We start from the raw sequence: 227,145 nt of genomic DNA, 5'->3' as shown, positions 1-227,145 counted from the left end.
GGATAGAACATAGTACTTTATCTAGGATAATATCAATTTCAAAGGCAGAAAAAGCATAACATCAAATACAAAGGCCGAAAAAAGGGTTGGGGGGGGGGAGCATGGGGGCAGCCGCCTGAAGGTGACTTTTCATACCGATTTTGAATTACACCATTGATTGAAGTATTTATTAGAAGTTTGCATAGGGAAAGGTACAGTTTCATGACAGTAGAGTTCACTGGTACAAGGTCAACTAAAAGGAAACTGGGGACTGCCCATTGGTTCGACCCCCCGGCCGTTGGTCAAGAAATTGGCTGCAGCCTGGAATAAGAGTTAGGTTTCGATGATATGAAATGCTGAAAGATGCTGAAAGAATTCTTTTTAGAATAATTGTTTTTAAATATGGTCCTTGATGCGCTTAATTAGTGTTTGACCCCATGTTGTAGGCTACATGCCTAAACTGTGATTGTTTTTAACATTGTGATTGTTTTTAAATAACATTAAATTAGGGTCATAAAACTTCTATACATTATTAAATTATAAAAAAGAGTCGGCTATAGTTTTTAGATGATGCAATTTGGATCTTTCTAGAACTTCACAATTCAAAATATGGGTCTATCTTTACTCCAGTTGTTCACAAAGAATATTACCAGTGTAAATCTGTTGTTTGTTCTATCAAGAAGAGCGGAGTCAATCACATAAAGAAAATAAATCATGTCCCAGTTCATATTTCTTTTCTCTTTTTCTCCACATTTGTTTTTGTTTGGGACACTGATTAACACGTCCAGCATGATTCTAAAGCATTATTTTGTTCGCCATTGTTTTTTTCTCCCCCTGCATTTCCGTGCTTTATATCAAAGAATAAGTATAGAGAGACAGGACAACAAAGGCAGAGAGATGTGGTTGAACGTAAATACGAATACATTGATACCAGGGCAGGAATATCAGGGAGGCCATGAAGGCCATGGCCGTCATTGCCCAACTTGCCCCTCAGTTTGGCCTTGTGCCCCTCAAAATAATGGCATGCCCTGAGGCCACAGTGGCCTCTACCACTTATACTCCTCTGTCTCTGTCTTGCCAACATGTAGACACCAGTGTCTCTTTCTTGTCATGTAGACACCAATGCCTTTGTTGAGTCCACATTTTAAACCAATCAGTATCTTTGATTGGCGCAGGGCTGACCATGGATCAGATTGTAAATGCCAATTTATTTATTTCACAGCAGATAGTCTACAATACATATTACATTTAAAATCATCCTTAACCCTTAAATTAAATTAATTCTTTCAATGGACCAATATCTTGTTTTATTTGATGGCCTTCCTGCCCTGGCATTTGGCCTTTGTGCCCTCAAACAATGGACAACATCAAAGGCCAATAAGTGGCCTTGCCCCTAAAATGACGAAATTCCAGGCCTGGTTGATACTGTTTGCACTTATCTCATGTACAATGCACGGATTCTCTTTTGCACTGTCTATTCTCATGTACGTACCTGCTGCTATGTGGACCTATCAACACTCTGCCTCCCCTCCCTCAATTCCTTTCTCTTCTTGAAAACAACTAAAACGAGGGAGCTCGCACAGAAATGAATTCCACCCACTGTTTTAAACCTGTGATGTGACAATAATGTAGATTGAAGTGGCTGAGCTGCCCGGCACCCCATAGCCTTCTTAAATTGTTTGAAAACAAAAACTATTAAATAGTGCTTCTTTCATGATGTCCTACCTTATTAGCACAGAGACATCACATTCACTACGTCAACATGGAATAAAAGTTGAAAATCATTTGAAGGCCACATTTGTGAACACCCGTTGATCAAGAACGATGGCACTCTGATCCATTTCAACAACCCCAAAGTGCAGGCTTCTCTCTCTGCCAACACCTTCGTAAACTCTACCTCCTGAGCCACACTATTTAAAAAAAAAAAGCCGATCTATGTGGGAGTTTAAGTGGTTCAACTGCTTTTGATGCTATATAAAATTACTGGGCCCCCTTGGTCCTCCCCCCCCTCTCTCTCTCCCTTTTCTGAAATGACACATCTGCAGGGGTCATCGCCATGCTGGCTTGTGGTGGGCATTTTTTTTTTAAATAATTTTTATCCCACAATTTTGTAACCCATTTTTTCACCCAGTGCCAATTGCCTATGTAATCCTGGGCTCTGCTCTCCCTCTGCCAACCTGGGGAGGCAACGGACTGACCTCATGCTTCCTTCTATGCATGAGGAGTCCAAGTTGCTTCTTTTCACCTGACAGTGGAGATTTCCCTGGTTTGGACGTAGCGCGTGGAAGGAACACGTTATTCCAACCAGTTTCTTTCCCCTCCATCAGGCGCCCCGGCTGGCCAGGGGGAGGCATTATTGAGACCAGGATTACGTGCATGTTTTTGTGAGGGTATCAACCCTAGGAGACACAGGGAGAACATGCAATCTCCACACAGAAAGGCCCTATCGCCAACCCCACCTAGGGTGTGGGCGCTGATGACGCGCAGGAGGAACACGCCGCCAGTGCCCACAGCGTCCCCCGGCGGGAATCGAACCCAGGACCTTCTAGCTGTGAGGCGAAGCGCTAACCACTGTGCCACCGTGCCCCCCTTGTGGTGGGCATTTTTGTCAAAATTATTTTTTTTACATACAAAATGAGTGGACAATAATATTACTACCAGAAACACACAAAGAGTTATCCCTGAACAGGTCTGTAACTCAAAGAGTGTACAAAAGCGTCCATTTAGTTCCATTTGTGTAAAACATTTGAGAACCACTTATACTAATTGGACTCCTGATATAACGGTGACTAAACCACTTTCCTTTGAGATTTTCTGCGGAAGTTCTTTGATTGAAGACGTCCGACTTCTCAGTGACTGTCTGACAGCATTGATAAGTCATCATCATACATCACCAGTTGAATTAGTGCACTTAAAGGGGCACTCCACCACTTTTCAACCTATGTTCATATAATTGGTCCTCATTCAAAAATAGCTTTTCTTTTCTTTTCTTTTTTTTTTTTTTTTCTCAGAGGAGGGCTGTGGGCTGGTCAGAAACCCATAGTCTTGTGACATCATCGATTACCAATCCAGCTTATAGAAACTGCAGGCTTTCTATTCCTGAAAAGTTGCAATTTTAAAGTGGAAGCCATTGTTCTCGCGATATTAAAAATCTAAATATTTTTTTCAAAAATATTGATTACATTTTTTTGGGGGAAAATGATGATGTCACAAGACGATGGATTCTGAACTTCCCACAGCTCTCCTAGGAGACTTGGACTGAGTAGAAAAAAATTGTGATATTTTATCATGAACATTAGTGAGGACCTATTATATGAAGACAGGTTGAAAAGTGGTGAACTACTCCTTTAAGTGATCGTTCTCAAACATTAATTTCAAGGGACCTCATAACCATAACTCAGTCTGAGAGTGAGAGTGTCCATGTCATTTTGGGGGGGACAAAAAGTTTGAGCACCACTCTGACCATTGATATAACAACATGGGTTTTTCACAAAACTGTTAAGATTTAGAAGACATTTGATTTTCAGTTTCCTGACCCTCAGGTCTTGCGGGTCCATTTGGTTCCATTACGGGTCAACTTGGTTCCATTTGCACACTCTCAGAGTTACAGACCTGGCTGTAAGGGTCCATTTGGAACCGCCTCAAGGAACCCAGAGGGTCCTTGAACTCCACTTTGAGAACAACTGCAAGAGGAGCAGTGATTAGGCTTACTTCATATACAGTGTCATCATTCTCTGGTTATACAAACTATAACACCCATACACTAACGTTTTTATTTCTTTATTAGTCAGCAGAAATGGATGAATTCAACATTTTCTTTTTTGTGTGCGAGCCTTTGCTTTTAAAGTTTCTACAGCGCAAGATTGGTCAAGAGTCAATACCAAGTTTATTATGATGATGATCGTCTCAAGACCTTACCATGATACAAACGCATCAAAACAATATTTAAAAAATGCACTAGTGAGCGTAACAGCTGAACGAGACAGCTGAACAGCTTATATGTCCCGCAGACTCCAGCTGGCATTGGCTGTTCTCGACCCAAGAATGACTGTTTATGGATTTTAAAGGATAATTGAGAGAATAAGCAACTAGGCCAATGTGATTAAGTTAGCTGTTTACAACAATACATTATCAGCTGAAAATATATAAAACATCAGAAGTACGACACAAGCTTCAGGAAAGATACGGTGCCAGAGCTACAATATTAACATTGTCTTAGAAACAGCAAACATACAGTGAATACCTCCAGCAGAACACAAATAGAAACTATGAAACAAGTGAAATTATCCATGTTTTCTGAACACTATGAGCAGTAAATAGATACATATTTTGTTCATAGCTTCTGATTCATGAACAAGAGACAACAAATTCAGCTATAAAATAGTTCAAATTGTGCAGACATGTCTTCCAGTTTCATTAGACGTCACTCAATATGAGTCACTAGATAATAAGCACTGGACTCTCTATTTTGGTCATGTAATAAGCAAGCCTTGACAAGCCATGACGCCCAAAGAGCAGGAACCTATCTCCTGTTTCTGTAGCAACATATTTCATGTTTCTGTAGCAACATACAGTATTTCAAATACCGGTATATGTTCACAAATCTTTAAAAAATAGCTAAAATAACTATTATATCTACAATCTCACGATGCATCGTGATGCAATGTGTTTTGAGGTTGTAGATTGGCTATTTTTGAAGATTAGAACACTGTCATATGATGAAGTAGAATATAGGGCTTAAGACTTAAGTGGTTAAAAAAAATAACTTTGATTACACCAACTAAATGGTAAATGGTGCATTTATATAGCGCTTTTTATCCAAATCGCTTTACAGAGATTGTGCATTACATTCACCCATTCACGCACACATTCATACACCGGTGGCGGAGGAAACCATGCAAGGCACCAAACAGCTCACCGGGAGCAATGTGGGGTTCAGAGTCTTGCTCAAGGACCCTTCGACATTAACTCAGGGGGAGCCCGGATTCGAACTGGGAACCCTTCGGGAACCCTTCGTGCTCTAATAACGGTTTCTCTACCCCTGAGCTATGCCGCCCCAACTGCCTTATTTATTTTTATTTTTTTCTCCTTCTCTGAGAACAAGGTAAAAGTGACAATTGACATATGACAAACTGTAATGAGAGTCCATTTCTCTCGACCTTTCCCCAGTAAGGTCCTTCAGATTACACCGTGCTGATTGATTTGATCTGAGAGTCGAGCCGTTGTATCACACCCTGGCAGTTGTTTGACCTGACATGCACACTGCTGACCTGCACCACTGAGCCGAGGGGTGTGATGTGGCACCTCCAGCGATGTGGAAGCAACAGGAGAGCTTTCCTCAGCACCGTCTTCCTCAGCAGGATGTAGGCCCAGGGGTCCAGGATCTGGTTCCAGGTAGCCATGCGCACCACCAGTAGCAGACTGAAAGGTGCAGGCTTGTCCTTGGTTTGTACGCTCAATATGAAGGTACAGATCTAGACAGGACACAGACAGAATAACAAAGAGAAGTGGTAGATCAGGGCTGTCAAGATTATGAAAGTTTACACGACGATTAATTGTCACTCGAATAATTACGATTAACGATTTAATTGTGTTCTTTGTCGTTGACAATTACATTTCTGTTTGGCTTGTAGTTGCACATGGCAAATATTACACATAACCTAAATATACAAATAAATGACTGACATATTTGACAACTTAATACTTAAAAATATCATTGATAGTGGATATAGCCAATCTACAAGCTCAGAACATTGTGAGCTTGTAGATCTGCTATTTTCACTATTTTTGAAAATAAATTATTATTTTTTCAACATGAAAATGATTATGACGATTATGACAAAATAATTGCGATTATGTCAAATAATTGCGATTATGTCAAATAATTGCGATTAGACGATTATGTAATCATTGTGACAGGCCTATGGTAGATATGAATGCAAATATGAAATGTGATATTATTAGAATACGGTTATCAAAGAAATACATTTAAATATAATGCAGAGTTCTAAAACCTGGGCCTTTAACGCTTTTGATTGATTGATAACTTTATTGATCATGAAATAAAGCATGTAATATACACCTGAAACGCCATAATCAAAAGGATAACACACTAGGAACGCATTGCGGCCCTCAGTATGTGTCGTGTAGTGTGGTGCTGTTGAGTGCATCAAATGTATAAAGTTCAGTAAACAAACACATCTCAGGAACCACAATGCCTACTATCCAATCAGTTCCCTGAACAAACTGAAACCAATTACTGCTTATCAGGTAACATACAGTGACGCGCTGGAGCAGAATAAAGTCTTAGTGAGTTGAAGAAAGCAGCAACTGCTCACCCAAAACACTGTTCAAGTATCCAATGTATTGCAAGCTTTCAGGCCTGCCTGAAGAATGTCTGTCTTCTTCAGACTCTTTTTCAGGAAATGCAAATGGAAAGCACGACCATGAAACTCTTCAAGCTAGCAGAAGAGCTGCAGGGTTTAAAGTGTGTCATACAGCTCATTGTGTTGGTCGCCAGCATGGAGTTTTAGTTACTTTGCAATCTGCTCTGGTCTTTGTCAGGTCTTCACCTGACTGGTCTTCTTCAGGATCTGATGATGACCAGAGCAGGTTACAAGTTGAAACACGTACTGTATATAATTTTCTGTAGCTCTATAGGCCCACTCTCTCATGAGAAGAAGTTGTTTATTCCAGTGACGTTTCATTTTTTTTTTACTATCTTTAGATGCTCTATTTCAAATGTTCTTTTATTAAATCATTAGATAAGCATCCTGACAAGTCCGGTGCAATTAGTTTTGTACCAAGAAGTATTAGAAATAAATAGTGTTTTACGGAAAAGATGATGGATGCATGAAATTATATTGTACTTACTAAAACTAAAGGATCATGGATTACTTATGTCTTTGGTTGTCCTTTGCCTGTTGACCTCCATTAATCAGTTCTTATACATACAGGTATAGTTAACTTCATCATCAACATCAAAGGATTTACCTTCAAACTATAAAGGCAGAAGGCATGTCATAGAAGTCTTATATCGTCGTTGTCGGGTGTAAACCTTGTATGTCCAAAACCGTTCGTTTTGCATTTATCCTTTTAAAAATGATTCAAACTAGTGAAAACAGCCGATCTACAAGCACACAACGCCTCGCACCGCGAGGCGTTGTGTGCTTGTAGATCTGCTGTTTTCACTACTTTTGTGCGACGGCGTTGTATGGTGAAGCAGGGCTTTACTTTGCGATAACATGTACACATTTGAAACTTGGAGATACGAGGTTTCTGCCCGACAGTGACGATATAATCCTACAGAAACTCTGTGAGGACAGAGGACTTCTTGAGCCACACAGCAGAGACAAGGCTCTACCTGAGTACCAGTAGGTATTTCTTACCAACAAGGGTCCCCAGCACACACAGGATAACAGCAGTATAGCCAGGAGCTGGCAAATCATCTCCAAGTCATAGCAGGTGCCTCCTGTGCTGTGTCTCTTGCGGCGCAGCCTCGACTGCAGCAAGGTGCAGCTGGTCAGAGTGTTGCTCACAATGGAGAGCAGCAGGGCTAGTAGACCCAACATGGAGAAGAGCAGAGGCAGGAGCACATCCAGCCTGTCCCTCATGCCCTCCATACGGAAGAAACACCAGCTCCTCGACCACTGTACCTGGTAGGGCTTCCTCAGGACAACAGGCAATATGGCCACCAGAGCCGCCAGCAGCCAGGAGAGAGCCAGCAGTTTCTTTGTGTGGTGGGCATCCAACGAAGTATGGAAGAGGGGCCTGGTGATTGCGAGGCAGCGCTCCACAGCCATGGCGCTTCCTAAGAACAAGGGGCTCAGGCCAAAGAACACCAAGCTGACCCCAAAGAGATCACATAATCTGTTGTGGGGGTCAAAAGTCTCCCAGTCCTTGTCAGAGCTGTAGACGTAAACTACCAGAGATCCGGTGATGAGGTGACCCAGGAGGTTTGTGATGACTAGGCTACTGGCAAACACAAAGAATGTGGCTTTGGACTTCAGATGGAGGCGGCGCCGGCGGTAAGCCTTGAGCAGGATGAAGCAGGCCAGGCTGTTGGCCAGGATCCCCATGGTCATGGAGATAACAGTGGTTGTGACCTGCAGTTCCTTCTGGATGGTGGCGTTGGCAGCTCTGACCTCTGAGCTGCAGATTGTGTCTGAGGTCCCATTAGCCATGGTCAACGTGTGAAGTCTGATCAGGAGCATAAATGGAAAATTGAAAGGGCGAGTCACAGTTTATTTCACACAGAATTTAAAATAGGTTCATTTGTTTACTTGCTGGCATCCTATAGTTTCTATAGTTTTAACGCACAAAAACCTATGATATTGTTTAGACCAGTGGTTCTCAACCATTTCACACCAAGTACCACCTCAGAAAATATCTGTCTCTCCATGTACCACTAATACAGGTGCATAGCCCTATGCCTATTCCGCTATGCACAAGCCAATAATTTGATGATCGGGTCATCGGTCAATAGGACGCCCCCGCCCGTCATCAAATTATTGGCTTAAGATGTAACAAAAACAAAAACAACCGATAGAAATAAGTATTTTTTTGTGTGTGTGAATTACTCCTTTAACTCCTGCAGTTGTCACACAATGCCACTAGCCTCGGAAACCCAGACTTTTATTTTGGCGATACAATACCACAGACACTGAGACAGACACTGAGACAGACATTGAGACAGACATTGAGAGCCTTTTTCAACCAAGTGCTTGGTCAGAACTACCTGTGGTATAATATAATTATTTCACTCCACTTTTTGTCTTTTTTCTTCCTTTTTGTGAGAGTCCTCTGTGTACCACCAGAGGGTGGCTCAAGTACCACCAGTGGTACAGTACATGTACCACAGGTTGAGAACCACTGGTTTAGACTGAAGCTATACAGTAGGTTCTTGGTTTAGTAGTCTACCTGATCCTACCGGTAGGTTACTGAGGCTCTACACTGTCTCTTTGCATTTCATGTATGTGTTTACCTTGCTTACTGTAAGTCGCTCTGGATAAAGCGCATCAGCTAAATGCCTTTATTGTAATTAGTCTGGTTGTAGACTATAGTAGGCTACTTGTATTTATTGTAATTGTAAAATTGTAACATTAGAGTGGCATAATTTGGCACTAAAGTGAATTGGGATAATAAATACATTAAATGCTACATGTAAGTATAAATTAATTACATTTTTAATGTGGTGCAAGCACTGTTCTATAGAAATGTCTAGTAGGATTATAAAACTAAAATAAAATATAGTGACAGATTCACTTTTACAACCATGAAAATCAAATAATTTCCAAGTTTGAAAGACACCCTTTTGGTTAAACAAAACAGACTTACAATAAAGTTGTTCTAAATACCGTAGCAACAAGTGTGGTTTCAGTTTTGACCACCTCACCCTTTTGGCTTGCATCAAACTAGATCACACTGAGACATGTTCCTAATGGCCATGGATAATGAATAGTGAATAGTTCCTTACCTCAGGGTAGATCATCGTTCAAATTCGCCATAAATTATAATAGTCCCTCTCAATCTCCCTGGATTTCGATTCTACATGAATAAATCAAAGCTCTCCTGTCGCGATTCTGGCAAGCCTGTCCAATGTGTTTTTTTGTTTTTTTGTTTTTTTCCTTCTCGAAGAGCCGTATGGTTCAATATAATTTCTTCACTCTTGTTCCATTGTGCTGCGGTCTGCTCCGATAATGCGCGTTCTTGTAGCGGGGCGCACTGGCCAGTGTGGCAGGCAGTCACTTTAAGAACTGTTGAAGAGTCCGTGTAGAGATGTATGTAGCCTATTGTATACTTCTGAAGACCAATGATGCGTTACGTTAGTAATGAGAATTAATTGTTTCGGTGGCTGCAAGTGTAGCCTAAAGCATCTTAAAATAGAAAGAAAGAAAGAAAGAAAGAAAGAAAGAAAGAAAGAAAGAACTGTTGAGTGAGAAAATAGCAGCAGACATGAATAATGTTAGGCTATATGAGATACATAAAGGGTGCATGTGCCGAAAAGCTTACTAGGATCTCCTTTTAGTGATTGTACTGTCATGAAACTGTACTTTTCCCTATGCAAACTTCTAATACAGTCTTCAATCATCTATCTATCTATCTATCTATCAATCAATCAACCAAACAAATACGTGGTTAACATGCCAGGTGCGGGGAGTGAGGGAGTCTCATCAGTCAGCACAGAGGGGCGGAACACACTCGATCGGAAATAACTGATATTCTATCATGAACACACATTGTTAGCCATTGAGCCAAGCAAGCCGCAAGACAAGCTAGTTCTGAAGGACAGAAAATAGAAAACAGCCAGGTTGGGTTGCCATGCAGTCGTGACATGCATCGGCATTGTCTGAAGAATGGTTCCAGAATCAGCACCACCGGCCATGGACAGCAACAGGCCATGTGCGCTGCAGTGACCCAGCAGCACCGTGCCACAGAGCGGCCACCTGTCAGTCTCACGACTAGGCAGGCTTACTACAGGTTCAACTGTAAGAACCAAGTGTTTGGTAAGCACACAGCCACACACAATTGCAAGAAATTTGTTCTGACTGAGGCATTTTATGCAAACATGGGGGTCAACCTCCCACTGATTGCAACAAAACCAAACTCAGTTAAAGGGATATTCCACTTAAAAAAAAAAAAAAAAAAAAAAAGGTTTTGTCATTGTATGGTCTAATCAGGCGTGTATGAACATCCTGAACAGTTTTTAATTTGCTTAATTCAATATTTATATATATGATGTAAATGTTACCAGGTCCTCCAGGTCCAGGGTCTCTCCCCATACACAACCATTGTAACTTCTTCAAACTCCATTTTTTTTTCTGGTGACTCATAATGCCGTGTTTCTTCGATAACGTTTTTCATGTATTGTTAATAATTAAAATACAATAAAAAATATAAAAAATAAATGAAAAAGGTTATTGAAAAAACACGGTCTGCTCACATATTAGGAGGGGATTATAAGTCACCAGAAAATGAATTTTAATGAATCTATCAAGGTTAAAATGGAGTTACAATGGTTGTGTATGGGGAGGGCCCTGGACATGGAGGGCCTGATAACATTTACATCAAACATCTAAAAACTGAATGAAGAAAATGTAAAACTGTTCAGGGTGTTCATACAAGCCTGATTAGACCATACAATGACAAAACGTGTTTTTGAAGCGTCTAGTCGGCAACCTGGCCAACTCGGGAACGATGTAAATAGGGAATGAATGCCCCGCCCTTTAATGCAAACCCCATTATATACCTGTTTTTGACCATCTGTTTGCCTGTGTCCATTTATGCCCATATATGGAGATATCTGTATCTGTCTGTCTGTCGGCGTCCATTTTATGTCCATACATGGAGATCACTGCAGATATATAGTTCTGGGTCCATTTTATGCCCATATATGCCCATATATGGAGATATCTGTCTATTTGCGTCCATTTTATGCCCATATATGGAGATCTCTGCACACACAGTACCGGTTGCGGAAAACTCTGATGTCAGACATCAGCTCCGCATACGGGCATTCATTTTATGCCCATATCTGGAGAATGCGCGTGCCGGTGGGAAGAACGGTTCTCGAGATATGTGGATTACATACATACACATTCACAGAGATTTTTTGTTGTACGTGATGTCTTTTATGAAGTGATGTCACAATGAGTCAGCGCTTGCGCCGATAACCCTTTTTTTTCAGTCTTGTGCTGTTGATTTAGCCTGTCTTATGTTTGTCTCCTCCGTCTGCACCTCAGCCAACCCAGATCTCCACTACTGATCCTTGTTCTCTTCAGCAAAAGCTGTAAAGTAATTTAAATCTGCATCATCGATGTCCTCCCAGTCACACTCTTTGTTGCTTGTCTTATGTTTGTCTCCTCCTCCATCTGTTTGTCTGTGTCCCTTTATGCCCATTATGGAGATCTCTGTATCTGTCTGTGCCTCCGACTGTGTTGCAGACACAGTGCTGGTTCCCCCTTTAATGCAAACCCCACCTGTTGTCATAGGACCCGTTTTGACCATCTGTTTGCCTGTGTCCATTTATGCCCATATATGGAGTATCTGTCTGTGCCTCCGACTGTGTTGCAGACACAGTGCCGGTTCCCCCTTTAATGCAAACCCCATTATACCTGTTGTCATAGGACCCGTTTTGACCATCTGATTGCCTGTGTCCATTTATGCCCATATATGGAGATATCTGTATCTGTCTGTCTGTGTCCATTTTATGCCCATATATGGAGATCTTTGACCATCTGTTTGCCTGTGTCCATTTATGTCCATATATGGAGATATCTGTATCTGTCTGTCTGCATCCATTTTATGCTCATATATGGGGGCATTCATTTTATGCCCATATATGGAGAACGCGCGTGCCGGTGGGACGAACGGTTCTCGAGATATGCGGATTACATACATACATACACACTCACAGAGATCTTTTGCTGACTCATGTGGCGTACGTGATGTCAGAGCCTTTTATGAAGTGATGTCACAATGAGTCAGCGCTTGCGCCGATTTCCTCCGGAACAGCCTGATGTCAACAATCAGCCCGCATAAGGAGATTCCGAACGTTTCGCGCCGGTTAGGGAAAACCGCGTGTCGGGTCGAGGCCCGGCACTGGACTCCGTGCCGCGGCGGGGAACGCGCGTGCCGAATCTGAAGCCGGTGGGACGGTTCTCGAGATACGCGGATTACAGACACGCAGACAGACACACACGCAGAGACTTCTCGCATTTATAGATAGATAAGCAGGTGGAAGTTCTTTGTTGTCTCCGCCAGGCAGAAAGGCATATGGTCAAGAAGACTACCAGTATGTTTTGCCCCCTGTCCGTCCCAGGGAGCCAGTTGTCCGGATTTAAATTGAAGCAAACACAGAAATAAAAGTTCCTATGATTGGCCGCTAGTTTCGCTGTTCTGGTACCAAAAAGCAACGTGTTCTCAAAGGATTCCATTCATTTCCCGCGAACTTTTACATTTAATTTTCTTATTTAATAAACATTGTCAATGGCACTGAATACTAGGAATGACCCATCAGGGCTTTAGTCATTTCCAATGAAGATGTCAGCTCTTACACTGCTTGCTACTAGACAGAGGGAATAAGCAAGGTTAAGGAGATGACTCATAGGCAATGTTCCCTCAAAATTTTCACCGGTCTGAGCAAACACTCCAACCTTCTGACTGCAACTTGAGCAACTAGACTAGCCTTTTAGAGAAGTGGACTGTCTCTTAGTAACCACATTAGTTGTCAATGTCAAACTAGAATGAATAGAAATCCAGTTTATTTTGGTGTAATTTATTACTCTTAATATGCTAAACAAAACAGCAAGTGCGACCTGATAATAATGAATTTTGTCATTTCTGCAGTAGCTCAAGTGGTGGAAAGCATGTTGTGATCTTGTGATTCTTTCATCTTGCAGCGCACTAGAGCTACACTAGGAGCAGTGCACAACAGTGTGTCGTGTGTGTGTGTGTGTGTGTGTGTGTGTGTGTGTGTGTGTGTGTGTGTGTGTGTGTGTGTGTGTGTGTGTGTGTGTGTGTGTGTGTGTGTGTGTGTGTTCATGCGTCCGTGCGTGCGTAATGATGTAGAAGACCAGTGGTCTTTCTATGGAAAGCAGGGGGTAGGTCCAGATCAAGGTGCAGGCAGGCAGCTGAATCAAACCAGGTGGCAATTTAGAAATACAATACACAAATCTTTCTGTTGGTGTCAAGGGGTGTGCGTGCACTACTTAGATTTTCTCTGCGTGCCACATTCCAGGGCTGTGCGTGTGGCTTACATTAGGGGGAACATTGCTCATATGCAGTAAATTGGGCATCACATTCTGTAATGTTCAAGGTTCAAGGTTCGAGGAACAGCCATGTTTCACCTGATGTAGGCTGTAGGCCAGGGGTAGGCAACCTTAGCCACGGGTGCCAAACAGTGGTGTGTTCTAGACTTTTTTTAAGGCCATACTACAATCTATGATCCGTGGCTATTCGTGTGGCCAGGGCATACGCCAGTGCATAATGCTTATCATATACGTTACTTTGAAACGTTCACGAGGGCAGATGCTATTCATATTTGTATTTCCGACAGCTGACGCTGTATACGTGCGTTACAGGCAGAAGTTAGAGCACAGCACTGGTGCCAAAATTGGCACAGGGGAGGGTGATCACTGGCACACTGGCAGAAATAGGAGAGAGAGGATTTATACTTTAAAATCAAATATTCTTTTAAATGCGGTCAATTACATTAAGTCACCCAATTTGCAGCAAATTACATCCTGCACACAATTCTACATTCATTAAAATTCAGAACTTCGACTGGGGAGGGAGTCGGGGAGATTATGCTGAGTTATTGTCTAATGATCGTTATAGCAAGGTCCTGATGGGGTGTCATTAAAATGAATGTTGACATGGCACACCGACTATCTAGATTCTAGAAAATAAAAACATGGCACTTCATTTCAAAAAGGTATAGGCTCTTCTATGGTTTCTGCTGGAGCAGGAAGAGAGGCCAAACTCGCAGTCAATCAAAAACTGTGTTCTACCATAGACTGTAAAATGAATGGACACAGTTACCCCATTGGTTTCTACAGACTGCAAATCAAGCCTATTTTTCAGTCATTTCAAATCTGCCATCTTCCTAATATCCGGTCTAGAAATGCTGACGGAAATGAATCAAATGAATGCTAATGGCTGCAACCGCAGCGTGGGTGGGTGGGTCTTCACTCGGTAGACCCAGTAGAAAGCCTACCTAGAAAGATATAGCCTACTTTATCATTCATTTTAAAATGAATGTGACCATAAAGCTTTAAAGGGATAGTACATCTATCGATTACTCACCACATGGAGAATTGAATTCATGGATCTTTTTATTTATTTATGAGTGTGTGTGTGTGTGCGCGCGCGCACACGTGCGTCGTGCGTGTGTGTGCGTGTGCGTGTGCGTAGCCAGGAATTAATTGGTGGCTAGGCCTGTCATGAAATGGGTGGGCACAGTGTCACTGTAATAATTCATACTTATTTTTGCCTTCAATTAACTAAAAATGTCCAAAGAATGCTCAGTAACTACAGTAACTCAGTAAGAATTGACAGCCTACACATTATCTCTATTGTCAAGTGATCACGACGAAGCCGTCCATCTCTACCAGCATTCACCTATTCTCTCTCTTCTCATGGAATGGAGCACACACACATACACACAATTGGCCCAATATAGTGTAAATAAAGTGACAAAATCTGGCTTATATTTCTGTCTTACCTTCAAAATCCCTGACAAAAAACATTGCTGAATCTGACCTCTGACTTGGGAATTTTCCTAAATGCCGGTAAGATCAAAATATGGGTATAATTTGGCCATAAAGAGCTTGATGAATTGGGCCTTGTTCTTTACACCTATGAAGTGACAAATAAACCTGATGTTGTCTGTCTCTGACAAAGCATTGATAACACAACATTGTGCAGTGGTGTAATCTATTAGTTAATTCGTTTATTTTCATTTATACTCACATTGTTGCATGCCAGATGCTTGTAAGTAAGGCTTAAATGGCCAGAATGATGAGCCATGCGGCATGGCTTGTCTCATACAATATACTGTAAGTTAGGCTTAAGGAGTGCATACCTGTGACAAAGACATTGTGCCATTGCAATGTCATTATGACCTGGAGCTGGAAACTCTGTGTAAAACAGAAGTGCTACAGGAAAGTAATCAGAGCAGTGTGAGGTAAGTAGAAAAGATATAGGGGAGCCAGCAGAGGGACATACTCCATTTGTAACTGTCCATCAACATTGTATTCACTGAACATTATGTAATGATGTATAAAACAGGAGATACTGTCATAGTACTATTCACACTTGGAAGCATGAGTTCTGTTAAAAACCTAAAACTGTGTGAATGATGGGCTGATGAGATCGCGCCTGTGGAAAACTGTCAAAAATTGGTGACATTACACATCAGAATTGGGCCCTCTTCTCTGTCCAAAGGAAGTAATAATGAAGAGAAGAATGCCTGTCATTCTCTGTCTGTTTCTGTCTGTCTCTGTGTCTGTCTCTCTCTCTCTCTGTGTGTGTGTGTGTGTGTGTGTGTGTGTGTGTGTGTGTGTGTGTGTGTGTGTGTGTGTGTGTGTGTGTGTGTGTGTGTGTGTGTGTGGAGAGGGGGTGGGGGTAAAGACAGCATCTGTGTAAGTGTAATCACACTGTTTTAGTGTGGGCCCGGCTGTGATAACCGGACTGTATCACATCTGATGGGACCCTGCAGGACATTGAGAAAGACGGGGGAAAGACGGGGGAATAGCCCTTAATGCAGGCCACTCTGACATTTGTGGATAGCCATGTCTTTCACATCTCTGTCTAGTATAAATCACTTTCAACATGGCATTTGGTCTTGCAAAACCTTTCAAAAACAAACAAAAAGAGATCAGATATTTTTGAAAAACCTTTGGTAAACTTAAGTAAGTGGTTAACCAATAGCAGTGAGGTAACTTAGAGTTGGCTTGTGATATGCTACAAAGGTTGCTCTCTCTCTTTCTTTCTTTCTTTCTTTCTTTCTGTAGATGGGACGATGCACATTAATGAACATTCCATACATGAAAGTGAAATTAATCAGCTAATCATAATCTCATGCAAAGTAAACGTGCCATATTGATCATGATAGATTGACTGGGAGGCTGTCTCATCGCTCACGCTTCCTGTGATGGACAGAACATCTGAGTAAATGGTGAGCTATGACTCAATGTTTTCTTGAAAACATTAGGTCAGTGTGTCACTCAAATATACAGCCAAGTCATCTATGGTAGATCAACAACTGTATATGTGAGACAAAGTATTAGTGAAACCTTTACCGGTTGAGATACATTTTTGGTCAAAGTAGTATTGACCACTTAAGGCCTTTACACTTTAAGTACAGTCCAGGTGTGGCCATAAAATATGGCAGACAATAAATATACAAGAGATGATCTCTTATATATTTCGTGTCTGCCATATTTTTTGAGCGCCAGCAGGTGAGACTGAGGCTGAGTGAGACTGCAGATATTCAGTGCCATACGTAGTTACTATAAGAGCTGGTCATTAGAAGTAGCAGAATTGAACACTCTAGTGGTATAAAAGCTGGCATGGCAACTATTATAGTTGTAACCATCTGCTGTAATTGTTTTATAGAACATAAATAACCTGGAGACTGCAGTTGAGTCGTCATCAGCATATTTTCTGACACAATGATGTTTCTGAGCTGCTTAGAAGTGGTCACTATGAAGTGTTCATTTTGAAACAGCTAGAACTTGCTGAACCAACATTACTGTACAACAAGGCATATTACACGGCTATATTTATTGTTCTTGCAGTCCCATTGGCTTAAATGTGTCTACTTCTAATGCTATTGTACAGTGTACAATACCTTCAGACTTGGCTTCTCTGCTCTTTTATTCTCTGAGACTCTAGCTAACTGGGAGGGGACGCATCTGAACAACATGGCTAAAAACATCATAATATGATGAAAGATGAATGGACAATTGGATCTCCATAAGGGATGCCAACAGGTACTCAACTCTTTTTCTTTTTAGTGTTCTTGCACTGACCAATGGACACTTTTTTGTTTGGCTCTGCACTATTAGGTTGTGTTAGTACAGTATTGAGTATTTTGCTTGTGTTTGACATGGTGGTGAGATACTTGTAGTAGCACTGACTAGTATTGACTATTAAGGACACTTTTGTTTAGCACTGTATTGATAATTGTGCTTAAGTATTGCTATTTTCTTTTTTTGTAAGTATGGCTGTTTCACTTCGTTCCCTTTCTTTGATGTACCTTGCTCTTTACTGTACGTACACTGTTAATTTTTATTCTTTTCATGCTTCTTTGTAACTTTGTAAATATGCTTATACTGGTGTGCTGCCTCCGGGCGACTGATTTTCCCCTTTGGGATAATAAAGGTATCTATCTATCTATCTATCTATCTATCTATCTATCTATCTAACCCCCTTGGGTTGGCGGCGACGCCGCAGACATACAGTAAGAGATCATGTGCATTTATTGTAAGATTGTTACATACATATTATTGTTACATATTGATGCTCCTAATGGTGCATGGCACAAGGCACATGAGAGTTGTCTTGTCATCTTCAACTGAACAAACAACCATGCTTCAACCTGCAAAGATGGCAACCGAGGCTGGGCACGGAGACACCCTCTCGCTTTAGGCTTTAGACTGTAATGAGGGCCATTCGAGAGAGTAATGAGGACATTTCACGGCAAATCAATACCAAAATGGCTGACATTCAAGCTTCACTGACAATCAAATCAGCTCTTTCAACTCTCAGTGAAGTTATGGAGATGGAAGGTTGATTATCTGCTAAAGGGGATAATCTTAGAGAAGCTACAGCTGATTGAAAAAGTGGACAAAGAATTGCAGGCATTGAAATAGAAAAAGGATGAGTTGGAAAACAGGAGCAGACCAAATAACATTAGGACATTTAATTTACCTGAGAAGGCTGAGGGCCCCAACGCAGCCAGCTTCTTGGAACGAGTCCTGACAGAAATCCTTGCCCATCACCTGCAAGTGAGACCAACGCCTGGGGAGATTGCCTGCTGATGGTACCAATGCTAACGCAGGGAGGCCAAGAGATGTAGATAGATAGATAGATTATCGCAATACTTCAGAACTTCAAGGACAAGCAAAGATCAGGTGTCTTAAGTTACCAGGCAAAAGAAGGCGATTTATTTTGAAAACAGGAGGATTCATATCTTCACCGACCACACCCCAGGCCTTCCAACATCACAGAGATGGCTTCAAAGACATCAAAAATAATCTACACAGTACAAATGTAGAATATTATGCTCCGTCCATCTGAATCTTTCACAGAACCATCAAACAAGTGGTTTACTAACCCATCTGCAGCGGTGGATTTCTTGAAAGAAATTGATCATGACGGAAATGCATTAACACCTGCAAGCGTTCTGGACACACATACTGTAGGAGCCATAATGTGATTTCCATGGGTTTTATTATTGATGTGGAGGTATGCACATTTCATTGACAGATTGGGCACTTCACTGTTAGCACTTAGCAGGTGGTGGGCGTGGGCACCGGTAGCCTGGGCTGGCTTCCAATTTCGGGCTTTTGATCCGGTCGGGAGCGGAAGGGCTCCTACGTTTTTCTGTAGTCCAAAACGGACTACACTTTGGCCGGAAACAACGACCGGAAACAGTTTTAACCCGTACTTGCGCATGCGCTAACTACTTGAGCATGCGCTAACTGGGTTGAAACTGTTTCCGGTCGTTGTTTCCGGCCAAAGTGTAGTCCTTATAGTCAAGAGTTTGCTGGGAACTGCTGTAACTTTACGTCTGTGAAAGAATAAATGGTCAAACGCACGGATTGGAGTGGACCTGAAGTCTTTGCTTGCGTGCACGTCATACAGTGTTTTTACCTTCCATGCTTAGCTCCTCGCTGCCTTTTTTGGGAGGCTCTCTCCATTCCGACATGTCGCCACTCCGAAATTAACTTCTTATTGTCGGAGTGGCGACACTCCCATGGGCCTAAGGTTTAGGGTTAGGGTTAGAGATAGGGTTAGTGTCGGAATGGAGACATGTCGGAAAGGAGACATGTCGGAGTGGAGAGATGCACTCGCCTTTTTTAGAACTGCCTATTTACTGCCGCAATACATACTGTACAAAATACACCCTTTCATAATTGTAGAATAAGATTGATCTGATTTGCTTCAGGTCAGTGCTCTTTTCTTTTGTCTCCAACAACAGCCATGTTTTTGGATTATGATTGGGCTGTGATTGGAGTCATTGGACTGATGTTTATGGTTAGTGTGGGCTAATTTCTTTGGTCTCCACTGCAGCCATGTTTGTTTTGGTTTCAGTACCTTTTACCATTACACAGTCCCTAATGCACTGCAAATATATTTTTCACCTTTCTCTTAGTTACGCCAACATTGGTCTTAGAAGCATTTTTGTTCATTGAACAGATTTGCCACGGTTGAAGGCAGCCTCTCTGTCAGACTGTCACATACTGCTATGACACAGTAAACACAGACACGGCACGCTTGCTGACCCAGTATGCTCTCAACCCGACCTCAACTCGCACACACACGTTTTCTCTCTCCACCCCACCAGGGCACGTACAATAGACCTTATTCACATATATGAATAAGGTCTATGTACAGTGTTTTCCAACGAATCTTCATCCACATTGTTTATACAAAGCAGTTGAAGTAAGCACCATCACGACACACTGTCATAATGCTACCCTTATAGCAACGCTTTGCGTTCACACTCAGGTGCCGGGATAACAATGCAGACATTTTGGCTTGGTAGGTAGATGACGTCACATTAACTGGCAGCACACATTCCCACAGGACACCAAAAATTAAACATGCAGTTAAATTGCAGGCATTTCAAAATTAACTGGAATAGGGTGTAGGGGACAAACAGAGTGTTTTTCTTTTACTTGTATAATAACCCGTTGAACATTTTGCATTCCCTGCAGAGTCCATGCCAACGCCTGATGAGATGGAAGCTGTTCTTGCAGCTATAACTTGGAAGTTTGGCACATTCTGGGCGTGAATAATGTAATCGCTGATGCATTAGTCTGGGTGAGGTGAGGCTATGCTGTGGGCCTGAGATTCTCTCTCTCGCTCTCTCTCTCTATACCTTTCACCATTACACAGTCCACAATACACTGTACTATACTTTAGGATCACACTTACACTTGAATGCTTATACGGAAACCTATTGTTTTCTAAATATGTCTCTTTATTGTTTGCCCCATGGGGTCTGGGACTGCCCATAAGTCCTCATTACACAGACTACGAGTGGTCTCCCTTGTGTTGCATAGCCAGAGCCAGGCAAGTGTAACTGCAGAGAATGGCAAACAGTGAAAAGCAAACATGCTGATCTGGACAGTGGTGTAGAGTAACTACTGTAAGTACATTTACTTAAGAACTGTATACCTTGGCTATTTGAAAATAGCCGATCTACAAGCTCAATGCGTCGCGCTTGTAGATCGTGTAGATCTTGTAGATCTTGTAGATCTGCTTGTAGATCTGCTATTTTCAAACATTTTGCACTTTTACTTTTCTTATACTTTTACTCAAGTAAAGAATTTTTCCACGCTTGGATCTGGATGCACCCTACTCTACTGTATAATTGGTGAATGGTGCATGACGGTCGGTTACACATGCTGGTCTGTCTCTGACTGGAAGAAAGTTAGCAATCATTAAAGTGTGCAGGATTACCTAGAGTTGGGGAGAATGATTGCTAGTAAAATAGGACATCGATGGCCAAAATGCAAAACCTCCTATAAGCAAATTTCAAGATGTTTGGATTTCACTTGAAATCACTTGAAAAACAGCTATGCTGCACATTGTCACAATTTGTCAGTCTCTCTGCAAGATTGTTCTGTTCTGCCCCTCATTTTGTAAAAAAAATCATGTTATTAGAACATGACATTTGACAGGTTTGCAAAAGTGGCAAAATGATAAAGCTCAAAACCTTCTATCTGCATTGCCTTTTTGATTGCTAATGATGTCAGGTGGTGAAACCTTTACCACATGGGTGAGTTGAGAAATGTTAATGGTAATACTTGTAACACACCTGAATGTCTTGATCTCAAAAGGAGCATAATTAAGTGCTGTAAAAAGTGTTATTTAACAAAAACAATTCTAGGTAAAAACCTCCTATCTGCAAGTTGTCGACTGTAGATAGATAGGTTTTTACCTAGAAATAGTAGAAATAGTTGATAGGAGGTTTTGGTGTTGAACACATATTTCTCTTTTTCATTTTCCCAACAAAGTGAATTTTTCAGATAGGAGGTTTTGCATTTTGGCCATCGATATGGATTTAGAAATGGAATAAGGTTTGAAGTAACAGTACTCTATATAATCCAGAGAGTTAATTTGTTTACACTTGTAGAACTGAAGTGGGGCTGCTTTCACAGTTTGAGATTGTCTCCATCTACTGGTAAAAGGTTTTAACTGTAAATCTGAAAGGCTCAAGTCAATTACAGTATGTCTGTGAGAGTACCAATTTAGAAACTCAGTTAAACATCCATTTACAATGTGCAGTAGGATATTTGCATCTAAAAATCTTACCAAGATTAATTTCTCCACCCCACCCCTTTGAGATAAGATTGTAGAGAGACTGGAAGTATGGAGAGATAAGGGGAACATGGAACACAGCATCCAGGAATGGAACTACCGTAGGCCTACCTCTTAGTTACAGTATGTGGTCGAGCAGGTCGACAGACTATCCAATCCATGCCACATATTGACGATTTCCAATTTGGTTGGCAGGTCAAGAGTCATCTCTGAAAAAATACTCATTCCTGAATGTCATAGATTCACATCTATGATTCACATACAATTGTACTGTAGCCAGGGACGTGCTGGGCCCCTGATTCAGCCCGGGAAAAAGAGTTGGAGAGGCCCTCGTTGCGCGCTATGGAGAGAGATCTCTCTCTATATCGCTGCTGCTACTCAAAGATTTGCCATTTCAGATCACGACAAGTGACAAGCCAGTGGGCCAATTACTGTACATGAGTTATATTTCGTCGTTGTCGGGTGGAAACCTTGTATGTCCAAAATCGTTTGTTTTGTATTTACTTTTGTGCGACAGTACGACCTTGTATGATGAAGCAGGGCTTTGCTTTGCGCAAGAAATCTACGAATTTGAAACTTATTACGAGGTTTCTGCCCAGCCCCCAAAATGGAATGAAGGCCGACATTTTATTTTTATTTTTTTCCTAATGGCCGGCCTGGACAGGCCGGGAATGAACCGGCTGTTCGGGAGTTGTCCCGCTTTTCCCAATGGCCAGCACGTCCCTGACTGTAGCCATTTGTGGTTTTGGCTTTTGACAATAAGTATAGTTGAGTAGGTACCTAGGCTACAATCTACGAATTCTGCTGCTTCATGAAAATGGTGTCTTTCACAATCAGCCTTTCGCTATAGAAGCTATACAGCATGTATGACCATTATTATGTAATTGATATCATTGTGTGAATTAATTTCTTACATAACATAATATGGCTTTTGATTGAACATAATGCATATGCTTATTATTCAAATGTGCTCTTCCATAGACAATAAATAAAAAAGTAATATGACATTTTATTGTTGATGGAATAGCAGCTTAAAGATAGCAAACTCATTTCACACACCAACACTAAATCCAAACAATTTCCAACCTGAAAAGAACATGTTCAGTTTATACCGCTCTGAAAAGGCATAATTTGTCCGTTTTCTTTCAATCTAAAATTTAGCTAACCATGACTTTACAATAAGGCTTGTAAATAACAACACTGATTTAAAAAAAAAAAAAAGAAAAAAAGAAAAGATTTGACACTGCAGCAAGGTTTGATTTTGCAATTAACCAAAACTTGAAAACCATGTGTGACTACACAAGATTTCCACAAGGTGTCAGGCTAACAGCACAATTTTGCAGCGTCCTTATCTTGATTTAAAAAAGTAAAACTTCTATAACATTCAAGGACTTAACAAATGTAAGCCAGTATCTGCTTTTTTCACAAATGGGCTTATGTCTGTGTAATCACCCGGCTTTATAGAACAGAGATTGTGGTGGTTGCCAGCACCTTGCATCAGATAGTGGTGGTCCATTAATTCTTATCTGAGAAACATTTTGGTCTTGCGGGAAGATGGCTTTTGATTTATTAATTCATTTTTAAACCACTGGCTTGGCGGAGCTGTCATTTCACAGCACTTGCTGTGGCAAGCGCATGCTTATCAATGGCAGGGGGACCATGGGGGATAACAATGGGAATGAAAATGTACAATGATGCTGAGGAAATGAAGGTCAGTGTGTATATTGCAGTTCCATATACATTGTAGAATAGTTAGCCTATATTGGCAATAAATACAATAATGTTCACACTAAAATATGTGCTTTTGTATTCTTTTAGAAAGATGTGAGTAGGCCTATTTATAAACTCTCTTATTGTTGACAAGGGAGGGAGTTGAAGACTAAACACCCTACATCTACAAACTGCATGATTTTCTGCATGATTGCTGTGCAATTTCATCACCATTTATAACTACTAGAAGCTGGGCCGCCCTTCGGGCAGCCCAGCGTCTAGTCGGCGACCTGGCCAACTCGGAACAATGTAAATAGTGAATGAATGCCCCGCCCTTTAGGACCCGTTTTGACCATCTGTCTGCCTGTGTCCATTTATGCCCATATATGGAGATATCTGTATCTGTCTGTCTGTCTGTCGGCGTCCATTTTATGTCCATATATGGAGATCACTGCAGTTATAGTTCTGGGTCCATTTTATGCCCAGATATGGAGATATCTGTCTATCTGCGTCCATTTTATGCCCATATATGGAGTATCTGTCTGTGCCTCCAACTGTGTTGCAGACACAGTGCCGGTTCCCCCTTTAATGCAAACCTCACACCTGTTGTCATAGGACCCGTTTTGAACATCTGTTTGCCTGTGTCCATTTATGCCCATATATGGAGATATCTGTATCTGTCTGTCTGCGTCCATTTTATGCCCATATATGGAGATCTTTGACCATCTGTTTGCCTCTGTCCATTTATGTCCATATATGGAGATATCTGTATCTGTCTGTCTGCAATCCATTTTATGCCCATATATGGGGGCATTCATTTTATGCCCATATATGGAGAACGCGCGTGCCCGTGGGACGAACGGTTCTCGAGATACGCGGCTTACATACATACATACACACTCACAGAGATTTTTTGTTGACTCATGTGGCGTACGTGATGTCAGAGCCTTTTATGAAGTGATGTCACAATGAGTCAGAGCTTTCGCCGATTTCCTCCGGAACAGCCTGATGTCAACAATCAACCCCGCATAAGGAGATTCCGAACGTTTCGCGCCGTTTCGGGAAAACCGCGCGTCGGGTCGGGTCGAGACCCGGCACTGCACTCCGTGCCGCGGCGGGGAACGCGCGTGCCGAATCTGAAGCCGGTGGGACGAACGGTTCTCGAGATACGCGGATTACAGACACACAGACAGACAGACAGACACGCAGAGACTTCTCGCATTTATAGATAGATTATCAGGGACGTGCAGAGAGTCACGGGCTGAAATGTCTAAAAGGGCCTTTTGGTGAGAATATCGAGAATAGCCGACCTCCAAGCTCACAACGCGTCGCGCTACGACGTGTTGTGAGCTTGGAGGTCGGCTATTTTCGGTGCTTGATACCACAACACATAAGATGCTGCGTTCAAGTTCAGGAGACTTTGGACAAGGCAATTCTCTTGAATGCTGCCTTCAGGTACGGCATGGAAAGAGGGCATTTGCGTTTCTTTCACCATAGTAAAAACTGCATTCATGGTCTGGAGAGGGCACTTTTTACAGACGGATAAAAGGGCTGGGGCTCAAGCCCCCTTTGATGTCTATGTGTGCACGTGCCTGACTATTATAATTCAAAATGTAATACGTTCCACATAGCTTTTTAAGCCATTCATTCTCTTTTTCCAACTTGAAAAGGTGATGCACAAACATCGTCACATTGCCAACAGCGTGTGTGATTAAGGTACATGGCAGCAGGCTCATTTGCAGCCAGATCATCCTTTGAAGCCTTTTAGAGTCCAACCCTTCCAGCTGGGGAAGGGCAGCCATTTGTGTGCAAAACACACACTCCAGAACTCCAGGGGGAGTCAGTGCACCCGGCGTGACATCCCACACAGCAAAGCCCTGAGAGCAAAGAGTACAAAAATGGACCGCTGGATCCCCCGCCTTTTCTTTTATACTATATCGTCGTTGTCGGGTGGAAACCTTATGTCTGTCCAAAACCTTCCTTTTTTATTATTTTAAAAACAATTTAAAATAGTGAAAATAGACGATCTACAAGCACACAACGCCTCGCATTGCGAGGCGTTGTGTGCTTGTAGATCTGGCATTTTCACTTGTTTTATGCGACAGTCTTGTATGATGAAGCAGGGCTTTAACCTTGCGGAAAAACATACAAATTACATCAAATGGAACGTCGAACAAAATGTTATGTCGAAATATCGACACTCTCCCGTTCAGTATACAGTGCTCTGACTTGATTATTAAGAGTCAGTAATGCTTGTAGTGATGTAGCTATGTACTCAAGTACTGTATTAAGTACTATTTTGAGGTATTGCTTTACCGGAGTATTTACAATTTTCAACACTTCTACTCGCAGAGCGACGGCGTTCTCAGCTTCTTTTCAAAATATTTGTATACATTTTATTAAAACTGAAAGGGACCTTCTGCATAATGAGTACTTTTACTTCTGGTACTTTTGTACTATTACTTGTCAATTTTGAATTCCGAACGTGTACTTGTAACACTATTTCTACTATAGGGTACTGATACTTTTACTTAAGTATAAAAGTGAATACTCCTCCTATCACTGGCATCACTAGTACATCATCTGATTTACTTTGTAGTTACTTACTATGCATGATGTTGGCTTACAAATGGCTTTTTAAAAAACAGGACAGATCAGGGACGTGCTGACCATTGGGAAAAGCGGGACAACTCCCGAACGGCCGGTTCATTCCCAGCCGGTCCAGGCCGGCCATTAGGAAAAAAAGTAAAAATAAAATGTCTGCCTTCGTTCCATTTTGTGGGCTGGGCGGCCTACAAAGTAAATTGTCACTGTCGGGCAGAAACCTTGTATCTCCAAGTTTCAAATTTATAATTTTTTTCGCAAAGCAAAGCCTTGCTTCATCATACAAGGCCGTTGCACAAAAGTAGTGAAAACAGCAGATCTACAAGCACACAACGCCTCGCAGTGCGAGGCGTTGTGTGCTTGTAGATAGGCTGTTTTGACTAGTTTAAATCATTTTTAAAATGATAAATACAAAACAAACGGTTTTGGACATACAAGGTTTCCACCAAACAACAACGAAATATAACTCTACAGTAATTGGCCCACTGGCTTGTCACTCTTGTCATGTTCTGAAATGGCAAATCTTTGAGCAGCAGCGCTATAGAGAGAGATCTCTCTCTATAGCGCGCAATGAGGGCCTCTACAACTGTTTTTCCCGGGCTGAATCAGGGGCCCAGCACGTCCCTGGGACAGATTACAGCCTATAATATCAACCACTTGGGTTCTGTTGGCCTCATTTAACTCCCATCTGTTCTGGGACAGTGGAATTCAATTGTATTTATAAAAAGACAAGTCAGTCACACTGAAGAAACGTTACACGCATAAAATGGTGGTGCATTTTAAATGGTGCATTTTATATAGCGCATTTATCCAAAGGCACTTTACAGAGATTGTGCTTTTACATTCGCCCTTTCACACATCCACATTTACACCGATGGCAGAGGAAACCATGCAAGGCACCAACCTACTCACCGGGAGCAACTACGGGTTCAGAGTCTTGCTGTTGAAGCCCAGATGGGTCCACTCACCTTGGTGAAAAACAAAAGGCGGGGGATCCAAGGGGATAGTGGTCCATTTTTGTACTCTTTGCTCTCAGGGTTTTGCTGTGTGGGATGTCATGCAAGGTGCACTGACTCCCACCCTGGAGTTCTGGAGTGTGTGTTTTGCAAACAAATGGCATAGCCTCGTAAACCAGCCTCCTCCGGAAAGCAACATTTCATTTGCTTTCCCCTGAAAGCAAATGGAATTTGATTTCCAGGAGAGGCTTGTTCACGAGGCTACAAATGGCTGCCCTTCGACACTAACTCTGGGGGAGCCCGGGATCGAACTGGACACCTTTCAGGAACCCTCTGTATTCTAAGACGGCCACTCTACCCCTGAGCCACTCCCACCCCATGGGGGGGGGGGGGGGGGGGGGGGGGGGGGGGTGCTTTTACTGCTTCACCAGCAGATGGATGATCACACAGGGGGGAGCTCAGGGGCTGAAATTTCTAAAAGGGCCTTTGGGTGAAAATATCGAAAATACCAGACCTCCAAGCTCACAACGCATCGCAGCGCGTCACGCAGGGGCGCTGGAAGTGGGGTGCTGAGGGAGCTGCAGCTCCCCTGGTGGTGGGGAGAAAAAAAAAAAGAAAAAAAAAGTTTTTTTTTTTTTTTTTTTTTTTAAATAAGCCTATATATACACACACACAGAGCTATATTAAAACAATAATGTATTTGACTTTGGGGAATAAAATATGTTGAAAAAAGGTATTTGATTATCACATGGTGACCTAATCACATGGTCACCTTGCCACTTCCGGTCAGAAGGGAAGTCAAATTTAAATCCCGCTTTGATGGCACACCAAAGTCTATTTATTTGAGCACTAGAAACTGTCTATAGGCTCATTGTTGCAAACTAACACGGTTGTATATGGGGAATAAAAAACAGTAGAAAACTGTTACAAAAATAATACCCGATTTTGTAGTGTGTGCGTGAGTGACTGTGTGTGTGCATGCGTGCTGTGTGTTGCACTGTGCAGACATGCAAACAGACCCAAGGTGAAAAAGGTGACACATTTTTATGGGGATAAAATGTGCGCCGCGCACAGCGCGGCGCGAAATTTTGGACCTTTTTTTACTGAATTTGCACGTTTCTAACTCGGTTAAACAGTGACTTACTCATACATATCATACATACCGGTATGCAGCAAAATTGTTCTAGATATAATAAAGAAAATTAAATCTACAATAATATAGCCTACAGATATACCGGTAGTTATAGGAATATCTTAATATTTAGGGACTTGTCTTTAATAAACAGGCATAGACAGTGACAATGTGCACTGTGAGCTTGTAGATCGGCTATTTTAACTACTTCTTAAATAGGCCTATTTGTTTTCTAAGCTCATTTCTTATATCATTTTGTATTATTTATTCATGAAATTAAAAAAGTAATTTACTTTTTTTTTTTTTTTAAATCATGAAATGTTTAGCTTTTTTGGGGAGGGAATGTTTTTTGAAAATGTTTTGAAATAATTAAAAACGAAATGTAGGAAACCAAAAATGAAGGGACCCATAAAAATGTGTCCACGACCCACACATGGGTCCCGACCCAGTGTTTGGGAAACAGTTGTAAATCAGTCACAAATGATTCATTTAGTGGATTCTCCTGGCTGACTTTTTGCAATCTAGCTAGCCATCATCGTCAAATAAAAGGTCGATCCTTTTCACTTGTAACTCGAGCTCAGTTAGTCCGTTCTTAAGTTGAGAGACCAGACTTTTTGTGACTTGTCTCAGCCTCCTCCTTCTGTAGGAAGAAGTCACGGCAACTCTAGCGTTAGCATGTGGCTAAGCTAGCGAATCATCGTAAAATCAACAAGGCTATAACCGATAATATCACATCACGCATCGATGCAGAATAGCGCACGACCGCGATGCAAGCGAATCAAACAGCCAACAGTCCACAGTCACACCACAACTACGGCAACTGTCTTTGCAAGCTTTGAGCGCTCAGCTCTGCCTCTGTCAGGGCCGCAGTCAGTGCATTGAGTGCAGTCAGTGTTGTTGACTGAGCGCTGCCAGCTGACGACGACGTCACAAAGAGAAGGGACTCAGGGAGCGCTTGATTTGTTAAAAAACAAAACGACCCACTTCCCCTTCCACCTTCAACACCATTGTCCTGACAAAATGGACGGCGCCGAGAATAAGAAATAAACGCTCCTCTTCTCACTGCTGCTCTGATGACATGACACCCCCCCACCCCCCTAAACATTTTTTTAACGAATCTGCACGATTCACACAAATGACCAATTTGGATTCAAAACGGCGATTTTCGCCGAAAAGCTACACGTTTGCATGCCTGACTGTGTGCTAAAATAACTAGTAACTATATAGCTCCTTGTTACACCGTTGTGCGGGGAATAAGCACCCGAAACCGTAATAAAAATAACCCAAAACCAGATAAAAAACCCCTTGGGATTTGGGAGTTCCAGCGCCCCTGGCGTCACGTTGTGAGCTTGGAGGTTGTCTATTTTCTGTGCTTGATACCACACTGAACTGAGCATAATCAAATCAATACTGGAGATGTGGCGTAACGGCATGTATTTCTACACAGAGAGGGCATTTCTTTCAACATAAGATGCTGCATTCAAGTTCAGGGGAGTTTGGACAAGGCAATTCTCTTGAACGCTGCCTTCAGGTATAGAAATGAGGGCATTTGCATTTCTTTCACCATAGTAAAAACTGCATTCATGGTCTAGAGAGGGCATTTTTTACAGACAGATAAAAGGGCAGGGGCTCAAGCCCCCTTTGATGTCTATGTGTGCACGTGCCTGGGGGAGCTGGTTAAAGGACAACTCCACCCTAAATCACTTCTAGGATAATTTTCCTACTTATATTGATCCACACAAGCCATCACACTCTGCTAAACAGATGTTATGCTTTTATGTGTTTTGCCAAGTCCCGGAAAAGAGGCCCTGTGATTGGCCAGTAAAGTCACTTTGATTGGCAGTTGTGCCGAATGCTCACGCCAAAACATCTATGAGACTGTGGCTTGTGTGGGACAACGATGGCATGGCTGTGTTTGTAATGACAACTAGTAACACATTCATGAAAAATAAAAACACTTTTGACCACAACAAATAGTGTAAAAGCGATAGGCTTATAGGCTCCACTCTATGCTATGAGAGCTGCTGGGTTCTGCTGGGGAAACTGGACAACAGGGGGATTTCTGCCTAATAGACCCCATGGACAGTAATTTTGGATCATAAGTGGGAAAATGAGCCTAGAAGTGATTTAGAGCGGAGTTGTCCTTTAAGCAGCTTGCTCTGGGACACTTCGACTGAGTGAGCCGAGGGTGAAAACCGGGGAGCTCCACCTCCTCTACCCACTCAGCTATGGCAGTTTATTTATTGTCTGTCCCATCTCTTTGAGACCATGGAGGTATCAACACTGTAGCTCTTTGGCAGAGCCACAGATAACACTTTCTCAATGTATAACTCTGGATCTAATCTGTTATCTAATTTATTACATGTCCAAAAATACTGTTAACTCTGGATCTAATCTGTTATCTAATTTATTACATGTCCAAAAATACTGTTCAGGCTCCCACGCTCCAACCATAATGCACTGGTCCAGATCTGTCACTCTGCTAACGCTGCTAGCAGCCTTAGTATAGCAGATTGTACCACGTTGCCACTCTATTGTGCATTCACAATGGCTAGAATGGTTATCAGGACACTGATCTCGCTCGCTCTTCCACTGTCTGTCTGTATGTCTCTTTCTCTGCCTCTCTCCCTCACACACAAGCATGTATGCACGCATGCATGCCGACACACACACACGCACACACACACACACACACACACACACACACACACACACACACACACACACACACACACACACACACACACACACACACACACACACAGACACAGACAGAGAGATAGTATTTCCATATTCATGAAGATCTCTCGGGCTTCAGGTGCCAGCTGGGTCTGGAGTATAGGAGACGTTCAAGTGAATAGCGGAGGACGGTTTCCAGTCGGGTTGGTAGAAGTGGATGTCGAGGGTTCGAGCCCAGTTGGAGAACACCGCCTTCTCTGTGATGAAGCGATGGTGGCTTCCCCTCCGGCTGTGTTCGTGAGAGAGATACATGGAGCACTCGTCTGGCCCGGTGGGCTCGTAGTAATGATACGGCACAGAGGGATGGGAAGGCGATCTGCACGCAGGAGGAGAATAAGGAACAGAGAGAATATACATTACATAAGAGAATAAAGGGAAGACAAGAACATAGTTTAATCCATTTAGGCTTGAATTATTTGATACTTTAGCTATTGAAAAATAGCAGATCTACAAGCACTCGGTGCAGCACTCGGTGCCAGTGCCGCGCTACAAGCTTGTAGATCTGCTATTTTTGAAAAGTCGTGAAAATGTGTGCAAAATCAAATCTTTTAATATATGTATTTTTTAAAGCGAACATTGGTAACTCAAAATTGGCTTCTGGGGCTCCCAGGAACTAAATATTTTGAGATGGGGGTCCGTGGCCGAATATATATCCTTTTGGGGGTCCTTGACATGGAAAGGTTTGAGCACCACTGACATCGAAACCCTTTTTTTAACTTTAGAAGGATTTCAGTCAGTTCTTTCGAGAGTGAGGTCTAGCCAACACCAACTCGGGATTCCTGGATCGCTGCCGTCCACAGTCTCCTATCCAACATCAGGTTCTTGAGCTCTGCAGTGTTGTGAGCAGAGCTGTCGCGCCGCAGCACGTCTACATAGGTGGTTCGCCTTTTTCCCCTCCTGGCTTTGCCCTGGATTGGCTCCCATAGGGTCAGTTTATTAGCCTCCAGCTCTGGGTGCCTGACACAGTGTCCTGCCAGCCTCATCCTTCTTCCTCTGACCTTGTCCGTGACCCGTGGTAGGTCTCCAGATTTAGAAGGATTTAGAAGACACTTATAGAATCGGGTCAAAATATTCTAAGACTTGCAAAGGTCTTTGCGATTTTACAAAAATAGCAGATCTACAAGCTCGCTGTGAGCTTGTATATCTGCTATTTTTTTAATAGTTAAAGCATAAAATAATGCGTTCCTGATCTAAATAGGTTAAAAAAGGAGAAATAGCGGCAGAGAGAGTAGCACACTGAAAACATAACGTACTGTACGAGCCTACAACCCACATGCGTTCATCAAAGTCAGCACCATTGATCTCATACTGACAGCCAGCGATCCAGAGAGTTCACTCCAATCTAGCTTGCATTCCCTCATGAGCATTATGTCACTATCTGTCTTCTCTTTGAGGGTGAGAGGAGTGTAGGCCAGCATTACAATGTTGTTTCCTGTGTGAACATCAATGTTTTGTAGGAGGGGGTGGGTGGTGGAAGGGCCTGTGCCTTGAGAATTGTTGTATTTTGCCCTCGTTTTATTTCTAGTGTTTGGGTTTACTGTTGTGCTGTATTGTAAATGCCAAAGCAATTTTTCATCCGTGCTGAAATTACCACCCCCCTGCCTCTTTGTGTGGCAATAACAGAAACCTGAACTTATCACAGCAGAGAGTAAGCTGTTCATTATTTTCTCATTTTTGCACATGAATGCCACTCGGGATAAGAGTGTTGGTACATGCATAATAACATGAGAACACAAGATCCCACCTGCAGAAGTCAGGAGGCACCATTCCATATACATTGATCCTATCGCACAGCTCCAGAGCTATAGCCATGGTGAACCAGCCTGTGCTCAGCCAGGAGTTGGACCTCTTCCTAGAAGACAACGTGTACAATATATTAAACATATTTATTTAGGCGCACACACATCTACAATTAAATAGCACATACATAACAAAACAAAGCTGTGATGTACTACAGGATTCGAGTGGAAATATATTTGAATATCGTCGCTGAAAACCTTGTATGTCCAAAACCGTTCGTTTTGTATTTATCATTTTAAAAATGATTTAAAATAGTGAAAATAGCCGATCTACAAGGACACAACGTGAGGCGTTGTGTGCTTGTTGATCTGCTATTTTCACTAGTTTTGTGCGACAGTCTTGTATGATGAAGCAGGGCTTTAATTTACAAAAAATATACAAATTTGAAACTTGGAGATACAAGGTTTCTGCCCGACAGTGACGATATATAATATAGTATGAAATTGTGCTCTGTCCAAGCGGAATTAATACGTGGTAATGTTAATGAAGTCCAGCCCGGCCAATCTTCTCACTTGGGATGTTAGTTGGCAGCTGTGCCCGGGCCCTCTGCCTGTGATGATGCTGTTAGCTGGTGGCTTGTCTGCCAGGGGGATTTGGCGATGCCAAGGAGAGTACCAGCAGGGCCGGGGCAGACAGAGACCATCATGGACATGCAACCCTGTCTGTCTACCATCCAAATTCATCTGGGATGTGAAGTGCTGCTGCCATCCCCTGTTCACTAGTTAATGAAGTGAGTGCCATTACAGCACAGCAGCTGTCATGTAAGGGTACGCATTTACTGTAAGCACTTTCAACCTGGCGTGACTATTCTGGGCATGAAACTGACTCAGTTTCAGCCCTCAGCCTGGGTCTAACCACTCATGCCTACAGTAGTTTATATTTAATTGCACGACGGTCAGAATCAGAATACAAATCAGCTTTATTTTTCACATCACATGACTACAGGGTGTAAAAGATTGGGTGAAATCTGCAGGTGCAGGAAGATTTAGGAAAGGGAAAGGGAGAATAGAGAAGAAAGGAACACACAGAACAGAAATAACTGGAAGGCAATAAGGCACTGCCAAATAAAATAAAATAAATATATATATATATAAAGTCCATGATTTCAAATGAGATATGGCAGAAGTACTGTTCTTGTGCAGGTGTCAAAACCGCTGATCTTCGATCGAGTAAATGTGACGCAAACCGTTTCTTGATTGAAAAGGAGATATTTCCGGCCAGCAGCGCCCGTCATGGGACAAAGAATAAATTGGTCCTCAACATTTCATTGTGTCTTTGCTTGTAATGGGGAATAGTCATGCACCCGGGGAGAGATTTAATCTGACTTGAGTGACTTGAAAGTAGAACGAATGCTCTATTTATGATGACGACTCAAATCTGCAAACGCCTCACTGGGCATTGCTACGGTTACATGAGGAAAGACTCTGAATCCCCCTGTAGAAATGTCATTCTGCCTTCGGTGAGGGACAATCATGACCTCATAATGTTAACCAAATCCCCTCAAATTCTTCACCATATCGCCGTTGTCGGGTGGAAACCTTGTATGTCCAGAACCGTTCGCGTTTTGCATTTATCATTTTAAAAATTATTCAAACTAGTGAAAACAGCCGATCTGCAAGCACGCCTCGCACCGCGAGGCGTTGTGTGCTTGTAGATCTGCTGTTTTCACTACTTTTGTGCAACAGCCTTGTATGACGTAGCAGGGCTTGGCTTTGCGAAAAAATGTACAAATTTGAAACATGGAGATGCAAGGTTTCTGCCCGACAGTGACAATATACTAGCTCTAGCTTTGATGCAAATCCCATTAATGGTACTACTGTGAGTGGTTTCGCAGCTTGCGTCTCCCACTTGTTCTTTTTTGTTGAATGAGCATGTCAAAAAATACACCAGGGCTTTCATAAGAATGAATGTAATCTGTATAGTTCTTCCTTCACTGCACATTCTGTGTCTGTCAAGTAGGCTGCATCAAGCTCCAAAGCAGAAGTTATTTATTTCGTTATTTATTTATTTTCCTCGTATTTTCTTTATTCTTTCCTGTCTTTCATCCCATCCATGAAAAAAACAGAAATTGAAGACAGCATGTGTTTTGAAATGCTTCTCAACTGGGACTTGCTTCAACACCCCACCCCCCGCCGCCCACACACACACACACACACACACATACACACACACACACACACACACACACACACACACACACACACACACACACACACACATACTGTACACATTGACGCACACACACACACACACACACACACACACACACACACACACACAACACACACACACACACACACACACACACACACACACACACACACACACACATACTGTACACATTGACGCACACACACACATACTGTACACATTGACACACACACACACACACACACACCCACACAGACACGCACGTGAGAGCGCGCACACACACACACACACACACACACACACACACACACACACACACACACACACACACACACACACACACACACACACACACACACACACACAGACACAGACACGCACACACACACACACACACACACACACCGCAGGCTTTCTCGCTTGGATCAGCGAGGATCGGGCCGCGGTGGAGACACAAACACACTCGCTTCCACGAGTAAACGCAAAGATGACCACAATCCAGCTCTTGCCGCCCGTGAGCACATGCACGAACGAGCACGCGCGCTGGGAATTTCACGGGACAACGCCCGCTCGCCTCGCCGCCCCTAAACTAAACGTGCGTGCCCAAATAAACGCCCGCCTCTCATTGAAAATGAGAGGACCAGTAGCCCGCTGGCCTACTGGTCCAGGCGCATACCACATAGGCATGGATGCCTGTATGGCAGCGTCACCGGTTCGATTTATTCTTTGTCCCATGACGGGCGCTGCTGGCCGGAAATATCTCCTTTTCATTCAAGAAACGGTTTGCGTCACATTTACTCGATTGAAGATCAGGTGTTTTGACACCTGCACAAGAACAGTGTGTATTTTGATTTTCTTTTTTTTTTGAAAACTCACCTGTCTATTCCCGTCTCGTTTTTGAAGAGTTCGTCGAACCTCAGCATCTTGGCCCGGGAGATGGCGTACACCTTGAGCTGGGGCTTCTGCTGCTTCAGCAGCCGGAGGTGGTTGTAGACCAGCCCCCTCCCGTCCCGCCTCATGCTCGCGCTCGGACCCCAGAAGATCAGCGCCGCGGCGCCCTGGCTGGCATTGAGCAGCTCCTGCCGCGAGGCATGTCACAATTATTACATCATAGTCTAATCGCAATTATTTGACATAATCGCAATTATTTGACATAATCGTCATGATCGTTTCCATGTTGAAAATGTTCATATATTTTCAAACATTTTCAAAAATAATGGAAATAGCAGATCTATTTCCTCTATCAATGTTCTTTTTAACCCATTTAGTGCTCCAGAAATTAACGGGTTAAAATGTCCAGCGTGCCTCTCGCAGGCTCCATCCGCGACCGTTCTCTTATTTTGAAGGCCAGAAGGCCATTGCGTAAACACTTCCGGTTTGACGTCATGACGTCATTCACCGGAAGCGATCGTCATCCACATGCGGTTGTGTAATGGCCGACCGTTGCCTTTCAACATGTGTTTTTTTAGCGAGAATCTAATGCCATCCTTGGCTTCTAAAGTGTTTTTTGGAGATAATGGACATTAAAGATGAGATCGGCCGTCGGCCTCCATGTTAACACATCGGATGCCCACGTGGTGTCTACAAGTCAATTTCTTTGATGTCGCTGGAGAACCACGATGCGTTTGACGCGTTGTAAACTATACTGTACTGTAGCTACTGCACTTGGCTACCGCGGTGATGAAACAAACTCCATTTCCCAACATGCAGCGCGCAATTACGTCACCCGGACGTGCTGTGTGTCTCGTTGACTTCCTGTTTAGCGGCTGCACAAAAATGCTGTTTTCTCCGGATTCTCTTCCTTTTTTCATTTTTTTTCTCAAAACGGCAGCCTCTTCTACATGCCGTAACACAAACACTGTGGCTTAGAAATGATAAAAAACGGTCCTGACTGAAAGAAAAGATTTTCGCGAAATAAACAGGACATACTCGGATTACATTTACTCTGATTACTTTTCTCGCCAGTACTCTCGCCGGTAGGTAAAATGACGCGTTGCCATGGGCACCAGCAAATTAAGACGTCAAAACCACGTGGGCGTCCGATGTGTTAAGGGATTACTATTTTGTGCACGTGCATCCGTGATGATAATGAATCGGCGAGTCCAATCGTGCCAGCACTTTCCAACGGACCCTAGGGTAAGAACGCCAGCGTTACTCTATATACAGTATTTTATGCGAGTATACTCGGGATCGGCACTCTAAATACTCGAGTATTTTTCACGAGTATACTCGGGATCAGCGTTAAATGAGTTAACCCATAATAGACGGGACGCCGGGAAACCATTTTTCTGCTTTTACCCCTCAGGTTGGGAACCCATTTTTGTGTAGTACAGTACATGTACAGTATTTAGCAACTTTGTTTTGGTTTTTTTGGAAAAATGTAAGAAGTAAACAAATGTAATGAAAGCCAAAGGTGTAAGCTATCAAATAGTTTTGGAATTTTGTTTCTAGCTGCTACACAGGCTGAGTAATAGTTTTCCAAAAAAAATTGGGTAATTTTCAAATCCGACATAGGTTTTTAAGGCTTTATTCAAATTGGACTTAGGCTTAAATGGGTTAAAGTATAAAGTTGTCAAATATGTCAGTAATTTCTTTGTATATTTTGGTTATGTTTCATATCCGCCATGTGCAACTTCAAAGCCTACAAGCCCAAACAGAAATGTAATTGTCAACAACATAAACACAATTACATTGTTAATCGCAAATGATTTGAGTGACAATGAATCGTCATGTAAAATGTAATAATGGTGACCGCCCTACCTGCCGGTTCCGCAGCACCCTCTGCAGGCTGGAGTGGGCCACCACGCGGAGGCTGGTGCGGCGGCCCACGTCGCCGTAGTAGCCGGTGCTGGGGGCGTCGTTCATGCGGACGACGCACTCGGCGCGGTCGATCTCCTCTCCCCTCTGGCTTCCTGTCAGCTGACCGGAGCTGGTGACCAGCGAGCAGGAGGCGCAGTGCATCTTCAGGGGCTGTTATAGGAGGACAAAGGTCAAAGAGGTCATTCAGAGAGCATACTCTTGTCAAATGATCAGAGTTAATTTAACGCTGTGGGTGCGTTCAGACAGTCAGAGACAGATGCATCGACCCCCATCCACTCCCATGTTAAAGCTATACTCTGGAAGTTGCTCAACTACTGGTCAGTAGCGGTATTGCTTTTTCCGCCCGGGGTCGCCGCGGACCACCGCCGAGACGCATCCATAGAGGGGTCTCACGTCCCTCTGCGACCAGGCGTTGGGGAGTAACAGGCTAGACTCCTACACCAGAGTCAGTAAACACTGCTGTTGAGGCAAGCTACTTCCTGAAAAGACGTCAAGGCGCGCTGTGATTGGCCACGTATACGGAAGAATGCAGATGATGTAATTTTGCCGCGAAATCCGGTCCCCGGCCAGGATCATAGAAAACATATTTACAGAAGGCTTTAGGGGCTGAAATTCACGGAGTGGGTGTTCTAAAACGTTAGCGATTTAATAGTTAGGACAATTTTAAGATTTGTTTTATTGGAAAAGTTACAGATTATAGCTTTAAGAGAATAACCCGGAAGAGGCGTTAGGTCTCTGATCGAAGATGCATTATGCCGCTGTGGGGCGACGAGCTCAAGGGTTCAATACAGGTTCATGGTTCAGCACTGCTGTACTCTCACCCACAGATATAAAGAGCTAGATGCCTCTTTCGCCTCTGCAGTTAATTGGAGCGATGTTCAAAAGTTCTAGTCCGGACTTGGAAAAATGAAGGGAACGCTGTCAGTCAAAGTGACTACTGGTCAATCACAGCGTGTCTTTTCCAGGACTTATCCAAGGACCACAATCCAATTCAACAGAGCCAGTACCGATGTTGCGCTGCTCAGCTGTTCTTACAGGCTGCATACGTAAAGACCAGCCCCCACCTGCCTCTGATTGGCTTACCGACTTCCGTATGTGTGACGCACGCGGAAGCAATGAACACGGAAGCAATGAACACGGAAGCGATGAAGATTCCCTTAGTTGCTCAATGCATACGCCCCCTAGCCGAAGGAGGCGTCTACCTTTCTATGTCTATGCTCTCACCCAGTAGAGACACTCACTAACCAATGGGACTGACCTAAACGCAGAAAGTACGTCACTTTGTTGACACTCACATTAGCTGCTCAAATGTGAAGGTTCAAAGGTAATGCTGCTATAGGCAGGGGCGATACGCCTCCATCTGTCGCGAGATATCTGAACGTACCCTCAGTTAATTTAACGCTGAGAGTGTGTTGTAATGCATTGTTTTGCCAAACACTGGGTCGGGACCCATTTGTGGGTCGCAGACAGATTTCTATGGGTCCCTTAATTTGTTTCCTATATTTATATATTTTCCAAAAAAAACATTCCAAAAAGAAGCTTTCATGTTTTTCATGAATTAAAAACTAAATTCTATGTTTTTTTTCTCCAATAATTTCATGAAGAAATCAAAGAAAAATCATTGCATACATTAGAAAACAAATGTTTAAGAAGTAGTGAAAATAGCCGATCTACAAGCCCGCGAGCTTGGAGATCCGCTGTTTTCACTAGTGTGGGTCCCGGGCTAACGTCTAATTTCTCTTTTGGGTCATGGGCTAAAAAGTTTGGGAACCAATGTTGTAATGTAACCAAATGGACCCGTTACACTCTCTGATTTACCAACGGATACATTAACACAAAGGATTTTGCTGTGTACGCTGTACAGCATGTGGCTTTCAGTAAACTAATAAGTAGCGGGCATCTCAATTGTGTGAATATTATGTTGATTATTTAAATGGAATGAGACCCGTTTGACTGCCATTAGTTCCACCAAGGCACTCATGAGCGTCCTCAAAGATTAAGTGACAAGTCATTTACTCAATACTCATGCATGTTTAGTTGTTACTGTCATGCACTAGGGAGTTGCACAACAAAACAGGGAGTCCACACACAAGTAAGAGCGTTTCAAATTATATTTATTATTCTAAATTAATTAAATAAAAACAATTATCAAACAAAACTGGGTATGAGGTGTGAACAAGTCAGTAATCAGTCATGTCTGCAGTGTATGGATGTTTGGAGTGTGCTATGTGCGTGTTGTATAAAAGGGTGCAAGAGCAAAAGCAGAACCTGCTTCCAAGGAGTATAAGTCGGGGGCCCCAGGGATATTTTGGTTCAGATTCTCGCAAATTCGCCAAATTTGGCACAGATGTTGTCCATAACACACTTAATCATTTTAAGATGGGTGCCAAGATGGGCACCCCATGGTACTGCCATAATTGAGCAATGCAATTGGTGTCCCATTAACTTTACATTACAGGGAAAAAAAGCAAAAAAAGAATCTGCTTTAAGTAGCATATAACTGGTCAAACTAGGGGGTTTTCATGATTCTGAATCCATTGCAAGCATCCGTTTTGCACAAAAAACATTCCTTGGGCTAAAAAACTGCCCTACAAGACTATGGTTTAGTGATGAAAAGTGATGAGTCATCACTTTTAACACTTTCGTGGTGGCCGTTTTAGCCCAATGAATGTTTTTTTTTATGCAAAACGGATGTTTGCAATGGATTCAGAATCATGAAAACCCACTAGTTTGACCAGTTATATGCTACTTAAAGTAGATTCTTTTTTTTTTGATTTTTTTCCCTGTAATGTAAAGTTAATGGGACACCAATTGCATTGCTCAATTATGGCAGTACCATGGGGTGCCCATCTTGGCACCCATCTTAAAATGATTAATGCTGTTGGTACAACATAAGTTCGGGAGGAAAGACCACACCGGAGAACTTTCTCCCCACTATGTTATTGCCTTCAATCTGGCTGACTCCTACTCCTCCCAAGCTCACCTGCTCGTGATCCCATTGATAACAACTCCTCCCTTATCTCCTCCCTGAAACCAACCAAGGGTTGTATTTATACACGACCACCTCCACCTGCTATCCTCTGATCCGTTTCTCGCATCCCTCCACCACCCCAATCTCCACACTTTTCTCATGCGCTCCACTAACATTTCCTTATCCTTTCCTTCAGGTTCCAGATGGGGCCTTAAAGCGTAAATCGGCGCCACTCCAGATCCATGGACCTCGGCGCCACTCCAGATCCGAGGACCCCAAAGCCAAACACCCAGGGTTCATCGCCCCCTGGAACCACTAACTGCCACCTGCTAGCACCCAGATCAACAAGCACCCATGCCTCTTCAACCCATCTACACCACAACTCATCTACACCACACCATCCTCAGTACATCCCTCAATCAGTCTCCATTCATACACACTGTATCCATTCAATAAATACAACCCAACTGATATTGTTTGATGGTGTGGTCTTTACTAGTGAAAGTATGTTATGGACAACATCTGTGCCAAATTTGGCGAATTTGCGAGAATCTGAACCAAACGGTCCTTTTATTGCCCTGGGGCCACCGACTAGTAGAGAGCTCTTGAACCGAGCAGGAGAGCTCTCTTTATACTCTCCCAACCACACCCAAACTAAGGTGTGCCAAATTGGCCTGACAGACTGCTCCACTCTGCTCTGACACTGAAGCCCTTATCAGAGTCTGCGGTGAAGAGCCTATCACCGCAAATTTTAGGTGTAAAGCTATCCACCTAAAGTGAGAAAATAAGTGTGGAGGCCATCATAGTCAGTCACGGTGAAGTCCTATCACTGTGACTGACTGGTCTAGATCGACCAATCAGTGAACGGGGTGATGGGTCGATCTGTCTGAAAGTAAAAACAGAGAGATGTGTCGGGGTTCGCGGTGGATAGCTCTTCACTGCGAGTAATGACACAATGTTGTAGTTTTATGACTTGAAAAGACTACACCGCGGTGGATAGCTTATCACCGCGGTGCCTACTATGATAGGGGCTTGAGGCGGGCGTGAGGCAGAGAGGGGCAGGGCCGTCACATTACTAATGTACTGTATATGTATTGCAAATTACAATATTGGCACCCTGATCAGCTCAAGTTCAAAGTTAGCTCATCGACACAAGTTCAAAGTCTCCACCATGCACCCGGGTGGTGCAAATCCACTGTGGTGCATCCGGCTTTGTTGAAGGTCGATGGGAGGGAGGGAAGCCAGGCGGGGAGGAGGGTGATATTTGTCACTGCACGTATTCCTACAGGCTGGGGCGGCACCTGTCAGCAGGGAGTGTTGGTCGGACTGGGAAGGAGTAGGACAAGCTCTACGTCCTCCCGGTGGGGGAGTTAGTAGGATACAACAGCAGTGACAACACACACATATGTGTGGGGAGGAATGAATTGGCAGAGTGTTCATATAAGGGTTTGTGCCTTTAACAGTGCACATACACTATATTATACAAAGAAGCATGTAATCCATGATTCAAATTCAGATTCAGATTCCTTTATTTACCATTGTGCAACACACATAGGAATTTGCTTTGGAAATATACACGTGTGCATTCAATCATTTTTTCACAAATAACGATGATGAATTGGGACCAGCTCTTGGTTTGAGCCTGAAAATGTTGGACAGTCAAACCTACAATATACCGGTATTGTACTGCAGCTGTGTGGTCACAAAACCATCAGTCATTATGGATATGAGTCTATAGTACCTACAGTTAGGGATGGGACAATAATCGCTGTTATTAGGGTTTATCGTGATAAAAAACATGATAATCGTATCGTGGAGATTTAAATTATCGTGAAATTGTCCTCCGTCATGCACTGGCATCAATTCACCTTTTGCCGAGCTGCATATCCGGTACCATTTAAACCCTCTATAATTGGTAAAACGGACATGGAAATAACGTACTTGATACAGTCTTTATTTCCCTCTCTACCAAATCTCTTTGTCCAACAATAGCCGATCTACAAGCTCAAAACATGTCGCAACGTGACTCATTGTGAGCTTGTAGATCTATTTTTTTTTGGCAAATGTTCCGCCCCAGGATAATGGATGTTGGGGGTATTTAGATTATCGCGCTAATATCGTAATTCGCTATTTCTTTGCACAATAATCATGACATGAAATGTTCCTATCGTCCCATCCCTACTGTACCTACAGTACAATCAAAAGGGATGATATTCTCACCTCCAGACAGCAAGGTGAATTAGACATTTAGTGTATATTCAAATTAGACCCTAACCCTACCAAGAGGGAGAAATCCTATTGTCCTGAGGCCTGTTTTATAGTCACGCACCGAAAATACACCATCTACAAGCTCACAACGTATCTCACTGCAACGTGTTATGTGAGCTCGTAAATGTGATACTTTTGGTGTGAGATACGATGTGCTACCAAGTATAAAAATACTTTATATCATCGTTGTCGGGTGGAAACCATGTATGTCCAAAACCTTCCCTTTTTTGTTATTCTAAAAACGATTTAAAATTGTGAAAATAGCCGAGCCATTTTCACTAGTTTTGTGCGACAGTCTTGTGTGATGAAGCAGGGCTTTGCTTTACGTACAAGTTTGAAACTTGGAGATACAAGGTTTCTGCCCGACAGTGACGATGTGTTGCAGCAGTATGAGAGCCTATGTAGAAGGTCATGAAAAACTCATCTTGCATAAAAGGACTATTTTGCATCTCTGATAAAAATAAAAATCACAAATGTAATCTATTCTCTTTGAAAACACACTCATTATGAGGCAGACTGTCTGCATGAAACCAGAAAGTGGGTTGTTGTGCAAAAACCAAAGGGAGCTACAGTACACTGTGCTACAGACTAGAACACATAAAAATAACAAGAGCCCACCTGTCATGAATTATTCCAAGCCTTAATGGAGAATCCCTTTGGCATTCTGAACCGTGCCTTAAGCTCCATACTATGCGGACACACACACAAAACACGCACGCACGCACGCACGCACGCGCGCGCACACACACACACACACACACACACACACACACACACACACACACACACACACACACACACACACACACACACACACACACACACATATTGGTATACTTTTTGATATTTTTTTAACCATTAAACAACCATTTTATCCTCACATACAATGTTCATTTCTACACACACACACACACGCGCACGCACGCGCGCGCGCGCACGCACGCACGCACGCACATACACACACACACACACACACACACACACACACACACACACACACACACACACTCACACACACACACACACACACACACACACACACCAAAACCGTTGCCTCGTACTTCCTGTTTGTCTCCCATTATGTGTGAATCACCATGCAGAGTTATCAGGCAGAGCAGTCAGGGGTGTGTGGGCTGTGGATGGGTGTGGTTGAGATTTCAGTTACATCCTCAGTGTTCATTTAACTCTGAGAGTGTACACAAACATGTAACCAAAAGGACCTGGAAAATTTAAAACATTGCAATACAGCAATGCATTGATATTAAAAAGAATATGTGCTCATGAATTTTTCACCCAGTGCCAATTGCCTAAGCTGTAATCCTGGGCGCTGCTCTCCCTCTGTGAACTTGGGGAGGGCCCCGAACACGTTATTCCAACCAGTTCCATTCCCCTCCATCAGGCGCTGCGGCTGGCCTGGGGGAGGCAGTATAGAGACCAGGATTACTGCATGTTATTGTGAGGAGATATGGGGAGAACATGCAAACTCCTCACAGCTATCCCCTCCTTATGCTCTCTTTCAACATATTGCAGCACAACACATTGAATTACCTTGACAGGGTCAACATAAACTAGTTCCTGGGATAGTTTGCCTGCATTCTCTGAACCTGGACATCAAACAAACCTCAAGTTTGGAATAAATTACACACCTCGCTGCAAAGTCACAACAACCTCCCTTTGCCTGCTTGGCTGTGGAAATAACTAATAGTTTTTGGTATTTGCTTTTGATCTAGATAGAACACACAACAGCCTGCTGAGTGGGTAGAGAATCTGTGTTGGGGAATTGGAAGGTTGCCGGATGTACCCTTATCTCACAAAAGTCTACACGTCGACATGTCCCTGAGCAAGATAATGAACTCCTTACAGCAGCTCCAGCTCATCTGAGCCATGTGAGCAATCATCTGCCGGGTGAAACTGTAAAACCCATTTCCAAATAGAGATTTGTTTGTTTTTGTTGCATTCCTAAGCCAATAATTAGGAATAATTAGGAGACACTCTCCTACCGGGGACCCCGCCGGTCATCAAGTTATTGGCTTAGAAAAAATAATAATAAAAAAAAAAATATATCCATCAATTCAAGGCTTTGTGGGGTGAATAACTGAAAGAAAACAAGTACTTTTGGGGGGTTAACTACTCTTTAAGGGGGATATGCAAAATCCTTATAACGAGTTGTTTTGTTAAACTAAAAAGAGAAAAAGAAAATTAAAAAAGCATAGAATCTTTTCAATACTCAGTGCTGTTATGGAGCAAGTAAAAAGCATTTTCAAGCTGGATGCCCAGTTTTACAGCAATACAGCATATAGACTCGCCTGGGAGCGCCTGGGAAATCTTCCCTAACATTCTCACTGACAGATCCCAGAGCTTCTGACAGGCCAAAATGCTGCATATCGTCGTTGTCAGGTGAAAACCTTGTATGTCCAAAACCGTTTTCTATTTATCATATAAAAAATATACTAAACTAGTGAAAACAGCCGATGTACAAGCACACAACGCCTCGCACCGCGAGGCGTTGTGTGCTTGTAGATCTGCTGTTTTCACTACTTGTGTGCGACGGCCTTGTATAATGAAGCAGGGCTGTACTTTATGAAAAAAACGTACAAATTAGAAAACTTGGAGATACGAGGTTTCTGCCCGACAACGACGATATAAACCCTTACACATACAGTGCATTATCATGAATACACAAAGGAAGAAGGGAACACATAAATGAATTAAATGAGATACTGTAGGCAGGGAGGGAGTAAGGAATGATCCATCGGCTAATCATTTAAACCAGACAACATTAACAGAATATAGCTATAATACAGCAATCCCATCACCGCTGGCACACATGCACTTTAGTCAGTCTGTCAAGCACTCAGTCACTCAGCTTCTCTGTACTGGGTGTAATGGGAACAGATGATGGTCTGTCTATGATCAATGATTCATAAACCTTGGTGAAAACACTCTCCTTGATTAACGTGATCTAAAATGGTGACAGGCCCAGGCTCAGCATGAAGTGGCCTCACCATCATCAGCGTTGGTGTGAAGCAGATTTAATTATCTGAAGCCATTACAAACAAGCCCGTGGAGCAGGGGCGTCACAAGGGGGGGAAAAGAGACTGAGTCACTAGGGCCCAAGGTGGAGGGGCCCTAATTATTTTATAGTTTAGCTATTGAAAAATAGGAGATATACAAGCTCACAGCGCGGCACAGAGTGCAGCGCTGCGATCTTGTAGAGCTTGTAGGTCATGAAAATGTGTGCAAATCTTTGAATATATGTATTTTTTAAGCGAACATTTGTAACTCAAATTTTTGCTTCTGGGGGGTCCCTGGAAGTAAATATTTTGAGATGGATGTCCGTGGCCAAATACATATCATTTGGGGGTCCTTCACATGAAAGAGTTTGAGCACCACTGACATAGAAACATAGGTTTTTTTCAAAAAACCTTAGAAGGATTTGAAATATTCAAAGACTTCTTCACGATTTTTGAAAAATAGTAGATCTACAAGCTTGCAGCGCGGCACTCGGTGCCACACTTGTGAGCTTGTATATCTGCTATCTTTCAATAGTTAAAGCGCAAAATAATGCGTTCCCAGTCTAAATGGGTTAAACCCCCTCCCCCTATGATGAACACTCATGGGGGGCCCGCAGTGAATGCTTGTACACAGGGCCCAGAATTTGGTGCAACATCCCTGGATGGAGCCAGGCAAGACAGGAAGTGGCAGTTAGGGACAATGGCTCCGGTTCTAGTCCCAGTCAATTACCGCCCACACATTATCGACTCCAGACTCATCAGTATCATCCTGTTTATATACTTCCCAGGGGAAACTCCACAATCATAATTGCTTTCCCAGTGAACTCCATCAGTCAGCCTCTAATATCGCACCGGAGCCTCCCTCCTCTGCTCTCTCCAATCATCTAACCTCTCGCTTTTAGCTTTTTGCTCCCAGCAGCCACCAAATCCAATTTATGATCGAGAGATAGCATTCGGAGATAGCATACATTTAGGAGACAATTGTGTCCATGTGGCTTGTTTGAGGACAGAGGGGACTCATGAGCAGTGGTGTCAGTTCAGAAAGAGCTAAGGTATGGCAACATGACTGGTGTCAACAGTCATGTTGCCATACCTTAGCAACAGGCATGATACTGTGCAGCTGACCTGCGGAACCTGGGAATATACCATTTTGTCAAATGGGGAGAATACAAGTGTGGAGAATATAATTACTAGTAAGACACCTGAGGGTGACATGCGACCTCAGGGTGACAGGGCGAGGTCGTGCCAATTCTTGACCATCTGGCCAACCACAGCGTTTCTCTGACGATTCTAGTTGTTGTCATTCTGGGGGGAGTTTGTTCATGTTTTTGTGAGGGTATCAACCCTAGGAGACACGGGGAGAACATGCAAACTCCACACAGAAAGGCCCTATCGCTAGTTGGGGTTGGCGATAGGGCCTTTCTGTGTGGAGTTTGCCTAGATGTGGTACAAAATGACTCATATATGGGCATAAAAAGTATGTCATGTTACATCACTTCCTGTACAGACAGTCAGACAGGCAGCCATTGACTCGAGAAGCTAACCGCTGCAGCCTGCGGGAAGTCTGCACCGCACCCTGCAGACCCGCGTCTGCAGACCCGGGTCTGCAGACCTGCAGACCCCATACTACTTAGTGACTTGGACAGGGCGTCGTGGGGCGACGGTGAGATTCGATCTAGTGATCTCTGGCACTCAAGTCGGCGACGCTATCCATTCAGCCATCAATGCTGATGTTTATCGTGGGCTTGCCCAGGCCTTACGGCCTGGGCATAAATAGAACGATTGCATTCACCACGGCTTCGTAACTCGCGCGGCGCTCCGCCGGCCGCGCGGCCCTGGCCCGCTCTTCGCGGCCACTCGCGCCTGCGGCGCTCGGGGGCGAAGAGCAGGACCAAGGTCCGCTGGCCTTCGCGCCGCTTGCAATGTCGTGGACAATCGAGCGGCTCCGCCTGGCTGCCACTGGGAGCAGTAGAGAGGTTGACCTGGGTCTGCAGTGCTGGGTCTGCAAACAGGTCTGCAGACTCGCAGACGCCAGGTCTGCAGACTCGCAGACGCCTTCCCGCAGGCTGCAGCCGTTACTACTTGATTGACTCCGGCCTAACAATGGCTACTGTCTATGACGGTAGTCCCATATGACATGATGGACTGGACTATCTCCATAGTGTTCTCCACATCTCCATGTTTAGGCCAAACAGGTTTTCTCCATTTCTCCATGTATACCGGTAGGTCCAAATGCCCAACGTTGAGCTTGACAACGAAACGTTCTTAACACAGCCGCCCCCATATTTACTTTAGAAAATATGTTACATTCTAAGAACATTTCGAGTAACGGTTTGATACAAGAGCAAATAAGCGCTACACTTCTGGAATCCTGTGCGTCGACTTAAAGTCGGATCCAGGCCTAATAACTTTATCTGCCCGCCCGTTGCCACCTCCTTGTTACATTTTCTTTTCTGAGACTGCCGACTGCACATTGTACCTCATCCACCCTTTCTTCTCTCTCCTTTTGGTATCTTTATCCTCCTCCTCCTTTTTTTCTTTTTTATTCTTCTCTTTTTTTGTCTTTCTTAGTCTTGTGTATCCTTCTCTTTTTTTTGTCTTTCTGTCTTCTGTAGCCAACCCGTACAGGAAGTGATCACTTCCTGTACAGGAAGTGATCACTTCCTGTACGGAAAGATTACAGAAGGTCACTCAAGCGACAAGGTTTTCCAGGGTAAATGCAACCTTCGGTCACAATAATACCTTGTTAATATGACCATTTTGTTAAATTTAGCATTTGTAGTTATTTTACTGTAATTAACAACATAATAACCAGCACAGATAGACAAAGAGACATTCATGGATTTATATTTAAAAGTAACTTTTATTTTCCCCCCGGACCCCGGGTATGGCAGCTGCATACCCCTGCCATACCCAATTGACGCCCCTGCTCATGAGCCAAGTTGTGATGGATTTGGTTTCATAAATCCTAGTCAAGGAACAAAAAAAGGAACAAAAGAAGGAAAATTAGTAGCTTAAGCCTGATTTATAGTTGATTTACTGCTGCTTCATAAGGCCTCCTATTTTACAGAGTCCATTCATTAAAATAACGATCCCACACACTTTTATTAGATAAAACAATACACTGACAGAAATCACTGGAGAACCAGGGGAGGATCAGTTGCACCGCAGTGGAGTGAAGTCTTAATGATCAGAGCTGTGGCTCGGATCTTTTCACAGACACCAATTAATTACACTGGAATGCTCCTGACAGTTGAAATCTCATTAGTCTCCTCCCGGTGACACATATTCAGGAAAGGAAAGTCTCTCTGTTCTCAAATTGGTACTGTGTGTGTGTGTGTGTGTGTGTGTGTGTGTGTGTGTGTGTGTGTGTGTGTGTGTGTGTGTGTGTGTGTGTGTGTGTGTGTGTGTGTGTGTGTGTGTGTGTGTGTGTGTGTGTGTGTGTGAGGCTCCAATCAGCCTCAAATACACTGCAATATCCTGTGTGTGTGTCAATTTAACCTTGAAAATGGGGTGTGGGGGGCAGCGGGGCTATATGCCTCTGAGGATGCACCCTCATTAACAGCGAACTAGTGGAGAGAGTTCCAGTAAATGGTGTGCTACTGGGCTGCTCTGTGGTGTGAGATCCACACAGAGGGCACTTTGTGATGGCGGCGATATTTATAACACAATGGATTGCATTTTTTATAGCGCCTTTCCAAGTGCTCAAATCGGTTTACAATGGTCTATTCATTCATACATTGGGAAGAACATCCTGTCAATGCTCCCCACTTCTGCCTTGTTCATACACCGATGGCAGAGGAAACCATGCAAGGCACCAACCTGCTCACCAGGAACCCGCCGTGTTCTAGTGACGGTTTCTCTACCCCTGAGCTTTTTAGCTTATTTTGCTTCTCAAAACATTTTCATGTCAAGGACCTACAAATTAATATGTAATCGTCCGCTTATCCCATTTTGTGCCAGGGACCTCCAGGTTTGTGATTATATTTCAAATTTTTTTTTTGGGGGGGGGGGGGGGGAATAGCAGATCTACAAGCTCACAACGCATCACATTGCAAACGCATTGTGAGCTTGTGGATCGGCTATTTTCAAATAGCCGATGTTTATGTCCTGAAACACACGGCTGCATTATGTTTGTTGATTGCTATACAGTACCTGACCTACGTCCTCGACTCTTTCCCATAGCAGCCAAGACGTCGCCCTACCACAGTTATCCAATTCAGTCACTAATTTATAGTGTATAGCTTTACCTATGATGTTATAATGCACTGCTTTTATATACGCCTATAAACCCTGAGAATGTATTCAAGGAGAGATGTGTGAGAGTCAGCTTGTTCCTCTTGCGGCGCTTTAAGTTACAGTATGGAAATGAAACCCTCACACACGTCCACACGTCCACGCCCACACCTAGGCTTGCAAGCAAACACACAACACGCACATAGAGTACACACGTACGCCTACGCACACACGCACGCGTGCACACACACACACACACACACACACACACACACACACACACACACACACACAGACGATTATGCAGGTTTTGTAATGTGTTGATTTTACTGTCAATTTCTGAAAGGTCAACATATCTTTAACCAGAATCATCATATCATGCCGCAGAGAGAGAGAGAGAGAGAGAGAGAGAGAGAGAGAGAGAGAGAGAGAGAGAGAGAGAGAGAGAGAGAGAGAGAGAGAGAGAGAGAGGGGTGGGGGGCAGATGTAGACAAATGAGAGCTAGGCTGCCACAGACTGTAGCTGTTTTATAAAGCAACTGTGTGAAAGTACACACACACACACATCTCCTCAGTGTTAATTAGTGTTTTTGCTAAGAGTGACACAAGCACAATTGAGTGTTAAAGTCTGTATGTATACAGTACGTATGCATGTGTGTAGCATCGTATTTGAAAGAGAAAGACAGTCTACACCAGTGGTTCCCAAACCTTTTAGGCTGTGACCCAAAAGAGAGATTAGACGCTTGCCCGGGACCCAAACTAGTGAAAATAGCAGATCTACAAGCTCACAATGAGTTGCTTCGCGCAGCATTGTGAGCTTGTAGATTGGCTATTTTCACTACTTCTTAAACATTTGTTGTCTAATTTATGGAATATCTTAGATCACTATAAAAGCTCTACTCAGCAGTGGAGTTGGGTCGGTTTGTGTGTGGCAACCGGAGAGAGAGGGGTCTGGAGAGACAGCCCCCAGTTTAAGGACTTTACGCAGACCGGTAAGCCGAATTGTCTAAGTTTATTTAGACAGCAGCGCCACGGGAGCCGGTATTACAGTATTTGTGTTTTGAAGTTTTTTGTTTAAAGACTGTTTGGGGAACTATAATTCCGGCCTGATTGTCTCTGTGGGACCCACACCACTCCTTCCCCCTAACCTTTCCTGTTGTCAATTGTTACAAGATCCTATGAGGCAATACCAAGGGTGAGCGAGACAATTGCAGCCAGGAGAATGAGATTTGCAGGACACTGCCAAAGGCATCAGAAGCTGCCAGCCAGCAAATTGGTGCTGTTGGAGCCAACAAATGGGCACCGGTCACGAGGACGCCCCACACCAACATACGTGGATGTACTCATGAAATACGCAGGAGCGCAAAGCACCAACGAGCTGGCAGGATGTACTGTATGGAGAACCGGGATGACAGGAAGCGACGATGGAGGGCTCGTCTGAGGACGACCTAGAGAGAGACCCACAAATGGGTCCCGACCCAGGGTTTGGGGAAACAGTGGTCTAAACAGTATGTGACTCTGCAACCCAAATTGAGAGAGGGCGAGATCATTTAGCGACCTCCAACCGGGTTGCGACCTGGTCGGTAGTTGCTCCTACAGGCCAAATTAGCTTGTAGAAGAAAACCAAATCCATACTAGAAGAGAGCAAGGAACTTGCTGAAACTGGGAACTTGCTGAAACTGCAGATGGAGGACAGGGAGTCAGTTATGTAATGCATGCTATTACTTCTACAGTAGTTGCTTACTTAAAATATCTTCATACAGTCACAATGAGGTCTGAACCAAAGTCCACCTCACAGTAATATCTTCTGAGTTCATGTAACAGAACACTTTCAGATTCACTTCTGAAAGACTTTACACAGTAAATGACCACTGAGGATATTACACATGGAGCCACATATTATAGCATTGAAAGTGCCAAGCGTTATTTTCAAATCAGGCTTTAGTGGGAGCTAATGGCCTCCCAACAGTAGCCTTCTTTGAAACTTGATTAATGTGTGTACCTGTCTGCTCTCTCTTGTTCTGTGGGACGAGGCATAGACCACATACAGTACATGAAAATCCAACCCACCAGCAACACGAAATGCATTGCAAATACGTGTGGGGCATAAACAGACTCTAAGTATAGCTCTTCTCTTCTCACTTCTTCCAAGTGTCCTTGAGGGTGTGAAATTGTTTGTGTGTGTGTGTGTGTGTGTGTGTGTGTGTGTGTGTGTGTGTGTGTGTGTGTGTGTGTGTGTGTGTGTGTGTAGTATGCGGGTGTGAAGGTATACACTACAGTATGTGTATAGGTTTGTTTGCCTGTGCATTGATGTGTGTGTACATGTGTGTGCGCGTGTAGGTCTACCATTGTTTATCCACGTCTCAGTGATGCGTGTGTGGGCGTACATGACTGCGTGTGTGTACTGTATGTGAGAATGAGCGTGTGCTGTATGTGAGAATGTACAGTATGTGTGTGTGGCCGTGCGTCTTGGTGGCCGTGCACTATCATCATGCTGTTCCCTTTCAGCAACAGTAAAGACCTCAGATGACCCTGCAGGTATAAACGGTGGGCAGTCTTCTCCTGCTACAGCGGTACTGTAATACTCTGCTGCTGCAAGCATAGAGGAGCCAGCAGCCCCTGTGGGACGGAGCCGAGTGACACAGAGCAGTGTGAAAAATGATGCAGTTCTGCATCAAGAATCCCTGTCAGCCGTCAGCTGAAAGAGCCTGGACCGGTCCTGAGGGGGACCAGTCAGGGGGGGGGGGGGGGGGGGGGCGGGGGTGACTGTGAATGACAAAATGTCTCACAGCAAGAACGCATGGCACTCACCCAAGAGGCTTCCTCCCAATTTCTCTGGAAAGCTTTGTGAGATTGCCTGCAATACCTGGAAACTGATATTTCGTTTACTTGGCTATGTTTTCTTTGCGCCTACTTATCCTGTACAATATCTTCTGTGTCAGGCAATGCGCACATCTTGAAGGCACGCAACAGTACTGTTTAAATGCACAGATTATTATTTTTTGATAGAGATGTTCCCAAGTTCATGTGTATCTTGAAACATACTGTAACTCCTGCGAATTGCTTTGGCTGAAAGAAAAGCAAATGATATTCTTAAAATATCTTGTATGGGGATTAAAGGGATGTGACTAGGGTTTTTCATTAGTATTCCTTTTTCAGAGGAGCCTCAGCCTTCCTTTATCGTGTTGTAACACGATAAAGGAAAGGTGAACGAGTCCAGCTCACCTCTGCAGGAATTACACTTCTCTCCACTTCCACACGTTATTCTTCTGAAATCGTTTAAGTCCAAAGGAGTGAACTGCAGTGCAAACCACACTGTGTTTGGATTGAATTCTACTTATTCCCCCTCTTTGTCAGCTGTCTGGTCCAATTCTACCTGAACAATACAATCATGTCAGTTTCACTCCACAGTGCCTTTGTGCTTTTCCTTTATCTCTGCTAACAATTCCACTAACAACATCAATGAATCTGTTGAGAAACTGCCTTGTTCTATTGCCTTGTTATACAATAATACTAATACTAACGCTAGGCTAGCTACTAGTACTAAAACTACAGATAATAATATTTCATATTTATTTGACCTGTGGTTTTAATCTGGGACATAACAGAGGTATTTTAAGCAAACTTTGGCAATTTCTCATTGAGGATATTCTCTGGGGGTGGATATTGTTTGTATCTCTCCAATTTGTTTAACTTGGGAGAATCTCTCTTAACCCATTCAAACTGGGAAAGCACATTTGTCATTTTGTATTTTAGCAACATGCGTCTTCAGACAACTGTTAGGATTTAGAAGGCATTTTTTTAATCTGCCTCAGGTCTAAATGGGGTATAAAGCAGGCTTCATACTTCAACCGATGTCGGAAGTTTGTATGGACAGGGTAGGCAATAATTCCAAACTAATGTCATTCAGAACATAAGCCGTGCCTAATCTGCTTATAAAAACTTTATTTGGCTGCTCTTGCACCTCCGAGATGCTCTGTCTAGCTAAATATATTTAGACAGTGTGACTGGTCAGAAATTGGCAGACGCATGCTTTATTTGGTTTTGCTTCTGTATTCTACCCAAGGCTTCATTCTGCCAATGAAAAAGCAGCTATAGTTTTGAAGAGGTGTTGCCTGATGAGGTTAGGCACTCGTCTCACGAGCCAACCTCCAGCACACCTCTGTACAGGAGCGTCAAAAGGGAGGGGGAAAGTGGGACTGAGTTACTAGGGCCCAAGGTGGAGGGGGGCTTTAATTATGTTATACTTTAGCTATTGAAAAATAGCAGATCTACAAGCTCACAGCTATTTTTGAAAAGTCGTGAAATTGTGTGCAAATCTTTGAATATATATATTTTTAAGCGCAAAGTTTTGTTTCATGGGGGTTCCAAGAACAAAATATTTTGAGAAGGGGGTCCGTGGCCAAATACATATCATTTTGGGGGTCCTTCACATGAAAATGTTTTGAGAACCACTGACATAGAAACATATATATTTTTTTAAAACCTTTGAAGCATTTGAAATATTCAAAGACTTGCACAAGCTTGTGTATCTGCTATTTTTCAATAGTTAAAGCACAAAATAATGCGTAATAATGCGTTCCCAGTCTAAATGGGTTAAACCCCCTCCCCCTATGAAGAACATTCATGGGGTGAATCCTTGTACCCAGGGCCCAGAATTTGGTGCGACACCCCTGCCTCTGTAATCCCTCTCTGAGTGACCATGCATGCATAAACACAACCTGTCACAAGAAATGGCAAAAAACCGTTGTACTGTACTAGATTTCCCACAGCGCGTCAGAGGGAGGTCTAGCGCCAGTTCCAGGGCTCTCTGTACACTTCAGTGGCTCGAGTGACAGATGGAGCAAGCCACGGTATTGCTACTAGGCAGATCCATTGAGCCTTATGGGCAGAATACTGAGTGGGCGGCGCTGGCCCGGGTCTGGACAGAACTGAGGTCTGTTTCAGTCTCAGAACTGATTTCTGAGGCAGTATAAAAACACTGTTGTCCTCTCTGAAGTCTGAACTTTCTTCATTTCGTTTTTTCATGTATTGTGGAAAAAACAGTGGGCATTTATGCTTTTATAAATCATTTCTGAATATACTTCCAGGGCTCCTGTGTTCTACTTGTTTTTTTGTTTTTTTACTTGTATTATACTTACTTCCAAAATACATAGGTATTTAAGTTAATTAATTTTAAATAATATATGAAATGGATTCAGGTATTTTTTAGGTTTGTATTACTGTACCTTTCTTTTAGATGTATTATTTTATGGTGTAGGTTTGTGCAATTTATGTACCATGTATGTGTGTTTTTTTTCTAATAAGAAGAAATGGATTCGGCATCCACAATATGCCCCCAAACCACTTGGGGTTGATTATACTAATTGTCCAACATAACATATGCAACTTACTGCATCATCGGCAGTTTCTCTACATAAACCTTCAGTGTACTACTACTCAGCATTTCCAAGATTCACATTTTTGGCAAGTGGACTAATGAGATTAGAAGCATTAATGTTCATGGAGCTTTGTGATGTAGCCTAGTGGTAGTGATGTTTGGCAATGGCTACAACAAGTTTGGTATGGTTACGGTTATCTTAAGGAACTAACGAAAGGGAGGAAACTGGGTTGGATACTGCAACTGCATACACACAGAACAAGCATACAGTATTCAGTTACGGCAAGCACTTAAGCCTCATTTATTCTCCGTAGTATGTGTCATACAATAATTAACCACCACCACCACCACATGCGTTGTTGGCTTGTAGATCACTTCTTTGACACCCTCATACAAAGGGGAATATTGGCTGGGATTTACTTCCTCTTCAAGCAGGGACTATGTAGGTATAGGCCATATAAAGGACACAGCACTGATGTCTTAATTGCCATTCCAGTCGACACCAGACCTGTTTTAAGTAGTTTTCTCATTAAATATTTCATGGCAGTTACATTAACATTTAATTGATGACCTAAGTAAACTCCAGGAATAAGATCAAGGCGGCGTGTCCATGCATGAGAGCTCAATGCTTATAAGACATTATTTTAACCGTAATTTATTCTAGGCTGTACTGAACATACTACAGTATGTTGATTTCGTCTATATTATAATTAAACATTAATGTTGGATATTTATGATGGCCAATTATAACTTGCTGAGAACAGCAGTGAAATCACACCAGTGTAACGATCCCGAACAAAGGAATAAATATAACAACTGCACAGACTGAACCGATTGATACACGATAATGGTTGCACAGAAAAAAGAAAGAAAAGCTGTTACTGCAGAATCCCAGCCTGAATGTCAAGTTCAGATCATTTGATAGCCAGTTTGGGAACACGACTCATCCACACTTCACAGGAGAACCTCTTTGAAATGCCTATTCAATCTGGCACAGAGGAAAATGCCCAACGCCTCAGCAAGCTGTTCGAGTGAAAACCTGAGATTTACATTTACATGCCAGCCTGCCTGCTTTACACGGATGATGACAGCCGAATACAGATCAGGGGCTCTTCATATTACATATGCACAGCATCACCACAGTAATCAATGTGCTTGTGAAGTGCCTGATGCTTGACACACATAATACCCCAAAGGATCTAAATTACGCTCAAAGACACTCAGCAGTTGAATTGTTGCTCCACGTAGACAATTGAAATGCAGGGAAAGCCAAGGCATCGCCCTTGTATCAAGGAGCAGTTAGCCACACACACACTACAAGAGGTCTACATTATCCGAAGTGTCGGGCAACATTTATGTAATGCATGCACACTTGATTAAAAGTGAAGCAGTGAGTGAAACATGAGGCATGATTCTGGTTTGCACAGTGGACAGCTACTAGTGATTGAATATTACAAAGGCAAGCAAGCGCTCAAGTGAATGAAACATTTTAAGACAAAATGTTATAATGTCTGTGGTGCTCTCGAATAGGTATCCTCGAATAGGTATCCAAACAAGAAAGGTAGGTCATAAATGCATAGATGCATTATACTCATTTAGACATGTTTAACCTATACGTCTTTATACCTTTCAATCCGGGATAGCATCTGTGCCATTTTAGATGTTGCTATATATACATAAAAACATATTTTTTGTAAAAAAAAGATTGGAGGTTTAGAAAACTGTCAGAAGCCGTTTTTAGAATTTAGAGTGGCTGCATGATAATAAAAAAAGAAAAAGCTAAAAGGGATAAACAAAGGGCGTTTTAGTCACGTAACAATAAGGCTTTTATATCTGTTTCTTCTTATTATAATCTTTTGTGCATGGCACCTACTTTTCTATTCAAAATACATTGGTACAGAAAATCAATGTCACTGAAACAACACAATTCCTCTACAAACGTTACATTTTGAGGTCAAAGTAAAAATTAGCAGACATCTTTTCTTGCCATCTGGGGGGGCAGGCTTGGTGACAGGCTGTTGCTAATAGTATGAATTATTTAGCATACCGTCTGCCTCCACATGTATTTGTTTTGTGGCTGTCAAATGGGTCAGTTTTGCAATCAACATTTAAATGATGGCCTGGTGAATCGTTATGATGGCCTAGAAATGAATCGTGCAACTAAAGCAGATTCGTATATTTATTAGATAAGACAAGATAACAAACATGACACGACATAACATACCGGTACCATAGCATACTGTAACAACATACAGCAGTGGTTCTCAACCTGTGGGTCGGGACCCCCAGGGGTTCCCCAGATGGCAGTGAAGTGACAATTTAAGGACTTTTAAGACCTTTTTAATACCTCAACCGAAAAAATAAAAAAATAAAAAAGTCATCAACAAACTATACTATAAAAAACGGTAAAACATTGTCCATAACTCCATAAATATTTTCACAATTCTTATCTTTGGAACCGAGTCAAACTATATCTAATGCCTCAACTCTTACAATTCCAATGCTTATCAGGGTGGGGCAGTGGTGTGTTCTACCGTGATACGGGGTATACGTATATGCCGTTAAGAAAATAATTAAAAGGTTGAGGAACAATGACTAACATACTGTAACAACATAACATACAGTACTAATAACACAGTATTGTATGTAAGTAGTCTGGGCATATTTCGCCTACCTTATGATCAAGTACAGCTGTGTATCCTGCCAGAGTTGATGTCAGCGGACTCTTTGGCTGCTCCATTGGTGGGCCATGGTGGTCCGAGTGGTAGTGGTAGGCTGATGATGATGATGATGATGAGGAGGAGGAGGAGGTGTCACCAGAGCTGCTGTGATAGACCACCATCAAACTGGTAACCATGGCGACGGTGATAATTCCAACAACCCCACCCTGCAGAGACAGTCAATTACATTACATTTAAAATTATTTACAAAACGCTAACTTACACTCAAAGTTGATCTGAGGCCTACATTTGAATGTACTTTTTATTTTAAATAATGTAATTAGGACATGAGAACTGGTGTTAAGGCTCTCAAATGCCAACTTTAAAAAGGAATATATAAATAGTGTGTGTGTGTGTGTGTGTGTGTGTGTGTGTGTGTGTGTGTGTGTGTGTGTGCGTGCGTGTGTGCGTGCGTGCGTGCGTGTGTCACAGTACGTGACATTGTCAGTGACTTTTTAAAGTTGGCATTTGAGAGCCTTGATGAGACGCACGCACGCACACGCACACACGCGCGCGCGCACACACACACACACACACACACACACACACACACACACACACACACACACACACACACACACACACTAATAGAATGTATAATAAAGAAGAAGAAAACACCTTTCCTAACGTTACAATTTAAATGACATCTGTGTCAATATAATGTTGCTAAGAAAGACTATAAATACTGTATTCTTGTGCTGCTAAATTCCGAAACGTCCTCCATAGTTACCACTCGTGTCCTCATTTTGCGACTGTCCAGTCCAATTATTTCCACGATTCGCCAAACGTTGGTCCACTTCTTGTCATCATTAGGTACAAGCCAGCCAGAGTAGCGCTCAGCTCACACAATGAAAAGCACTACAGTGTTATTATGTGGAAACAGTTTGCAGCCTGGACGGTGGACGCAACACCTGGACGGCAGAGGCAGGCAGGCAGCATCGCAGAGCAGATCTATCACTATCAGTGTCCTAGTCAGACTACAGTTACCTCACTAGTACTAACGGTACTCTGTCTGAACGCTCTGAACAGAGACAATATGCTGAGCGACCCACATCTAGACTATGCCCACACACCCCATGGTCCTAATGGCCACCGTATTTCACTCAGAGCCAGGGGTACATCTTTTGTATAGGCTTTAATATTAGGCTATACTGACACTGTACATAATGTGTATTTTATTTTAATTTTATTTTATTTTATTTCGGTTTAGTTTAGTTTAGTTACATTTAGTTTAGTTTTTAGTGTGTGTGTGTGTGCGTGCGTGCGTGCGTGCGTGCGTGCGTGCGTGTGTGTGCGCGCGCGCGTGTGTATTTGACAATAGATGTATAAATATAATATATAGGTCTATCAATATGCAGAATCTTCTGAATCAATAATGTAGATTTTTACATTACAGAGGATATTAAACCACTTCATAACTATTTTATATATATCATTTATTACTAATCCTGTGCCCGGGGGGTATGCACAGTATTATGAGGGATTGAATGTAGGAGTCCCAGAAGTAATGTTGGAGAACCATTGACGTCCAGTTGTGCAATACCCGTTGTATCAGTCTGTGATGTCTCCAAATTTGGGCATTGTTTCAGCATGCGGCTGTTACCATGGTGGCGACACTGTGTAGTATTATGGGCATTGTTTCAGCATGCGACTGTTACCATGGTGGCGACAATGTTTAGTATCAGTGATGTCAGCATGTTCATCACCAAATTTGGGCATTGTTTCAGCATGCGGCTGTTAGCATGGTGTGACACTGTTTAGTATCAGTGATGTCAGCATGCAGAGAGACGGTCAGACGGAATAGTTAGATATAATTTCTATCATATATCTAGCTGTAGCTACTGCAAATTTTTTGGAAGAGCCTATCTAAAGATAAGAAGCCAGATTTGTATCATTTTGTATCGGCAACCGGAGCAGCCAAAAGCTCCTCACGGGAGAAGATTTGCTGGAAGCAGTAATCTGCTCGGGAGCTGCCGGGAAATGGGAAAGTTCTTTTTATAGACGCCCTCAGAGCCCATGCAGCGCCACTCATGTTTTTGAGTAGCTTCTCATATCATTATCACTTCAGAAGTGTATCTGATGTGTGGGGTAAACAAACTGTATTGATCCCAAAGGAAAATCCACATCCAGACCCAGAAGCATGGTTTCTGCCATGTTAATGATACAGTACAGCCTACTGTATGTTTGTACGTTTACTGAAAATGTACCATTTTATTTAGCATCAACCCTGCTCCTCTCTGGTTTCAGAGAGGTGTATGTATTGTGTAGTATACGGTATACATACTGTACACGCACGCACGCACGCACGCACGCACACACACACGCGCACACACACACACACACACGCACGCACGCACGCACGCACGCACGCACGCACGCACACACACACACACACACACACACACACACACACACACACACACACACACACACACACACACACACACACACACACACACACACACACACACACACAATCTAAATGTATCGTTCTATCTATTGTTCTATCGATCTATCGACCTATCGATCTATCGATCTATTGAGCAATCTCTTTGTTGCCGTCTCCATCTGTGTTGCAGCCTGCATCTTTCTTTTCCTGTTCCTCTGTTCCTCTGTTTCTCTGGGACTGGGAGAGGCTGAGGCAGTGGGAGGGGGTCAGGGGCTAGAGGGGATCTACTGGTTTCTCTCTCAAGTCAGTTCAATTCAATTCAATTAAATTCAATTCAAAGGGCTTTATTGTTATGAGAAAACATATATTTACATTACCACAGCAGAAGTGTACACAATACAATACAGTACAAGCAATACAATACAATCAAAACAAAATATGTTCAAATTGAAGGGAGTAAAACAGTTTTTCGTGTATTGAGATTACTCAATAGTGCAGGGATGGTTGTGTGGTTGTGTTGTGCTCTCTCTCTCTCTCTCTCTCTATCTCTCTCTCTCCCCCTCCCCAGACAGATGCGGAGGCCTTCCTTTCATAACATTCCGTGAGAAGAAACAGGCCTTTAATACCAGAGGAAGTTGGTGGTGGGAGTTGTTAGAAACATTCATGTATTGTATTGGGAGTCAATTGATGCATGTTTAGTTTGGGCTGATCTGAAGGATTTGGCTGCAATTGGGTTATTTTCTCTTGGCAATTGTCAGAAAGCCTAGATTTCAAGCAGTAACATCAGGAATACAGATGAATTCAGTGCCTTCTGTGGAATAGGATACTGCATGACATGAACATGAAAATTGATCTGTAATACTGATAAATCTTGTTTGAGAAAAGTATACCACCTGAGGAGAACTATCGTCATGTGAGCATCAGTGAGCCTTAAGGGTCAGTTTTAAACAGTATGTTGGTTATTTGCTCTTTTTCTCCTCAGGCCATTGAAGTAATAGTAGAGCAACATACTACTATGGACACATTAAGACTCTATTCAGGCCTTGTCGCCCCATAGCACAAGCATGTAAATCAGCTAACTTTAATTAGACACAGTGGAGGGTTTAAGGAAGGGGTCAAGGAGACTTTGTCTTAAATGGATTGGCTTTAGTAAATTATAAACAAAATAACTGAAAACACATGGCCTTTCCTACAATCTTTCCTCTCTCAGATGTATTTCTTCCAGATCGCAAAATGTTTCGATTTCCTCATTTCCAGATACTTTTCATAGGAGGACAGGGTGATTTTCACCACACTCACACTCAACATGGTTTTGGTTGATTATAAATCAATTAGCCTACTTCACCAATGCGAAACAGGCTATAGAAAAAAAGTGAATAAGACGGCTTTTGTTTTTGAAGTACATCACATGATGCAGACTCACACAGTCACACATACTGTGGTCTCATTTCTTGCACTCTGTCTGTCTGTACATTAGAATTTCAATCTTACAGACTTGGCCATTCTTCTTCTCAATATTAAGTTCATACAAATTCAGAGATGAAATTCAGCACCAGAGCCATTGCAGTCCAACAAAGCGAGGAATCAAAGTGGCTTGACTCTTGCTCATAAGACAGTTCGCTGTTTGTCACGTCCCCTGATTGGAAAGTAAAAGTGAAGCAAAGTATTTCCATACGGTAGGGCTGTAACACTGATTGTGTGAAGGCCAATGAAAGGGGAATGAATGGCAGTGGGAGATGGAGATGGAGAAGGAAAGAGCGAGTGGTTTGAGGATGTTGATGCACAGGGTTAGATGGGAATGTATCTCTTCATTTTGTATTCATTGTGTGCCTTTGCTACCTGTGGTCTAATCCTGCCAGAGCTTTCTCCTCTGCTTCTCCTTCTGCCTCTCAGTTCTCCTATTGTCTGACTTAAACATGGTAAAGGCTGCATACATCGCCATTCTCCAAAGCGGTTCATACGCTCATTCAGCAAAGCGCTTCACATGCTCATTCATACACGGACGGCAAAGGCAGCATGATGCAAGGCACCAAGCAAAAGAACTATATAAATCTGAGCTATTATTATTATGACCTTGGATTTCTGACCGCCAAGTCACAGGCTAGCATAGAATAATTATTTGCTAGCCTATATTGTATCTAGTGTCATTCTGTATGTTCTCAAAGGGGCACTTTCAGGCTCCTCCAGCTCAATCCAAGCTGAGTGTGTCCTCAATGCCTGTAAGGTAAAGCACCTTTACCCCCTTTGGAGATCATTCTCTGCTCAACAATCAACACTTAATCACAGATACAATTTCGTGGTGGATGAGTAGCCACAGGCGCCATGACACCTCTCAGCCCCCTATGGCGAGGAGGGAGCAGGAGCATTGAACTACTGCAGGTGCCATGACACCTCATACCTTTTATCTGTCCCCCTTTGAACGTTCTTGCCAGAGGGGGTGAAGTGTAGCCTCAGGTGGAAAATGGCTGGGGCTTTTCTATTGCACCCTCATAGACATAGAAAGTTAGACGCCTCCTTCGGCTCTGGTGCATATGCATCGGGGGACCAAGTGTCCGTGTGCATCGCTTCCACGTGCGTCACACATACGGACGTTGCTAGGCCAATCAGAGGCAGGTGGGGGCGGGTCTTCTTTACGTATGCAGCCTGTAAGAACAGCTGGGCCGCGCAACATCAGGAAATGGATGGATTGATAAGTCCCGGAAAAGACGCACTGTGATTGGCCACAATGGCCAGTAGTCACTTGACTAGCAGCAGTCCCTTAGTTTTTCCAGGAAGTCCGGACTACAATTGTTGCACGTCGCTCCAATGAACTGAAGAGGCGAATGAGGCATCTAGCTTTTTATATCTGTGTGCACCCTTGCCAGAGGGAGTGGTAGACACTCCTCTCAGCTTCAGGCAGAGCCTCTGTGTTTACGCCCGTAACCAATCAGGGATCAGCATTCTTGGTGACGAGTGACGACACCATTAACAGCCATTGAGGGACCAGCATTCTTCATGACGTCACCATCAACAAGTGAGACCTGATATAAATAACAAGGTGCGCTCTGCTGGCGCACAAATATATTCCATACATGGCCACAAGAGCTGTCTAGTCTTTTCTTTGCCTACTTTTACCCATGTTCAAAAGGAATTATTTTCTGCTTGGAGGAGGAGGGTGTATATGAGCATCGAGCTCAGAAACAAAGATCTCTACTTGCTGCAATGCTGCTTGGGATGAGTCAAGCAGATCATTGTAGGGATGGTTGTGGCATGCAAGATGTTTTTCCTGTTGCATCAGGGGGTGATGTTGGCAGACAGGACCATGAAAACGCCCAGCGATGTGGAATCTTTACTGTGAAACTCCAGAGTCCAGATTTACTTTCGCTATACATTATTTTCCTTGTTTTACATGTTGATATATTGAGCTAGATTCTGTTAACTATGATGTATTCCAGTTACTTTACGTGAATACAAACTCTGTAACAATTTCCATGGCCGTGTGTGTGAAATGTGTGAAACCTTAAAATCGTCAAGTGGATGTGATCACATCCTAATTTCACTTTTGGTCAATTTCCAAGCCGGTCCATGCACTACCATACTTACTGCCATACTGACAAAACATATAAACATTTTAACAAGCTTTGTTTACACCAGCGGTCCTGGAGGACTCTAAAGTCGGTAGGTTTGTAGGTTTGTGTGATAGAATGTTTTTTTTTCCTTAAAAAAAGTCTCAAAATACACATTTACATGAATTGAACATATTATTAGGAAAGATCATGTGTAAACTAACAAACAAACAAACATTGAATTCACACAAATCTGATGATTTCATTTGTCAAACAAATCAGTGAAGCCATCAAAGCTGCAGCATCACTTGGAGGTAGCCCCATAGGCGCCGAGGAAACCTGTGGAATATTACCAATATTACCACGCTAGCCTCAAAACTTTCTCAATAAACAAAAAAAGAAAGATTTTATTTTTAATATGCCACAAACTTGAACATTTTTGAAGACCCCTGATTTACACAATATCAAAGGAACTTTCTTGGGTGCATGACTTTTTCTTTTCACTGAGAAAATGGTTTAGTTTTGAAGCATGAGTTGAGAATGTATCCATTTCTATGTATTTTGCTCTGCAAGAGTGTCCATTTGTACAATTAACATACACAGGATTTTCATATACTGAATGTATGTAGGCTACAGCTTGGGGAAACTCTTCAGCTGTTCAAGTGTCAGGTGTATGTGTCATAATAAACCTTTAGCGCCTCCCAGAGGGGAGTAGCGGATGTGTCACAAGGACAATTTAGGAGAATATCTGTTTCCATTAGGACAGATTGGACTTTATACTTGAGGTTTAACCTCTTGAATAGGCCTACCAGCATTCCTATTCTGGGGTGAACATTCGCCATGAATAGCAGATCTATAAGCTCGCCTTGTGACACGTTGTGAGCTTGTAGATCTGCTATTTTTGGCGTGGAGATGTATTGGTGTAGATTGAAAAAGAACGCAGTGCAAGTTTAGAAGGTCTAAGTGTTTTAAACTAAAGTGATATTGATACATTCCAAATATGATCAAAGTATTCACCCGCACGGCACCCCTGGACTTGCATCATGGCACCCTGGGGTGCCACGGCACCCACTTTGAGAAACCTACTTGTAGCATCCTTTAAAATTGCCCTGAAAAACCACTTACAGGCAGCAGCCGTTCGCAACTGGTAAAAAAAAACTAACCTAGCCCAACCCTACCCTCCCCTGCCCCTTCTTTGTAGTCTACTTACTTACTGTTTTTAGACTCTTTTTTTTGTTCTCTCATTTTTCTTTTCTTTACATATCTACTGCATAGTACTGTGTTCTAGTCTGTCATTCAATGTTATATGAGATACTTAAATGGTTTCCTGTGTAAATAAGCTTAGTCTTTTCATGGATCTCCTTTTAGTAGACCTTGTACCAGTGAACTGTACCGTCATGAAACTGTACCTTTTCCTATGCAAACTTCTAATAAAGTCTTCAATCAATCAATCAATCAATCAATGCCATGAAATAATCTGCATTCTGAGTCTGTCTTTATGAAGGGTGTCTGTAAACATGAACTGTACCATGCTCATGTGTGTACAGTATTTGATTACCGGTATGTGCATTTGCATTTGGCCAACTGCGTAACTCTTGGTAGTGCATACTGTAGAGAATTGCACCGTGCACATAGCCTACTGTAAATTACATTTATAGCCATTAGCAAATGTTGTGATTACAGTTCTCTTCTCTTCCATCATGCTCTGTTGACAGTAAACTTGCTACTTTCCAGCTCTGCTACATAATTTGCCATAATTATAATTATAATTATGCCCTTTTAATTAATGACCTGCATTTGGTAACCTGAGCAGTAATTGAATTAATAGAGATGCATAATAAACGTGAGATAAACCCCACTGATTTCTGAAAAAAATTGAATGGATAAAATGTAATTAAATTCAAAAACTAGACTAATCGTCCAAAACATGGGTCTTCAAGCCAAGGTCCCCAGAGAGAGATGATCCAGTACATTTCATACAACTGTGTTGCAGATAAACCTTTCTTCGATTTCATAGCTCATTGACTATCATCAGCGTTGTGTAAAGCATTGTTGTTATCTTTTCCAGACAAAATTAACCACTTAAACCTTCAATACTAACCTTTGACCTTTGGCATCTGTACTTGGTTCTGCTACTTTTTCCTTCCTACACGAAACCTCTTTGCTGAAAATAGCAGATACAAGCTTCTGCTATTTTCGGATCTCGATAATAGTGATGCTATACAGAGTTGAAGTGGTTAATGTAAAAACAAAAATGTTTGGTGGCCCCCCGTAGTAACTCTAAGGACCCCCTGTTGAAGACCCCTGGTCTAAAAGCCTCAGGCCCTAGACTAAATATAGACTAATGCAATAATTAATTAATTAATAATAGGCTTAATTTTTCTGTTTTGAAGAAATTCCACACTGCACGCAATTCATGGTGAATTGCGTGCAGTGTGGACATAGTGAATTTCTTCAACATCTTGGAAATATCTAGGCCTAAAACTTTTATTGATAGATATTTCCAAGACGTTTACATTTGCAAGGGAATAGGCTACTATGTTCCAATGTGTCTAGCAGATTTACAGAGCAGATGCTCATGCTCTGTGAATACACTTAGGCCTATTACAGTAACTGTAATTTCATATGGGTCAGTGACAGAGCATTTCATTGAAATCAATTGACTGCAACGCAATTGATGGAGACTTGGACAGTGAGCCTAATTCACCACAGCAATTGTATTAGGCCCTCCTGCCCTACTGTTCTGTTAAACCTGCTGGATTCCAGGCAGACTGCTTCTTCTAACTACTGTTCTGTTACATGCACTGACTCTATGTGCACATTTCAAAGGTGTATTCCTTTAAATCTGCACCACCATAGTACTACCCGCAGAGGGCAACGATTGTCCACAAAGGCCTTTTTTTCCTTTTCTTTTTTGTTACATTGTTTGCTATTTCTTTCTAATGGCAGCGTTGCCAATTCACTTATTTCACTAAATGACTAGTTTAATTAAAGCAAAGGAAATCAAAGCAAGTGGCAAAAAAGAAATAACACAAGTTGGATCTGTCAGAGTTTATTTAAAACGGAGGAATTATGTGGGCTATTACAAACTAGCCAGCTTAGTAGTTCATACGCACAATATGAATGAATTAACTTTGGATAAGTTTATGCTTCAGCTACTAGAGCAACAACATACAGGGACCCCCACACTCCTCTCTCACGGAGCCTTTACAATGAATCGTTTCTAGTTTAGATCCCATTGCACAGAGGGACGAGGGATGTGATTGGCTAGTTTGTGGGAGACAAATTTGTCCAGGTTATTTCAGATGTTATATTTATGATGTGATTTAATTGTCTTTAAATGTTTATTCAAGTATTTTGAACTCCGGACTTCTTTTACTTCTAAGAGTATATTTATATTTTGCAGTGAGTATTGAATTGATACTTTTAGTTTTAGACTGTCATTCAATGTTATGACACTTAAATGGTTTCCTGTGGAAATAAGCTTAGTCTCTTCTAGGATCTCCTTTTAGTAGACCTTGTACCAATGAACTGTACCGTCATGAAATTGTACCTTTTCCTATGCAAACTTCTAATAAAGTTTTTAAGCATTATTTTGCGCGAGACACCGTCGTACGACTGTGGATAGCCATTAGCCAGCTTGCCTGACAACCATCTAACCAATCGCGGCGCGACGGTCCCTCCAGGATATGGGATCGTTAACAAGGCTCTATGCCTTTTTTGTGGGTCCCCCCCTTTGGTCCCCCCCTCCCTCTCGCATAATTAATGACGCTGTCTCGTGCTGTAAACACTGACGCTGCGTGGGGGACATCAAAAAGCTGCTACTGTATATTTATTAGGACAGCAGCAGCATTTAAAACGCCATTCACTTCGAGTCTCATATGCAACCGTTAAAACAAGCACGGTGCCGCGTCTCCCGTACGAAGTGCAATGGCTAGAAAGACGGACATTCCTTCTTACTACGGTGAGTCCACTCGTCTTTGTTAAATAAATGCTCTGTTTTTCTTCCACACTCAGTGTGACAAAGGATATTTTGTGCCTTATTAGTGTTGTTACTGTCTGTTATTATGGCCCCCAAGACTCCAGTGGTTTTGATTCACGTTGTTGTCAACTCGCGTTTTACGCTCGCCAAAGAAACACAAAATAGGCTACTGTAACCAATGATGTTGTTACTGTGTCGTTCGCTGCGCAGTGTTTTCAAACGGTTTGTTATGCTTTTCTCGACAAAACGTTTTAGACATGATCATGTTTGATTAAGATAATGCAATTTCCTTGCCGATTCTATTGTCCGCAAACATATTTTTTTGATTCATTGTTTTGTATGTGCCTGCCTGCATGGCTGTCTGACTGCACTGTTGGTGGAGAAAATCAGTGCTTTAAAAGTGCACACAATAAGCCACAACAACAATGATGCCTTTGTCACCTTCCATACACGGTCAGCGTCGTTGATATATGGTATGGTGTAAAATGCAGCAACAACAAGTCCAGTAATACAGCTTGCTTGACAACAAGGACAGAAAAAACAAAGAAAGCCCCATGCAGTTCTGTCTATGTCTGAGAGACAAAGGGATTCTTGTCAGCAAGTGGCATACTGGCATTTGGCTGCTTTGGGCATGGACATTCAATCTGTGGGCAGCTTCTCTTGTCAATTAGTGTCTTTTAATCATGTTGTTTATCAAAGGGATATAATATAATCCTTTATTACTGGCAGAAGCCATGCAGGCGACCAGTAGTGTACCACAGAATGGTCTTATGAGGCTATGATGACACAATACAATTTGATTCTGGATGAGGCATTCAGCCTAATGTACATATCATACGCAGAATTTGTCATTATTACATGTTTGCTGCCAAATGGTTGTCAAATTTCGATGTCAAATACATTTCTTAACTGCCAAACTGGTGTCGACAGTCGTAAATGTCACACCAGCCTTCATCCAAGTTGTATGGCGCTGATGATTTGACATGATTGTCTATACAGTATATGACAACAACACTGTCATGGAAGCTTGACAGTGGTAAGCTGTGTTCTTCTCACATTCTCTGTCTCATATTTTGACATATTCAACACGTATGGTTGTCGGGGGGGTATCTGTCTATCATTTCCCCACACACTGACTGACCCTGCATGTCACTTAGTTCCCCCAAGACTCCAGCTCTATGCCAGTCATGCTTGTAATCCTGTCAGTGCCAGTCCTGAAATCAACTGCAAAGGAGGAGATTCACTCTCTGCTCTCCTGAGGCATTCGGCTCCACATCCCCTCACTGCAGGAGTGTGTGTGTGTGTGTGTGTGTGTGTGTGTGTGTGTGTGTGTGTGTGTGTGTGTGTGTGTGTGTGTGTGTGTGTGTGTGTGTGTGTGTGTGTGTGTGTGTGTGTGTGTGTGTCTCAAACCCCAACACACTAGAAAGAGACACAAGACAGATAGATATATTAAGGCTGAGTGCAAGGACAAGCATATAGAGAGACACAGGAGAAAGGCCCTGGCATGCAGGAATTAATCTTAGCCAACAGCAGTACATGTGAGATCCGGAGGCAACTACACCTTCACCAGGCACCAAACTCTTTATTTCCTTTCCACAATGCACCAGAGAGAAGGAGTTAAAGGAGTAGTTCACCCCCAAAATGACTTTTTTCTATTGATTACTCATGGAGACTAGAGTTCAATAATATTTTTTGTCACATTCCTAAGACAAAAATTTGATTCGAGTAAATTTACCCCCATTGATACCGGATGGGGACCCGAAACGGGTCCCCATCCGGAATGAATGGAGGAATGGGGGTAAATGTATTGTTATCACATTTTTGTCTTAGGAATGCGACAAAAAACTAAAAATATTATTGAACTCTAGTCTCCATGGCGTGACTAATCAATAGAAAAAAAAGTCAATTTGGGGGTGAACGTTTCATAGCCTGCCCTATACATTTAGCTAAATGTTAATAATACATTATTACAGAAACAAAACAAAAAAACAAAGTGTGGAGTCAAGTGATGCTCTTCAGAGGATTACATATAGAACATTCTGTAGCAAGGATATTTTTCATCAAGGATAGGAACATTTCATCAAGGAACAAGGCTAGTTGAAGGCTTAGCCACTTGACCATGAGATGGGGTTATCATCATGACTGCCTGTGTTCAGGTTAGCTGCTCTATCCAATTGGCTCCAGAGCTTTAGTTCAGTCGGCTTGCTTTGGACATTCTCAGAACTTCTTGAGCTGTCATGCAGGCAAAGAATGTCCTGCCTATGCCTATAACTTCTTGTAGGGCTGATGGGCGATGGGTGATTAAATTAAATATTGCTGCTTTTTAACTGCTTTTACAAAATATTTACACAATGAGATAAACGATCATCAGTAATGCCTATATGAAAACAAAGTGGGTAAAGGCAAATAATAGAACGGCTAGAACAGTCAACTAAGTTGATAAAATATTACAATTGTATACTTTACTGCCAGCAAACCTGGACAAGAAGACAACATTTGTGCCTAATGCTATTTTACAATATCCCAAATCCCATGGCCAGACAGATATATATCATTTCATAATAATAATATTTATATTGCCCAGCCCTATACTTTCTTGCTCTCTGGTCTTGGGAATGGGATCAGTTGCTTTCATGCATAACTATTCAATGCACAATGCCTTTCATTGCACATTAAAATATGTTCTACTTGCTTAGAAACCAAGATTCGGGTATATCATCAGATGTTTATAGAACTAACCAAAAGTTGCAGAAAGTGTACGGTAGACTTAACCTGTTCAATTGCAATGTTCAGTCGGTCAGAAAAGCAGAAAATACTTCATAATCCCTTTTGGGCAGGTTTGTGAGTAACAATTTAGATATGAGTGCCATTCAACACAAAATGTTGAGTCGGGCACACTGTTAATTAACAAATTTAGCGCATGGGCGGCTTCCCTAAACGTAGCATTTTCCAGTGCAGCAGCTTCACAGAAAGGAGGGCTGGATTTGGTTTAGAATCAAAGACTCCTGTGAAATTGCAGTCAGAGAATGTAGTGGTTCAAATGGCTCACTTTGCTCAGGTACAGACAGTACCATTACAGGCCTTTCAAGTGTCTTTGTGACATGAGTAACCTCTCTGTAAGGTATATGCCAATGCCTGCCTAGTAGTTTGACTTTGAATGAATGAATATATTCAATGGCTTGAGAATGGCTTTCCATCAAGGAAGTCTCTGCTTTAGAATTTGGACCGTTAGCTGCAAGGGCGCTTGGAGGCGACAACGAGGACACTATACATTTCCGATGTGCAGCGTGACTGTCGGACTCGGTACTGTATCTGTGTGTGACTTGAGGACTAACTGACATTGACAGTGATTTATTATACAACCCCGAACCACGATACACACTAGAGAACAAGTCAGGGACAGAGCTACTTGCAAGACACGTAGGTTTTGTTTGAGATTAAGATGAACTAGGTCTGGGGGGAACATTACCAGAAACAGACGATCTACAAGCTCACAACGCATTGTAACACGTCCCGTGGTGAGCTTGTAGATCTGCTATCTCTGGCGAAGAGGTTTGGTGATAAGGGAAATGAGCAGACCAATTACAGGGCCAACTCTACTCAAGTCTGTCTCACTAACTAGTAACTACTAACTATAGAGGGTTTAAGTGGTTAAAATACATCTAATGCACCAAATAGACCTCACAGGTCTATCAAAATACATTAATCGCTATTCCAAGGAAGAACAGGGTCAACCCACATCTCTGTTTTGTACACATGCCTCACTGCAGAGATGGAGAGCCCTCACCTTGATCCTTTAGCTAAGCCAACAATGATCTGATTCTGAATTCATTGTGTGTAGAACAGTGACAGAGGTTAAGAGGATCCCCTTGTTGGAGGACAGAGGCAGTAAGGCTGCATTGACACAGACTACATCAGGACAGTCACACTCTCCCTCAGAGGGCCAGAGAGATATTGTACAGTCATCTTAAAACAAAACTTCAGATTATTTTCTACCTAAATCCCATTCACAGATGTAACGACGCCATCGTTTTGTGGAGAAATACACAGAAGACGTATAGAGTATTTTTTACCCACACTATATACAAGATTTAGTTTAAAACAGAATCAGTGAAGTTTCTCTTAAAGGGGGATATCACTCAGTTTAAGAAATGATATGTTAATCCTCAGCATCAACAGGGCCATTAGAAAGTCACTATGAGCTTTCCATCCCAAAAGGAAACTAGGAAACTCTGAATCTGACACACCCCCTAAAAACTGTCAAATCTGTGTTAACAACCGGTGCCTCAGTATCACTCAGGTCACCTTTAGCATATGGTTTGAAAGGCTGGATATTGTGCCTTATGTATTGAGTGTAAATTCTAGTGTTTCCATTCTGTCTAATAATGTATTAACATTTCCAACGGAACATTGATTGGAGTTGGTGTGCTCTGGGTACAGTGGGTAGTACTAGACAAAATACATAAAATACATTAAACAATACTCAAAATAAATACAACTTTCTGGTGTGTTAAAAACCGCTAGGGGACAAAGTTAACTTACGTATGTTCATGGCCTGACCTGATGATGAGGAGTCAAGGATGTTCATTTGCAGAAATGAGTACCTGTTCTGGACTTAATAACATTTTGCCTGAAGGAAGGGGGGAGAAAAGTAGCCTGGCGGGGCCTGACGTCATCTGCGTTCACTCACTCATTCCTTCCACAGTATAACGTCTGGACTTCCGGAGATTGGCAGCGAGTATAGTGATTATTCTCTGATCGGGGCCAATCAGTGACTGCTTCCGCACAACAAACATAGTCTTTCCTGACAACAAGTGAAAAGCTTTCCCTGATTGGTCCATGTGTAGACGGTGACGTAGATGCATGCTGCAGCATTTTCAAAACAACAATGGCTGCCCTCGCGATGCAACAAGTGTAACAGTTAACGCTCTAACAATAAAACAAGCAATAAGTGCAGTTATTTCAGAGTTGGAATCAATTACAACAATTCAAAAGTAACACAGGGGATGCGCTAGCGGAGTTCATCGGCCGAAAAAACGTGTTTGTTTGCCGTTCTTCCGACTGGCTGAGAGATGTTTTGCTACGCTGATTGGTTAGAGGAGTCTGTCTGTCAAGGCAAGTGCTCCCGCCCACTTTTCAAGCTGCCAATAGGCCGAAGGCCAGACGTTATACTGTGGAAGGAATGAGTGGGTGAACGCAGATGACGTCGGGCCCCGCCAGGCTAGAAGAAAAGTGCATTGGCAGGATGAGCGGGGTCCCTGATTATTGTCAGACCCATCCTTAGATTGTGGATGTTATAAACACCAGTAAGACTCCCTAATCGGGAGATAAGCGACCGTCAGGTCGCAGCGTGATTTTAGGGCAAAATGTGTAGGAGCAGTGTCCAAAAATGTGGTTCAAAAAATCGGCCTGATGGTGGCGCTATATGGGACATCCATATTGATGAGATGAGTGTAGACATACTGTGTACCGATTTGCGTGATTTTAGGGCCAAATCTGTAGGAGCAGTGTCCAAAAATGTGTTTTGCAAGAATCGGCCTCATGGTGGCGCTAGAAGAGGGCCATGTGAGAAATGAGGGGTGGGGTCTCCGCGTTGCCTTGGCGGACAAATAGGTACCGGCCCCGGCTCTCCCGGACCCTCCTAGCCCTAGTTACGGCATTTAATGTGAGCTGCAGTGGAGGGGGTCCTCCACTGGGGGCGCCACCACTTTTGCATCCGTTCTGGAGCAGCAGGAGTCGGTGGTCCCCGGGAATTCCCCGTGAGCAGCCCCGTTGGGGTGGTCATTTGGTCATTTTTGCACATTTGGTCATTTTTTACATCTGGGGGTCCCACAGGGACCTGGGGGTCCCTGGAGCTCCGGGGGTCCTTGGAGGTTGTAGTTTGGCAGCCAAGGAGCGTGTGTGCAAAATTTGGCATGGATCGGGGCAACGGTTGCGGAGATATGAGCAGGGCAATAGTGTGATGTGTGAGGTGTGACAGACAGACTGACGGACTGACTGACTGACTGACTCACAGTTTGTGGAGGTTTTGATAGTAAGTGCGACCTGACGGTCGCAATCATAGATACTTGGCAAAGCTCAAAGATTATACTATTATTCTTTGGCCATTTTTTTGTGTTTATTTGATAGGTGATAGCAACATAGTGAGTAGAGAGACACCAATGGCAGGAGAAAGGGATGAGATTATATGCTGCGATGCCTGCGAAGGGCCCCAGGTCAGATTCGAACCTGGGCCAGGTTTACAGTTATACTTTGTCGTATGACAGTAGCAGATATACAAATAGAAGCGTAGCCACATAGAGGCAAGGCAGCTTCCTGCCTATGTGAGCTCTTGCCTGCCCTAAGGAAAAACAAAAAAAAAAAACACTTTGAATTATTAATGACTCAATAATTTGTGCAGGACGTCATGTTTGCCTTTATCTGTCCTTAATACTGCTATTGCGCTTCTTTGAGAATATAAATCGCAGGCTGCATTGATTATACTCACGTTTATATTCACATTATTTTTCTTGTATTAATACGTTCAATAGCTTTTTCTCAGAATAAATATATTGGCCAGTGTTGTTGTTGGCATTTAAAGCCAAGTCATATCCACATCCACCCTGCTCTTGTACAAAGCTATTTAAATCCACATCAAAGCCATGTTGAGCCCATCACTGATCCACACTAGTCTTGTTCCACTGAAATACAGCTCTACCCAGTGACATGACCGGAGGCCCCCACAGAGTTGGACGAGGTCACAAAGCCCCAGACGCATTGCTTCCACGTCTCAGCTTGCAGCAGCAGCAGCACACTGGCTGTCATTGCCTGACACTCACTCAACTGATGCTAGTCAGTCAGTAAGCTTGTGTCCTGCTATAGCAGCTATGCTCAGTGGTGTAAAGTAACTATGTACATTTACTTAAAGGGCCAGTTCACCTCTTATCTGGGGCAACCAGATCTTATTTTATTGTTGTTTGGGATACGATCAACACAATCCTGAGTTATTTTTTGTGTTCAATCTGTGTTTTGAGATATTTTAGTATTTCAGCATGAATGATGCATTTTGCATCATATGATGCAGCATGATGACTCATATGATGCAAAATGCATCATCATTCATGCTGAAATGAAATACTAAAATATCTCAAAACACAGATTTAACACAAAAAATAACTCAGGATTGTGTTGATCGTCCCAAGCAACAATAAACTAAGATCTGGTTGCCCCAGAGGTGAACTGGCCCTTTAAGTACTGTACTTAAGTACAATTCTGAGTTATTTCTACTTTACTTGAGTATTTACAATTTCCCATAATTTCACTTCTACTCCACTACATCTCGGATCCAAATATTGTAGTTTTACTCCAATACAATTATTTGAAAACGTATACGTAACTAGTTACTTTGCAGATATAAATTATAATATTATAAAACACACATTAACGACTTTAGCCCTATTTTATAGGCTATTTGAAAATGGCCGATCTACAAGCTCACAACGTGTTGCATCGTGGCGCGTTGTGAGCTTGTAGATCTGATATTTTCAAACATTTTGTACTTTTACTTTTGGTACTTTTAGTACATATTTATAGCAATGCTTTTGTACTTTTACTCAAGTAAATGTTGTATTCCAGACTTTTACTTGTAAGGGTGCCCTCACACCAAAATACCTATGAGAGTGGAATCCGTGTTCCGCCAATGCATTTCAATGAGAGTGAAGCGGTTTCATGCCAGCAGAGGATTTCTGCAAAAAACGCTCCCTTCTCATTGAAATGCATTGGCGGAACGCGGATTCCACTCTCATAGGTATTTTGGTGTGAGGGCACCCTATCAGAGTATTTCCATATTACAGTATTGATACTTTTACTTGGCAAGTAATGAATATGAGTACTTTTTCCACCACTGGCTATGCTCTCTGTCAGACAGCGATGGGTCACCAAGCGTTTTACATGAAAACATGGGTTGTGAATACAGCTCATGTGTTACTGAGGGGAGTGAAACTGTGTGTGTGTGTGTGTGTGTGTGTGTGTGTGTGTGTGTGTGTGTGTGTGTGTGTGTGTGTGTGTGTGTGTGTGTGTGTGTGTGTGTGTGTGTGTGTGTGTGTGTGTGTGTGTGTGTGTGTGTGTGTGTGTGTGTGTGTGTGTGTGTGTGTGTGTGTGTGTGTGTGTGTGTGTGGTCATTTATGCCAAAATCCCAGACCATCTGCTAATGGTTGGTAGGTTGGATCCCTGAGGGACACACAGCTAAGTGAACCTACTGCCCAAGATCTGACTGTGGAAGAGTTTAGGATGTTATTTTTCCTGTCTCGGTACGGAGACAAGTGCTTAAAAGGCTGCAGCCTCCCTCGGAGAATGAAAAAGAGAAGATTGAAAGAAAAAGCGGGGGGTCCCGGTTGAATATGGAAAAGCGGTGGAGGAAAGTAAGGGCAGAAGAAGAAAAAAAAGAAATTGGGGCTGAGAGCTACATGTAAAGAGGGAGTGCTTGTGGTTATCTATCCATGATGGCTTGTGTAGTTTGGATAAAAGAAAGTAAGCCATCTGGAGCTTTTCCAACTGCTTTGATTCCTTCAGAGACGGATTCCAAATCCCTTGTCTGTTTTTTTTGGGCCAGGCCAAGTGAGTGTGTGTAGACACAGAAGTGTGTGTGTGTGTGTGTGTGTGTGTCTGTGTGTGTGTGTGTGTGTGTGTGTGTGTGTGTGTGTGTGTGTGTGTGTGTGTGTGTGCGTGTGCGTGTGTGCGTGTGCGGGGGGCTCATCTGACTCAGCAGTGAAGCCTTAAACCTCTCCCCTAGACCCACGCTCGTGACCCTCTCACTCTGTCAGAGCCTTGCTGTCCTCTTTATCTCCATGGCAATGACCTCTCTAGGCAGTAGGCAGCCTTGTTATGAACGTGCTGTCCCCAATCTTTTTCCAATCCTTTGTTCTGAGCTCTGTTCTTGAATGCCACCCACAACATAAAAAAGTGAATCTCTCTAGGTCGTCCTCAGGCGAGCCCTCCATCGTCGCCTCCAGTCAGCCCGGTTCTCCTCCATCGTACGTACATCTGGCCAGCTCGTCTGTACTTTGTGCTCCTGCATCTTTCTTGAGGACGTCCACATATGTTAATGTTGAGGACGTCCACATATGTTAATGTTGAGGACGTCCCATTTGTTAATGCTGGACGTCCTCGAGACCGGTGCCCTTGTGTTGGTTCCCACAGCACCAATTTGCTGGCTGGCAGTGCTTGATGTCTTTGGCAGTGTCCTGCTAGTCTCATACCCTACGTTTTCATAAAATAAAATAAATTGTTTACCTGATCTCTCTCTCTCTCTCTTGGCTCTCGGGGGCCATAAGGATATGTCCACATGTCCTACCCACTACTTTGACATGAGGGGTAGGCGGGGCGTTTATTTGTGGAGCAACGTAGTGAGCGTTGGAGTCTGATCACGGGCAGAATAACGGGCAGTGAATAATAAGTGTTTTAAATTCTAGCGATTTACTGACCTAACTCGGTTTCATTTCATCCATGGTACATGGCAGGAAGGGATATTGAGGGGAAAATGTGAAAGTTGAATTAATCATGAATAGACTAAAATAAAAACCTTGTATTGTATGTCACACTCATGGATTCTGTCCCTGCTGTGTGTACCCCTTCCCTGTCAGTTTTGCCCTCTTGTGACTTTGCCCTGGCTGGTAATTTCCCCTCGGCCAATCTCCTATTATATCCTCTCTCCCCGGGATCTAGAAGAGTGCAATTGCCCTGGGTGAGACTATTTAAGACTGTCTGTGACTTTGTTCAGTGCTGGGTCTTAGTTGTAGTGTCAGGTTCTGTTTGTATATTCTAGTGTTACAATGCTGTGTGTTCGTGCTGTTTTGTTGTGAATGTACTTATGTCTAAGTAATGTCTTTGTCAACTGCATCTACGTTGTCTTTTGGATTTGATGTGAGTTTCGATGTGAGTTCCTGCATATGGGTCCAACACCTCCCTTGCCTGACAGTATGTGCATTTGAGGTGACGGAGAACCGTCTAGATTTGCTGGAGCGCAGCAAGCTGGTACTGGAGCATGGCTTCCGGGCAGCTCCGGCACAAATTAAGCCCTGCACAAAACCTTCTGGTGTAGCACTCGTCTAGAGACTTCTGCAGGGTTTGTTTCAGGGTCCAGCATAATTGCTGCCATATAGGAGAACAGACGTTGCATAGAAGAAGCTGAGTTTGATTTTTCGGGGATGGTTCAAGTTCCATACACTAGCCATGCCATTCAGGGTCCTCCGTACAAGGGCCTTCCTCACTTTCAGTTTTGACCCATGAGCCCAGCTATGAAGTGAAGTCCTTGACTTCCTTCAGAGCAGTACCTCCTGTTATTGTTATACAGTAGGTGGATGTTCAGATAGAATGTTATAGGACAGGTGATAACCTTGGTTTTCTTAATACTTATCTCGGCTGTTGGACAGAAACAAGTCCAACTCCAAAATGTAAAAAAAAAAATCACACTTGTGTGAACTGAGCGGTTGTGTGTGTGTGTGTGTGTGTGTGTGTGTGTGTGTGTGTGTGTGTGTGTGTGTGTGTGTGTGTGTGTGTGTGTGTGTGTGTGTGTGTGTGTGTGTGTGTGTGTGTGTGCCCCCTGTGTGTGTTTGTGTGTGAGTGTGCCTGGCCTATCCTGAACAACAGCGCCCTCGTGTGGTCAGAAAAGGTTACTGCAGGCTACATACCCGGAGACAGACAGACAGACAGACAGACAGACAAACAGACAGACCCACACACACGGCCACGTATAGGAGCGTTGTGACCACCGCTCAATAAATCAGGAAATGATAAAACAAAAGCTCAAGTGGAGTTAGGAGTGTCTTTCCTTCATTGATAAGCACAGCTGAATGGACCTCCAAGCTCACAATGAGGTTGGAGGTCAGAAGGGGGTGGAGCCTGGACCAAGTCAGAATGGCAAAGGGGGGGATTGTGATGTGTTTTAGTGTTGCTTATGGTTGTTGTTGTTGTGAGGAAAGGGTATGGTGTAGTTCTGGGATATTTATAATACTTGTGGGGGTTAGGGATTTTTCACACTTTCTATGCTTAATGTATAATTCATTATTTTGATTGTGTGTGCCGCCATTGACTGCTCTTTATTTTGAAGACCCACGGAAGCCACGATCGTGTCCATGGTGTAGAGATTTAACGCCAGGCCTGTATTGCTTTGTCAGGAAGAAACCTCATTATACTGAATCTTTAAACTTTCTATTTTTGTATCTTTGTTGTTTATATTCCATAATAAACCCACTGTGCATTTTCGCTGTGGAGGTGCAAACTCACCCAAGAAGCCCTTCACTAAGTATTTATGAATCAGCACTGCAGAGAGGAGGGAGGAGGGGGGGGGGGGGCACCTTTCAAATGGCCTCTCTGACCCACCCCATGTAGAGCACCTGCAGTGTTCGAGCTGTTTGCCTGACCATGGCATGAAAGAGGCCTGTGTTTGACAGTGGAGCCAGGGTACACTGGTGCCTGTGTCTGTCTGTATGCTGCATGTGTTTACAGAGACCAGTTGAGCATGGAAAGAAAGGAGGAGACAGCGTTGGGGCGTCAGAGTAATGGGAGAGGAGAGCAGTGTTGATACTGTAGAAAGCAACTGATGACAATATGGTCTGTAGGATATGTGGGGGAAAGTATGACAAATGTTTAGATGCTGGCTATTTAAGGATTTTAGTTAAATTTAGGGGTAAACATCAGGGGTAAATCCACCAATAAAGTGAACATTAATAAAGATACATATACATAAGTAAGTATTAAATATAAGCCCACAGTAATAAAGAATCCAGCAAGCAAACACCAAACTACAGAATCTAAATGACTGTATTCTTACAGTGAAGTGAATACAATAATTAAAATAGCCCTAATGCAGACTTGAAATTAGTCACCTAAATGAGTATACCACACCTTTGTGATACTGTATAATAAAGTGCAATAAATTCTGTAGTGCATCAAGGGAACATCACCCAGTATGGTGTTTTTAGTGGTACCGTAATGTCTCTGATCTCTGTTGGTCCTGCCTCTGCGTTGCTGGCTGAGACCAGAACGAGTACTGAGCCAGTATGAACTGATGTATGGCAGCAAGTTATCCCGATTATTTGCCCCGGGTGCAGTGAATCAGTTTCAGCAGTAAATGCACCCATAACTCCTGTGAAGTCTATGGCGCTATCCTGCAGGGTCCATCAGGGGGGGTCCACGGCAAGGCAAGGAGATAAGTGTGCAATTCTCTCTCCTCCAGAATGAGAAATACAAGCTGATGGGAAAACAGCTGCTATGACTTCCCCCCGAAGCGCTGTGCTTTTATCACTCCATGCCGGGTTGTTACATTTGGAGCCGTTCCCAGCAGTGGAGCTCTGAAGTCGATTCTCTGCCACTCAATCTCATGCTTATGCTCACGGGAAGGAGGGACGTATGGCACTGCACCTTGTCACACTTCCTTACTTGCATTCAACACCCATTGGTATTGGTATGTAGGCACTTGATTGCCTCATTTGACCTTCAATCACTACAGCGTGTCACAAACACACAAGTCAGCCTCTTTACATCCATAATGTCTGTTAGTGTGGCAGACTAACTACAGATGCAAATGAGATTGGCTAGTATGGATTACTGGCAAAGGCTTTGTCTGAGACTGATGTGTAATTCCCTTCCCAGTCTCAATATCTGTGCCTTCAGGGGGCAACATGATTGTCCTGTTTTATGTAAATCTGTCATGGGAGGACATGCCGGCGTAGTTTATCGCCTGGGCATTCATGATATGCCCGAGGTTGATTGCTGCCGAGACGAGGTTTGTCGACCGTGTTTGGCGGACGATTTTCATCCATGCTTGACGCGTTGATTTCCCACAGCGAGGATGATGTAACCAGTGGTCAGCTACGGTTTGCCTGCGGGCCAGAACCGCAGATCTACGAGAACATGAGCTTGTAGATCTGCTATTTCTTTTTTTGTTCTTTTTTTTGGGGCTTTTATGCCTTTATTGATAGGATTTAATAGTATACTGACAGGAAATGGGGAGAGAGATGGGGAGTGACACACAGCAATCAGGATCAGGACTCAAACCCACGACACGCTGTCAGGCATCAGAGCCTATGTAGTATGCGCCTGGACCAGTAGGCCAGCGGCACTCCACATAGATCTGCTATTTCAGCTGTTTGTGAAAATGTTTGAATATGTGTATGAAGATTTTTTCAGCATTAATTCATGCAGATGAATGGAAATGATTCTGACGATTATGCAAAAATAATTGTGATTATCTCAAATAATTGCGATCAGGAGATGATGTAATACATGTGACGGGCCACCTGCCACACTACTTTTCAGTGTCCAAATAATTGCGTCCATACAGCCTGTCACTCTGGTTGCACTGTAATGACGTAATGACAGTCCTTTATTATATCCCTCCCTCCCATTGCCCTGTGCCTTTTCATACATGCACACACAACCCCAAAACATGGTTTCATCACATAACCCAGACAGACGTAGGGAGCTAGGGCATGACTCCTGATGGAGGTTTGCGTTCTAAGAGCACTCTCTAGTTCTGAGAATAAAAGTATGTCACATAATGAATTATTCAAATAATTTAGGCTCCTCTATACATGGTCAGTCCAGGTGGTGATATGTCGCGCATAACAGAGAAGCAGTCAGGTCCTCCCGATGCTTCTGGAGATAGACTTTTTTCCACTATATGGAAAGGGGAAATAAAACCCATCTAATTTGCAGCATTTTATAATTAACTAGCCCTTACCCGTTCAAAGATATGAGCTCCAAAATGATGTGCAGTGTGTGGGTTATGGGATGTGCACTGTGCACTAGGCCTGTCCTCTAAAAATCGACGAATCGACGCGTCGTTTTAAGCCCCGCGAATCGACGCCAATTGTTTGAGTCGAAGCGAAAATATATATATATTTTATATCACCAGTTAGCCTACTGCGGTGCACTGCTGGACTGGTGTCATGTACTTCCAATGAGAAGTAGCAATTGGCGAACAGTTATTTATTGTCTCGCACCAGCGTAGGGGTGAAAGTGAGACAGAACGGCCAGAACGGTTCAGAACCGCCGCTTCGTTAAAACATTCGGAGCCGGGGACGGTGTTCCGTTAAGAGGAGGAGGCACGCTGTCAAAATCCCATATTAAAAAACCTCCTGCCACAGCACAAACGCACGTCCACGAAGTAAACAATCTTCTAAAGTCAAATTAACATACACAAGTGTAGGCTACAAGTTACATTTTCTAATTAAAGTGCTTCTGAATTGTTCCAGTGTTGTAATCCATGATGAATGATTGTGTTTCGCTGTGTTTGCGTCCATGACATGTCCACACTTCTGGCTCTAGCGGGAGCTGTGCCTCCACCTTTTTATGATCCGTTTCTGAAATGAATCCGTTCTCGACACTGACTCATTACTCTGTCAGTGCTCTGTGTCCCGCGACTGCGGACTGGATCCCATCGTTCATTTAAAAGAGCCGTTCAAGAGAGCGGAATCGTTCGCGAATGTCTCATCTCTACTGCACGCTGCCGAGAGACGGGGCAGAGTTGAAACAGCGGAGATGTTTTATTTGTTTTAACGGTGTGTTATAACTCTATGGTTGTACACTGCTATGCAGATAACATTTGTGCTCGCGCACCGATATCACCGAAAACACAGTGTATTCAATTAATCTCTTAATGTATTATTGTATTATGTTGACGTGGTTTAAAGCAACACTTTTTTTTTATTTTTTTTATACAAAGTAGACTATAAAACGATTCGTCGACGCGTCGGATTAACCCCCGCGACTCGAATCGACTCCATAAATCCTGAGTCGAGGACAGCCCTACTGTGCACACAGTATATGAGGGATGGAAAGTAACTTTAACTGGTGCTTGCATGATGTAGGAGCATCAATGTAAGAAACCCGTTTCGTTTAATGGCTACAGACCTGCCTGCACACACACCCCCCCCTGTGTGTGTGTGTGTGTGTGTGTGTGTGTGTGTGTGTGTGTGTGTGTGTGTGTGTGTGTGTGTGTGTGTGTGTGTGTGTGTGTGTGTGTGTGTGTGTGTGTGTGTGTGTGTGTGTGTGTGTGTGTGTGTGTGTGTGTGTGTGTGTGTGTGTGTGTGTGTGTGTGAGTGATTGTGCATGGCCTGAACAACAGCGCCCCTCCCTTAACATGTGTGGTCACAAAAGGTACTGTAGGCTAAATAGATATAGATACACCATAAAAATGCTAATATACAGCATACGATTTGTGAAAGTGACAAACGGGCTTCACAGTTATGTCAGGTGTGTTCATATGCTGATGGTGATGCGATTTCAGATCAATTGCTCCAGCCACCGAGGAGAAACGCTGTGACAGACAGACAGACACTCACTCACTCACTCACTCACTCAGACATTCGCAAAATTATAGTATAGATGGGACAGTATTTCCAAGCCACTTTCCCTTCATCAGGTACATACAGTATATGTTTGTGGTCTGTTTTTGGTCCATTGCGGGTTCCAGTCGCCTCGCTTATTACTGATTAATTGAGTACAGTACCACAATGGTCTTTTTGTGTTATCCTTTTAGCATAACCTTTGACCTGTACTGTTAATAATCATGTTAATAAAGTTTTCAATCATTCAATCAAACTCTGACTATTCACCCATACACGCCAGGGTAGCGCTAATTACACCAGCAACCTTTTTGAGCTCCAACATCTGGCTTTGTCCGGTCAAAAACCAATGGGAAAACACGTTCAAAATTGTTAGTACCGGTAAGTAAACTGAAGCGTGGTTACAATGTCCGGCCTACATCCTGGCACAAACAGCTCAAGGTTTGTTGTCCGTTCGAAAACTCGCTGGGAAAACAATGTTACAAAATGTCTGCCACAAAGTTTGTTTCACGCCAGGGTCCCATTGGATAAGCTTTGCAGGACGCGCTGTGATTGGCTAGTGGGACGCTTGATGAAACTAGACTGCACTAATAGACTGCATCTAATGCCTTAAAAAAAGATCCAGAGGCCAAGCTTAATTGCTGACCCCTGGGGTGTTATAAGTTATCTCCCACTTTATCATATGACAGGGGCTGGGTATGTGATAAAAGGCAACATTATAGCTCACCACAAGGGCTCCTCCAGTATCAGTGCAAAGGTCACAGTCGGTTACATCATATCCTGCTCATTGGTTATTAAACACAATGCGCTTGCTAGTAACATGATGTCTTGTCAATAGAGACAGAGTCAGTTAGTGGGACTAACAGTGACTAACAGTTAGCTGTCTCTGTGTTCAAATGCCCGCCAGGCTTTTTCCAAATGTTGTTGACTACAGACACTCATTCAGCCTCACCACTGCCAGCAATCTACATCCAATTCACCTCTCTCTCTCTCTCTCTTTCTCTCCCCCCCATCTCTCTCCCTCTCTCCCCATCCCCTCTCTCTCTCTCTGTCTCTGTCAGGGGTGTCGCACCAAATTCTAGGCCCTGGGTACAAGGATTCACTGCGGGGCCCCCCATGAACGCATTATTACGCATTAGTTTGTGCTTTAACTATTGAAAAATAGCAGATATACAAGAGTGCCGCGCTGCGAGCTTGTAGATCTGATATTTTTGAAAAATCGTGGAAATTTGTGTCTTTGAATATTTCAAATCCTTCTAAGATTTTCTTGAAAAACCTATGCTTCTATTCTATGTCAGTGGTGCTCAAACCTTTTCATGTCAAGGACCCCCAAAATGATATGTATTTGGCCACAGACCCCCATCTCAAAATATTTTGTTCCAGGGACCCAAGTCACCCAACAGAAGCTAAATTTGAGTTGCTTAAAAAATACATATATTCAAAGATTTGCACACATTTTCACAACTTTTCAAAAATAGCAGATCTACAAGCTCGCAGCGCGGCACCGAGTGCCGCGCTGTGAGCTTGTATATCTGCTATTTTTCAATAGTTAAAGCATAAGGCACCTCCACCTTGGGCCCTAGTAACCCAGTCCCACTCCCCCCCCCCCCCCCACCTTGTGCCCCTTCTCTCCATCCTCTCTCTCTCTCTCTCTGTCTCTGTGTCTAACTCTTCCTCCCTCCCTCTCTTTCCCTCTCTCTCTCCATGTGCGGTTGGACTGCAGTGCAGTCTAAACAGCCGTGTCATGCGGAGCCTGGTGGTGGCCCAGGCAGCAATGCTGATGAATGTCAGAGTCCCCGTTCAGCCCCCCCCCCCTCCCTCCTCATGCATGCCCCAGAATGAAAACGTGTTTTCCTTTTTACAGAGCGGCACAATACGGTACATTAAGGTTTGTGGAGGTAGTCAGGCTGATGCATTGAATGAAAACATCACAAGCCAAAATAAAGTAATTTGTATTGGAGTGGTTGAATAAGCAGATTGTCAGTGGATGCTCCGATTCAGAACGTGTCTCTCTCGTTGGTATTCTTTCCCTCTTTGTTTTAGTATGCATTGTGATTTCTTTGTTTAGTTTTTCCTCCTGGTGCACTGAGTGTCCCTGCACTCCTGTCCCTGCAATCTCATGTCATTTAGTATTGACAGGTTCAATGGGGCCTTGACCAGCCTAATGACTGCCCTGGTTTATATGATGGCAGAGGGAGTGAGTTTCCTGTTGATCCTGTTGTCGAACATATTGGCTGGTCTGGGAGGACTGAAAGATTATGGCAAAAATGACAATCCTGCTTATTTCGCTTAATATATTGTATTCACGATTGATAATGATTACTTAATAACCTGTGTTGCTTATTGTGCTATAACTCGTGGGCTACAATGTTTTCTGTGATTTTACTTCAGCCTGAACGATGGGGAGGTGAAGCTGGGTTGATAACCAGAACATTTGGTTTCCAACCCTTGTGTGTAAGGGCCGATTCATACTCCCCTTTTAGAGCCGAATTTATTTCGGATCGGTTCAGGGAGTCACAAAATCTCGGTAGCATCGAACAGCTGAATTAATGACGGTACCCGCCCCCGCGCGCGAACCTCTGAATGACGTCATATTCTAGTTTCCACAGAGCCGAACCGAAGTAAATTCGGCTCTAAAAGTGGAGTATGAATCGGCCCTAATGGCGGGGAAATGAGGGCAAGGTGCAACAGCTGACTTAAAAAATTAAGGGGTTTGAACGAATTGCCATAAAATCATGATTTTCAAGTAACTGTACAGCCCTAGGCTGGTCCCTTATCTCAGTGTAATAGCCCAGTGGAGAGACCACTGAAGCAACCTCCACCCCTGCCACTCACAGCAATACAATCTGTCATCTCACCACTGGCTTTCCTTTGATCTCAGTGTGAATTGGCTCTCATCCACCATATGGACCATCCTATTTTCTTATTACAATCTGGCCCCATACTGTGTGTGTGTGGGTGGGTGTGGGTGGATGTGCAATACACACTCCATGACGATCAATGATTTCTTTTCCCTATACATATTAAGCTTTCATTGGGTCTCGATTCAATAATAGCTAGCTAGCACAGCTGAGCTCAACCCCCGGTGGTGATAGCTTTAATTAGCTCTTAGGAGAGTTACTGTGATGCAATGCGTGTAGTATGCAATTTCGAACCCATTTCCAGGCAACACCTCACCTACTTGTGCTGTCGTTTTCATACAAGGTGCAAGTACTGAACATAACATTCTGATCCGTAGAGCCGTCCCAAATGCCCAATTTTCTTTTGGGGCGGGGGGGGGGGGGGGGGGGGCTTTGAAGTTTCTGGTTCTGGAGCATTGCTTTGAATTAATTCAAGCGTTGGAGGCGAGGAGCTCGAGCTGCACTGCTCACATGGCCTGTGTGGCTGACTGCTTAACGCATCCCACCAACTATCTCCCATAATGTGTGCTGCTGCAGCATCTCGGTGCACAAGATCCTGGCCAAACCTACAGTATATCAGCATGACAAGAGGAGAGGTTACACGTGAGGAATTCTTTTTTTTTTATGTTGGAGTTAAAGGGTGGTTTTAGGGGGACAAACAAACAAAAACAAAATAATATATCACTAACAAAGTACTAACACTATGTAGCGACATGAGTAGTGTGAAAAATCACAACCAGTGTGAAGTGTGCTGTGCCTTTGAGTAGTTAATTTCATTAACTCAGTCGGTGCCATATGTAAAGTGGGACCTCTTATATTGCCGTTTCGCCAACAAAGGGTTAAAAAAATAGTGTGCACGCTGGTGCACACATTCGTGCACAGATCATGCACTATGCATGTGCATGCTTTTCACAGCTTTCAAACAAAAAAATCCGCTTGGAAATCCGTTCAGGCATTCAGGAGAAAGGAGCCCTTAGGTTTTCTTCAAATGTAAACAAACATGGCTGCCATGTTTGAAAGATGGGGTTGGTATGGGGGTTAAACATGCAATTTTGCGATCGCGATCATGCCTAGTACATTGTTGGAGGTCGATTTTAATTTTAATTTTTTTATTATTATTTTAAAAAAGACGTCCAGAAGACGTCTGGCAGGGAAGGCCATAGTTAAAAAGACGTTTTTATTATAGAAATGTTTTTTTTTGCAGGGTATGAGTTAAGCTATATATATGAATTCTTGTGTTAGTCCATAGCATCGAGGCTGCTCAACAGCGCCACTTGGTCACCCAGTGGTATTGCAGCTGTTGAGGCCGTCCGCATACATGCATACATACATATATACATACACCATCCACATCATACATAGCCTGACACTTCAGTCCGCACATCACCCCCCCCTGCTGGTGGGTGGTTTGTAGTGTGGACTGAAGCTGCACACATTTTAATCTATTTCGAAGGCGCCCGAAGAGCGGGCGCATTGAATGGGCCAATCAGGGTTGTATGCTTGGGGCACGTGTGTGGCTGCTCCGGTCCCAGCCCCCTCCAAACAGAGCTCTTGAGCTCACGTAAGACTCACTCGTGGACTCTGATTGGTGTCCTCTGCCCACGTGAGAGTCTAGTGGACTCTGATTGGTCCGTGAAAACTGTCATGGCGGAGTCAGACTTGACTCGTATTATTTTAATAAACTATGAAATAGTGCCGTTTCTTCACGTTTTAATACCATTTTGCACTAACGTAAACATGCAGACATATAATATGTTATGAGAAATAACGTATTTTTGCAATGTCACGCCACGTCGCCGTCGCGCGTGTGTGTGTGTGTATGTGTGTGTGTGTGTGTGTGTGTGTGACGTCAATAGGCTTTAGCCCCCCCCCCCGCCGAAATGGATTGTCTGCCCGGAATGTCAGACTCTCTCCCCCCACGTAGTGTGGTGTTGAGATGTCGGACGCTAGCAGTCAGGCAACATCATACACACTTGGTCAAGTGTTGGTGCGCTGAGGCACCGCTCCAAAACAGACCGCTCCAAAACAGACATTCTCTCACTATGACAATACTGTCCATCAGTGAACAACATGTTAGCCAATGAAAACGGTTGCTAGACTGCAGATTCGTCACACAACAGGGAGTGATTTTACTGGAACTGGGTTGGAAATTCCAACACAGTTCCAGCAAGCCATGCTACCCTGCATAGCATTAGTACTTTCAGTACAACATTGGTCAGAATGTAGGCTAATATACCATACAATACCTTATGTCAAATATGATGGCTCAAGTCATATGGTATTATTCATGATAAAAAGAAATCAAACCTTGGTTCGAAGTGAAGCGGTGAACTTTTATTCTATGTGTTCTAGACTAGAGTTATGAACTCTGTGATCTATACATTCTTTATATTCTGATTTCTGAATGAATTAATGATTTTATCTGGAGGGCCAAATTGTCATGTGAAGCTTGACCAATCCTCAAAGTATCCAATCATCAGACCGGGACGGACACTACACACATACGTACGGACGGACGGGGCAGATAAAACCTGTTCATTCTGAACTGAAATGGCCATATATGGACATGGGACAACACATTTTGCTTTTTGAAAAAGCCTAATTCATTCTGGACTGATATTCTGGACGTACGGGACAGAAAAAACCTGTTCATTCTGGACTGGAGTGACCATATATGGACATGAGGTGACATACATTTTGTTTTTGAAAAAGCCTGTTCATTCTGGACTGAAATGACCATATATGGGCGTGGGACACACAAAGCCACTCATTGGAAGCGTTTTTCACCGCTTCAAAAAGTAATGAATGACACAACAATGTGGTATTTTCCTTGCCTGGAGAGGTACCGATGTAAAATGAAGCTACTTGTGGCATCCTATGTTGGAGCTTTATTGTCTTTCTTCCATGCCAAAAAGGGTTATAGTTACGGTTAGCATATTCACAGAATTGGCACAGTTGGTAGATGAGATGAAAATCAACAATGGCAAATGGACTTGTTTTGTTCCTGTCAAGGTGCCTCTAATTTAATTCCCACCAAGTTCCATGAACACCCTCTCTTATCTATTCTCAATTTTGACCTTGATTGTGACTGTGGTGGTTAAAATGTTATCCTTTCTTTCAGTCCACAATCTCTCGTTTTATCCCAGGCTGGCCTGACTTGACTTTTTTTTATACCCAAAGTTAGCCTAATTATCTCTTCGAGGCAATTGATCATTACCACCACATTTCATGTTCTTGATTTTGACCGTGACACTTGATTATTTGTGGCCTTGACCGGTCCTTTTCAACCCAAAAGTAAATGCGGTAATCTCTTCAGGGCATTCTCACTGTGTTCCATTCAAATGCGTCCAGCCGGTCCGGGTCGCTGGCGTAGCGGTCCAAACACCTAGGCTCAATGTAGCCTGATAGCGCTTTGCAGGGTTCGAGTCCCGATCCCGACGGTCTTTGCTGCGTGTCACTCCTCATCTCTCTCTCTCCCCATTTCCTGTCAACCTGCTGTACTGTCAATGAAGGCATAAAAAGCTGGAAATAATAATAGTAACTACTAATAATGATCCTATCTATCTTGACTCTACTGTCCGGCACAGTTAGTACCTATCTTGTGTTTCTGTTGTTGGGGCTATGACAGCTGGATCTCCCCACAGATAAATCCCAAGGTGTTTGATGAAAATCCACAGCATAGTATGACATCATTGCATATGGAAAAAAGGATTTACCATATATTTTTTTAATTTTTTTATTGTAAGATGTAATTTGAGGTAAGGAATCCAATGGGTCAAACCTCATCTTGAGTGTGTCATTTTGATTGGGCCTTGAATTGTGATCTTGACATTTGACCTTTATAACCCAAACGTGGTGCAACCTGCTGATTATTCCTTCATGAGAATCCGTCCCTCTGTTATTCTTCTGGAGTTATTTTGCTAACAGGCAGATGAAAAAACCAATCTAACTCTGTTGGCAGAAGCTCAACATCAAACTGAAATTGCAGTTGTAACTAGAAAGATGCAATTGGAAATTGCAAGTGTGGTTGCCGTGACATGAGTCACACTTGCGCATGAATTTCGTCTTACCATTTGAATTTTCCCCATTCAAGTCAATGGGGAAAATTAATTCACAAAATTATTAATGGCCATATATGTAGATCTCTGTGTCAGTCCTTATCCCTTTAATGCCCATATATGGAGATCCCTGATGTCATCAATATTATGTCTATATTTTGGAATGCCCATATTTGGACATACTGTTTCTGTGGTCTATGATGTCAGTCATCTCCATATTTGGGAAAAGTATTTTTTTTTTAATTAAAGTCAGTGGCGAAAATGTATTCACAAATAAGCAGTTTATATGAAGGACCCCACTTTGAGAACCACTGCCCTAGCTATGCTATGCGGGACGACTGACATCATCAAGTCTCGCCTTCCTTCCTAGGCAAAACGCATTTTGTCTGCGACGTATTTGTTTTTGTCAACTCGCACCCAACCCAGCAGCAGTGATGCATTCTGGGTTAGACCCAGAACCTCAGGCAGGTGGACCAAAGACAGCGAGACGCTCCCCAAGACCGTCCAGCTCTCCTGGTCGTGCCAGTAACAGTTACAGTCTGCAGGAGGCAAAGAGGAGAGGAAAGACGAAGAACAGAGAACACCAGCAGCTCGCCAACCGATTACAAAACCTGGGTCTAGACAACAAACTGCCTGCCAGTGGAACAGGCTTGGTCTACGGTGACATCTTCACCGTGCACAAATGTCTCTGGGATCCCAGTCACCCAGAGTGTCCTGCCAGAGTGACGTCCATCATGGAGGAGTTGGACAGACAAAGACTGCGTTCTCGCTGTGTCTCTCTGGAGCCCAGGCCAGCCAATGAAGAGGACTTGCTGCTTGTTCACACTAAGGAGTATGTTGATCTGATGAAGTCGACTCGGTCGATGACAGAGGCGGAACTTCAAAAACTGTCCGACAACTACGACTCTGTCTACCTACACACTGAGACATTTCAGGTTTCATTGTCGGCAGTAGGTTCTCTTCTCCAGCTCGTTGACGAGGTTATGACCTCTGAACTCCGCAATGGGTTCTCTGTTGCTAGACCTCCTGGCCACCATGCACAGTCTGCAGTGTCTAATGGATACAGTGTGTTTAACAACGTGGCCTTGGCAGCGAGATACGCACAGAAAACACACAAAGTCAGCAGGGTTCTAATAGTGGACTGGGATGTTCATCACGGACAGGGGATACAGTATACCTTCCAAGAGGACCCTAGCGTGTTGTCTTTTTCAGTGCACCGGTATGAACAGGGTACATTTTGGCCTCATCTCTCAGACTCAGACAGCAGTGCTATTGGAACAGGAGCAGGACAAGGCTTCAATATCAACCTGCCATGGAACAAGACTGGAATGGAAGATGCAGATTATATTGCAGCCTTTCAGCAGCTTCTACTGCCAGTAGCCTACGAGTTCCAGCCCGAGTTGGTCCTGGTCGCTGCAGGGTTTGACTGTTTGGTCGGAGACCCAAAGGGGGAGATGTGTTGCAGTCCACAGTGTTTGTCCGTCCTGACCCACATGTTGATGGGCCTGGCTGAGGGAAGAGTGATCCTGTCGCTGGAGGGTGGATATAACCTGCAGTCCACAGCAGAGGGCGCTGCAGCCTGCATCAGATCTCTACTGGGAGACCCCTGTCCTGCCCTGGTACCTCGTAGCTCCGCACCTAGTATCAGTGCTCTTAAGTCCATCTCTGACACCATATCAGCCCTGTACCCCTACTGGTCCCGTCTTCAAGTACTGGACGGTGGCATACTGGCTGAAGGTAAAGTGTTGAGGGAAAAGGACAAGAACCGCACAGCAAAGGTCAGCCCTACCCGGGCTGCCGGGCTGACCACGGGTTTGGTTTATGACCCGGAGATGATGGAACATCGTAACATGTGGGACAGTCGTCATCCTGAACAGCCTCAGAGGATTTCTAAGATTTTCTCGAAGCACCAAGAGCTAGGATTGGTCGGTCGCTGTCAACGGATACCATCCCGCCTGGCAACCGAGGAGGAACTGGCCATGTGCCATGGGTTATCTCATATCTCTCTGATAAAGTCTTCAGAGGAGATGAAGCCCAGAGAGTTGCATCGCCTTGGACAGGAATTCAAATCCATTTTTGTCAACAACCAGAGTTACCAGTGTGCCCTACTGGCTGCCGGGAGCTGCTTCAACACGGCCCAACACATTCTAACTGGGAAGGTGTGTAACGGTGTAGCAATCGTCCGTCCTCCTGGACATCACGCTGAGAGAGACGCGGCGTGTGGTTTTTGTCTCTTCAACACGGCCGCCCTGGCCACGCGCTACGCCCAGTCCCTCACCCCCCACCTCAGAGTCCTCATCCTGGACTGGGACGTCCACCACGGCAACGGAACCCAGCACATCTTCGAGGAGGACAAGAGTGTTCTCTACGTCTCACTCCATCGTTATGACCACGGAGCGTTCTTCCCCGCCTCCCGGGACGCAGACTGTGATCAGATGGGAATCCGCAAGGGGGCGGGGTTTAATGTCAACATTCCATGGAGCGGAGCGCCAATGGGAGACTCCGATTACCTGGCCGCCTTTCACGCCATTGTCATGCCGATCGCCAGAGAGTTTGATCCAGGTCTAGTCATTATCTCTGCTGGGTTTGATGCAGCTAGGGGAGACCCTTTGGGAGGGTACCAGGTTACACCTGAAGGATACGCCCACATGACTCACCTCCTCATGTCATTGGCTGGAGGGAGGGTTCTCGTCATTCTTGAGGGGGGTTATAACTTGCGGTCCATCTCTGACTCTATGGCAATGTGTACCAGTGTGTTGCTAGGGGACGTCCCTCCTCCTCTAGCAACACCTCTGCCCCCCCCTCACCAGAAGGCTGTCCTAGCAATTAATGAGGTCATCCGCTGTCACGCCCCCTACTGGTCATCTCTACGGATACACTTGCCAGAGACTATCCGTTCCTTGTCCACCCCAAATCATCGTGGGAAGCGCAGTTCTAAGGGGAAAGGCAGGAAGTCAAAACAGGACGGTGTCGATCGGCTTGCGCAGGGATTGGCCAGCCTTGACATCAGTCAGAGTACTTCAGCCAATGCTAGTTCCCTGTCCATCCCAAAGCATTGTTGGAAGCGAGGTTCTAAGGGGAAAGGCAGGAAGTCAAAACAGGACTGTGTCGACCAGCTTGCACAGGGATTGGCCAGCCTTGACATCAGTCAGAGTACTTCGGCCAATGCTAGCCTTGCATCGATCCCAGTGGGGGGAGCCAGACAGAAGGTTTTCCCCGCCCCTCGTAGAAGCTCCAATGAGGATGAAGTCGAGGCGGAGTCTGTTCACGTGGCCTCTGATGAGAACCAATCAGCAGCTAGCACACCTCAGCCTCGGGCTGTTGCCACAACAACCTTGGAAGCTGTTGCCGGTTGCTGGTCGATGCGAGGCAGAAGCCGCTGAAGAGCAGCGGTCAGACGGAGCTTGTGGTTGGTCCAAAACCTCAAACTGCCCTGGAGCTGATCTGTGGTTAACTCGTGGACGATGGGAGTACCATGCATGTGGTAGAACCACTCTCTTGGTGTCCTCACCTGGAGGCTGTTAAGCCTCTCCCACTTGCAGGTATTGACATCTTCCTGCCGTGTCAGGACTGTGGCTCTGAGACCGAGAACTGGATCTGTCTCATCTGCTACCAGGTGTTATGCGGTCGCTATGTCAACGAGCACATGGTCATGCACGGCACTGTGGCTGAGCATCCCATAGTCCTCGGCTTTGCAGACCAAGTTTCAAGTTTCAAGTTTATTTCGCCATTTACATTAAAATTGTTGTTAAAATGCATTGGAATTCTTGTTCACAAGCCACACAGAAGCGAAAACAAAATATACAAGACAGTACAGAAAAAGACAAGGGTACAATCAGCATAGTGGCTCAGTGCACCTCTCTGTGTGGTGCTACTGCTGCGAAAGCTACGTACACAACCAGGTGCTGTTTGAAGCCAAAAACTCTGCTCACTGTGCCAAATTTGGAGAAGAGATTCCTCCTTTTTCCAGAGAGGAGTGAGGAGGAGTGGAAAGAGAGAAGAAGGGAGAGGAGGTTGTGTATGTTTGTTGCTACTGCTGCGAAAGCTACGTACACAACCAGGTGCTGTTTGAAGCCAAAAACTCTGCTCACTGTGCCAAGTTTGGAGAAGAGATTCCTCCTTTTTCCCGAGAGGGGTGAGGAGGAGTGGAAAGAGAGAAGAATGGAGAGGAGGTTGTGTATGTTTGTAAGTCAGACCTGAGTGAGAGTCTCTTTCCACATCCTAGTTACCCGTCTGCCTGGCAGCATTGGTGCTTTGTGGGAAATGCAGTCCAACCAAATGACTACTCTGTCCCACAGAAGAAAAGAGAAAAAGAAAACATACAAAGGTTGCATGCGAAACAAAAAAGCAGACTGTTCATTCATACACCTTTTGTATACTCAGATTGTTTTGTGTACTCGTTTCTGTTCTACCAGCACTTTGTGTTTGTTGTTTGTCATGTGACACGTTGGTCACGTGACATCTTTCACCAGCAGTGAAGTCAAACTAACTATGGTAAATGTTTTTTCCCTCCCACCTGGTGAATTATACAGATCGATTGTTTGTTCATATATGAAAACACGTCTGTATTGAGAGACAATACCGTTCAAGAAGATGTGACAAATTACTTTTGTCAAAAGTATCAATTATAAAACCGTTTAAAGGGATGATTCTCCCAAAAGGTGGCTTTTTTTCCTTTTGGTTGCTCGCCCCATGGAGATTCGTTTTTTATTTTTTTTGATGATCACATGACCCCAGACTTATGTGGGTTCATGTGACTTTTGGACAAAATCTGTAGGAGTAGTAGCAAAAAGTGTGTTTTGAAGAAAGTGAAAAATGTATCTATATGGAGAGGGTCCAAAAGATCCAAAGGAATCCAGGGACAAATATCTTGATTGTACAACCTAATGGTTCAAGAGTTATAGGCCATAACTTGTAGCGTCACCATAAGGCTGATTTGAAGAATGTGCGGTGACTGTTCTTCCTTGATCTCCTGATCCACGGTCGTAAAGCAGTAGCCACACAGCCAGTGGAATGAAAAGCTACTTATACTTAAAGTAGAACTGGCTAATGGTGCATCACAGATGAGCGGAACACATAATGTCACATGATATGATGAATGGTAAAAGAAGCACTTGATTGGAACTTGTCCCCTCATTCATGACATGTTTCGTGGAAGGGCCAATCCCTTGCTGCCTGACTCACTTGAAGTGCACACGCTGGCTTAAAGTCTCATGGTTTGTCTTCAGTTTAACATCAATTAACACCTGTGTGATGGCATACCTCATACCGTATGCCCCAAATAGATTCAACTGTAGAAACAAATGAATTTAGTCATGAGTCATCATGAGGCTGCTTGTGTCGTTACAGAATTGCAATAGAAACCACTCACACACAAGTATAATAGAGTTTTGTCTTGGTTTTGTGCCTACAGCATATCAACAGAAGGGTGATATGTTCAGTATTATTGATAATCATGGTTAAAGGAACAACAGGTTCATTTGTAATTTTGTTTGTTGTCTTACTTTGTGCGTGCCACAAGAGTAGGATTATTAAGGTGCAGTGTCATCACTAAAATAAATAGGCCATACAAGTTGTCTCATCTATCTTTGATACATTCCAGCCTACAGTGTGGAATAATAATGACTGAGTAATATAAAAGTGCCCCCCCAAACCATTTGTCTTTGTTGCTCTCGTACTACAAATGCTGCAGTGAGCACCTGATTCTCTGACACCGTGTCCTTGGACGAGGAATACTCACACTTAAAGGGATATTTCACTTTCAAAAGAACTTTTGGTAATTTTATCATCTAATCAAACTTTTATGAATACCCTGAACAGTTTTTAATTTGCTTGATTGAATATTTAGATATTTGATGTAAATGTTATCAGGCCCAGGGCCTCTCCCCACACACACCCATTGTAACTTCAAACTTCATTTTAACTATGATAGATTCATTAATATGAGTCACCAGAAAAAATAATGGGTGTTTTTAATGAATCTATCATGGTTAAAATGGAGTTTGAAGTTACAATGGGTGTGTATGTGGAGAGAGGCCCTTCCACTGCTCCCTGTTGAAAGTGGAATATCCCTTTAAGACAGAAAAGGCTCTTTGTAGTACAGTACACTATATATAGGGGAACTTCAGTTTCAGCTTAAAGAAAACAAGAAAGGTTTGGTCATTTTATTATCATCTAATCAGGCTTTTATGAACACCCTGGACAGTTTTTAATTAGCTTGATTCAAAGCAAATTAAAAACTGTCCAGGGTGTTCATAAAAGCCTGATGTCCAGGGTGTTCATAAAGCCTGATTAGATGATAAAATGACCAAAAGTCTCTTTGAAAGTGGAATATCCCCTTAACCCTGCTGAGTGCTGCCCACAGAGGGGTTAGGTGTCTTGCTCAGGGACACTTCGACACATTGCTGGCCTGGCCTGGAATCATACCTGGGACAACCAGGGGCTCTGGTTCCCCAGGCGAGCTCACTAACCACTATGGCCTTGGATGAAGAATCCTCACACTTAAGACAGAAAAGGGTGTACTTTGTAGTACATTACACCTGACATTCCATATGGCTTGTGGGCTTCAAGTGTGTAATGATGACCGTCGATCTCACGCTCCCCGAGTGTGCTCCTGTTGCTCTCGGATACACCGCCATACACGGATGTATTAGGGCAGAACAACAAGTGCAACATGGACTACTTAAATGTCATGGTTTCATCATTAATTAATTTCCTTCATAAAAGAGAGTGGGGGGGCGGGGGATATCCAATTAGCTCTCTGTCTAGAAGTCATATACCAGCTCGTAGGGCTGTCACGATATGACATTTTACATAACGATTAATTGTCACTCAAATAATTGCGATTAATGATTTAATTGTGTTTTTGTCGTTGATAATTACATTTCTGTTCGGCTTTTAGGCTTTGAAGCTGCACATGGCAGATATGACACATAACCTAAATATACAACTTTCTACTTAAAAAAGAACATTGATAGTGGAAATAGCCGATCTACAAGCTCACAACGCGTCGCATCGCGACGCGTTGATCTGCTATTGATCTGCTATTTCCTTTTCCTTGTAGATCTGCTATTTCCACTATTTTTTACTTTTTTTTAATATATGAAAATTTTCAACATGGGAACAATTATGACGATTATGAAAAATAATCACGATTATGTCAAATAATTGCGATTTGACCAGCTCGGTGGCCTTGTGGTTAGAGTTTGTGTTCATCTCCTGGTTTTCTCCTCTATTACATGTGTCATGCGACCACGTATCCTTTCACCCAGTGTCAACAAGATCGAGGATCTTGTGACTGCACTTGCCTGTTCACTCAGTAGGGTCAAGTGGGGACTCCTTCCTCTGACCCAGATAAAACGTTGTCCTTTTTAGATCCGTCAGATGATTTATTGTAACCCCGTATGCAGTGTTGTTTTGCTCTTTGCTGCTCCTTCTCGGCATGTTCATCACTTTTCAGTGCAGTGATGCTGCGAGAACTGTACCAGTGATACTCAGCATTTTTCATGTCAAGGACCCCTAGATTTATGTGTATTTATTTGGCCACGGACGATCTGCTAATATTTTGTGACGTGCACGTTTTGTGGTGTTTAAAATGTTTTAAAACGTATCTTTACAACATTTTTGCAATTCTTTTGAATGTTTGTAAACATTGTCGAGGTGTGAACTTGGGGGTTGTTTTACATCGGTGCATGTCCGTGCGCGTGAGCGGCGTGACACCGCTCAGAAAAGATACGGGACCCCGTCTACATGCGTCACCGGACCAATGCAACACTGGATCTTACCATTACGGGACATAACTGTAACCACTGATCCAGTTTAGTGACGTGAACAACCCAACCCATGCCGTAGTTTGCAATGTGTTTGCAAGGTTTTTTCCTGCATGTTGTTATTGCCGGTTACACCCCGCCACTCCGACATGTCTCCTTTCCGACATGTCTCCATTCCGACACTAACCCTATCTCTAACCCTTACCCTAAACTTAACCCCTATGGAAGTGTCGCCACTCCGACAATAAGAAGTCGATTTTGGAGTGGCGACATGTCGGAATGGAGAGCGACACCCGTTATTGCCTCTCTCCTATCATGAACAATTATTGAGGACATTTTAGATGTTATTTTGACTTACCACAGATGTGACTCTTATTCTCTGTTACACTGATATGACATTTTGATTTATAATTCAATAAATATTCTGACATTCTGTTAAAAACAACAACAACAGAGCACATACATACTACATATATGTTCTCTCACTGATCTTTGTTGGCGAGCAACAAAGTGAGTGATTAGGCTATGTCAACTGAGTATCATTTGGTTTGTGCACTGTGCTGATGAGTATCATATTCAGATGCTACATCACAGGTTCCCAACGTGGCTAATCAGGCAACTATCTGCTTGTCTTACAGGTGAGCCACGCAAGTTTGACCCAACCTTCAAAGGACCAGTTCATAACAGGTATTGCATACAATTCGCACCGACATTTTCCATTTTCAGTTAGGATTGAGGTATGTTTCTGCAGGAATAAAGCCCAATTTATACTACACAATACAACTGTGTTACTTACTAAAAGTAACTGATCTACCAGCGTACAATGCAATAAGTTGTTACCTTGTCGATCTGTTCTTTCAGTTTGATCAGATTCTGATTGTTCAGATTGAAATTCAAATAGCGTGCTTGGTGGCGCAGTGGTAAAGTCCCTGCCCACCATCACAGAGGTTGTGGGTACGAATCCACCGTGGTGCATCTGGCTTTGTCAAACACAATTGGCCCGTATTCGGGGAGGGTGATATTGGTCATTGCACTTAATCCTATGGCTGAGTGCGGCACCTGTCAGCAGGGAGTGTTGGGCGGGAGGAGTAGGACGAAGGCTCTACGTCCTCCTGGTGGGGCCTCCTCACTGGCAGGTGAGTCAGTAGGATACAACAGCAGTGACAACACAGAAATGTGTGTGGGGAGGGGAGCAGTGGCGCATTGGTTAGCGCTTCGCCTCACAGCTAGAAGTAGGCCTGTCACGATTTACGAAAAAATCGATTTAAATCGATTTTATTGGGGGACGGTGAAAATCGATTTTTTTTTAAAAAAATGGAGACTTAATGGAGACTTAATCTCCATTCTGTCTTCAACGTCTCTGCGTGTTCAACGTCTAACGTCAGGCAGACACAGGCAGCGGCAGCTACAGTAGGAAGGCTCACCCACTCACAGCTGCCAGCGTGCCTCCATTGGGCTGCAGAGAAGAGCTCCGATTTCGATTGACAAAGAGAGCAGTTTTGAGTGCTGTGTCATTACTTTGCTGCTACAGAGCATAGCACTAATCAGTGCTAAGGGCTAACAACAACAATGCTACGTACAGATGCATGTCTCTGCCACTGGTTACAATGTGGAAACAACGTTTCTAGTGAAAACAAGAATTGACACAGTCAATATATAAGCCGGTGGAATGGTAAACAAGAATTGACACATTCAATATATAAGCTGGTGGAATGGTGTGTTAGAAAGTCAGGGACTTTGAACAGTCTATCCACAATGAGACACTAGGTCTTGACTTTGATGAATTATTGATTTTGAAAAGAGGGTAAGAGTTGTTATTATGCCTTAGTTTGTGCCTGGCTTACAGTACAGTTGGCTTGATATGTACCACAAAAAAAAAATGCATTCTTTGATACAGTATTGAAAAAAGTGTAAGAGTGTTGTTTAAAAAAAGAACAGGATTTGACATTTAAGAATTGATAAGTTTACACTATCTGTCATTTGCTATTTGCTACTGTATAGAGGATAAGAGAACATCTAAAACATACAGGATTCCTTGTAAGAGAAGACAAGTGAACTGAAATGTTATTGTTGTTTTTTGTCATTTGATAGTTCTACTGTATTGAAAAGAGCATAAGAGAAAACAGTATCGTTAAAAGCAAAAAAAATACTGGAATTGTAAGAATTGTGGATTTTTTTGGGTAATTTCTCTGGAAAATAAATTTGTTGAAAAAATCGTGACATCGTGAATCGTCAACCTTGAATCGTGATTCGAATCGAATCGTGGGTTTAGTAAATCGTGACAGGCCTAGCTAGAAGGTCCTGGGTTCGATTCCCGCCGGGGGACGCTGTGGGCGCTGGGGGCGTGTTCCTCCCTCCGCGTCATCAGCACCCACACCCTAGGTGGGGTTGGCGATAGGGCCTTTCTGTGTGGAGTATGTTCTCCCCGTGTCTCCTAGGGTAGATGCCCTCACAAAAACATGCAGTAGTCCTGGTTTCTATACTACCTCCCCCTAGCCAGCCAGGTGCTCCGGCAGGGGGAGAGCGTAAACCAGGACTACAGGTTAGGTAGTTGGCATTGGGTGAGAAAATGGGTTGCAAAACCGTGGGATAAAAATATTAAAATAAAGAAATGTGTATGGGGAGGAATCAATTGGCACAACTACATTGGATAGATAAAGGTGGTAAAATAATTGGCTACTCTAAATAATCAAAAAAAAAACGCACATTGAGAGATGATAAAGAACTGTTAATAAAATCCCAAAAAATAAATCCCATCATTTACCTTTGATACAGAACACAGAATTGAGACAGGACGGTAGTAACCAGGTTTTAATTTGCTTCCATTTTGGTATAGAGTGGTTACAAATTGGCGAGAGCCGATTTGAATTTGTGACGAAGATTACCTTTTTCGATGGATAAGTTTGTTATAGGTTATGCATCTCGAAAAACATCTGGTGGGGATGTTATCATCACCTGATGCTGTGTAAGGTTTCAGGGCTTTGAGCTTAACACCCACTTGACAGATTATGTACCAATGGCAACTTTTAATTTGTCATATATAATTGCGTCTTCTTATATCCAGGTTTGGGTTATTTTGTCTTAAGTCTGTTACTGTACTATAGCTGTTTCAAAAACTTCCATATTACGTACATTTTGAAGGTTGTTTTCATCATCTGATATTTTCTAATTCAATAAATCTGTTTCTGTCTTTGCAAGCAACACCCTTGTGCAATGAATTGAGTATAAATTCAGCCTAAAAACATAGACTAAGCTACTCTACATACAGTACAGAAACGTAACACACGTACAAAACTTGTATGAGCCTGCAGTAATTCGGGTCTTGGGCGGATGTTTTTACTTGCACAATCCTAAGCCTCATTTAAAGACCCAAATATGTTAACGGAGAATATGTCCTAACTGCTTGCCACTGTCTTCCGAATCTTGGCTCTTTTTGGTAGGATAGTATTGATGTTTTGTGCATAACCCTGTCTGCGCGCGGATAGATTGATCATGTGTCATGCTGGCTGCGTTAATAGAGAGTGAATGTGAACGTTGGCAGCTCTCTCTACTCCACCTCCTGGATCAATAATGGCCATTAGTCATCCTGGTAGCTGGTGTTGGCCCAATGACACACATTATGTGGGTCACATATCACAGTGAGATATGACATGGAGGGGGTATAAAGGTGACCACACATTGTATGCTATCAGCCATCTTCGTGTCGTCCAGACAACATTTCCATATTGTAGCATATACGTGACAAAACCATTGTCATAAGCGCCTTGGGTCGAGCAGTATGACGGGGTCAAGGATGGCTGTATGCAAGCTTTATGCATGCCATCGTAACAGACGTACACTACAGTGGAGTTCAGCCATTGTTAGACATTTTGGGCCATGTTTGTGCAATCAGTCACTACTGTCAGTATCATGAAAAAATGCCATATTATAGATATTATCAGCTCTAGTCTCTTTGGAAAATTGCCAACCCATGTCGTCGTCTTCTGGCAAGTTAAGACCGTGGCCAAATGAATCTCCATTCCATTTTTTCGTTTTTGTTTTCTCAATGTAAAATGTTGGCTGACGTCAACCCCCGCCGCAAACAGACGATCTATGAGCTAATGTAGCGTCACGGCCGGGAGGCGAACCCGGGACCCCGATTTGCCAGGTATGCACATTGACCAGTCAGCCAAAGTGCCAGGCACGTTGGCGAGAGCCAACGCACATACCGTATAGCCTACAGTCGTCCCCTCTACCTGGAAGCGCGACCACGCACGCCGGCCAGGATCTAAGATCGACTTTGAAACCGGGGGGTTCAAACGCAACTCAGGGGGGAACAGTCGTCGACTACTAGCCGGACAGGTCTACACCGCCGCCGGGGATGAATACTTCCCCTCTGTACCGCTGCCACCAATGTAGCGTCACGGCCGGGAGGTGAACCCGGGACCCCGATTTGCCAGGTATGCACGTTGACCAGTCAGCCAAAGTGCCAGGCACGTTGGCGAGAGCCAACGCACATACCGTATAGCCTACACTAACAACACATCATGGTTTGATACACAAGCTTGCCTTACTCTTCATTTGAAGAACGCAAGAAAGTATGAAAACAATTGACTGGCCAAACTAAAGACAAAGACTGAGCTTATCAGTATACCGTATATAACAAACTAAACCACCTCTGTCGTGGAAATCCACAGGTACGCTTCTACATTTGTTTTTTACCCCAAGAGTGAGATGAAATCACATAATTTGTATTCTGTCATTTTTAATTAATGTTTGCAAGAATGGAGAGATGTTACACCCGAAAGTGTTTGAAATGGATCTCTCAGACATTGAAGGTCATATAACAGAAGTGCAGAAAACATGAGATAAGACAGGCTCAGTAGACAATAATTCCTTTCTCTCTGTATAGCCTTGACAGATTGCAATGTCGTCAGATAAAAAGTGTTCACAGTGTCCTTTGTCTGCACAGAAGAGCAACACTTTTAAATGATTTCGGCAAGATGCAAATTATCAAAAGAAACGTGACGTGTATTCCCATCGCACTCAAAGTTCAAATGTTCACCATTTCCCTTGTAATTTTTTGGAGATCATTTTAGACTATCTCTATTATTATGCTGCTCGGTTTAGGTTCCACAGGCTGCTGTGAGGACATGTTTTCAAGCTGTGCTTATAGTCTCTTTATCACAGCCAGTGTGAAGGTGCTAACAGGAGACAGTGGTGTTTCCTTGGCTCACATGCTTTTCTCTTACTGATAACTGGGAGAGGAACTGACTCCGCACTTTCTTTTTTACACAAACGCACCGCCTAAATTAAATCTGTTATTGAGCACACCAGGCAGGAGTGGCAACACTTTGGAACTGATGCTACCTATAAATAATAGTGTTACTGATGGAGACCACAAATGAAAAATGAAGAAGTAGCGAGCACACAAGGAATATCCTTTTCACATGATTTATTTACCTCTTCTGGACAGAATCAACAGATGCGTTTCGACCTACTGGTCTTCCTCAGTGCTGTGACCAATGAACCACGACTGCACATGCTGCTCAGCCATACTGTATTAATGCAAGCGCGTGTCTTATGTTACAGTACAATGCGATATAAATCTACTCATCTCACTCTTGATCCGTCTACAAATTGTGTCCTCACTACAACACGTAGAAAAGGTTCTAAAGGAATCTTGTCTTCATCCGACAAACTTCTCATGCACTTGCTCCAACCAATATCTTTGCTGGCTCCCCAGTCCCCACTCACACACATTGCATTGCTCTCGTACTCATAACGGCATGGAGACAGTCTGGCGCTGAAATACCAGAACGGCACAGACACACACACACACACACACACACACACGCACACACGCACACACGCACACACGCACACACACGCACACGCGTTCTGCTGTGGCTCCACCGTCAGCTGGTGTCACCTTGGCTCTTGCAGAGTTAGCAGCCCTGCAAATTCAGCAGTGACACACAGCTTCTCATGGCACCAGCCAGCAGACAGGCCTGCCAGCAGCCTCTCCTCTCTCCCCTCACAAGCACTTTGACGACTCACTGCTCTGCCAGCCCAGCGGCACGCGAACCGCAGGGTGGCACTTTGGTGGCACATTCGAAAAGTGATTAGAGGAGATGGAGAGTTTGGGCAGCGGTAGGTTGGTAGAAGACAGAAGTCCTGTTTGGTTTGGAGGCTGGTCGTATTTACGCTGTCAGCTTTGCGTGGTTTCTCTGAAATAATAAGACAAGAAGGCAACACTTGTTTAGCCCCTCACATTGCTTTGTCAGCCTTCCTTCAGCAGTCACCTTTTATCGCCTCAAGGTGACTGTATTAGTGCTGTGGTGCTATGCTTGCACTTTGTCTTAATGAGGCAGATGTGACTGTACTATGAGTATGAGGTTGGATGCAAAGCGGGCCTCATAGTCACGTGAAGGAAGAGGCGAGTTGGTTGTGTGGCGTTTGGAAGCTAAATGATGCAGAGGGAATGGAAGTTGGAGTTACCCAGCAATTGCCATGGCAACCTTGACAGCTCATCCCGACAGCTTTTTATTGTTGTGTGAAGTGAAATGAGTCTTCTACCATGTCTCCTTTTGTTAATAATCATGATAATAGAGAAAGCACTGACTGTCGGTCTCCGCCTCTCCGCGTCCCCTTCATACAGTACTAGTCTACGATGTCAGCTGTTTGGCAAAGACAACTGCTTTCCTCTGTGTCCTTTTTTGTTAACGAATTCTAATCCATGCCTTCGCTGTCTTGTAAACCAGTGGTTCTCAACCTGTGGGTCGGGACCCCCAGAGAGGTCCCCAAATTATTTTGGGGGGTCCCCAGATGATTCATTTAATGTGCAACATTGTTTTCTCACTCAGCAGTAAACAAACCAACATAAAGTTTAAGTGTATAGAGGGTATGATCTAAAGTGACAATTTAAGGACTTTCTAATACTTCTAAAATTACAAATTAAACATCGGCCAAATTGTTAAATATTAGAGGCAGACATTGTGAAAATAGTCGATCTACATGCTGTGCTCACAACGCCTCACGTTGCGAGGCGTTGTGAGCATGTAGATCTGCTATTCTGTCAATAGAACTGTGTTATACAAAATGTTATGCCGCAACTCTTAGTGTACGTCAGAGTGGGGGGATCCCCAGTTAAAATATGATTATTTTGGGGGTCGGGCCTGAAAAGGTTGAGAACCACTGTTGTAAACTACGACCTTCACCGGAATATAATTTATATCATGGACGGTTCTTCTTTTAGTTTTACGTCAGAAAATAATTAATCGTTCTTTGAGTCTGTCTGGGACATTAGATGTGATATAAGTGATGGTTCCACTGATAATGGTGTTTTTTCCTGAAGGATGTAGGACAGACTTCATGAGTCAGCCATTATCAGCGTCATGGATGGGTGGCCAATGTCATGTGCGGCACTATCTTAGTTGTATCGGACGTCCAGATTAAGTGCAGTATGGTGTCTGCTGGCTCGACATAGCTCAGATTACGTCTGTGATGTCACTTACCACAAAGAGAGAAGAGGACAATTAAATGTACATATCGTTGTTGTCGGGTGGAAACCTTGTATATCCAAAACTGTTCGTTTTGTATTTATAATTTTAAAAATGATTTAAGTGCGAGGCGTTGTGTGCTTGTAGATCGTCTGTTTTCACTACTTTTGTGCGACAGTCTTGTATGATGAAGCAGGGCTTTACTTTGCGAAAAACGAACAAATTTGAAACTTGGAGATACAAGGTTTCTGCCCGACAGTGATGATATACTGTACTGTTTGGACAGCACTGAGAATCTCATTCCTCTGTAATGCTAAAATAAACAAGCCACTCTCCCAAGAGCAGTTCATTACCATGAAATGCATGCGTCGTTGCAATTGCCGACAATGCAGAATTAATACAGGGCCTTAAACATTTGTGCCTAATGGCAGAACACTTAAATGCAAATTTAAAATATTGAGCTTTTAACCTGCACGATGGCTCTTAAATCCATCTAAGAGGAGCCGCTGAGCAAAACAGTTTAAATGAGTGTGTTTGTGTCTTAATGGAACTGCCTCTAAACAAGCACATTGCATTAGTGTCTGCATTTCTCACTGATAGTATCATCTTTCGTAAGAATACGATTTATATTCTTTGTGTGCATCAGCGACTCTGGTTTCCCAGGACCATCTGCTCTGCTGTTTAAATCATGAAGCTGTTTTCGTGGGCCGAGGGGCACTGTGTGCACATATGTGGTGTCTGGGTAAAATGGTGCCACCAGGCTGCATGCAAAACGAGTACAAGTGACTCTTCAAAGAGATGGGTGAAGGAGAAACACTGTGGCATCTGTAGGCCCGGGCCGCCTCTTGACTTTGGCTTTGCTCCTCTCTGGTTGAAAGGAAGGAGCTGTAGGCAACAAGAGTCTAAAGTCAGTTGGTGTGGCATGTAATACACCAACTGACGTGTAATAATACATCAGACTTATGTAGTGCTTTTCAAGGAACTGAAAGTCGCTTTACAAAACAAGCGACAAGCAACAAACGGCAAAACAAACTACTTTATTAAGAGAGAAATGTAAACGGCTAAAAGCTAAAAAAGTGAATTAGCGGGGACAAACAAATTAAAATAGCAGAGGGAGAGTAGAGTTAAGTAGGGAAAGTAAGTCTAAAGAAGTGGGTTTTGAGGTAGGCTTAGAACACTGCAAGGGTGGGGGCAGCTTTAATGTAAGGTGGGAGTGGGTTCCAAAGGGTGGGGGCTGCAACTGAGAAAGCCCTGTCACCCTAGGTGCGTTTCTTTTTTTGTTTGTTTTATGGGTGAATTCCAAGAGGTTGGCATTGCGAGACCTGACGTGTTGAGTATATGTGCAGTGTGTGTAGGGGCTGTGTACCGTGCATGCTGACTTTGTTTCAGAGCTTGCCCCAGTAGTCACAGTGTGAAAGCCAGTATGCAGCAGGGCTGTTTGAGGGGTAGAGCTGACAGCAACTTCACCAGAGAGAGAGAGAGAGCACCGGATGTGTCAAAAGGTGAGAGAGGGCCAATCAAACTCTTCCCAGAGACAGTGAGATGGAGAGATAGGACATATCAAAGCCTTCCTAGAAAGAAAGAGAGGGTGGTTGGCTGCTCTAAATCAGTAGACTGTGGCCACGCACTATAGAGAGAGAGAGAGAGAGAGAGAGAGAGATAGAGACACGCGCGCGCGCGTGTGCAACAGAGACAGAGCGAGAGACAAAGAGAGAGACACAGAGAAGGACAGAGAGAAAGACACAGACGAGGAGAAAGAGCCAGTCTTCAAACTAGCTGTCAGTGCGCCTGTGGGGACAGTTAACTCTGGGGGGATTCAGTGTCTCATTAGAAAGTCAATGGAGTTCTGTTATAGTTTCTCTGAGAACTGAGCGGTGCACAGATGGCACCTTGTCTTTGCCTGGTGGCAAATACTGAACTCACATCTAGAGCCTCACACGCAAAGTCACATGACCTTGGACTACAAGTGGCCAATTAATTAATATAGCAAAGAAAACAATTAGGCCAAGTGCTACAAAGTAACTAGGATAGTAGGATAAGCATCAAACATGGCATCTGTCTAAACAACATGCCATCTAAATAATAATAATACATCAGTGCTTTTCAATGTACCCAAAACGGAAATAAAAAGTAATAAACAACTTTATAAGAGACAAATTTAAAAGCTAAAGAAAATTAGGACACAGAACAAATTAAAATAGGAGAAAGGGAGTAGCCTGATCTCAGACTCAGCTCACGCAGTAGTCTGAAACTGTGCCTATTCTGAGTGATTTACAGGGGAGGGACTTTTTTGCGAGCGTGCACGCGCGCGTCATCGCGACGCACGGTGATCGAGACGCACGGTCTGTGGACGCGACGCACGGTTGCGGAGTGTCTGTGCCAGTGACTGCTTCCACACAGAACTGCGACCAGAAACATGTAATCAACATTAACAGCTTGGTGAAATCAGCGCGCGCGTGCGTGTGTGTGTGCCTTCCTCAGCCTGCCTCTGTGTGTGAACTTCGTTTGAATCGTTTCAACTGCTGCACGGATTGGATATTCGTTAGACCCACCCCCACCCCCGCGCTCATTGGACGGGCCGAAAATAAATCCTGATTCATGTACTCAGCTCCAGACCAGAGAAAGAGTCCACTCTGAGAGTGGGTGGGGTCTATGGTCTGGAAGCAGGCTAGAGAGGGAGAGTAGTTAGGTGGGGAAAGCAAGTCTAAAAATCACACCCGTGTGAACTGAGCGGTGGTGTGTGTGTGTGTGTGTGTGTGTGTGTGTGTGTGTGTGTGTGTGTGTGTGTGTGTGTGTGTGTGTGTGTGTGTGTGTGTGTGTGTGTGTGTGTGTGTGTGTGTGTGTGTGTGTGTGTGTGTGTGTGTGTGTGTGTGTGTGTGTGTGTGTGTGTGTGTGTGTGTGTGTGTGTGTGTGTGTGCGTGCGTGCGTGTGAGTGTGCCTTGCCTTGCCTGGCCTGAACAACAGCGCCCCTCCCTTAACATGTGTGGTCAGAAAAGGTACTACACCACAGACTTGAGGCTACATACAGACCCACCCACCCACATACATACATACATACATACATACTGTCACCCCAGGTGCGTTTCTTTTTTTGTTATGTGGGTGAATTCCAGGAGGTTGGCATTGCCAGACCTGAGGGGGCGGGAGGGAACATGAGGTTTGAGGAGGTCAGAGAGATAGCGGGGAGCCTGGTTGTTGAGGGCCTTAGCATTTTTGGACAAGAAAACAGTATTAGGTCTATGTACATAACATAATGTAATCATGTGAAAAGAATGAGTCACTAACTTACATCTGCATTATAATAGTCTTATCATCTATCAAAAAATAAGGAAGTGATACAGAGATTGAGGAGTGGGTGAGGTAAATTCAGAGTTTTCAGACTGCGGAGGAAAATCAGATTGAGTCTGCTGTGGGGGTGTCAATGCTTGGATCACTGGCCAGGCCAGGGTGTCATATGGAAGGGAGGGACAGACATGCTAGCTCTAGCTTCTAGCTGAAGTGTGCTAGACGGGTGTAGGGTGGATCATGTCCTGAAGGCAGAGGGGAGCCACAGCTAAGACCTTCATTGGCTTGTACTGTAGGTCATCTTGACTGGATTGGTTGTGGATGCAATTTAAAGCCATTGCTGGAATGCTCCCCGCTTATATTTGCTCCATGCTGGAACAGAACAATAGCACCTATCAGACCCGCTCCAGTAATTTCTTATTTTAATGCTCAAGGTCCCTAATGCTCAGACAGAGCTGGGCAAGGCAGCTTTCTCTGACGGCAGCCCAACGTCTCTTGGAATGAACTCCAAAAGTCTTTCAAACTGAGCTCCTTGCCATCATCATTTGGTCAGTTCAGAGCAATGGTCCGAAACACTTTTAACCGTGATTGCACCTTTTTTAATGTATTATTTTGTTTTGATTGACTTGTTTGACCTGTTTAAGTAATTTTTTTATTGATTTGCTCTGATTGTAAAGTGTAATGGAATGGATGGAATGGATTTGGATTGTGTAACCTTGGCTACATGATTGCCTGTCCTCAACTGAACTCCAGAGTATAAATAAAGGTGATGATGATGATGATGATGATGAAAAGAGTGTGTACACTCTGCAATGCTGGTATGCTACAGTGTGTTATGTTTTGTAAAGTTGCAGTGTTTTGTTAGGCTATACCTCACGCTGTTTTGTTTTGTTATGTCATGTTGCATTACATGCGTTTTCAGTCCACCAATCCCTCTCTTTTCTCCTACTCGCCTGTCTCTACATGTACGCCTGTCTCACCATATGTGAATCTTCTCCTTCAGGAGCTGCACTGACGTGGTGTGCTGTGTCCTCTTCGTCATCGTCATCCTCGGTTACATTGCTCTGGGCACCGTGGGTGAGTTTGACACCATGCCGATGATTCATCAAAGTCACACACACATGGTTTTATGATTGCACGCACACACATGCTAACACACACACACACACACACACACACACACACAAAGATGGCATACACATTGTTGATGCATTCCTCAATTCAACTTATTTACTTATTTATAAAGCTCATTTGCAACCACCAAGGTCGGCCAATGTGCTGTGCAAGGTCAAATTTAAATGAATTCCTCCATCTTGGAATTGTGAGTTCCACCCTCATGCTACTGTTCTTCTGCAGTTTACACTAGGTCCTGTAACGCAGTGGTCCTCAACCTTTTCAGGCCGTGATCCCCAAAATAATCATATTTTAACTGGGGACCCCCACCCTGACAAGCACTAAGAGTTGAGGCATTACATGTTGTACAACACAGTTCTATTGTGAAAATAGCAGATCTACAGGCTCACAACGCCTCGCAACGCGAGGCGTTGTGAGCCTGTAGATCGGCTATTTTCACAATTATTTTCACAATTTCTATTTGGAGACCCCTCTGGGGGTCCCGACCCACAGGTTGAGAACCACTGCTGTAACGTACAGCAACTCTAAAGCCTGATTTACACCTAGTTGTGCGCAGGTGTCGCACACCGGAAAATAGTCAGTCTACAAGCGTGAGCTTGTAGATCGGCTATTTTTTCGGTGCACAACACCGGCACGCAAAGTATGAATCAGGCATAACAGATGGGAAAGTCAATGAGGGATTCAGAGTGAGTGATTAGAGAAGTATGGTAAGTAGTTGGAATGTTTTTCACCAGGTTTGTGTTGTCTCTGTAGGCGTTTCTATATCGCGTTAATGACTCATTTATTTATACTTTGTGGTACGAACGTGTCGCTCACTAAAAATAACTTCATTGATGTGTCGCGTTTTTGGTGAAAGTTACCAGTTTCGGCGAGCCTCACAGCCGCGTGACAAAGCGTGAACGTTCATCTCATCATGACCTCTAGAGCTTGGATAGGTGGGCAGTTCTCCCACACAGTGTAATATTTTACCGTGCAGCTATAAGTCCAAACAGCAAAAATGATATAATAACTGGAATTCATCACAATGTTGGGTAGGTTATGCAACAAAACCCATGGTTGCGGCAAGTTTGTGGGAGTTGAAGAATGCTGTTTTTCAGAGTTATATCTATTCTTTTAAGCAATTCTAGGCAGTAACACCAGGAAGGGATCTATCTAATGGTTTCATACAACTCTCTTTGAGGCCAACGTAACGTTATAGTGCACTCAACTAGTTTCTTATAGCCTACAGTAAGTGCTGGACTTCTGCTGCAGCTGTTTACTCGTGGGATTTCTTTTTTTCCTCCTTCTCTTTTTTCGTATTTACTTGTGTAATATATCGTTTTTTTACCAACGAAGAAGGGGAAAGTTCAGACAGTGTTCATGTAAAAATCATGATTTTACTGGCTTTTTGTAATGGGACATTTGCATTTACTGTAAGGTATTCACATGGGACTAGATGGATTCGCCACGCAATTCACACATATCATCTTCACATTGTCACCAGCACAGACACACTAAAATAGAGATGTTGAAATGAGAGATGAAGCATGATGGTTGCCCTGTGTTTTAAAAATGTATCTCATAATCATCGTTGCCGTCATCATCGTCGTCGACATCACCGTCATCAGCATCATGAAGTAGTACAACAATTGTGCACATTTTTTAATACTAGAAGCTGGGCCGCCCTTCGGGCGGCCCAGCGTCTAGTCGGCGACCTGGCCAACTCGGAACAACGTAAATAGGGAATGAATGCCCCGCCCTTTAATGCAAACCCCATTATACCTGTTGTCATAGGACCCGTTTTGACCATCTGTTTGCCTGTGTCCATTTATGCCCATATATGGAGATATCTGTTATCTGTCTGTCTGTCAGCGTCCATTTTATGTCCATATATGGAGATCACTGCAGATATAGTTCTGGGTCCATTTTATGCCCATATATGCCCATATATGGAGATATCTGTCTATTTGCGTCCATTTCACGCCCATATATGGAGATCTCTGAATCTGTCTGTCTGTGTCCCTTTATGCCCGTATATGGAGATCTTTGTGATTCTGCGTAAATTTTATGCCCATATATGCCATTTGCGTCCATTTTATGCCCATTTATGGAGATCTCTGTATCCGTCTGTCTGTGTGTCTGTCTGTGTCCCTTTATGCCGTATGAGATCTCTGAATCTGTCTGTCTGTGTCCCTTTATCCATTTTATGCCCATATATGGGGGCATTCATTTTATGCCCATATATGGAGAACGCGCGTGCCCGTGGGACGAACGGTTCTCATATGGGGGCATTCATTTTATGCCCATATATGGAGAACGCGCGTGCCCGTGGGACGAACGGTTCTCGAGATACGCGGATTACCTACATACATACACACTCACGTCTGCCCATATATGCCCATATATGGAGATATCTGTCTATTTGCGTCCATTTCACGCCCATATATGGAGATCTCTGAATCTGTCTGTCTGTGTCCCTTTATCCATTTTATGCCCATATATGGGGGCATTCATTTTATGCCCATATATGGAGAACGCGCGTGCCCGTGGGACGGAACGCGCGTGCCCGTGGGACGAACGGTTCTCGGAGATCTCTGAATCTGTCTGTCTGTGTCCCTTTATCCATTTTATGCCCATATATGGGGGCATTCATTTTATGCCCATATATGGAGAACGTGCGTGCCCGTGGGACGGAACGCGCGTGCCCGTGGGACGAACGGTTCTCATATGGGGGCATTCATTTTATGCCCATATGGAGAACGCGCGTGCAACATACACACTCACAGAGATTTTTTGTTGACTCATGTGGCGTACGTGATGTCAGAGCCTTTTATGAAGTGATGTCACAATGAGTCAGAGCTTTCGCCGATTTCCTCAGAAACAGCCTGATGTCAACAATCAACCCCGCATAAGGAGATTCCGAACGTTTCGCGCCGGTTTGGGAAAACCGCGCGTCGGGTCGGGTCGAGACCCGGCACTGCACTCCGTGCCGCGGCGGGGAACGCGCGTGCCGAATCTGAAGCCGGTGGGACGAACGGTTCTCGAGATACGCGGATTACAAACACACACACACACACACGCAGAGACTTCTCGCATTTATAGATAGATTAACACCAGTCAAATCGCCAGAGAAGAATTGCCTTTGTAGGTTTCTGCATGCTGTGCATCACTGTGGCTGTGCAGATGCACTGTCAGCAGCAGGCTTGAGTCCTGTGAGGCCCCAGAACCAGTGAGTGGCCACACTAGGGCTGGGCACGGTAACTGCCCTGTCAGGTTCCTTACCGCGGTAAAAAAAAAAATATATATATAGGCTATACAGAGCATGCAAGCGGAGCGGGGCTATTTTTTTATTGAGAACGAGTGAGTTTTAAAACGGTAGAGAAGCAAGGACCACCTGCCGCTCCATGCCGCTCTGCTCTGGGCTGCGTACCACATGTTTCATGATGTTTGTGGGAAGCTCGGGCCGTCTCACGGACAGACACAGAAATCCTTACTGGAGCAGCAGCGTTAAACTTTCTCCATAATCCACACACAAGTATGTTTATACATACCTTGTGGCAGTTTCTTTTTTATTCCTCCAAATATATATAGGCTTAACAGAGCATGCGGGCGCAGCGTGAGGACTAAAACCGAAAATGAATCTAGCGCTAACATTTGTGTACTTTTTCCACCACTGTCGCTGACTGCAATTGCAGGCTAGTGCAGGAGCGCGTGTGCCTTTTCTGTCAAGTCTGGTAACTAAAACCTGTCTACTTTATGTTTATATCACTACTCAATCAATGCGATTTGAGACGTGAGTTTACAGAATCACAGTACACGATCTACCCGTCTCATCTGGTTTGTTCACAGTGTGAGCGTACAGTGTCTGAGAAGCCCCAGTAGCATCCTATGACATTACTATAGTAACCTGACATGCACAGATCTACAAGCTCAGAACGCATTGCGGACACGACGTGTTGGGAGCTTGTAGATCTGCTACTTTCGAAGCGAGACTCGCTGTGCTGTACAGGGAAGTCACTCTGGCTGGATTTTTGAATTTTGGGCAGATGATAGAAATATTTTGGCTTATCGCCGAACCTTAATTAATAGATACGGGGGTGCGGTAATTAACGCAATACTGTCGGTAATGGGAAGACGAAAACCGCGGTAAGAAAATGTCGATACAGACCCAGTCTAATCTCAGGTTTTACTGCTGTCTGAGCAAGGGACCATGCAAAAACACATTGCTGAGCATTAAAAATCACACCCGTGTGAACTGAGCGGTGGAGTCTGTGCACGCGTGTGTGTGTGTGTGTGTGTGTGTGTGTGTGCGTGTGCGTGCGTGTGTGTGAGTGTGAGTGTGCCTTGCCTGTTCTGGCCTGGCCTGAACAACAGCGCCCCTCCCTTAACATGTGTGGTCAGAAAAAGGTACTACACCACAGGCTTGAGGCTACATACAGACCCACCCACCCACATACATACATACATACATACATACATACATACATACATACATACATACATACATACATACATACATACAAACAAACAAACAAACAAACAAACATACATACCTACACACACGGCCACGCTATGGAGACGGTGTGACCACCGCTCAAAAAAACATGTGTTCAAAACACACACACACACACACACACACACACACACGCACACACACACACACACACACACACACACACACACACACACACACACTGTAAACACGAGAGAGAGACATGTTCTGAGTTTGCTTTGGCAATAATCTGTTTATTTCATGCCAATAAATGGCACTTGAATTTCGTGGTAATGCAAATGATGGACAAAGTTATTGAGTGTGAGATTGCAGTAGGCTTAACAATCTTCCTCCCAAGAATACCTCACAATGTCAGAGGTGATGAGCTTCCCTTCACCTTCATTAAATGACCGCTTAGCTTTCTCTGTTACCATCAACAATGGTCAGGGCCAAGAGAATGAACGAGTTGGCATCTAATTGCCTCAACCTGTGTTCCCTCATGGCCAACTCTACACTGCCTTCTCCAGGGGAAAGCAAGACAGCGCCGTAAAGGTTTTCATTGTTGATAATGACGAGGGCATTACGCATTACTGACAACATTGTTTATAGAGAACTCCTTTAATTAGCCAAAGACAATCATTCAAATAGCCTCTTTTACATGAAATTAAAATGTTACTCTGCTGTTACTACTTCTATAGAAACACTTCGCAGACTATCATTCTATACTCTCTGGATGCATACTGACAAATGACCTTCATTCTTCAACTGTAGATCTTTGCCATTTCCCCCCTGAAACAAAACACAGATGCTCCTAATTACTGCTTCACTGTTTATGTTCATACTACATACTGACATACAGTACGGCCCAAATTTCTAGTTGTTATTATTAAGTCCAGCTGCTATACAGTTATTATCAATTTAAAAATATATTATACTGTATACCATACAACGCCAAATTCACTGATGGATCAATCGCAACTGCGTCTGTGCAAATCGGTGTTGTTATAGGGATGATGTCAACGGTTTGTGTTTTGTGTGACATAAGACCAGAGCTCTGGTCAGTCTGAATAAGAAGCAGTTTTTAAACATCACATTTAGTCTGCGTACGATCAAGAGAAAGTCTTTACAGCTATATAGTGCTGTCAGAGTCAGACAGTCAGGAATATAGGGACATAGACAACTAGAGGGGGAGAAAGAGATTGACAGAGAATATATCAAAACAAAATCTTTCCAGACCACAAGAGACAAAGAAACACCAAGTCCAAATAGCAGCAGCTATTGAACCAATCTTCCAACCAATCTTCCAAGACTCAGGTCTCCTATTCTGAGAGTCCATACGCCTTCACATCTCAGGTCTTCCTTCATGAAGACATGAAGAGGATCCAGAAAGACCTCTACAGTCAAATGATGAGCAATAGACAGCTCACCTCATCTTCCTCTCGGACAATCTCCAGCTGTGTAACCAGCCAGAAACAAGGAGACACAGACCAACCAAGATCTTGCGAGGACTTCAACTCAGCCGGGAGAAGTAAAGATACATTTGATGACTTACACAGGAAAGAAAACATCGTCTGTGATAAGGGTTTCATTGAGGTATCGACTCTGAAGAATCACCAGTGTGTCCACGCCAAAGAAAAATCTTTCCAGTGTAAACAGTGTGATAAGAGTCGGTTAAACAAACTGACGACACACCAGCGTATCCAATCGGGAGAAAAGCCCTTTCACTGTAAACGATCTAACAAGGGTTTCAATGAGTCTCGGACTATGAAGAGGCATCAGCGTATCCACACTGGAGAAAAACACTTTGTGTGTAAACAGTGCAACAAGGGTTTCAGTGTTCTATGTTCTCTGAAGATTCACCAGCGTGTCCACACTGGAGAAAAACCCTTTATGTGTAAACAGTGTGACAAGGGTTTCAGTCAGGTAGCTAACCTAATGAGACACCAGCGTATCCACACTGGAGAAAAACCATTTGTGTGTAAACAGTGTGACAAGGGTTTCAGTGCGTTAGATGGCCTGAAGAATCACCAGCGTGTCCACAGTGGAGAAAAACCATTTGTGTGTAAACAGTGTGACAAGGGTTTTAGTGTGTTAGGTTCTCTGAAGACGCACCAGCATGTCCACAGTGGAGAAAAACCCTTCATCTGTAAACAATGCCACAAGGGTTTCAATCAGTTAGGTTCTCTGAGGACACACCAACGTATCCACAATGGAGAAAAACCCTTTGTGTGTAAACAGTGTGACAAGGGTTTCACTGTGTTAGGTGCTCTGAAGACACACCAGCGTATCCACAATGGAGAAAAACCATTTGTGTGTAAACAGTGTGACAAGGGTTTCAGTGTGTTATGTTCTCTGAAGATTCACCAGCGTATCCACAGTGGAGAAAAACCCTTTGTGTGTAAACAGTGTGACAAGGGTTTCACTGTGTTAGGTGCTCTGAAGACACACCAGCATATCCACAATGGAGAAAAACCATTTGTGTGTAAACAGTGTGACAAGGGTTTCACTGTGTTAGGTGCTCTGAAGAGGCACCAGCATATCCACAGTGGACACACTGGTTGAAAACAGTTTGACACATAGGAGCTTCTTCGATTCTGATGACCAACCCTTCACCAACAGAGTTATCCACCAGGACATGCTTAAAGGAGAATTTTCGAAAAATGGCTTTCCTACCTTTTAACACTTTTAGTGCCTCTTATTTTGTAGTGATCCCGACAGTAAGTTGCCACGAATTCTGCTTTTATTTTTAAGAGCCAGAGTTAAAACGTGCATGTTTCGTATAAGGCTGGGCACCTTAACCGCAATACCGCTGTACCGCGGTTATGTAACACCTATCGTGGTGTCGGGTTCCTTACCGCGGTAAAAAAAATGTGTATTTTTTATTTAATTTTTTTTATCCCCCAAAAAGGCTATACAGAGCATGTAAGCGGAGCGGGGCTATTTTTTTATTGCGAGAGAGAGCGAGTTTTTTTAATGACTTGGAGAGGGAGGACCGCCTGCCGCTCCATGCCGCTCTGCTCTGGGCAGGGGACCGCATGTTGACTCTGCTGCAGCAGTAGCCTCGACTCGTACAGCAAGATTCATTCAACTCTCTCCATAATGCACACGTGTATGTTTATACTGTAAATACCTTTTGGCGGTTTTCATCCCCCAATATACTGTATATAATATTATAGGCTATACAGAGCATACGAGCGGAGCGGTGCTATTTTTTGTTTAGTTGAGAGCGAGCAAGGACTAAAACCAAAAATGAAACTTTAGCAACGCTAGTTTCTGCAAGTCATGGCACTGGCAGTGGTGTAATGTAGTACATTTACTCAAGTACTGTACTTAACCCTTCTTGTGCCTATCCCGGACAAGTTCGGCTTTTTTTCAATCCAATACAATGTTTTTTTTTGCTATTTTACTTACCCTGAGCTGCTTGTAGAGATGTGGGTGGTCCTGGCTCGTCCTACGCTTTCCAACGAGTGATTCTAGATGGTCCGACGATTTATTCCATTGAAAATGGTTTAGAATAAAGTTTAGAGCCCCCCCCCCCAAAAAAAACTCAATCTATACTGTCGGCGGGGTGCCTATCCCGATCTAGTACGGGATATTTAATAAAATGAATTAATTAATCGGAGGCCTCAACGAAGCCCCGGTCTAATTTTCCATTCATGCCCCGGGCCGCGACTCTGTTTACATCGGCCCGTAATCGGGCAACGCCGCCGCACCGCGCCGCCCACTCCAATACAAACTCACATCTTTAGAGACCTTTTTCTCTGAACTGTGTTCCCAGGGCAACAACAAAGTTTTATTTACGGCTGAATCGCCGGAAATCGATCTTCTAAAATGAATGATAGCCTATAGCAACATTGTTGCTATCTTCATCCGGGTCACATTGATCACATGCACCAACGTGGATCTACGTAGCTCCCTGTATGTTAGACTGGTGGTCAATGGGTCTATCCCTGGCACTCTAGCGGCCTCTTGTGGCCCCTGGCATACAATCTTTAAGTACAATTTTGTGGTACCTTTACTGGAGTATTTCCAATTGTCAATACTTTTACTTCTACTCCCCTACATGGCCGTTCTACAAGCTCACAACGGGTCACATTGCGATTTAATATTCCTAAAATAATATCCTATGGAATGAAAGTGATGTATTGCAATTTATTTGTCGTTGTTTTGGCCAGTGAGTGAGTGTGAGACTTGACACTTGAGTGAGATTCGTGCAACTCCGACAGCAGAAATCGTCCAGTCTCATCTGGTTTGTTCAGTGACAGCGTGCAGTGTCTGTAGAAGCCTGACTCACGTTACTATAGTAACCTGACACTGCACAGATCTACAAGCTCACAACGCGTTATGGACGTGACGTGCTGTGAGCTTGTAAATCTGTTACTTTTGATGTGAGACCGCAGCACTGCACGGGGAAGTATAACTCAAGCTTATATGGCTGTGGAGCAGAGAATTTTGGGCCGACAATAGGAATATTTTGTCTTATATTTTTTTGGTACGGTAATTACCGCAATACCGTCGGTAATGGGTACATTTCAATACCTACCCACCCCTAGGCCACACTGAGTCGTGCAAAGCCCGCTGCTGCCGACTCAGCACCATTCCAGATGCATACTGCTGTCGTTCTCAAAGTGGGGTCCGTGGATCCCCAGGGGTCCTTGAGGGGGTCCCCAGATAAATGATGGACCCTTAATGGGGCTGTAGCACATTTGTTCACTCTGAGTTATGGTAGTACGTGGTCTAATGCAGGGGTTTCCAAAGTGGCCCTATACATACACCCCTATTTTCAAAAGAAATCTTTACATTCTCGAAGTTTGAAAATATTTTTCACATTTTTCACACCACAAATCTTGTATAGACTCCACCTTAGCCCATAGCAGTTACCATAGCAGTCATTGTAAATTGCTCTGGATTAAGAGCGTCTGCTGATTGTTTGGCGTCGTTGGCAGAAATAGATGTCCTTAACATGAAAAGGTTTGGTAACCACTGGCATACTGGTAGGCACAGACTCACTACCTGTAGTATTGCTTGCATATGGGCTTGCTGGAATCTTTTGTCTTTTCCTGTTCATTCTCATCTAATGCAATGCATTTCCAAACAACACTCATGCTGTTTACTAGCTGTTCTGAACAAAAGTGTAGCCAATTATCATGCTAGGGAGAGATGGAAAGAGTAAGTGCGATCATATGACTTCCTCGTATTTGTCACTCAAAACCGTTCACAGTGGCTCTGCACACTTGTCATCTTGAGCATGTTAACACCTGCAAACTAATTATAAAAGCATGGCAAGGCTGGGCTGCTACATGTGGGCAACGATGTGTGTGTTGTGTTGTGTTTCCTGTTTTCAGAGGTGGCTGGACCCAGGTGCAGCAATAACATTTGGGTATTTTAGAACATCTAAACTTTTATTAACATCTAACGGTTCCTTACAAACACACCTGTTGTAACTGGCAACATTCATGTAGATCACTAGTTCAATGAAAAGGTTTGAGAAACACTGAAGCGATCAATGTTCGTAAAACTGATTATCTAGTCTTAGCTTTCAAACAAGCCCTCGATCAGCAGGAGAATCCCTTCAATTACTGGATCAACACAACTCTGACAAACACCTAGTGGGCAGGCTGCCACTAGCTAATTGTACAGATTTACACAGTTCCAACATTCCCTGTCAGAACAATGACATTGTCTGCACGATGAATCTCTGTCAGATATTATAAAAGGCTGCTACATTTACAAGGCGATGTACATAAGGCAGAAGGCAGAATTGTTCATTTACTAGTTAAGGACATGACAGGTTTTGAGCGAGTATTCTTCCTTAAATTAATGCCACTTTCACACAAATATACTCAAGTACGGCCAAATGATTTGATTGAACTCTTCAAAGTACCACCCTTTTGCCATCCTATTGTCACATCCCAGTCTGGAATGGAGAGGAACTCTTTCTGTTCCCAATTTACTTTAAAAGCACACACAACCATAGAAACAGATTTGGCTGAAGAACTTTCCATTCTTTCACTGCTTACCCATCCTCTTTTCTCATGCATACGTTTTCTACTATCTCATCCAGACTGTGTTAGAGAGGAGTGTTGGCATTAAAGGCTCTTTTTATTTGCGGTGTACCAGGTTCAACACAATACTTCACAGACTGTGCATGGTGGAAGGGTCCGTATATATAGAGTCTTGTTCAGGCCAGGGAAACAAACAAACACAAAGGTTTGCTGAGTAAATTGAATTTGGGGATACCCACAACTGCTACATGGGGTGTGTTGACAGCACAGAACAAACTGAATTACATTACCAAAGCTTTAAATTGATTTTGCACTAACATTTGCTCACAATCAATACGTGTGTTTCCAAACTTAAATAAGTTTAGTTATCATCTCTACTGCACGCTGCAGAGACAGTGCAGAGAGACGGGGCAGAGTTGAAACAACGGAGATGTTTTATTTGTTTTAACGGTGTGTTATAACTCTATGGTTGTACACTGCTATGCAGATAACATTTGTGCTCGCGCACCGATATCACCGAAAACACTGTGTATTCAATTCATCTCTTAATGTATTATTCTATTATGTTGACGTGGTTTAAAGCAACACTTTTTTTTTCTTTTTTTTTTACACAAAGTAGACTATAAAACGATTCGTCGACGCGTCGGATTAACCCCCGCGTCTCGAATCGACTTCATAAATCCTGTGTCGAAGACAGCCCTACTCAGTAGGCGTTGCCGTATAACTTCCGTCCGGGTGTGATGATGTCATGCGCATACCCTCTATAATATTAGAACACAACCATAGCCGTGATATGATCATGACATCATACCACAGCCTAGTATGGTATCATGTTATGTTTAACTTTATGGTCCTTTGGACAAGAATGTTTCATAAAATATTTGTGATGTTTTCAGCTTGGATCCATGGTGATCCCAGGAAGGTGGTCTATCCAACAGACAGCCACGGACAGTTCTGTGGTCAGCAGGGCACCCCTAATGCGTGAGTTAAAAATACAAATAAACATCCCCCTTTTTATTATTTTGTGTTGGAGTAATTATATTCAGCGTGTTTAGCACAACCCATCCATCCCTCCAGTGTTATCTCTTGGCGCACAAAAGGCTAGTTTGAACAGATTGTAAAAGGGATGGCTCATGGTTAATTATGAGCGGCTTTGCTGTGCAGTGTGTACGCCGTGTGTAAAAGACTGGCTGGTAAAACATCACACTGTCATATTAATGAATAATCTCAATTTAATGAATCCAGCAAAATGCCATCTTCTAATCCATCCACTTTGCTTTTCCCCCGCCTCATACTCCTTTGTCTGCAGAAACAAAGCCATACTATTCTACTTCAACATATTGCAATGTGCCAATCCTGCAGTTCTCATTAACCTCCAGTGCCCTACAACCCAGGTAAGGACACTTCCATGCAGGACTCATTACACTCCTGTGTGATCCTGATCCCGTCCGGGATTTACTCTGTGATTGATTTGGCAAGATTGATGGTTTTTCTGTCATTAAGATGATTAGGGCTGCAACCAGCAGGGGCGTCACAAGGGGGAGGAAAGTGGGACTGAGTTACCAGGGCCCAAGGTGGAGGGGCCCTAGTAACTTTAGCTATTGAAAAATAGCAGATATACAAGCTCACTGCTGCGAGCTTGTAGATCTGCTATTTTTTTAAAGGCGTGAAATTGTGTGCAAATCTTTGAATATATATATTTTTTAAGCAGACATTTGTACTAAAATTTTGCTTCTGGGGGTCCCTGGAACTAAATATTTTGAGATGGAGGTCTGTGGCCAAATACATATCATCTTGGAGGTCCTTGACATGAAAAAGTTTGAGCACCACTGACATGGAAACATAGGTTTCTTGCACACATTTTCACAATTTTTCAAAAATAGCAGATCTACAAGCTCGCAGCGCGGCACTCGGTGCCGCGCTGTGAGCTTGTAGATCTGCTTGTAGATCTGCTATTTAGATCTGCTATATAGTTAACATTCATGGGGGGCCCGCAGTGAATCCTTGTACCCAGGGCCCAGAATTTGGTGTGACGCCCCTGGCAACCAGGGACAGGAGTTTCAGGGAGGCTATGAAGGCCATGGATGTCGTTGCCCCTCAGTTTGGCCTTTTGCCCCTCCAAAAAATGGCAAGCCCTGAGGCCACAGTGGCCTTAATGCTCCAGCTGACTGTACCGCTTTCTCTTCTCTCTGTCTTGCCAACATGTAGACACCAGTGTTTCTTTCTTGGCATGTAGACCAGTGTCTTTTGTTGAGTCTGCATTTTTAAACCAATCCAGTATCTTTGATTGGTGCAGGGCTGAGCATGGATCAGATTGTAAATACCAATGTATTTATTTCACAGCAGATAGTCTACATATAACATTTAAAATCTTAACCCTTAAATTCAATGAATTCTTTCAATGGACATCTTGTTTTATTTGATTGCTTTCCTGCCCTGGAATTTGGCCTTTGTGCCCTCAAAGAATGGACAACACCAAAGGCCAAGTGGCCTTGCCTCTAAAATGAAAGAATTCCAGGCCCGGCTGCAACAGTTAATCAAACTAATCAATCACATTTTATTATGAAATAAAATCGATAATCAATAATTTAATAAAATAATAGATCAATAATCAATCACACTATTTCTGCATGACACTGTTGTGCAACACAATATTAAATGGGGATTAAGTGGTTAATCAAGTCGTTAGAACATAAAACTCAAGGAAGCTTCTCAATCTTCGACTGATCGACAAAGTTATCAATAGAATAATCGCTAAGAAGATAATCGATAGTAGTAACTCTAATATAAGGGGATGTGTTGTCGTCCCCAGCTCTGTGTCTCCAAGTGCCCAGACAGATTTGCCACTTACCTGGACGTGCAATACAGCTCCAGGTACAACAAAAGCCACTGGGAATATTACAAGCAATTCTGCAAGCCGGGCTTCGACAATCCCCAAAAGGTAAAGGTGTTTCACATTGTCTTACAATGCACTGGAAAAAATGTATGATGACGAACAGTGTGTAGGTGAAGGCTAGTAAACACTTCATTTTAAAATACGCCATTAATTAGTTGCTTGCTAGCATGACTATGTATCACCCCTGTCTGTCCATGTGTGTGTCTGTGTGCGTGTGCGTGTCCACACATCGTCTAATCTCCGCTGCCATTGGTCCGCTAGACGCAAAACATTGCGCACACATTTTTTCACATCGGCCTGTTATAGTGCCACCAGGAGGCCACAACCTACCTGACCTCGCTTCTAGTTGTATTTTATGATCAGTTGTGTACGTGATTGTGATGTGAGATTTCAAAAATGAATTAATAAAAATCACCAACACCCCTTTTAACTTGTAACAAACATTTAGCCGTACAGTCAGTGTCACTTCCAGTCACATTTGAAATTCAAGCAAAAGACAGACAGACAGACAGACATAAGTTACTCACAGCTCCATTTTTTAGTTCAGTTGTGAACTTGTAGATCTGTTATTTTAGCATTTCTTTGCCCCAACACCGTCGAACAACAAAGTGTAAAATATGACTTATGTGGATAATCTGACTGTAGTAGATTAGAACGTTGCGTTGATTCCACACGCTTCAAGATTATTAAATTAATCGAAAAGTAAGTGATAGAAGAATTGGTAGTTGCAGCTCTAGATATATGTCGACTGCGTTGGCACTTGAGAACCATTTGAGAAAGTGGGATAGTGTGTGGGAACCTAACAACAGGGTTGCACTGCTGGTGCTTAGTCATTGATCGATCCACCCACGCTCATATCTGCTTAGTACCCAGTAGGCCTATAGAATGCTGAGCCGAAGACTGGCAGTGTAAAAGCTGCCATCAGGAACTCATGTTAACGAATACACATTTATTTCAACCAATCTGTATGGTCTAGAGCAGTGGTTCTCAACTTCTCAAACGTTTTGGGCTTCAGTACCCCCTTTTCCTGATAATATGAATCCAAGTAACCCCTTTAATCGACCACAACATTTTGACTAGAAAATACTGACATCAAAAGTCCAGTTTTTATGTCAATATGTTGAAAATAAAAGTAGGCTAAGTAGCCTGTTTTCTATTCAGTAACAGTAAAAAAATCGTACTTAATTTAGTTTAAAGTTAGTTTTATCATTAGACATAACGGTAAAATAAATGTTTCTATTTTCCATTTTCTCTCAAGTACCCCCTGTAGTACCTCTGCGTACCCCTGGGGGTACACGTACCCCCATTTGAGAAACACTGGTCTAGACTAGAGCACTGTTTCCCAAACTACAATGTCACTGATGATGTCACTGGCATCGCCAGTGTTGAGCGCACCTCATGGCGCGCTCTTCTGGAGCACAGGTAGGCCATACATGGCCTACTTGTGCACAAGGGGCAAGTTGGCTCCTCAACAGAGTGCAGTTCTAGTTTCTTTTGTTCTCGTTGTTGCTTGGGGGGGAGTGTTAAGCCGCATGCTACTAAAGTGCTATTTGGCATGCAGCAATGCATCCGGATATGCTGTATGCCACTGTTTCCCAAACACTGGTTCGGGACCCATTTGTGGGTCGTGGACACATTTTTATGGGTCCCTTGAAATTCCATAAATTAGAAAACAAATGTTTAAGAAGTAGTGAAAACAGCCGTTCTACAAGCTCACAACGCGTCGCTTCGCGCCGCGTTGTGAGCTTGTAGATCTGCTGTTTTCACTAGTTTGGGTCCCGGGCAAATGTCTAATGTCTCTTTTGGGTCACAAGCTAAAAGGTTTGGGAACCACTGCTGTATGCCATAACTTTACACTATAGTGCTGTATACAAGAGCGTCCGTGTGTCGCTCTGTCTACCCTCCATCCTCCAGACCTCCACATCAGTCTGAATAGATCCACAGGGAAGCCAGGCCGTTAGGTTCCTGTCTTGTTGTTCCTAGGAGAGCAGGGAAAACGTGTGAATAATGAATTCCTTGTTTTCGGAGTCCTCCAATCACATTCCTTTTTCATTTTGACCTCATGTTCAGAGTCATCCTTCCAAACACATTTCCTGTTCGTTTGGGGTTTTAGTGGCAGACAAAAACATTGGAATGTTACATTTCAGCAAACCACATGTATTGTATGTTGAATATCGATGTTCCAAAAATACATGAAAATAGGTGCATATTGGACACAATCTCAATGAACTACTTGTAACAAATACAGAATATGATATTGTAACAATGGATTGGATGACCAGTGAAATGGTTGTATTTAAAGGGATATTCCACTTTCGAAAGAACTTTTGGTGATTTTATGTTCTAATCAGGCTTTTGGGAACACCCTGAACAGCTTTTAATTTGCTTCATTCAGTGTTTCGATATTTGATGTAAATGTTATCAGGTCCTCCAGATCTAGGGCCGCTCCCCATACACACCCATCGTAACTTCAAACTCCATAGCAGGTCTAACCACATTAACCCTGGCATCAGTATTTTGGGCACATCAATATAGGCAAAAAGTTGGAATACATAGCAGATCTACGAGCTCACAACGTGTCGCTCACAACAGTTCTTTGGCTTCCTTTTTCCTCATTTAGTCAATTCACCAAGTCTTACGAGATGAGGACTGCCCATCTATGATTGTGCCAAGCAGACCCTGTAAGTACCACCATCTGAATCCCCACACCTGGCACTTCACAACCCATGGCACTAATTAACCCACTAATCCATGGGGCTGCGGATGGAAATTGGCATTCTTGCTAAATCCGGTGTATTTACACGGCATCTTATTCTGTGGTGTTCATTAGTATGCGCTGTCCTCCTGTCTATGCAAACGTTAATACATCAAATAATTAACCAGAATAAACCGAATTGTTTCTGTCTCAGTCCTCCAGAGGTGCTTCCCCGATTTCATTACCAGAAATGGAACTCTAACTGTGGCCAACAAGACCAACTTCAAGGATGGTAGTGGTAACACCAGGAGTGTGGTCGACCTTAGAGATGCAGCCAAGTAAGTCATGCTCTCCTCCACCGTGCATCTACACCAGGGGTTCTCAAACCTTTTTAGGCGTGACCCCCTAAATAAACATATATGAACTGGGGACCCCCACCCTGACAAGCACTTGGAATTGTAGGTATTACATTTAATGTGACTCGGTTCCACAGATAAATATTGTGAAAATAGCAGATCTACATGTTGTGAGCATGCAGATCTGCTATTTTCACAATGTTCGCCTCTTGCTTACTTAATATTTGACAGTTTGGCCAGTTTTGTATTAAAACCTTAAATTGTCACTTTATAAATGTGCAGATACCCTGTATACTCTTATGTTGGTTTGTTTACCGTTGAGTGACATTTCTTTTACATTAAGCTAATCATCTGAGGACCCCACAAAATAATTTGGGGACCCCGCTTGGGGTCCCGACCCCAAGTTTGAGAACCACTGATCTACACAGTGAAATCTAGAGTGTTCATTTAATCTAATTTAATAGCCTGTATGGCCAAATGAACACTCCAGAGTTCACTGATACAGTATATTCCACTTATGTAGCAGCAGATAAGAGTTACTTACGTTAGTGGGATGCTCATCCCCAAAAATGTTATATCGTCAATAGGCCTACTACCTATGCACCCAGGCCTACTACGTATGCACCCAGGCCTACTACGTATGCACCCGGAGAGAACGGGACGGCTACTCCAGGGTAGGACAAATGGGCAATTTCACCCTTGCCCAGTAATGTGTGGTTCAAGCACATTAAAATGCATGTTTGCTGCATGACGATACAGCTTACAGTATCGGCAAGCTTTAACCCATTCAGAATGGGTACACTATATTGTGTATCATTATTTTATGCTTTAACTATTGAAAAATAGCAGATATACAAGCTCACAGCGCGGCACCGAGTGCCGCGCTGCGAGCTTGTAGATCTACTATTTTTGAAAAATCGTGAAAATTAGAATTTTTACCCGATTCTATAAGTGTCTTTTGAATCCTTCTAAGGTTTTTTGAAAAACCAATGTTTCTATGTCAGCAATCTGGCCAGCCATCGTCAAAGAAAAAGTCCTTTTCACTTTACTGGAGCTCAGTTAGTCTGTTCTTGAGAGACTACTATGTCAGTGGTTCTCAAACCTTTTTCATTTGAAGGACCCTCAAAATGATATGTATTTGGCCACGGACCCCCATCTCAAAATATTTAGTTCCAGGGACCACCCAGAAGCAAAATTTTAGTTACAAACGTTCGCTTTGAAAATACATATATTCAAAGATTTGCACACATTTTCACGACTTTTTCAAAAATAGCAGATCTACAAGCTCGTAGCGCGGCACTCGGTGCCGCGCTGTGAGCTTGTATATCTGCTATTTTTCACTGGTTAAAGCATTCTATAATTCTAGGCCTAACTGTAGTAAAGCCTCAAAGGGCCTTAAATGCTCCTCCATTAGCTTGCTAAACGGTGATGTCAACATGTTGATATACTGTCGGAAATTGAGAGAAAAGATCAGACCGGAGACCTGATGTGTTTGAGCGCTTTAGCCGTCATTATTATGAGCACCCACAGTTCCATGTTTGCACTGATCCAATTCACTTTGACTTCTGACACCAGGAAACACGACTTACTGTCTGTATTCAATGACTTTTTTTTCTTTGTAGCCAAGTAACCGCCATGCAGCAAGGAGTGGAAAGGTCTCATGACTTATTGTTTCAACCTTTAACCTAACGTAGCCCCCGAGAGCTTTGTGCAGACTAACCTTCCTACCCCGTGCTGTTCATCACAAGATATCTGGTCCTTGCTTCTCTCCAACTTAGACGTGGAAAGAAAAGAGGACAGATTATCTCACAATGCTTTCTGTGGGTTGTTTTTGTGGTGTGGATGGAACTAAACTAGTTCCCAGTGTTATTGTTAGACGAGAGGGATATGGCACCCCCTGGCTGTTATTAGCTTAGTGTCTTTTACCTTTAAAGATCATCTTATTTTCTCTGACTATAAACATACTAGCGGCCATTGTTGTTTGTGTGTGGTCAGCTCAGCTTAACTTGTTGCTTTCTCAGATTACAATACACACACACACACACACACACACACACACACACACACACAAATATGGACTTTTATTATTATTATTATTGGATAGGAATTAAAGTAGTAGTTCAACCCCAAAATGACTATTTTTCTATTGATTACTCACCACATGGAGATTTGTATAGTAAACTAGAAGTTTGCGGCCCTTTGGGCCGCAAAACTCTAGAGTTCAGGCCGCTGCGCGGCCCTCACCGCCATGTTGCGGCAGTGTGGTGTGTGTAATGGCCAAATATGTTTTTTTTTAGAAAAAAACATTTTTTGAGAAAAATTTTTTTTTGAAAAAAACATTTTTTTGAGAAAAGATTTTGAGAAAAAAAAAATTTGAGAAAAAAAAATTTTTTGAGAAAAAAAAAATTTTTTAAATAAAAAAATTGGGAAAAAAAAAGTTTTGAAAAAAAAAATGGTGATGCGATGACGTGGTGTATACGGATGTTACTGTGATTGAGGTGAAAGAGAAAAGTGGAAAGTTGTGAGCTAACTATTAGCTATTTGTGTGTGTGTGTGTGTGTGTGTGTGTGTGTGTGTTCTGGCTACGCCCCCCTCGGTTGAAATTGGATCCGCCGGTCCCATAGCTGGGAATACGAGCCAATCACCGGTCACCATGGCAACGGGGGGCCAATGATAGAGTTATGGGCGGTATTATTCCCTACGTTCTCCCTACATCTGATCTAGCTATGAGTTGAGGTGGAGGCGAAATGGGCGTGAATGGGCTTGGAAGTGGGATGCGGCTCTAAGAGGAATGTAATAGTAGATGCACCCCCATTGATTCCGGATGGGGACCCAAATGCATAACTCCCCATCCGGGTCCCCATCCGGAATCAATGGGGGTACATTTACCATAATACATTTTTTATCTTGGCAAAGCAACATACAAATATTATTGAACTCAAGTCTCCATTATGGCATGAGTAATGAATCGACAAAAAGTCATTTTGGGGGTGAACTACTCCTTTAAGCTCTGATCTCTCTGACTTTGCAGTTGTAACCAGCTCATTTATCATGATGCTTACCCTCAAGAGAGATTTGTTCTTCACGTGGGAATGTTGGCTTGTCCTCACTCAGTCCACCTTGTTTTGTCTGTACGTGTCAGAGTCATCATAAGGACAGTGTGTCTGGGACGTTGGCACTGTCACGGTGACATCTATTCTGCAGCACTAGTGTCCCGATATTGGCACAGTAGGCTTGTTATTGGCACGGATGGTGTTTTCAAAGCCCGTCTCCTTTCAAGGTTTGTTGGAGACTTTCCTTCCTGTCCCCTGTGGTTTTTGGGGGTCACAACTCTAGATCTAATTACTTATTAAAAACACATAATGTTAACAAGGAACCAAATGATTTAATTTGGTTACATTATTTTATTAGGATAATGCTGAGAAAGGTTTCCACCTTCATAAAACCTGCATAATCTGACCCTTACAGTATAAGTATATGGTAGCCAGGCGTATACGTTTTCTTTTCTGGGCACAGTCTTAGATGCTAGTGGCCACTAAGGTTACAGAGGTGTTTAATTCTTTCTGAAATAGGCCTAGAACAGAGACAGAACACATATTTTTCTTTGTATCAAAGAGGGACTGCAATTATCTGTCTCCAAATAAGATGTACTTTCCTTAAAAAAAAAAAAAAGAAGATCTCAGTGTCCTTGGATTGGACCTGCACAATATGATTTCACAAGCAGTTCTATCATTTTCCACACATATCTGGTTCTTTTTGATAGCAATACAGTTCTTGTGATAAACACAGCATTCTACCACATTTTGTCACAAGCATATCGGGACCTTTTTTAGGTGTTTCTTCCTGAATGCCAAGTACTTCAACATGTCAGCCAAAGACAGATTATCCTGTCCAACAAACTCAACAACAAATCAGTTCTCTTTTTCTTGGTCTGTGGGAGACCGGCCAACATCCACATTTAAAATTAGCAGTGCTGTGTCCGTACAAATGGATGGAGGGGGATTGAACATCCATAATATTGTTGTTATGAAATGGATGAATAATGTGGCCTTCAAATTGAACTGAGATAAGTTTCCCTACAGTATATACATAAACAGCATTCAACACAGCCATGGTGCTGGAGTCTTTGGTCCAGCACCAGGAGAAGTTTGAGCTTCTACAGGTTTTGAGCCTTATCTACACAAACTCTAGCATCCATATCCAGGGCTTGTCATAATAGGCAAATATTGGGCGAAAATAACAAATCTACAAACGTGATCCATGGTGGACACTGGTCAACAAAGTACTGTATATACTGTATGTAATACAGGAGTTAGTACAGGTGTTAAAGGACAACTTTAGTTTTTTTACAACAAGGGTTCATATTTTAGATTGTAATTAAAGAATATAAAAGATGAGTCTTAAATTGATTTCATTTACTTCTTTCTACTGTTTTAGAGATTCTTATTTCAGTGTTTGGGGGATGTGACTTATGGGGGATAGAAGTATTACTGTAAATAGCAATAAAGAAACTGCTGGCTTATGTCTAAAAAGACATATTTAGCCACTTGTGCACATGCCCCCATGCGTACGCATGTCCCACATTATAGCAAGTAAACGTGATAAAACAATAGAACGAAGCAAATGAAAACATTTTAACACTCACTTCTTTTCTCCAATTACAATCTAAAATATGAACTCTTGTAAAAAAACAAAGTTGTCCTTTAAGTGGCTAAAATGTCTAGCCAAAAATGCCAATACATTGGTTCAGCTACATTAACTTTTGTTTGTAAGGCACCAAGAAAAAAGGAAAAATGATCTGCTGATGTATCCTCTTAAGAGTAGCTGAACCAACGGTGTTGGGGCTTTTCTGACATTTACATTTTTGCTGTTTCATGCAAGATGAATAGAAATGGATTAACATATCAGTATTCATTTGCATGCGTCTTTCCAGTAAACGTTCCTCATAACGCATAGTAAGTCACATATTTTATTTAGAGCCATAGTGGACTACCATACAGTAGCAACTATTGCTTTCTAGTGCTTCAGGAAACACTAATGCTATAGTAGAGGCTCATTAATGAGAGAGTTCTGCTCACAACATCGTCACTGTCGGGCAGAAACCTCGTATCTCCAAGTTTCAAATTTGTATGTTTTTTTTGCAAAGTAAAGCCCTGCTTTCGCACAAAAGTAGTGAAAACAGCAGATCTACAAGCACACAATGCCTCGCACCGCGAGGCGTTGTGTGCTTGTAGATCGGCTGTTTTCACTAGTTTAGTTAATTTTTTTAATGATAAAAACGAACGGTTTTGGACATACAAGGTTTCCACCCGACAACGACGACATGTAGAACTGTTGTTTGTACAGAAACCCATGACATCATAACCTGCGCCAAGGGCTACGTTCTCTAATGCATTTTAAGAGCAATCTCGTCTTTGTTTCATTGTAAATGAAGTGAGCAAAGATGCACTGTAATATCTCTAAAGATGCATTAGGGAATCCTTTGCAGCATCCATTGTGTGCTTAACTTAACTGTAGATTTAATATCAACGACCACAACGTTGGTTAACTGTCGGAACACATTGTTCTCATGATGATTACTTTTGTCTCATGTTTGTCTTTCCTTGTCTTGCTGATGTTCTGTCACAGTGGCATCACCAGTTTGCTGGATGCCAAAGAAGTCGGCATGAAGATCTTTGAAGATTATGCCAGTTCCTGGTACTGGATCCTGATGTAAGACCCTTTTTTATATACCAAATGCCACCTTTTGTCTACTAAGAAGGGAGGGGGGGGAGTTTGAGAACTTCTCATTTAGAATTAGAATTTGTAGAATTTGTAGAATTGGCCTCAGGTGGTTAAAATATACACACTATAGAAAATATGTATTTTTTTGGAATGCTTTAAAACAAATTACATGAATTATTTTTCTGTGTGGTGTCTATACACTGTCTGTGCTGTGTGTGGTTCCAGTGGTCTGGTGATAACCATGGTGGTCAGTCTGCTTTTCATTCTTCTGCTGCGGTTCACTGCTGGCGTTCTCCTCTGGCTCATTATCTTTGGGGTTATCACTGCTGTGGGCTATGGTGAGTGTGCTGTACTGCTGTGTGTGCGTGCCGTGCATACATATTTTGCTTTACTATTATACTATATAAGTACTTGTTTACCAATACAGAGGCAAATTCCATAGCCTAAAATATATTTTAACCTGGCGTCCCTATTTTGGGCATGTTAATATAGGGAAAAATGTAATATAACTTTATTTGATGTTATATAATATTCAACTGTCAAGTTGTATACTGTATGTACAACAGGGATTGTGGGACAATCCTGTTAATTAATGTAGACAGAAATTCTCACTCACTCACTCACTCACTCACTCACTCACTCACTCACTCACTCACTCACTCATTCTCTCTCTCTCTCTCTCTCTCTCTCTCTCTCTCTCTCTCTCTCTCTCTCTCTCTCTCTCTCTCTCTCTCTCTCTCTCTCTCTCTCCATCTCTCTCTCTCCATCTCTCTCTCGCTCTGATCTTGTCTCTGTCTTGTTCTCAGGTATCTGGCACTGCTACTGGGAGTTCAGTACACTCAGAGGGAAGCCAGATGCTGACGTCACCATTTCTGATATTGGTTTCCAAACAGACTTCAGGGTTTACCTCCAGCTTAGTCAGACCTGGCTGGTGTTCAGTAAGGATCCGTTGATCACTGTGCTTCCCCCTACTTGTCCCTCTGTTTAAAAAGAAATATAAGGTTTCTGATGTCCTGCTTTATAGTATCTCATACAAAAGAAGCAAAAATAGCAGATCTACAAGCTCAAAACGCATCGCACTGCGATGCGTTTTGAGCTTGTAGATCGGCTATTTTTGCTGAAAGAGCTGAAAAGACATTACCATATCGTGCAGGAGAACTTTAGAAGCCCGAAAAATACACATTTTTCGATGCAGGACACTGTCGTACGATGGAGTATAACTCAGGCATTAAGGATCCCTGATGGTTTCCTTTACCAGAGATACAGATTTAATGTGGGGGAGGTAATATCGTATTTCTGCAGACTTGTGGCCATAAATTGCGAATCCCACTCACAGCCACGGAATCGCTCTCTCCTGCAAAATGAGTTTATTGGATCGATTTGTTTTATGGATGGTTACTACATGCATGCACAGCCTTAGCATAGGTGCTATGGAAAATCCACTGTATTTGTGCCATCAAATCAGACACCTGATAATAAGTAAGCTGTGTATTTTTTTTACAACAGAACTTAGCCTGTCAGAAACAAGGACTCTAACTATCCATTTTAGATTTTATTTTTATTTTCATTTTTTGCCAGTTGGCCACACATTATACCTGACTCTTTGTCTGGAGAATGTGTTATATTTTCAGATAACCACACACATTTTATGTAGTTGTCTCATCACAGTGCTTAATCAATATACATAATAGATATTGTACTGTATTATTGGTTATTTAACATTAGCTACAGGCTGTCCTTAAAAACGACATGGATTTCAATATAACATTAATCCTTTATGGTGTTGATGTACTTTTGTGTGTGTAAAAGATGTGATGCTGAATGACTCAGCTGGTGCTTGTTTCTGGGTCATTACTACGGCATCTCCCAGTTTCTGGAGTAACTTTCTGGGGTATTACAAGTTGACGTAGATTGTGCCAACACAAAGTTTCTATTTAAAGAGTGCACTGCTCCAAAATGTGAATATATTTGAATTAGTAAGCAGCCCTGGTCTAAGCAGGATAGTCATCTCAGAGCTGTGCAGTTGTCCAACAATAATGCACTCTGCAGAAGCAAATACTCTGACCTCATTTAGCCTCTGCATTGCATGCATTATTTTCTCGATGACTGCATGGCTCGTCATTGATTTTCCCTTAATAGTCTTTGACATAGGCCAAACCTAAAGTAAACACTATTGTTTTATACAATTACAGTCTTGCTTTTCAATCCTCCCCCAACACTTCTCCCTGGCCTTGGCTATTATAATAGTTTCCTCAGTAATTGTGTTTGTATGGCTTCTCTTTTATATCCTACTGTTTTATGTTTTCCATTATAATAGTTTGTTATTCGAGGATGGAAAAACATTGCCTGACTTCTGTTATGTTTTGTGTGATTGGGCCCTCTTAAGCTTCATTTATGCTCTGTCGCACGATAGTGTTATGTGCCGAAAATATAAAATACTGTATATATATTAATATTTATATTGTATATCGTCGTTGTCGGGTGAAAACCGTGTATGTCCAAATCCGTTTGTTTTACGTTTATCCTTTTAAAAATGATTTAAACTAGTGAAAACAGCCGATCTACAGTACAAGCACACAACGCCCGTTGTGTGCTTGTATATCTGCTGTTTTCACTACTTGTGTGCGACGGCCTTGTATAATGAAGCAGGGCTTTACTTTGCGAAAGAAAGTACAAATTTGAAACTTGGAGATACGAGGTTTCCACCCGACAACGACGATATGTATAAATTAGGTGAGATTGTTTAAGGCTAATGCTCCTGCATCTTTTCCCCCATATAGCAACATGTTTGCTTTGCATTGCAGTGATCTCCCTATCCGTGATTGAGGTGATCATCGTGATTATGCTCATTTTCTTGAGGAGCAGGGTTCGCATCGCAATCGCATTACTAAAGGAAGGGAGCAGGTGAGTTTGGAGTATTACGTTCTCATACGTATAGGAATGTAGCTTCACTGAATCACTTGTTGTTGTTTTTTTGTGTGCTCCGTTTGCGTACAGAAAAGAAACCTCAACTATTTTCCTCATCTCTGTTATAAGGGCCATCGGTTACATCATGTCTACGCTCTTCTACCCGATCATCACCTTTATCCTGCTGTCAATCTGCATCTCCTACTGGGCGGTCACAGCTGTGTATCCTTCTAACTCAGGGGTGGGCAACTTTGATGATGGAGAGGGCCACTATATTTCCACACTCACTCCAGAGGGCCACATTGCATAATACTATTGGGCAGTTATCTCATATTTGAACTATTTTCGTAAATGAATGCCCTATACTCTGTCATTCTATGTCACACAAAAATAGCAAAAATAGCCGATCTACAAGCTTGTAGATCAGCTATTTTTGCAATTTTTGAATTGGAATCCTGAGTAGTTTTTTGCTATTTTTGAATTGGAATCCTGAAAAGTATTTTTTCTTTATTTAATTTCAAATGCATTTAGTTATACTTATGTTATATTAACTTTATGAACTTAACTGGTCCTATAGTTCAGGGGCTCTAAACCTGTGGGTCGGGACCCCCTGGGTGTTCCCCACGTGATTTTGGGTGAAGTGACAATTTAAAGGTCTCATGACATGCTGTTTTTACAACACATAAAATTCTTTGTCATGGTCTTTCAAACGAGTATTAAAAGGTTTTGACTGAAAAGTATTTGGGGGGGGGGGTCCCCCCAGTTCATATATGATTTATAATGGGGGATCGTGGCCTGAAAAGGTTGAGAACCACCGCGATAGTGCTGTAATAGTCTGTGCTGTGCACAACAATGCTATTAACCCTCCTACCCTCGCTTGATGTATGTGAAGTTCTCATCAGATAATTCAACAGAAATGGCAATTACTGTGGTATTAAAAATAATACCATTGAATCTGCTCTCTTACAACAAGGGACACGCTGGAAACAAGTTATTAACCCATTTAGGCCTGAACATAATATGACGCAATATTTTATGCTTTAAATATAAAAAAATAGCAGATATACAAGCTCACAGCGCGGCACCGAGTGCCGCGCTGCGAGCTTGTAGATCTGCTATTTTTGAAAAATCGTGAAAATTAGAATTTTGACCCGATTCTATAAGTGTCTTTTGAATCCTTCTAAGATTTTTGGAAAAAAACCTATGTTTCTATATGTCAGCAATCTGGCCAGCCATCGTCAAAGAAAAGGTCCTTTTCACTTAACTGGAGCTCAGTTAGTCTGTTCTTGAGAGACTGCTATGTCAGTGGTGCTCAAACCTTTTCATGTGAAGGACCCCCAAAATGATATGTATTTGGCCACGGACCCCCATTTCAAAATATCTAGTTCCAGGGACCACCCAGAAGCAAAATTTGAGTTACAAACGTTCGCTTTGAAAATATATACATTCAAAGATTTGCACACATTTTCACGACTTTTTCAAAAATAGCAGATCTACAAGCTCGCAGCGCGGCACTCGGTGCCGCGCTGTGAGCTTGTAGATATGCTATTTTTCACTGGTTAAAGCATTCAATACTTTTAGGCCTAAATGGGTTAACTTTGTTGTGACCTCTTTGAAACTGTGAACATCAAATGTTTGGTAGATGGTGCATTTATATAGCGCCTTTACCTAAAGTTAAGGGTTTAGTGTCTTGTTCAAGGACATTTTCCAATACTTTTACTTCTACTCCACTACATCTTGGATCCAAATATTGTACTTTTACTCCACTACATTTATTTGAAAATAGCCAATCTACAAGCTCACAACGGGTCGCATCGCAGCGCGTTGTGAGCTTGTAGATCTGCTATTTTCAAACATTTTGTACTTTTACTTTTGGTACTTTAAGTACATTTTGATGCCGACACTTTCATACCTTTACTCAAGTACATTTTGGACTTTTACTTGCAACAGAGTATTTCTACATTACAGTATTGATACTTTTAAGTATTATCATATAAGTATCACATAAAATATGTGAGTACCTTTTCCATCTCTACCAGTAACCCAAGTGGCCGCTCTACCTGAAAAAAAAATCACACTCGTGTGAACTGAGCGGTGGAGGCTGTGTGTGTGTGTGTGTGTGTGTGTGTGTGTGTGTGTGTGTGTGTGTGTGTGTGTGCGTGTGCGTGTGCGTGTGCGTGCGAATGTGAGTCTGAACAACAGCGCCCCTCCCTTAACATGTGTGGTCAGAAAAGGTACTGCAGGCTACATACAGACACGGACGGACGCATACATACATACATACATACCCACACACACGGCCATGTATAGGAGACGGTGTGACCACCGCTCAAAAATGTCTCTCGATGTTGGTAATAAACAACTGTGGTGAATCATCACCAATTCTCTCCCACTATGTTGCCCTTAACTGATTGACCTCCAGCTTCCTGGCATCGTCTGGGCAGGCAGTCTACAAGGTCATGTCAACGCAGCCTAAATGCATGTATGCCAACCTCACATGTGATCCTGAGGTTAGCTTCTACTCTGCTGAATTATTCCCCGATGGTGGGATTTGCTGAGGTCCTTGAAATAACCCTTGTGTTCTTTATGGATATTTATCCTCTGTCGTCCCATGGCTACTTCTGGTCCATTTAATACCCTATACAGATGTTCTCATCGCCCCAAAGTCAGTCAATGCAAAATCAATAACGTTTAAGATTAAGGGCAGGCGGCTCCTTAATGAGTACTAGCAATTGAATCAGACTTGGCAGGAGCAATATATTTACCATTAGCATTGAGATATTCTCTAAATCAAGAGAAAACTTTTCGGCTAGTGTGCACTCCTTAGTATTTAAAAGGGTGACCTTCTAAAAGGTGTCATGGCCTTCTGAAGAAAGCTACATAATCCAGACAATAAATCAATATAACTGGAAATGTTCAAATGCTTAGTTAATTAGTCTGTTTTCAACTAACTATTACTCACTGTAGGCTTTGCTTGACATCCCTGCCAACCATTTTTCAAAAAACATACAGTGGTTTCTTAAATGTTTCAGGAAGACTTTGGATTCCACTAATTTGATGATATGAAAATCAATTTGCAGAGATTACTGCTTAATTTTTTGCCAACATTGAGTCGTTTATTCAGTTAATTACGTTTTTAATGACTTTGGAGAATATTTCAGCGTATAATCTAAGAATAAAGCTATTATTATGGGGAAATTAACTATGTTTATGTACATCCTATGGCAGAAGCTGTGAATAGACAATGACATACTTGTATGGTCCTTTCAAGTAGTTAAACTGGCAGTAGAACAAAATGAATGAGCCAAAAAGTCTGGTTCAGCAGTATTTCCGACTCGGCTACAGTAGTTGTCTGGCACATTATTTTACCACTTGAACCCTTGCATCCCTATTCTGGGTAGAACATTCAATAGAAATAACAGATCTTTAAGTTTACAACGCAACGCGCATGTACAGTAGATCAGCTATTTTGGGAAAAGATATTTGGTGTAGAGGGAAAAAGGAGAGCGCCTAGTATAGACCCCTGCGGGACTCCTGCGTAAAAGGATAGCGTTCAAGTAGTTAAACCGGTTCATGTAAATGGCACGGCTCAAACATCACACTATCACTAACACCATTGACTTACTTACTTTTTTTGTTCTCTCATTTTATTTTATTTACATATCTACTGCATAGTACTGTGTTCTATTCGTCTGTCATTCAATGTTATATGAGATACTTAAATGGTTTCCTGTGGAAATAAGCTTAGTCTTTTCATGGATCTCCTCTTAGTAGACCTTGTACCAGTGAACTGTACCGTCATGAAACTGTACCTTTTCCTATGCAAACTTCTAATAAAGTCTTCTTCTTCTTCTTCTTGCTAACTCTCTAACAATTTCCAATCCATGCTGTTCCCCAGACCTTCAGTCAGTCCAACGTCACCAAAGTGTGCCCGGGTTCTCAGTGCACGTTTGCCTTCTACGGCGGAGAGAGTCTGTACCACCGCTACATCTTGGTGCTCCAGCTGTGCAACCTGCTGGTGTTCCTGTGGTTGGTCAACTTCTGCATCGCCCTGGGCCAGTGCACCCTGGCAGGGGCTTTTGCCTCCTACTACTGGGCCCTGAAGAAGCCCAACGACATCCCCACCTGCCCCCTCTTCTCCTCCTTCAGTAGAGCCATACGGTACGTACTTGTAGCTGCGTGGACGCCGGAGACATTCAGTAAATCAGTGGTTCTCAACCTGTGGGTCGGGACCCCCAGGGGGGTCTCCAATTTTTTTGGGGGGGTCCCCAGATGATTAACTTAATGTGCAACATTGTTTTCTCAGTCAACAGTAATAAAACCAACATAAAGTTTAAGTGTATAGAGGGTATCTGCACATTTCTAAAGTGACAATGTAAGGCCTTTTTAATACATCTAAAATGACAAATTAAAAAATTGTCAAATATTAGAGGCAGAAATTGTGAAAATAGCAGATCTACATGCTCACAACGCCTCGGGTTGCGAGGCGTTGTGAGCATGTAGATCTGCTATTTTCACAATAGAACCATGTTATGCAAAATGTAATTCCTCAACTCTTAGAGCTTGTCAGGGTGGGGGGTCCCCAGTAAAAATATGATTATTTTGGGGGTCGCGGCCTGAAAAGGTTGAGAACCACTGCAGTAAATAGTAGTGGTTCTACAGTCGTGGCTAAAAGTATTGGCACCCTTGCGTTTGTTTAAAAAAAACACACACACAACACACAATCCTCTAAATTGCGCAGAGTGAAGGAACATCAAGGTCTCTTGGAGCCTACAGATTGTCCATGTTTGGCTACAATCTGACCTCTCACCTCCTGACAATTCTCTCCTTTTTTTATTTGGTCCATGACATGCTCAGTGTGTGACACAAAACAGCAGAATGAGGGCTTTACTCCATTTAAACTGGGTGGATTAGTGATTACTAAAGATTTAAGTCAATTGGACTCACCACAGGTGAGTTCCAGGTGAATAGCCTGCTTGAAATTCAAGTACTGTACAGTGTATGTAAGTATTTATGCAAATGTATGTGTAGAATGAGCTAGGATTCTGTGTTTATTCTAGTTTTATGTTGTGTTCCTCTGCAAACCAAATACTGTATGTTGATGCCAAATATGTTTTCATTTGCCAAGCTTCTGGAAGATTTTTTTTAGTTTCTTTCTGTTTTACAAATGCAAGGTTGCCAATACTTTTAGCCACGACTGTACATGAGTGTTGGAATGCAGTGATAATGGGATGTTAGCAAATCCATCTGACCGGTTCAATCTTTGTTGTGATGTGTTGGATGATCATAGACAGCATTTGACCTTCTTTATCTGCCCCACATGGACTAATTATACAATGCTGTTATTCTATTTTCTTCCAGTGTTTTGCATTCTACGCTATATTATTGTATTTTGGGGCGGCTGTGGCTCAGGAGGTAGAGCAGGTCGTCCAATGATCCGTGGATCGGCGGTTTGAGTCTCGGCTCCTCCTGTCCACATGTCCAAGTGTCCTTCAGTTTCAGTTTCAGTTTTAGTTTATTTCCAGTTCATAGGACAATACATACATGTGATGTGATGTGCATTGGTGCAGTATGAGCATGACAATATTTAGTAAAGAAAGAAGGGAAAGTCCAAGGCACAGGTTGTCAAGTCCATTTAACCTGATAAGGTGTCCATGATACTGGAAAAGGGGAAGGGGGAAGCAAAATGCTTATCGAGCCCTACCCCTGGCTCAGTTTGCAAGAAAAAAATAATAATAGTAAGTAATAATAATAGTTCAGTCAGATAACTTACGAATAGATTGAAGCAATATTTATTATAGAATGAGTGTACAAGTGTAGATATAACATTTAGACTTGGCGTTCAGGCTCTGCTACCTTATTCTCCCTGCTCAGCAGCAGTACAAATAGAAACCATTATTAACCATTAAGAGCAGGGAGACATATGTATATATATACACACATACATATATATATAATAAACACCCCCCATGGGGAACAGAACTAGTAACAGAGCCTTCTGGTGGAGCTGGGGAGGCGGTGGGAGCAAACAAGCGCATAACAGACAACAGTCCAGGACAAGAGACAGCAGGAGAACTGACAGACTGAGGCGAGCTTAAGTAGCCCGGCAATTGATCAGCTGACTGCCACATTGGCGTGTGACGTAATAACATGGTAATAAGCATCCGTATGCGCTTATGCAGCGCAGTATGATATTCTCAAGTATACCTGCCTGAACTAAACTCGCAGGCTACGTTATCATTTCAGTCAGATAACTTACGAATAGATTGAAGCAATATTTATTATAGAATGAGTGTACAAGTGTAGATATAACATTTAGACTTGGCGTTCAGGCTCTGCTACCTTATTCTCCCTGCTCAGCAGCAGTACAAATAGAAACCATTATTAACCATTAAGAGCAGGGAGACATATGTATATATATACACACATACATATATATATAATAAACACCCCCAACACGCAGAACCAGAAACGCCCTACGGTGAAATCTCACCGATTCATCCTGGCAGATATCCCACTGACCCTCTTGGAGACAGTGACGAAATGCAGCGAGCAATTCTGAATCCTGCCAGAATATTCTAACATTATGTGAAGACTTAATATGTGTGCCGGCTGCGCACCGCCGTTTGGCAATTCCTCTACAGCACAAGAGGAATATACTATCTATTGGGAAAAACTATGTGTGGGGCGAAACCTCACCACTTAAGACCAAACCGATATCCCATCCTTTCCCCCCAAAACACCGAGACAACCATGGGATCGGCTAGGACATACTAACTTTATGTGAGAGAGGCCTTGGCTGCCAATACCATAAGCCGTTCCTTAGAAAGGAACATCCTAAGCTTATTGAGAACGCTAGGCCTTGGGAGCCGACACCATGGCCAACCTCTAATGCCAACATAGAGGTACCTGAGAATACAGCCGTGGCTGGCAACGCCATCCTCTAATGCCAGTATAGAGGATATTATCCTATTATCATATATTAGCTAATACATAACGTTCAGATGCAACCAATGATTCACCCAGCTACCACCATATATGCATAGAATAGTAATAACACTTTATTACCATCAAGATAATTACAAAACACTTGAACTCATTAAATTTTGAGCCAACAAAACCTCGCCCCGATTTAAGCGCACATATCGTTCATAAGCAGCAGAAGACCACCGTCCCAGGGATTTAAGGGTGGCGACCGGCACTTTCATGGCTGCCGTGGTGGCCGCTCCGATGCGAAGTGAATGAGGAGAGTAGTATTCGGGAGACAGTCCGCAGAGCTGGCACAGAGTTTTTAGCTTTTCAGCAAACCAGGATCTTGTCATGGGTTTGCCGCCGGGGAGGAGGAACAGGGGATCGTGAGGATGATAACAGGCTCGGCATTGCAGGTAAGCAGACATAGAAGAAAAGGGACAAAAAGCTGTATTAGTCTTGGCTATAATCACAGGCACGCCTTTTTTGAATTTATCAGATTTAGAGTGTTTCAGAAATAAAGTGAATAGGACATCTTCAAAAGTTAAATCAGAGACAGTGAGGTCATGCTGAGGATCGAAAGAGAGAGAGCGAGTGGTGAATTCCCCACACCTCAAGAACCCATAAAAAGCCGTGAGAATAATAGCCTCTAACATTTTATCCTCATAGAAAGAAAAGCACCCAAGTCTCAATTTACACACCAGCTGATGCACCAAGTTAATAGTAAGAGGCAGTCTTTTATCTTTGCCTTGAGGTTGGTCTTTTTTGAGGCCGTTGAGCAGCAGGCGGATGGAAGGATGGCTGAGAATACTACATGATGATGGGTCTAGGCACCGGAGATGAAATTGAATACCCGCTAACATAGCTTTAATTGAGGACGGCTGGAGTTTACGGGATTCTGAGGAATGCACTATGAAGGCGCAGACTATAGCTAAATTAACTGGAACAGGGTTAATTGAACAGCTTAGACAAAAAGATGAAAAGAAAAACCATGCAGAGTCGTATGCCTTTAATGTGTTCTTAGACAAGCCTTTCCTCATGATCACGGCAGCTGAGCTCAAAAGACCTTGCAGAAATTGATTTTTGTTTAATTGAGGATCGCTTGACAGAATGGAGGGCACGGCAGGCTGGTTGGCTTGGCATTGGGGCACAGCGCTTTGAACTCCTGAAATTTAAATCGGGAAAGAGCATCAGCTATCGAATTCTTATAACCTGGAATATAAGCAGCACGCAGAATAAAATTATTATTAATGCAGGTCCAAGAAAGACGTCTAATTAAGCTGTTGATAATCGGGATAGACGAACGACCTTTATTGATAATAAAAACCGCAGCTTCATTATCACAGAAAACCGTAATTTGTTTACGTTTCCAACCCTCCCCCCATAATAAGCACGCTATTACAATGGGGTACAATTCGAACAGAGCGATGGATTTAAGATTAGAAACCAAATCGCTCATTTCGGGAGGCCAGGGACCAGCGAACCACTGGTTATCGAAAAACCCGCCGAACCCGACGGACGGGGCGGCATCCGTGAAAAATTTCAATGAGGAGGAAGTCTCAATTACATCATTATAGAAAAAAGAAATTCCATTCCATTTATCTAACAAAGCAGACCAGAAACGAATGTCTGATTTGCATCCCTCATCTAAATTAATTATATCGATTAGATTAGGAACAGATTTGGCCATATCCAGCAGGCGGGAGACAAAAGAGCGGCCTTGAGGAATAATTCGCATTGCGAAATTAAGATGACCGAGCAGTGACAGGAGCTGACGTTTGGTCATTGATGGAATCTCTAAACAACTTTTTAGGAATTCTCTAATTCGAGTTAATTTTTCCTCAGGCAGAGAAGCCTGCATAAGCGCGCTGTCTAGAAGGATGCCTAGAAACTCTAGCTTATTAGTAGGGCCTACCGTTTTCTCCTCCGACAGAGGGACTCCTGTAGCTTTAAACAAATCTTTTAGAATAGAGATGCACCGGGCTGGAGGCGAGTGCTGAAAATCCACTACTAAAAAATCATCCAAAAGGTGCAAAACGAACGGCAGTTTGAATGTATTAGACAGAATCCAGCATAGCGCCTCTGACAAGGAATCGAATATACGGGGACTGCTGCGGCACCCGAATGTTAATTTGACTGCGAAATAAAAGTTTCCCTGCCATTTCACCCCGAAGAGATGCCATTGAGACGGGTGGAGCGGCATAACCTTAAACGCGTCCGTTATATCTGCTTTTCCCAACCATGCGCCTACGCCTGCCGATTTTATCATTTGAATGGCATTATCGATCGTGGCATAATATAAGGAAAACGGAAATAGCGGAATTAAATCGTTAATACTGGGAACTGGGCCATTATGAGGAGCGGAGAGGTCGATAATCAGCCGTTTTTTCCCCGAATATTTACGAGTAGCTACCCCTATAGGGCTTACCCGAAAAAGGGAGAATGGGGATTTTTTAAAAGGCCCGATCATGTGGCCTTTTGTCGTTTCTTTCTTAAGAAGCTCATCGACAACTTTAGGTTCTCGTATGGCGGACTGCAGATTATAACATATGTGGGTTATATTTGGTAGCCAACACAAACCCGCCAGAAACCCCTGAACTAGCCCAGTTAATAAATAATTAACAAAGGAACGGTTTGGATGGTTCTTGAGGGCCTCGGATAAAGCAGGGACGTTCACTGGTGTAGATGGATGATCCTTTATTATTTGGCTGATTTTTCGCGGGTTCTCCGCGGGCAGACAGACCTCGGGTGGGAGTCCCCGCACCAGCTGCAGACATGTATAAATTTACAGAATTGAAATGTGCACACACTCTCATTAAACTTATTACAAATGGGAGTCTTATTTCCTGGCGAATATCGCACCTGTCTTTTCTTAGCTTGGCCTTCGGAGATGTGCAGGGTTGCATTTGCATGAGGCTGCTGGGAGTGAGGCGGCTCTTGCTTGCACATAGCCACAGTCTTGGGGCATAGATTAGAAGTGTGGTTAAAGGAACCACAAACAGCGCAGCCTAACAGCCTATGGCCGGTGAAATGACGGGAGATGAGGGCTAGGTCGACAACTGACCAATCCAAACGCTGGTTAAACTTTTGGATGTGGACGGCGGCTTTGGAGGAGAATGATTTATGGTATTCGTAGAATAGAGACCCGCCATAAGAGAGCGCCAGATCAGCTATGATGGCCATATAACAATCTAGTTCCTCTCTACGCTGGGGGTGCACCTCGCAGACACAATCCCTGTATACTCCAAACGCTACAAAAAATTCTGCCAATGTTAACGTTTTTGAGAGCCTGGGGTCAGAGTCCTTTAACATAACAGACACATCTCCACAATCCACCATCCTTTTATCTGTAGCATCAGCGTTAATCAGTATCTTGACCAGGTTAATGTCATGCCCTGTCGAAAAAGCGTACGATTAGATGAGCGGTTATTACCCTGCTATAGTGAATAGTTAGCCTTTTAAATGAATAGCTATTTACCTGCTATTATATGGCTTCTGAGGCCCTCCGGGATTGCTGCAGCAGGAGAAAGAAACGGAGAGCTAGAGGAAGGGCCTGGAACGGCAGTTCCCCAGGTTTTCCGAGGTGCCACGGACACCACGGATGGGATCGCACTAGCGGCTGCTGAAGGACCTGTAGACTGCCTTGGGGAAAACCCTGTAGATGCGCGGAACACTGCGGTTCCCGCAGACAAGCCGGAAGAACCTGGACTGTTGTTGCTGCTTTCGAGAGCGTTGATCCTGAGGTTTACTTGCTCGATAGATGATTTGAGGCTCAGCAGAGTAGACACGATGATGTCATCATTCGGTCCGCTGGACTCGGCCGGGTTGCCTTTGTTCTTCTTAACCGGCGCTGAAACCGTGGCACCGGCGGGGCGACCGCGTTTCTTTGCTGGGCCTTTTCCTTTACCGGTGTACCCGCCGGTGGGGGCATCTCCGCCGTTTTGGCCGGTATCGCCGTCACCGCTCGGCTGAGCCTCGTCGGCTTTGACCAAAAACTCAAAAAGCCCTTCATGGCTCAGACCTGCAGGCACTGCAATGCCGCGTGAATAGAGTGACTCTAAAATACGCTGAATGGGCCAGTCGGCCAGCTTCCTCTGAACGAGACGCGAGCTACGTCTTTTACCGGTTGGCGCAGGATCAACATCATTAATCGCCGTTGCTGGGATTTCATTCTCATCATCTGGGTCTGGTTCCTCGTCAGGAATCAGCAGAGAGCCATCGTCCGACTCGGAGTGAGCAACGGACATGACGGCGACAAAGCTAACAAGTAATGCTAGAGCAGCAAACAAGCGCATAACAGACAACAGTCCAGGACAAGAGACAGCAGGAGAACTGACAGACTGAGGCGAGCTTAAGTAGCCCGGCAATTGATCAGCTGACTGCCACATTGGCGTGTGACGTAATAACATGGTAATAAGCATCCGTATGCGCTTATGCAGCGCAGTATGATATTCTCAAGTATACCTGCCTGAACTAAACTCGCAGGCTACGTTATCATTTCTTGGGCAAGACACTGAACCCCCACATTGCCTCCAATGAGTCGGTCGGTGTCAGCTTGCCACCATTGGTGTGTGAATGTGGGAAGTGAGGACACACTGGCGTCGACTGTTCGCCGCTTCACCTCCCAATGTACAGTATGAATGAATGAACCATCGTAAAGCGCTTTGAGCACTAGGAAAAGCGCTATAAAAATGCAATGACCTTTTATTTTATTCCATATCACATGATAGAAAAGGACAGAGAGCCAAGTTCCATTACACGCCTGTGTAACATGGTGCCATAGTTTATGTGTGTAATGCTTAATCAGCAGTGCTTATGCATCATTAAAATGCCTTCACCAAAACCTATTTCTTTACATGTTTCTTAATGGTGTGATCAACCACTTCATCAAACTGCTGAGACAGACTGCACTGCATCATGTAAAAGTGCTGGTTCTGTGCTAGATTCACAAGTCAGTCTAAAATGTTCTGCACTCAAATAAATATAAATCAGGCTTAAGCAAATGAATGGTAGGTGCAGATATCTGATCACCTGGCAACGTGAAAAAGATGGCAGCGCTGTTACACAGATTATGGCTAAGTTGTCTCTGTCAGTTTTTATTCAGAGGTACTATTCTCCTATTTCCTAGGTATCACACAGGTTCCTTGGCCTTTGGCGCTTTGATCCTGGCTGTGGTGCAGATGTTCCGAATCGTTCTTGAATATCTGGATCACAAGCTCAAAGGTAGAGTGTAACTACTATAACTCATAGACATTGATAGCCCTACACACTTTTCTATGCTTTCAATTTGTACACACAAATACTGGCTCATTTGCTGTTTCACCATTTTTTTCTCCAGGTGCTCAAAATGCATTTGCTCGATTCCTGCTTTGCTGTCTAAAGTGCTGTTTCTGGTGTCTGGAACATTTCATCAAGTTCATGAACAGGAATGCTTACATCATGGTGAGTTAGGAATGGTTGACAATTGTTTGGATTTTTCTTTGGTCAACTTCAACACTGCCATCCCTATTCTGGAGGGAACATTAGTCCAAAATAGCAGTTCAGTCAGATAACTGACGAATAGATTGAAAGCATTTAATATATACAGTAAAATGTAATTACAAGTGTGAATATTATTTGATCTTGGCGTTCAGGATGTGCTATATATTGATACTCCTTGCTCAGCACACTAGAAGACAACCATTTAAGAGCAGGGAGATGAACATATACTTAACAAACGTTGGTGTAGAGGGAAACATACTGAGCTTACCCTGGTATTAGTTTGCTATGCTAAGTATGGATGGTTTAAGTGGTTGATTCCCTGTCTCTGTTAGCAGGAACATGTGTATTTGGTCAGTTATTTTGTTCTTTGTAAATCACTTTATGCACTGCATGTATTTTTCCATCTGACAGGTAGCAATATATGGGAAGAACTTCTGCACATCAGCGAAGGATGCTTTCTTCTTGCTGATGAGGAACGTTGTGAGGTAATGCCTTTGAAGGTCAGGGCCACCCGTTGATAAATGCTTCAGAGAAGGCTAGCAGCTTCTCATCGTTATGTTCCTATCCCAAGCATTATACTCGTCCCGTGCCAAAGGTAGTCGATCTACTGTACAAACTCACAACTTGTGAGCTTGTAGGTTTGCTATTTTCGGCATGGGACACAGCCATTCGACATAGTGTAAATTAGGCATTAGCTGTACCCCAGGGTAGCCTGAGCTTATGTTTGATAGTTGAGATGCAATGTGCAATGCTATTATGAAACTATTGTAATGATGTAATGTGTGTGTGTGTGTGTGTGTGTGTGTGTGTGTGTGTGTGTGCGTGTGCGTGCGTGCGTGCGTGTGCGCGCGTGCGTGACAGTATGTAATTCTGTCCACAATGACCCTGTACACTGTCATCATCACAACACAAGGCTAATGTGATGCAATTTGGTTGTCAAAGGTCAGCGATGAACCATAAGGTTCAGCTACTGTTTTCACGCCTCTCCTACTGAGGGTTGCCTCTGTTTTTTCTTCCATTCTATCTGATGTTCTCCTACACTCTGGGTGTTCTCTGTCTCTTTAGGGTGGCTGTCCTTGACAAGGTGACAGACTTTCTGCTATTCTTGGGGAAACTGCTAATTTCAGGGAGTGTTGGTGAGTTCCATGTCACTGCTGTATTCTGTAAATTGAGTGTTGCGTTATCATGGGTGGTGTTGTATTATTAATTTAAAATGTTCTATTTTGCAGGTGTTCTTGCATTTTTCTTCTTCACACGTAAAATACCTGTCATTCAAGAGGAGGTACCATCCTTAAATTACTACTGGGTCCCCCTTCTGGTAAGAAATTAGAAAGCATTTTGTGAGAGATTGGACAGACACTGCAATATAACAGTGAATGAGGCTTGTTCTTCAATACAACATAGTGATTCTGGCTTGTTCTTCCTGGCAGACGGTGATATTCGGATCCTACCTGATTGCACATGGCTTTTTTAACGTCTATGCCATGTGCGTGGACACATTGTTCCTGTGTTTCTGTAAGTATTCGTCGTTTAAGCATGTACGTTACACAACATAGGAACATTTAATGTATGTAGGGCAATCAATCCTATTAACATATACATAACATATTCTTCTATGGTAAAAATTGATGGCAGACTCTATTTCTAGTAGATCAGCTTCCATTTTCATTTCATGCGCCCCCTGATTCCTACACTCTCCCCCCCCACCCCACTTTAGTTTATTCTCAAGTCTTCACGGTAGGCAAGGACAGGCTGAAAGTGTGTGCTTCATTGCTCTTTGGAACCTCAGGGACGGTGGCATTCCTCTCCTCTCTCTTCCAAACGACCTCTAAAACTAATCACTGAAACTGATGCATGTTTATCCACAATCGTGGCACTCTTGGCTCGTTTCTCCTCGTTTAATTCTCTTGCTTGGGCCCTCTAAATAATTTATCTCAAGCTAATGCCTTCTTTGTATGCTACTGTGCTCTTCCTTCCCCCCCCCCCTGCTGTCTTTTCTTGGCTGTGCCTCCCGTTCTGGGCCTTGGCCAGGCGAAGACCTAGAGAGGAACGATGGTTCTTCCTCCAGGCCTTACTATATGTCCCCTGGCCTCCACAAGATCCTACGCAAGGGAGAGCAGGGTGCCAAGTTGTACGCTGGCTCCTGAGCCACGGTGCGGGACTTTTAGACACTAACTGACACTCCAATCAACCGCTCTATCACTCACTTTCCCGAATTATCTGTGCGCGGGGAGCGTCTGGATATTCTATCTAGAGCGAGGTCTGTAAGGCTGGACTTCTGAACGGGAGGTGGAATGGCCTGGTCCATATCGGGACGTGATGATATGGCATGTGGCCTAGAAAAATGAGCTCTTATTGACATTCTTCCTTGAGCCAACTCTGATACTTGCCTTTTTTCCCCGTCATGCATCTGTTGAATTTTCTTTTTGTTGTTGGTTCTCTGCTAACCTCTGCCTTAACTAGAGGACATTACGATATAAACGCAAAAAGACTAGTCCGGGTATGGTATGAGCATTTAAACCCAGTGCTAACACATAACACAAGGACCTTAAATGTACAGATGCCACCAATTCTCCTGGCACAATACATGGAGGAAGAAATAAGGTAAAACAAGAGTGCCCCCTTGTGGCACTTCAGTCTTTTAGTCAAGTGTAAAGTCATATGTCATATAGGCACTTACATGTATGGGAACAGTACCATGTAATGCTCTTTTCTTTTCTCTTCTTTCCTTTTCTTTTCTTTTGTAGCATGATTAATTTATCGGCTGTGCACTGTATGTTTACCATTGAGGTGATATATTTATTTGGCCTACCATATTTACACAGACACAAAGTTCTGCAGCTGCTTTCACTTATTTAACAATTCTATAATGTCACACACACACGTTTTGAGCAAGGGTTCCCTTATATTCACTCATGTACTGTAAAAGAGTGACTGTATCAATATGGGAGATCAACTTTCTAACCACATTTTAGGCTTTTGATAAGGATGGGGTTTGAATAGAGCCTGACAAACATCAGGAAATGTTTCTGAATGCAGTTACTAGTTTATGTGCCTAGTTGTGGGAAAAAAGAAGAAAAAAGAGATACTGTAACGTTCCTCTTGTTCTGTGGTTTTTGACCTAACACCGGGAACCTTTGAGATACCATTTATAATAGGATGTCAAAGCCATTTTTGGTAAGTTTTGTATTGAATGGTCCAGATGATGTAGTGCTGTTTCTAATACTATGTGAAATACACACATCTGTGTGGAGGTGATTCAGTGTTGTTTTTGTACAGGAGAGTCCTTTTTTTATATCGATGAAATCCAATGAAAATGTGAATCCTTTTTTTGAATAAACACAAATGGTCGAAGTGTTGTGCGCTGTACTTTTCCCCACGCGATTCCCACTTTGCAGAGACAACTAAATGCCTTAATCCAGTGGTTCTCAAAGTGGATTTCAGGGGGACTCTAGGTTCCTTTAGGGGGTCTAAATTGACCCTTACAATTCTGTAACTTTGACAGCGTACAAATGGAACCAAATGGACCCTAACGGGTCCATTTGGTTCCATTTGTACGCTGTCAAAGTTAAGGGGAGACCTTCAAATGTCAAAGTTTGAGAACCACTGCCTTAAAGGTGATACACCATGAAATTTCACTTTTCCTATTTTAAAACCTTTTTTGGGGTCCCACTAGCACCTTCTATCCTCACAAAGTCCCATTTCTGACCGTTGTGTCTTTCTCTGGTTTTGAGAAGGCGAAGGTTAAAAGTATCCCACGGGTTCTCAAAACAGGCTATCCAGATTTGCTGCCGATTGTGACGTCATCTGCAGATTGTGATGTCATCATCAAAAAAATTAAATAATCAAAAAAAATGTTTTTCAAAAAAAAAAAATTTTTTTTCAAAAAGATTTTGGGGGGGTGGCGCAGTTCAGGCCAAAGGTGGTACTGCAGCTGAAATGCTCTGAGAGCCATTCAAAAATGAGAGATGCTCTCTATTCAGGAGTGGTAATTTAGCCTCACACCTTTTGAAAAACGTTTTTGGGACATAAACAATATGACATAAATACTTTTTAAATGCATGGTGTATCACCTTTAATCAATCAGCAGTGATTTTTAATCGTTTTTTAACCTTGAACTGCTACTGCCCCTTAGTGGTGGACCTGGAGACAAACAACGGCTCGGCTTCCAGGCCGTACTACATGAGCACATCCTTGAAGAACATTCTGAACAAGAAGAACAGCAAGAAGAAGGAGAGAAGAAGATAGAATAAAGAGGGCAGCCGAGGGGAGGAGAGAAGAAGTCACCAAAATGTATGGTACAAGCTTATGTGGAAAATGGAACTGAGCATCTGCCACTTGCAGTCTGTGTTGGGTAGTGGCACTCAACAAAGTATAATTATCTTACAATGTAGGTCTGCGGGTTAGTAACCAAAACTGTAAATAAGAGTCTCCAATGTACGTGATACAGCTCATACTGTACATCATTACTGTCCTGTTGCTGGTGCTTCTGTATAATCTCTGGGAGCATCTATGTCAACATCTAAAACAACACGCATGCACACAATCACAGATGAGCGCCCAAGTGCTGCTCTTGTAGTATCAATATTATGCCACTTGGTGGCACCTGAGCCATCCAGAAGTCATGTGGCTTAAGTTTGTGAAGATGGGGAGGCGTTGTGTGCTTATAGATCTGCTATTTTCACTAGTTTTGTGCCACAGTCTTGATATGATGAAGCAGGGCTTTACGAAGAAAATTAAAAACATGAAACTTGGAGATACGAGATTTCCACCCGACAGTGACGAAATGCTCTGCACAAACAGTCTCCATCATCACCATACACTGAGTGATTATCACCTTTAACCACGTTTTGTGGAAAAATATTTTTTTTTTTCCTCAAAAATGGCAGCTCAACAAGCTCTGCTATTTTCGCCTAAACCTCATATTACGAAGTATAAAATAGGGCTAAAGTGGTTAATGTCATGTCTCACATTGAGAAGCATATTTTCCCACACAGTGTCCAGTGTTCTAATACCAAATAATACTATAATAGCACAGCAATTGAAGTGCTTCAGTTTAAAGTGCCTTACGCTCTTTCACAGAATGTTCACGCTGAGTGTCTTAATTGTGTCTTGCTGGACACTAGTTTAGATTTGTAGATGTTATGTTGAATGTATTGTGAAACTCAACAAATGGAGTAGGCCTATAAGTGATTGAGGTCTCTCTTTGTACCATAGGCTGGTATTTCACAAAATGGAAGGTCCAGAAAGAGGGTGGATGTATATTAAAAAAGCATTTTTGTTTTGCTCTTATGCCAAAGGTACATGTAAATGTCGCCCCTTAGTCTTGTATGATCCTATAGAGCCTAAAAGATCAAAGTTACTGACCTGTCTCATGGTCCGCCTGTCACTTGGACAGCAACTCCATCCTACTTATTGAGTGACTATTTGTGTAGCCTTTTTTATTATTCAATTATAGTTCTTTTTTAACCACTTGGGTTAGCCTTCTTTCATAAACACTCGAGTGACTAGTCAATAATCTAGTACTATGTACTGTACATGATGTGTATTTACAGATGATGAACAATGAGAGAGAAACAATTTGGGAATTTGTCTATTAAATAGACTGGTCAGTCAATTGCTAAAATGTGGTTGTCTAAGACATTATTTGACTATTTATGTTAAGTTGACTTACCTATGAATGTCTAGGACGGTTCCAGAGACAGAATTCAGGTAATTCTTGAAAGTGTTTTATTGTCAATTTTCATACCATTTGAAAAGAAGAAGCCTATCTCCTGCTTACACAAAGAATCGGGACAGAATGGAAAAAATGTTGCACTTAAAAAAAAAAGTGACTTAGTTATGTATTTGTGCTACAAATGCAAACACCTTTACTCACTGTATCCTCCTATTTAGAGCAGTTCACAGCTGGCACGCTGGGGACACAAATTACTGTCAGTTTTGATCCTATTCAGGGGCAGACTTTTAGAACTGGGACATCAGGCAAATGCAATTAACTTCCTCGTAGAAAAGAGGGCATCCAGGTGGCGGGAGCACAGGAGTTCCTGCTCAAACACCGTGGAGAGACTATAGGGTTGGATTCAGGGGTGTCACACCAAATTCAGGGTCCTGGGTACAAGGATTCACTGCAGGCCCCCCATGAATGTTAACTATTGAAAAATAGCAGATATACAAGCTCACAGCGCGGCACCGAGTGCCGCGCTGCGAGCTTGTAGATCTGCTATTTTTGAAAAATCGTGAAAATGTGTGCAAGAAACGTATGTTTCTATGTTGTCAGTGTGCTCAAACGTTTTCATGTGAAGGACCCCCAAGATGATATGTATTTGGCCACAGCTAGGGACCCCTCCCCGGAAGCAAAATTTGAGTTACAAATGTTCGCTTAAAAATACATATTCAAAGATTTTGCGCACATTTTTACGACTTTTCAAAAATAGCAGATCTACAAGCTCGCAGCGCGGCACTCGGTGCCGTGCTGTGAGCTTGTATATCTGCTATTTTTCAATAGCTAAAGTTACTATAGGGCCCCTCCACCTTGGGCCCTAGTAACTCAGTCCCACTTTCCTACCCCTTGTGACGCGACTGGTTGGATTCCTCCACGGTACCTCCGGCTTGGCCAGGCACTCCAACCAACACAATTAGCCATGTTCACACGTGGGAAGCCGGCAGGGAAGGGTGATCTCTGAACTGAGTCTGAACTGGGAAGGATAGAGCAGTGGTTCTCAACCTTTTCAGGCCGCGACCCCCAAAATAATCATATTTTAACTGGGGACCACCCCAGCCTGACGAGCACTAAGAGTTGAGGCATTACATTTTGTATAACACGGTTCTATTGTTAAAATAGCAGATCTACATGCTCACAACGCCTCGCATTGCGAGGCGTTGTGAGCATGTAGATCAGCTATTTTCACAATTTCAGCCTCTAATATTTGACAATTTGGCCAATGTTTAATGTGTCTTTTTAGATGTATTAAAAAGTCCTAAATTGTCACTTTAGAAATGTGCAGATACCCTCTATACACGTAAACTGTATGTTGGTCTGTTTACTGTTGAGTGAGAAAACGTAATCATCTGGGGACCCCCCAAAATAATTTGGGGACCCCCCCCCCCCCCCCCCCTGCGGGTCCCGACCCACAGGTTGAGAACCACTGGGATAGCGACCCTCTTTTCCCAGTGTTTCGCCTAGGCGGATAGGGTTTTGAGGTTAGGATTAGGCATAATTTCTGTGAGGTTAAGGTTAGGGTTAGGCATATTGTTTTTGAGGTTAAGGTTAGGTTAGGTTTAGACATAGTTTTTGTGAAGGCGCAACCTGGGTGACACACCAACGAAAGAGGGAGTCCCCATTAATTACACCCACCCGGTAAAACTCCCCACACTGTTAGGTGAAAAGAAGTGGCTGGTGGATCGGAGGAGACGTGGTTGTCCACGCCTGCCTCAAGAAGACCAACAAATAGTTTGTGGGTTGGCAGTGCCAGGGACTACAGTATACGTAGGATGAATTGTTATGGGGTGGGGGGACACAAAAAACAGTTTAATACATTTTAGAAGAGAAAAAAACAGAGGTCTCCGTCCACACGACCGAAAATAATTAATTACTGTAACTTGAGTTATATGAGCACAGACAGAGACCTCTAACAGGGCTCTGTACTGTATGTACAGAAATCAAGCACTGTTTTAACATTGTTGCATAGGTTAGGATTTGTTACGAGTAAAGTTGCCAGGAATGAAGTGAATAGCATTTATTCATGCTTACGTCATGGCGTATTGTGTGCTTCTGTTCTAATGACTCATATTTGTCTCCACTCTGCCAGCCGAGTGTTTGTCCTATGATCTCTTTGTCAAAGGGTCTGAGAAGAAAATGCCCCCCTCTGTGCCAGGCTACCTCAGGGTGACATCACTGTCAGTTTTACATGTCTTGTGCCCCCGTTGTAAGCACAGCGCGCTCATACATGCTCAAACCAGTACACCTTTACTGCTCAATAAAAGTAAAGCGGTTTGGCACATGTGAAAAGGGAAAGAACAATGAGGCTTGCACGGTGTAGTAGTACGAGGTACATTATAATGCATGTAACATACATTCTTATTTATGTATATATGTGTATCTTTCTATGCAAGCAGCTCAGATATTGTTTTATCCCCCATGAAGCAGGAGACCTTCGATCTGATAAGTGAAGTAAAAGCAGTGTTTTTGTGTGCCTTCCCCTCCCTTTCATGTTGGAGAACTGGATTCCTTTGGTCAACCACAGTCAACAAGTAGACACAAGTGAATTCTCCAACTTGGTTAGAATGTGCATCAGTTTCCTCACCACAACATCTTGGAAGTTAAATATTTAGACGCCGATAGACAGAAAACCTAGCCTTAAAAAACCTACACTTGCCAAAAGACCGAAAACAGAACGATACTTCAGAGTCTAAGGGGACTGTGCTCTCCTGTTCAAAGGTATAGATTTAGTGTAAACAGCATTGTCATATTTATTTCTAATTTGTGCAGTACATGTTGCATGTTTTACTACATGAAAATTACAATGTTCTGAATCAATCTGTACTGTGTACTTTATAAATAAAGTGAGTATTTCTACTATTTGAATCTCACCATTAATCATTTTGTAACCAGTTGTAAGCAGATTTATTAGTGTGGTGTAATGGTTGAACCAGGGACGTGCAGAGAATGTTAGAGAGGCAGGGGCTGACATTTCTAAAAGGTCCTTTTGGTGGAAATATCGAAAATAGCAGACCTCCAGCACTTCGGCGGTCGGCTATTTTCAGTGCGTGACACCGCACTAAACTAAGCATCAAGTCAATACTGGAGATGTGGTGTGCGGCATGGATTTCTACACAGAGAGGGCAATTCTTTCAACATAAGATGCTGCATTCAAGTTCAGGAGAGTTTGGACAAGGCAATTATCTTGAATGCTGCCTTCAGGTATGGCATGGATAGAGGGAATTTTCATTTCTTTCACCATAGTAAAAACTTCATGGTCTGGAGAGGACACCTGTCATTGCATAGAATTTGATAAGTGTTGCTCCGATTTAATTCTCGTGATTTTCTTAAATTAGACATTTATTTTCAAAACAAAACATCTCAAATACGTACAATAAATAAATTAAAGAGCAATATTCAAACACTGATATTATACAAACAATGTGAAACATATTTCACGTTCATCTTCATACTTAGTCATCAACATTATTTTCCAAATGGCAGTTTAGAGTTCGCATTCACCCCCCAGTAGCACTGCACCGTCAAACTGTGACACTGCGACAAGTACACCAAGAAACATTAAAGGATGTTCATAATGCATCGTAGTGTGTTATATAATGCACACATCTCGGATTCCTATGAGGTACACAGATCTTTTCCATTTCCACAAAATACAGTACAGAATTTTGTCACTGCCATCCATAATATTACAATTAATTAAATGAATATGTATGAATTATAAATGTTCCAATAGCTCAAGAGTGTATGAGAGATGGGTGGGAGATGGTCTGGGCCCGAAGATGTTCAGAACCACAGATGGGGTCTGTCACTGAACACTGAGTGAATGCGCGCATGTGCTGGCACATACATGCACTTGATATCTGTATACACACATGCTCATGTGTGTGCATCCATTTCCCAGAGTGCGTGCACGTTCTCACTTGCATGTACTTCCTATATAGTGTATGTATGTGTGCATGATGTGAAGAAGAAGAAGGTATGTTCACATCTACAGTATATCAATTTCGGCAAGTGTATTTACTCTTGAGCAGCTCGGGACATTGGCGAAGGTGTGCGTGTGCGTGTGTGTGTGTGTGTGTGTGTGTGTGTTTTTTCAGGCATGGGACACGGGCAGAGCCAGAGAGGTCAGGGTGTGTGCAGGCAGTAGAGGCTGGAACAGCATGGACGGAGGGGAGTGAACTGTGGAGACAGACAGACAGAGGCCGTACACTGGTCAGTAAGACGTCACACATTCCTCTCACAATTCTACACTAAGCTGCAGATACAAATCTATCTTTTTTGAAGCGGTGAAAGCCGCTTCCAAGGAGTGGCTTTGTGTGTCCCGTTCATGTCCATATATGGTCATTTCAGTCCAGAATGAACATGTTTTATCTGTCCCGTACATGTGTGTCCCGTGTGTGTCCCGTTCATGTCCATATATGGTCATTCCAGTCCAGAATGAACAGGTTTTATCTGTCCCGTACATCCAGAATATGTGTAACGTCCGTCCCGGTCTGATGATTGGATGATTAAAAATGTCCAATGAGACCATACTTTGAGGATTGGTCAAGCTTCACATGACAATTCGGCCCTCCAGATAAAATCATTCATTCATTAATTCATTCAGAATTGAAAGAATGTATAGATCACAGAGTTCATAGCTCTAGAACACATAGAATAAAAGTTCACCGCTTCACTTCTTTAAGATATGTTTTGAGCTTTTATTGATAGGACTGATAGTGGGGAGAGAGATGGGGAGTGCCACGGTGCAAAAAGGTTGGTCGGGATCGGGAATGGAACAAGCGACACGCTGTCAGGCCTACACTGAGCCTAATGCCCCTGATACGCGTAGCAATTTTTTCATCAATTTCAACCAGCAACGACCAGAGGGTATGGCTAGGTATGCAGGGTTCCCACACATTTTTACCAATTAATTTCCAAAACTTTTTTCTAGAATATTTAACCCAATTTCCAGGACTATATAACAATAATTCAGCTCAATAACAGGTCGCTTACTCCTATGCGCAATGCCCAAAGACAGGTAGTGTATGCCAGTGGTTCTCAACCTTTTCAGGCCGTGACCCCCAAAATAATCAACTGGGGACCCGGGCACCCTGACGAGCACTAAGAGTTTTGGAGGAATTTTGTACAACACGGTTCTATTGTGAAAATAGCAGATCTACATGCTCACAACGCCTCGCGTTGCGAGGCGTTGGGAGCATGTAGATCGGCTATTTTCACAATTTCTGCCTCTAATATTTGACAATTTGGCCCATGTTTAATTTGTCATTTCAGTGATATTAACAAAATCAATATCCAAAGACACCTTATATTTATAGCATATCGTCGTTGTCGGGGGGGGAGGGGGGGGGGTATTTATCATCTATAAAATGTACTAAACTAGTGAAAACAGCAGATCTACAAGCACACTGTGTGCTTGTAGATCGGCTGTTTTCACTATTGTGCGACAGTCTTGTATGGTGAAGCAGGGCTTTGCTTTACCAAAAGACGTACACATTTGAAACTTGGAGATACGAGGTTTCTGCCCGACAGTGACGATATTTTAGTGATTATGTTGCGAGGAAAACGTTGAGATAATAGCCATTTTGGTTAGAACTGACTGAAAATAACTTTGTACTAAAATCCAAATAAATTCCAAATATTATCAAATTATCTCGCGGCACCCCAGGGTATGACCCTTATATAAGACCGGCATTTTCTACCGACAGATTAGTAACAAGATGTCAAAATCATTGAAGGTTTACCCTACTAACCAACTGTTTACCATAGCAACCATGTTTTTTACCTTAGCAACCAACTGTTTACCCTAGCAACCAACTGTTTACCACAGCAACCATGTTTTTTTTACCCTAGCAACCAACTGTTTACCCTAGCAACCAATTGTTTACCATGGCAACCATGTTTTCTTACCCTAGCAACCAACTGTTTACCATAGCAACCAACTGTTTACCATAGCAACCATGTTTTTTACAGGGCCTGGGATTGATGACATCAGAAATCTCCATATATGGGCATGAAAGGGATTTTGTTTCTGGAAATATGTCTGTGGGGTGCCACATTTGGAATAAAACACTTACATCACACATCTGGATATCCATACAGCCCATCTAGTTTGCCTGTGTCCATTTATGCCCATATATCTGATGACATTGGGACAATGATCTCCATATATGGGCATAAAACTTATGTTAATTAGTAAAGCCTGGGGATCTCCATATATGGGCATGAGGGGTACCCTAAAAGGGCATCATCTGGGAATAGCAAATATAGTTATCCTAGAAAGTGAAAATCTTACATCAAAGGCCATAACTACCTACCTACCACCATACTGCATTCCTCATTAAACTACCTACCAGTAAGATGCCTAAGGGAGAAAAGCAAAGGGCGAGGTTGCACCATTTCTTGGTCTTCTGGCCAGTGATGTATATCGGACCATTTAACCATATATGGAGACATCTGGTACCCATAGATATTCACAGATATGGGCTTAATATTGATGACATAAGGGATCTCCATATATGGGCGTAAAAGGGATTTGGTTCCCCTGGCATCACAGGGATCTCCATATATGGGCATAAAAGGGATTTGGTTCCCCTGACATGACAGTGATGTCAGTGGCTGGTTCTACAGAGGGGATCTCCATTTATGGGCATAAAAGGGAATGTATGTATGATGATGTCAGATATCATAGACGTCATAGGACCTTCACATAACGAATAACTGAGTAAGCATGTAAACCCGTAACATCTATATTTGGGCATGGCTGATTTATGACCTCATCATGATGACACGAGCAAACACAGCTGAATTGTATAAATGATCAGTGCAGAAACCAACAGAAGTATTTGACCAAGACTCTTGATCTTCAAGAACCCTGAGAACCTGTATTGTTTGGTATTTTACCATTTTTGGTGTTTGAAATGTTGAACTGGACTTTACATCGTGAAAGTGGATTCAATATATTGAGACTAGGGTAAAAAAACATGGTTGCTATGGTAAACAGTTGGTTGCTAGGGTAAACAGTTGGTTGCTAGGGTAAAACCATGGAACCAAAATATCACAACCTCCACCTCTCACGTCATACGGGTAGCCATAGTTACACCTGGAATGTTGAATCTCCATATATGGAGATAACCTACGCATCACACAAAGTCTGACCTCACCAGCCCATACTTGGGCATGGACGACTTATATCTCCATATACGGAGATGGCCATATATGGAGATACGATGACATCACAGAGTCCACAGCTGATGATGTGGCGTGATGTCATACAATACACAAACAAGCCCTATATAAAGGGGCAATTCTCACCAGGGAAGAGAGCATTGCCTGGAATGTTGAATCTCCATATATGGAGATAACCTACGCATCACACAAAGTCTGACCTCACCAGCCCATACTTGGGCATGGACGACTTATATCTCCATATACGGAGATGGCCATATATGGAGATACGATGACATCACAGAGTCCACAGCTGATGATGTGGCGTGATGTCATACAATAAACAAACAAGCCCTATATACTGATGCGATACGATGACATCACAGAGTCCACAGCTGATGATGTGGCGTGATGTCATACAATAAACAAACAAGCCCTATATACTGATGCGGAGATATGAGCAGGGCAAAGGTGTGACGTGTGACCGACCGACCGACCGACCGACGGACGGCCGGTGGAGGTTTTCATAGTAAACTGCTCCCTGACGGTCGCAAATACACAAACGAGCCCTACAGTACCAGTAAGACTCCCTAATCGGCAGATAAGCGACCGTTGGTCGCTTATCTCCACAATCTGTCGGTAGATAATGCCGGTCTTATATAAGGGTCATTTGTGTACGGTGTGATGTCATACTGATGTCAGCAGTGTGATGTCATACTGATGTCAGCAGCTATGTCTCTATATATGGAGTTATATGTTGTTCGTGTCCAAATATGGGGCTTGTGAGGTCAGACTTAGTGAGATTCGTCGGTTATCTACATGGTAAAAAACATGGTTGCTATGGTAAACAGTTGGTTGCTAAGGTAAAAAAAACATGGTTGCTATGGTAAACAGTTGGTTGCTAGGGCAAAAAAAATGGTTGCTATGGTAAACAGTTGGTTGCTAGGGTAAAAAAACATGGTTGCTATGGTAAACAGTTGGTTGCTAGGGTAAACAGTTGGTTGCTAGGGTAAAACCATGGTTGCTAAGGTGGTTGCTAACGTACACTAACAGACCAGCAACAACAGACTGTTGCCACAGCAACGTACACAAAGGTTTGTCTACATATGTGGTGTGATGTCATACTGATGCGGAGATATGAGCAGGGCAAAGGTGTGACGTGTGACGTGTGACCGACCGACCGACCGACCGACGGACGGCCGGTGGAGGTTTTGATACTAAACTGCGACCTACGGCCGCAATAAAGGGGCAATTCTTGCCAGGAAAGAAGCATTTCTTCGACTCAGACCTTATCGCCAGGGTTGGCTTATAGCAGCTGTCGGTAGGACCATATATGGATTCTGTTAGTGTGGATCTCCTAACAGGGCATCATCTGGGATACAATCCCTTTTATGCCCATATATGGAGATCCCTAACAGAATCCCTTTCATGCCCATATATGGAGATCCCTAACAGAATCCCTTTTATGCCCATATATGGAGATCCCTAACAGCATCCCTTTTATGCCCATATGGAGATCACTAACAGCTAACAGAATCCCTTTTATGCCCATATATGGAGATCCCTAACAGAATCCCTTTTATGCCCATATATGGAGATCCCTAACAGAATCCCTTTTATGCCCATATATGGAGATCCCTAACAGAATCCCTTCTATGCCCATATATGGAGATCCCTAACAGAATCCCTTTTATGCCCATATATGGAGATCCCTAACAGAATCCCTTTTATGCCCATATATGGAGATCCCTAACAGAATCCAATGTATGCCCATATATGGAGATCCCTAACAGAATCCCTTTTATGCCCATATATGGAGATCCCTAACAGAATCCCTTTTATGCCCATATATTATGGAGAAATCCCTGCTCTGAGTATCTGACATCAGTGTGATGTCACCTGTTTATGCCCATATATGGAGATCCCTGCTCTGCGTATCTGGTTGCTATGGTAAACAGTTGGTTGCTAGGGTAAAAAAACATGGTTGCTATGGTAAACAGTTGGTTGCTAGGGTAAACAGTTGGTTGCTAGGGTAAAACCATGGTTGCTAAGGTGGTTGCTAACGTACACTAACAAACCAGCAACAACAGACTGTTGCCACAGCAACGTACACAAAGGTTTGTGTACACATGTGGTGTGATTGCGACCGTCAGGGAGCAGTTTACTACCAGTAAGACTCCCTAATCGGGAGATAAGCGACCGTTGGTCGCTTATCTCCACAAATATCACAACCTCCACCTCTCACGTCATACGGGTAGCCATAGTTACACCTGGAATGTTGAATCTCCATATATGGAGATAACCTACGCATCACACAAAGTCTGACCTCACCAGCCCATACTTGGGCATGGACGACTTATATCTCCATATACGGAGATGGCCATATATGGAGATACGATGACATCACAGAGTCCACAGCTGATGATGTGGCGTGATGTCATACAATACACAAACAAGCCCTATATAAAGGGGCATCACGATGACATCACAGAGTCCACAGCTGATGATGTGGCGTGATGTCATACAATAAACAAACAAGCCCTATATACTGATGCGGAGATATGAGCAGGGCAAAGGTGTGACGTGTGACGTGTGACCGACCGACGGACGGCCGGTGGAGGTTTTCATAGTAAACTGCTCCCTGACGGTCGCAATCACAACCTCCACCTCTCACGTCATACGGGTAGCCATAGTTACACCTGGAATGTTGAATCTCGGAGATGGCCATATATGGAGATACGATGACATCACAGAGTCCACAGCTGATGATGTGGCGTGATGTCATACAATACACAAACAAGCCCTATATAAAGGGGCAATTCTCACCAGGGAAGAGAGCATTGCCTGGAATGTTGAATCTCCATATATGGAGATAACCTACGCATCACACAAAGTCTGACCTCACCAGCCCATACTTGGGCATGGACGACTTATATCTCCATATACGGAGATGGCCATATATGGAGATACGATGACATCACAGAGTCCACAGCTGATGATGTGGCGTGATGTCATACAATAAACAAACAAGCCCTATATACTGATGCGATACGATGACATCACAGAGTCCACAGCTGATGATGTGGCGTGATGTCATACAATAAACAAACAAGCCCTATATACTGATGCGGAGATATGAGCAGGGCAAAGGTGTGACGTGTGACCGACCGACCGACCGACCGACCGACCGACCGACCGACCGAACCGACCGACCGACGGACGGCCGGTGGAGGTTTTCATAGTAAACTGCTCCCTGACGGTCGCAATGAAAACCTCCACCGGCCGTCCGTCGGTCGGTCACACGTCACACCTTTGCCCTGCTCATATCTCCGCATCAGTATATAGGGCTTGTTTGTTTATTGTATGACATCACGCCACATCATCAGCTGTGGACTCTGTGATGTCATCGTATCGCATCAGTATATAGGGCTTGTTTGTTTATTGTATGACATCACGCCACATCATCAGCTGTGGACTCTGTGATGTCATCGTATCTCCATATATGGCCATCTCCGTATATGGAGATATAAGTCGTCCATGCCCAAGTATGGGCTGGTGAGGTCAGACTTTGTGTGATGCGTAGGTTATCTCCATATATGGAGATTCAACATTCCAGGCAATGCTCTCTTCCCTGGTGAGAATTGCCCCTTTATATAGGGCTTGTTTGTGTATTGTATGACATCACGCCACATCATCAGCTGTGGACTCTGTGATGTCATCGTATCTCCATATATGGCCATCTCCGTATATGGTGTCATACTGATGCGGAGATATGAGCAGGGCAAAGGTGTGACGTGTGACGTGTGACCGACTGACCGACCGACCGACCGACGGCCGGTGGAGGTTTTCATTGCGACCGTCAGGGAGCAGTTTACTACCAGTAAGACTCCCTAATCGGGAGATAAGCGACCGCTGGTCGCTTATCTCCACAAATATCACAACCTCCACCTCTCACGTCATACGGGTAGCCATAGTTACACCTGGAATGTTGAATCTCCATATATGGAGATAACCTACGCATCACACAAAGTCTGACCTCACCAGCCCATACTTGGGCATGGACGACTTATATCTCCATATACGGAGATGGCCATATATGGAGATACGATGACATCACAGAGTCCACAGCTGATGATGTGGCGTGATGTCATACAATACACAAACAAGCCCTATATAAAGGGGCAATTCTCACCAGGGAAGAGAGCATTGCCTGGAATGTTGAATCTCCATATATGGAGATAACCTACGCATCACACAAAGTCTGACCTCACCAGCCCATACTTGGGCATGGACGACTTATATCTCCATATACGGAGATGGCCATATATGGAGATACGATGACATCACAGAGTCCACAGCTGATGATGTGGCGTGATGTCATACAATAAACAAACAAGCCCTATATACTGATGCGATACGATGACATCACAGAGTCCACAGCTGATGATGTGGCGTGATGTCATACAATAAACAAACAAGCCCTATATACTGATGCGGAGATGGACGGACGGTCGGCCGGTGGAGGTTTTCATAGTAAACTGCTCCCTGACGGTCGCAATGAAAACCTCCACCGGCCGTCCGTCCGTCCGTCCGTCCGTCCGTCCGTCCGTCCGTCCGTCACACCTTTGTGACCATCAACAAACGTCACACCTTTGTTGATGTTTAAATCGAAGAGTCTTGGTCAAATACTTCTGTTGGTTTCTGCACTGATCATTTATACAATTCAGCTGTGTTTGCTCGTGTCATCATGATGAGGTCATAAATCAGCCATGCCCAAATATAGATTTTACGGGTTTACATGCTTACTCAGTTATTCGTTATGTGAAAGTCCTATGACGTCTATGATATCTGACATCATCATACATACATTCCCTTTTATCTCCATAAATGGAGATCCCCTCTGTAGAACCAGCCACTGACATCACTGTAATGTCAGGGGAACCAAATCCCTTTTATGCCCATATATGGAGATCCCTGTGATGCCAGGGGAACCAAATCCCTTTTATGCCCATATATGGAGATATGGAGATCCCCGTGTTGCCAGGGTAACCAAATCCATTTTATGCCCATATATGGAGATCCCTGTGATGCCAGGGGAACCAAATCCCTTTTACGCCCATATATGGAGATCCCTTATGTCATCAATATTAAGCCCATATCTGTGAATATCTTTGGGTACCAGATGTCTCCATATATGGTTAAATGGTCCGATATACATCACTGGCCAGAAGACCAAGAAATGGTGCAACCTCGCCCTTTGCTTTTCTCCCTATAGGCATCTTACTGGTAGGTAGTTTAATGAGGAATGCAGTATGGTGGTAGGTAGGTAGTTATGGCCTTTGATGTAAGATTTTCACTTTCTAGGATAACTATATTTGCTATTCCCAGATGATGCCCTTTTAGGGTACCCCTCATGCCCATATATGGAGATCCCCAGGCTTTACTAATTAACATAAGTTTTATGCCCATATATGGAGATCAGTGTCCCAATGTCATCAGATATATGGGCATAAATGGACACAGGCAAACTAGATGGGCTGTATGGATATCCAGATGTGTGATGTAAGTGTTTTATTCCAAATGTGGCACCCCACAGACATATTTCCAGAAACAAAATCCCTTTCATGCCCATATATGGAGATTTCTGATGTCATCAATCCCAGGCCCTGTAAAAAACATGGTTGCTATGGTATGAGCAACTTATGTCTCCATATATGGAGATTCAACTTCAATGAGTAACCATGGCAAACTGTCAACTGCCCGTATGTCTTGATAATTGGTAAAACAAACTTTTGGCCTATTTGTGGAGATAAGCGACCAACGGTCGCTTATCTCCCGATTAGGGAGTCTTACTGGTAGTAAACTGCTCCCTGACGGTCGCAATGAAAACCTCCACCGGCCGTCCGTCCGTCCGTCACACGTCACACGTCACACCTTTGCCCTGCTCATATCTCCGCATCAGTATGACATCACACCACATGTGTACACAAACCTTTGTGTACGTTGCTGTGGCAACAGTCTGTTGTTGCTGGTCTGTTAGTGTACGTTAGCAACCACCTTAGCAACCATGGTTTTACCCTAGCAACCAACTGTTTACCCTAGCAACCAACTGTTTACCATAGCAACCATGTTTTTTTACCCTAGCAACCAACTGTTTACCATAGCAACCAGATACACAGAGCAGGGATCTCCATATATGGGCATAAACAGGTGACATCACACTGATGTCAGATACTCAGAGCAGGGATTTCTCCATAATATATGGGCATAAAAGGGATTCTGTTAGGGATCTCCATATATGGGCATAAAAGGGATTCTGTTAGGGATCTCCATATATGGGCATACAAGGGATTCTGTTAGGGATCTCCATATATGGGCATAAAAGGGATTCTGTTAGGGATCTCCATATATGGGCATAAAAGGGATTCTGTTAGGGATCTCCATATATGGGCATAAAAGGGATTCTGTTAGGGATCTCCATATATGGGCATAAAAGGGATTCTGTTAGCTGTTAGTGATCTCCATATATGGGCATAAAAGGGATGCTGTTAGGGATCTCCATATATGGGCATAAAAGGGATTCTGTTAGGGATCTCCATATATGGGCATGAAAGGGATTCTGTTAGGGATCTCCATATATGGGCATAAAAGGGATTGTATCCCAGATGATGCCCTGTTAGGAGATCCACACTAACAGAATCCATATATGGTCCTACCGACAGCTGCTATAAGCCAACCCTGGCGATAAGGTCTGAGTCGAAGAAATGCTTCTTTCCTGGCAAGAATTGCCCCTTTATACTGTAGGGCTCGTTTGTGTATTGTATGACATCACGCCACATCATCGGCTGAGGACTGTGTGATGTCATCATATCTCCATATATGGAGACATAAGTTGCTCATGCCCAAATATGGGCTGGTGAGGTCAGACTTAGTGTGATGCGTAGGTTATCTCCATATATGGAGATTCAACTTCAATGAGTAACCATGGCAAACTGTCAACTGCCCGTATGTCTTGATAATTGGTAAAACAAACTTTTGGCCTATTCGTGGAGATAAGCGACCAACGGTCGCTTATCTCCCGATTAGGGAGTCTTACTGGTTTCTTTCTTTTATATGTTTTTTTGAGCCCTGGTGTGTGACGTCAGCCGGGAGCTCAATCAGCAAGAATAAGAGAGGGAGAGAGACAGACAGACAGACAGACAGACAGACAGACAGACATAGTGGGACAACCTATTTCACCCACAAAATAACCTGCTGACAATTAACTAGAAAGATACGATTCTGGGAAATTGTGTGGTTTCCCTGACGTGAGTCACGAAGAATCCACTGGGAAATATATTCCGTCTTACCATTTGTCCCTTTCATGCCCATATATGGATATCTCTCTATATGTCATCTGTAGGGCAACTTTGATTGATTGATTGAATATTTTATTAGACTAAAATGAAGAACCGTACAAGACAAAACAAAAGAATGTAGTACAGTCAAACACCCTGCCTAAAAGGAACACCCCAAACAAGCCCTTTGCGGTCTTGTTTACGTTGGAGGTCCTTTTCCCCCCTCTGATTGGCTACGGAACCATGGCACGTAGCCCGCGATTGGCTACAACTACACTAATAACCCTCAACCATAAAGTTGGGGTGTCCAGGTGCATACCACATATGTGGTATGCAACCAACTTTGCTGCGTGTCACTCCCCATTTCTCCCCATTTCCTGTCAGTCTACTGTCCTATCAATAAAGGCATAAAAGCCCCAAAACATATAAATTAAAAATCACACCCAATGTGAAGTGAGCGGTGGTCGTGCTTGCATAACGGATTTGAGTCTAGGATGTACAGGCTATGCTACACTCTATGGAGCGGTTTACCACCGCTCAAAAACAAAGCAGATATGCCCATACAATACATACAGTATATCGAGATGGACATGCTTAATGTCAGGACAAATTTGCAAATACACTATGGACTGGCCATGCCCTAGGCCAGCGAACACGGGTGTTAGGCAACCTTTATGACGGACATCACCACAGCTGATGTCAGGGACAGAATGGCCCATACAAGGATATATACCATGTGTGCCGTGTTTTTGAGCGGTGGTAAACCGCTCCATAGAGTGGCTGTTCGTGTGTCTGTAGCCTTTTTCCTCAGTGTTTTGCCATAGCAAAATGTGTGTACGTAGCATCATGTTTGTCTAGTGATGTCATCATCGTGTGTCTGTAGCCTTTTTCCTCAGTGTTTTGCCAGAGCAAAACGTGTGTGTGTGTAGCATCGCCTGTACATCCTAGACTCAAATCCTGGTCTGAAGACGTTATGCAAGCACGACCACCACTCACTTCACATTGGGTGTGATTTTTTAATACCGAATGGGTTCCCAGGTTGATTATCCACTGGTTTCTGTTGTTCACAGAGAGGGAGAGAGACACTCGTAGAGAGAGACGGTTTTGTTCCGCTTTGGCTTTGGTAATGTAAGCATATGTTTTCTCAAGCCAATATAGCAATACATACAGTACAATAATTAACGGGAGAGGGAGAGAGACAGATATACACACAGAGAGACATACAGTATAGGGAGGGAGAGGGAGGGAGAGGGACAGACAGTCAGAGACAGAGAGACTCATTGAGAGAGGGAAGCCTATTTCTGCTTGTCTATGAATAAATGAAATAAAAAGCATATATATTTATTTACCATCTATGAATGTGTGCAATGCAGAGAGCATGGATCCCTCCGGCCCACTGTAGGCAGTGTACTGAAGCTCCTCTGGGGTTGGTGTTGGTTGGGAGAGGCGGCTGGCCTGCACAGAACTTATAGTGGAGATGTGGCTGGGACTCACGTGTTTCTTATGACGAGCTCTGCAGTTCTGGAACCACACCTGAGTCACAGGATAGAGTTGGATGTTGTTATCAGGTTGTAGAATACGGCCTGATCAACAGGGACGTGCTGGGCCCCTGATTCACCCCGGGAAACAGAGTTGGAGAGGCCCTCATTGCGCCATCTCAGATCAAGTGACAAGCCAGTGGGCCAATTACATGAGTTATATTTTGTCGTTGTCGGGTGGAAACCTTGTATGTCCAAAACCGTTTGTTTTGTATTTATCATTTTAAAAATGATTTAAACTAGTGAAAACAGCCGATCTACAAGCACACAACGCCTCGCACCGCGAGGCGTTGTGTGCTTGTAGATCTGCTGTTTTCACTGCTTTTGTGCGACGGACTTGTATGATGAAGCAGGGCTTTGCTTTGCGAAAAAAAAATACAAATTTGAAACTTGGAGATACAAGGTTTCTGCCCGACAGTGACGATTTACTTTGTTGGCCGCCCAGCCACCAAAATGGAACGAAGGCTGTCATTTTATTTTAATTTTTTTCCTAATGGCCGGCCTGGACCGGCCGGGAATGAAGTGGCCGCTCGGGAGTTGTCCCGCTTTTCCCAATGGCCAGCACGTCCCTGTTGATCAACATCTCCTAATTTCATTTCTCCCTCATTTGCATTTTCCCGTTACTTTCTCCTCATTGGCTCATCATTGGCTCATTTCAGTGCTGCGGCGCGTTTTACGTCGGACACCACCATCTTGACCATATTCTATAGAGGCACATATTTCAGTACCCTGCTCTGTGCCTGTTCCGGAGGCGACTATTGTTTCCGTAGGCGATGTGTTGTCGACCGCGGCTTGTGATTGGCTGAACCGGAGGTAGGATTTACGGTTCTGTCCCTATCGGGACATGACTCGGACGGCGATGAGTCGGCTCAAGCGGATATCGTGTTTACCAACCGCAACTGTGGGGACGCTGTCATTGGATACTTCAAAATGTTGCGGCCGGGCAGTATTTACATACCTGCGGTCGGGAATACCCCCCCCCCCCCCCCCCCAAAGAAAACGACAAGTGTGACCTGATATATACAATGACTTTTGTCATTGCTAGTTTACGATGTGCTCGTTGATTTCGGGAGGAGGGATCTACCCGAAATCTTTCCAGTTCTCAGGCATCCCCTTTACTTCCTGAGCCACTGCTCAGGGGTCAGTTCATTATCAGTCCAATCAATTTGAATTGAACCAATTACTAAACTGTATCATGCTCATGTCTGATAGGACGACATGGGACACCATTGGCCCCTCAGTTAGGCCCACTACTGGAGTGCAAGAAGAAAACATGAAATGGCGGAATGTCTAGTAAATGGCCGGGCCTATATGGAGAGTTTAGTCATGATCTAAACTAAAGGGAAACACACACCGGCCGCGGAGGTGGCGGCACGTCAAAACAGCCGCCCCCGTTATTTTCAATGAACTAACCTACACCAGCGGCGTCACGCAGGTCTGCCACCTCTAAAATAATATTTTGATTGGATGACCGGTTTTCTGGTTCCAGTCAGAGTTATCGTCCAAAACATGAAGTGGGCTGTTATAGTGCCTTGAGGCCGGTTTGACAGATGTGGCTTGAGGTTTGGCCTACAGGAGAGAAACATTGTCTCCTGCCTTTGGCTGTCTGTTCTTCGGCCTTATTCTACCGAACCCTTACTCCAATACAAGTGTGTCACCAACCTGTATGACCCTCCTACTGAGGCCTGTCTGCTCTGCTAGTTTCTGCAGTGTCTGAGCGTCTGGGTTGTTGTCCTGGGCAAACTGGGCCTGCATCACCTGGACAGGGAGGGAGGAGGACATGGCATCAGCCTGTGCAGGTTAAATAGACATATGATGTTACCTGGTCTTTCCTCACATACACATACTGTAAACAAACACAAAACATCCATGATGTTGTTTACATATGTTCGCATCCACCACCCCCGCTATGATGAAAAATAGCAGCTTCAGCGACAGATTAGTCACCCCTCGACACAAGACAGAATGACTCGCCAGCAGACATTATGCTACAACCAAGCCCCAAGATTGAGAGTCCTTACATAAGCCTCCCTGCCAAAGACGAGGAGAGTCCACTGTTGGCCACTAGAGGGTGCTGTTCACCAAGCTATGCAGTCAGACCAAGCCCCCAGAACCTTGGGTGAGCTCTGAAGCGCATCTAGGCTTCTTTGTATTGACGCGCGTTCATACCGGAAGTGCTCGTTCATGAATTGGAGCCCCAGCGCGTCCATGAACACAAACTATGACGCAAAACGCGTCACATAGGCCCCACTACGTCACGGTTTTACTACCCGGAAGAAGGGGTGAAAACGCCTCATGCACTGGGTGAGCAACTCAATGCAAGTGGACGGGCGGGGATATCTGGTGTCCTCTCTATTCTTCTTATAACTCTATGAGTCAGACTCAGTCCCTGGCTTGCCTATGATACTGCAGGTGTTGTCAATGACATGATCGTGTGTGTGTGTGTGTGTGTGCGTGTGCGCGCGTACGCGCGTGTGTGTGTGTGCGTGTGTGTGAGAGAGACTCTCATTAACTCATTTTGTAAACCTTTGTAAAAGGTCTGCTTAACAACTTTCACAGTCTATATTGCTCATTAGTGTGGTTTCCAGTAGGGCAACCAGACTATTGTTCTAGTCCGAAACACAAAAGATTGCGTAAACATAGCTAATCAGGAAGCAGCAAAAATGATTACGGTCAACTTATTCAATCAGGAAGCAGCATTCTCGGTGACGTCACCATTATACAAGTCCATTGAGTTCAACCATTTGGTCAAGTTTCAAAAACATTTTTGGCAACAATACATAAGCAACAATACATAAGCAACCACACTTGCAATTCCCCGAATTGCATCTCTCTAGTTTTCTTTTGTTCTGTATTCACCAGCAGTTGGGGGTTCAGTGATTGCTCCAGGATACTTTGGCAGTGATGGGGGAGGGGTGAGTTCACTCCCCCACCCAGACTGTTTGTTCCCTGCCGTTCCGGGGAATCGAAACGGGAACCCTTCGGAAAAGTGCGCTCCTCTAACCCATAAGTCACCGCTGTGTGGGAAACAGTGTCATAGACTGATGTCATAGGCTGATGACATCATAGGCTGGGAACTCCACTGGAGTCATGGCTGCCAGTTCCCACCTGATGTTGTGTGGGAGTCCTGACTTCTCCAGACGGTGCTGAATAACCGCTAGTTTGCATAATGACTTCAGACTAGGATTTAAATCCAAGACAGACAGTTCATTGGCTTCGTTGCCTCCTCCAAGGATGATGACACGATCTCCCACCATGCAACAGGACAACCTACGCATGTTTAAAGACGGGCCTTTCCCATTGGGAACAATCTTCTTCCTGGAGAAAGTCTCTGGATTGAATTTCCACAGTTCATTTGTCTTGCCACCAAACAGATACAGCTCTCCATTGTGGCCAAAGACTGAATGCTGCCAATGTCGATGCCAGCGTTTTTCTCGAAGAAGCTGTCCTGCAGAAGGCGTGTTCAGCCAGCTGTTGGTCTCTGTGTCAAACACTCTGAAGCTGTTATTGAAGTGCCCAGCATGATAACTCATGCCCCCAAATACAAACATCTTTGTCCCGATGATGGTGGCAGAGTGACCAGCAGAAGCAGGAGGCAGAGTGCCTCCGGTGTCAATTAAGGACCAGACCATCGTGGTGGTGTCCAACTTGTAGATGTCATCAGAGCGTCGACTCACCCGGTTCAATCCTCCATAGATATACATGACCTTCCCCAAGACACAGGCTGAGTGTTCCCACCTCTCCTCTGGAAGGGTCCCATAAACCCTGGGCTTGGTCCATCTGTGGGTGTCGACATCATACATATGAATCTGGTTGTGGTACCTTCTGTTATACATGCTGCCTCCAAAGATGTAAACCATATCTTCAATGAGTACAGCCGTGTGGCCATGGCGATTACAGGGAACTCTTGTAGTCGTCACCGGGGGCAACTTCCTCCAGAGCAAAGTCACTGCGTTGAAGACGTACACGTGAAGCTGATCAGGGTCATTACAGTCATTATGTCCAAAGTAGTACAGCTTGAGTCCTACCGCGACAGCAGCATTAGCGTCTGGTTCTCTCAGATGCGCCGTCCAGTGCAGCATTTTCACAACAGAGTCATTAAATTACTCATTCACGGTTAAATTAAGTGGCCGGGCAAAAAGCTGCTTAATTATGGTTTACTTAGATTTAACAATTCATTATAAAGTACAGGGTTGTGATGTCATTGCATTATTACCTCATTATGTAGAATAAACAGTGACTTCGCCAACTAAAGTTTGACATTTTGCTATTTAGTGTGGTTGCCGGCAGTAGGGAAACCAAACTATTGTTGTAGACCATTGTTTATAGTTTCCTGGAAACACAATCTGGTGGAATAGACTATGTGACAACCAGGAATAGTTTGGTGACCACTGGACAGTCAGTTAGTTGACGGCCGGAATGTAGATGGCACCCGGGAGCAGTATGGGTTAGCGCCCCAGCCTGTGTCTTCCGTGAGGAAGAAGCCCAACAAATCCATGGTGAGGCATTTAGGAGGGCCATTCAAGCCGCTAGCGGAGCCTGCAGCACCACCTTTCTCCAAGTGGAGCTTGCAATTCTACAGCGGGCCAACCCTTGCGGGCCCAACCACCTGCAGCAGCTGAATGAAATGTTTGGATCGGGATTCTGGTGCAACGCACAGGTTCTGGACCTGGTGAGAGCAGGAGAGGACCTGGTAAGACGTAGGAGGAGCCCGGCCAGGAGGCAACCCACAGAGCCTAGTTCTTCCACGCGCCAGAGTGGTTTATCCCCCAGTCCCGGCAGAGTAGTTTCGGTGCAGCGGATTGAGTGACCCTATCTTCCCCTAATAGGACTAATTGTGGATAGCTACTGGGACGTAAGTCGGGACTTGATCACCCCGGCTGGGTCACCTGGGTGAGGGTGTATGATATTGGTAGACCCAAAACACCTGTCGACCTCAGGCTACATCACTGATGATACCAGTGGCGTCAGTTCAGCAAACGCTAGAGTATGGCAAAGATGGGAGTTGTAATGGAAAAGAGGCATTACATTTTGTATAACCCGGTTCTATTGTGAAAATAGCAGATCTACTAGCAGGTTTCTACAGTTTCTTAGGCTGGATATGGCAGCCTGGAATGGTTGTTCAAGTGCAGCTAAACTTAGCATGTTAGTAAACGTGCCACAATTAAATAATGCATTGCTCCTGTGCAGCTGACCTGCGGAACCTGGGAATATAACATTTTGTCAAGATAGGGAGAATACAAGTGTGGAGAATATAATTATAATACCTTGTTAAAGTGACCATTTCGCATTTGGAGTTATTTTACTGCGCGGATAGACAAAGAGACATTCATGGATTTATATTTAAAAGTATGTTTTATTTTCCCCCCTGGACCCAGGGTATGGCAGCTGCATACCCCTGCCATACCCAATTGACGCCCCTGGATGATACGTCCCGGTTTCATCTTCGTGATGTTTTTTTCCATTGTCATTAGTGATGTCATCAGTGATGTCATTGATTCTGAGTGGTGTAGTTAGTGTAGTTGAGTTCTATGGGGGAGTGGTGCTAGTGAGGAGTCCAGTGATGTCACTGATTCTGACTGGTGTAGTAAGTGTAGTTGAGTTCTATGGGGGAGTGGTGCTAGTGAGGAGTCCAGTGATGTCACTGATTCTGACTGGTGTAGTAAGTGTAGTTGAGTTCTATGGGCGAGCTTCACATGACGTTCTGGCTATCCAGGCAACAAATAGGCAGCCACACTTACAATTTCCAATTACATATTTTCTAGTTATAAATCACACCTAGTGTGAAGTGAGTGGTGCTATTTAGTCAATTTCATCAAGTGTCCCGCTAGCCAATCACAGCGCGTCCTGCGAAGCTTGGCCAATGGGACCCTGCGGTCGTACAACAAACTTTGAGCCGTTTGTGCCAGAATGTAGGCCAGATGTAGGCCACTCTTCAGTTTACTTAAGCACCGGACATTTTACACAACAAACTTTGAGCCGTCTGTGCCAAGATGTAGGCCAGATCTACAGGCCAGATGTAAGCCATGCTTCAGTTTACTTAGTTATAATGTAACTTTTTTTATAAAACAAATCTTAAAAATTTTAAGAAGATAGGACCATTTAATGGTCCTAGCTGTTAAATCGCTAAAGTTTTAGAACCCCCTATTGCCTTCTCTTTATATGTTTTCTATGATCCCTGCCCGGGACCGGTTTTCGCGGAAAAATTGCGTCATCACACTACCGGCCAATCACAGCGAGGGTTATACACTGCCGGCCAATCACAGCGCAGAACATACACTGCCGGGCTCTCTGGTGGGTTTAGGAAACACGCCTTCAGGAAGTACACTGCAGTGTTTACACTGGAGGAGTCTAGCATGTAACTCCCCAACCGCTGCTCGTAGAAGGACACGGGAGACCTCATTGAAAGCGTCTCGGCGAGGCGAGGCGGACGCGGTGGTCTGACGGCCCGGTCCGCGAGCGAAAAACGGACGAAAAAAGCAAACGCGACCGCGGTTTGCTATACTGCTACAGACCACCAGTTGAGCAACTTACACAGTATAGCTTTAAGCCCTGCACGTTATTGAACATGTTTTTTCCCCTCGTTTTTTTTCCCTGGACAAAGCCAGATGTTGGAGCTACAGTAGCTCCTGTTCCAAAAGCACAGCTCAAAAAGAAAGAACATGTATCAGCCTCACATCCTATGCACTGTTGATAGTCTGCACATACAGTCTATATTTATTCATGAATGTGTGCTATTTCATGCCTACACTGTGGTGGTGCTACAACACCTGAATTCGTCTGTCTGTCTGTCTGTCTGTCTGTCTGTCTGTCTGTCTGTCTGTCTGTCTGTCTATTGAGCCTGTATTGTAACTTATTAGGACAATGGAAATGGGCAATAATATCACATTCAACAATGGGCATCAAATAAGACTAAATTGATATTTATTATGTAATTATATAATATCTTAGGGATAAAGGTTAAAACAGCTTTCTGTCCATAAATGATTGACATTGCATTAAATTGGTTAAATAAATACCTCTTATTACCTTTAAATTATAATAAACATTGCAAGAGGAAAAGATTGATAAGAGGTTTTTTTTTCTTTTTTTTTTAAATTCTAAAGCTATATTTGGTTACAATAAATACTTGCTATAAAAGGATCCCTGGCTAATACGACAAATATGCCTTAATACATTATAATTGACCTCTATAATTACAATGTAAAATTAAAAACACCTTAAATATTTTATTTCTTCTAGAAATGGCTAATCTTTCACTCAATATGGGAAATGCTCATCGCAAGTTGAGGATGTCATAAAACCATGTGTGATCTATCCCTATGGAATTGAAGAAAAAAAAACACACATTTGAAATAGATCACACATGGTTTTATGACATCATCAACTTGCGACAGTCATTTCCCCTATTGAGTGAAAGTGTAGCTATTTCTAGAAGAAATACAATATTTAAGGAGTTTTTAATTTTACATTGTAGTTCTACAATTATACAATTATAATGTATTAAGGCATATTTGTCGTATATGGGATCCCTTTAAGAGGCTATTGCAGAATCTTTTTCATGTCAGGGACTCCAAATTGATATTTATTTGGCCACGGACCCCCATCTGTACCAAGGTCCCCCATAAATGATTTGTGTTGTTTAAATGTTTCAAAAATATAGCACATATTTCACATTTCATTTTTTTACAATAGACAGATCTAAACTCATAAAGTCTATCTGTTGTGAGCGTAGATATAGATCAAGTGGTTAAACTGATGCTGATGCTATATTAACACATTTTCCTTGGGACCACCTATGATTGATTACCCTGTCAAGGACCATCTGGGGGTCTCCGGACCCTACTTTGAGAACCACTGCACTGATCTAATAGGTCCAGACATGCAACATGGTAGTCTAATAATAAGGGATGTGCAGAGAATGTTAGAGGCAGGGGCTGACATTTCTAAAGGTGCCTTTTGGCGAAAATATGGAAAATAGCAGACCTCCAAGTAGAGGTCTTCACGGGTCCAATTTGAACTACCCGAACCCAAAAGGACCCGGGGGAAATGGACCCGGACCCATATGGCCCCGTCTATCATTTGGAATTTGAGAACCGTTACCCGATCAGCCCCGAGACGTGATGGATCCGATCCGAACGGCCCCGCCTGTTATTAGAAAAATTGGATCCGATACCCGAGCAGAACGAGAGATCCGAGACCCGAACCTGTCGCCCCGAAATGAAAGAATGCCAACGTTATTATATTAAGAGTTTTATCAGACATATTTCTTACCTAACGTCGCCACGGTGCTGCTGTTGCTGTCAGCGGCGCTGTGCCTCTCGCCAAAAGATGATCTTTTCCCAGACCAGTAAGTCAATGCGGACAGTTTGTAAATACAAATAAATCCATGTTTTTATTCCTTCTTCCTTGGCTAGCCAATGCTAATGCTATCGTTTTCTGTCGCATGTGTTGTTCATTATATCTTTCTGCTTTGAGTGTCCATTTTGCTCTGCAGAGCATGACAACACGCAATGACAACTCCATTGTAAACCGTTAACCAAAACGTTACGTTAATATCTTTGATAATAATAACAATCCAACTGATACAGTCAGTGTTGTTGTGACTGAGTGAGTTCTACTTCTCAGTTCTCACAACCAATGCAACAGATTACATGCTGCATCTTTAGTGCCATCGTGTGGCGTTATCTATTTGGTGCAGTTGTTGCGTTCACTTTCACTTCAATCTCGGCCTGTCTCGGCTCCACTCGGGTAACAGGAGATACCCGGGGAACCGGGGCAGACGGCCCCGGCCCCGGCCCGCCCCGCGGTAAAAGCTCGAAAACGGCCCCGTTACCCGGCTCGGTTCGGTTCGGATCGCGGGTAATTTCGGATCTCGGGCAGGTCCGAAGACCTCTACCTCCAAGCTCACAACACGTCGCAGCGCGACGTGTTGTGAGCTTGGAGGTCGGCTATTTTCGGTGCTTGATACCACACTGAACTAAGCATAATCAAGTGAATACAAGAGGTGTGGCATATGGCATGGATTCCTACACAGAGAGGGCAATTCTTTCAACATAAGACGCTGCATTGAAGTTCTAGGAGAGTTCCTGGCAATTCTCTTGAAAGCTGCCTGCAGGTATATGGCATGGAAAGAGGGCATTTTCATTTCTTTCACCACAGTAAAAACTGAATTCATGGTATGGAGAGGGCACTTTTTACAGACAGATAAAAGAGCAGGGGCTCTATAATCTATACGATCCGCGGCCATTCAAGTGGCCAGTGCATACTCCAGTGCATAATGCCTATCAGATACGTTACTTTGAAAGGTTCACAAGGGCATACGCTTTTTCCCAAAAAAAATCTTAACGGCATACAGCGTAGAGTAGACCCCCGTATCAGGTAGAACACAGCACTGGCCTGAGCCTAATAATATGTAAGCGTAGGAGACTGACAGACCTGTAGCTGGTCTGCAGTGAAGCTGGTCCGGGCTCGCTTTGAGGGCTTGGGCTGGTTGAGCTCCTGCTCAGTGGGCATGGCCCCCTCCACGTTAACACTGTTTCCTGGAAGAAAGACAGGAGAAAACCACCACGGTACACTTCTCTGGTGAAAACAAATCATTGGTTGTCAGTTAAGCATCTCATCCATGAAAAGCTATTTTGAGTTGGCTCACTGAAAGCATTTTAATCGAAGAAATAACAGTGCAATTATGACAAATTCTTCAAGTAGGCCTAGTCTGCTTGCACGGAATATTGTAGAACGATAGGTTATATAAACATTTACACTTCGAGGAGCTATAAAGACACCAGTAACCGCTGATAAAGCGATAATTTATTCTCTGCAGCATCCATTCATTGAATAAATGTAAGATACATAATTATTAACCTAACGAATTACCTAATTTGTCACAACCATGGTCCTAATTCAACCCTCTGATATACCCATTATTGACATTTTTAACATTGACCCATAAACATTCAACAAAAACAGCTAGTCTAGGGCTTCCCCAAAGTTTTGGATCAGGACCCAAAAACTAGCAGATCTACAAGCTCATAATAATGCTTTGCAATGCGGCTTGTAGGGGCTTGTAGATCAGCTATTTTCACTACTTCTTTTAACATTTTGTTTTCTAATTTACTTCTGAAAAAATATTGAATTTATCTCTAATTCATGACAGATTTAGCTTTTTCATTATTTATTTTGATTAATGTTTTTTGAAATAATAATAATTACCCCCGCTATCATACAGAAATATGTACATAAAGTGAATGTTTATTGCAGGTGGGTCATTGCTTCAGTTATCAAATCAATTTCTGTACGCCTAGTTTTGCGTTTTAATGGATGAAATTGTACCCATAATTTCCCAAAGCGAGTAAAGCAAGCCTGATAAAAATTATAAAAATTGCAAAAATTCACCAGAACACAGGAAATAAACATCTACTCCGTTAAGAGGTTTCGGGCAATTAGGGTGTCGCACCAAATTCTGGGCCCAGGGTACAAGGATTCACTGTTATTTTGTGCCTTAACTATAAAAAAAATAGCAGATATACAAGCTTGCAGCGCGCTTGTAGATCTGCTATTTTTTTCAAAACCGTGAAAATTTGTGCAAGTCTTTGAATGTTTCTAATCCGTCGTGCTCAAACTATTTCATGTCAAGGACCCTCAAAATGATATGTATTTTAGCCACGGGCCCCCATCTCAAAATATTTAGTTCCAGGGACCCCCGCAGAAGCAAAACAGCGCGGCACTCAGTGCCGCGCTGTGAGCTTGTATATCTGCTATTTTTCAATAGTTAAAGCATAACATAATTAAGGCCCCTCCACCTTGGGCCCTTGGGGGAAGTGCCAGGGAAGGACCTCCAAAAAACATCCAGCCAGTCCAGTGTTGCTCACAGGGACGTGCTGGCCATTGGGAAAAGCGGGACAACTCCCGAACGGCCGGTTCATTCCTGGCCGGTCCAGAACGGCCATTAGGAAAAAAATAAAAATAAAATGTCTGCCTTCGTTCCATTTTGGGGGCTGGGCGGCCAACAAAGTAAATCGTCACTGTCGGGCAGAAACCTCGTATCTCCAAGTTTCAAATTTGTAATTTTTTTCGCAAAGCAAAGCCCTGCTTCATCATACAAGGCTGTTGCACAAAAGTAGTGAAAACAGCAGATCTACAAGCACACAACGCCTCGCGGTGCGAGGCGTTGTGTGCTTGTAGATCGGCTGTTTTCACTAGTTTAAATCATTTTTAAAATGATAAATACAAAACAAACGGTTTTGGACGTACAAGGTTTCCACCCGACAACGACGAAATGTAACTCATGTAATTGGCCCACTGGCTTCAGTCACTTGTCATGATCTGAAATTGCAAATCTTTGAGTAGCAGCACTATAGAGAGAGATCTCTCTCTATAGCGTGCAATGAGGGCCTCTACAACTCTTTTTCCCGGGCTGAATGCAGGGGCCCAGCACGTCCCTGGTTGCTCACCTTTCTCCACGGCTCTCTTGAGGTTGTCCAGCATGCAGTCGTAGTGGACCCTGCAGAGCACCCTGTCCTCCACCAGAGCGAACTCCTCCCCGGTGGACAGCTGCCTCTTGCAGGAGAAGCAGGCGAAGCAGGCCAGGTGGTAGACGTTCCCTTTGGCCCGGCGCACCCAGTCCGTGGAGTGGATGTTGCGGCCGCAGCAGGCGCACCACGTGCCATATCTTCTGCAAGGATAAGACAAAAATATAGGGCCTACTTTACTAAATGGTAAAATGGTGCAATTATATTGCGCGTTTTAATCCAAGGCGCTTTACATAGATTATGCCATTCACCCATTCACAGGCAGCACACACACATTCATATACATACACCAAGGAATCCAATTCAATGAATGAATGCAATTAGCACCAACCTGCCTTTTGCACCACAAAACCAGGAAAACTAACAATAATAATATACTTACAATAGGCTTACTTAGTATATAATATTATTAATAAATATTATTACACTTATAAATATAAGTAAAAAGGTAATCTATAAAAGCAATGATACAAATAATGTAATATGGCCTGATAATAACATTGTGTTTTTATTTAGCCAACATATTTATGTTGGCTAACCATATTTATTTATTTATTTTGCCTTTTGTTATAATTACTTATAGCCTATAAACTACTACTTAGGGCCTATAAGTCTACGTCTAATAGGCAGGTATAAATCTATCAATTTGTTATGGCCTCTTCAGCATGTTGTCAGCGCAGGTTTGATGTATTATAATATTATAGGCCCAGCATGCAGGCTTTAGTTTAAACGTTACCTAAAGTAATCCAGTTTGCAGAAGACCTCTCTCTCTTTGATGTAACAACTGCTCTGGCTGCCAAGTGAAGTCTGGCACACGCTGCAGGAGAGACAGCGTACGTGCCAGCACAAGTCGTTAACCTACACGAAAAAGAAGACAATTAGCAAGTCAGTCAAAACGTACATAGTGCGCGCGTGCGCGCGTACGTGCGTTTGTGTGTGGGTGTAGGCTAACGGGCATGTTTGTTGCAACATCATATAAATAGCATAATAATAATGCAATAATAAGAGACAGTCAGACAGATTGACAGGACAACAAGGCATGTATTAATCAGACCCCCCATACGCGCGTCATTGCCGTCGGCACAAAAGTGGAAAACACATATTGATTGATGGAAGAATGTAGACCTATTAGAACAGTGTTTCTCAAACTTTTACATGTCAATGTCTCCCCTTAACTCTGACAGCATACAAATGGAACCAAATGGACCCGTTAGGGTCCATTTGGTTCCATTTGTATGCTGTTGGAGTTACAGACTTATATGGGTCAATTTAGACCTAAAAGAACCCACAGCGTCCCTATAGAATCCACTTTGAGAAACACTGTATTAGAAGTTGGCATAGGAAAAAGTAACCACACACACATTACCTTCAATAAATATTTATCCACGATCTCGTCGTTGCAGCTCGCGCACACCGTCCTGCCGAGCAGCGTGCACGCGGGCTGCATCGCCTGCAGGGCCGACGGCGGCGAGCACGAGCCGCGTGAGTCCTCTTCTTCATCATCCAGAGCCTCTCCTCCGTGCAGCGGTGGTGATGTGCCCTGCGGGGATCACCATACCTGCGGTTAGAGAAGATTACGCACCGGAACGCATCTCTTCTTCTTCTTTTTTTTACTATCGCTCACAATTCGTGTGTCGACGCCACCGTGTCAATATATATGTTATGACAGCGTCTGGGAACGTTCCTGTGTTGTTTAGATTCAAGGTTTTAGTTCTATTTTTAGGACACATTAAAAGTTTCGCCAGGCCACGTTGTATACAGAACAAATATGCATGTGTTAAAGAGAAGGATAGTAGAGCCTATTAAATAAATACTTTAAGACGTATAAATCTAAAAGAAACACTATAGGCTATATATAGGCCTATGGTCTGCCATTTGAGTATAGAATACATCAATATAATAAGCTACAACAAAGTTTTTTTTTTGTTTTTTTTTTACCATAATATTTCCTCTCCTGTCCTCAATACATTTGCTGAGCTCTTCGTCCGCTTTGCAATTTGGTTGGGAGAGGGGTTTAGGCTGATGTTTGGCAGTCACTGATCGCAGCTGCCTTCAAAGTCCTCTTTGCCTCCAGTCCACATCCATCCCATAAATATCATCATGCCTTTCACTTCTCACCATGACAACAGCCCCAACGATTACGGGAAAGGGCATTTAACGGGGGAAGATAGTCATTTACTTAGAAAAACAGCCACCACTTGAGGTAATAGTCATCCAATAGCGCATTATGTTCTTGAGATCTGCATTTGTGATTCAGCGGTGCTCGATGCGCGCAAAGGTTTAAAACCCCCAACACATCAATTTCACATGCCAATCAAAAACCAGCCGGGGTCGACGCGAAAGAGAATTGATTTATTTAATAACGACAATTAAAAGACAAAGTTCGACTCAAACGTCTGAGCCCTTTGCTGCCAAAAGGTGAAGAGGTCTCATTAACTACTTGAGCTTTAATTGCTGAATATTCTGTAAGGGGTAATTTTTTTTCGTCGACATTTCTAAAAAATCTTGTGAAAACACACAGCTCTGCGCTTGCGGGAGAGCCTTAATTTAGCTGTCAACACAGCCTGAGCTTGATTGACATCTACTAATTGAGAAACGAAGCTCAACCACAAAATATCCCGAATCTAGACACAGACACACACATGTATTATCGTAGACTCAAATATAGGCTATACTCACCAATTCGTCGGACAATAACACAGATCCATTTTCATCAACATTGCAACATTCGACTTTTATTTCGCGTTTCCAGCGCATTTCTGGGTCCAGTAAAGTTGAACAATTTCCCAAGTCCAAAAGCAGTAAAATAAAATAAAATAATACAACAAAAAACGTTAAAAGTGTTCTATAAAGTGTTACTTTCGGTTCGACGTCGCTGTTTGGCGTGTTTATCTGAGAGCCTGAAGGTTTTACTGCAGGGCGGATCATAGTTCATATTTCCCTGTCCTGGTGTGGCCGCGCCTCCCTTTAAATATGCTACTGTAGCGCCTATATCATGTTTTCCTTTCTTTTTTTTCTTTTTTTTTCTTCTTTTTTTTGAGAGAATGACTGACGCGGACACACACGTAGCCTATAGGTCTGTCTGTCTGTCTGTCTGTCTGTCTGTCTATCTGTCTGTCTTAATTTGAAACCATTTCAAATATTTCAATGCGATTTCGTTAATCTTCCGTCGACATTAGCCTTGCGGTCACATTCGAATCTTGATAGTGTCAGGTGGTGCAACTTTATAGCCTGTAAAAGTCGCAATCTCTTACCTATTAAAATATGGCCTTCCAGGCTTTTCACTGGAGATCTGCTGAAAAATATGATCTGTATTTTCATTAGGCCTATAGCTGCTAGCATATTACCCCTAATTAATAGCCTATCTTCCATGTCAACGTGCATGGATTTGTATATTCTACTACTCAATAATCGTAAATTGAACGGAAAATGGAAAATGTGTTTGGAGTCATATTGTGCACAATTTGAGAGAAAGAGCTCAGTAAACTGAGTAAAAAAAAAAGGAAAAGAAAAAAATATTTAATTTATATGGCACAACATGCAGATAACGTTTTCGATCTTCCATTTTTCATTTCACATATTTTAATTCATGCAGTTCTTATACCAAAATATTAACCTGCTAGAGTGTAATATAGGCTAAATTACTTGTTTTAATAAGGAAATAATTAACATGTCTTTCATCGTCCATCCCAGTGTTTAATTAATTAATTCACACATGCAGGGTAGGCTGCAAAAGGTGTGAGCGGATAAAAACTAAACATTGTTTTTTCCCAATTCAACCTGGATTCTGAACTGTATGCAAATCAGTTCAAGTTTCAATCCACATGCATCCTCAGCGATGAAAAAATCATTTTTATCATAGATTTTTGACATGTTATTTTTATAGCAGCAATTTACAATGAGTGGGAAAAGTGGGAATATGCCTAATAGAAACTCCTGGATTACCAATAAGCAAAGCATCAACACGCGTGCAATTAAGAATAATCAGATTCCACTGAAAATAAACAAAAATAATGCATGATAAAAAAACGCAAGCGATTTGTTTTGTTGAAGAGACTGTTGAACCATCATGCTATATTAAGATAAAGGAGAAGGGCGTGGTTATACTGAGGAAGGAAGAAGTGCGCGTTTGCGTGCGTGTGCGCAACGATCTTGTGTGTGACCGTGTGCGTGCGTGCGTGCATGCATGGGCTCACCAAACACACACTTTCATCGCATGCATGCATGGTCTCTCACTAACACAATCATATTTGTTTACATAATCATAAAGGTTACAAATAAATAAAACCAAATTATATGCAAAAGTCATTTTTGAGAGTTTGGAACATTAAAATTCGTGTGGAGGAATGTTTCCACCAAACTATAATCGAAAGTACCCTATACAGCCCCCTTCCAAAATGTCACTTTAGTGTATTTGCTGTGACATTTGAAAACCCAGATTCCAATATTTCTTTTTGACTTTCAGTCTGAATATGGAAGGTAAAACAGGAGATGAAACATGCATTATTATGTCATCATGCCTTACTATAAAAATACTCTTTAAAGCAAACATTAAACTTATTTGACAAAATCATCACATGATGCAAAACAGTTAGAGTAAAACTGAAACCTGACCTGAGACAGGACAATTTTCTGGTTTAGTTTATAGCCGTAACAATATCCCCAACAAATGCAACATTTCAAATGCTAACAGTGTTCAGCAGAGGCAAAACAAGCTTTTTCTCCCTGTAGTTTAGTCTAGTCCAGTGTTGGTTTTGTGCGTACACACACACACACACACACACACACACACACACACACACACACACACACACACACACACACACACACACACACACTACATCTCTCTCCTTGGCTATCTTGTGCGTTTCGTTGCAGATACCAGGGGATAACAGTCAGTCAGACTTGCACTGGCATGAGCCTGCTGGGTTTTGGTATCGCAGCCCAATCAGAGTTCCGCTGCACTGTGGACAAAGCAGCTATAGCGTGCCTCCATCACCATGTGTCCTGTTCCACCCGGTGGAGCTGAATAGCCCTTATCAGATGACTCATCTGAAGCACTACATACTGTAGCACAGACGTTTGATGTGCAGCATGTGAGGCAACCACACCTCCGGGAGTTCTTGGGGTTCATATTACCCGTGGACTCTCAGAGGGGGGTCTTCTACAAGTAAAGAAAACCAAAATTCCAGTGTCCCAAAAAGTGACTGTGTTGTTGCTCCACATTACAGTATATCAGGCAAATGATGTCACGGTCGTTAAGATTATGATCTGATTCTGAGCATTTTATCCCCTCCATCCATCCATCTCCCTCTTTCTTTTTTTTTTTTTTCTTTTTTAAATATATGTTTTGGGCTTTTATGTCTTTTTTGATAGGACAGAGTGACAGGAAATGGGGAGAGAGACGGGGAGTAACTTGCAGCAAAGGTCGTCGGGATCGGGACTCGAACCAGCGACACGCTGTCAGGCTACACTGACCCTATATGTGTATTGCGCCTGGACCGGTAAGTGGGCACCCCTATCTCTCTCTTTCTAAGTTCTTTCTCAGAATACTTGCAAAAAGTATATACTTAACAACATGAACCCTAGACCGCTCGGTGGCATGGCGCAGTGGTAAAGTCCCTGCCCGCCATCCACCACAGGGGTTGTGGGTTCGAATCTACCGTGGTGCAACCAGCTTTGTCGGGCATCTACTGTATGTGTTGAGGGGAGGGAAGCCGGGTGGGGAGGGTGATATTGGTCATTGCATGCATGTACTCCTATGGGCTGTGGTGGCACCTGTCAGTGGGGAGTGTTGGGCGGGAGGAGTAGGACGAAGGCTCTACTTCCTCCTGGTGGGGGCTCCTCACTGGCAGGTGAGGTGAGCAGCAGTATAGGATACAACAGCAGTGTCTACACAGAAATGTGTGTCGAGGAATTAATTGACATAACGACAGGGGAGAAAAAGGGGGTAAAAAAATAATTGGCTACTCTAAATAAAATAAAAAAAACAGAAACGGAAAAAAAAAAAAAAAAACAAAAAAACAACAACAATATGAAGAGAACATTTGTCAGCATTAGGTGAACATACCAGATCTACAAGCCCACAACAAGATGCAACACATTATGAGCTCGTATAGATCGGCTATTTTTGGCAAAGAGATTTTGTGTGGAGGGAAAAAAAGAGGGCAACAAGTCTGGAATCCTGGGGGCCCCTGGTCAACAAAGCATATAGGGTTTAAGTGGTTAATCTGTACAGATCCAATATCTTTAGAGGATGTGATATGGCCAGATTCAAGTCCAGTTATTTTGTTTCCATTTTCATTGAAAAAGTGAGGTACCCGAGTGAGTTTCTAAATGCATCGCGTGACGAAGACAAGACAAAAACAACAGAGATAAGCAAAGGGCACAAAGTGCCTCCTCTATCAACAGACTCACAAACTTGTCCTGCAGCTTCCTTGCTTCATGTGTTCCCCCTGCGTGGATGTGTTTTATGCTGGCCCTCTGGAGGGGATCATGAAATCCTCTATTTTGGCCTTTAAAGCAGCCTTTACTGTTCATCTCCAAGTAGTATTATATTGTTTGTGTTGTCATATATACTGACATAGGTGGTATTGTCAGTGGTGTGTTAACGTATTCTCACAACCGTTGTGCCCAAGGAGTAAAATAGTGGGTCCTTTTGTCCCAACTTGTCACTATAGTATGTCCTATACCAGAGGTATAGGCAACCTTAGGCACGGGTGCCAACATTGGTCCAGGGTTGGGTGATCACTGGCACACTGGCATAAGTGTGAGAGAGTGCACTCACATCTATATGCAATTTACATCCTGCATATCGTCATTGTCGGGTGGAAACCTCGTATCTCCAAGTTTCAAATTTGTATGTTCTTTCGCAAAGTAAGGCTCTGCTTCATCATACAAGGCTGTCGCACAAAAGTAGTGAAAACAGCAGATCTACATTCATTCAAACTGACGAGGCGTTGTGTGCTTGTAGATCGGCTGTTTAGTTAATTTTTTAGATGATAATTTCGAAACGAACGGTTTTGGAACATACAAGGTTTCCACCCGACAACGACGATATAATTCTACATTCATTCAAACTGACAACTTTGACTAGGGAGAGAGTCTGGGAGTTAAGTGGGTTATTGCTTGAGTCTAATGATCATTAGGCCTATACGTCCTAATGTAAAAAAATATATATATATTATATTTCTAAAGAAGAACAAAAATTAAGGTTATTTATAGCCTGTCAAAATCAATTGGAAATATATGATGTAGTGTCATAATTCAACGTAATGGTTATTTGGCACAGATTGGCACACTGACGATCAAGAAAATGAAAACATGGCACTTCATGTCAAAAAGGTTGCTGGCCCCTGAAAACATGCTCTATACTGTAATAGTGGAGTGAGACTGTGAACATGTTTGGCAGTATTGTTTCTCTCAAGCAGAACGGACCGCTTTCCCTCATTAGAATATATATATGTGACGGAGAGAGTCGCAGCCCCAGCCTTGAAGCCTCAAAAATGTAGTATCTCCCCCGGGCCAAAAAGATGTCTCTTTGGTCTAGTGGTTAAGATATTGGACTTTTGCGTGGGAGACCCGGGTACGAACCCGGGTGGGGAAGTTCGGATCACCTCCGTTACATTGGTGCCGTGACCCGGATTCGGGCTTCCCCGTAGAAGGAGGTCAAAGGGGGGTGAGTGTGACGGAGAGAGTCGCAGCCCCAGCCTTGAAGCGTCAAAACTCTAGTATCTCCACTGCACCTAAGAGATGTCACTTTGGTCTAGTGGTTAAGATATTGGACATTCATGTGGGAGACCCGGGTATGAATCCGGGTGGGGAGGTTCGGGTCACCTCCATTAGATATATAAGGTTATGAGTTTCTTTAAAGCCAGAAAAGATGTATTGTTTTTCTTGTATGCTGTTGTAAACCAAACAGATGATCTGTTTGACAGGTGAAGTATGCAAGTCAAAGGTGGTTCATTTAAATTGAATTGAATTGATTGATTGGACATTATCTCCATAAAATGCAAGTGCCTGAGATGTTGTGTTATATTTAGAAAACGTTTCACCTGCAGGCAAATATAGAAGGAAAAAAAACTGCCTTGGTAGAATATATGACAGTGGACAAATGGCCCTTATGAGGTCCCAAGAAAATCCCCTAATTTGCTACTTCCACCATTGCTTTCCTTGGGGGCGGCAACTACTCATTTACTTCATTGAAATCAGTCCAAATTGGCGAGGTTTACAATTGAAACAACGAGTTTGGCGTGACCCTTTCTCCTCACTGTAAATAATGGGCACTCGTTGAATCTTAAAGGGGGAAGTGTTAGTGGAGACGGGTGTGTGGGGACACGGGTGAAGGTGTGTGTGTGTGTGTGTGTGTGTGTGTGTGTGTGTGTGTGTGTGTGTGTGTGTGTGTGTGTGTGTGTGTGTGTGTGTGTGTGTGTGTGTGTGTGTGTGTGTGTGTGTGTGTGTGTGTGTGTGTGTGTGTGTGTGTGCGCGCCCGTGTGTGCGTGTGTTGGGGGGTGCTGCATTGGCTGGCTGCCGACGGAGGGTTGGGGGGTGAAAATCACTGCAGTGAAAATGTAGTGTAAGAGGGGCCTGATTGCAATAGGACAGTATGTGACAGAGACACGCGCAAATCCCAATCAGAGCTATGTAGGGAGAAAGTGCACTTGTCAAGGGCACACTTGACAATCACACAGGCAGCAGAACTCTTCCATTTAAAGCTGATTGCAAAGACTGAAGCCCCCCTCTGCCCAAAAACCACATGACTCCCCTAGATAGAACCCTACCACCACCACCACCGGCCGTCACCACATGCAGTGCCCTCCTGAATGGAATTTATAATCACTCTGTGACTATTTGAAGGCTAATTGTTATTTTAGGGGATTTAAAATGGTGGTAAAATGTCTGCCTTGATTACAGTGTTCACTATGGGCATTACAATCATTTATGTTCAGATCACTCTCAATTCCAGACAGCTGTGTGGGAAATGTTACGTTTTAATGTAAAAACATAATCATAATTAATGACAGAGAATTGTTTAAACCACCCGTGTATGTGTTTAAATTAATGTTATAATCAGATAAGCCAAAGGTTATTTGGAATTAAGGAGCCTTTTTGTAGAATGTCCTTCCTTTGTTTAAAATAACATGTTGTTCTTTAGACATGCCGCATGCTCTAGTTTTTTGTGCGGTAGTCACACACCATCTCCTAAGGGTGACTGTGTGTGTATCTTTGTTTGTACAATACGGTATGTGACTTTGTCTGTAGCATGAGCTGGTCACCCAGGCCTGCGCCACTTGGTCAACCAGAACTGCTAATAAAGTATTCAATCAGTCAATCAAAAATCACATAGGCTGCAGCTTTCTCCTTGTGTACTAGTGTGGCGGAGAGAGTCGCATCCCCAGCCTGAAGCCTCAAAAGTCTAGTATCTGCCCTCGTTCCATGGGGATGTCCCTTTGTAGTGATGGTTAAGATATTGGACTTTCGCGCAGGAGACTCGGGTTCGAAGCCGGGTGGGGAGGTTTGGATCACCTCCGTTAAACTGTATTATTACACAAGGAGAAAGCCCTTCGAGCGCTGGCCTTCGGGGCCATGCATGCAAGTTGGGAACGATGCAGTCGAGAACATAGGGGGCTTGAAGCCCCTGCCCTTTTATTCGTCTGTAAAAAATGCACTCTCTAGACCAGGGGTTTTCAAAGTGGGTGACGAGGCACCCTGGGGTGCCGTGACGGCAGTCCAGGAGTGCCGCGAGATCATTTGATAATATTTGGAATTTATTTGGACACTTGAAAAAATATTTAGTATCATTTTAAACTTGAAGTACAAAGTTATTTTCGGTCAGTTCTAACCAAACGGCTGTTATCTCAACGTTTTCCTCGCAACATAATCACTACAATATCGTCACTGTCATGCAGAAACCTCTGTCGCACAAAACTAGTGAAAACAGCCGATCTACAAGCACACAACGCCTCGTGATGCCAGGCGTTGTGTGCTTGTAGATCTGCTGTTTTCACTAGTTTAGTACATTTCATAGATGATAAATACAAAACGAACGGTTTGGTTTCGACCCGACAACGACGATATGCTATAAATATAAGGTGCAGGGAGTGAAAATTATAATGTAGGGGTGCCTCGGATTAAAAAAAATATTTATGGGGTGCCCTGAGACAAAAAAGTTTGGGAACCCCTGCTCTAGACCATGAATGTAGTTTTTACTATGGTGAAAGAAATGCAAATGCCCCCTTTCCATCTCATACCTGAAGGAAGAATAGCCTTGTCCAAACTCTCCTGAACTTGAACGCAGCATCTTATGTTGAAAGAACTGCCCTCTCTGGGTAGAAGTCCATGCCATATGCCACATCTCGAGTATTGACTTGATGCTTAGTTCAGTGTGGTATCAAGTACCGAAACTAGCCGACCTCCAAGCTCACAACGTGTCGCAGCGTGACGTGTTGTGAGCTTGGAGGTATGCTATTTTCGATATTTTCACCAAAAGGCCCTTTTAGAGATGTCAGCCCCTGCCTGCCTCTCTAACATTATCTGCATGTCCCTGGTGGAGAACACACAGACACACCCCAAAAACATGACACATAGCTTCACCAATCTGTGAAGCAGACGGGTGAGGTTGGCAAATCAGGGAAGAAGCCAATGCATACTCTCCTCCAAACAAACGGAGATTGGGTGCATCCTCTGCAGAATAGGTGCATCCTTTGCAGATCTGCAGTCAGAGAGATACAGATATTAGGGTTTTCAGTTCTCTGAAACTGTTGGAAAAGACATCCATATAATAATTAGGGAGATCGGTCTGTCAGTCAGTAGGTCAGTCAGTCACACAATGCATTATCTATTCACTCGCTTCAGCGACTGATCTAAAATTTAACATGGCATTGGCCATTAGCATTATACACACGGTGACGGAGTCCGAATTTAATTTTTCCCAAATTCTAGCTATTTATTAGCGTTTCTTCACTCTACAGCTCTACAGCCTGTTGTCATGGTTACGGTCCGTTCCTCCAGGCCATGGGATCTGTAGCCCTGGGCCCACACACACCTCTCTCACAGTTAGGAATGTTGCAGTCTCTCTCTCTCTCTTGCTGTTAAATTATTTGTTGCGACCGTAGGTCGCATTTACTACCAAAACCTCCACGGGCTGTCTGTGCGTCAGTGAGTCCGTCACACTTTTGCCCTGCTCATATCTCCACAACCGTTGCCCCCATCCATGCCAAATTTTGCACACACACTCCTTACCTGCCAAACTACAACCTCCAAGGACCCCCGGAGCCGGTCCCTGGGGGTCCCCCAGATGTTAAAAATGACCAAATGTGCTCACACGTCACACGTCACACTTTTTCCCTGCTTATATCTCCGCACCCGTTGACCTGATCCATGCCAGATTTTACACACACACTCCTTGCCTGCCAAACTACAACCTCCAAGGACCCCCGGAGCCCCAGGGGGGACCCCCAGATGTAAAAAATGACCAAATGTGAAAAAATGACCAAATGACCACCCCAACGGGGCTGCTCACGGGGAATTCCCGGGGACCACCGACTCCTGGTGCTCCAGAACGGATGCAAAAGTGGTGGCGCCCCCAGTGGAGGACCCCCTGCCACTGCAGCGCACATAAAATGCCGTAACTCGGGCTAGGAGCGTCCGGGAGAGCCGGGGCCGGTACCTATTCGTCCGCCAAGGCAACGCGGAGACCCCACCCCTCATTTCTCACATGGCCCTATTGTAGCGCCACCTTCAGGCCAATTTTTAAAACACATTTTTGGACACTGCTCCTACAGTTTTTGCCCTAAAATCACGAATATCACTACACAGCATGTCTACACTCATGTCATCAACATGGATCAGGAACATTTTGGAAAAACAATTTTTTGCCCTATTTGTGGAGATAAGCCACCTACGGTCGCTTATCTCCCGATTAGGGAGTCTTACTGGTATCCATCATAAATATACACTCCCCCATGGGCTGCTCCTTACATTATGATGCTCCCACATATTCTCACGCACACACCATGCAGTTACAGTTACTTTCCCCATAACCCACACTCTGCACATATTTTGCAGCACATATCTTCGAACGGGTAAGGTCTAGTGGTGATAATATTAAAACTTACCAGATGGTGCATTTGTGTAGTTTGGCAAACTACATTGATTATGCCTATAGAGGGTATGCATGTGAGTTTAACGTCGTTTAACGTAGTTTGATGCAATCAGATAGGACTTTTCTGTTTGGTGTATGGGCTGTCAAGTCCAGAAAGTCATTTTGCGTTCCTGCATAACTTCCTGGTATGATGATGATGTCACGCGCATACCCTCTATACCAGGGGTTCCCAAACTTTTTTGTCTCAGGGCACCCCATAAATATTGTTTTAATCCGAGGCACCCCTACATTATAATTTTCACTCCCAGCGCCTCATATTTATAGCATATCGTCGTTGTCGGGTGGAAACCTTGTATGTCCAAAACCGTTCGTTTTGTATTTATCATCTATAAAATGAACTAAACTAGTGAAAACAGCAGATCTACAACGCCTCGCAATGCGAGGCGTTGTGTGCTTGTAGATCGGCTGTTTTCACTAGTTTTGTGCAACAGTCTTGTATGATGAAGCAGGGCTTTGCTTTACCAAAAGACGTACACATTTGAAACTAGGAGATACAAGGTTTTTGCCCGACAGTGACGATATTTTAGTGATTATGTTACGAGGAAACAGTTGAGATAATAGCCATTTTGGTTAGAACTGACTGAGAATAAATTCCAAATATTATCAAGTTATCTCGCGGCACCCCTGGACTGCCGTCACGGCACCCCAGGGTGCCCCGTCACCCACTTTGAAAACCCCTGCTCTATACTACAGTAGACTTTGAATGACGGATGTTGTAAAAAGTAAAATAGGCCTACTATAACCCTAATCTGATTTAGAATAGACCAATAATTGAACAACAGCTGAATGAACAGACTCAACAGAGTATTGGCCAATTATGGGGAATGGCATATCCGTGTATAATTTGTACACTGACCCATTAAATGTCAAATTATGTATAGCAGCCCATTTAAAGTCAATTCATGTATTGCCAAAAAGCTGACAAATATTCAACTTCCGGTCAACATGACATTAAACAGTAACCTATAAAAACTTAAGAAGTAACTAATTACTTGCGCCAGCAGAGCACACAAGTACTGCGCTCGGCTACGTATGTACGTAGGCCTACCGTATGTCAGTGTCTGCCTATGTTTAACCCTGTAGCCCAATCAGGGGACAGCATTTCTGGCAACGTCATCATTAACCGACAATGAGGGACCGGCATTCCTGGTGGTGCCAGTGGTGATGTCACTGGCATTGCCAGTGGTGATGTCACTGGCATCGCCATGGTGAGCCAGTGGTGAGCGCACTGCGCACCTCATGGCGCGCTCTGCTGGCACACAAATAGGCCATACATGGCCTACTTGTGCACAAGGCGCAAGTTGACACCTTGACAGAGACAGAGTGCAGTTTTAATTTATCTTATTTAATCCAGAAATGAGGTAAGACTAGGCTACTTACTGTGTAGAGATAACAGTGAAACTACAGTACAGTATATAGATAGATAGATAGCCTACTGTCCTTAAGCTGTGGTGTAAGCTGTAGCGTTGCACTTTAGCTATACAGGATCAATGTTCCCGGGTTCTTGTTGTTATTATAGGGTCAGGGTTAAGTTTAAGTGTAAGTTCTATAACTAGTATAGTCTGACAAGTCGTAGCCTGATAATAAAATAGGTTATTTGATTGATTGAAGACTTTATTAGAAGTTTACATAGGAAAAGGTACAGTTTCATGACGGTACAGTTCACTGGTACAAGGTCTACTAAAAGGAGATCCATGAAAAGACTAAGCTTATTTCCACAGGAAACCATTTAAGTATCTCATATAACATTGAATGACAGACGATTGAGACGAATAATATCTGGCACCATCTGCTGACGCAACTGAAAACAACACGGGTACTGTAACCGAGGGGGAGCGGTCATGCAAATCCGCCAGAGTGAAATATAGGCTACACAAGATCTGAGGCCCAAGCCTGGGAATCGGCCTCTATTTTTGAGTTCTGCTCTTTCAGGAATGTAATTCTACTCTACACTCAACAACACACAACATACTCACTTGTGATTCTTCTATTAATTTATAATCTTAATTGTGATGTCATGTCATATGCTGCAGTATTTCCCTAGGTCGTTGCCTTTGTCACAGCTGTGAAACCGCTTGCGGATTCACCATGTCTGAAAGGTAACGAGTAACGACATCTATTAATTCAATCTCACTGTTCTTTATCTGTGGAATCTCCTTGATTCTCTTCTTGTTGATGGCTGCGGTAAGCCGCGCCAACATGCAGCTGCGCCTGCGTTGTACATAAGAGCCCAGTAGAGGGAGTGTAGACATCATCAAAAATGAGTGTCACATAATGATGAAAATGCTCCTGCAGAGGATATACATTTATTACATCAATTAATTAATCATTTGACTTGGTAAGCATTGCTGGAGCAAGGTTTAAACTGGGACATGTTCACATGCCCAACAATGACCCTTACTGACCACCATTCCAGCTCTTTTTTTTCCTTTTCTTTCTTTTAATACCAATAATGGCACAAGTGTTTGTAAACACATGCCTGGCTGAGTAGTATAGGCCTAAGCATCCGGTAATGATATTTCTGTTCATCTTATCTCTGTGCAGACAGGCAGCAGCAGACTAACAGAAATGACTACAAAGGTGAGTTGTGGAAAATGCCAACTTCTTTTTAGTTTTTTCGTACAATGCAAAACCTCTGAGTATATGTCAACTAAGATGTCTTGACCTAGGTCAACATTGGACTCTTGACGCAGCAGTACAGTACTGGACAGTGGACACATGCATGACATGAGCAGTATAATGACACATAGAAAATAACAGAGTGTAGGAAAACGATATAGGCCATGGTGTCAAGTGTATCAGTGTGTGCTTATGTAAATGAGAGTGAATCAACACATGTATTTACTGGGTCAAGTAGATACATGTCAGTCCCAACCGTGTAATCATAACAGTGTCTTTCTATTCCAATGCTCTGCACGTGTTGAAATATATACTTTGAAAACATCAGATCTACAAGCTCTTAATTCAAAGCATTCTGCATTTTGTTAAGCATTTGGAAACTTGTGAAATGGGACATTCTGCACAATGAGTACTTTTACTTTTGGTACTTAAAGTATATTTTGATGTCAATACCAGTAGCGTAGCCAGGAATTAGATTTAGGGTAGGCAAATTGACTCTTTGTACAGTACACACTACACTGGAAAATAGACTTTCAACACTGCATGGCAGAGAGGCGTAGAGGCTACGCCACTGGTCAATACCTTTGTAGTATTACTCAAGTACAGGACATTTACTTGTAACAGAGTTGCCGTATTGACACGTTTACGTAAGTAAAACATGTGAGTACTTTTTCCATCAATGTCACAAGGACGCAAGACGGCTCTTGGTATTGAGAAACGGCCCTGGCCTGTCTTGTGTCTCTCTTCACCCCTCTTTCTCCCTCCCTCCTGCCCTCCCTTTCTGTTTTCCCCCTCCTCCTTGGCTGGTGCTGTCTCCCTCTGCGTCCGGACCCTAATGAAGCTATCACTCTGCCTTTACATCCTACTAGCCACCGAACTGTACTCATGTACTCATTCTTATTCTGCATGGGTTTTCAGATCAAAAGGGCCCTGTACTGCTGTTAGGGGGGCCATAGATTAGGAGATTAGAGACCCCTACTATATTGGAAATGACAAAATACATATCGTCGTTGTCAGGTGTAAACCTTGTATCTCCAAATTTCAAATGTGTATGTTCTTTCGCAAAGCAAAGCCCTGCTTCATCAGACAAGGCCGTCGCACAAAAGTAGTGAAAACAGCAGATCTACAAGCACACAACGCCTCGCGATGCGAGGTGTTGTGTGCTTGTAGATCGGCTGTTTTCACTAGTTTAAATCATTTTTAAAATGAAAAATGAACGGTTTTGGACATACAAGGTTTTCACCCGAGAACGGCTAGCCTATGAATTTATAATACTGTCACCAGTAGGGGGGCCCTTGGGTTTATTAAACCCATCAACCCTATACAAATTACGCTTGTGATACAGCCGTGTGTATCTATTCTGCATCTAGCTTGAGGCAAGACCCTAATTCACACGAGTGAACATTTTTAACTCAAATCTTTGCTTCTGGGGGTCCCTGGAACAAAATATTTTGAGGCCAAATACATATCATTTTGGGGGTCCTTGATTTGACAGAGTTTGAGAACACTTGAGTATTTCAAACTAGACTATTAGTTGGAGAAATAAGTTCAGTGGTCAAATCAGGGGCGTCAATTGGGTATGGCAGGGGTATGCAGCTGCCATACCCTGGGTCCAGGGGGGAGAATACAAGTTACTTTAAAATATAAATCCATGAATGTCTCCCTGTCTGGGGACTGCCCATAATTCCGAAGGTTCATTAGTCCGAAGGTTCATTAGTCCGAATTTAGTTAGGGTTACGTGGCACGTTTACTATATTATGCAAAGTTTAGCCGCACTTGAACAACCGTTCCAGACTGCCATATCCAGCCCAAGAAACCATAGAAATGTTTTGGGGAAAAAATAGAATGTACTTCTTAAAATAAATATATCATACCTGTTGCTAAGGTATGGCAACATGACTGGTGTCTTGCACGCGCGCCTTCGCGCGCGTGCAAGACACCAGTCATGTTGCCATACCTTAACTTTTTCTGAACTGACGCCACTGGGTCAAATAGACCTCTGCCAAAGGCAGAGATCATGGTTATACACATAGATAAGCTGAGGCTTAGTCACAAGCTGTTCTCACAACAATAAATGTTTTACTGTTCCAGGTCTGTAGGAAGTGGCGTCTTGGATCTAAAATATTACAGATTATCAGAAGAACAAGGCTGAATGGTGCCCTTACGTCAATGTTTGTCACAAGACAGGCACTTACACAGCCTTTTACACAGTTTAGAAGTGCGGTACTCTAACAACAATGAATAAATACATTCCACAGCACAGAAAACAGTTGCGGTTTATGTCTGCTCAAGAAATATCTAGCTTAAAGTACTCTAAACATCTGCTTCAAGGGAAAACTGCAGCGTCTCTAAACAAGGCTGTGCCTTTGCTCAATCTGTGTTTTGTTTGAAAGGCATTTAAGATTGAAATGAACTCCTTGCCAATCTGAAAACCTGTACCGACTTACGTATTTTAAAATACAACCAGTCTTTTAAGCTTTTTGATTACCTGCTTTTTAAAATTTGGGATATGTAGTGGTGTGTAATGTATTTTTATAGCCTATTGCTATAACAAAAAGTGTTCTACTGTAACAGGCTTTAGGAAGTGGCGGCTTGAATCTAAAATATTTCAGATTATCAGAAGAACAACAATGAATGACACCATCACGTCAATGTTTCTCGCAAGGCAGGCCCTTACACAGCTTTACACATGTTTAGAAGACTGCAAGGTGCTTGAACAACAATGAATAAAGACATTATTACACAGCACAGAAAACATTTTGTGGTTTGTCTATTGAAGAAATATCTATAAATCCTCTACAATATCTAGTCTTTTCAGCTTTCATTTGACATTTTGATTAGTTGCTTTTATAACTTTGCATATACTGTATCTAGTGATATATTTTGATAATTATATTTTGTTACTTATTTTACTCCACTTACAACATCGATGTTGAACCAGCTTCATTCCAAGTCAACGCTATCTCAGTGATCAATACATCTGCCATTCAGACAGATAGGCATTAGGCAGGCAGGCAAACATACAATAGAAAACGCTGTGCTCTCAGCGGAAAAAACATTTGCTAACGAACGTATTCCACATAATAACAACAAATCTAATCATTTGGATCTCCGGGATGTCCAGGCTGTGTCACGTCAGTCATTTATTTAGTCCAGTTATTCTCAACCTGTGGGTCGGGACCCCCAATAGTACCCACTTTTTTTTACACACAAACTTGTGATGTGTCAATAAACTTGAACAGGCACGTGCACAGACAGACATCAAAGGGGGCTTGAGCTCCTGTCCTTTTAATCTGTCTGTAAAAAGTGCCCTCTCCAGAACATAAATGCAGGTTTTACTATGGTGAAAGAAATGCAAATTGCCTCTTTCCATGCCATGCCAGAAGGCAGCATTCAAGAGAATTGCCTTGTTCAAACTCTTCATGAACTTGAATGTGGCATCTTGTGTTGAAAGAAATGCCCTCTCTGTGTAGACATCTATGCTTTTACGCCACATCTCCAGTATTGACTTGATTATGCTCAGTTCAGTGTGGTATCAAGCACCGAAAATAGCCGACCTCCAAGCTCACAACGCGTCGCAGAGCGACGCGTTGTGAGCTTGGAGGTCTGCTATTTTCGATATTTTCACCAAAAGGCCCTTTAAGAAATTTCAGCCCCTTCCCCTCTAACATTCTCTGCACGTCCCTAAAGTTGAAATTGAAGTTGAAGTTGAACCCTGCCAGCTCTTATCATGTTCTCGAATGGTCCTTGGCTTTATTTTGTTTTCAGCTCGTACAGTAACTTTCCGTTGGATACAGTGACGTGGCCAATGTTCATTTATAAGGCAGATGAGTAAGGTATAGCTGCACAGTATCTACAGTGGCTCCGTTTCAGAATGAAGGGCTGTGGGTGTTTGCTTGCTTTTGTCTTTGTTGTTGTGGCAGCCAGCGAGGAAGAAACCAAGGAACATGCAGGTCAGGATTGTTAAGAGCCGATATGCTTGTTGTGCAAAATGTGATCAAATGGATCTTGAAGAAGTTATAAAAGTAAATGAATGTATGAAATGTTTGTCATAGCAAGTACACTCATGTTCTCTTTCATTTTTATACATATTTCTCTATTCCATAATATATTTTTCACATTAACAGTGTTTTGTGTGGATACTTATTTAAATATTATTTTAAAGGGCCCAATTAATTTCTGATGCACCTAGTTTGCGCTCTAGCTACTCTTTCAAAGCTTGGCATGGGGAGACACAAACACATGGGGAATCAAACACAAAGCAAATGATTTCCCTCTGGTCGATTTGTCTGGTTTCTAAGCCTCTTTCCTTCAGGAAACTTTGCTCAAACTTTAAAAAAAAATTCAGCTACCTTTGAATTTTCATTGGCTGTAGGCATATTCATATTACTTGAAAATATAAACACTTTTTGAAATATTATATTTTGAAATGTATTAATTTATTTTTTAATTTCATTTTGCAGGACATTTAGGTTATTTGTCATATCTGCTCTGTGGATTTTTTGTTTAAAAGAAATAAATAGAGACGATTGAATTGTTAAATTCACAATGAAATTGGTAATCGCAATTATTTGTTTGACAATGAATCATCAATTGAACAGCCCTACTAGCTTAACAAGGTAATAGGCAGTCTTAACAAGGTGATTGATATGAGCTTTTTGTATAACGCGGTTCTAATGTGAAAATAGTAAATCCTACATGCTGTTGTGAGCATGTAGATCTGCTATTTTCACAATTTCTGCCTCTAATATTTGACAATTTGGCCAATGTTTAATTTGTCATTTTAGAGGTAAAAAGTCCTTAAATTGTCACTTTAGAAATGTGCAGATACCCTCTATACACTTAAACTTTATGCTGGTTTGTTTACTGTTCAGAGAGAAAACAATGTTTCACATTAAGTTAATCATCTGGGGACCCCCACAAAATAATTTGGGGACCCCCCTGGGGGTCCCAACAAACATGTTGAGAACCACTGCTTTACTTGATTATTTGATTTCTGTCTATCTAAGATATTGGACCCCATCTTGTTTTTATGCATTAGTAAAGCAATGTTTACAATTACAAAGCTGTCTACTACATATGCATGCAGTAGACATATAATCATTACCACCTTAAGAGGCTAAGCAGCTATTATTTATCCCAAATAACACCTCTCCGTTTCGTCCTAGATGTTATGCCTAGTGTTAGTATCCCTGTGAAGATCCCACTCCGTCCCCTGTTGGGTGGTGACGTGGTGCTGCCGTGCCAGATCTGGGATAACACCGGTGCCCAGGTCTCCCACCGTATCAGGTGGACCTATGTCACAGAGAACAAGGTCACGCTCATCCTGGTGGCCTTGAACGGTACAATTAATGTGGAGTTGGCGTACCAAGGCCGCGTGACCATGGTCAACTACCTACTGGTTCCCACTGACGCCACCATGGAGATCACAGAGTTGCGGTCCAAAGACTCAGGAACGTACCGCTGTGAGGTGATGTATGGCAGCGAGGAAATCTATGACTCTGTGGACATTCAGGTTCAAGGTACGATACCAGTTCACCTTAGTTGTAAAATGTCTTTAAAACCAGCAGTAAGGACAGGAGGAAATGTACAGTAAGATCTATTTTCTTCTATGTTCTATTCTTTCTTTCTTTCTTTCTCTCTCTCTCTTTCCCAGGTATTGTGTTCCACTACTACACTAGCCATTACACCCTGAGCTTTGAGAAGGCGAAGGCAGCATGTATTGAGAACAGTGCTTCCATCGCCACCCCTGCTCAGCTCAGGGCTGCTTATCATGATGGCATGGATCAGTGTAGCGCTGGCTGGCTGTCTGACCAGACCGTCAGGTAGGACTTTCAGTCAGACTTTACCAGTTGTTCTGGACATCACACAAAGTCTAAATATGAAGGAAAAATCACCTTAGCAATAGTCAAAATTGTAAAATATAAAAGAAATCGGATTGAAACCGCAAGGCGATTAATAAACTGTGATCTCCCCAAAAACAAAGCCAACAATGAATTAATGGTCAATTAGCATGTTGCTTTGTAAATGTAGCAGAACTTTAGGTTTGTCTTAGGCCTCTTGAAGCAGACAAGATGTAAAACAATAATATATACATTTGCTTGAATCAACCTAAAAATGTCAGTTAATTATTTGATTCCTGTGTGCTTCACTGCAGGTACCCCATCCGCGAACCCCGGGAAGGCTGTTGGGGAGACGAAGAGGGAGGTCCTGGAGTGAGATCATATGGAGAAAAGGAGCCTGATGAGACTTATGATGTGTACTGTTTTTCTGAGAAGATGTCAGGTATGGTGGGATCTCTTCACATTTCATTTAATATGCTCGGAATGCCAGATGGGTGGGTATTATTGCATCAGGATAATTCAAACTGTGTCATATAATTTATCAATGAAAGAAAACAAAAAGTATCGTATAATCCTACAGTATGTGGTAAACCGTACTCAATGACACTCTTATTCAGAGCAGAATATGTCTGATAATCACATAAATTGAGTGCAGATAGAACAGTGCTTTAAAGAAACTAAACTATGCTAAATCACATTTAAAATATATACAGAGTACAGCAACTTGCAATGGGCCTGGTGTACAAGATACACTACACCACTATGATACCCAAGTACCTATCAAAATACTTTATAAACATTAAGGATGTCCATAATTACAACACCAGAGGCAGCGCCACAGATCACTTTCAACCCAGAGTCAAAACCAACAAAGGGTCAAACTCTTTTTTCTGCTATACCACCAAAATGTGGAAAGCCTTACCGAAGGCCATAAAGGAGTGTGGATCACTAGCATCCTTTAAAATTGCCCTGAAAAACCACTTACAGGCAGCAGCCGTTCACAACTGGTAAAAAATGAACCTAGCCCAACCCTACCCTCCCCTGCCCCTTCTTTGTATATACTGTTTGTTTTAGACTTACCACTGGGCGAAAAGAGCAAGAATCCCAAAATATCGAATTTTGATTCTTTCTGGAATACGGACATTTCCGTCACATATCCTGACTTTTTTTGATATGCACCATATCTGGTCAAATATGAACCAAATATACATCATGAAGACAATATGGTGTACTAGGATACAAGCAAATATTTTATTTTTGTCATATATATGTTCCGTAAATGACCTTAGGTCATATCTGTAAATATCTGATCACAATATTCTTTCTAGAATACTTGATGTGTCAAATATTGATTCATATATGACCTAAAGGCATATCTTTACAGTGGATCTGCTAGAGAATACTGACCATTTATGAGGCATATTTAAGGTTTTGTTGACATCAACCATATCTTATCAAATATGGACAAAGTATACATCTCCTTGTCATATTTTGACAAGAATAATGACAATATCTGTAGCACATATATCATCAACGATTTTCATATCAAATATGCTTACCACAGATTTTGCCATTTGGCATGTTTTGGGTGAGATATTTAACTGATATTGATTGGTCATGAAACAGAACGTTTCTGATGCATATATGAGTTCCATAAAAATGCCATATCTGGTCAAATATGAACCAAATATATATCATGGAGACAAATGTTGTACTAAGATACAGGCGTAATTTTAATTTTGTCAAGTATATGTCCTGTAAATTACCTCAGGTCATATCTAGAAATATCTGATCATAATATTTTTTCTAGAATACTTGATGTGTCAAATAGTGAGTTCATATATGACCTAAAGTCATATCTTTACAGTGGATCTGCTAGAGAATACTGACCATTTCTGAGGCATATTTAAGTATTTGTTGACATCAACCATATCTCATCAAATATGGATGAAGTATACATCTCCTTGCCATATACAAAGTATGAATATACGCAATGCAGTGTATATGAATATACTGACAGCATATTTTGATAAGAATAATGGCAATATATCATCAACGATTTTCATATCAAATATACTTACTACAGATTTAGCCATTTGGCATGTTTTGGGTGAGATATTTAACTGATATTGATAGGTCATGAAACAGAACATTTCTAATGCATATCCTGACTTTCATGGAAATGCTAGATCTGGTCAAATATGAACCCAATATATATCATGGAGACAAATGTTGTACTAGGATACAGGCGTAATTTTAATTTTGTCAAGTATATGTTCCATAAATTACCTCAGGTCATATCTGGAAATATCTGATCATAATATTTTTTCTAGAATACTTGATGTATCAAATACTGAGTTCATATATGACCTAAAGTCATATCTTTACAGTGGATCTGCCAGAGAATAATGACCATTTCTGGGGCATGTTTAAGGTTTTGTTGACATCAACCATATCTTATCAAATATGGACAAAGTATACATCTCCTTGTCATTTACAAAGTATGAATATACGTAATGCAGTATATATGAATATACTGACAGCATATTTTGTTAAGAATAATGGCAATATCTGTAGCATATATCATCAACGGTTTTCATATCAAATATACTTACTACAGATTTTGCCATTTGGCATTTTTTGGGTGAGATATTTAACTGATATTGATAGTTCATGAAACAGAACATTTCTGATGCATATCCTGACTTTCATGGAAATGCCATATCTGGTCAAATATGAACCAAATATATATCATGGAGACAAATGTTGTACTAGGATACAGGCGTAATTTTAATTTTGTCAAGTATATGTTCCATAAATTACCTCATGTCATATCTGGAAATATCTGATCATAATATTTTTTCTAAAATATTTGTTGTGTCAAGTAGTGAGTTCATATATGACCTCAAGTCATATCTTTACAGTGGATCTGCTAGAGAATACTGACCATTTCTGAGGCATATTTAAGGTTTTGTTGACATCAACCATATCTTATCAAATATGGACAGAGTATACATTTCCTTGCCATATACAAAGTATGAATATACGTAATGCAGTATATATGAATATACTGACACCCTATTTTGATTAAAATAATGAGAATATCTGTAGCATATATCATCAACGATTTACACATCAAATATACGTACTACAGATTTTACCATTATGCCTGTTTTGGACAAGATATTTAACTGATATTGATAGGTCATGAAACAGTACATTTTTATGCATATTCTGAGTTCCATGGAAATGCTAGATCTGGTCAAATATGAACCCAATATACATCATAAAGACGATATGTTGTACTAGGATACAAGCAACATTTTATTTTTGTCATGTATATGTTCTGTAAATGGCTTTAGGTCATATCTGGAAATATCTGATCACAATATTTTGTTAGAATACTTCATATGTCAGATAGTGAGTTCATATATGACCTCAAGTCATATCTTTGCAGTGGATCTGCTAGAGAATATTGACCATTTCTGAGGCATATTCAATGGACGAAAAGATCTAGAATCCCCAAATATCAGATTTTGGATTCCCTATAGATACGGACATTTCTGATGCATATCCTGAGTTGTGTTGATATGCAACATATCTGGTCAAACATGAACCCAATATACATCATGAAAACAATATATCATACTAGGATACAAGCAAAATTTAAAATGTGTCATGTACGTGGTCCGTAAATTACCTTTGGGCTAAAATATCCAGAATCCCCAAATATCTGATTTTGGATTCTCTCTGGAATACCGACATTTCTGATAAATATCCTGAGTTTTGTTGATATGCACCATATATTGCCAAATGTGAACCCAATATACATCATGAATGTTCATGAATACAAGCAGCTGTTTAATTTTTTCATGTATGTGTTCCGTAAATGACCTTTGGTCATATCTGAAAATATCTGATCACATTATTTTGTCTAGAATACCTTTAAGTCTCTGGTAAATCTTGATGTATCAGACTTTGACTTCATATATCACTTAAAGTCATATATTTACAGCATAACCACTTCCGAATACAGACCATTTCTAATGCATATTTAAGGTTTTGTTGACATCAACCATATCTTATCAAATATGGATGAAGTATTCATCTCCTTGTCATTTACAACATATAAATATGACCTATTGCAGTATATAGGAATATACTGACACCTATTTTGGGTAGAATAATGATAATATCTGTAGCATATATCATCAAATATTCTCATATGAAATATACTAACTACATATTTTGCCATTGGGCCTGTTTTGGGTGAGATTTTTAACTGATATTGATAGGTCACGAAACAGAACATTTCTGATATATATCCTACATTTCATTGATATGTCATATCTGGTCAAATATGAACCTAATATACATCATGAGGACATATTTTATAGAAGGATACAGTTACATCTTTCTTCTGTCATGTGTATGTTCCAAATATCACCTTATGTCCTATCTGGACATATCTGAGCTCAACAACTTTTCTAGAATACGCATCAAATCTATGGTATGTATATGAATGTGTCACAAATACAGCCTATATTACATTCATATATCACTTAAAGTCATATATTTACTCTGGAATTGACACTAGAATTACTACCAATTCCGATATTCAATATTCACTTGGCCCATCCCATATCTTATAAAATATGGAATATGGAAGTATTCATCTCCTTCTCATATAAGAAGTATGAATATGAGGTATTGGAGTATTGCTACTACAGATTTTGCCATTGGGCCTGTTTTGGGTGAGGCATTTAAATGATATTAATAGGTCATGGAAATTCACAGAATTGGGTGATTTATACTGGGCAAAACAGACCAGTGTCATTGGTGTTTCATATTTGGTCAAATATGAACCCAATATACATCATGAGGATATTATATACGGAAACCAGTTACATCTTATCTTTGTTGTGTGTGTTCTAAATATCACTTTATATCTTATTTTTGTCATGTGTATTTCAAATATGACCGTATGTCCTATCTGGACATTCTGACGAGCACTATCCTTTTCTAGAATACAGATCAAATCTATGGCATATCTGAAGGTGTCCCATTTTCGATGGTTCGATTTTCTTGGCATAACCCATATCTAATCAAATATGGATGAAGTATGAATATGGCTTAATGCAGTATACTGTCTGGAATGTTGATAACCTATTTTGAGAAGATGACAATAGGGCCTATACTGTATGTAGCATATGATCACCTTTTGCCATATATTGGGCCTGTTTAGGGTGAGAGTTTTGGGTGACAGTCCAAACTGATATTTCATGAAAAGTGACTGAATCTGGTCATTTTTACTGGGTGAATTCCTCAACGTTTCTATGGAATACGGACCATTTCTTATTCTTAGTTTTCTATTACCTTGGAACCTTGGAAGACAGTGACATATGTCATTTTTCACTGTATTAGCGTTTTGTGAAGTTTGGAAGTTATTAGCAAATGTGGCCACAGGTTCTGTTATCAAGGTTATGTCCCCCAGGTTATGGGATCAGCTCTGTTGTCACAGATACAGTCCCATGCAGTGGATGGAATTATAGCTACATGATGCAGTACACACACTCGACCCTGTCACACAGACAAGAAACAGACAAGAAAGCAGTAGCGACAGCTACTAAAAGGTCTTATAAAGGACTTGTGGAGCTGTGTCCACACAAGACCGCATTTATGAGCATAGCTTTGGATAGCATGTCCATAGAACAATGTTTATTCACAGGAGCAATGTTAAACCTTGTTATTTGCACATTGTTGTTTGCACATACGGGTATAACCTAGCAGCCCAAAACAATGTAAGTGTAGTGGGTTGACCTTTCCTGTAGGCAATCCTTAATTATGTGATGCTCCCTAATCACCCCTAATCAAGACAGGTGAGACACAGATGACTGCTAGTTTAATAAAAATGAAACACACCAGGCCATCATAGTAGATGGCTGGCTTGGGTTTATCTGGTGGTATGTTAGGTCACAGGGGGAGCGTGTCGCTGTTACTACATGTCATCTTTTCGACACCCGACTCTAACCCTCACCCTAACGCTAACCTCCGTGGAGTGAGTCGCTAACCCTTCGGTCGAAATGATGGTCGTTCGAAAGAGCGTGATTTCCCCGGTCACAAGTTCATGTCCATATTGGCATTCCCAGATATGGGCTTAATATTGATCACTCAGGGATCGACCACACTGGTTATCGTGAGACTGACACAATATTTATGACAACAGGGATCTTGGCAATATATGGAGATTGATATAAGGCATAACTGACACACGCACAGACGGACAGACAGACAGACAGACAGACATGATCTGCAGGTGTTCATGCTAAATAGATTTTAAACTTTGTCTAGTACAAGCAATTGATAAACTATTATATATTTCCCAAACTGACTTCTCTGCTCCTCTCTTTCATTCTGAACTGTGAATTTATAGAGCAAAATCATGCACTATTCATGGTTGTGGTAACGACTTACTCAACATCAGGTAAATGACACACAGCCATGATCAAATGATCAGCCTCCACTCCTGAAGTTTAACTAATCATATACTGTGCACACAGTGAGTGCATAACCCAAAGAGTGCTCATATGTATCAGTATTGTATAATACCGATTACATCTATGGCATATCTTTGTGTGTCACAATTACAGTCTATCTTGGGTTCATATTATGTAAAATATCTAACTGATGCAAGTTACAAAAGAAATGGGTCGAGCTCAAGAGCTTTAAGTGGATACAGACTGTCTCACAGGTCAAAATGGGATTGGGCCTATAGATTCCAAAGACCTTACCAGAGAAGCTAAGCATAATCAGTCTGTTTTTATACCTTTAATAAACAAATTGAGTCAGCTTGTAAATGTCCTTATTTCTGTATGCATTGCAAAGGATTATGCTTTGCTGGGGATAAAAACAGAACATGTCTGGGTAAAGACCACATAAAGTATGCAGTTTAAGGGACAGTAAGGTGTCATTACAGTTAGGGACATCTGAATGTTTATGAAATTAAATTAATTAGGATCATAGCATTCATTGGACTATCAGCGTCTCTCTTGAATGTAATGGTAGTTACAGGTAAGCATGAGCATTACGTTAATCTTGGAAGTGAACAAGACGAGTATAACTGGGGAGTTTATTGGCATTGACATAGTGAACAAGGTATCTAGCAAGAATGTCAAAGTTCCTTGATAAGCAACCCCTGAGGACACTAGCCACTTCATTGGTCCAGCATACCATTACATTGGCTCAACAAAAAAACTAAAGATAGGCCGCAACAATGCCGATTATAAACGAATGTGGGTTGTCCTTAAAGTCCAAGACCATTTAAATTTCAATGTTTTGAATCCTAAATAAGAGCTAGTCTATCTAATCTGAAATGACAGGAACTTAGAGGACAAGTAGGCCTATATTTCTTCAGTGAGGGTATAACAAAATGCATTGTGGCCTGAACTCGGGCGATAAAGAGAGACAGACAGACAGACAAACAGACAGACAGACAGACAGACAGACAGACAGACAGACAGACAGACAGACAGACAGACAGACAGACAGACAGACAGACAGACAGACAGACAGACAGGCACACAATGATGCTTATCTAACAGTACACAGCAGCACTGCTTTGATAATGACCTCTGAATCTTGAACCCTAGAGTCCATGATTAAAGGCATATCATTCAGCCACAGAAGGGCTTACAGTACATAGGCTAGAAATGGCTAACTGTTAATGGAAAGGTCTTGACCTCAGCTGTCATAGGTCATTGTTGAACATCTATGGGACACCATCAAATGGGGTATACCCATTTAAAGATAAAAAAATAAATAAAAAATAAAACTCACACAAAAACAACATATCCCATCATATCTCCTGGCACAGGGATCATCAATGTCTGTACATTGACACGTGGCGAGACTTGTCTTTGTCCATGGTAGATTTTAGATTTTACTTAACAATGTTGAAATTTTGATCATGAGACTAAATTTCTGTCCAAGTCTCCAGGGTTTCTTCAGGATATGTATGACATTATAGTCCACTAGTACAGTGGTTCTCAATTTATTTGTATTATTATTATTATTGTTAAGGACCCATAACTCTGAGAGTGTTTATGGGTCCATTTGGTTCCATACACTCTCAGAGTTACATACCTGTAATGTTCGATTTGGACCACATTCAAGGAACTTTGAGGTCCCTCTCAACCCGCTTTGAGAACCACTGTGCTAGTATACATTTGAGACTGGCACTTTGTGTGCTTCTGGTAACATTATTGTTCACTCCATGGCAAAAATATCGTTCAGACAAAAATGTCCACCCCAAGCCAGCATGACGATGAACCCTGCCTGGGGTATATCCACAGTTTAATACTGCATACTATTAACTATGAGGTTTATCAATGTAAAACATTATAGATTTGACATAGAACTTGTTACAAAGTGTACAACTCAGCCCAACATACATGTACACAACCCATTGTGGACGGGAACCCCTGTTTTATCCCTCAGGTGGGGAAAACATTTTTGTGTTGTTTTTCTGAAAACTTAGGTCAGGCTTTAGAAGGTATCGACCTTAGGTCTTAATGGGTTAAAAAAAAACAGTAAAGATATATGGAATGGCAACCTGATATTAACTGCATTATTTCTCGAAGTGGGGTCCTTGAGGGAGTTCCAGGGAGTCCCCGGCTAAAGGAATGAAATGGACCCTTATGGGTAACTCATAGAGTGTACAAATGGAACCAAAATGGACCCATTAACATTGATTTTACAATAAATTGGGGTCTCAGATAGAATGCCATAAAATGGGGGTCCGTACTTGGACCAATGCATGTCAAACTGGGGTTCTTGCAATTAAAATAGTTGAGAATCACTGCTAGACTCAAAATCTTCTCTAATGGAAATGTTTCTTCTTCCACTACCATACTGTATTCCTCAATGCTTCAGAAGCTTAATATAAAACTATCCTGCTTGAAATGAGTATAATACAATAAAAACATCATCATACAACAGACACAACATACAAGGTTATACAAGCAAATTATCATCTGTAATTAAATCTGATTAAAACACATTTTAATGCCTATCTTTTGGGATATTATAGTTTGGAGGAAACATATGAAATATGAAGGGAGGAACAGAGTATATGTGTGTTTATGGAAAACAGTTTGAAAGTCAACTACACTGCCCACAATGCAATTGCAAATGCCTGATTAGCTGTGTGTCATGTGACTGTGACGTGGCCAGCTACCATTGGCTCTGCTGAGAGCACACCCCCACTTTGAAATCCAAACAGCCAGCAGCAGTTACATTTGTCACCAACAGCAAGCATGAGAGCTGCTTGTGTAAAAGTGATTTAGGATAAAGCTAAACTAAATAAAATCACTGTTGATTGTTGAACAGGAAGATAGGTTGCTGCCAATCTATTTGTGGGATAAAATCTACATTATGGAGACTTTTGGCACACAGAGAAGGAGTTTTGGAGCAGGGAGATGGTATGTAAAGCTATTTCAATTGATTGCTTTTGCTTCCATTATTATTATTTTATTTATTTTACAACTTCACTATTTAGAATTCATGCTTCAGTGTTTTCAGCCCTTTTCATGTCAAGGACCCCAAAATCCAAAATGTAGACTATGGCTGCAGACCCCTTTTAATATGTGACAGGAACCCTCATTCCTGTTAAAATGTTTCCATTATATAATGTTTCCAAGGTCAATTATTTATTCAGCAGTTAAATAGCGTTATTGTGACAGTAATCATTGCTATAGAGTATTTGTTTAGTAACATGTTAGGTTGAGAACCACTGCACAAGTGGTCCGTGAGGTGGTTCCAGCCTTCCAGGTGGTCCCCAGCTAAATGATGGGGAGTTGATAACCAAATGGACCCCTATAGATCTTTTAATTATTGTAAAATCAAACCAAATGGACAAGCTAAATTATTGTTACACATGATCTGTATTCCTTAAGTATTGGGTATGAGACTGAGAGGCTAAATGTCACTAAATGGTGGTCCATGGCTCAAATGCATAAATAATTGATATCAAAAAGGTTGACAAACACAGATTTGCCATGGTTCTCAAAGTGGGAGTGGGAGCTGATTTACAGGAGTTCATACTGCGTGTGTGTGTGTGTGTGTGTGTGTGTGTGTGTGTGTGTGTGTGTGTGTGTGTGTGTGTGTGTGTGTGTCATGAAATGTGATCTTACCATAATCTCAGTAATCCTTAATAATATTCCATCATATTCAAGGGCTTTTGAGAAAGATACATTCAAATTAGACCACTGCAGAGGGCAGGTGTGTTTGTCCAGCCACCAGCTGACACTAGTTTGAATCTGCATCAAGGCAATTATGCTTCTGCCCAGTCAAAATCATTTCAACAGAAAATGTACTAGTATTAGGCTACTTAAGTGAGTTCACCAACAAGTAAGACAGTAATTCTAAATTCACAACTATATATTATTTTCTCCCACATTTTTAGAGAACTATAATTGCTCAATAACAGGCAGGGTTGGTGACCTGGCAGAAAACCTACATTCAAAATGGGATGCCATCATGGAGAATATTGATGGGGTGGACACAAGGACTTCCTCATCCAAAATCCCATCAGAGTTTTCTGTAAGTACTTTAACATTGTTCAGGCCAAGGACCCCTTATCTGAGAAATATCAAGCAGGAACCCCCCATTACATATAGTGTATACAATTGTGTGTAGTGTATACAATTGTGTACAATTGTGTACTAAAATTGCATCGATGTTGACTCCATATATTGGTAAACAGTGCCCTCTAGTGTTGAAACAGGTACATAGTCAAATGTCTGCTGCATTCTGTGCAAAGTGATAACTCCCAATGATGCTGCTAGCCCTGCATCCTGCGTCCCTGACACATATGTTTAATAAAGGACACAATAAATTAAGTATCACTGCATCCCCAGTACGCATTCAACTCTATCCTTTCTGCTATCAGTAATTTCACTGGACCAGCTGAGCTGCATGTGGTGGTCTCCACAGCTGTGTTCTGGCACTCTGCCTTCTCCATGGCACATGATTTGACACCACTGTTTTAATGTCCCTGCAGTCCTCAGTCAAGCAAATCTACAGAGGCCTTGGAGAGGATCTTAGATGGCATTTTTACATTTTTATTATTTTTCCTTCTGAAAATGCCTTGCTTGGTGAGATGTCAATTTGTATAATGCTATGCTGAATGAGTGCTATCTTAAAAGTGTTTTTTTCCCCCCATAGATTCCGTACCGCACACAATGAGTCTGTGACGCAGGCTGAGGTGCAGGCCATAAAAGACGGCGACTCCCAATGGTCCACCTGCCTCATCAGAAGTAAGTATGATATTGCATTAATTTGGGGACATATGCCCTTACATTGGTTGTAATTTTAACTATAGGCTGTCCTGGCATACTTGTGATCCTAGTTTACTGAGTTACTACACTGTCTCTCTGCATGCTATGTATGTGTTAACTTTGCTCACTGTAAGTTGCTCTGAATTAAAAGCTTCAGCTAAATACCTAAATTGTAAATATGATTTTACACAGTAGAAGAAAAATGTAATATTGGTGCAAGTGATTTGTTTGAAAAGGTTTGTTTTCTATTCAAACATTAGTGATTTCTATAATGTTTGCTAAATTAAATAACAGGGGTCTCCCATCACTGCAACTTGATTCTTTTTAAATATGTTGAATCTAGAGCTGCAACAAAAACCTTTGGCAGCCCATACATCTAAACAGAAATCAGAAAACAAAAGGTGAGTTATACTGTCAGTTAGGACTGTTTGTTTGGATGTACGGGCTGTCAATGGTTAGTGGTGCAGCTCTAGAATAGATTGCAGATTTGTACATTTGGTCTGCTTATTTCTTCGAGTTATCATCCTTTTTAGATGCATTTATTTCATATTTAGAGTTAATTTAGTTGTATTTGTTGTTTAATTCACTAGAAGTTTGCAATAGAGCTATGAAAACCTAAAGGCCAGCAAGAAGATGGAGCTGGATGGGCCCATAGAGGACGTGAAGAGGAGGAAGATGATTACCAGCAAGAGAGATCGGGTGAGGTATTGCCCTGTTGTATTATGGTTGCATTTGTTTGATCATGTAACTTCAATTACCTTATGTAAGGGATATAACAGTGAGGTGGTCATTGCTGAGAAATGGTTTCACTACTCACAAAAACAAAGGCAGGTTTATGATCTTAAGTTTATTCTACAGGTCTGGGCAATAGCATTAATAGGTGGCACACTTGAGTGAATCAAAGATTCTGTCTGGTGGGCATATTCTATTTCCTGGCCAAAGGTGGATTTTACCCAAAAGGTGGGGTTCTGAGAGGCTTCCTACCACAGGCTTTCATGATGGTATCATGAAACTGCCTTCGAGTCAGTAAATATCAAACTGTTTACTCAAGTGTTGATGATTCCCAAATGGGGGTCCACTGATGAGTAACTAATGCAACATTGTTTTCTCACCCAACTGTAAACATATCAACATACAGCATATTTTTTTAACTGCTTTCATTGTGAGCTTGTAGATTTTAACAATAGTTATCAGTGGAACAGTCAACTAAATGTAATAAATCAACTCCTGCAAGTCCAAGTCCTTGTCAGGGTGGGCATCCCCAGTTCAAGTATGATTGTTATTTTTTTTCTAGACATAATATAGCCCCCATACAGTCATTTTTGATGGAAGCTGGCAGTAAGGGCTGCTTGTAGCAGTGAGTTGGATGATGCCTGTGACAAGCTGTTGAGCTGAAGTTAATGCATCTGTAAACCAATTGAAGTAGTAACTAATAACTACTTTTTCTTCCCATCTGTAACATGTAGAGTATTGTCATACAGTTCATATTGGATGAAAGTAATCTCTGGTTTTCCAGGGCTTTAATGCCTATTTCATTGTTACATTGTGTTGCCAAGAACAGGGTCAGATTCATTTTGTGACCTTGAATAAGTGTTTCATCTGGACCAGAATAATCCCTATTCTTTAAGATCCTAGTTGGTTTGGAGTTTGGAAAGGGTTGACATTAACTTGTTCCTGGTCCTTCTCTAGTCGCCAGCATTGATTATTGCCCTTATCTGTTTCATTCAACTTCCTCCTTAGTGGGCAGCAAGTTTAATGCAGGTAATCGCTTTATTGCCAGGTTTGACAAGAGAAACAAGGGACTTGGTATAAGTAAAACAAGCACAAAAGAACTAGGCTAAGTTTGACCACTCTAAAGTACACCGGCTATTTGAAAATGGCAGATCTATAAGGTTTGTTAACCATCTATGTGTGCAGTTAACCTGGTCACGTCTCCTCCTATCTATGCTGGCCCACAGCTGTTGCTCAGAGTGTGCTCAAAATATGGTTAGCTGTTTGATATATATTAAGTTGATTTTAACAAATGAGGATGGAAAGGCAGCATTCCCCTCTTTATCTGGCCGACATGGTGCTCAATGATGTAGACCAAGTCACATCATTAAGGTAACTTTCCACCAAACAGACTACAAGAGACTCTTTCCAGCTCCTTCAGACTGGCAGTCTGTCGCTTTAGTTTGCACAGACTAAGCACAAACTTTAGTCGTCTGAAAGAACATGTTTTTGTACTGATGTGTGTTGCCAGGTCTGCTCATAATAAGAGACTTTGGACTTGTTTTCCTGTATAGTCGCTTGTAAATATTCATAGTTGCGGGTTGCTTAGTTTGGACTTGTTTTCTTAAGTGTGGTTGCTTATTTGGGCTTGCTTTTAAGTACATAGACCTGTTCCCCATGTTTCACTCACAGAATATATGTGGCAACACCAAACAATCAAACCCACATTTTATTATTCAAGCTTTGCTTAGGAATTGATCGATTTATGTTGAAATAGATACAGTAATATGGTATTGGTTCAAATGTGCAATGGGAAAATGTCCCTGGCTTATTTAGGCTTGTTTCTGTTGCAGACTAGAGGTCCACAGAACTAGAGTATATACTTCCTCATTGCTGAAAGGCTCCCAAAGGCAGCTTTTTGGCGCTTTTCCACTTGTTCCAACGCTGCGTTTTAAAATATGTTTGGTGGGAAAAGGGGCTTTAGGGATGTCCTCAGTGGTTTTGATGTTCAGAGACTACTGTAAAATATATGCACAACCCAATATGCTGTCACGCATGAAGGTCACACGATGGCGCAAACACACACAGTATGCAAATTAAAAAAATATATATTGTTTTTGCCAAGTTAAATTATTTTCATTGTAGGTCTGTTTTGTCTTTACATGTACAACCTGCTGCACAATGTTTTTTGTAACACCAACTAACTTTAGAATGGAGCTCTGGTCTAGACAGAAATCAATGGCAAATATTTTACACAATCCAGGGCAAGGGTTTTTCCTTGGCCTCTAGGTAGTATGTTTGAACAATGTTTATTCAGTGGAGTTATAGTGAAAACGGACAACCAGTAGCAAAAACATTGTCTCCCTATGCCTTCGGCCTGGTTGAGGCAACAAGCCTAAAATTGCTTATCATAAGCAGACAAGGCAAAACTGGGGGCCCCATATCAAAGGTTTTCCTTTTGACCAGAATGGGTGAATAGAACATGTTGAGTCTAACCTCCTCTTCCCATCTGTTACACAGCTCTTCAAGAAACAGGTCGGTGTTGGACAGAAGATACTGTCCAAAGAGGACCAGCTATACCTCAGCGGTGCAGTCGCCAATTTCGTCAGTGACAAGGACAAAACTGTTTTCAAAATCAAATCACAAAAGTGGCGCTCATCACGGCTGTCCAAAAATGGCGGACTGTCAGAAGGTCCTGGATGACAATGGGAAGAAGGTTGTGCAGCCCAGGTCCACCCATGTTCACACCTATCGTGGACAGTTCACAAGAAGAGCCCCCCCTCCTGCCGAGGGCAAGCAGATCTACCTGCAGCAGAGTGAGGAGGACACCTCTGGGACTTAGTAAGGCTTGTTATAGGCTCTGTGTACAACTGTACTCTTGGGTTTTTAGAAGGGGCATAAATGTTTCCTGTTCAGATTCCCATGGCTTTGTTTCATTGGCTCAGCAGCAGATTTGAACCAGAATAACCAGAACAAGCTATGGAAGAACGGGAACCATTCATGCCATCTTCTGGAAACATGGGATTATAGTTTGCACAGTGCCAATTAACGGTGGTGTTCTGTTCATGCTTTTGGTTCTGATATGTTTATTCTGTCCAACACTGACCTGTTTCAAATAGTGTTCTTACCTACCTGGAGTGTGTTAAGTAAGAATTGGATGTGTTCTATTTATTTTACAGTATTTACCACCTGTACCCTTTTGTTTTACACTGTCCTTAATCAGATCTGTGCCACATCCAGATTGGAATCCAATCGGTATTAACATCATGTGACCATTAAAACCAATTGGATTCCAATCTGGATGTGGCCCAGATCTGATTCATGCTGGATTTGGCTGCCAGAGTAAATGAAAAACCTGGGATTGCAGTTTTGAACACAGCCAATCAAGGGTGTTCTGGTGTTTTTTATTTTTATTATTTTATTTTTTGTTCTCCTCGTCCTTTTTCTTTTTTCCACTCTTTCAACCACCAGTGTTCAAAAGTTTTACCACATGCACCCTTGTTTTTCAGTAATTGAGAAATGTTTCTTTTAAGGAGGTTTTAGCTCATTTTACTTTTACCATTTGTACACTTGTTTTTCCATAATTTAGGTGCTCTTAGGAGGGTTTTAGCCCCTATTTTATATTTGAAGAGGACTTAATATATGGTTACAGGTCGTATCAGTACAGAATCCTGAGATAAATACACCCCGTGTTTGGACTTCATATATGGTCACAGGCCGTATCAGTACAGAATCCTGAGCTAAAATACACCCCGTGTTTGGACTTCATGTATGGTTATAGGCCGTATCAGTACAGAATCCTGAGCTAAAATACACCCCGTGTTTGGACTTCATGTATGGTTATAGGCCGTATCAGTACAGAATCCTGAGCTAAAATACACCCCGTGTTTGGACTTCATATATGGTTATAGGTCGTATCAGTACAGAATCCTGAGCTAAAATACACCCTGTGTTTGGACTTCATATATGGTTACAAGCCGTATCAATAAAGTATCCTGAGCTAAAATACACCCTGTGTTTGTACTTCATATATGGTTATAGGTCGTATCAGTACAGAATCCTGAGCTAAAATACACCCTGTGTTTGGACTTCATATATGGTTACTGGCCGTATCAATAAAGTATCCTGAGCTAAAATACACCCTGTGTTTGGACGTCATATATGGTTATAGGTCGTATCAGTACAGAATCCTGAGCTAAAATACACCCTGTGTTTGGACTTCATATATGGTTACAGGCCGTATCAATAAAGTATCCTGAGCTAAAATACACCCTGTGTTTGGACTTCATATATGGTTACAGGTTGTATCAATACAGAATCCTGAGCTAAAATACACCAAGTGTTTGGATTTGAAATATGGTCACAGGTCATATCAATACAGTATCCTGAGCTAAAATATATCTGGTGTTTGGACTTGAAATATGGTCACAGGTCGTATCAAGACAGTATCCTGAGCTAAAATACACCCAGTGTTTGGACTTGAAACATGGTCACAGGTCGTATCAATACAGTATCCTGAGCTAAAATACACCTGGCGTTTGAACTTAAAATATGGTTAGAGGTTGTATCAATACATTGGATATGAGTTATGACTCATCTCCAGAAATGACAACTGTCCATTTCTGATGAGATATTTTAGACACTGCCTGGAGTTATTTTCAGAATATGGCATGTGGTCGTATACAGTATCTGGGAAAAGATTAACTCCATATTCTAGCAAGAATAAAGTGGTCCCATATCGGGGGTTCGATATGCTCCGAACATGAAATGTATTTCACTTGCTGTTCGGAGAGTATCCAATCTGGATATCAGCACATATATAGTTACAGGTCATATCAATACAATATATGGATTTAAGATACTTCTGGTGTTTGGACTTGAAATATGGATAGTGGTCATATATGTACAATATCTTGACATTGGATATGAGTTAAGAATCATTTCCAGAAATGACAGCTGTCCATTTCTGATGAGATATTTTAGACAGGGATTAGAGTTATTTTCCGAATATGGCATGTGGTCGTATACAGTATCCGGGATAAAGATTAACTCCATATTCTAGCAAGAATAAAGTGGTCCCATAATGGGGGTTCGATATGCTCCGAACATGAAATGTATTTCACTTGCTGTTCGGAGAGTATCCAATCCGGATATCATCATACATGACTTGTATCTGGTAATATTCGGGCAACGATATCTAGGGATTCTTGGTCTTTTTGCCCAGTGTACTGTCTTCTTTTTTGTTTTTCTTTACATATCTACTGCATAGTACTGTGTTCTATTTGTCTGTCATTCAATGTTATATGAGATACTTCAATGGTTTCCAGTGGAAATAAGCTTAGTCTTTTCATGGATCTCCTTTTAGTAGACCTTGTACCAGTGAACTGTACCGTCATGAAACTGTACCTTTTCCTATGCAAACTTCTAATAAAGTCTTCAATCAATCAATCAATCAAACAAACAAAATAAAGATTTGACCAGTAACAAAGATATGTGTGATAAATAGAGTAGCATCAATAAAAAGAAAAGTGACAGTGTTTTGTATTTTATGTCATTTAATTCAATCTCATCACATACTGAGTCTCTCGCTTCATTCCCCTCCCTGTTCTGAAAGAGCTACCTTTGCTCTTTTAAAAACATTTAACCATCAAAATATAACCCAGACCCTCCTCTCTGTCCTCCCAGGCAAGGTCATTTTCACCACATCGGAAGAAGAGTTCACCTTCTACGAAGCTGGTGACCAGTGTACCAAACTGGGAGGCCGTTTGGCCACAACTGGAGAGCTGTACCTGGCGTGGCAGGACGGCATGGATGTGTGTCAAGCAGGCTGGCTAGCTGACCAGAGCGCCCGCTACCCCATAAACATTGCCAAGCCCCAGTGTGGAGGAGGCATGGTGGGAGTGATAACCATGGATGTGGACCCCAACACTGACTCTCGATACAGCGCATTGTGTTTTCAAGGTAAATCTTTTAGAGAGTGAGCGAAGGACTACAACTTGCATAATGCAGAGCCTATAGTGATGTTATTCTCACCATTCACCCCTCTCCAACTCCAGAATTGGTAAGCATCCCAATAGAGTCGACACTCCACCCCCTGCTGGGCAGCAGTTTGTCGGTGCCGTGCTTCTTCAAGTTGAAAACAGGCAATGACCCAGAGGCCCCGACCATGGCACCACTCTCAAACCTTATCAGGTGGACCTATGTCACAGAGAACAAGATCACACCCATCCTGGAGGCCTTGAACGGCACAATTCATGTAGGGAGGGAGTACCAACACCGTGTGACCATGGTCAACTACCCACTGGTTCCCACTGACGCCACCATAAAGATCACAAAGATGCGGCACAAAGACTCAGGAACGTACCGCTGTGTGTATGGCAACGAGGAAATCTATGACTCTGTGGACATTCAGGTTCAAGGTATGATATCAGTTCACTGTAGTTGTAAAATGCATTTGAAACCAACAATAACTGAGAGGAGGAAATGTATGTCTCTCTCTCTCTCAGGTATTGTGTTCCACTACTACACTAGCCATTACACCCTGAGCTTTGAGAAGGCGAAGGCAGCATGTATTGAGAACAGTGCTTCCATCGCCACCCCTGCTCAGCTCACAGCTGCTTATCATGATGGCATGGATCAGTGTAGCGCTGGCTGGCTGTCAGACCAGAGCGTCAGGTACAGTAGGACTTTTTCAGTCATACTTTACCTGTTTTTCTGGACATCACACAGAATCAAAATGAGTGAATTATCTTTATGTCAGTGAGCATGTTGCTTTGTATATGTAGCAGAACTTTAAGTTTGTCTGAGGCCTCTTGAAGCAGACACGCACAAGAAGAACAGTGCCTAATGTTAGGAAAAAATATCGGGAATTCAATCAACAACAGAAAGAATTGGAACTCACTGAAGGGCGATGTGACTACATCACAGAATCTTCAAAGATACGAGGATGGCACAATAGAATATATGCATTACTTGCTTGTATCAACCTAAAAATGTCAGTTCATTAATTGATTCCTGTGTGCTTCACTGCAGGTATCCGATCCGCGAACCCCGGGAAGGCTGTTGGGGAGACGAAGAGGGAGGTCCTGGAGTGAGATCATATGGAGAAAAGGAGCCCGATGAGACTTATGATGTGTACTGTTTTGCTGAGAAGATGTCAGGTATGGTGGGATCTTGGGTGGGTATTAGTGCATCAGGATAATTCAAACTGTCTCAAATAATTTATCAATGAAAGAAAACAAAAAGTATTGTATAATCCTACAGTATTTGGTAAACGTACCCAACGCAGTTGGCACCTGGTTATTCAAAACTAGGTGTAAATGTTTTGGCATTTAGCAGACATTCTTATCCAGAGCGACTTACAAGTGCGACATTGGAATAAGCAGAGTAAGGTAAATAATCACATACATTGAGTGCAGAGAATAATGCTTCAAAGAAACTAAGATACCTGTAAACAATGAACATCTGTCTAAATAACATGCTAAATCACATTTAAAATATACGAAACCAAAAATGTGCAAGTAACAAAGATATGTACATAATAGAGTCGCATCAATAATAACAAAAGGGACTGGTCAGTGTTTCGTACTACCGTGTATTTAATGTCATTTTATTCAATCTCATTACATACTGAGTCTCTCTTTTCTTTCCCCTCCCTTCTTTGAACGAACTAGCCTAGCACAGCTAAACAATCCACCCATGACATGTTAAAACAAGGTGGGGATGGGTTATATACTGCAGTTAGTTAGCTGCATTAGTATCCACAAGTTTCCAACATCCCATCGTGCATTGCGCAGAAATTGGACAGAGCTTCCGGCGTCGCAGCCGAGTGTGATCTACAAGCTCACAACGGCTGCATCTGCGACGCGACGTGAGCTTGTATGTCTGCTGTTAACCGGAAGTGTGGTGCAGTGTGGTGCAAAACATTCTCCAGTAAATTCCCGCGGAAAGATATAGGCTGGATATGCCAGGCTATGAAATAACTACTATTTAACCATCAAAATATAACTCAGAACCTCTCTCTCTGTCCTCCTAGGCAAGGTAATTTTCACCACATCAGAAGAAGAGTTCACCTTCAATGAAGCTGGTGACCAGTGTACCAAACTGGGAGGCCGTTTGGCCACAACTGGAGAGCTGTACCTGGCATGGCAAGGCGGCATGGATGTGTGTCAAGCAGGCTGGCTGGCTGACCAGAGCGCCCGCTACCCCATAAACATTGCTAAGCCCCAGTGTGGGGCAGGCATGGTGGGAGTGATAACCATGGATACAGATCCCAACACTGACTCTCGATACAGCGCATTGTGTTTTCAAGGTAAATCTTTTAGTGGACGAATGACTACAACCATAATGCACCTCAATAAAATGGGGGTGGAATTATGGCTAGGGCTGTCACTATTATGAACTTTTACTTGCCGATTACCCAAAAAATTGCGATTAACTGTCACTGAACATTAGAACATTATGAATAAATTACATTTCCGTTTGGCTTTTAGGCTTCGTAAACAAAGGTTGCACAGGGTAAATATGACAAATTACATATTTAATATCTTTATACTGTCAAAAAGAATTAATAGTGGAAACAGCCAATTCAACGCGTTATGAGCTTGTACATCTGCAATTTCCATTTCCTTTTTTCAATGTTTGAAATATATTAACATGTAAATAATTGCAATTAGGCAATTAGGTGATTATGTAATAATTGTGACAGGCTAACTCTAACTGCGTGGCTTCATGTAGATTTGGCATGTAATATGGTCAGTACTATGACTTCAGTGATTTTCAGTTTCAGCCCAATCTGACCTCCATTGACTTCCAGTATAAAATTTAAGTCTTAAAAAAAAAGTATCCTCATCTCATGCAGGTGAAATAGGTACAAATTACTTGAATGCCATGACTTCAGTACCATTATATCAGTATCATGTCAGTAGTCTTGAGTAACTTGACTTTCTGAGATCTCCGCTTAATAACTTGAGAAAGACCAGTTACATACTGTAGTGTTCTCACTATTCTTTATTTAGTGGGCTTCAGAGATCCCAGTTATGTCATTCACTATTTATATATGTTTTATTAGTGGGCTCTATCTCTTGAGAGAGCTGAGTCCTGTTATTCTGACTTTTCACCCTTCTCTAACTCCAGAAATGGTAAGCATCCCAATAGAGACGACACTGCGCCCCCTGCTGGGCAGAAGTTTGTCAGTGCCGTGCAACTTCAAGTTAAAAACAGGCAATGACCCTGAGGCGCCGACCTTGGCACCGCTCTCCCACCGTATCAGTTGGACCTATGTCTCAGAGAACAAGATCACACCCATCCTGGAGGCCTTGAACGGCACAATTAATGTAGAGAGCTTGGAGTACCAAGGCCGCGTGACCATGGTCAACTACCCCCTGGTCCCCACTGACGCCACCATGGAGATCACAGAGTTGCGGCAGAAAGACTCAGGAACGTACCGCTGTGAGGTGACGTATGACAATGAGGAAATCTATGACTCCGTGCACATTCAGGTTCAAGGTACGACACCAGTTCACTAGTTGTAAAATGTATTTAAAACCAGCATTAATTGAGAGCAGGAAATGTATGATGTTTTCCTCTCCCTCACCCTCTCAGGTATTGTGTTCCACTACTACACTAACCACTACACCTTGACCTTTGAGAAGGCGAAGGCAGCATGTATTGAGAACAGTGCTTCCATCGCCACCCCTGCTCAGCTCAGGGCTGCTTATCATGATGGCATGGATCAGTGTAGCGCTGGCTGGCTGTCTGACCAGACCGTCAGGTAGGACTTTCAGTCAGACTTTACCAGTGGTTCTGGACACCACACAAAGTCAGGAAAACCTGCACATTACTCTTGCATTAGTCAAGTATGTATTAATTCCATTAATGTGTTGGTCCATTGTACCACATTTGAAAATAAGCATGTACAATATTTAAATCTTTGCATGATGACACTTCCGTCTGGATTAAAGGGTGAATAAACTGTGATTTGCTTTAGTGAGCATTTTGCTTTGGAATTGCAGCAGTCTAAGGTTGTCTGAGGCCTCTTATGTCTGCATACTAAGCAGACACATACACAAACAAAATGACATTTAGACACCTACAAGAATACAATGCCTTAAAGGGCCAGTTCACCTCTGGGACAACCAGATCTTATTATATTGTTGTTTGGGACACGATCAACACAATCACAACACACAAGAGTAATTTTTTGTGTTCAATCTGTGTTTTGAGATATTTTAGTATTTCAGAATGAACGATGATGCATTTTGCATCATATGAGTCATCATGCTGCATCATATGATGCAAAATGCATCATCGTTTATTCTGAAATACTAAAATATCTAAAAACACAGATTGAACACAAAAAATAACTCAGGATTGTGTTGATCGTGTCCCAAACAACAATAAAATAAGATCTGGTTGTCCCAGAGGTGAAGAATTATAGCAAAAACAATATAAGGAATTCAACCAACAACAGCATAAATAGGAACTCACTGAAGGGCCTCTCCAGAACCTTCAACATTATGGCACCATAAAATATATACTGTACATTTCCTTGTATCGGCATACAAATGTCAGTTCATTGATTAAGTTGTGTGTGCTTCACTGCAGGTACCCCATCCGTGAACCCCGGGAAGGCTGTTGGGGAGACGAAGAGGGATCTCCTGGAGTGAGATCATATGGAGAAAGAGAGCCTCATGAAACCTTTGATGTGTACTGTTTTGCTGAGAAGATGTCAGGTAAACCAGTAATAATGAGCATGGCGGGAGTCAGCTCAGCTGTTAGTTTGACAGCTGTAGTTGAGTAGAATTAGCACAGTGATGTCAAAGCCTGCTGACTTTCCATTCAAATGAGTTTGAATGGCAAGCCAACAAGTAACAATACAGATATTTGGCAATCTATACATTTCTGCCACAACACTTTCTAGTGCGATATTGGAATAAGAAGAGTAAGCATGAACTCTAGTCAACAAGCAAGGTAAATTATCACAGATAGAGTGAAGAGAGAATACTGTACTAGTTTCTTTGACACACTGCTGTAGTCTGTCAAAGAAACTAGGACACCAGGTAAACAGTGAACCTAGCATCTGTCTAAATAACATGCTATTTCTTTTCCTTCCTGTATTGAAAGCACTACGATATCTATTGAAAACGTTTAACCATACATTCTTAACCCAGACCCTCCTCTCTGTCCTTCCAGGCAGGGTCTTTTTCTCCACGTCAGAAGAAGAGTTCACCTTCAATGAAGCTGGTGACCAGTGTACCAAACTGGGCAGCCGTTTGGCCACAACTGGAGAGCTGTACCTGGCATGGCAGGATGGCATGGATGTGTGTAACGTAGGCTGGCTGGCTGACCAGAGTGCCCGCTACCCTATAAACATCGCTAAGTCACAGTGTGGAGCAGGCATGGTGGGAGTGATAACCATTGGGAACCCCAACACTGGGTCTCGATACAATGCAGTGTGTTTTCTAGGTAAATCTTTTAGAGTGAGTGATGGGTATTGTGTATATCCCTGCACTGTCTGCATTGAGTAACCTCGATACACTTCAATTGTGTATATTTTGTTTTTGATTTTATTGATTGATTGTAATGTATTGTATTGTGTACACTTCTGCTTTGGCAATGTAATCGTATGTTTTCTCATGCCAGTAAATTTAACCCTTTTTGTGCCTATCCCGAACAAGTTCGGCTTTATTTCAATCCAATACAATATTTTATTTGCTATTTTACTTACCCCTAGCTGCTTGGAGCAACGTGGGTGGTCCTTGCTCGTCCAGCGCTAGCCAACGAGAGACGCTAGATGGTCCGACGATTTATTCCATTGAAAATGGTTTAAAATAAAGTTTAGAGCACCCCAAAAAAACCTCAATCTATACTGTCAGCGGCGCGACGTATTCTGGGGTGCCTATCCCGAAGTAGTCCGGGATATTTAATAAAATGAATTATTTAATCAGAGGCCTCAACAAAGATTAGATTAGATAGATTAGAGTTTTTCTATTTTTTTTTAATATTTGTCATTGTAACAATACAGTACAGGTACAGGCACAGTTTCATTGTCAACGATCAACTCATTTCCAAAGTACAGTACACATACAAGCACATAAACAGTACAACGAAATGTATTTGTGCATTTAAGGGTGCACGGCTGCTGCCATGTACGGCGCTGCCACTAGCCCTTTCTTGCTGAAGAGAAAAAGATTTGAAAAAGCCCCGGTCTAAACGTCCATCCATGGTCCGGGCCAACACTCGGCCATACACGGGCCGTAGTCGCGCTAACGGCCGCATCGCGCCGCCCACTCCAATAATAAATCACATCTTTAGACAGGATTTTCTCTGGATTGTGTTCCCAGACCCAAAGAGAAAGTTTTTTGCGACTTAAATAGCTTTAGATCGGGCTTCTAAAGGGGTTAGCATTTTGGCTACGTGTCAGCTAGCTTCCTCCTCTCGTCCCACATAGCATTGGCTGGAGTGAAATCCCAAGGCACTTGGGACAGTGTCGACGGAAGCTAGAGCGAAGGTCTATAGAGAGATTTCTGGCACTCTAGCGGCCACTTGTGGCCCGGGGCACTGTATTGATTGAAGGACTGCAACACCCATAATGCACCATAATGCTCTTGATTGAGCCCAGTTATGTTATTCTTACTATTCACCCCTCTCCACCTCCAGAAATGGTAAGCATCCCAATGGAGATGCCACTCCGCCCCTTGCTGGGCAGCAGTTTGTCGGTGCCATGCAACTTCAAGTTAAAAACAGGCAATGATGCCGAAGCCCCGACCATGGCACCGCTGTCCCACCGTATCAGGTGGACCTATGTCTCAGAGAACAAGATCACACCCATCCTGGAGGCCTTGAACGGCACAGTTCATGTGGAGAGCAAGTACCAAGGCCGTGTGACCATGGTCAACTACCCACTGGTTCCCACTGATGCCACCATAAAGATCACAGAGGTGTGGCGCAAAGACTCAGGAACGTACCGCTGTGAGGTGACGTATGACACTGAGGAAATCTACGACTCTGTGGAAGTTCAGGTTCAAGGTACGACACTTGTTCACCTTAGTTGTAAAATGTCTTTAAAACCATCAATAATTGGGAGGAAATGTATGATCTCTCTATCTCTATCATGCTCTCTCTTTCTCCCTCTCTCTCTCTCAGGTATTGTGTTCCACTACTACATTGACCATTACACCTTGACCTTTGAGAAGGCGAAGGCAGCATGTATTGAGAACAGTGCTTTCATCGCCACCCCTGCTCAGCTCAGGGCTGCTTATCATGATGGCAT

The 227,145-nt window shown here is 42.7% G+C and overlaps 4 protein-coding genes and 1 pseudogene across 5 annotated transcripts; 2 read left to right on the top strand and 3 right to left on the bottom strand.

Annotated features, from left to right (window-relative positions):
* Positions 1-5,162: 5,162 nt before the first annotated feature.
* ptgfr (prostaglandin F receptor (FP)) lies at positions 5,163-8,162 on the bottom strand (the record flags this gene model as incomplete). Its single annotated transcript, XM_080730403.1, has 2 exons — positions 5,163-5,453; positions 7,368-8,162. 2 exons carry the CDS (start codon positions 8,160-8,162, stop codon positions 5,163-5,165), a joined length of 1,086 nt encoding a protein of 361 aa, XP_080586529.1.
* Positions 8,163-31,251: 23,089 nt separating this feature from the next.
* Positions 31,252-59,280, bottom strand: st6galnac5b (ST6 (alpha-N-acetyl-neuraminyl-2,3-beta-galactosyl-1,3)-N-acetylgalactosaminide alpha-2,6-sialyltransferase 5b; the record flags this gene model as incomplete). The annotated part of the gene is made up of 6 exons (XM_080730392.1): positions 31,252-31,492; positions 32,921-33,028; positions 36,004-36,206; positions 37,888-38,097; positions 58,490-58,702; positions 59,266-59,280. 6 exons carry the CDS (start codon positions 59,278-59,280, stop codon positions 31,252-31,254), a joined length of 990 nt encoding a protein of 329 aa, XP_080586518.1.
* An 8,982-nt stretch (positions 59,281-68,262) lies between these two features.
* Positions 68,263-153,981, top strand: slc44a5b (solute carrier family 44 member 5b). The gene is made up of 22 exons (XM_080732657.1): positions 68,263-68,433; positions 99,143-99,191; positions 110,274-110,347; positions 121,777-121,861; positions 122,190-122,274; positions 123,693-123,821; positions 126,397-126,457; positions 126,686-126,809; positions 132,456-132,539; positions 132,777-132,889; positions 133,358-133,489; positions 135,356-135,455; positions 135,588-135,680; positions 137,881-137,968; positions 139,357-139,619; positions 147,556-147,650; positions 147,766-147,869; positions 148,320-148,393; positions 148,974-149,044; positions 149,138-149,226; positions 149,339-149,423; positions 152,044-153,981. Exons 1-22 carry the CDS (start codon positions 68,400-68,402, stop codon positions 152,154-152,156), a joined length of 2,145 nt encoding a protein of 714 aa, XP_080588783.1. The 5' UTR covers positions 68,263-68,399; the 3' UTR covers positions 152,157-153,981.
* LOC308301890 (histone deacetylase 6-like) lies at positions 91,170-94,715 on the top strand (annotated as a pseudogene). Its single transcript has 2 exons — positions 91,170-94,445; positions 94,588-94,715. The product of its transcript is annotated as a histone deacetylase 6-like (transcript).
* Positions 153,982-157,720: 3,739 nt separating the features above from the next.
* On the bottom strand, positions 157,721-195,564 carry LOC308288907 (LIM/homeobox protein Lhx8; the record flags this gene model as incomplete). The annotated part of the gene is made up of 8 exons (XM_080730381.1): positions 157,721-157,806; positions 169,481-169,664; positions 171,332-171,427; positions 179,108-179,211; positions 181,123-181,343; positions 181,937-182,058; positions 182,567-182,740; positions 195,451-195,564. The coding sequence occupies 8 exons, from the start codon at positions 195,562-195,564 to the stop codon at positions 157,721-157,723; spliced, it is 1,101 nt and encodes a 366-aa protein (XP_080586507.1).
* Between the last annotated feature and the right edge of the window lie 31,581 nt (positions 195,565-227,145).

The sequence above is a fragment of the Nannobrachium achirus genome (assembly GCF_963921795.1).
Source record: "Nannobrachium achirus genome assembly, chromosome: 1".
In the NCBI taxonomy this organism is placed as follows: domain Eukaryota; kingdom Metazoa; phylum Chordata; class Actinopteri; order Myctophiformes; family Myctophidae; genus Nannobrachium; species Nannobrachium achirus.
Note: the sequence above shows the minus strand (reverse complement) of the source record. Positions and strands in the feature narration are given on the sequence as shown.

What these genes read in the sequence shown, in the direction of transcription:
- slc44a5b (XM_080732657.1), top strand. Translation starts at nt 68,400, where the DNA reads ATGGCTAGAAAGACGGACATTCCTTCTTACTACG. An exon ending in AAAGGACCAGTTCATAACAG is followed by an intron (nt 99,192 to 110,273) that starts GTATTGCATACA and finishes CTTCTCCTTCAG; the next exon opens with GAGCTGCACTGACGTGGTGT. An exon ending in CAGCAGGGCACCCCTAATGC is followed by an intron (nt 121,862 to 122,189) that starts GTGAGTTAAAAA and finishes CTTTGTCTGCAG; the next exon opens with AAACAAAGCCATACTATTCT.